At 34.5% G+C, this 288,358-nt stretch overlaps 1 protein-coding gene and 1 non-coding gene across 2 annotated transcripts; one reads left to right on the top strand and one right to left on the bottom strand.

Moving 5' to 3' along the window:
• Nucleotides 1-48,626: 48,626 nt before the first annotated feature.
• Nucleotides 48,627-48,700, top strand: Trnat-ggu (transfer RNA threonine (anticodon GGU)). The gene has a single exon. It is a non-coding gene; the product is annotated as a tRNA-Thr (tRNA).
• A 10,817-nt stretch (nt 48,701-59,517) lies between these two features.
• LOC126968591 (hemicentin-2-like) lies at nt 59,518-277,281 on the bottom strand. Its single transcript, XM_050813600.1, has 18 exons — nt 277,176-277,281; nt 260,005-260,533; nt 120,913-121,045; nt 115,438-115,646; nt 105,099-105,209; nt 98,561-98,767; nt 95,361-95,506; nt 86,602-86,752; nt 85,369-85,499; nt 84,873-85,032; nt 74,787-74,948; nt 72,277-72,411; nt 71,125-71,325; nt 70,390-70,539; nt 65,491-65,608; nt 64,580-64,707; nt 60,984-61,093; nt 59,518-59,686 (listed from the first exon to the last, which is right to left on the bottom strand). Exons 2-18 carry the CDS (start codon nt 260,090-260,092, stop codon nt 59,576-59,578), a joined length of 2,451 nt encoding a protein of 816 aa, XP_050669557.1. The 5' UTR covers nt 260,093-260,533; nt 277,176-277,281; the 3' UTR covers nt 59,518-59,575.
• Nucleotides 277,282-288,358: the final 11,077 nt, after the last annotated feature.

Genomic DNA, 288,358 nt, shown 5'->3' with positions numbered 1-288,358 from the left:
TTCACTCCCGTTCCCAACATATTATATGAATCTTATTTCGAGGAAGATTGCTATGACAAACTAAACCTACTAATAGAATAGTTATAGATTATCGACGTTAATTTCAGTTTTTCACAAATCCCGCGAGAAACTTAGATTTTTCCGGGATAAAATTTTGCCTATGTCCCTTCCAAAGCTCTAGTCTATCGCTGTACAAAGTTCCATCAATATTGATTCAGTAGTTCCGGCGTGAAAGCTTAACACACAAACTAACATTCACATTTATATTATTACTAGCTGACCCGGCAAACGTTGTTTTGCCATATAAAGTATAATTCACGCGATAGTTTTATAAGTAATAAAATATTGCCTATATTATAGCCTGTACATCATATTGTTCTATTGTCAATAGTTTTTGCAGCGCACGCAAAAATAGGTATTCGATTTTACACATTGTGTTACAATGCAATTTTATTACGGATCCCTAATTTTGAAAAAAAAAAAACATAGCCTATAGCCTTCCTCGATAAATGGACTACCCATCACTGAAAGAATCATTCAAATCGGACCAGTAGTACCAGAGATTAGCGCGTTCAAACAAACAAACAAACACTGCAGCTTTATAATATTAGTATAGATTATTATATACTATCCGTTCCGCCGCTTCGCTGGGCGAATTCTAAAAGGAAGTAAATTCAATTTTATTCATCTTATTACAAATACAACAAAAAAATAATTAGCCTAAAACCATCTAGGATAATTTTCGATTCGAAAAGTGGTAGTTTCATGTCGATACGACCAGTGGTTTAGGCGTGAAAGAGCCTCAAACAAAGACAATAATTTTCATTATATATAGATAGACGTAGATTAGTAGAGATGTTCTAAAGTTGTGTTTATGTAATGTAAATGGAAAAAAAAAATATTAAGTGTAATATTGTATTCATTATTATTATATAAATATAAAATCTAAAGAGCATGCTATTTAGATCCACAGCTACTTAAAACAGACTATTTTCTTCCTTTTTAGTTATAAACACAACATTAAATGTACTTTTGACTTGGCAACGCCATTTTCTCTATTGTTGTACCTATACATGTCGTGTTTTTTCTTTGGTGATCAGGTTATCTTTCATAGACAACGGGACCAAAGCATAATATTGTCTCACATATTTATATGGACTAGTCGCAAGTAATTGATAAATTTTGCAGTTACTGGGTAAGCTTGTAATAAAAATATTTTCGTACATTTAAGTATTGAATCGATTATCCAATCAGCTTAATATTTTTTTTTATTTATATATAATCATAACAATGCTAATAACAATATTTACAATGCTTTGATTATAACCACCAGTGGGAGGCTCCTTTGCACAAGACACCGGCTAGAACATGGGTACAATAAACTGGCATACTCCCAAATTATTTCTTTCCATGTTTATAAATATAATCATATTTCAGGTTTATATTATTAAAAGCGGCTGTGTACGGATTTAATAAAAGAGATCATAAACTTTTTCTTTTATAGAGGGTTTGATCACAGAGTGAACATGGTACAATTAATATAAAAAATAAACATATTTTACATAATCGCCTATCTAAACCTAACTTAACCACTTTTAGCTTCCTCTGGAAGGGGGAAAGCCAATACTCTTATTTCATATAAGTTCATTTTGAATTTCAGAGAAAGTTAAATTTTTTCAGCCTTTATTCGGACAAATTTCACTATAATAATATGCATCTTTAATTCTATCGCATAAACAGACATAAACTTGTATAGTATTCAATTACTTGAAATAAATTTAATCATTATTTATTTTTACTACGTAGCCAAATAACAAAAAACGGATCCCTTATAGGTTCGTCATATCTGTCTGTCTGTCAGTCCTTATGTCACAGCCACTTTTTTCCTAAGCTATAAGAACTATACTGTTGAGACTTGGTAACTACACTGGCCTGCAAAAGCAAGTATCACACTTTCCAAATTATTTTTTTTTTCTTAACTATAGAAAATAGAGATTTAAGATTAAAACCGTTTTGTTGCAAATTTTATAGGCTTTAATTCTTAGAAACTAAAATTGTACATTAGTAACATTTTTAACTTTTTTAGTCTAAAAAAATTCGACTAAAATGTATTACATGTTTCTTAATTTTTAATAACTGGTATTGCCTCCTCGAGCTCTGATTACAGCTTCGAGCCGGTTTGGCATACTGAACACTAGGTTTCGGAGCCGATGTTGGGGAATATTGGGCATTCTTCTACTAGGGCCTGCTTTAGTGCCCTGAGGGTAGTAGGTGGTGGTCTATGATTTCTGACTAGCCTCCCAAGCTCATCCCAGGCGTGTTCAATCGGGTTGAGATCAGGACTTCTTGATGGCCAAGCCATCACGCTGATACCGACCTCCTGAATATACTCTTGTACGATATGAGCCGTGTGTGGCCGGGCATTATCATGCATCAGCATCGATCCATCACCCATATTTGCTAAATATGGCCCTGCATACTCATTGAGAATCTCTTGAGCATATCTTTGCCCAGTGAGGGTGCCATTTTCTATGACTACTAGCTCTGTGCGACCTTCTGAAGATATGCCAGCCCATACATGTACACTGCCTCCACCGTATTGGACTCTTTCTGAGATGCAGGCTTGAAGGTATCGCTCACCAGGTCGCATGAAACACTTCGCCTTCCATCAGAAGTGTAAAGGGAGAATCGAGACTCATCTGCAAACAAAATTCTTGACCATTCTTCTTCATCCCACTGCATGTGTTCACGGGCGTATCGCAGTCTCGCTACTCAATGCTGTCTCTCGAGTTTTGGGCCACTCGCTGGTCTTCGGGGTTTCGAATTTGCTTCAGCAAGTCTTCTTCTCACTGTACTGTCACTAATGTAGTCCCTCCAGGTCTGCAGTAGCTGTTGCTGGACTTCAACTGCATTTTGGTGGCGATTTCTTAACACAGTGGAAATAATATAACGATCTTCTCGGGCACTGGTACACCTGGGTCTGCCATTACAAGGTCTCCTCAGATGGTGTCCAGTCTCTTCGTACCTTCGCTTTACCTTCAGGACCGTTCGTACCGTCACACCCACCATTCTTGCAGTGCGACGCATACTGATGCCTAGTTCCAGAAAAGCCATTATCCTAGTTCATTCTTCAACTGAAAGAGGCATAATAAATAAATGTTATGTGCTTTTAGCATAAATTTTGAAAACAAGACCCATCGATCTTGAAAAAATTTTAAAACAGAAAGAAAAATGTGAATGGTAAAATTGTAATTCTGAAACGTCCACTTTGAAAAAGGAATGGTTTTGTTTTTGAAGTTTTTTTTCAGCCAATTCTTAAAAGAAGGAAACCGACTATAAAGTTTTTATGTACAAAATTAAATTCTCTTTGGAGTCCTTTTTATTTCGAAAGTATATTTTGTGAACTTAAAACGTTATCCCAATTTTAAAAGTGTGATACTTACTTTTGAAAGCCAGTGTATATGTAGTCTGTGATCCGCATTAAGATTTTGACACAAAAGTACAAAAAAAAACAATATATTTTAGGGGTATACATACCTCATACTTAGAGATGAAACTCAAAAATTTTTTTTCATCAAACCCATACGTTTGGGTAATATATGGATAGGTCTCCAAAAATTATATTGATGTTTCATTGTCAAGTTTCATTTTTTTTTAACTGAATAGTTTGCGCGACTGACACGTCTTACAAAGTGATAAAATGTGTCTTCTAAAATAAGAGAATGCTACAACTAAAAAAAATATATAATGTACATTACCATGCCAACTTCCACCGAAAATTTATTTGAAGGAGATCTAGTAAGTAGTATTTCTTAATATGTCATAAATCTTATCATCAATTACTTATTGAAAAAAAATACACTATTGGTAAAACATCGATCAAAGTTACAACGAAGTACAAGAACTTTTATAATATTCTGTTACTAGCTGCTACGGAACCCTTTATGGGCGTGTTGGACTAGCACTTGGCCGCTTTTTTGATTTCTATCTTATATTTGAATTCTTAGAAGGATCATATTTATTTACATGTATATATATTGATCGTACAAATATTATGAAACAATAATATCTGAGAAAACTTTTAAATAGCCTTTTATGTAAATATTTTCCAAACTATTATTGTATTTAGCTGTAAGTTTTCCAATTATAATAATAAAAATAAATAAAATAAAATTAAAGAGTCTTCTTTTTAACTCACACATGTTATAACACACCCAGAGCCATTGTATGTAGGTTACAGATTATCCAGTGCTCGGAAAAGCGTGGACATATTATACAGCGTCTTTCATTACAAGGTATTATAATAATATATTTAAAATGCACTAAATATTATGCGATATATGATTATACTACAATTCCTCTTGGGAATTTGAATTCAGTTTTTTTTTTTCATCATAAATAGTTCTGAATTAACTCGTTATGCATTGTGATATAAGTTAACAGAGTAATTATTTATTAAATTAATTATAAAATAAATTTATGACAATTATAACGAACTTAATGCAAAACTCTATTCATATGAAAAGTACACAAAAAACGAGCCGAGTTTCTTAAGCCCATGGATTAAATTTTATGAGTTTTTATGGTCTTTTAACTGGATAATTTTAACGTGAAATTTATTTATATTATGGAGTTACAACACAATTTAGATTAACATATTAAATATTTTTTTGTAGAAAAACTTGGACCTATACAAAATAATGATAAATGAATAATGCTTTATTAATGAATCTTTGTAATAGTGTATAGGATAGCTGTTTAAAACGATTTTTTGTCATAACTTTTGAATTTAATCAAGTGATTCATCAATGAAGAGACACTGGTGGTTGTAAATCTGAAACTTTTTACATTTTTTTTTTTCTTTTAACGACGTAAGTAGGCGATAAGAACCGATTTTCGTATATTTTAGTCTAAAGGGTAAAATAAGGGATGTACGGTTGCATAAAATTCTGTCATTTTTACATCATGATTTATAAATTGGCATATACTTGCCATTTAGTAAAGGATCTCGATATAAAAAGAAAATCATCGAGCTGGATAGTAATTAATAATTTAAAAAAATATGAGTAGTTAATATATTTTTTTAATTATTAATTAATCATAATATACTGGACTTAATTAGTTAGACAACCCATGTGCAATATATGTTTTATTGACATGTTAATTAATATGCAATATGAAATACGTTTCATCCATTAACCGAATCGGTGAAGGTCGTTTTATATCGGGATCTTAGACTAAAAGAAGTAAGTAGTATTTGCAAGATATGAATAAAAAGAGAAACGACTGCGGCGGAAAAGGTGGAACTGTTGACTCCGCGGTACCATTTTTTTTCATGAAAAAAGGCACGAGATGAGTAGGACGTTCATCTGATGGTAATTGATACGCTCTGCCCATTACAATGCAGTGCCGCTCACGATTATTGAAAAAGTCAAAAATTCTGAGCGGCACTACAACTGCGCTCGTTAACTTGAGACGTAAGATGTTTAGTCTCATTTGCCCAGTAATTTCCCTAGCTACGACGCCCTTCAGACCCAAACAAAGTAATGTTTAGACATTACTGCTTCACGCCAGAAATTGGCGCCGTTGTGGTACCCATAATCTGCCGGCATCCTGTGCAAAGAGCCTCCCACTGGTAGATGTATTCTCTATTTTCAAATTCAAATGTATATTCTTAGCCCTGTGAGAGTGACTAATTAAGAGTTGAAAATTTTAACGAACTCGATTAACCATATTATAAAAGCATTATGAAGTAATCCAAAACGTGGACAATGAACATAATTAATAAAGAAAATAAATCCTCTGTAGAACTGGTTCAACCTCATTCAATAGGCAAATCTCATTAGCATAGAAATGGGAGTCATTAACGGTCGATACAACCCCTTTTAGGGTTCCCAGGCGCACTGGTCTGTGTGCTTAGTCTGCGGTGGAATTTGCTCTACCTATATTGAATTTATTACTGTATATCTTTTCTTTATTTGTCTAAAACGGCTATACTAACGGTTTGTCGAAGTTGGAGTTTCCGACTAGCTTTGGACCATTAAGAGGTCCTTCATTAGGGTGAGGGTAGTGTCCCGCATCAAACTGGTTTTCTATTTAGATTTTGATTATGCGTAATATGTTTATAAGTATTCTTGATTTGTTTAATACGTTTATCTTGACTTGTTTAGTAGATTTTGTTAATTTGTTAATTTCATTACATTATAGAATGGTTGTTTTATAATTTATACTTATTTTATGTAACTATTTCACACATAATTTAGCATACGGTATTCACCTTAAAAGGTAATGCATTTAGTAAGAAGACCCTTGTAAATTAGCATAATAATTATAAATGTATTATTGTAATTACCACTGATGAATCTAAATAAATAAATTAATTAATAAAATAAAAAATAATAAGAGACTTACATAATTAATAAACATGCGAGAATAATCTATCCAGTAACTAAGAATAATAGTAATAAAATTGTAACGTAATAAATCGTATTAACTAGTATAAACTGCTCAGCCCAACATAGGCAACCAACAAAAGTTGTAATGCATGTAATTCTAGCCTGTTGAAAAAAAAAAAAAGAAAATAATTATAATAAATCATTTTATTTCAGGCTACAAGGCCCATTAAATAAATACCTTATAATCTAACATACATATTTTTAAAACTTAAATCTACGTCACATTTTCGCGTATTTCAATATTTCATACATTTCAATATTAATGTTGTGATGGATTTTTCATTTGCAGTTCTTTACCCAGAGAGAAAATTGTAAAATGTGAAATAAAAATTTTTACTAAAACATATTTTGTTAAATATTTTCATTTCGTCAAATGGAACTATAGAATGTGAGGTTGCCAAACCAACCTGCGAAAAAGTCATCGGTAAATAAACAAAGCGGTGAAGTAATTATGAAATGCACTCAGTTTTACTTAGAACTTTTATGTGGCCATCAAATTATCTAGCCTATGACAATTTGCTACTTTACTTGTATATTATAACACAGCATCTTAGTGCGAAATAAATAAAACAAAAAGTAGAAAAGACACAAAAGCAATGGAGAGAAGCATAATGCGGATCAGGAAACTATAAAAAAGTACGTAGCAAAGACTTAAGAAAGACAACCAATATTACGGATGGACTAAGACACGCGCCAACATTGAAATGGTAATGGGCTGGCCACATTGCATGCTACACAGACAAAAGGTGGAATATAGAGACCACCAAATAGAAAGTACCACTGATAGACCAAAGCTGCGATTGGCAGATGACATCAAGCAGGCGGTGAGGAGAAACTGTAACGATCAGGGCAAGGATAGGAAAAGTTGGGGAGTTCTATACACAAAATGGGATTCATCACCAAACTTATATTCTTAAGTAAAAATATTAATTTAGTCCCTTTAAATTAAACTAACACTAGATTTTTAACTTTAGATTACTATCATTTGATTGTATAACAAGGGTAATGGAATAAATAGCTTATTTCTATTATCTAAGGGTAAAGCAACATTAGCAAAATGTCTCATATTATCTATCTTTGAATGTACCCGCTTTTTGTTTTTATAGGACTTGCAATAAAAAAGTAGAATTGGACTTTCAAACAACTATTATTGGCTTGGCTATTTCAGTATTCAAATACTACTTACTAATAGCTCTTCGAGCGAAGTTTGTAGAGAAACCTTATGTTGCAGCATTATTGTGCTTTTCGAACTTATAAGTTGAGTCGTCTACGTAATGTTCCGTGCCTAATGGTTTAGTTTCGTATGTGTATAAAATCTGAATTATGTGTTCAAGTTGATTATGATTAAGCAAATTTCTGGGTGCCCAGAGACCAATTTATGTGCACTTAACAATATCAAAGTTATAGTAGAGTTGAACCAGTATTCTACGACTTGGGGAAGTGAACTTTAATCTTGACACGCATGGCTAACTCACAATATCTTGCATGGTCCAAACTCAGCTGTATCATCTTGTGATTTACAACAATAATTTTGCGTATAAATTGGGATTGTCATATTATTAATACGAAACAACGTTTAATTAATCATTTGTGGCTTATTTTAAACTCGTGAAACGTTTGAATGCATTAATTATTCATTTTACTATCAACAACTTCAAAAATTTACTTTAACGAGAATAAGGAGGAGAAGTGGCAAATATTTAATAAATTATTGCCACTGTTAAAATCAACAGTAAATTTTTTACAATATTGATTTTTTTTATATGAGAGGGGGCAAACGGGCAAGAGGCTCACAGGATGGGGAGAGGTGAGGCAACCGCCCATGGACATCCGCAACAACAGGTGTGTCAAGAAATGCGTTGCCGGCCTTTAAGGTGGGAGTATGCTTCTTTCTTGAAGGTCCCTAAGTCGTATCTGTTCGGGAAGACCGCTGCCGGTAGTTGATTCCACAAAGTGGCTGTGCGAGGCAAGAAATTTCGAAGAAAACGCGCGGTTGTGGAATGCCAGACGTCTACGTGATGCGGATGGTACTTTGCACGTAATGTCCGATGGTGGAATTCGGCCGCTGGAATCAACCCGAACAGCTCCTCTGAGCACTCCCCGTGATAAATGCGGTAGAAGATGCAGAGAGAACCCACATCTCTACGCAATGCTAGAGAATCAAGCCGATCGGAGATGACTTGATCGTCGATGATTCGAGCCGCTCTTCGTTGTATGCGGTCAAATGGAAGAAGCTGGTACTGGGGAGCACCCGCCCAGAGGTGAGAGCAGTACTCCATGTGAGGCCGAATTTGCGCCTTATAAAGTTGCAGGCGGTGGCTTTTACAGGATCTTTGGCAGGATAGTCAACAATATCTTTATGATAAAATATATGCAAGGTTATTAAAATTCCGCAATAAATATATTTTGTTTAAAAAGGATAAAACTCTAAAGAGCATAAGTTACTCACATTATCAATATAAAATGTGTTATATTAAAAAAAACTTCACTTAGGAGCGAAGAAACAAATAAAAAAGGTTCTGCTAGTGAAACTTAATTAATATATCACCCCTTAAAAATATGAACATTGAACACTGGACAAGATCTGAAAAAAATAATGATTTATGTTTTGTAAAAAAATATGACTGTAAAATTAAGGAACTTGATGCCCCCACATACGTGCCTCCACGATTGGTACCAGCTATTACAACCATTAAGAAAATATTACGCATACCGTGGACTGCAAAAAGTACCAACAAATCTGATCATTCATAAACCTCGACCAATTGAAGATCACGACTAAAGTATCAACCATTTGTTACCAACAAATCCTATGATACTCTTTACATAGCCCGGAGACAAGGACGAACTGTTTGTAGTGTGGGAAGAATTAAAGGCAAAAACCTTTCAGAATGAACACGACCTGCCTTATTAAGATATAGGAAAAGGAAGGATACAGCCACTAACAGAGCTTCCACGACTTATATTATAACTATAAAATTAACTGACGAAAACAAAATGTTTTCTAACAGAAATAACATTATCAAATGAAGTCATAAAAAGGGAAGTATTGACTCATAGCGATGGTGCATTACAACAAGAACTTAATTGGTGAAGTAAATTAACGTCAACATACGTTACTGTCTTCGCCAGTGTTAACTAACATACTAATAATATAATTTTACATACCTGGAAAATCGCTTTCAAATAGCTGTGTTAAATCCAGAACTGCCTCGATAGTTTTTTAAAATATGCAATCAATCAAAATCCATTTCTAACATGGCTTAAACGGGCAGAATAAATGTATGACAATTTAAGCATTGAATATTTTGATGCAAAACTATACTGGCCACTTTCAATTTATACATAAACTCTGTGACTCTTGTGTATGCTCCTGGGCTTCCGGTCATACCAAATGAACTACACCCTTATTGGAATCGCTAACATTTGCCCCTTCTTGAACAATATATTATTTATCACTGTTGTGCATTTCACAGCATGTTCGAGGCGTGAGTCTTAATTTGCGAAATCATCCAATTTGTTCTAGACTTTTTATCTTTCAGTTAAAACGAAAATAATTCACGTTAAGCCAGTAATATTTTACGTAACGCTGTATTAATAGTACTGCTGAAACAAACACAGCTGAACAAAAGCTTTAATTGAATAAATATTATGTTTAAATAATTACAGAGTGGATTATATCGGCATCAGTTGTGATAATCTGATTGATGGCGTTGTACTCGCTTGTGGTTTCTGACGCTGATTATGTTGTTCATGTGATATCACCTGGGATGCGTTTTATGCGTAATTATTTGAAATATAGGTTGTTAAAACATTTTGACAGTTAAAATAGGTTATATATTAAAAATTAATTATTGTTGTTACATCTAATTTTGTCCCGCTACTTCGATTGATTGTATTTGATACGGTACTTCGATTGGTTGGCTGAGGGCAGCGTTGGACCGGTCGTCATGGAGATGTTTTGGGGAGTTTTTTTATGCCTGTGTCCAGTGGCCGTCTTTCGACTAATATGGTGATGATGGGTTCGAATGGAAAAAGTATTTAATCTAAAATTAAATAATTACTTAATACAATTTTCACACGATACTTCTGCACAATGGCGTGCAGATCAGTTAAGCCATTTTTGAGATGAACCGGAACAAAATAAAAATTAAGTGATACATTATTTCATGGTATTGCAGACTTTGATGGTAACAATTTACAATTCAACTCCTTTACCATTTTAATGATAATTACTACTCAATTGTATGTTAGGGGGGAGGAAGGTGCTAAGGTATTATTTGATGGTAAATGATTAGGTATAGACGTCCATGCACAACCAGCGAAAAAACGAGAGATTTGGTGGTGAATTTTGGAAGGAAATTATTTATTATAAATAGTTATAGTAAATGCAGTGATGGTCAATTCAAATTAAATTCGTGATTTGCATTCTGCGCTCGAGTGTACACGAGCGTACAGTGAGTCAGCGTGTTTTGATCCTCACGTAGTATGTCTCGCTGGTAATGTTCTATGAGGGTATTCCAGGATTTTTTTTTATTTAAAGATTTATATTTTAATTTTATTTTTTTCTGTTAATATTTGGTGCTAATTTCTCCCCTTTGAGATTAGATTTTATGGGAATATGACAATTATTTTCTACCTGATTTCATTATCAGGTATTATAGTATAATATTTGTTATATTGCCATAAAATCTGATCTCAAATTGAATGTGAATTAGAATGTGATCGAAACTGAAAGGTGTGGTTTCGCACAAAAAAAAAGACAGTAATTGTTATTATTGTATCAATTGATTATCACTCAAATAGGTCATGATGTCACACTGATCACAGTGGGAGACTCCTTTGCACAGGATGCCGGCTAGATTATGGGTACCACAATGGCGCCTATTTCTGCCGTGCAATGTGTAAGCATTATTGTGTTTCGATCTGAAGGGCGCCGCAGCTAGTAAGATTACTGGGCAAATGAGACTTATCATCTAACGTCTCAAGGTGACGAGTGCAATTGTAGTGCCGCTCAGAATTTTTAAGTTTTTCAAGAATTCTGAGCGGCACTGCATTGTAATGGGCAGGGCGTATTGATACCATCAGCTGAACGTCCTGCTCGTCTCGTCCCTTATTTTCATTTAAAAAAATGATATTTTTAATTTATATTTTTATAATATATTAAGCAATACATAATTGATAATAAAAATAAAACATACATAATAATATAAACCTTTGAGTTTAAATAAAATAAGCGAACTGTTATTAGTTCTGATACAATATTATGTCTATTTTGAGAGTCTTTGTTTAATTACTAATTTTAATCATAAATCTTTAATTCCTTTATTAATTTATGTCGTAATTATGTCAAAAAAAATTCCATACAGTTGTAAATGCCTCCTTAAATATATTCCATAGATAGACACAATCTGGGATATAATCTACCTCAAGTTATATGGTGGAGGATATTTTTTAATTTCTGTGTTAAGTAACAGTACCTAAAACCTACTATGTATAATAAAATAGCAGTGGTCCCCGAATTCACATCAGTTTTCCGTGCCTATTTATTCGCATCGTATCTTGTTGAATGTTCAAATTTCCTGGTGGAGTCTACTTACTAGCTAATGACACTCATAGATCCAAGACGACCTTCTTCTTATTACTCCCTACGGTGGCAAATATGGATTCACACAATATTTCAATTGTCGTAAATTTTCAAGGGGTTAACGTACTATTTTCATACAGTTTAACTAGATCTTTAGGAATATATTTTACAACTAACTCGTCTTCAACAAAGTAAGTAGCTTAGTAAATAATGTTTATTTCATTTCCCTCTTTTATTTTTTCATTCTCATTTTTTTTTCAAATATATAAAAAAATTAATAGACATTTTATTCACGTGATTTGTTCTTCTGTTGTAAATGTCTTTTAAAAAAAGTGCCGACTAAATTTTCTTGATAAGAATTAACATTTCTTTGTAAAACCATATATATTATACATACTATTTAAACTTACTTACATTTCCGTGAGATATCTCATTATTGTTAGAAAAAGACTGGAGCCTAACTCTTTTGCGTTCATATTTTTTCTTATTAAATATACTAAAACATTATCCGACATCTTATTCACGTCATTTGTTCTTTAATTGTCAATGTCTTTAAGAAAAAGTGTCCGACTAAAATTTGTTTTAAGAATTAACATGCCCAAACCATTTGAATTGTACATACTATTTATAGTTAGGTACCTACATATCCGTGAGAAATCTCATTATGTTAGAAAGAGACAACAGCCTCACTACTTGGCTTGTATTTATAGTACCAACCCAATTATTACATTGGCATTTATCCAATGCTATTTTGAAAATAAACACGACGTATTCTGCCGAAAATTCGGGTTCTATCCGGGCAACCATTATTCGCGTTTGTAAGAAGCGAGATTCAATAAATTACAAATCGGTTGATCGTAACGATATAATAAATTACCCCTGTAATAGCCTCCAGTAATATAAAAGTAACTTGAAGTTTCTTGAGTAACAAACTCAATAGCCTCATTTTGAAACGTAAAACAACTATTTTTATGGTCGAAATAGTCGGCGATACAAAGTTATTATTGCTTGTACTTTATTGCCTCGTTACATTCAAATATTCCAAGCCACAAAAAGTTGCTATATAAATTTGTAACAGCTCACTAGTCCACAACTTATTACAAGTTTAATAAATTCAACCATTCATGTTAACCTCAATCTGGGTAAAACTACGAAATTTGAAAAATAGTTGATTTGACTACTTTTATTATTATTTTATGAGTATCTATTATAAATATAGTTTATTTCGACACAGCGTAAATTATTGCAAAACTTAAGTTGGCAGGGCACAATAGGCCAACAACAAGAACCATCTGGCCGTTGGGGCAACAAAATCCTCGAATCGTGACCAAGTACCAGTAGACGCAGTGTTAGTAGGCACCCCACAAGATGGACTGATGATCGGGTCAAGATCGACGGAATAGGTTGGATGAGGGCAGCGCAGAACTGATCGTCGAGAAGTTCTTTGGGGGAGGCTTTGGCCAGCAGAGCCTCTCCAGTCTTCCGGTTGAAGTGATGATTATTGTGGCTATATTATTTAATTTGAAAAACTCATAATATTATACAAAATAAATAGATAACAGAATAAATATTTATTTATTTATAAATTTTCATATCTACAATCCAGTAATTTTTCTAAACAAAATCGGAAATCGAGATTGGGAGAAATCATATTTATGTAAAATCAATCCAGAATTTTATGGAATTGAATTATTATCTCTTAAACAAATTATTGTAGATTTCATTTGATTCCAAATGTTAATAAACGATAGTAAATACCACGACAATGGCGTTATAAAAAATATATTACAAAACATTTTATATTGTTTCTTCATTCACTTTAGTATAAAATTTAAAGTGATCAGGGAAAATCATTTATTCATAACGGACAGGGCCAATCAACGCATACAAATTTAGTTGTCGTTTATAATTGAATGTGCTTCACATCGGGATTATCCTGTCCGATATTTTACCTCACCGCTTCCGTTATTGACATTTTCATTAGCTAGATACTCATTTAGCAGGTTAATTGTTCGACGAACTATTCTATTAGTCAAACTTTACAAATTATTGATACTATGTAAATGGCGTAGATATATTGTCAAAACCGTGATATTATAATATCACGGTAAATTTATAATATAATAAAATGATATTATAATAAAATCGGTTCTGGCATTGTGATTAGCAGTATTTATTTTTTTAGGATATACTGTGAACAAGGGGTGTGATCTAGTGAACAAGGGCTGAATTGGTTCTGGCACTCATCGGCTGCTGCCGCGGCACGCTTCGCTCCGAAAGGCCCATACGTTTAGATATCAGTTAGTTGATCACACTAATGCATAACTATACATTAATAAATACAAGAAACAGACCAATCAGAGACGGCCTCATAAACTAACAACCAGTAAAATTACAATATCACTATAGTGTACCCGTGATATTACAATGTCACTAAATTGTTATATCACGGCTTTGACAATATAACTGCGATATATATACTGTATGCGATTTGTGATATTTTCTTTCCCTTTATTGACACTTTGTTGAAAAATTAAAATTTCACACACAACATAATCGATACTCATAAATTCAAATTCAAATTCAAATATTTTTATTCAAAATAGGATTTATAATCACTTATTGAACGTCAAAATCTACCACCCATTCAAAAGAGACTGCCTCAGACCTGAGAAGAATGGGCGCAAGAAACTCAGTGGGCTTTTTTTTTATATATAAAATATGGATTACAATGTAATATCGTACAATAAACATTTATAATTAAAGAGCCTGAGGGTGTTCGCTTTAATCCCAGTCCGTGGTGTCATTAAGAAAATCGTTTATGCTATAATAACCTTTCCCACATAAACGTTTTTTAACAATTCTTTTAAATTTCGTAAAACATTTGTTTTGTACATTTTCTGGGATCATATTGTAGAAGTATATACATCGCCCAACAATAGACTTACTAACTCGACCCAACCGAGTAGTAGGCATAACAAGTTTATGTTTGTTCCTCGTGTTAACATTATGAATGTCACAGTTTCTAGAAAATTACGCAATGTGCTTATGAACATACAAAACATTATCAAAAATGTATTGATAATAACCAAGACTACATAGCGAATTATATTACAATTATTATGCTAAACATTGTAATTTAGCTTGCTACTTATTCTGCTAGACTTCATATAGTACATTATAGATTTGAGGGCACAGAGTAGTATAAACTACAACAGAGAAGTCCCAGCTAATATATAGAAGATAACTTTATATCAAAATAATAAAAATAATTAATCATTTATTTTCAGGTATTTCACCCATAAAAATACAAACAATCTTAAGTTACTTATTACTTACTAGATTTGAATTAAATTACCCATAAAAAATAATATACGAGTATGTCATAATTACAATTAAAAATAAAATAATTAAATTATAGAAATAAAATTATTTTATAAATATAGTCTAATACAATTCAATGATGTTAAATTTAATTTCAGTTCTTACATTATTAAAAAAATATATCTATTATGTCAAATATATAATAAATATAAGTTGTCACAGGTCACAAATATCATATTTATATCTAATGCTGTGTATGACTGTCACACACAGCATTAATTATTAAATTACAGCTTTTTCTAATGCGGTCCATAAAGGATAGATTAAAATATATTGCTATGAATCTTATTACACAACTGAAGCATCTCAAGCCATAAGACTGCCTGGATTATAATTAAATTAAAGCAATATTAATAACATACATTATTGTTTCAAACAGTTGTATTTCTTATAATAAGTATACAAAAACTAGGAAAGTATCTAGCGCTATTTCTTCTTTCTCAGAGCGCGGTTTGTTTCAAAACAGCGGAAGCAAATTCACAAAGAATCATTTTAATGACAAAAGTATATATCGGCGCTACAACACACCTATTATAAAAACGAGAATAATTCAGTTTAACTAAATTTAGTTAAAATTAGTTCATAATTACATTGTGATGTGAAATTATTGTAAAAACAACCTGAATTGAAAACACGTGCGCGTGCGCAGAGCCCCATAAATACGGCCGCATTTCAAAAAACGTGGATTAGCACGTGCGCCGGGTCCTATAAATACAGCCGCGTGGTCAACACTTGGGTTAGACCCTCTCCTTCCTTCCCTTTCCCAAGATCCCCCTCCCAACACCCCTCTTATATTTATATATTATATATGTATGTATACATATCTATGTATTTATTCACCTTAGTTTTTAATTTAGTTTTTTAAGTTCTAGTCATTAGTCTTAAGTTAGGTTAAGTGATAGGTTATGATTAATATTACGTTATTCAAAAGCAAATAGCCAGGTTTTCCCAGTTTCCTGGATTCCCCCCCCCCCCCCCCCCACAAACCTCATGTATTAGTTTTTTAAGCATAATAAAGTTTTTATCCCTCAATACGTAGATAGGGTTGTAGAAATAAGTTTTCTGATACCTACATATATAAGGCTTATTTGTAAATTGCTTTAATAAGTAGATTTGAGTAATTTTGTATATATATTTTAATACCAAATATAGAAATTTTGAATTTGATTTTTTTTTTTTTTTACTTGGGTTAGTCGTGCTCGGGCTGTCGTACGGTTCGGACCTCTCTTGGACGTCGTAACGCTGCCCGTTGAATAAACGAAAGTAATAAAATACTTACTCGTGTAGTTTTCTTTGGAAGAACCAATGAGTGATCTTCAGCAAGATAGCAATTGTGATGTCAACAGTAATGACGTTTTAAAAACAATACAGAGGTTCTTTTCTAGTCATATACATTTTGCCTTAATATGGACCGGTATACTACTTTTAAAATTAGTGTCATCGTAATCTTGAAATTTCTAAGATCAAGGTGTAAACTCAACGACAGCATCAATAAGTTGACAGAACGTTCATATAATTAGTTTATACATTAATCCTCATATAAGTAGATTGTGTATTTGTTAAATAAATAATTTGTACTCAATCTGTTAGATAAGTGATCTTTCAACTTTGAGTCTCATCAATCTTGGAGCATTAGCAGCTCGTCTAGATACAGTCACTCTATATCCCCAGTGACCTGACCGAATGCAGGTACCGCCTAATTACCCTGCGAGTGAAAGAAACAACCCCATTTGTCTACGAGGGGGAAAGAGACCGGTGCTGTCTGCGAGTCAATTTGTCAATGTCGTATTAAGTAATGCAGGAGATGAAAATCCTCAAGAAGTGTTGAATGAACCACGGTTTTATCCTATTATTGAATTGTATTTAGCCTAACGTTTATTGCTATATTATATTAGCTATGTTTTTAAGTAGCAGTACTTGTATAAAGACAACCAGATGTATAATTTATTTCTGAATGATTAGCAACAACATTTTAGTTTCAATTATTAGCAAAGTTTAACAGAACATGTGCCATGTCAACGTCACACATTGTTTGAGAGAGAAAAAAAAAAAATTAAAAAAAAAAACGAGACTTGTTCTATTTCTCTTCTTACATCCCCTGACTCAGTTTTTGATTTATTATAAGTATAAATATTTAGATGTAAAAATAATTAAATTTAAACTATTAATTAAATATAATAAACAACAGTTTAACAGAATTTTGAGAATTCAATGGTAAAACGATTGGATTCATTCCATGCTTAATAACTGTTTGAAAAGACTTTAATATACTGTGACGAGAATATAAGAAATAATTGACTCCCAACAAAAAAACTTTGCTTTTATATTTCTATCAATAAAATGTCAATCGACAAACAACATTTTTGTTTGTACAGAATCTTGTATTTCTAATAAAATATTTGTCCATTAAATTCGGGAAATGATTTCTACGTTTGAGGAGAATTTTCGAGGATAATGGGTAACTGGCGTGTGTGAAGCACTTAGAAAGCCTTTGTGAACTTATTATATTATATTATTCCCTTCATTTATAAATTGGTTTGACATGATGTTACGGTGAGAAAGCTTCGTTGGTTTTGATTTACGCAAATTACTGACTGAAATCACTTTTTTTTGTTGTGTTTAAAATGAATTGTTCTAATTTTTTTTTTTTTATAGAATAGGAGGACAAACGAGCGTACGGGTCACCTGGTGTTAAGTGATCACCGCCGCCCATACTCTCCTGCAACACCAGAGGAATCACAAGAGCGCTGCCGGCCTTTAAGGAAGGTGTACGCGCTTTTCTTGAAGGTACCCATGTCGTATCGTCCCGGAAACACCGCACAAGGAAGCTCATTCCACAGCTTCGTGGTACGAGGAAGAAAGCTGCTTGAAAACCGCACTGTGGAGGACCGCCACACATCCAGATGGTGGGGATGATATCGTAACTTGTGGCGTGTCGTGCGAAGAAGAAATTCGGCGGCAGGAATCAGGTTGAACAGCTCTTCGGAACACTCCCCGTGATAAATGCGGTAGAAGACACACAATGAAGCGACGTCTCTACGCAACGCCAAGTGATCCAGCCGTTCACAGAGTACTGGGTCCCCGACAATTCGAGCTGCTCTGCGTTGCACGCGGTCAAATGGATCGAGCTGATACTGGGGTGCGCCAGACCAGAGATGACAGCAATACTCCATGTGAGGCCGGACCTGCGCTTTGTAGAGCGCTAGAATGTGGGCCGGCTTGAAGTATTGCCGTGCTCTATTTATGACGCCCAGTTTCTTTGAAGCCAGTGCTGTTGTGCCCTCCAGATGGCCACGGAATTGGCAATTGCTCGAGATTTCGAGACCCAGTATTCCGATACTAGGCGAGGCTTTAAGGGAAGTGTTCTCGAAGAGCGGTGATACGGCAAATGGGGTTTTTTTAGTAGTAAACGCGCTAACTTGAGTCTTCTGGGGGTTAAATTGGACAAGGTTCAACTTACCCCATTCCGCGACCTTCTCGAGAGAGGACTCGATAGAAGACACAAGTTTCACCCGGCACTGGTCGACGTTTTCCCGAGAGAGACCTGCATGGCCCGTGTATACGGCATCACCAGTGCTGTCGTCTGCATAGCAATGCATGTTGGCGGTGTCCAACATATCATTGATATGCAGAAGAAACAGCGTGGGAGATAGCACACAGCCTTGGGGCACTCCAGCGTTCACGGGCTTGGGATTCGAGCAATAACCGTCGATAACGACCTGTATGCTGCGCCCAGTGAGGAAGCTGGAGGTCCACTTGCATAAGCTCTCGGGAAGCCCAAATGATGGAAGTTTTGCGAGGAGCGCCTTGTGCCATATACGATCAAAGGCCTTCGCTATATCCAGACCAACTGCCAGGCCTTCCCCCTTGCTTTCAATAGCCGCCGCCCATCTGTGTGTTAGGTATACCAGAAGATCGCCAGTCGACCGACCATGGCGAAAGCCGTACTGCCGGTCGTTGATCAACTGGTGACCCTCAAGGTATACCAAGAGCTGGCGGTTAATTATGCTCTCCATAATTTTGGAGAGTAGGGAGGTAATAGCAATAGGCCTGTAGTTTGCCGGATCCGAACTGTCTCATTTTTTTGGGATCGGATGGACAAGGGCTGACTTCCATGAGTCAGGGACTACGCCTTTGGAATAAGAGTGCCGGAATAAACGCGTTAGCACCGGCGTCAACTCAGGGGCACACGTTCTAAGCACGATTGGAGAAATGCCATCCGGCCCGCTCGACTTCCTGACGTCCAACGAAAACAGAGCTCGCCTAACAGTTTTCTGTCGGAACTGTACTTCAGGCATGGAGCTCTGACACCGCGGGATGGTCGGCGGTGTTTTTCCGTTGTCGTCAAGAGTCGAGTTGGAGGAAAAAAGAGTGCACAGGAGATCGGCTTTCTCTTTTGCCGTATGGGCCAGGGTGTCATTCCTCATGTGCAACGGCGGCATGGACGGCTGGTTGAAGTTACCAAGAGCAGCTTTCGACAACGACCAGAACTTGCGTGTTCCGGTCGGGTAACTGGAAAGCTGCTCGCCAATTTTGACGACGTGCTTCGATTTCGCACGGGCGATTTGCCGCTTAAAAAATCTGGAGGCACGGTTATATTTCCTCTTCAGAACTTTGCAGTTCGGATTCTTTGAGCCCAGCGCCGCAACCCAAGTTCGATACGCCTGTTTTTTGCAGTGAGATGCTGCTTTAACTGACGCATCGAACCAGGGCTGTGATCTGCCACCGATCGGTACTACAGAGCTTGGTATAAAAATATCCATGCCCTGCAGTATCACATCGGCTACTGCAACGGTGCAGGCACTAGGATCATCCGAAAGGAAACAAACCCTGCCCCAAGGGTAGGATGCAAAAAAGAAACGCATCCTATCCCAATCTGCTGACTTGTAGTGCCAAACGCGGCGGGCGGCTGGTGGTCTGCGACGTTGGCATCGGATAGGCACTACACTCCTGACCAGGCAATGGTCGGACGTTCCGAGAGGGGCGTCGACAGAGACCTGGTAACCATCGGGATGTGTAGTCAGCAGAAGATCTAATAAGGACGGCATGTGGCTATCCACATCCGGGAGCCGCGTCGGCGACTCAACCAATTGGGACAGACCATACGCCAATGCAAAATTATGCACAGATCGCCCTGCGTAGTCTGTGGTACGTGATCCAAGCCATTCGGCATTGTGCCCGTTGAAATCACCCAAGACTACGATTTCAGCGGAGGGGATCTGAGCAAGCACGTCATCAAATGCCGCTTGAACGCAGCCCATGAGGTGATCCGTTTCTGCGTTACCACTATGGGACCTGTAGACACACGCATAGATGCGGACGCGGTCCTCTAAATCTACGCGGAGCCAGAGAGTAGACAGGCCCCTACCCTCAAAATTGCCGAGACGGCGACAGCAGATATCCTCCCTAACGTACACACATACCCCGGCATGAGGCATGAAATTATGCTCAATTTTGTACCCGGGGTACGTTAAATATGACGTATCGCTAGGTCGAGATATCTGCGTCTCCGTAAGGAAACACAAGGCCGGCTGCGCCGTCTCAAGGTGGTGGTGGACGGCGTTTAAGTTGGAGTGAATTCCCCGGATGTTACAAAAGTCCACATTAAGCGTGGAGCGGGGTGCCGTGGTGTTGCTGCCCTGTTTGTCCTGTGACATACGCGGTACTGTGCCCTCCCCAGAATACGAGGGGCAGCCCGAGCGCGAATGCTCGGGGAGGGATTCTCCGGCTCTACAAGAGCCGGTACCCTCCTGGGGTAATTTCTCTTTAAATACCGCTCTCATATTTTGTTGGGGGGGAGGGGAAGGACGGGGGGGAATGGCCTCCGGTCCTCGACACCAACCTATGCGAAACATCGCGGCACTAGGCCGCTACTTCACGCCGGTATTCTGTGCGAGTGTGGTAAGTAACCCGGACGAGTCTGGCCCGATTGTGCTGACGTCATAAGACAGCAGCGTGACTCTCCCACTTTCAAAAAGCCCGTAGTCGCCTCTTACGACACCCTTGGACCTGGGACTACCCTATTCTTTTTACGCCCCGAGGCAGCACAGGGCAAAATTTCTTTAATCTAATTTACTTTATTTTTCCTTACTATTAATACTTTGATTTATTTGTTGCAATTAATGTACAGTCAATAAATATATTATATAAGTATTCCATGATATCTTTTTGTTCACGTCCGCGTCGATATCTTGCTATTTTTTACAGTGAGGTATGAGACGAGCAAGACGTTCAGCTAATGGCAATTAATACGCCCTGCCCTTTACAATGCAATATCATTCAGGATTCTTGAAAAGACACTAAGACCTGAGAAGAACGGGTGCTGAGAAGAATAGCCTGAGGGTGGTCGCTCCATCCACAAACTATGGTATCATTAAGATTGTCATTTGTATTATAGTAAACTTTACCACACAAACATTTTTTTGACAATTCTAATTGTAAAAGCATATACAACCCCACAAAAAGACTTACTGAAATTAGCATGCATTTGAATAATATTTTTGGTGATTGACGTTGACGAGCAATCTGTTGATTGTACGTCAATGAAGTATTTCTTTACTTTGACTTTGAAAGGGGCACTTACCTGTAATATGACACTCCATCCTTTTTTTTATTTGGATATGCTGTTATTTTGACAGTTTTTCACTGATCACTTTGTTCTTGCGTGGCACTGCATTAAAATCGCGGTCAAAACTCTACCTAATAGACGCGTAGGTATAGAGTCTTGCTTCAGACACTTTTTGAACGTGATTGTGAGACTAGTTGCTTACTGTACGTTAATATTTGAGGGGCATCTCTCTGTTTTAGATATCATTCAAGTATAGATACTTACGTACAGAATGCCAGAACAAATAATAAAAAATTGAAATTCAGTAAATCAGAAACTAAGTTAGGAGACTTTGCCATATCTTATTAATTATTATTATGAACATTTATTTTACCGAAAACCTTATGCAACAATTTAACTGGCAAATTCAGCGGTAGTGTCTTAATCATTAGCTATTGAGAGCAACATGATTCAGTAATTATCGCAAGACACGTCGGATCTATTAGTCAACGTCACGGTAGTGTGAGTCGAAGTGGTCAGCGCATAATATCCGCTCCGAACTTACACTTGACTGATGTTACTGTCGTGTTGTCTTACACGTTATGTGTTTCACCACGAATCTTATATCAAATAATATTTATCACTTCCTGTGATTACATTTCCAAAATCAGGCTTTGTTGGAAGGACAGTTTTAAACATTCTCTGGCTTTTAAAGATTACAATAATTGAAACAGACAGTTATCAGTCTTGGGATTATTGTTCCGGACGCAAAGCTTATGGTCGCTCAGAAGATAATCGAGAGGGCTATGCACGAAGTATCCCTTTGAAATGGATTAAGAAATGGGGAGATTCACAGGAGAACCAAACTCACTTATAAAGCCCTGGTGGTGAAACTAAAGTGGCAGTGTGCAAGGCACATAGCTCGACGGACAGATTGCCGTTGAGGCAGTAAGGTCCTCGCGAATGGTGACCACGTATCGGGAGACGTAGTATAGGTTGGCCCCCCACATAATGGACTGATGATCTAGATTGTATGAAGGCAGCGCAGTACCGATCTTCATGACGATCTTTGGGGAGGCCTTTGTCCAGTTGTGGACGTTCTGGCTGAAACGATGTGGTGACTGATGAATGTTCAATGAACAGATTACAATGAAGCAGAAATAGCAAAAATGAAACTTCTAGTGAGAGGACGCATAGACCCACAACATTAGATTTTTATCTGTGAAACAAATTTTTTCTTCACGTAAGTGTAGCATTACACAAGAGATAAAATTGTTAAATCAAGAAGAATGATTTATTATGACATACAATACTTTTAATTTATATTTCCTTTGAGTCTTTAGTTCGTTAAACTGTTCTTCAAGTTCAATTTCAATTTTTTAACCGACTTCAAAAAGGATAATTTAGTATATGAGCATATTAACTTATCATCTTGATATAAAACCTATCAATAGGTAGCACATATAATATTAATTTAATTAATATTAAAGGTAAAGGTTCGCGAGAGAGAATGAAAGGTGTATCAAACTAAATTTATAGTTATTTGATACTTTTCAGTATTTGAAGTCAGTTTTTTTAAGGGTAGTTTCTTTTACGTTATTATATATTATTTAAGTATTAATAAAAAAAATTAAGACAGTTATTTAAATTCTGGCCGATTCTTCGGTATAATGGCATTTCTGTTTTAGAAGTTCCTATTTTGTTAGTTTTCATGAGGCCGTTATAAGCGTATTGCATGTTCTTAGTATGAGTAAAATACAAGCCAACGCCTTAATTGTCACCAGACTATTGGCCCGCTGGAAACCTGAACGGCTCTATTGAAAACTACCCTTACATATTGTAAACTGGCTCAAAGCCAGAAGATTATCCGTGCCTCCGTTGCAATATTTGTGTCCTTTCCAACCGTAGTATTCAGACTATCGAAAAACTTTTCTAATATTCATGTGAAACGGCTACGAAGATACCTCTAGATCAAATTGGCGTCAGAAACAGAGTTTCATTTTAATATCTACTTTTGTGTGTATGGTATAAGATACTGGTTGATATTTGGATACAATCTTTCTCGTGAGCAACATTTCAATCTTAAATTATGACAGCATTTTAAAATACGTGTGTAAAAACAATCTTGAGACATTTGTCGTCAACACGGTCGTATGTTTTGCATATAAAATGTAGGCTCATATCGATAATTTTATATGAATATGAATATATGAATTTGAATGCATTTTGTTGATACTTCAAATTTTCATATTTTATTGTTGAATGAAATATGTTCCAATATGTTCCAAGAAAGCAACATATGTTCTATCCACTGCTTCGCTTAGAATTGTATTGCTTAGTAGTAGTGAGTGTCATTCGTAGAAATTGTGGTGCGATATATGATATTATCTCTCTAGGTGGTCGTTCACCACACTCAGTCGCACCTCTGCTTTCTTTCATAGTAAATGGGTATCATTAGTTTGATTTTGAGAAGCCCTTTCTAAATAAATAAATCTTAATACTTTAATTTGGTTATTTGACGAGTGTAGACCATCAAAGTATTAAGGTATATTATCAATTAAAGAGTCATCTTTAGAATTGTAAAGTCTGTATTATCACCATATAACTTCTACGAGAGTCGGAAGTTCTGTAAATCAAAAAATATTCTAAACGAAAATTGAATGTTGCCTGGAAAATACCTCAAAAATAATCCTCACTCAACGAAAGCTTTAGGTATTGAGTGTTTTTTTTATAGAATAGTGGTAGATGTTAAGTGATCAGCACCCCCCACATTCTCTTGCAACACTAGAGGAATCACAGGAGCGTTGCTGGCCTTTTAGCATATATAAACTTTGCTTAGAAATTTTAGATAAACAGCTATAACAGTAAAACACGTACTAATTAATAATACCTATATTTTGTTGTCATCTTTTGGATTGCCACCCACTACCAAAAGTAAAATAAAGGACTTCACTTAAAAAAAAAATTGAATTAAGAGGTTCACTCGCTGCAGACGAAGGGCTCAGTATGCAAGGTAACACTATGAATTTTAAATACTCTTGCAAAAGAAACTATTTTTTTTACGAAAATTAAGACGAGGCGAGCAGGTCGTCCAGCTGATGGTAATTGTAACGCCCTGCCCATTACAATTCAGCCCCGCTCAAGATTATTCAAAACCCCAAAAATTCTGAGTGGCACTACAACTGCGCTTGTCATCTTCAGACATATGATGTCAAGTCTCATTTGCCCAGTAATTTCACTTGCTACGGCGCCCTTCAGACCGACAGTAATGCTTACACATTACTACTTCACGGCAGAAATAGGCGCCGTTGTGGTACCCATAATCTAGCTGGCATCCGCTGCAAAAGAGCCTTCCACTGATTATTATATTAATTTAGAAGGCTTTAATATTTAGAATTTACAATAATAGTGCTCTTATTATTATTTTATATCCCTCAAACAAAATAATATTATCAATTAGTGACAATTTTAATAGTATTCCCGTTGAGCCCTTGTGATAGTTTTCATATAAAATAAATAAATAGTAACAGTTTGTAGCGCTCAATATTCGCAACCACGAAAGTCTAAAAATATCCAACTGCAAAAAGTTCAAATTGACTTTCCGGCAAGCGAATTCAAATTTTTTTCGGGGACAATGTAAAATGTTCGTGAAAGAGCTAACCTCTTTGCGGGTGAATGGGGCACACTCGTTTATTGGCTCGATGGAATTAGCATAGTAATGAAAAATATTGGTCTGCCGCGCGTCAGTACTGTTAAACAGTGGTCGCACATTTATGTGTGGTTTAAAATATTTGCTTATAATCACAACAAATTTATTAATAGCTTGTATATTAAGAGGCTGTCCTGAAAAGCGACTGATTTCGGTCTATATAGTTTTTCGATTCTTAGAGCATGTTACATAACATTATCAAAACTGTACACGTTATGGATAGCATAACTGTTCATCTTGTATGTGAGAAAGGGTTTACAAAAAAAAATCACAATTCGTCGTAATCCTCCGATATTCATTGCAATTTTATTAAAAAACGATGTCAGAGTGGAAGTTTGATCATCGTCCCAGGAAAAACAACGATATTCTGACTACATAAAAATATAATTATAACAATAAAGTAAATAATTTAGGAAAATCCTTTTCGAACGTGAACAAATTAATTTTAATTTTAAATTTTTTATTTAATTCATTTGGTAGCCTGGGGTGGTCGCTCCATTTATAAGGTGTGTGTATATACCACTCACATGTTTTTCACAAATTTTTTTTTTGAATTTTGTATGTTTTGTGCTTTCCCATACCAAAAATAACCAATGTTCCTAAAATTTGCTTTTATTCCGATTTTTAATTTGTTGACTTTCAAATCTTGCTAGACTCGCCCTGAACGCATGATTTAAGCGTTTAGCAAATATTTTATTTATATGATAATATGTGGCGCTCGCATTAATCATCGAAAATGCTTATAACATATTATTATAAAAAGTGTACACATATAAAATTGCTCCTAATTTAATCACCACCACGTCCAATGAACAGACTTTAAATTAAATATTACCTTCGCGATAAAATAAAAATTGCCACGTACCATCGCACCACGTGTAAACTCAGATTTGTTTAATGAACGAGTTTCATAAAAGCTATTTTGTATTGTAAACAAGAAATTCATTAGCCGCTACCCTTGTACGTGACTCGGCGATAAAATGGAAAGATGGTGTTTAGAAGATTGTCGAGACCGTAAATTGTCAAACAAATTTACCTAATTTAACACGTTTACTCGATTTAAGTTATCTTTGCATTGAATTTATATGTTTTTTAGATTCCTAGCCTCTGCGAGAAAAATAAACCCTCATTTAACTTAATTGGGACAAAAAATTGAATGCTACCCACAGTTTACAAAGTGACCCTAATGATGATAAAAATCTTTTACAAAGTGAACTAATCACTATTTTGAAATAATAATACATTTAGAGACGGTAGAGTAACGGCGACAAAATTAATTCTGAGCTGATAATTCTTTTAAAATCAGTAATGTTTATATTTGGTGAAAAAGATTGTAACACTACCTACTTGTTTATTATGACTGCAGGAAAATAACATCAAAGTGGGTCACGATTAAATTTTGTCGATAGTAAATACCTGGCATTAGTGCGGTGATACGGTACGCTGTTGTCAAGCAAAATCACTTTGTATTTGCTCTGTCGGTGAAACTGACGTGGTACGCAAGAAATCTAATCTGAGTTACATAATATCATTGGGGTTAGTAAATTCTTTCTTTGCATCTGAAATGTCATCTTTTCATATATTTAATTTGTACAGTTTCCATTGTATCACTGTATTTTTTATAAAATGGATTTCAAACGACCGCGACGGTAGCATCTTAATGTTACCTGCGATGGTTTTTAAATGGGTAAAGCAAGCATTTTATTCTTATAAGCTTGTGCAATTTTTCATAATTAAGCGTGACTTAAATTCATCATTACTTTTTTTATACATTTGATTTTTTTTTGTACAAGGTCTCGCGTTATTCAGACATCAACGGTGTGTCTTAAAGGTATTTTAAATAAATTATGTTAAATTTAATTGCAAGTCCATCAAATTCTTGTTTTAGAAGGTAACAAACCTCTGAACATTGAATAACTTTATGAATTTTAAGGTCTTCCGTGTAAAGCAGGAAGTTTAAGTTAAGATAAAGTAGTTGTTTATATGAAATACCTGCGGGAGAAATAGTGATAGGACCTCCTGTGTCCTATCACTATTTCTCACCATAAGTTATCTATCATTTAATTTTCTGTAAGTAAATTTTCTCAAAATTGATTTCTTTAGAATTATTTTTGATGACATTTTTAAAATACTAGCTATTACTTCTGCTTCGGAAAGAAATAGCGCTCTGAGAGAGAAGAAATGGCGCCAAAAGTTCTCCCAGAATTCTTTTATGGCGCTCTTTTTAATAAAATATACATTATTATACTGTCATTGCTATTGCTATAATTAATCATAATCTAGTCCCACCTAGTCCCTTATCCGATTACTTGGAGTGGAGTATTTTATTCGGCTGTGGGGCAGTAGGATTTACGACAAAGCCATTTCTTAATAAAATACTTAAATTTATTTATAGATAATGCCTGAGCAGTGGCTGAGACGTTATTATAAAAGTGATATTACATTTACTTTTAAGCTTTTATGTATCATATGAAGCCTACTAGAACAAGTTACAAGTAATCCCTTATTTATGGTCTTGTAATAATGAAAATCACTATTAAGAGCAAATGGTTGTCAAATGCTTTTTGAAAATCTAAATGAACATGTCAATAATTTTTTATATTATAAAAAATATAAGAAGGTAAAAAGTTTTTTTTTTTCATTTTTGTGTTGGAATAAAATTTAAATATAACGGTATTTTTATTATGTTTATAAAGTGATAACCCTCACTTCTAGGTTTAATACAAAATTGAAAATAATTAATTAAACTATTATTCGATATAGCAATCGAGATAACGACATCTCAAGTCAATTTTCTAATATGCAAAACTGGGACTGAACAGGTTATCAACTGTAAAGTAGATCCTGTAGATGAAGCCATAATCTGAGAGTTGAACAAAGCATTCAAGATTTTATGACGATATGACACTCGAACAGTTAGCTCAGTTGGCTTCAGAGCACTCGCACGGAACGTGAGAGGTCGTGGGTTCGAGTCCCGCATCGTTCATAAAATTTTGTTTTCAAATTTTATTTGTGTAAAACCGTATTAGTATTATCAGTATCAATAAAGCCTGGAACATAAGCTAATTGGCTAAAGTTACTTGTTGACAGACTCTCAGTAATATAAAAACATAATTCATACCTGTTTCCCAGGGTTCGAGAAAAGATAAACAACACTCTAGGTGAGAGCAATTAAAACTTTACCTTAGAACTTCGTTAGCGAGTTTATCTGGAAACTAGACATTGGCCCAGAGAGATGTTGGTCTATATTGCTTGTACCTATTTAAGTTCCACGTGTGATGAGCTTTAATGGAATGTATTATTAATTAACGTTAAATTGATGGGCCCATTATTGGGTAGTATGATATTTTCTCTACACCCATGCTTTAAATCCTCTATTAAAGATTCTAAAACAGTTAGCTAATTGCCAATATTAAAACACCCAATGTCAACATAACATTATAAAAACGAATGTTGTAATGAAAATCAGTACAACATTACAACATTCATTTGGATGATGTAATGGTTACTAGAACTGGCCTTTTTAATGTTAGCAGTAAGCTAACTGATTCAGAATCTTTTATAGAGGATTCATATTATAGGTGTAGATTAAGTCTTGTCTTCTATGCTATCTTGATAATTAGGTATTAAAACACCCCTTAATACCCCATATTACACAACAGTTGCATAAATAACTATTAACTAACGAGCAACGACAACGTTGCTCGTTAGTTAATAGCTTTTCATTTTATTTATACAAGAAATTATTGACTAAAAATTATCAACTTAATATGTATGTTCATTATGAATTGTCAATATTTATATTACTTATTCGTAAGGAGGCATAAATTGAGCCATATTAAATATATTTTATTATAAAAATTCACATTCGCAACCACCTAAGCAGCTCCCAGAAATAGAAATCCACCAAAGCCGATGTAATACCACAGGGTATGGATAGTTGAAAACTGTGCTCTGTAGTACCAATACCGATGGCAGAATATCACATGCCTAATCCAATACGTTGGTTAGAGAAGCAAATGACTGCAAGCGACATGCAAATTGATAATGGAGTTCGGCCATAGGTTCTGAAGAGAAAATTTTAGTGCCCCAGGAAATGAACCGTGCCAGAAAATCTGGAGTTGTCAAAAGCTGTTTTTTGTGATCGTCGTATAATGACTAAAGAAGAACACCGCCGACAATCCCGAGGGTCTGAAATACCTGTGCTAGCGCATCTGTTTAGAGACTCACTACTCAAAAGGCCCGTAGCCCCGGATTCATGGAAGTCAGGTCATAGGATAGGATTTTGAATCCTAGTCTATCTGCAGAGTAGAATAGAAGAGAAATATATTTATTCACCAAAGGGAGTGGCAATATCACAATCTAATATATCATTAATTTAGTTATATCTTCTTCCGTTTCAATTTCATGGAGAGCATTTACCAAGAGGGTCTTTAGTTGCTTGATTGACGATAGGGCTATCACCATGGTCGACCGTTTGGTAACTTTCTGGTATACCTAAAACGTGATGTGCAGCTAACGAATATCAGGGAGAAGGCCCGTCTGTTAGTGTTGATATAGCGAAGACCTTCAATCGTGTATGGAGTAAGGCAATCCTCTCGAAACATCTGGAGTCTAAGATTTCTAGGAACAATGACAAACAGCCGGAAACTGCAAAAATCATAAAAACAGATACATACATTTTATTTATATGTATAAATCTCAATGGATCAGAAGCAAAGAGCCATTAATTACATCGTTTCATTATATTCCGGTAACCAATAGCAATTACAGCGTGGATGATACGCGTACGAAATTGCAGTAGCAGAACTGTCCCTCGAATCATACATTAATAATGTTGTTTCGGCAAAAAACACATCAGCAACCTTCATTTTACGTGTACGATGAAATAAATTATACATAACGGAAACGCCGAATCATCCACTCGAAAATCATTTTTATTCGCCAAATAAAATTATTTCCGATGAAAAACAATATGCCGGGGCAATAGCATTAATTACGCTGGACTCGGTCTTAATGTACATTAATACACTGAATTTATTTATTGAGCCATTCACGTTTCAAGGTATGTCAAGAGTATATATAGTAGTGAGTTATTTGCGATGGTTTAATTGAATACTTTGCTGTATATATTGTTGCGCATTTAGATTTATTTATATTATAATTATTGTTATGTATAATTAATCTTAACTCGTCTAATCTAATTTATTTTTAAATCAAGCTTTATTATTTATTTTATGAAAATAAGGGACGATACGAGCAGGACGCTCAGCTGATGGTAATTGATAAGCCCCACCCAGTACAATGCAGTGCCGCTCAGGATTCTTGAAAAACCCAAAAAATCTGAGCGGCACTACAATTGCGCTCGTTACCTTGAGACATAAGATGTTAAGTCTCATTTGCCCAGTAATTTCACCTTTAGACCGAAACACAGTAATGTTTACACATTACTGCTTCACGGCAGAAATAGGCGCCGTTGTGGTACCCATAAAGTTTTCAAATGGTATTTATGCCGTAACTATTTTAGTATTGAAAATAATAGAGTTATTACATATTACAATTCATTTTTTTTTTAAATTATGGACATAAAATTTATCAATCAAGGTGTTTAAATGCAATTATTCTACCAGTGGCTAGAAATAAGTCGCGCGGGGCGTGTACAAAGTGATTTATGAATAGAATTATGAATTGAAAGACATTTGTCATTGATTGATTTTTTTATTGGGATAGGGTTTTGAGATTCTTCAGTGCAACTTTTATTAAATAACCTCAAATTTTGGCGTCGTTCTATAGAGAGTCGTATTACAGCCGGCCGTGGAGGAGAAGCGCCAGATTATGCTGACAGTAGTAGTATAAGTAATATAACTGTTATATAAAAGTTAGCATAATATAAAAGTTGTTTCTTTTTGACATTAATATGTTATTCTGTTAAGAAAAGTGCTTTGACTCAATCAGAATCGGTTCTTTAAAACTACTTATTCTGGCCATAAATATTGTTACAATTTAAAAACATATTTGTTTTAAAATTCAAATTTCGAATGCGTTGATTATGCTAGAAACTCCTATACATTGCCCGCCATTTCACATAATATTTCTTACCATGATAATAATCTATATATATAAAAATGAATTGCTGTTCGTTAGTCTCGCTAAAACTCAAGATCGGCTGTACCGATTTGGCTAATTTATGTCTTGAATTATTTGAAGAAGTCCAGAGAAGGTTTAAAAGGAATAAGGTTTAAAATGAATAAATAGAAAAATACTGCTAAATTAAATAAAAACAACAAATTTGTTTTTCCTTTGATGTGTCTATACATAATTTCTATGAGAGAATTTATTGACGCACAAATACAAAATCAAAATCAAAACGTTTATTGAACTCATAACATTGATTTACAATGGTTTAAGTTCAGTCATACACAAAATTTCATAATAATAAATAAATAATATCAAACAGATAAAATTAAAATCAAACAAATCAAATAAGTAATATAAATAACATCAAACAATTAAAATCACATAAAACAAATCACACTTAAGTAGATCAATTCAATTCCTGGCTGCTTTATCATTTAAATAATCTTGGATGTTGTAATAGCCTATATATATGATATATAAATAATAATTCTAGTAGGCTTCATAAGATACATAATAGCTTTAAGGGTAAATGTATACACTTCTACAATAAAGTCCCAGCCACTGCTCAGGCATTATCTATAAATAAATTTAAATGTTTTATAAAAAAATGGCTCTGTCGTAAATCCTTTTACTCCACTGCTGAATATCTAAATGATCGGACAGCCTGGGACTCGATTGTAATTATTTTAAAGCGATAGAAATGACTGTACAATATTGTATATTTTTATTGAAAAGAGCGCAAAAAAAAGAATGGAGGGAGAGTTTCTTGCGCCGCTTCTTCTCTCTCAGAGCGCCATTTGTTTCCGAAGCGGTAGTAGTATCTAGTAGTAAGAAATGACATCAAAAAGAATTCTAAAGGAATCAATTTTGAGAAAATAAATGCCTTTTATGCCTTTTTATGCCTTTTGATATATGGTCACCCCACTGAAGCTTCTCATCTAGAGTTATACCCAAGAACACTGTCTTATTTACAAAATCCAACATTTCTCCATTTAATTTAATATGTGTGTAAATCTTTTTTACATTTGGTAATATGAATTTTAAGCATTTCGTTTTCTTACCATTCAAAATAAGATTGTTTACTTTGATCTATTGTTCTACCTTAGAAATAGCATTATTTACATGTTCAATAGTAGTTTATTTATTTATTTGCATGGATCTCCAACAGTTGTACATATTAACTTACATATAACACATGCCTTATAAATAAACATTTGTATGTACTACCAATTATAGGAGAACACATCATTCCATAAAAATAACAGTGGTTAATTTGCATTTAAGGTGACTAAAAACTACTTAAGTATCTTAAAAATAAGTAATATAATAAAAGTATTAGTTGGAAGAATATGGTTTTCTGAACAATAACAAATGTTGAATATTATAATAGAAAGTTAAAAACTAATTAATTGGCCAGAGCGTCGCTACATTTCTTTAGAAAAATTGGGAGCCTATCACAACCAGTGTTGCTATGTTTTTTACACATTCGTTGAATACGCGTGACATACGGGCTGTAGGAGCATCCTGTCCAAGTTTCGTTCAAGCATTATTAGTTTTAAAGAAAGGACATGGGTTGCGAGGAGGTCTCCGAGGTACGTTTATATTGAATCTACTCAACAGTTCATTGTCATCTATTTTTCCATTGAAAACTTTATAGAGAAGTTTCATATCTTGAAGAGATCTACGAAATGCCAGTGGTTTCATCCTGAAGTAATCGAGTTTGTTTTTGTAGCACTCTCTATAACTTGAGATCTTAAATCGGAAGGTTAGGTGTTTTATGAGTCTCTTTTGAACACGTTCGATTCTGTAAATGTGATTTTTGTACCCGGGGGACCACACTTGACAACAATATTCTAGTTTGCTACGAACCAAGCTGTTGTACAGTTGAAGGATTGTTGTTAGCTTTTTGAAATCTTTAGACTGTCTAAGAATAAAGCCAAGCAATTTGAAAGAAGCTGTTACTACAGAATTTATGTGTTTGTCAAATTTTAATTTGATATCAAACATTACGCCTAGGTCCCGAATGGAATCTGTTTCTTTTAATCTATTTTCCAAGATTTTGTATGAACTCATTATTGGACATTTTTTCTAGTGAATTTTATAAAACTGCATTTACCCGGATTAAGCAGCATACGATTAGCTTCACACCATAGGACAAGTCTGTCAAGATTTGCTTGTAGATCTGTTACATCAGATTCTTGCATTATAATTTTAGCTATTTTTAAATCATCTGCAAACAGATAAACCTGAAAATTTTAAATAATTCAGTTATATCGTTAATAAATAAAACAAAGAATAGAGGTCCCAAATTAGAGCCCTGCGGAACACCGGAAATTGCATTGAAAGAGTCCGAACACTCGCCATCAATCACTACTCTGGCATTTCAGTAGAAAGGTAGGATAGCACTAGCTTAAAAATATGTCACTAATGCCAAAACATGAGAGTTTTTTGATAAGTATCTCGTGATCCACCCTATCAAATGCCTTGGCGAAGTCAGTATAAACTACATCTACTTGTAGGTTTTTGTCAACCGAATCAATAAGATTTGAAACATAATTGATTAAATTGGTAGTAGTAGACTTTTTAGGGGTAAAACCATGTTGGTAGGGGTTTAAGTGGTCTTTAACATGATTGAGTATGAATGGGTGCACAAGTGATTCAAAAATCTTGGATACGGTACAGACGATTGATATAGGCCGATAATTGCATACAAGTTCCTTTTTCCCATCTTTATAAATAGGTACTATTCGTGCTTCCTTCCATTTATCAGGGAAATTTCCATTTTTAAGTGAAAAGTTATAAATTAATTGTAAGGGGTATGATATTGAATTTGCATATGCACATTTAATTAAGAATATAGGGTCAGGTCAAGCACTTTGTTTTATATCAAGTCTTTTTATTCTATTTATTATGCTTTTTCGGGTTATGTATATATTGGACATTCCGGGAAGCTGTTGCTGCAAATCGGTTAAGGTTAATGAGTTGTTTATTGGGGTATTATAGATATTGGAAAAGTGCGCCGCAAATAAGTTACAAGTTTCTTTTAGTGCATTCGATTGCCTTTGTCCTAAGTACATCGATGGCGGATATCCCGAAGAGTTTTTACGTTTGTTGGAAATGTGTGTCCAGAAATATTTAGAATTTGTACCTATTTCGTGTTCTAGAGTAGATATGTATTTGTCATAACATATTTCAGTGAATTTTACACAGTCGTGACGCAGGTATTGAAATTTTAGTAAGTCTAAAGGATTATTATAGATCTTGTACCTTCAATGAAATTTCTTTTTTTGCCTTAATAGATATATCAAGTAGGAATTATACCAAACTGGGTGTCTATTTCTATATTTTTTGCTTTTAGGTACATACAGATTTATTATTTTATAAAGTATTAGGTAGAATTGATTGACCATATCGTTAATGTTATCATATTGTAAAAGTTCATTTACCCATGAGATTTCGTCCAGGGCTTTATTTGAGCGTAGTCACCCTTAAAATAGTTCGTTTTCTGGTGTTTCACGGGATTCGAGTTATGACTAAATGGAATTGCAATAGAAACTTCTAATGGTGGATGGTGGGTGTCAACATTACGTATAGGGTTGGAACATTCATTAATCTTTACTATTTCGGAATTACATTGTTTTTTATATATGAGAGGTGGCAAACGGGCAAGAGGCTCACGGGATAGGGAGAGGTGAGGCAACCGCCCATGGACATCCGCAACAACAGGTGTGTCAAGAAATGCGTTGCCGGCCTTTAAGGTTGGAGTATGCTTTTTTCTTGAAGGTCCCTCAGTCGTATCTGTTGGGGAAGACCGCTGCCGGTAGTTGATTCCATAAAGTGGCTGTGCGAGGCAAGAAATTTCGAACAAAACGCGCGGTTGTGGAATGCCAGACGTCTACGTGATGCGGATGGTACTTTGCACGTAATGTCCGATGGTGGAATTCGGCCGCTGGAATCAACCCGAACAGCTCCTCTGAGCACTCCCCGTGATAAATGCGGTAGAAGATGCAGAGAGAACCCACATCTCTGCTAGAGAATCAAGCCGATCGGAGATGACTTGATCGTCGATGATTCGAGCCGCTCTTCGTTGTATGCGGTCAAATGGAAGAAGCTGGTACTGGGGAGCACCCGCCCAGAGGTGAGAACAGTACTCCATGTGAGGCCGAATTTGCGCCTTATAAAGTTGCAGGCGGTGGCTTTTAGTGAAGTACTGTCTCGCCTTACTGAGTACACCAAGCTTTTTAGAGGCCAGTTTGGCCTTCTCTTCCAAGTGACCACGGAACTGAACGTCGCTCGATATATCGACGCCAAGTATGCCAATACAGGCTGTGGCAGTTAGAGGAGTGATCTCGAATCGAGGGGATACGACAAAGGGAGACTTTTTAGTGGTGAACGCACAAACTTGTGTCTTGTTTGGGTTGAATTGGACTAAATTATGTCGGCCCCATTCCGAGACTTTGCAAAGCATAGTCTCGATTTCAGACACAAGTTTGTTCCAGTTCTCGTCGACGCTATCACGGGACATGTTGGCACGGCCGGTGTAGGAAGCATACCCTGTGCTGTCGTCTGCATAGCAATGAATATTGCTGATTTGCAGCATATCATTGATATGCAGAAGAAACAGCGTAGGGGATAGCACGCAGCCTTGCGGGACACCAGCGTTTAAAGGTTTTAAGTCGGAGCATGCACCGTTGATAACAACTTTGATGCTCCGATCAGCCAAAAAGCTAGTGACCCATTTGCACAACTTCTCGGGAAGATCATAGGATGGCAGTTTCGCTATAAGCGCTTTATGCCACACCCGCTCGAAGGCCTTCGCTATGTCCAAACTCACCGCCAACGCCTCTCCCTTCGACTCAACCGCTTGCGCCCATTTATGGGTGAGGTATGCAAGAAGATCACCAGCTAAGCGACCCTGACGGAAACCGTACTGGCAGTCGCTGATCAGCTGGTGCCCTTCTAGGTATCCCAAGAGCTGGCGGTTGATGATCGACTCCATTACTTTGGAGAAAATGGAGGTAATGGCAATGGGGCGGTAGTTGGACGGATCTGAGCGTACACCTTTCTTAGGGATCGGGTGCACCAAAGCCGCCTTCCATAATTTCGGGACTACGCCTGATGAATAGGAGAGCCGGAAAAGACGGGTAAGGACCGGCGCCAGTTCCGGAGCGCATGTCCGCAGCACTATCGAGGGAATGCCATCGGGCCCGCTCGATTTGTGAATGTCCAAGGTAAGAAGCTCCTTAAGCACGGTACTATGCCGAATTTTTACCTCCGGCATATATGAATCGCACCGCGGTTGGGACCTGCCACCGATAGGCACAGAGGAGGATGGAATGAAGAGTTCCATACCTTGCAGTACCACATCATAAACAGCGTCAGCAGCGGCATCAGGATCTCCCAGCGAAAAACAGATCTGCCTCCACGGGTAGGATGCAAAAAAGCACCGCATCTCGTTCCACTCTGCTGACCTATAGTGCCACACGCGGCGACAACCTAAGAAGCGGGGCCGTGTTAGGCGCGTGATCGGCACGGTGCTCCGGATCAGGCAGTGGTCCGACGATCCCAGAGGAGGGTCAACGGAAACTAGGTAGCCGTCCGGATGTGAGGTCAACAGAAGGTCCAACAGTGAAGGTTTATGATCTTGCACATCTGGGATTCGCGTTGGCGCAATAACCAGTTGCGTCAGACCATATGCTAAGGCGTAGTCGTGAACAGATCTCCCTGCATGATCGGTGGTACGTGAGCCTAGCCATTCGGCGTGGTGGGCGTTAAAATCGCCAAGAAACACGATCTCTGCAGTGGGGATCTGCTCCAACACGGAATCTGTAGCCATTTGGATGTGTTCGAGGAGCCGGTCAGTCTCTGCGTTACCGCTATGGGACCTATACAGGCATGCGTAGATTCGCGGATGGTCATCGCAGTCCACATCCAAGACAAACGTACACGCAGCCAGATGATGGATAGGTCCTGTCCTCCAAGAAAACTCAGGCGTGGGGAATAGACATCCTTCCTGACGTAAACGCACACGCCAGCCCGTGGTATAAAGGAGTGTTCCAAATTATACCCCGGGTAGGAAAGGTAAGATGAATCAGCCAGGGAGGATATCTGTGTCTCGGTTAAAAAGAGCAGGGCCGGCTTCGCCGTCTCCAGGTGAAAGTGGACGGCATTTAAATTTGATCGAAGCCCCCTGATGTTGCAAAAGTCCACAGCGAGTGTGGAGGAGAGTGGTTTGAGCCTCCTGCTCTTTTTTTCCCCGAGTCAGCGCAGATTTGCCCCCTCCAGAATACGCGGGGCAGCCTGGGCAACCACTGTTAGGTATAGGCCCTAATTGTGGACGCCCAGGGACCCAGCTGCATAGCCTGGTACCGTCCTGGAGTAGTCTCTTTTTAGTCTGTGCTGCCATTTGTATTTGGGAGGAGGGGTGTAGGCCTCCGGATACCCCACTCACCGGACGAAACACAGCGGCATAGCCGCTATTTCAAGCCGGTTTCGAGTGGGGGAGTGGTATTTCTCCGGGCGTGCCAGCCCAATTCGGTTGTGTCCGTGTGGACCCAACATGGCACTACCACTGTTAATAACTACCACTCCTACATAAAACTAAGTCCAAATTTTTTTTGTTACAATTTATAATTGAATTAAATTGCTTGAAGTCATTCAATTGTAAGAAATCTAAGAGTAAATTCTGTATATTATTATTGCTGTTTAAAATTGGTAAAAGATACGTACTAGAGCTATGTTGTTCCCAGATTATATTTGAAATATTGAAGTCACCTGCTATTAAGGTGTATTTTGTATTATACTTATCCATGATTTCATTGGTGTTGTTAATATATGTACTAAGTAGGTTTTGAGTTAAGGGTGGTGGTAGGTAAGCAACACAGATTTTAAGACATTCACATTTCTTGCCACTAAAAATCTTAACCTTCACCCAAAGATCTTCGCATTTACTACTGTGATTTGATATGGCACAAGATGTTAAATTGTTACATACTGCTATAAGAACACCGCCACAAATTTTGTTATTTGCACGATCTTTTCTGTACACTGTGTATCTGTTGTCAAAGATTTCTGAATCATAAACTGTACAGTTCAGCCCACGTTTCTGTAAGGATTATAATGTCAAAATTATTGCTTTGGACTTTTAATGAGACATCTCGCACATTAGATCTTAGGCCTCGGACGTTCTGGTAATAACATGATATATTGTCGAATGTTGTTGTATGATAACCCATTTGTACAAATTAGTTTAATTAATTTAATGTGTTGAGAGATTCAATATTTTTTATACATTTGTGTTCTGATGCTTCTGGTTTTCGTACATAAATGCACCCCGATTTAACCCATACATATCTGTAGCCCTTTTCTTTCGCTCTAACACGGGTTGCCGCATGAAGGGACTTCATAGCTGGAGACAAATGTTCCATAACATAGATAGGTTTTCGTTCTCCTGATATCCCTAAATGACTTGAATTCAGTTTATTATCTTTGTCTTTTTGTTTTTTATTGAATGCCATTGTCGATGCGAGGAAACCATCCCGGATTCTTGGGCAAGCAAACTTCACGAGAACAGAGCGTGTTTTGGAGCTATTTTTATCCATTTTTGAAATTCTTGTGCATAAGTGAATATCTGTCTCACTTAGTTTATACTCCGTTACATTTGCAATTTTTTTTATTACTGTGATAAGATTTTCTGACTTATGTTCTGGTATACAATGTAAGTCAATATTGCTAGCCCTTTCGAGGGCTAGGCTAGGCATGGCAATGGAACAGCACGAATGCTGTTCCATTTGTGTGAGCCTGGCGCCGAGGTCCGTTACATGATTTTTTAATTCTTTATTTTCGTATTCCAAATTTTTCAACAATTCATTTTTTTCTGTGTATCAGCCCGAAGTTTCTCATATTTTTCTTCGAAGAAATTAAGTGAGGTCGTCAGTTGCTCTACTCGCTCTATGAGTTCATTATTTTTTGTTTCCATATTTTTTAACAAACTAGCTTCTAAATGCGAGAAAACAATGCTAAGTTCGTCCCTTACTATACCTCGTATTTCTTCCTTAGAAAGGTTATTCATGAGTGAAGCATGCTTATCTAAGTGTGAGTGCGATGTATTCTGACTGGAACTCTCACTTATTTGGTTAATTACTGAAGTTCCTTGTCGACTTTTGTTTCGCATGGTTATATTCGACTGATCAGACCCAGAAGATGACGGTGAGATATTTGATGGCTGCGAGACTATGTTGCGGATCGGAGTATTTGTATTGTCTCCCTTTGGTATTTTGCAACGACAGGCATGACATATCCAGGCGTTTTTGCTATCTTTATTCATCGAATTAAATTTATTAAGAGTTAAGTTTGCACACATAAGATCATAAAAATCATTACACTTACGACAAACCAAATATTCCTTACGAAGATTTGCAGAACAGCCTGCACAACCTTTTGTCATTTTTAATATATTAATTTTAAACGAAATACGAGTTTATAACAATTGCTTTAGGCGCGTAATTTGCGAGCAACTATCAACGGCAATAGGCTTCGATGATTCACACACTCGAGTCACACGCACTGGGGTCAATGCCCTCGCTAACGAAAGCGATCGTCATAGTTTAAAATGTAGTAATAGTTTTAACTTATCTTCTCAATAACTAATATATCACGCACGTTTTCACTACACTTTTAATGTCAAATTATAACTTCACTATTGTTTAATTATATTTTACAAGATAAAGCAAATCATAGTTGTATATCTGTAAATTAAACTAATTTTTGTTGCGGAGCAAATCAAAACACTGTTATACTGTCGGCGCGCGGTGTTGTACTTCAAGTTGCATGTCGATTAACTTTAAATAATAGTGATGTATCATCCGCAAACAATACTATATCATGTGTGTTCTTTATAAGATAGGGTAGGTCATTGATATAAACTAAAAACAGAAATGGTCCGAGAATTGAACCCGGAACCCGGACACCCATTCCTAACACGGAGCCTGAAGACCTTACACTATTAACTTCAACATACTGTATCCTGTTATTCAAATATGAGATTAATAAATTAGATGCACTTCCTCTTTTGACACGGTTTGACAGTTCTGCTTTGAAACAATTTCATTACGACAGCAGGGTGCATATTTCACGAAGTAATTTTTGATGTTATGATATATAATTGACAAATTCATATAAAAACATTATTTTATTTATTATATACAGAACAATGTCTGTCGGGTCAGCTAGTATTAAATAGTTATAATGGAATGGTAAAAAAATGAAACTGCAGTGCCATAGTCAAATAAATTGGGCATGGAGCATCTGTTATTTTCAAAACACTTCTATCAGCTAGATTTGAGTCTCACATAACACATCCTCTGTTAAAAACCATCACTTCATATTATTATAAAAAGATGTCCTCCCTCGCGTCTGTCTGTTTGCGATAAAGTCAAAAACCACAGCACCGATTTTCATGCTGTTTTCTTCAATCGATAGCGTGGTTCTCAGGAAAGGTTTTAGTATATTATAATTTGTTAAGTTTTTGTATACATTTTTAGAGGTGTCGGAAAAAATAAGGAGCTTTCTATGAAAACGCCCTCTATTTGAGATACACCAAAATAATGGTGGAATTGTGTATCTGACATAGATCTACAGATAAGGCTGTGGTGGTATATGTCTACCTCTTAAGCCGGGTCTGCTCCGCAAATTTTTTAAGAAAACATGTTAAAAAATGTGTTGTTTATATTTTTAAAGTGAAACTTTTATTACATCGTCTCAAACTTTTTCGTCCGTGTGTTGCATGTCACGTGACGGTCGGGCGGCGCCTATAGTTCGCAGCAGCTCACCGTGTAGTGTATAGACTATTACTCATTTGTGCCAGTGCGCCACGCTATTTTGTTCGTTTTTATTATTATTCATTATCATTCCAATTTCCCAAATATAAAATTAAGATTGATAAAGCGATTTTTATACCCTTTATGGAATATTTTTCCAAAAGTTTTTAGTTAAATATCAATAATGTGAAAAAAAGTTTCACTTTTACCGTGGTTTCGTAAATCCACACAATCCTTTTATTTTTATATTCTTGTTTCATTTCAAAAATGAGTTCCGCCGAAGTGCATCCAGCTTTTTGTATTTATTTATGTGATCTACCAATGTATCATCCTAAAGAACCGGTCTTTATGTGATCAGTTCTATAAAAAACAAAGTATTATCTTTATTCCACTCCATCATAAACAAACCGAATAGAATTACCGCTAGCTACGAATGATAGGTACGTCTTCATTCAGTGAACGCTAGCAAATTAAGCGTTAATTTCCCTCCCCTCAGTCGAACACGGGTGATGTCATCCATTTCTCGCGATAAACATGTTAAAATGTTTTATTTAACAAAACTGTTAAGCCACACCCCTAATCGGTAAATAAAACATGTGATTGTGTTAACAAACACGAAAACACGGCGCGGCAGACACGGCTTTAGGCATAACGTACTATATCCATCAAAATACTTCAAAAATTGACAATTATAAAGCTGTTAATGTGTAAACACTCAAACACTGTTTTAATCCTTATTATCTATACATATAAATATAATTGGAGTGTCTGTTTGTAATATTGAAATAACCGTTTTTTACTAAATGTATTAGAATATATATACGGTATTTACACCAAAATAACATTTTTTACAATTTTTGTCTGTTTGTTCCGGCAAAACTCTGAAATGGGTGGACCGATTTTGACGGGACTTTTATTAGCAGGTAGCTGATGTAATAAGCAGTTACTTAGGCTACGTTTATTTTAGATTTTTTTTTGCAGTGCCGCTCAGGATTCTCAAAAAACCCAAAAATTCTGAGCGGCACTACAATTGCGCTCGTCACCTTGAGACATAAGATGTTAAGCCTCATTTGCCCACTAATTTCACTAGCTACGGCGCCCTTCAGACCGAAACACAGTAATGCTTACACATTACTGCTTCACGACAGAAATATGCGCCGTTGTGGTACCCATAATCTAGCCGGCTTCCTGTGCAAAGGAGCCTCCAACTGGTATCTTTTATTTTAGTAAAATAAAGTAATGTCGCAATGTCTAAAAAACGGTCTAACTCTAAAAATAATTTATATGGCAAAACAACGATTGCCGGGCCAGCTAGTTTTAAATAAGTTAAATATTTTAGTTTTTTTTACACCATATGATTGTTTGATGCGATATAATCCTCTCTCCGTATTGTTTTGCCTACTACAAACAAGAAACGCTAGTTGAATGGTATCATTCAGAAATACGTTTTCATTTCATTTTTAACTAATTAAACAAGATTAAACATTTCCGATGGCCCCTCCACAAAATGGACCAGATGTCAAGATCGCCGGAGTAGGTTGGATAAAGGCAGCACTGAACCGATTGTCTTGAAGATCTTTGGGGGAGGCCTTTGTCCAGCAGTGGACGTCTTCCGACTGAAATAATGGTGATAATACATTTTAGATGGTTTTAAACTCCATTATTTCCGAACCTTTTATTTCTATTGACAGAACAGTGTCTGTCGGGTGAGCTAGTAAAATATATATGGTACGTTTGCGTGATATTTCTTTTATTTATTTAATAGGAAGCCAACGTTGAGGTAAACTATAATCCTTATTTTAAAGCACACTCTTATATATAATTATAGAAATTGTATACGTCACTTACAGGCTAACTCAGCATGCATAATATTATTATGAAAAATTAAATATATTACAATACATTGTTTTAAAACACATATTACAGTAAAATATTACAAAAAAAAACATAAAAATTTAAGCAACTGAAAAGTAATACAATTAAAATACCATATGAACTAATGAATAAAAAAAAACTTACAATACAATATTAAAACTAAAAAGTTATCAATGCTGTTAAAGCAAGATTTCTCAGAAATTTAACTAGAAAGAAAATCGTCTTGAGAAATAATGATTCCCGCTAGAACTCTCTCGCGTATCATCAAAGAAGATCTGGAGCTTACCGTCGATATACAGGCATACCTTATATTTATCGCTACAACTAAAAAAGGTTCGTTTAAAATTCTTGCTGCCCCAAGATTTGGGTGAAAAGTACAATAAAATCTTTTTCATTGATGAAATAATTTTCACATTTGATGCACAATACGACAAGCATACTGTGACTCCTCTTTTGTTACAAGAGAATGTGGGCGGCGGTGATCACTTAACATCAGGTGCCCCCACTCTCGTTTGTCCTCCTTTTCCATTAAAAAAAAACTAAGTCTCATACGTCCAAAGAAGCTTCACAAGTCGAAAAAGTGCAATGTGGTCATCATCCTGCGTCAATCACAGTTTTCAAGAATTCTTTTTTGTATGTTGATGTTACTTCAATAAATAAACTTATATTAGTTTTTTTTAATACGTCTTAAAAATAAATGCAATTTAATTAACTAAAATAGTCAATACAAATGGAATGATATATTTTTAGATGATAATGGATTTCGGCAAAATAACAAGTTTACCTTAAAAGTATTTTTAATGTCCGTCGTCATTTTAATTCGATATTTCGGGAAAAATAATGAAAAGGTAAGTAAAAAAAGGTGTGTGTTTCGAGACGCCCAACAGCAGTGATAACTTAAGCTAAACTAAGTTGAACTATTTAATATTGAAATTGTTTAACTTAAAATTTATTTGTATTAATTAATATGGTAATGTAAGGAATGGTTATTAATTAATAAAATCTTTAAGTGATTAAATCTATATATATATATATAAATGAATTGCTGTTCGTTAGTCTCGCTAAAAGTCGAGAAAGGCTGTACCGATTTGGTTTATTTTGGTCTTGAATTATTTGTGGAAGCCCAAGGAAGGTTTAAAAGGTGAATAACTATGAAAAGTCTCGGAATAAATTAATATAAACAAAAATTCTGTTTTTCCTTTGATGAGTCCCCGTCGTTCAGAAATCAGATTGAAAGAATAATTTTAAAATAATAACTAAATAGATTTTTATATATCTTTCTTTCCAAATGATATTAATCACTTATTGGCCAACATTCAGAAATATAACAGCTATTTCCAGATGACATCCGTAATACCCGTAAATGATTAACCTAGATAATTATAAAATAACTATATAACCTAAATATGTATAGTCTGAGAATCGGTCGTCATCTATTTTTATACCCCAAAAATTTTAATTATTAATTTTCTTATTACTTTATATACAATACAACGTTTGCTGGGTCAACTATTAAGATATATATTATTCTTAGTTACAATTCTTGAATATTATGTGTATGAAAATTAGTAGTATCATTATTATTTAAAACTATACGAGTACAATTGGTTAGAGTGAGAGAGGAGGAGCCTGCCTACCGCTGCCGTTGCATGAGAGAAAGGGAAGACAGACAGACTGGTAATGTAATGCGTTACGTTACTAAACGGTTTATCCTACTGTTAAAACTTATCACTTCAAAAGCCATATTTCTTTCGAGTATAATTATTATACTAAATTAATTATAATAATAAAATCAATGATATGTGGGTTGGCAATACAAAAGCAGTAAAAGTGGGTAAACTTGCATAAAATACCGGCAAGGCTCCTGTGATTCATTTTCAAGAATCAGATATAAAAATTACATCAATAGCTTTTAAAATCAAACGAGAAGTATCTAATACTTTTAATATTAAACACTCCCATACACTAAGTATGATATTAGTAGAATGGTCTTAGTTTCCTTCTTTTTAAAGGTTTTTTAGCTTATTTATTTATTCTTAAAGGTACATCTACAGTATACACATATAACAATTACATATAACACTATCTAGGAAATTACATTACTGATGCGAGTACCAATATCAGATGTACACAACATTCACAGTTGCTGCTGTGACTATTATTAATTATTACATACTTATTATTACTAACTACTAACTTTAGCTTAGTGCTGATATTAACGGAACCTGTTTGTTAAACTCTCAAAGTAATAAAGGAATCCTTTTTCATACAATCATTCATTCATCATCAGAAGACGTCCACTGCTGGACAAAGGCCTCCCCCAAAGATTTCCACGACGATCGGTCCTGCGCTGCCCTCATCCGCTCCGACGATCCGACGATCTTGTTAAGATCACCAAAATTTGTTTATATATATATATACATATTATATTTCATAGTAAAAACTAAAACTTTATTATTTTAACTTAGACAGAAAAGTAGCGAAATACCACCCAATCTTCAGTTCAATATGCTACAAATATCTGGAAACGTTATGCCTTTTGCTGGTTATATTAAAGTTGTAAATCTCCACCTGAAGCATACTCACTTTATTAGTTTCTTTAATTTTGTTCCTTACTTGCAACCTGTCCAATTCAGCTAACAGAAAATGGATATAGGTGACCGAAGCGGAAATCCGAGCAAGTACGTAATGTCAGATGGGGGTTAACTAATTGGGTGGGGCGGGTCGGATGTGCGAACAAGGCAAATGAAGATTTATCATCGCTCCTTGGACGCCGGTCACTGTTCAACATTGTGCAGCATTTTATATATTTTTTTTTTATTTGTAACTTTATTGTTTGTTGTGACAACTTGTTATGGATAATCATATCAAAATGTCACCAATTCAATGTTGACGGCTTAACCTACTGAAAATATGACCAATTTAACCCTAGATAGCTAACGTTACTAGATGTGACTGAGAAGCTAACTATTCGACTTTTTGACGAACACTTTTAAAATACATATTTAAATATTAGCAACTATTTCATTGTATGCGTTAATTAATTATTAAATATTTGTACGAAATATATTAAGTATATTTAAATCAAAAAATAATGCTTATCAAAGTTTAAAGTACAAAATAACAAATCTTAATAGCATATAGTTTCAAGAGATCAGAAAAAGGCACTTAACGTTATATGAACAAATATATAAACTTTTATTCATAAAAACTAAAGTATAATTCAAGTTTAGAAAAGAGATCATACGAAAGTAGTAGTAATAATAATTAAATTTAAGTATTTTTGCGCAATTTGCACAGAAATCCACTTTATGTTCACCACAAATAGGAACTTTGCAGCTATGACAATAATTTTTAGTCATGGGCCTTTTTTTGTTTGAATATAAGCTGCAGCTGTTTCTTTTTGATATTGTGGCACGTTCTGGAACTACTTGAGTTTCTGAACCTGGTGGGATTTGGTCTTGACTTCGGAATTTAGCAGTTTCCTCAAAACTCGTGCCGAACACTTCTCTTATAATTTCTTTCAGTCTTAGCGGCATCGTTGATATTTCCAGCCGACGTTTTAGCCACGGTTCGTTTAGCTTTTCATGCAACAGCTTCATAAACTTTCTGCGGAGTAGTGGTTTACCTCCAGACACTATAGTGTTGTGGCAATAAATAATGTATATGAATTGATAGCCGATATATCCAACATTTTGTAAAATAAACACATCGGCCATCAATTGGTTTTGCGGTTACACGACATGTTCGAACACATTTGGTCAAAAGTAACCACGCCTCCTTTTGTAGCATTGTAGAAATCTATTATGTTAGGCTTTTTGGACGACAAATTGATAGTTCCTTCTACATCACAAGAGGAGAGCAAGTAACCATTTTGCTTGGTCACTGTAAACGCAATAACTAAAACACAATAAGAAAAGTCACCACAAATAATAATCACTAAAAGTAACACAAAAGCTAACCATTCGTCAAAATGACGACTAAGTACTAGGTATTTCAAAAACTATACAACTTACCACCAAATCACGACCACCTTTCGACGAAGCTTGGCTCGGATTGAGTTGGTTCGACACCGAATGTAGGTGCGTGTGACGTTTAAAAAGATATGGCGATATATTTATTCACTGTTCGTCGTTTTGACGAACGTTAGCTATCTAGGTTTAATGAATTTTTCTTTAATTATAAAATTCTATAATAATATAGACAAGCTAACCCGACAGACGTTGTTCTGTATATATTAAATAAAATAATGTTTTTTATGAATTTGCCAATAATATATCATAACATCAAGAATTACTTCGTAAAATATGCTCCCTGCTGTCGTTATGAAATTGTTTCACAGCAGAACTGTCAAACCGTGCGTCAATAAATTCTCTCATAGAAATTATGTATGGACACATCAAAGGAAAAACAAATTTGTTGTTTTTATTTAATTCCGAGCATTTTCCTATTTATTCACCTTTTAAACCTTCTCTGGACTTCCACAAATAATTCAAGGCCTAAATTTTCTAAATCGGTCTAGCTGTTCTCGAGTTTTAGCGAGACTAACGAACAGCAATTCATTTATATATATATAGATATTGTCAATCACGTTCTATTTACACATGGCCATATCATTGGCAGTCTGAAAGCAGAACGGCAAAAGTGTGCTTAAAGACAACGTAAGCACACTTTTCTCCTTAGTCGTGTGTCAATCACCAAGTCTAAGTGTGATATAAAATATTGCTCAAATAATACGTTAACGATGCAAAAAAAATATGGTGTGATTTATCTCCGGTAAGTTTAAGTTATTTATATAAGTTTATTATTTATTTATGTAAGTTTATTTTATTTAGATAATAATGTAGTAAAAAGTAGATATAGCAGCTTATAATATAGTTGATATTATTATTACTTTATATGTACTTTGCATATATTGTAATTGAAATGATTTGTAAATTGCATTAAATTATTCTAAACAATATGTTATGTTTTTTAAAGTGCTAATCCTCACTTCTAGGATTAATATACAAATAAAATTTGAAAAACAAAATTTATGTATGAAGTCATGTAGATGAAGTCACAGCCTGAGAGTTGAACAAAGCAAACAGAATTTTATAACAAGGCGGTACTCGAACGGTTAGCTCAGTTGGTTAGAGCACCGGCACGGTATGCCGGAGGTCGTGGGTTCGAATCCCGTATCGTTCATAAAATTTTATTTGTGAACAGCATTAAAAATAAGAACTTGTAATATCTAATCTGTATTGAACAGAGCAACCTTAGACTTTCTTGTTCATTCTTCTCTAAGGAATTCAGGTTTGAAGGGCTCCATAGCTAGTGAAATTACTGTGCAAATGAGACTTAACATCTTGTCTCAAGGTGACGAGCGCAATGTGCTGCTCAGAATTTTTTGATTATTCAAGAATCCAGAGCGGCACTGTATTGTAATAGGCAGAGCGTATCAGTCTTGTTCGCTTGCATTAAAGACATAAAAAAATACTAAATTAGAACATTTATGTCTGAAACAGTTATAAATTACAACACCCATAAAAGTGATGTCATTTCATAAAACAAATACAATATGCTTTCAAAGACACGACATAATAGGATATTCGTAATGCGAAAACATTGGATGTCCACAATTGGCCGTACAAATTGCAGCTTATTTCGTAGCAATTAAATTGAGCGGGATTATTGGCCGGGTATATGATGAATGACCACCACTGAATTAACTTAATCACTGGTTCGTTGTAAGCAAAGTGATACATTAAAGGATTTGTGGTCGCTTGGCTGATGTATATCAGAATAAAACAGTTGTTTTACAGTATCACTTCATAGTAACCACAAAGTCGTTACCTTTTTGCTCTTAATGGTGATTTTTATTATTATTACACTAGAAATAAGGGATTGCTTGTTACTAATTCTAGTAGACTTCATAAGATACATAATAATAATACTTTAATGTATACACTTTTATACTAAAGTCCCAGCCATTGTTCAGGCATTTTCTATAAATAAATTCAAATGTTGTATTAAAAAATGTTTCTGCCGTAAATCCTACTACTCCACAGCTGAATATCTAAGTGATCCGACAGCGTGGGTCTAGATTGTGATTATTTCATAGCAACAGCAATGACAGTACATTATTGTATATATCATTAAAAAGAGCGCAATAAACGAATGCTGGGAGAGGTTCTTCAGTGCCGCTGCTTCTCTCTCAGAGCGCCATTTGTTTCCGAAGCGGTAGTAGAATCTTAGTATATTAGAAATGACATCAAAAAGAATTCTAAACGAATCATTTTTGAGAAAATAAATGCCTTTTATGTCTGTTCCTATGTATGCTTCGATCTTTTGAGTCACATTTGCCATGTACTTTCACTAGCCCTTCAAACCGAAACGCAGATCCATAGCCGGCATCCTGTGCAAAGTAGCCGCCCATGGGTAGGATACTACAGGAATTGTTTCGTAGAACTGTTTATGCCACCTGATATCAAAGTTGCACATATACACGATTTCCTCCTTACTGTGTTTCCAGGTCGATAGAACCAGGGTATGCCTTCACGCGATTCCTCTACTGTTGCAAGAGAGAACGGGTAGAGTTAATCGCTTCCCATCTAGTGGCCCATTGGCTCTTTCATAAAGAGGGATGAAGAACGAAAGTAGATAGAACAAATAACAAACAAGTGTTGGGATAGATTTGACAAGTTAAGTTAACTGATATGAAATTATTCACAATGATGGTACTGTGTTTGGCGATCTCAAAGAATGGAATGTACTTGAGAAAGCTTTCGCCGCTAAAGGCTGTGCTCATAGCTATTATTTCAACAAAATAGTACCACAAAATACTTTTACATGTTACGCATTACAATACCATCACGCACAAACATAATGTATTGTGTATGTAAGGAAATAATAATAAAAAAACTCAATAAATATAAATGTTAAATTATTAATCATCATTGACAACATAATATTTGAACCTGATACTCGTTCCATTAAACTTACGATAGTCAGACTCTTTTCTTCACAAATTTCTACGACTAGATAAATAAATTAAAAAATAATAATTTGTGTATTTTATATTTCCAAGTACCCTTTCTACAGTAAGCATAACCTAAAGAAAATAGTCCATAACGAACTAGTGGCCCGCATAAGTAAATAAACCCTCTAGAAAACCATTCCTGGAAATTAAACTTGAAGCTGCTAAATAAATGCATGGATAGCTGAATAAAGTTGCATACATAAGAAGATTATTCTCCATCAAATTAAGCAAAGCTTTCCGAGAATTATTATGAAAGTGGAACACATGATTTAGCTTAAGAGCCCAGATGCGAGAGATTCTAAAAAGGCGACCATTAAAATAAAGTATCGTAAAGTATTTTTAGTGTGTCACTATAGAACGATCGGGATCTTTAGAAGAAAATGACTGTGGAAGAGTATTTCACGGCCCACAAATTCCCCCGTGAAAACAATCGTAAAATGTTTTTATTACTCAAACATTCACCATTGATTCACGGCCCGAAACAATAAAAGTACTGACTCAATCAACCCACCGAATTTTACGGGCTTTTGTAGGTGAGTGAATTTATTGTAGGAATTCCAATAAAATTATGTTTCGTTTACACCACAGCTTAGTCGTGAGTTAAATGTTAACAACAAACAACATTATGGTTTTACTAAGGCTTCCTATAAAGATTTTTACTTTCTCGACTTTGCTGCTTGCAATTTGGATAAATGTATTTAAAACTATCTGTCTGGAAGACTTTTTTCTGTCAAAAATTATAATGTAATTTCCAAATGATCCCGTTATTTATGTCCTAATAATAAACGACTATAACATACATAAATAAATTTCGTTGACTGCAATACTTAATAAACTCGATGATACTCATTCTAATGCTTTTCCGTCCGGTACTTAAGTACGGTAGTGTAATTTCTTTGAAAAAATATTCATTTAAATTACACGATGTATTAGCCATAATTATTAATTTTAAATGCACAATGTGTTTCAGGTACTTAATTCGATAAGGATTAATGCTGCATTGCTTAAAAATGCTTCATAAATAAGTCATTATTTCTCGTAAAAAGTAAAGAATAAAGTATGGTCATTGTCGATTACCTTTCAGAAACCGACATATACTTTCGCAGACTTTTTTGTAGACCTTTTTACGGTGTACAATACTGTAGTACATTGTTTTTAACTTTCTCGTAGCCTTCAGCCAGCGTTTGTCATTGTAAACGCGCAAAAAATGTGTTTTTTTAACGACATCAAATTAGAAAATTCTAAATTTATCAGTGTGTCTATACTATATTAAGCATGTATTACATAATAATATATAGACCTTCCTCTTGAATCACTCTATCTGTTTGAAAAAAACATCAAAATTCATTGCGTAATTTTAAAGATATTTTATACTATGATGATACTCATTCTAATGCTTTTCCGTCCGGTACCACAGCAACCGCTAAGTCCCTGCATTTAAATCAGCAATATCTTCGAAAATGTTCATTTAAATTACTTAATGTATAGAGCCATATTGATCTATATTAAGTGCACAATGTATTTTCGGTACTTAATTGGATAAGGTTTAGTAAAATCGCTTCGAAAATGAGCCATTATTTATGGTAAAAAGTAAAGGATAAAAAATGGTTATTGTGTCTTAGTGTATTTTACATCGTATTTATTTTGATCGTTCTTGTTCAGCCAGGGTTTGCAATGTAAGCGCAAAAAAATGTGTTTATTGACGACATGACATTATTAACAATCGGCCAAACGTTAAGCAAAGTAAATAAGTAACATACTGCCATAGATTGCATGTTCCTTATATACTGGATTTCACAAGCGATACAAAGAGACACGACCCTCATGAATCCTGACGTATACATTTCCACAGTTGTTCATTTTTCTTCCCTTTTTCCCGGAGCAAACGGTAAAGAGAAACTTAATTGGAGGCTTTTCCGTCGACTCTCAAGCTCAATGAAAAATTATGAGGTAAACGAGCACACACTTGGGAATTCCATGCTCATTCTAGATGTTTCGTGAAAAGAAATGTTTGGGAGCTTAAATCCCACTTAAACTAAAGATATGTTCTTGTATTACTTAAATACTATACATGTTAATATATTATATCCCTAAATTTTATATTCTTAGCTAGATTTATTTCAGTTATTATTTAATTGAATGAATGAATTATTATTATACCTAATATCTATGTCGTAGGTATATTATCAAAGCCGTGATATAACAATTTCAATTGTGATATTATAGTAAGACTAGCTGACCCAGCAAACGTTGTAATGCCGTATTTAAAATCGCGATACAAAAGTAACTGTTGATCGTAGATGGGTGAAAATTTGAAGTTGTATGTATTTTTTAATGCTGACTCATAATAAAAAAAATAAAAACAAAATTCGTGTGGACCGGACCACCTTTAACATTTAGGGGGATGAAAAATAGATGTTGTCCGATTCTCAGACCTACCCAATATGCATTCATAATTTCATGAGAATCGGTCAAGCCGTTTCGGAGGAGTTCAAAGTTTAACACCATGACACGAGAATTTTATATATTAGATAATAGATTGTCAATTGACTTGATTTCTTACAATTTAACTTTAATATGCCTTTATCATAATAAATTTAAAAACTTTTACCTTAAAAAGTTTATTGGCCAGAAAAATGAACTTATATCCATAATTTCAACGATAGTATTACGAATTTCCGATCAGGTCACGTGTCCTGACGTGAGTTTAAAATTTAATACCCGTTCCGAGAAAAGTGCTGAACGCCGCTAAAGAAATTTTTATTTCTAAAAATACCAGTGGTGCTAAAAATATGAGGTAAGAGTTTGTAATAAAAAAAAACAGCCGATTTATCAAATAATTATACTTCAATCTTGCTTTAGTTGACATGAACGAAGTCTCTATGCATTGTTTTGTCAACTTAGGCTTAATAAATGATCTCGTTAAGAATGATGATAGCATATTTTACCGTAATATAGAATATCTGTCAAAATAAAAAATGTGTCCATTAAGAGGAGACATAAACTGAAATTGGCGGTGAAATAACCTTTTTCAACGGGGCGCTGTTTTTTCAATCAATGTTAATATCATAGACGAATGATTCGTTTGATGGTGAAGTTTTCAATGTTTGCCTTGCGGCTGGTGAGAAGTTTTTGTATATTTTTAATTGAAAATTGATTTTTGATGCTTAAATACAAAAAAAGAATTATCAACAAAACATCTGACTTCGAAAACACTATTCCAAGACAATGGATGTAATATGCACTAAAAGTATAAAAATATTTGCATATTTTTATACAATCTAATTATTTAATCTAATTCTAGTTACGATTATTGTTATTTTTGAAGTCGGTATCATCCAAGATAGGTTTGTAACTACATACATAACTACGTGTTTCGCCTCTACACGAGGCATCCTCAGGCACGTCAGGCAAAGCTGGCACGGGACTCAGAGTCTCGTGCCGAGTCTCGTCCCAGATTTTTGGCGAGACAACACGTCCTGAGGATGCCTTGTGTAGTGGTGAAACACGTGTCGAATTGTTTTAAAAACAAATATTAGTGGAATTAACACTAAAGAAAACTTAAATCATTTGTATTCTTCAGATATAATTAGGACCACGAAGCTGTAAGTTTCGAAAGCGTACTATACAATTGCTCTTATAAGTTCAGTTAAATCATAAAAATATAAAGAAGTTAATACATCACCGATATACAGAACGAACTCTACAATACTACATTAAAACACGAACTCCTTAAATATTGAATCTTCTTTATTTTTGCCGTTTTTAATGAAATAATCAGTGTAGTCCCTTATTTATTACCATTACTTATAAGTGTCTTTCTAATAGCTCTTATTTATCTAAAAAAGTGTGTGTATATTTTAATGTACTTCCGAAGTGAAAAAAATATATTACTTATATTTTATAAATAAATTAAATTTAAATTTTCTTTCTATACATTAAGTATTCTTATATTTATTTATTTTTCATTACCTTAAAACTTTATTTATATCTGCTAAATTGATGGTCGTGTTATTAAATGATTGTTAATTTACTAATACTTACAATCAGAAGTCAGGTTAACATAAAAATAATACCAAAAACACAACCACGTGATGGTTTTTTAAAATACTTAGAAGTAACCTCTTACTTTCACTCTCCTCAATTTAAGTAAATACGAATGGCACCGTGACGGTGGTGCCAAAGTGACAGAAAATGTGACACAAGATGGCGTCGGAAATTTTGGCGATTTTCACATTATGAGAGTGAACTTTTAAGATGCGCGCGTAACTCATTCACTCATCACTGTAACGCAAAAATAACAGGTTGAAGTTTGTTCCTAAAACTATCCGACGATTGCGTCATTCGATATTTTTTTGGTTTCTTCGTCGATTATTAGGACAGGCAAAGGATTCAAGCCCATACAGCCGTATTCATTATTTAATAATTGATTATAAAAGCCATCTTTGCAAGACTTTTACAAAATTGTTCTTTCTAAAAACGTAGAATAGCACGTGGAATAAATCATTTTAAATATTTTTGCTTCGTTAGGCCAAAGAAATATAACTTCTAGCATATACATAAGTACACACACACTTTTTTTTTCAGCATTACTATATGATTTCTCCCATACGTCAATAAGAAAGTGTCATATCAAACAATATCCATTTCTTAAGTAATCCTTACAAAGTACTACTACTAAATGTTCTAAGTCTTGCAACCCAAAATGAAATTTAAATTGAAATGTAACACATTTCAATTTAACAGTAGACCATATTCTTATAGAACACAAAATATTAATATTTACTTTATTCGTAGCTGCGATCTGTAGATATTAGACACACGCTTGCCGCTGTTAAACATGAGAAACACTGGAGCAAATAACCATATTCATGCAGCCTTCAGGATCGTAAAATAAACAAGAAACCTGGTGCACCCGGCGTATAGTTAGGAAGCTAATAACCACTTTGCTACTTGGTGTGTAATAGAAAATGAGGTAGAAAGCACCTTTAATTGGTTAACCAGCACAACGTACTATTACGTTGGCACTTCATTTCGCTCCTGGGAATCCCTGAGGTTGTTTAGCTCGTGTGTAGATGCAATTCAGAATAGCGCTCGTAAGCAGTTTTCTCGTGAGGTTTAGTAAAATTTAATTAATGTGACAACGACATTAGAGACGAGAATTATTGTCGCTTCTATAAATTAAAAGGTATATTCTACGTACAGTATTTTTTATTTACATCTTTTTTTGTACATGGACTGCATCTTTAAATTTCTCAACTTGTTCTATAAAGAGAACATAATATTAATTTGTTAACCAAAAACACATTGCTATATATCATTTATACATATTATGTAAAGTATAAAAGTATACCAGTGGGAGGCTCCTTTGCACAGGAAGCCGGCTAGATTATGGGTACCACAACGGCGCCTATTTCTGCCGTGAAGCAGTAATGTGTAAGCATTACTGTCTTTTGGTCTGAAGGGCGCCGTAGCTAGTGAAGTTACTGGGCAAATGAGGCTTAACATCTTATGTCTCAAGGTGACGAGCGCAATTGTAGTGCCGCTTAGAATTTTTGGGCTTTTTGAGAATCCTGAGCGGCACTGCATTGTAATGGGCATGGCGTTTCAATTACCATCAGCTGAATGTCCTGCTCGTCTCGTCCCTTATTATCATAAAAAAAAATAGTATAATACGACTATGTACATAATTTAAAGAAGCGATACTGCTCGGGGTGGATGCTTCAGGTATTCGGTAACTGTGCTTATTAAATAATATTTTCTACATAATTTACATATCGTAATCTATGTGTATAATGAAAATGATCATTGTATGAGGCTCACTCACGCCTAAGCCACTGATCGTATCGATATAAAACTCCCACCATTCGATGCGAAATTTATCCTAGATGATTTATGGTTACTATTGTATTTGTAATAAAATTAATAAAATTTAATTTAATTCCTTTTAAAATTCGCCCAGCGAAGCGGGCGGGAACGGCTAGTGTGTACATAATTATGACAATATATTGTGGTGAAATTTTATTTTAATTAATAGAAGTTAAGAATATATTTCCTATTTTTCAGTTTTGTTTATATATAAACCTTTTAATGTTTTTTCACACTATTATTTTCAGATATACACTATTTTTTTTTTAATTAACGTCAATTCCAGCCCTATAGGAACGATAGTTGAAATTTATATAAATTAACAAAAACCTGATATTGCAAATTGAAAATTTGAATAATTTCATAAAATTAATGTATTGAAATCAGGCCGTTTATAGTGGGTCAAAATCGCGCCCAGAGACGGTTACAAACAAACATACATACAGGTGTGGTTTCAAAAACTTAACTTAACCTATCGGTAAAATTTGTGGAATAAAGTAGATATTTGGAGGGTGATGATTTGTGAAATTTGTATTTGATAGAAACCAGGATACGTTGCACAAGATACCTATTAGTACAAGTTTTTTTTAAGAAAGATGCGTTGAAATGTTCAAGCGTTTGTATGAAAGACCACGACAAGACCTCGAGTAGAATAGTCGTCTAACTATAACTGACAAAGATCCTGTTCGCTGGTTCTATCGCTTGGCTTCATACGTACAGAAGTTACTTCATAGCTAATCAATCCCTGTCATAAATTCGGTTTATTTATAACGGGGCGTGTTCTGAACATTTTTTAACCTTATTGCCGCTACCTAATCTTAATGTCATTAACCACGTCATTGCGTTCTTATTAAACTTTTTTATACCATCTTTGTGCTGCAGAAGAGGGCTATTCGCGCTATTGATAACTTAGGTCCTAAAGAATCATTTAAGAGTAAAATTTAAAAAAATAAACATTTTGACTATTGCATCTCCATAATTTTCTATATGTTCATAAGCACATTAAGGAATTTGCAAAAAATTGTGACAATTATAATGTTAACACGAGAAACAAACATAAAATTGTTATGCCTAATCCTACTTTTAAGTCGAGTTAGTAAGTCTTTTATTGGGCAACGTATATGTTTTTACATAAGATCCCAGAAAATTTTCAAAACAGATGTGTTACAAAATTTAAAAGAATTGTTAAAAAACGTTTATGTGGGAAAGGTTATTTTAAGATAAATGATATTCATAATGATACCACAGGCTGCGATGGCATGGAGCGGACACCCTCAGGCTCTTTAATTGTATCTAAATGTTTATTGTACGATATTACATTGCAATCCATATTTTTATGAAAAAAAAGCCCGCTGAGTTTCGTTGCGCCCTTTCCTCTCAGTTCTGAGACAGTCTATTTTGAATGGTAGTTTTTGACGTTTAATAAGTGATTTTAAATCCTATTTTGAATACAATAATTTGAATTTATCGTACAAAAAACTGTGGAATAGACTTCCTTCTACGGTTGTAGTACTGTAGTTCAAGGTGAATTTGACTTTACCTTTAAACAGCTTAACAAGATCACCTACCTTCAAAATTGCCAAAGCTCCTGTGAATCCCCTGGTATAAGGTAACATGCAGCTGGTTTGTTTGCCCTACAAATCGCATAAAAGAGTGCAGTCTGGATATGCCCGTCACGAACGATAATAGAACACACCTTTCCTTTAACTCCGAATTTGAAGATTGATATGAATATTCTGTTTAATTTATTTTTTATATTTGTTTAATTTACTAATATTTACAAATTGCGCCGCTTGGTCGCGTAATTCACTAAAGTTTTTATATTATTATATTATGTCTTAAGTTGATATTCTTTAGTAGAGTGTAGATAACTTATTAATGAATGTTCTTTAGATTATAATTTACATAGTTATTTGTTTGGGTTTCATCTAGTGTATGTTTACTAGTTTATTGTTAATATTTATATTTAAACAAATTAAAATCGATATATTAATATTGCTATATACTCACGGCTCATATAATATTACACAGTAATTATAAATTAATATATTTTCGCTATGAGTGAATATTGTAATATTCTTCTGAGAAATAAAGTTCTTAAATCGTAATTATGAATAAAAAAATTTTTAACAAAAAAACAACCGACTTCATAAACACTATTCTAAAAAAATAGATATAATATGCACTAAAGAGTATAAAAATAATTGCGTATTTTTATACAATCTAATTCTAGTTACGATTATTGTAATTTTTGGAATCGGTGTCCTTCCACCACGACCTGATCTCGCCTCTCGCCTCCTCACGACTGAAGCACATCTCACCTATAACTATATATGTAGTTACAAGCCTATCTTGGATGACACTGACTTCAAAAATTACAATAATCGTAACTAGATTGTATAAAAATACGCAATTATTTTCAATGCAGCAATGAACGTAAGTGCTTAATTGAAGAGTTCCGTTAACTTGCCATGGATTCCGTAATCAGAACCTAACTAAACTCTTACTAAACTATCTTCTTACTAAACCTTTGGATCGATATTGAGTTATTCATAAATTTATCATCCACTTTGTACACGTATGTATAGCAAATTTAAGACTTTTATGGTTTTCTCATGGATGCCATTATCAGATCTGGATCAAATACAATAGGATCACACGGGAAGTACCAGCTTTCAAATAAAAAAAGAATTATCAAAATCGGTTCACCCAGTCGAAAGTATTGAGGTATCAAACATAAAAAAAGAACATACCGACGAATTGAGAACCTCCTCCTTTTTTGAAGTCGGTTAAAATTTTTAGATTTTTTTCTCGTAATCTGCATTTCCCGGATATATCACGGGAGTGCTCAGAGGATTTGTTCGGGTTGATAACTTAGAGCATACTCATATTGAGGCCCGGCAACGTAACTTGTGACCCTTGGATGAACCATGGGCGCTTACCTCAGCATTTCCCATCACGGGTGCCTCTTACCTGTTTGCCGCCTTTTATATAAAAAAAACACGTTATTACTAATCTTAATAATTATAAGTGATTATGGTGAAGAAACAGAAACTCCATAATAGTTTTAAATAATATATTCATCAATTTTATTATTATTTACAACATTTTATCACAATTTTCACAGTCATTACATACAATATCTATACATTTTTTTTGAACTACTTCTAGGTCTATACACAACTCTCTGGTCCGGGAATCTCTTCAGCTATGAGATGCTCCCGTCTGCTTAATGTCGCTGTGCTGAAGGCTCTGCTCGATGTACTTTTCGGAGATGACAGCGACTAATGAAATAAATATTAATTACTATATATTATTTACAAGTTAAATTAGCACTTACTTATTACTTTATATTAATTTAGTAGTAAAATTAGCAATTACTAATTAATTTATGTTAATTTAGTACTTACATTAGTAATTACTAATTACTTAAAGTTAATTTAGTAGTTACATTAGTAACCATTAATTACTAAATGCTAATTTAGTAGTTACATTAGTCATTACTAAAAACTTTATGTTAATTTTGTAGTTACATTTGTAATTACTAATTACTTTATGTTATTTTAGCAATTGCTAATTACTTTATGTTAATTTAGTCGTTAAATTAGTAATAACGTTATGTTATTTTTGTAGTTTAATGACTGCTCGTGGTGGAGTCGTGGGGCAGGTTGTTACCTTCCCTAAGATATGTTCGAGGGAAGTGATTGCTAGTCTACGCGTCATGCTCGGGTACGGATACTGCTTGTGGTGCCTGCTAGGTCCTGTCTTCGAGGATTTTTATTGTTATATTAATAATATACCAATTTAAGTTGTAAGTTTTATTTAAGTTTAAATAAATAATTGCTAGCATAATACCTTTACTTATTTACATTGTATTGATCTGATGATGATATCTACCATACTCGTTACTCTTTTGACACTCAAATTTTTATGATTATTCATTTCTTTTTTCTTTTATTTTCACTTAGACAAGTAGTAATAGTAGTAGTGAATAATTATGGTTAATCACTTAACATTCGTTGTATAAAATATTATGTAGAATGCTGAAGCTGTAAATATAGATTTAAAAGAGTGATAATGAGTTTCTTGCGACTTCTTCTCATTAAAATTCAACTTTTCCAAAATAGTGGTAAAATCTGGAACTAAACGTTCATGTATTATTTCGACCTAAGTAAATAAATAATCTTTCTTTCTTTCGCAGAATTTTTGATGAGAATAATTTTTAGGAAGAATTCAAAAAGAGTAAATAAAGGTAACCTACTAAAGACACGCTGTACGTTTGTCTGTCTTTCATCGAACTGAAACTCATAAACCGAAATAGATATTCGGTAAAAAGCTTATTGTGAAATATATTTAAATAAGATAATTTGAATAATAAAATAAATAACCCCCACGCTGGCTTATAACTCATTTTTACGAATTAATTTATAAGTTGAGAATTAAAATCATAGATGTCAACAGTACCCATTACAATTTAAACCTAAATTCGTACTGTAAAACGTAATCTTCGTGAATACGTGGACAAATAAATGGATCACTGTCTATATTGAATAACAAAATAATAATAAAAAATATACTCACATTTCGTTGTTCCTGTGAGTTGGAACTTCGCTCACTAGCCCACTCATCATTCATGTGAAGAGTCCCATTTTTGACAGCATCCACTCCACTCCCGTTTCGAGGACAGGCATCTAGAACATTTTTAATATTTTGTCCATTTTTAAACGCACTCCACAAAAGTTTGTTTGATCATTTTTCATTTGTTTTATGTGTTCTTTTTTGCCATAACAATTATTTTATGTAATATACAAGCCGACGAACGTGTTCTAGTGATTTTACATGCAAAGAATTATTATAATATTTCATGTCAGTCACATTTTGTGTAGATCAAATACCGAAAATGATACAGGTTTTCTTTAGGCATCTAAATTATTACAAAAATACCAATACAGGCCCTAGATTTTAATGTCGGGCATTAGAATCTAGGCCAGTAAATATCCACATAATATTTAAATGTGTAAGAGTTGCTATTTCTTGCACAATATCATAATTTTACCTTTTTTCGTTAGCATCATCTTTTCGATACAAAAATAACGTAAATATTTTATTTCAGAATAACAATTATAATAAACATGCAAATCTTAGATCATTCATACGTGTAGATAGACTGTGACAGCTGCTAACAAATAGAAAAAAAATAGCAGTGAACTGTAAGCCTCTATTTTCAGCAAACACACGCACTGTAAATTAACATGTCTGACGTATCGCGCGTATCTGAAGACGTAGCTGTCATGAACACCAAAGTAATAAACCTGGCCTGTTGTCATGAGTTGCCTAACAAGTAGAGAATCTATCTAGACATAATATATTATATACGATGCAAATAGACGGAATTCATTAACTCGAATTTTTCTCAAAATTAATTTTTTTTTCATAAACAAATGGCAAATGTCACAACCAGGACACGTTCACAGCGTAAATCATTTTAATTTATTCCACTGAAAATGTTTTTAGACAATTGGCAACAGACAACTAAACTCCACGTAAAGCCGAAAGGAGGTTAAATGGGTCCTTATAACAAACCCCAAAAAAAAAAAAATTTCACTGATATGCAAACCATATTTCAGTAAAATTAAAGAGTAAATAAGCCACGAAGGAAAAGGCAAAAGATCTAATCTAAGTAAACCTAAACACCCTAAGCAGTCAGAAACGACTCATAGTGTGCTCCGCCTTGCTCAATACACAACCTCGCTCGTCTGGATATGGCTTGTGTGGCATTACGCGCCATCGTCGGTGTTATTGATGCGAAAACCGATCCAATACGCTGTTCCATCTCGGCAAACGGAGAAATACGCTCTGTCCTTCACATAACAGGTCGTAGCAAACATTAATGAAAAAAATAGAAAACCTATTAAAGTAGACAATTATTAGGTAAAAAAGGTACGTAGGCCTTTCTGTTTAATAATCTGGTTCCCTGACATGACAGTATACTAGGGTCGACAAATTTTTTTTACGGGGTATTTTGTAACACGTTGTATGGACGATATAAGACCGCAATAATTGAAGGTTTATAGCTCTACTAAAATACCTAAAGATAGAGTACTAGAAATATTTATAAATATTTTATAAACAGCAAACACCGCAAGTTAATCTTTCTCTAGGAAAATATTGCGAAGCCTCTGGGACTGTTTCACGTGAGTTTATTCCATGTTTAGAGTTTCAGATCCCAATGCGGAAACTTACGTGTTTTCATACTTATTCACTTTAAGAATCCATAGGAGATTTCGTATGTAGGATGTCTTTGATTCGTTTAAGAACAGCTTTGTAAATTCAATCGTTGAAAATTGTGCAGTTGCTATCATAAATTAAAATGCTGGAAACATTATAAAGTTTTGAAATAAATGTTGTAACGAGTAAGTACTTTCTGGTTCTATCTGTGATTTGAACGTAGAAGTATAAGTGTCCATGCGTCACTCTGACATTCTGTTTTCTTGCTTACAGGCTTATTACACCTGACTGAATTTAGTCGTCTTAATTCTTAATTACTGACTTTAGAAAAGAATAATCGCATTCAGCAAGCTTGCATCCTAAATTCAGAAGCAAGTGTGTTTTCTGACTGACTAAATCATTTAGAAGCCTAATTAGAAACGAATTCCGGAAGGTGTAATCGCATTTAGTTAGTACTGATTTCAGTCGCACGTGGGTCTTCGTGCGTGCAGGATGTATTTAAGTCTTGTTTTGTGTACCCGTATAAAAAAATTAGGGGCTGGGATATTAAAGAATTGAATTTTAAATCTTGATATGAATTTCCTGTTGCAATAAATCTTAGTGTTACGACCAATCTTTGTTTTGCACTTACTGTCACGTGGGATAGTAACTTGCTTTTTAATAAGCGGTGTCACAAGATTTAATAATTTGTTAAACGATCTCGAATCCTTTCCTTAATAATTTCTAAAGTCTGCTGGTTCTAAAACACCCACTATATTCATGTTTGCTAACTTTCCGCGCAGTAATTAATATTCTCTTTCACTCATGTTCTTCCTTTTCTTTACCAGGGCTAGGCAAGGCCAATTTTTTGGTCTAGAGCTATCCTCGTGTACGACATGTAAGTAACAAAATAGGACAGTGTGATCAGAAGCTTAAGCTTAAGCTAAGCTTATGTGTTTCTAATTTTGGTTCTGAATTTAGATGACTAAATTCAGTCAAGTGTAAGAACCGCATTAGTTGTAAGACTTCGTGGCTGTACAAAGCAATGATGTACGATTGGCTTTTTAGTGTTTCCATTACTACAACATTAAAATGTGCATTACTCAATTTACTACACATATAAACCCAAGTTACGAACTGGAAAACATGCTATTAAGCACTCCATGTACATTTTCTTTTTCACAAAAAATTTATTAAGTATTTAATTTGTATTGAAACGCTCGTCTACTGGACACTACAAGTAATTATACGTAAAAATATTTTATGCAATTTTAAGATATACGTCTTTGCTTTCCTAAGAAAAAAGTGTTGTAACAATTATTACTAATACCTTGACAACGAAATAGGCTTTTATCCGAGTTATGTCTTAATAAGAGTTCAAACCATATGACAAATCAGTGATGTTCAACAGTAAAAAAAATATGTATTGCACTCTGGAAGTGCAATTAATGCAGAAATGAAAATTTGAACATTAAACTGTGCATTTTTGAATATTTTGGAATGGTTAGGGAATAATTCCGCACTAATTGCTTATTTAAAAGTACTAACATTTTTGTAGTTAAAGACAATATTCATGTATTGCGCTATCGTAAACATAAATGACAATTTACTTTAGATTAAAAATTTAACACTTCAGAACTGTTACAATTATTTTACATAAAAAGTTATTCTCTCACAAAAATCAACTTTCATCCATAGTAAACTGTAAAATCAATTTCACGGCTGAGATTCAATCCCTCGACCTCTTAACTCAACCTTATGTTGAAGTAGCTGAGCTATAATTAGAAGTATAAATCTTTCATCTGCAAATTCAACGACTGCCTTACGAATTTTCGATCAGGCCACGTGTCCTGACGCGAGTTTAAAATTTTATACTCATCCCAAGAAAAGTGCTCAACGCCGCTAAAGAAGTTTTCACTTGAAAAATAGAGCACTTTACATAAATTAGAATGACATTGGAAATAAGTTACCTGTTGGTGGATTTAATATATCTGGTTGCTGTTGTTTGGAAGGTTTGAGCGTGTAAGCGACGACGTATTGTCCATCCCCTGCGTTCAACTGGAGTGCCGCCGACTGCTGCTTGTTCGGAGTACTCTTCCTAAAAAATCAACTCAACCCAATAGTTTATATTATATTAAAATATACTTAAGACACAACCCACTTGTACAGCCTGTAAGGGTTCATGCATCCAATATACGATACGAATACTTTATTTCTTATTACTTTTTATGAGATATTTAAAACGCTTTTTACCGTTGATATAGTTCAATATAATGAATGTAGCACATTCCAAGGATAAAAATGGTTTGAATTATTTATATTGTTCACTTTATTTTGACTTAATATCGAAAAACAACCTTTATTTTCAATGGAAAAAGGCGACGAAATACCTTGCATAGTTCGTTATTGGAACCTCTAGAATGTACACCATGAGAGCAATAGACAAAGTTTCAATAACCCGTAAGAATTTCTCAGACGTCGAGTACACAGGTCACAGATCTGCTACCGATGAAACCAAAAAACCACAGCAAAGGCTCGGCAAGTATGCAGAATAGCTTTGAAAGTATATACCTATACCTGCTTAATCATTCTGTTAAATGCGGCGCTCTATCACGCTCTATTGCTGTACCTATGTTGTTATGTTACCTTGGTACATTATTATTTATTAAATCCTTAAAACTTGATATGACTTACTTAGCACTCAAAAAGTTTTATATTTGGAATAACTTTACTTCGCGTTAATTAATAACACAGTTCTAGTTTAGCTTCAAGGGTTCATGTAGTTAATAATAATTACTTAATTTGTGACAATAATAGTACATTTTATTCTTTAGTTGATCCAGAATTTTAAAACTTTATTAGTTAAAAATATAAAACAAACCTTCTTTTTTTGAGGAAGTAACCTATAAAGGCTGCAGAGCTTGCACAGAAGAAAAACATGGATACGATCATCCAGAAAGCACCTTGCGAAACCCCCGCCATTGTACTGTGCACGCCATCTATGAAGAAAAAAATACAAATAAGATAGCTGGTCTCTCCATCCCTTAGCATTGTAGAGAGTATAAAATATATCACGGGGAGTGTTCCATAGAGTTATTTGTCACATCATCACATCACCAACCTGCCTGCCAATATGTGGCGATTATGGCAAAACCTCACAAATTAAAACATGACAGACACTGAAAGATTCCGGCTCCTAGTCCCCTGGGGCCCCGTTCCTGGTGGCCGCGGTAGCAGCCACATAAGCAAAGGGGCAGGGGCTGCTAAGAATCCCCATAAGATGGACCGACGAGCTGATTTTAGTTAAAAGTTGTTCATAAAATATATAATGACTTCATTACATTGTGATGTGAAATTATTGTTAAAAAATATTAATCGAGAACACGTGCACGTGCGACAAATACGGCCATACTATCGAAAATTAAGACATTCATGCTCGAGCTGTCGTATAGTACGGATTTCTCTGGTCACGTCGTTACGCTGCCCGAAGATTATGCCAAGGTTATCAAAATACTAGCGCAGTTTTCTTTCGATGATCCAATTATAAGTGATCAGCAACAAGTTAACAATTATGACGTCAGTAGCGCTTTTAAAAACAAATAGAGGGTTTTTACTTCATCATATAATGTGTCAAATTCAAAATTAAATTCTATTAAAAAAGGTGCTTACACGTAAATGTTAGCTTCGTATTCATTAATTGTTATGGTTTCACTTAATATAACGGCAAACAATAATAACTCAACAATAGTCGCTTATTTGTTCGATAGTAACAATTTAAATAATAATATCTATTACAATTTACAATTATGAACAGCTCTGTGTATTTTCGGTACGGCATATAATGCACTGAATTGATAGTTTATTATAATGTATCCATCCTTAATAATCCATGACAGAATAGTATATAAGGGTATATTATTTATTTAGAGCTTTATTTCCTTGCATGTATACATTTAGGTATTTACTTATAAATTGTATTTATTAGTATGAGTTATTTTATTTTAATTGAAGTACTTATTTTGTTAGTATTATTATATATTATTTTCGATATAGGCCTTTTTCCTTTAGCCTAGCTTAGTAAAAGTCTACTCCATTAATTTCTTTCGTTCCTGTCTCTTGCAATTCTTGTCCACATATTTCCTGCTGTTTTTACTATATCATTACTCCATCTCTTATTAGGCCTGCCTCGATTTCGTTTCCTATTCATAGGGTACCAGTTCATTACTACTTTGGACCTTTATGATGGTATTATTTAACATCAATTACTTATTGTAATACAATATGTTTGTAAATGTTTTTTTTTTTTGAAAATAAGCGTCAAGATGAACTGGGCGTTCAGCTGATGGTAATGAAACCCAAAAATTCTGAGTGGCACTACAATTCTGCTCGTCACCTTGAGACATAAGATGTTAAGTCTCTTTTGCCCTGTAATTTTACTAGCTACGGCGCCCTCCAGACCGAAACACGATAATGTTTGCACATTACTGCTTCACGGTAGAAATAGGCGCCGTTGTGGTACCCATAATCTAGCCGGCATCCTGTGTAAAAGAGCCTCCCACTGGTAAGCCTTCACTTGTGAATATATTAGTAACAATATTTAAATAACGAAACTCTACTTAAAATCATTACAAGTAACGAACTGTACACATTGTGTAAAACTACTATATCTTAAAAGTGGGGGGTTGTAATTGGACCACTGATATATGAATCATTTTCTGCAACTAAAGAACTTTTTTGCTAAAATTCCAGTAGCTCCGAATACGGTTACCTTCCATATGCGGTTGTCTCGTTACACCCGAAGTGTGTTGTGGTTTTCCCAATGGTAACATTTTCATGATAGATAGGCTTTTATACTTATATTTAAAAGTGAAACTTGCATACTAAATTATCTGATGTAAAGTGATCACCGCATAATTAAAGTAACACAAGACCATTTTCGGTAGCAAAGTTGGGTATTCACGTTTTTGAAGATATTATGTATGTCGCATCGCCTGGAAAACATGGCGAAATAAAATTCATTCCCACTTGGAATGCACGGGTCATCTGCTATAAGATGACCCGTACACAGTACCGCTCACATATATATATTTATATACGTATACTTATGTAACACCAGAGAAACCGCAGAAGTACTGCCCATCTCTTAATAAGGCAAGGCATAAAAGGCATTAATTATTTTCTCAAAATTGATATCTTTGGAATTATTTTTATGTCATCTCTAATATACTAGATACTACTAGCAGTACGGAAACAAAGGGCGCTCTGAGAGAGAAGAAGTGGCGCAAGAGACTCTCCCAGAATCCTTTTACAGCGCTCTTTTTAATGAAATAAAGAAATTTAGTTCAGTGTAGTACACGCTTATTTTAAGAATACCCACGTCGTATCACATAATTTGGATGGGTGACTGAAACGAAATCACAATAATTGCCAGCACAATAGAGATGCTTAAACACCCACTACCCTAGGACCAAGTGTCTCGGAATCAACTGATACACAAACTCAAATGATGAATGATTTAAAAACCAAATACCTATTAGCAATAAATTTTTATTTCAAAGATAACACGAAAGTTCCTTTAAGAAATACATATAGCTCCAGATGCGTGAGGGAGGGAAAGTTAATGGTTCCAAAGGTTAAAAATTACTACGGGAAAAGTAAATGAATATGTGGTGCCGGTCATATAAAAAGAAAGAAAGAAAGAAAGATGAAAGAAAAGTTTATTCATGACGATAGTACAATAAAACATAAAACAAAATTGAGAAAAATTATCTAAACGTCACAAAGTGGTCCCAACTCAGCATATTTGCTGGTTTGAAAACCAGAGCTGGTCTTCCGTTGGGCCATTTGGTGACGTCGCCTTAAAGATAATTATTATATAGTAATAATAAATATACAACGGAAAGCGTGGCTGAGGAGTGTTTCTAAACTTAAAAAAATGCAGCTAAATTAAAAATTAGCTGTTGAATGGCATTAAATAACTTTCACTAACTATTGTTCAATGGTACTCAACAATGATACATGATAATTTAGGATAGCTTATGTAAATCGTTTCTTTCTTCTAATAAAGTTTATTTAAAGGTTGGTAGTGGTAAAGTATGTACACATAATTAAATGTTTTTAAGCGCAATAACTTCCCAAGTAACTGTTAAAGTTTGGCAAGATATATCTATAAGTTAAAAGTGTATTTATTAAATTTAAAATAAAAAATGAGATATAATAATAATTATGCCATTTGCCGTCGACGACGTAGCTAAAAAGATGTTTAATCGTTCCATAGAAAGGCGTCAGATTATCAATAAATTCACATTCTAAACCATCTTACCCGTGACTAAGCCACCAGCACTGAACGCAACGGTTGCATTTAAATCGAAAAATACTTTGAAAATATATAAAATAAGTCAATTCTAACAAAGACTGGCCATAAATACTGTTACAATTAAAGAAAACATTAGTATTTGAATTTAGAACATGCCTGTGATTCCTTTATAAATCTAAAAATATTCATGATGTTTATTCATTTTCCCGCCAATCTTTGTTAAATTTTGATAAGGTTGATATTGTAGAGCATGGAATTGCTTTGTCAGTGTTTGTGTAATACAAAGTAAGTATGGAGTCAAATGCAATTTTGTACACTCTTCATCCTTTGGCAATAAAAAGTGCTTTATCAAATAATATTTAAACCGAATCGTCCACTGGGTTCCGTACTAAAACTCTTTCAATTGAACGATACGAGACGTCAATCTTAAATTTTGCAATAGGTTCCTTAAAATTTGTAATTCAACAACCTTCTTACTCTCACAATATCTTATTTTTGGTATTTAAATAAGCATCCAAAAGGATCGCAATCAAAAGTGTTTGATGATATTTTCAACTTGAGTAGGAGGTAGTTGAGTAATTTTCTTATCAAAATAACGGAGGAGACGAGCCAAACGTTCAGCTGATGGTAATTAATACGCCCTGCCATTACAATGCAGCGCTGCTCAAGATGATTGAAAACCCAAAAATTCTGAGCGGCACTACAAATGCGCTCCCCACCATAAGACATAAGATGTCAAGTCTCATTTACCTAGGAATTTCCCTAGCTACGGTGCCCTTCAAACCGAAATACTGATATCAAAAACTCCGGAAAAAAGAGTCGTATGAGACAAAGAGACCGACAGATGGATATATGGATAAAGAAAGAATAAGGATTTCTCCTTTCTAGAAGTGTACCTAATACCTTCAAAATGGTTACAGAGAAAGAACCTTTGTACTCAAACAGGTAACTAAATAAGAACTAAGGATAATAGAATAAATAAAAAAGCATCGGTAGTGTAAATTGGAAAATTGCTGACTTGGTTCGTTGCTCGACCATCTTTGATGCTAGTATGGGCCGCGGTGATCACATATAATCAGCTAGCAGTGGGAGGCTCCTTTGCACAGGATGCCGGCTAGATTATGGGTACCACAACGCCGCCTATTTGTCGTGAAGCAGTAATGTGCAAGCATAATTGTGTTTCGGTCTGGCGCGTAGCTATTGAAACTTAACATCTTATGTCTCAAGGTGACGAGCGCAATTGTATTGCCGCTCAGAGTTTTTTGATTTTTCAAGAATCCTGAAGGGCACTGCTTAGAAATGGGTAGGGCCTATCTATTACCATCAGCTGAACGTCCTGCTCGTCTCGTCCCTTACTGTTATAAAAATACAATCATTATTATTTACAATACAATTATTTCTATGATCGTTTTGTGCTCCTCTTCCATAAAAAATAATTAAATTAATTGAATTTCAATAACTTACCAGTTCTTCTTTCAGGGTCTTGATATGCAAGTGCTTGTAGCATAATCCTCTCCGACACACCCTTGTCATTTCTCGAATGTACTGTCAGTTGCAGCGAGTTACTACTTGACCAAACAACTCCAGCAGGTATTAAGAAAATGGCCACGCCATCTGAACATAAATAAACAAAAATCATTATCATCAAAATTCATCATGAAATTACTTATTTAGATGACTGTTTAATATTTACCATATGTATACTATTTACTAATATTTATGGAGATTTCTCTGAATTACATAAATAAAATATGTAGAATATAATAAAAAAAAAATATATATTTTTTGAAGCGTTAACCCTCACTTCTGGGGTTAATTACACAAATTAAATTTGAAAACAAATTTTTAAAATGCGCGGGACTCGAACCAGCGACCTTTCGGGTTCTGGGCGAGCGCTCTTGCGCTGAGCCAACCATTCGAGCGACGTTTCGTTCATAAATCTTGTATATGTCTTGCTCAACTCTTAGGCTGCGGCTTCATCTACAGCTTCTACTTTACAGTTGATAACCTGCTCAACCCTAATATTTGCATATCAGAAAACTATATTATGTTTATTATAATATTGATATATTATAATGCAGCCAATTATATTATAAAAGAAATGAAATAGTTATAATCCAAATCCTCGTAACAATAAACTAAACTCTATAACAGAAATAAAGCGAAACCTTTCGGAGCTTTCAAAGCTATTATACTTACTGGTTTCATTAGCAGTAACATTAAATCTCGTAATACCACTGACGGAGTCCAAAGCTTCTAAAACTAACAGTTGCGGTAATCCTCCGTCATATCCTGTGGTGCACTTCACAACGAGATCGCTATCATCCTGCCTCGTATCATCAATCCAATTAGAAGCGTTGCCAATTAGTATAGAACAATTTCTTGGTGGCGCGGGTCGGGCTAAACAGAAACATGAAAGAGTTCATGTAAGTAAATGTATCATTTGCGATAAGTAAAAATTGGAAAATTATATTAAATCAATCACATTATATGTATTTATATATTTTAGTAATTATTTGATTTTAAATATAAGTTTACATCAAACACATTGAATTATTTATCTAGTTCCTTGAATAATATAAAAATCCTAACAACAATAGATAAATACATATTTTTTACACCTTTGGTCCAAAGAAATCCACGCAGATAAGTTGTGGTGTATTGTGCAAATAGCGCTGTAGAAAATTTTATTTAATTACAAAGAAGGAACCCAAAATAAATGACTCCTTCCCTCATACACTGAAAATTTCCTTAATTTCCTTTTCATTAAGTCCTTGGACCTTTGTTTTCTAATGGATACTTTGATTTAAATAAGTCTTAGATGATTTATACGTGTAGATAGAGTCTCTTGCTGTTAGACAACCGATAAAAACAGGCCACGAACATAGTGTACGTGACAAGTGACAAGATGTGACGTTTTACACTCGCGATTTGTATGATACTTTGTGTTAGTATGCGTCAATTATTTAAAATAGTGACAAAGGTTTTCACAGCTATCACAGTCTATCTCGGCGTATAAATGTTTTAAGAAATAAGTATATGTTACACAAATTTCTCAATTAATATTATAAAATTTCTTCTGTTTTGTGTGCGTACGGGTCACTTTATGGTGTTCAGTACCATATGTTGTCCCAGAGGAATCACAGGAGCGTTGCCAGCCTTTTAGAAAAGTAGACGCATAGGTACCCATGTCGTATCGTCCTAGAAACACCGCACATGGAAGCTCATTCCACAGCTTTGTTGTATGTGGAACAAAGTTCCTTGAAAACCTATTTTATTAACGCTTGGTAAACTTTTATGAGGGAAAGTCATTCGTAATTTATTTCGCAGTATTGCCTCCATTTGACTTACCAGCGGGTACAATTTGAAACACGCAAGGCTGTTCTTGACGACCAACTGTGTTGGTTCCTCTGCAAGTTAAGGCGCCATAGTCCCTCTCACTCGCCGGAGTATAACGCAGTTCACTTGTGCTGCCATTCACTGTATCTACAAATTTATTTTTTAAGGTTTTCTTCGTGTTGTGATCCAAATATATACACAGTATTTTCTATGATAACGCGAGTGTTACACATTTAAATAAAACACTTTTTATAGGATTAAGACGCGTGTAATTGTAACTGTGTTTTTACATTAGATTTGGCGTAAAAGTTTTTATTATTAGTTTTGACCCTTATGACCTTTCCAGATCCCGTTTTCAGGGGAATTGCGGTTGACAGAAGTCAAAATAGTATTTTTCATAGGTACTTCTCTAGTCGGTCTTTATAAAGTTTAGCAGCATTTGTTGCCTTGAAGGTGGTATTTGCTAATGATATCTGTCTACCATTTTTTGCCAAAAACGATCTGATTTTTGGCAAAAATTACTGACAGTATCTTCTTTTTTGGTATGTTGTTTGAGGTTTTAATTTATAGATTACTGGATTCCAGGAATTGGTTGAAGCGCCACTCTTTTACATCAAGAAGACAGCTTCAACGTTTAAGAAATTAGTTTAATAACAACAAAATGTCTTACATGACTAAAAACAAATCTTAAAACAATTTAAAAACCATAATAGTTACTGAGTATATTAGGCGCATCAGTCCACACACTCTGTAAATGAACAAAGGTATTATGCGAGCATTATGTTAACAATTAAAAAGATATTCTGAAAATGAAGTAGATAACAGGATCATACAGTCACCTCAAGTGGAGCCCGGTCACGAGCATGACGCATGAACCAAACATCGCCTTCCTCAACCATATCTTATAAAATAGACGAAACAACCCGGCCCACGATGCCACCAATATATTAAAGCATACCAACTTGAAATATTTATATAGATTTTTCTGCCCGCATATTTGTATGAGATAAATGAAGTGAAAAATAAAAACACAATATAATTTGGAGATATATAATAATTTACGTACAATAAAGATGAAATAAGAGAATGTAATTGCGTTATTACTTAACAATTATGTTCTGTTATCCAAGATCTTAAGCGAGATCGTAAAATACCTCTGTATATTTAACCCCTTATTCATAATGATCCGCTAACTTTAAATAGCCGCTTAGGAGCGTTTTTTCTCATTCTGACTTAGGTCAAAAGAAGAAGACAGAGTGAGAATTAGCAATGCTTTAAGAGACCCCGCAAACTGCAGACTTTTGATCGGCCGATAGTTTGGTTGGTTTCTTAATCAGTATGAAGATGTATGAGAGTGCGCACATTATAACGATTCGGTATTGGCCGACAAAAAAGTTTGATGGGCTACACGATTGCCTTCAAACTGAACCGTCAGCAAACTATCGGCCGACTGTCAAATCAGTACAGCGCTCTTCTAGGCGCGCACACCACCGATTGTTTAGTCGGCCAGACTCATCAATATATCATCGGCCGACTTAAAACTAATAGCGAGTCGTCCGTAAAACTGTCGGCCGATAGTTGTCTAGTGTGCGCACTCACCACAGACCCAACTGTTTAGTCCGGCCAGTCTGCGCACTTAACAGCTGAACTCAACCAAACTATCGGCCGATCGAAAGTCTGCAGTTTGCGGGGTCTCTAAGTTAGCAGACTATTATGAATAAGGGGGTTAATGTTTAAGATCATTATGAAATTTGTTTAATTGCTTAGATAAAATACTTTTTAAAGGATTAAAATGCGTGTAACTATAACTATATTTTAACATTACGTGTTTGCGTTACATATTTATAAATATTTTTTATATTGATATCCCTCTCTTTAGGGATTAAATATACAAATTTAATTTGTACCTAAATTAATGGATGATGTGGGACTAGAACCCACGTGTAAATGTGAATCATGATTTAAAAGAGTGGCAACGAGTTTCATGCTACTTCTTCTCATTAGCTCAACCCATTACGAAGTAGCAGTAGATTCAATAAGATTTTTTTTTGACATTCATAAGTGTCATTTCCGTCACCTACATGAATAAACTGGTTTTGATTTAATTTGATTTGATTTGTCTTGGATTCCATCCAAACGCTCTTACCAACTAAGCCTAATTTGAATATTTAATCCCTGAACAAAGGGCTATCATATAAAATGACAAAACTATTAATATTGTATTTAACACGACGTTTCTCGTTTTCCGACATGTAACTTTTACGCAAACACCTACCCCCTTATTCATTATTATAAATAGTTTGCTAACTTAAAGCATTGCTAATTCTCACTCTGTCTACTTCTATTGACCTAAGTCAAAATGAGAAAAAGCACTCCTTAGCGGCTGTTTAAAGTTAGCGGACCATTATGAATAAGGGGGTTAAAGTTAAAAACAGTTACAATTACACGTTTTAATCCATTAAAAAGGTAATTTATTTTAATATGTAACGTTCGCGTTAATCAAAGTAAAATATTTTAATTACCATATCTAGCAGGAGAGACGTTGAAACTTTCACCACTGTTGTTGAATTGCCACAAGAATGTGACGTCGGTGGGGTCAGCATGAACAGCACACCGGACGTGGAGTGACTCATCTAGAGCAGCACCGACAACTTGAGGTGATGAAAATCCACACACTGGTGCATCTGTTTGCAATATAGAATCATTAACACTTACATAATTTTTACAATACAGACCGCCAGTTGCACAAAGCAAACTTTAAAGTTAATGTCTCGTTACAATTATTATTAATTTATGCAACTGTTGTGTAATAAGGGGTATTAAAACACGAATGTGGATTTACCTCACGAGGTGAAGCCGAGTGTGATAATAGTATCACATGAGTGTTTAAATACCTAATTATCAATAGTTGCATACAAGACTTTATCGACACCCATAATATGAATCCTCTATAAGATTCTGAAACTGTTAGCTTACTGCTAACATTAAAACAGCCAGTCCTAGTAGTAACCTTATATCATCCATTACTGATTATATACAAATAAACTAAGTATTAATGAAATAATTATTTATTTTAGTAGTAATTTACATTTTGTTTAGTGCAATAATTAAAATTCACATGAATATTATGTTGTTTTGCAACTTTTAAAATGAATCGCTCATTTTTTGTAAACAAAGCAATAATAATATCTAAGAAAAATGGCGGTGATTCGAATAACCTATTTTTTTTACGGCGCACGACGTTCTGTCAGTGTGAAACGCGCGTAAACGAAAATGTTCTTTTTTTGAAATTCATACAGATACCACGCATCGAGCAATAAGAATGTGGCTGTCTGTTAAAACTCTTTGAGCATGAAGGGATTGAAAAAAAAATAGGAGTGTTCTTATGAAATTCAGTAGAACATTACAACACTCGTTTGGATGCTGTAATGGTTATTAGAACAGTGGGTGTTTTAATGTTGGCAATAAGCTAACTGTTTCAGAATCTTTAATATAGGATTTAAAGCATGGGTGTAGATAAAATATAATACCGTTACTTTCTTTTTCAGTTTTACAATTAATTAGTTTTTAGTAGAAATTGTTACAGCATCTCTATGAAAATATATAATTTATTGCCTAATGAATTTAAATATTTACCTTTCAAAGTTTTTAAAAGAATACTGCATCAGTGATTATTGAATAAGTGCTTCTATAGTTTAAATGAATTTTTCAATACAAAATGAATTATTATGAATAAGTCTATTTGATAATATTATGTAAATTATTTACTTTTATGACATTGTATTTGTTAACATTATACATATGTTCTAAATGGATAATTATATAACTTACGTCTTATATTGTAATATCATTAAATTTTAATTTTATAAATATTAATGATTGCATTGTAAAATCCGACATATTTCAGTATAACAGTAGTGTGTGGGTATTTAGACAATTTTATAACATACTAGCTGACTCAACAAACGTTGTATTGCCGATATTAAAATCGCGATACAAAAGTAACTGTTGAACGTAGATGGGTGAAAATTTGAAGCTGTATGTATTTTTTAATGCTGACTCATAATCAAACAAAGTTAAAAAAAGGTCAATTAATTAAAAAAAAAATCGTGTGGACCACCCTTAACATTTATGGGGATGAAAAATAGAAGTTGTCCGATTCTCAGACCAAATTCTTGAGAATCGGTCACGCCGTTTCGGAGCAGTTCAATGTTTAACACCATGACACGAGAATTTTATATATTAGATCTTGCATGTCAATTGACGATACATATTGGATTAATTATCAATAATATTATGTTAACATCTTAAATACAATGTTTCTTGCAAATAAAATTTCATTTCATTTCAAAGATAGCATGTGGTATAACGACACATTAAATATAATTATGCTTTCTGCAACTGGCGGAATATCAATTAAATAAATATAATGAAGAAAGCTATTTCTATTTTTTATTTAAGGGTCGTGACATACAACACCTAATAAAATATCAAAAAACTTTTTTTCTCGCATGTTTCTACTAAAACGTGTTTATTATATTATCATAAGAAGCACTCTCCGAAAATACGAATTTGGAGTGATATCTACAAACGAATTTCACGTTGATCTTGTTGTAGGCAGGGGCTAGTATTGTTATAAATCTGAACTTATAAATTGTATTTTCCTACAGAAAATTAGAAAACTATTTTTTTTTTTTCAAATTAAGAATTATTGCAAAAATTATTCAAGTCATGGACGCTTTGACATATGTAGAATAATTGTACACGTATACCCTTAACCAAACCTACTGTCACACGTTCTGGGGGTGTTGGATAGATAGCTCGCCTATGAACTGAGAACACCCACCCTCACGCACGCATGCATGCAAACACACCCTAGCATGAATTTACATACACACACACACACACTCTCTTCCTCTTACACATACACTGACAACCTTTCTCTCTCATACACACACTTACACACATTTTCCTTTATTTTTTGTGATATAAATATAAAAGTACCCAAATAGTTATTTAAACCAAAACCTTTTATTATAAATTTTTCTTTTTGGAGAGCTTTTATGACGATTTTTAAAAGTGGAATCCTGGTAACCAGTAACACAGGTATTTTATTGCCTACCACAGGCACCAGCGATCCACAACCTAAACTTTTGCGTACCCTGTATTTAAGCTGACAATATATATAATTTTGGTAGTCGGTGATAAAGGTATAATATTATTATAAAAACAAAAAAAAATATATAATTCTGTTGCCCTAGATTTTCTTATTTCTATTTGAATGAACAAAACTATTAAACGTGAAATAATACTAAGATCCTGTGACCAGCATTGTAACAGTAACCGATTATAATATTAGATCAAATCAAAATAATTTCCAACTAACAAGAGTTGTTCCCTAATAACTTATCCTATACGCTAATGTCGGTTACCCAATATCCATTACGAGGTGGATTGCTAAAATGTGGTTAGTACTTTAAACATTGAATATGTTGGATCGCGGATAGAGTTACTATTAACCATGTTGGAATTATTTGGGTACGGCATCATCATATGATAAAATTTAAAGATTATTATAAGTGAGTAAAATACCTTTTAATATTGAATAATAACATTATTATTAACACGATTTCTCATGGTATTGTGTTATTGAATATTTGGAGAATATTTGATCCAATTGCCTGAACTGAAATGGCTTAGAATATATTATACTAGCGTACATTCTAAGTTTTGACAATCAAAATCAGTTACAATAGATTCGCTAATCTTTTCTATCTTGCTGTCTCAGTTAGAAATTTTCTTCCATCTCGCATGCTCTGTTTCTCTATACGCCGGTATATTTTGAGTCTATGGTCACGATGGAATTGCGGTAGCAGCGAGAAGCTTATTCTATTCACCTGACGCATTATTTGCTTCGGTCTTTGATGCACCAATGACAAATATTGCCAATTTTTTATTGTAACTATTTTTTATTAATAATAATATGAAGGTAAAAAAATGAATCGACCATTTGTTCAAGATTGCCGGAATTCGTTGGATGGGGGCAGCGCAGGACCAAACGTTATGGCGATCTTTGGGGGTTGCCTTTGTCCAGCAGTGGACGTTTTCCCGCTGAAATGATGATGATGAAAGGTAAAGTATGATTTGGATAAGGTGGTTTGTTAGTGCAAATATTCCCAAGCGCTGTTTGGCCTTATTCCTGTTGCCAAATTTCACCTTCGCATGACCTAGGTTATTTCCTCGCCATCTGAATATTTAGTCTTCCTCCTCAGTGTGATGACGTGAGTCTGAGCGGAGCGCGATGTTATGACGTCACGCGGGCGTTACGACAGACACACACTCGTATCTTTTAACGGTATAACCATGAGCTCATCATGGATTCAAGGCTAATATAATAATACCATATTCCTCATTAAAGTACTTGTAGGTGCTTTTTGATTTATATGGCCGCCTCAAATGCCATGAGATGTATTGGCAAGGCTGAATCATTTGCAGTTTATTACGGTTTTTAGTAGGTGTTCGGCTAATGCCGACTTTATAGGATAATTATATTTTACTACAGTAAAATGTTCCTGCGATCTGAAATTTTTTTAATCTGCTCAACATATGTACTGCCACCAGTTAAGTTAATACATTTTTTATGGAATAGGAGGACAAACGAGCGTACAGGTCACCTGGTGTTAAGTGATCACCGCCGCCCACATTCTCTTGCAACACCAGAGGAATCACAAGAGCGTTGCCGGCCTTTAAGTATGTACAGACCGACAGATAATAAATGTCTAAAAACTGAAATGATAATGTTCCAAAATATTATTTAACTTGCTGACTCGACATACGATGTTCTGTTTACAGTAAAAAAAACTTTAATAGATTTCGTAAATTCCATTTTTAGCTGACCTCTATCTACACCACGAAAGGAATATTTCCTGAGATATAGTATTCATTGAGAATAACTCGAGTTTTAGCGTTTTATGCTTAAGCTGAGTATCTTTGCCTCCCTTGAAAGAAATACTTTTATAGTTAACTGAATTAAATACAGTGTACTTACTTAAATCTTAGGTAAGAAAGGCGGGGATTTGTTTTCATTGCAAAGAACAATCACTAAAGAGAACCATCCCTGGATTTTTTCCACTTGCATCAGCCGTTCTTACAGACATTATTAATGATACTCTTGACCTAGGCCCAATTCAGTACATTCTCGATTGGATTGTAAAGTAAATCAAAATTTCAAGACGTAAAAATACTATTTATCATTCAACTAACGATAGTGTGCAGTCAATGTTTACTTATAATATACTTTATTGTAAAATAATATTTTTATAAAATCAACATGTAAAAGTTCGTTTGCATGCAAAAGTTAGATGAATTATGTTCATAATTCATTGGCAATTTGTTACAATTATAATTATTTTACACAAACAAAATTTAAAAACAAATTTTATGAACGATGCTGGACTCAAACCCTCTCGCGATTCGTGCGAGTGCTATTCCACTGAGCCAACCGTTCGAGTAACGTATCGTTCATAAATCTTGCATATGTTTTGTTCAACACTCAGGTTGTGGCTTCATCTACAGTATCTACATTACAGTTGATAGCCTGCGTAACCCCAATATTCGTATATTAGGAAATTGACTTGAGATGTCGCTCTTGCAAATCTAAAAAAATTTTATGTTTTAAAGTGATCAGCCTCAAAAGTGAGAAGAAAAGTGTATGTGAAAATAATTGTATTTGTTTTTTTAAAAGTAAAAATTACACAAATAAAATTGATAATTTATGAACGATGCGGGACTAAATTTTGTTTATAAATTTTATTTGCGTAATTTTTACTTTAAAAATAACAAATACAATTATTTTCACATACACTTTTTCAAAAGACTAGCAACACTCCAGTAATGCCTCTGGTATTGCAGGACAATGTGGGCGGCGGTAATCACTTAACATGTAACCCAAAAAACAACAAACATTAGTTATAACAAGTATTAGGTAGGAACATTAGGTATCGGTAAACAATGTGGCATGGACACCTTCAAGAAAGCATTCAAATTTCTATTCTCATGTAGACCCGGTTGCTACACAACACATATTACACTTTTTGATATTAAGTAAATCATTACCATCGCTTTAGAAACAAACGAGCAGCATGAACCGACAGCAAAATACTTTTAAAACGATTATTTTATGTAGCCATTATTGAGATCAAATATACAATGTGTTAAAAAGAACTCGTACATATAGATGTGTGTGAAATATACATAAATTAACATGAAATAAATAAACGCTTTATCGGTGTGTTCCACATTTCAAAACCGTAATAAACCTATCGAGATTGTAAACTTACCCTCTTTACATACGAAAACACAGTTGTGGATTTCTAGCCCGTTATCTTGATTTCCATTTCAACCGCCCATCTTCATCGAAACGATTACCTAACATTATCATAGCTTCAAAACGTCGGATGTGACATATAACAATGAAGTGTCACTACGTACTACGGGTATGAGTTACGGGGTAATAAATATCGATATGACTGCGAGTAGGTATTCAAATGATTGCGGTCGGATCGACGTACCGTTTCCTTCCGCTGCAGACCGGCAGAACAGTAATTACCTTCGAGGAAGGCGTTGTCGGCAGTAAATCATCGAAATTATTGCCTAATATTACTACGATTCGCCGGGAACTAGCAATCTGCTGTTTGTGGCTACACTTTAATTCATAGAGCTTTGTTTTAGTTTGCGCGACCGGAATAAATTTCCTTTCAAAACCCGTTTTGTGTCATGTTGCGGCTGCAGGTAATGCGCGTTTAATGTTCTTGTATGGTTTTCAGCGCTGAATGGATATTAAATACTAAATTATAATTAAAATGAATACTTTCTTTAAATATTATTTAGAATCAGAAAAGTGTGTGTATGCTTAAAGAATTCAGAAATTGAAGCATTGGTAATTCTTACAGAAGATAAATAGTTTGTAAGTGACTCACTATCAAATTTTTGTGCTTATCAATGAACTAATTACAATGGATCCTATTCAGATATATCCTAGAGACTCCGTAGGTTTTTAAAAGAATTTAGACATTCTTTTTTAAAATTATTGAGCTGTTTTTATCAAAATATCTTATAACTACTGAAGTTACAAGTTTGGTAAACCTAAAGATGTATTTATACGGGGTTTCATTCCATCCATTTAATTATTTGCCTCTGCGAAATCGATAATGTTATGATGATATTATGGATGGATGGATGGATTAACTCCGATGTATAAGGATGGCGCTCAGTGGGTCCTTTAAAAAATACTTAATATTACTGCTGAATTAGATTTAGTTTTGAAAAGAGTTAATACATATTAATATGTAGGTACTTATAGACTGATTGATTTACAACTTCAGTTAAATCGACAGACTGACTGGGCGACGTTGCTATAAGCTAGAAATAGAATTGAATACACTGGTGAAAATATACTGGTGAAAAGCTATATTCCTATCAAGTCTGTGGTAAGAGCTTCTATCGATCTTATTATTTGAAAATACACAATAGAATACACTTAATTGAAAGCCATATTCTTATAACCTCAGTACATACATGTTGTGATTTTCGCATTGAATGCAGTTTTACTTGACTAATTCCTCTTACTACATTTAAACAGAACACATTGTGGGGACGCATTCTAAAAACATCAGTGACATAATTTTTCCCAAACGTGCTGCATGAATCATAACTTAAAAAATGGTTGATACACATAAAACTGAAAGACTTCCAGATAAAGATACAGCAATTTAGAAAATAAATATTTTTTTCGATGATTGCGCCCAATCTTATTCAATTCCCACAAAATAAAAAGTTCAGCAAATAATTATATTTGTAACAAATTGTCAATGAATTATGAATCTAATTCATCTAATCTATACTTTTCCATGTAGGTACATCGCTTGCTCCCATGGTTCTATAGACAAACACACTCCCTGCTAGCGTCCGTTCCGCATTAGCTAGAACCATTGATTATATAGACACGATGCCCCAGATCGATCCACCCGTCACATCAATGTGTTTCCGATTTTAGAATTTAAATATATACGTTTATTCGACGAGTTATAAGGCTAGAAAACTCATATGATTTCTCTGGTATTACAAGAAAGTATGGGCTGTAGTACTCACATACCATTAGTTGACCTGTCCACCTACACCTTTGCCTTCATCAAAAGGAAAAAAATGATACCACGGACGAGTAAAGAAAGAAGGACTCCGCGCCGTTATATTAGCAAGTGAAGCAGCGTTATGCTAGTGTGTGTGCAGTTACGGGGATACTAGTAACACAATTTTTTCTCCTGACTAGACTTTTTCATAACGCACAAAGGCATTTTTAAAATCTGATCTGTCACAGACGATGATAATTCTCATAATGGCCGCCTATCGGCCTGTAGTAGTGTAAGTGTGTGCGTGGGGCTATGTATTTACACGTTAATCGGCTTGTTTTGGTGCTACACTGTTATGTAATGTGACACGGAGTTCTTATTTTTTTACTAATCCGTTCATGATACTTGAAATATACATAAGAAAATCATAAATATATTTTAAAATTTAAATTATGAAATGATAAGTATATACAAATTTATAAGTAAAGAACATGAACGCGATAAAACATTATATTCTTGCCATGTTGGTCCTGATGTATGCAAATTATTCAAGTCTAACGCGCTATAAATTGTGTTGAAAAATCTACGGAGGTATTTTGTTTTTGGTTAGCTTGGTAAATAGCTGTAATTACCAAGTAGTTTTAGTTCAACGGATAAATTGTAATATAACCTAATTCTTTTGTATTATGCGCCTGAAACATAAATAATTTCATAACGGTAGGTATGGTTATCACTTAACAATTTGGTTTATAAAGTGGATTTAGTACAGTTTATCTTAGCCCTATTTCACTGCGATCAATGTGATCTATTGTGATAGCCTCTGTTAACTATAGCTCACTGCTAAGATTGATTTCTTCTGAATCTTATTTTATCTTTTGCTGTGAGCTGACGTATCTCAAGTGGTTGAAGACATGGACTTCCCAAAGAGATGCTACGTTCACGCATTAATGACCTGTGATATGCGAACACGTCCCGCGCGCCCCCAGAAGCCACCAGCTGTGCTGTTTTGGCGCCAAACCCGGCGCGGCCACTAGAAACATGATACCTACCTGTGTTAATAATACTCTAGGTATCATCAAGCGGCTCTATGTTAAGGGTTAATAGATAAACAAGATTGATTATTGTAAGCAAAAACCATGATTTATGATAGATTCGTGCTGTGAATGAACTCATTCAGAGTTGTACGAGAAATTGACAATTTTGCTAAACGCGTCAAAATAAAAATATTGCAATAGAATTATTTGTATTATTGTTTTCTATAGTGGACACGTTATTTAATATGATCTTACGAATTCTTTCAAAAATATTTTTTTTTTTCTAAAAAATATTGTTTCCGGTAAAAACATATTTTGTCGTCAAAGCGTTGCGCTTTGTTTTATGGCTCTTAGAACCAAGAGCAATTAATAATACACTCGGTAAAAATAATTAAATTTCTCTCTGGTGTTTTAGTCTAAGGATACATAGATATTGGCAGTTTTTTGACGGCTGTTTTGCCGTGAACACGGGGACACAGTAGCATAAGACTATAAAACGTTTGCCTTTCAAAGACATTCTCTTTGTAGCGGGGTTTCATCTGCACTATTGTAGAATCTACACGCTCTGCAATTTCTGCAAGAATATCAATCAAGAATTTGCATTTCAGAGGCATTTTTTTGCGGGATCGCAATAGCCTTCATAATTCTTCATCAAATTTAATGACTCCTACACCATTATAATGTTTATTTTTGCCGCTATTGAAGACTAATGTTTTTACATTAATACATTTTCTAAAATACCATTATAGTTTGCAGTGCGATTGCACTGTTTTGTAAAATAGAAATATATTTATTTTAGAGTTACTTTCTTTATTAAGTCTATGATTTATTTACCATAAGAAGTGATGAAGATCAGCAAACTTCATGGAGCTACATTAGTTAATAAATGGGCGTGGGGAGAAAAACTTCTAAGAAACTCCCAGCCATAGTTGTCAGAAGAATATAATTATTTATAGCATAATCGACTCATATCGAATAATATCTTTATATACCTAATTTAAAAAGATATTATTAGATATAATATCCTAAGATAATTTATAAGTCTAAATAGACTAGATAGACGTTGTAACTCCTAACCTCTATTTTCAATAACGCATGCACACAAAAGCAATAAATCTTGCCTTTTATCATGACTTGCCTAATAACAAGAAGCTCGTTTTATTAGTTTATGACAATGACCGTCAATTGTGTACAAAGTATTTTATACAAAGTTATAAGTTAATGAAGTTATAATATATAGGTATATAATCGTCTGATTCATTTGGAATGATTTTTTATCCTCTTCATAAACTGAGATAGTCATAAAACATTTATTGATATTATAATAGTTGCATTATTTTGACTAAAATGAAAACCTTATCTTCTTCCTAGATCCCTTAGAGAAATATCAATAAGTTTGTTGCTTTCCAGAAAAAATATGTAGATCAACTAAACTATTGCCACTCACATTGAACCCTGAGGCGTACACTTTCGCTTGAAGACTCTCCTCGAGAATTAGATGCTTTGCAGGAATACCGACCAGTTTCTTGTCGAGTCACCTTCTGCAGTACCAATGAACGGGTGCTTAATATTATTCCGGAGGTCATATTTTGTAGAACTGGTCTGTCCTGCAAGCAAGTGTTTGATAAAGCCGGTTTGAATTTGATACGAGTAAATTATCTCATATTAAATTTCTACAGAATTCATTTTATCAGAAAAATCTAATGCGTACCAAAATATGATCAGTAATAATAACACAAAATTATACACGAATTATACTTCAAAATATATTAAAAAATTTGAAAAAAAATCTCTTCCTAGATGTTGATGAAAATACATAAAGTGATGAAATTCTAACTATGTAGACGTATTTTAATTGCCTTTTGACTAAGGAAGCATTAAGATTAGAGACCGATAATATAACAGCTAAAATCTTATCAATAATAAATCAATTTTCCTCTTACATTGTGAAACCACGATATCCGATGTTCTTTGGGATTTGCTCTCACATTGCACTCAAAGTAGACATCATCACCTTCCTTAATGTCGTGAGGGTTGAGGGTGCTGCCTAAAGTCAATATCACCAACGGACTGTCTGGAGGAGAAAACATATTAATAATGAGTGTCTATTGATAATTTTATGATTAGTTTCTTATGATTGGAATCATCATTTTATCAGCTGGAAGATTGCTGGATATAGATCTCCCCCAAAGATCTTCACGACGATCGTTGTTTTTATCAAGATAATCCAAGCAAATATTTTATCACATTAAATATAAATATTCATCAGATCTATAAATCAGTTATGTACAACATACGAATAGAATTGAAATGAATGAATGATTTTCCAAATTGCAGAAATTTAAAGAAAATATTAAAATTGCAGACATATTGTATTCTAGAAATATTTTTTTTGTAAGCATAATGTGAGCAATCGTTTCATGCACATTACTGACATGGGATTAAAATTTTCGTTGTTTTATGATAATGTATTTTTTTATCACTATAAAATTTTTGAGTTCGAAAGCTTTACAAAACCGCTGCCATTCTGAGTGGATTTACTGTCTTCTTAACGATATTTAAAGTTAATGAAGGATCAGGCTCAGGTGGTGATTTATGTCGCAGGACTTTCTTAAGGATACGATTTTTTACGAACTCTTAAAGAATTGACGACATGACATAACGCCTTGCTGACTAACAACTGATGCCACATAGTCTGCTGTCTCTTAGGGTGCCGTACACAAAGAGTAAAAACGGAACGCTATTACAAAGACTTCAGTGTCCGTTCGTCTTTCAGTCAGTCCGTCCGTTTGTCACCAGACTGTATCTCATGAACCATGATATATATACAGTTGAAATTTTCGCAGATGATGTATTTCTGTTGCCTCTATATCAACAAATATTAAAAAATGATTATAAACAGTTAAACAAGTGAACAAAACAACAATTTATCAGCAAGTGATAACACTTCAGGGATTTATTACACAAATTAAATTAGAAAACAAAATTTATGAATTTTAATAAATAATATTTTAATTAATTATTAGTATTAGAACGTAATTTAAATAAAATATATGCAGCACTCGCGTTAATCAAAGAAAATACTTAAAACAATCTCGCTAGTGCAATTGTTCTATAAGTTGGGTTCATCTATTGATAACTGAAATAAAAACGCGTTATTTATATTTTATACTCACATACGACATTCAACTTGAATTGATCTTCGATAGTGTTAACAGGAAGTCTCGAATTGGTCGCAACACATTTCACTATAACTCCATTATCATTCGGCGTTGGGTGAAACACCAGAGTACTAACAGACCACGTTTCATTCCTTCGATCGTTAACCTACAAATAATGAAACAGAATATTATCGGTTTATTTATCGTTTCTACGGCCGTTTTCAATAACGTATCTCTAGTTACGGATACATTGCTATCACCGTTTAATGACAAGATCTTATCTTATCTTATATTACATAGTTATGTCCATTATAGTTATAGTCAAATGCTTTAGGTCGACAGGTTATTAAAATGTAAGAAGCATTAAAGGATAGATTTGTCTACCTCTAGTAAGTTAACCTAAGGATTATAGGTTATTGAAAACGGCCGTTAAAGGTATGGGATATTATCTAAGTTAAAAAGATTGTGAGTTAAACAAATTATTTTCCATTTAACTCTTATACCATAAAACAATTATAAACTAAATTTATATTAAATTAATATTTAACACCTATTTATAATAACAACAATTTATTTTTACTCAAATAATACATTTTTTAATTTATAAATAATTAAATGCAGAACAGAATATGGTATGTACATGTCTTGATGTAAATAACATGAAGCGTATGTTACACATTTTGAAAAATGCCACTGAGTGTCAAGGAACCCACGTACACAAGCATCTTTAGAAATAGCCAAAACACTTTACAATATAAAGTTGCCGTAATAAAAAGCTATTGTTTTTAGGTAGTACGGTATGTAGTTGGAGCTCAGCGGAAACCAATCCTTAATTTACGTAATCACATTATAATGTTCGCTAGAGAAAGAAAATCTGACAATCAGACCTGCTTGACATTGTTAAAAAGAACGTAAGCAATTAATCAATTGAGTCAATCAACGAACACAATAGCCCAGTGGTTAGTCACCCTGCGTACTTAGCTATAGAGGTCCCGGTTTTGAATCCCGGTAGGTACAATCATTTATACAATGAATATGAATGTTTGTTCCCAAGTCATGGATGTATTGTTCAATATTATATCGTTGTACTCACAGTACAGGCTATGCCTAGTTTGGGGCAAGATGGTTTGTGTAAGAATGTTTATTTATTTTATAATTTCTTTATTTATTTGTAATACTTGGTTATTACGCTTTTTCTCACTTTCATTGTGCAGAAACTAACAGTGGTCCGTGCGTGTAGTTTGCTGAATAACCCACAAGGTTACACACAAAATACACACACACACGTTGTTGCGTAAGTCTTTCTAAAAGACCAGCAACGGTCCTGTGAATCCTCTGGTGTTGCAGGAGAATGTGGCAGCGACAATTCTTTTTTTAAAAAAAGGTTTATTTATTGTAATTAGTATAGATATTATTGCTTTAAATATTGGTTTTATAATGTTTTAGCAGCGTTATCACATATTATAAAACAATGTCTTCCGCCGCGCCTGTCTGTCTGTTCGCGATAAACTCATAAACTACCGACTTTCGTGCTAATATCACCAATGGACAGTGTGGTTCTCGAGGAAGGTTTCAGAATATAATATGTTCAGTTATTTTTTTCAATTTTTTATATAATATTAATGATATTTGTTGGAGATGTTGGACAAAAATAAGTCGTCTGGGAGCTTTCAACGAAAACTTTGTCTAAACCCTTAGAGATATAACAAAATAATGTCTGGTTACACAAAAATCTATGTACACAAAATATATTATATCTATTAATCCTTATCATTTTACTACTACATAATATTATAAAATCATCCAGATATACGTTTTTGTTTGATTTCTAACTCATTAACATTGATTTATCATTACCGATGGATTTAGACTACATTATTCCCGAATACCGGTACGAATACCTAAGTTTACTTAATATTGAATTAAGAGATTAGATACACCTAATAAACTACTAATATAAGGAAAAAAAGTAAAGTAGAAAATATTGAAATTAGTGTTAAGAAACTAAAATAAAAGTAAAGGAAAATTGACAAATGATGTTATTGAATTGTACCCTAGATAGGGAAAAGAAATAGAAGTGAACAAAGCAAACAAGATTTTATAACGAGGCGTTACTCTAACAGTTGCCTCAGTTGGTAAGAGCACCGGCACGGAACGCCGGAGGTCGTGGGTTCGAGTCCCGCATCGTTCATAAAAATTTGCTTTTCAAATTTTATTTGTGTATTAATCCACTTTAAAAACATAACATATTATTGTTTTGATGGGAAGATGATTTAAAAAAGGTGGCAGAAACCATCTGGAGAAGAACTGGTATGGATAGACAGATAAGGAAGGATCTGGACGGGGCCAAAAATAAAGAAATTAATGAACAAAACATCTGCCGTGTTAATGTAATGTATTGTTTGCAAATAAAGGCTTTCATTCATTAGAAACTGACAATCATAATGTTAACACGAGGAACAAACTTAAACTTGTTATGCCTACTACTCGGTTAAGTCGAGTTAGTAAGTATTTTATTAGGCGATGTATATGCTTTATAATATGATCACAGAATATGTACAAAACAAATGTGTTACGAAATTTAAAAGAATTTTAATAAACGTTTGTGTGGGAAAGGTTACTAAAGCATATACTATTTTCTTAATGATGCTACGGACTGGGAATGGAGCGAACACCCTCAGGTTCTTTAAATATAAATGTTTATTATAAGATATTACATTGTCAGCATATTTTATGAAAAAAAACCCGCTGAGTTTCTTGCGCCCGTTCTTCATTCACATCTGAAGCAGTCTCTTTTGAATGGGTACTAGATTTTCACGTTCAATGAGTGATATTAAATCCTATTTTGAATTAAAATATTTGAATTTGAATTCATTAATTACCTACGTCGCGTTTTAAATTTTTAATTATTATGTTTTAAATTGATAGAACAGCGTCTGTCAGTTCTGATAGTTATATTAAATATAATAATTTATTATATTGTTATTGATACAACACACAAAACAAAACAAATGCCGTAACTCAGTTAGTTTCGTTCGTTCAACGGCTCACTATCGAATGCAATCCGAATTTTGATAGTTATTGCATTAATAATAGTCTCATACATTCTAAATTTGATTTATTTTTCCAATTTCAAATGTAAAACTCACGCATTTGAACCGTGGACACATTTACCAAATTTGAGTGTTAGTAGCTGATATTGAAGAGACTTTATCAATCCTTGTTTCCTGATGTAGAAGGATCCAAACTATATTTTTAATTCAAAATCAGAATCATATTAGAAACTATCCTATAACAAATTTAAAAATATGTTAAAATAATACCTTTTGGAATGTATGTTACTTATTTTTACTTTTTGTTACAACTATTAAATCCTAGAATTAGTTAATTTTACATAATGATCGTACTGTACGATCCTCCGGCAAACCATTTAGACGGCTTTGGAGGATCATATTCACCTTACCAAGTGTAATGTATTATGCATAATTACCAGTGGGAGGCTCCTTTGCAGAGGATGCCGTCTATATAAAAAATTGTTGCTGGTCGCGAACCTTCAATGTCTAATACAATATTGACGGAAAAGTGTACATTGTACTTTTCAATGACTTTTCAATTAGATGACAGCAATACTCCATGTGTGGCCGGACCTGCGCTTTGTAGAGCGCTAGTATGTGGGCCGGCTTGAAGTATTGCCGTGCTCTATTAATGACGCTCAGTTTCTTTGAAGCCAATTTGGCTTTGCCTTCCAGATGACCACGAAATTGGCAATCGCTCGAGATTTCGAGACCCAGTATTCCGATACTAGGCGCGGCTTTAAGAGAAGTGTTCTCGAAGAGCGGTGATACGACAAATGGGGTTTTTTTGTGGTAAACGCGCAAACTTGAGTCTTCTGGGGGTTAAATTGGACAAGGTTCAATTTTCCCCATTCCGCGACCTTCTCAAGAGAGGACTCGATAGAAGACACAAGTTTCTCCCGGCATTGGTCGACGATTTCCAGAGAGAGACCTGCAAAGCCAGTATATACGGCATCACCAGTGCTATCGCCTGCATAGCAATGAATGTTGGAGGTGTCCAACATATCATTGATATGCAGAAGAAACAACGTGGGAGACAGCACACAGCCTTGGGGCACTTCAGCATTCACGGGCTTCGGGTTCGAGCAATATCCGTCGACAACGACCTGTATGAAGCGCCCAGTGAGGAAGCTGGAGGTCCACTTGCACAAGCTCTCGGGAAGCCCAAACGATGGAAGTTTGGAGAGGAGCGCCTTGTGCCATACAAGATCAAAGGCCTTCGCTATATCCAGGCTAACTGCCAGGCCTTCCCCCTTGCTTTCAATAGCCGCTGCCCATCTATGTGTTAGGTATACCAGAAGATCACCTGCCGACCGACCATGGCGAAACCCGTATTGTCGGTCGTTGATCAACTGGTGACCCTCTAGATATACCAAGAGCTGACGGCTAATTATGCTCTCCATGATTTTGGAGAGCAGAGAGGTAATAGCAATAGGCCTGTAGTTTGCCGGATCCGAACTGTCTCCTTTTTTTTGGATCGGATGGACAAGGGCTGACTTCATTGAGTCAGGGACTACGCCTTTAGAATAAGAGTGCCGGAATAAACGCGTTAGCACCGGCGTCAACTCAGGGGCACACTTTCTAAGCACGATTGGAGAAATGCCATCCGGCCCGCTCGACTTCCTGACGTCCAACGAAAACAGAGCTCGCCTAACAGTTTTCTGTCTGAACTGTACTTCAGGCATAGAGCTCTGACACCGCGGGATGGTCGGCGGTGTTTTTCCGTTGTCGTCAAGAGTCGAGTTGGAGGCGAAAAGAGTGCACAAGAGATCGGCTTTCTCTTTTGCCGTGTGGGCCAGGGTGTCATTCCTCATGTGCAACGGCGGCATGGACGGCTGGCTGAAGTTACCAAGAGCAGCTTTCGACAACGACCAGAACTTGCGTGTTCCGGTCGGGTAACTGGAAAGCTGCTCGCCGATTTTGACGACGTGTTTTTACTTTGCACGGGCGATTTTGTATTTCCTCTTAAGAACTGTGCAATTCGGATCCTTTGTGCCCAGCGCCGCAACCCAAGTTCGAGCCTGTTTTTTGCAATGAGATGCTGCTTTAACAGACGCATCGAACCAGGGCTGTGATCTGCCACCGATGGGTACTACAGAGTTTGGTATAAAAATATCCATACCCTGTAGTATCACATCGGCTACTGCAACGGCGCAGGAACTAGGATCATCCGAAGGGAAACAAACTCTGCCCCAAGGGTAGGATGCAAAAAAGGAACGCATCCTATCCCGATCTGCTGACTTGTAGTGCCAAACGCGGTGGGTCGCTGGTGGTCTGCGACGTTGGCGTCGGATAGGCACTACACTCCTGACCAGGCAATGGTCGGACGTTCCGAGAGGGGCGTCGACAAAGACCTGGTAACTATCGGGATGTGTAGTCAGCAGAAGATCCAATAAGGACGGCATGTGGCTATCCACATCCGGGAGCCGCGTTGGCGACTCAACCAATTGGGACAGACCATACGCCAATGCAAAATTATGCACAGATCGCCCTGCGTAGTCTGTGGTACGTGATCCAAGCCATTCGGCATTGTGCCCGTTGAAATCACCCAAGACTACGATTTCAACGGAGGGAATCTGTGCAAGTACGTCGTCAATTGCCGCTTGAACGCAGCCCATGAGATGATCGGTTTCTGCGTTACCACTATGGGACCTGTAGACACACACATAGATGCGGACGCCGTCCTCTAAATTTACGCGGAGCCAGAGATTGGACAGGTCCCCACCCTCAAAATTGCCGAGACGGCGACAGCAGATATCCTCCCTAACGTATTCACATACCCCGGCATGAGGCAAAAAATTGTGCTCAATTTTGTACCCGGGGTACGTTAAATATGACGTATCGCTAGGTCGAGATATCTGCGTCTCAGTAAGGAAACACAAGGCCGGCTGCGCCGTCTCAAGGTGGTGGTGGACGGCGTTTAAATGGGAGTGAATTCCCCTGATATTGCAAAAGTCCACGTTGAGTGTGGAGCGGGGTGCCGTGGTGATACTGCCTCGTTTGTCCTTGGTCATGCGCGGTTCTGTGCCCTCCCCAGAATACGAAGGGCAGCCCGGGCTAGAGTGCCCGGGGAGGGATTCTCCAACTCTGGTAGAGCCGGTACCCTCCTGGGGTAAAATCTTTTTTAGTACCGCTGTCATATTCGGGTGGAGGGGGGGGGGGGGAATGGCCACCGGTCCTCGACACTAACCTATGCGAAACATAGCGGCACTAGGCCGCTACTTCACGCCGGTATTCTGTGCGAGTGTGGTAATTAACCCGGACGAGTCTGGCCCGATTGTGCTGACGTCAAAAGACGGCAACGTGACTCTCCCACTTCTAAAAAGCCCTTAGTCGCCTCTTACGACACCCATGGGCCTGGGACTCCCCTATTCTTTTTACGCCCCGGGAAAAGTACAGGGCAAGACCTGGAAAAATATTGGATTGAAAAATCTATACTTTCAATAATATGAATATTTAGATAAGTTTTAAGTTTTTGCTTTTAATTTAAGCTGGATAGAGGCAACATTGTAATACTTAAGATTTGGACATACCCTATTCCAAGGCAAAATAAATAATTTCATTTCATTTCATGAAACGAAAAGTATTTGATACCTCCTCCTCGATATTATGCCTACTTACATACGTTTGCTTAAACTCAGTAACTACTCAAACTACCTGGGTAACCTGGCTATTAAGACTAGCACCAAAACTTAAATTTAAATATTTTTATTCAAAATAGGATGTGACATCACTTATTGAAAGTCAAAAACTACCACCCATTCCAAAAAGAATGCCTCAGACCTGAAGAACGGGCGCAACAAACTCAGCGGGCTTTTTGTTTTGATAAAAAATATGGTAACAAAATAATATCGCACAATTAAACTTTTTATATAATATAGCCTGATGGCAGTCGCTCCATTCCCAATCTGTGGTATGATTAAGAAATTTATTTTTATCTATTCCAATTTAGTATTAATCTTGTTTTTTTTTTTAATTAACAGCATTCTTCGACAGTAATTTTCTTAGTAATTATTACGGTTTACAGTATATCATTAAAATGAATACTTTAGAATATATCATAGATTTAAAACAACTCAGACATTATAGGTTGGAAACTTTAGCTATGACCAATAGAGTGAACTTAGACCTTACTCAGACTTTAATTACGTAAAATTATGCAACTTATTATGTTTTTTGCTAAATACCAACCAAACGCAGATGGGCTGTATTTGTTTAGCAATATAAGCATTTCTATTTGAGCGAGAACTTTAAATATATTCAAATACAGTATTTAATGCAGTGGTTTTGTGGTTAGCTTGTGGTCTATTTAGATAGTGATATAACATTCCATATTAATCAATACTATGGAAATTTATATTAAACATCATAATCACATCTAAAATTTTAATAGTTTGTTAGTGATTTATAATCATTTAAAGAGTTCCGTTTCAAAAGGTAAGAACCCGTTGTGTCTCTGACCGTCTGTCTATCAGCAAATATTATCTAATGAACGGCAATAACTTAAAAATTTGCTATATTTCGAGGTGATAACCCTCACTTCTGGGAATAAATTTATTACACAATTAAAACTTGAAAATAAAATTTTATGAATGCTCCGGGAATCGAAGCCACAACATCTCGCGTGCGAGCGCTCTTACCAACTGAGCCATCCGTTCGAGTGACGTATCGTTGATATAATCTTGTTAAGGTTGTTTAGCTCTCAGGTTGTGGCTTTATCTACAGGATCTACTTTACAGTACTTGATAACCTGATCAACCCCAGTATTTGCATATTAGGAAATTGACTTGAGATGTCGCTCTTGCAAAACTTAACAATTTGTTGTTTTAAAGTGATAACTCAAAAGAAAAAGATGAGAAATTCGTGCCTGTTTTTTTGCACTTTTGTGGAATATAAGTAATGTAGAGGAGATAATTATTTGTCTTATTCGAGGATGTGTACCACCCTGCTCTGAGTAAAGGGTGTTTGTTGAATATCAACACGATTTATTGTTTGCTATTTTTAATATTGCACGTTGGGCTCTTTCTAGTTTCATGAGAAGTACATAAAATGTAATATTATAGTGTCACACTTCTACACAAATTATCTCGCCCCAAACTTGGCATACCATATGGGCACAAGACAACGATATATTTAATACAATATACATAATAATAATAATATATTTGTTTGCCTAAAACACGGTGTTCAATGGTTTTATAACACAATAATAAGCTAACATGATTTCCTAGCACCATACCTAGCATGCAAATACTTAACTAAGTACAAACAAGATTAGAATTTCTTGTCCATTAATAATATATATTTTATTATATTCTTAAAAAATATATATACATAAGTATACATAAATACACATAAAGATCCAAAACTCTGAAACAAACATCCATATTCGCACTAATGTTTGCACCTACCGGGATTCGAACCCGGGACAGAGACCCCGATTCAATGTATATTGTTCTTCAATGTATATTGTTTTAACAATTGAAACGTAATTATTAAACAAAATGATTAACAACGTCATGTTTGTTACATAGTTTTGTGTCGCTCAGAATTTTTGTGTTTTTCAAGAATCCTGAGTGACACTGCGTTGTAATGGGAAGGGCGTATCCATAACCGTCAGCTGTACGTCCTGCTTGTCTCGTCCCTTATTTTCATAAAAGAACGTGAATGCTTAGTATCAACAAAAGTATGAAATCATACCTTTTCTGTCTCGAAGCTTCTGTTGTCTTTATACCAGGTTATTATCGCTGGTGGTCTACTTCCCTCTGATACACATATCAATGTTGCGGCAGAACCGGCCAATAACTGCTGCGGGCGGTTTAATAAAGCCAATGAAAGCGGAGGTACTGCAACAAATTGTATATTTTAAAGATGAAATTCAGGAATTCTAATTAATAATTCAAAAAATTGTTATACAAATTAAATTTGTAAAGACTGATGCGGGAAATGAAGCCGCGATCTCTCGCGTTCTATGTGAACGCTCTTCCTATATGCCAATCGTTCGAGTGACGTATCGTTGATAAATCTTGTATGTCTTGTTCAACTCTCATGTAGAGAGATGGAACCCGAACCTGAAAGAGGTCACGGGTTCGAGTCCCGCATTGTTCATAAATTTTATTTATAAATTAAATTTGTATTATTAATACCACAAGTGAGGGATATCGCTTTAAAATACCAATAAAAAAAAAAACAAAAAGACCAAAAAAAATAAAACCTGGAATATGATGAAATTAAAAAATAATAAATTCACTATAATATAACGCTGATAATAGTGATGTTCTCACAAAAATAACGATAAAACTACATGCATAGTAAATCAAGCTACAAAATAGTATCAAAGGAATAAAACGGGCTCCATACAGAAGGTAAATAAATTTATGCATTAAAACACGAATTTAGCGTACATTTTCCTGGTTCGTTACCGTCGCTCGATATTGGATAGCCGGGCTCCTCATTAGCTTTAGTGAATTTTATAAAGCCCCATCTTTACAGCTGATATAATCTTCTTGGGAATTAGCCTCCTTACATATGCTCATTTTATATATTTGAGATACTTATGGTACCTACCGAATTGTTATCTTGCAGGAACATTTTTTGACTTTTAGTTGGACTGTGATAATGCTAGTATTGAAATTTTGTGAATTTCAATTTAGTATGAATGTAGCCCTGCAGTTTTTACATTAAAGACTTTATTTTTTATTTTTATAAAAGATTAATAAGAATAGAAAAAGGTATATATAATAATTAACCTTAAATAATTATTAAATTCTAATTTTATTTTGCTTGAACTGTCATGCAAGTACAATCAATAAGTTTTCAATTTTTATCGCAATAAAATTAATAAAGATTAATTTGTATAATATATTGTGTGGAAAATTATTTGTTTTGATATGATATTAGTGATATATTTATAAAAGGAAGATATTATCATAGTTATTAACCGACTTCAATAAAGGACCCCTCCTTTATCTCAATTGGACGGTATTTTTTATTTTATGTTTGTTACCTCAGAACTTTCGACTAGGTGAACATCGGTTCACCTAGTTGAAAGTTCTGGGATCTGATCTAAATCGTTAGATGATTCTTTTATTGTTTGAAAGCTGGTGCTTTCTGTGTAGCCCCATTGCAATTTGGTTCATATCTGACAATGGCATCCATGAGAGAGCTATAAAAGTCTAAAATTTGTATTAAGTATGTGCGCGACAATTGGAATAATTACTCAATAACACGCCAAAATATTTCGATTATTCGTTTTTTATTCGAAAGGATGTACTTTGAGGGTAGTTTGATGAGAGTTTGGTTTGGTTCTGATTGTGGAATCCATGACAAAGAAACGGAACTCTTCAATTCTTTGGAGCAAATTAACAATACTTGGCTGAATCTTTTTTACGCTATCCGGCTATTTGAGTCGCCCACCGTAACGTCGTTATGGTCAAGTAATTATCGTAGTCGAATATGATGATCAATGGAACTCCTTGATAACTTACAGTAAGGGTGCGATCTGTGGCAGAATTTCTGTCCAAAATTGCAATGTGCTTCCTTGCTACATTCCTACAAAATTTAGTAGATCAACACATTTAGACAAATTATTACTTAGTGTACTTCAAACAAACTTATTAATTAATCTAATTCTAGATTCTATTTTTGCTATTTTTGGAGTTGGTGTCAGCCAAGGTAGGTGTATAATTACATACATAGCTATAGGTGAGAGGTTGGAGAAACTCCAAAAATAACAATTATCGTAACTAGAATTAAATGAATTAATTAAATACTAACTATAACAATAACTAGAATTATATGAATTATTTTATTTTATACACATGTCTAGATTGAGCTTCGTCATTAAATCGCTGCGTCACAGACAGCTCAATTTCCATAGACAATAGATATGTTTGCATGTCCTTGTATTTGCACACGGATCTTTGTATGACCCTCGACCACCCTAAATATTGGGCAAAATTGCTGCGTATAATTTCGATAATCTTATGAAGTTGTGCATTAAATAATTTGAATATTTTTTGGAGCGAAGTTCCTTAAAGGGCGTTGCGAAGTTTTGTTGCCGGAAACAAAAATCCGAAACGTTAAAAAAAATCGTAAGATTTTTATGTATCGAAATGGTTCATACTGCATGTGCTGTTTTGTTAATATAATTATTAATGTTAAGTTTAAATTTATTTTTTGAAATATTTTTAACATCATTTTATTAAGTGTTTTTTTTTTCGGAAATACTTTTTTAATTAAACAACATCTTATTGAATGGTTTTCTTGGAAATATATTATTTGGTAAAAATATTTTTTTTTCATTTTTCTCTGAAATATTGTATTTGAAATAATGACGGGAATTAACTTTAAATATATTTTGTTTTGAAACTTTGTTCGTTGAAGTTTCTCTTCTACCACAGTCTTAAGAAACTCTTCCCTACTAGCATGTCTAGACGAGGCAATCATCATTTCCGAGGTATTCGAGAGTATCAATAAACACGAAAATGGCATCTATTTTGAGATTCAAGATGGCGGATGTGACTTCATCAATAAAATCAATAAGGGTATCATATTCGAGGTTTTCGGGAGTGTCAATTACTAATATCACATCTATTTTGAGATCCAAGATGGTGGATGTGACTTTTTCAATAAAATCAATACGGGTATCATTTTTGAGGTTTTCAAGCGTGACAACTACGATCATTTTGAGATCCAAGATGGCGGTTGTGACTTTTATTTAATTGGTATGTTACTTTTGATTACTTTTTTTACTTATAATATAGCTCATTCCAGGTAATATCTATCCAATACTAACTCGTGGTTTTTACTGTCGAAACCCATAAGATTCCCATGATGGTGTTTAGGGTTCGTTTTCAATCAATAATGTTCCCTTAGCGCTAATCCTAATAATTACTTACGGTTTAATTCCAGCCTGACAACTTTTTCTTGTGGTGGTACTAGGTGTGTATTCGATGCTCGACATTTGAATGTAGTGTTGAGATCTTCTCTCTTCAGGTGTTGAAGTTCTAGGCGATTGACGATCACATGCGTGTCTGTCTTAACACCGATATATCTTGGCATTGGCTTTCCATTAACAAGCCACGTCACAACTGGCTCCGGACGTCCTACAAATATATTAACATGAATAAAACGTATTTTTTATGACAATAAGACGTCTTATTTTTTTTATATACTGTATAAGTCTTTGTGTTATATATAAGTACCCAATAGAAATGATTCTCATTTATGTTTTGTGCACCTGTAATTGACTGATACACTGGAACGGAAAGTTTTTGGAGCACCTTTAAATAAATAAATAAGGGATGACACGAGTAGGACGTTCAGTTGACGGTAATTACGCCCTGGCTATTACAATGCAGTGCCGCTCAGGATTCTTGAAAAACCAAAAAATTCTGAGCGGCATTGTAATTGCGCTCGTCACCTTGAAACATAAAATGTTAAGTACTTGCTTAGTAAATTCACTAGCTACGGCGCCTTTCACACCGAAACACAGTAATGCTTACAAAATACTGCTTTACTGTTGTGGTACCCATAATCTTGTGCAAAGAAGCTTCCCACTGGTAAATGTCCTTAGTCGCCTCTTACGTTACCCATGGCCCAATTCATACAAATACAGATACAAATTTTTGCTTTGCAAATAGTGCATCCAAAGAGACTTTATCACAAGTGTGTACATGCATATATAAAAATGACTTTTTTTTCGAATTCATTTGTGGTTGAGGCTATCAAACTGTGGAATACTATTCCTATTTATATAAGAAAAGCTCAGATGCTCAATGCCTTTAAAAACTTAATAAGAAACTATTTCATTTATTCTTCTATTGAAAATGTATAGTAGTATATTTATATGTGTGTCAATTATATACTTTATCTTATTATATTTGAAGTTGTAAATTTCTTTTAAAATATTTTTTCTTCGTTTTGGTTTGTATATCTAACAGTATAAATGTAAGGTGTATATAAAAACATGTATGAGTGTTTGTATTCAATCTTTTTAGTTTCTTCTCTTGTTCTACTATATTTTTAGACGCTCGTTTTTAAAACCTGTAACAAAAGGAATCGTGTTGTCTACAGCTGCTGTCAACAGGTCGACTTGGTAGGTACCTACTGAAAATCAGTGTTGGAAATCAATTCCAATCAATTCTAATTTTACTATGCATATATGGTTTGTGTTGTCATGAATTAATGCATACTTTACTTTACTTTATTACCTATACTAGTTGACCCGTCAGACGTTGTTCTGCATACAATAAATAAAATAATGTTTATAATATGTATTTGTCAATAATATTTCAAAACATCATGAATCATTTCGAAAGATAAGCACCCTGTGTAATGTTGTAATGAAATTGTTTCACAGCAGAACTGTCAAACATTTAAAATATGTCCATACAAAACAAATATTGGAAATAAGAAGAATTGCTTTAGACTATAAATTTTCTCCCACAATGATAACAGCTACTTCATCAATGGTGGGTGAATTAAACCTCCTTGTGGCAGGTGTTTTGTCAGCTCGAATGACAATATTATGGCTGTTTGATGTGCTCGAACTCGTTGCATTCTAAGCCTATGTACTTCATTGTTACTCACTAAAAAACGCAATCCTGACATAGCAATACGACTATTTTCTTGATCTGTCTCTTCTGGTCATCATTGCGGTTAGCACGTGAGGTAGCTTTTCACACATTTGATTGCTGCTTCAACTCGGCGTCGTTAATTATAATTAATCAAAGTGAGAAAAGTTCTCGCGCACTTAGCAGTAAAGTGCCATCATCACAAAAGATCAATAAAATAAATATGTTAAAAAAAAAACAAAAAACACGCTTATTAGTTTGGTTTATTTATAAAAGCGTGATTTTTAGTTTTTTTTAAGCTATCATTTGCATTGCTGAATTAAAAATTCTGTTTGGTATTCCAAAATATTTGATAAATCGGTTAAAGTACTCTTTGTCTAAGGTACCGATCGATATAGAGGAATGATCGACATTTAGGCTGTCAAATGTCAAATATTATGGTTAGGTTCAGAAATTTAATTTGTGACAAAACTTAAGATTTATCAATCTACATAAAAATAATCTGATAGATAGTTAACAACTGTAGTTAATCTACCAACTATAGTTAGCTAAAATTTAGTTTATTTTTTACCTCCTAAGAAATTTAGAAAGACATAAAAATTCTAATTAGTTATTCGTTTTAAACTATTCTTTCAATTTGATTTCTGAACGATGGAGAAAAATAAAAATTGTTGTTTTTATTTAATTTCCAGCATTTTCATGTTTATTCAAACCTTTTAAACATTCCCTGGACTTCCACAAATAATTCAAGACCAAAATTAGCCAAATCGGTCCAGCCGCTCTCGAGTTTTAGCGAGACGAACAGCAATTTGTTTTTATATATATAGAAGATAGATTATGTTAATTTATTGCCTTACATCAATTTATATGTAAATGAAATCTTCTACATCTGTAGGTTACCTGGTACAGATCGCTGAATAGCGAAAAGGTCACCTAATTTTACTACCATAACTGATAAATAACAATTGTAACTTTGTTTTTAGTGCAATGAATTAGTATTTTCATTCATTCATTCACTCAAAACTTTTTCCCCGAACTATTACAGAAACAAACAGTAACAGCAACTCAGTTGCTATTGAAGTACCAAGAGAAACGAATAGTCATTTTAAAACGATAACCGATATCGGAGGAAATTATATGGGGTGTGTTTGGCCCACTGCATCATTACAATTGAGCACACAGGCAAAGATAATAATCTGTGCGGTAGTACTGGCGCAACGCCAGACGGGCATACTGCGGACTTTTCAATGAACTCATCGAAATGGAATATCTCTCCAAATGTTTCCATAAAGGAATCAAGTAATAGAAAAATCGAGAAGCTCCTAATTTCAGTTACTTCACAATGTGATGCACCAGATGCAACTAAGCGTGCAGAAATTTCAAATTCTGATTGTTTATGGTAATTTGAAATGTTTTGTTTGGAAAAAGTATTGGCTGTTCTTTTTTTAAATTCTTAGCGGAGTTGCTTATACTGAAGCACGCGTATGTATGCTGTATAGTTTGTAACAGACCGGTTAAAGGTGAGTAATAGCATCAGTAGTGTGTGTTGTGAATGAGGGAATCAAAGACCATAACGATTTGGCGCCACGTGGACAGATTGATGTACTATTAGTGTCAAGTGTCAATGTGTCAATATCATGTTTATTTCTGCCGCAAAAAGGTAAACACATATTAAGCACTTTGTGCCTTATCACATGTATACGGTCAAGGCACGGTGACCGTGTCGTGCCCGTCTGTCAACCGTGCTTATCTAAACTCTTATCTTATTTTATTATTCTTTAGAAACACAGATTTGACGTAGCAGCCGTCTTTGTAGTATCATATAGCCATGTTCACATGAATACGGACGCAAAGAGTAAACGTTCGGTAGAACTGCGACCACTTCTCGCCACCGCAAAGCAACCGTACGTAAACCGTGTATTATATAAAAGAGCCTACACGGCAAATTACCGCCGTTAAGACGGCAGCCGTATGCATATGAAAAAGCAGTTTGTCTTAAAGTCTCCGTGTGACGGGCGCAGTGACTTGGAATCGCAGTTTAAAATGTGTTACGATACATGCCACATTATCAATATAATAGGCAGATGATAACGCTATAAAATCTTTACATTCGGACAATTCGGACATGAAAACATACATTTAAATATATTTTACAATTACTTTATAAAACATACAACTTTTGCAAGGCTTTCTTAATATATATGCACAAATTCTAAAGAAAAATGTCTAAACTCATTTAAATATGTTACATATTCCGGATCCCCATCTTCATATAACGATCCCTTTGCTAGATTATGGGTACCACAACGGCGCCTTTTACTGCCGTAAAGCAGTAGATGTGTAAGCGTTACTGTGTTTCAGTCTGAAGGGCACCGTAGCTAGTGAAATTAGTAGGCAAATGAGACTTAACATCTTATGTCTCAATTTTTGGGGTGTTTCAAGAATCCTAAGCGGCACTGATTTGTAATGGGCAGGCCGTATCAATTACCATCAGCTGAGCGTCCGACTCGTTTCGTCTGTTATTTTCATAAAAAATATATTATTTATATTATATTTAGATAAAAACTATAAACAAATTATTAATGAACTAAACCTAATGCCTAAAATGGTTTCATCAAACCTGTTTGTTGTTTGAAATTACAATCATCAATTATCATACACAGAACAGCATCAATGCGCCAACATGGATATTTGGCTAAATTAAAATGATGTGTTTATTACTACATTGAAACAATAACATAATTTACTAAATCATTTCTCATTCTCTATCAAAACAATAATGTTATTCTATGTCCATCACTATTGATTTCAAAAATAACACGCCGAATAGAAATATGACTCGTATTGCGTGCGTGTAGGCATTAAAATTGGGTGAGAAATGTTTTCCTACCAATAACTATTATCGGATACATCGTTTGCACCGCATTCGTTGTGAAATGAAAACTGTGATTGATGATCTAATCGTTAGCAGCGGAATACGACTCACAGTTGAATAGAACGTGTATGTATGACCCAATCTAAACGATTTATTGTGCTTATTTAAATTGGTTTTGTTCATATTAAAATCTGTATACAATATTATCAAAACTAGATTGGCTCGGTGGTAATTCTTCCTAGATATTATATTTGACTAATGTTAGTTCTTTACCATAGACTCAGAACCAGTGGGAGGCTCCATTGCACATGATGCCGGCTAGATTATGGGTACCAAAACGGCGCCTATTTCTACCGTGAAGCAGTTATGTGTAAGCATTACTGTATTTCGGACTGAAGGGCGACCGTCAAATTACTTGTCAAATGAGACTTAACATCTTATGTCTCAAGGTGACGAGCGCAAATATAGTGCCGCTCAGAATTTTTGGGTTTTTGAAAGAATCCTGAGCGGCACTGCATTATAATGGGTAGGTCGTATCAATTACCATCTGAGCTAAACGTTCTGCTCGTCTCGTCCCTTATTTTCATAAAAAAAAAAGACACAACATTTTAGAAAAAAAACGAGGAAAACCAGCTGACAGCCCGATAATGCGTGATCAATTTTGATTGGTCAATGTGAGTTTTAGCTTGAGTTTTTTTTATGGAAAATGAGTACAAACGAGCGTACGGGTCACCTGGGGTTAAGTGATAACCACCGCCCATATTCTCTTGCAACACCAGACGCATCTCAGGAGCGTTGTAGTTGCCTTGAAGGATGGTGTACGCGCCTTTTTTGAACGTACCCATGTCGTATCGTCCCGGAAACACCGCACAAGGAAGTTCATTACACAGCTTTCTAGTACGTGGAAGAAAGCTCCTTGAACTTTTATAATTAAATAAATTTAAAAAAAAGTACTGCACTGTAGAGGCCCGCCACACATCCAGATGTCGGGGATGATATCCTAACTTGTGGCGTGTCGTGCGCAGCTGGGATTCGGCGGTAAGAATCAGGTGAAACAGCTCTTATATATTATGAGCTTTAAACCTGAGGAGCTAATGCGTGGCTTACTCATTACTACTTCCTAATCAAAATCTGCTACAGACATAACAGATTCACATTACTTTTCTATCTTGCTGTATGTTAGAGATGTTCTTTTCTCTCTCTAACTCTTGATTTTTTTGTCTAGAGCTAGTACATTGTTAGTACTTGGAACGGACCAAACCCAATTGACTACTTGACTTAGCCAGACATCTACGACTTAATAATATACAGAAATTTACGAATAATATATACTTCAACAACCAAAAAGATAAAGGTAGAGTTACGAGGTAAGTCAGCATACCATTGCATACCATCCTTTGCACAGGATGCCGGTTAGATTATGGGTCCCACAATGGCATCTATGTGTGCCGTTCACGGCACGCACGCTTACACTTTACTGCTGAAGCAGTTACTGAACAGTTACTGTGTTTCGGTCTGAAGGGCGCCTTAGCTAGTGAAATTACTGGACAAATGAGACTTGACATCTTATGTCTCAAGGTGACGAGCGCAGTTGTAGTGCGGCCTAGAATTTTTGGGTTTTCCAATAATCTTAAGCGGCACTGCATTGTAATAGGCAGGGAGTATCAATTACCATCAGCTGAGCGTCTGAAAAGCATAAGGGCTATATTCCACAGGGACACGACTGGTTGAGCCGTGTCCGTAAGCTACCAAACTAGGCACCATTCAGACAGTCATGACGCTTCCGAGCTTGTCGCGATACCAAATTGGTTACGCAACAAATGGACACCAGGTGAGGTACTTCCTACAGAGCTGTGTACATTTTATTGGCGACTGGTTGCATCACAGTGGTGTCCCAGTGAAATATAGCCCTTAGGGACATTTGTGTTTAAAATAATATAAATCTGTCATTTATGATATTAAGAATATTAAAGAGACTTAACTTACCTCCACGAACTTCACAAACTAATACTAAAGTAGATCCCTCTTCCAGGGGTCCTATAATCCCTGACACATCTGCACCAGACTTATCGTAGAGCAGCATTTGATGAGGTGGCACTGTAACAAACGTTATATTTTTAGATAACCACTTTAAGGAGAAACCAAATTTAAAATTAATATCTTAAATTATAAGAATACCATATCTCACCAAAAACATGTCATATTTTGAATTTAAATTATTATTTGCAAAAAGTTGTACATTAAAAGATTAAGTTCCTTTATAACAAATTCACGCGAAAAGAAATCCAAACTCATCAGCGCCTTTGTTAATAATTTTAAGGCAAATCCATTTTCGTTGAAATACATCATAGCGGGGTTAATCTTACAAAATTGCCATGAAAAAAATCGAATATAGTTACGTAAAAATATTTGTTGTTATAAATTATATTATACTGAAATTAACTAAATTTATTTTATTAAGAGCTATTCAACTTCTAGGATTCAAAATAGCTAAATTTTTGTTTTCAAAACTTTGAATCTTACCACTAAGCTAGCTGTCGTTTGTGACTCTATCTACTGTTTCTACTTTACAGCTGATAGCATTAAAATTTTCGCTCATTGATTATTACACAATTTTTATTTAATTTCGTGATATCCCTTACAACGTTTCAATTTAAATTCAGGCATTTACTTTATTTTTTTTTCTACAAGACAAAACGATGAAACAACTATTTACGTCAAAAGTAAGGATGCCTTAATATCTGTTTGTTGGTTCAACGTTATCACCTAAATGACTCATCCGATTTTTACGGAACTTTCTCTGGCACATATTTCATATTAAGGAGTCTTAGTAGTTTTAAGAGGTTGTAAAATGTTCCTTTATAATTGTGAACAGAACTGACTCAAATGTCACGTAAACGAAATGTTCGCGGGACATGTTTCGGGGGGACGTATATATATTTAATTATTTATTAATTAAATTAAATAAAACACTTTTAAAGGATTAATATGCGTGTAATTGTAACGGTTTTACATTAGATTTTCGCGTAAAAGTAAAAATTTTATTTTATTTAACCCGACGTTTCAAGACCTTTCCAGATCTCGCTTTCAGGGGGACTGCAGATGAAATGAGTAAAAGGTAGTATTTGTCATAGTTCTCGTTATGAAGTTTTGCGCCATTTATTTCCACTCGTGTTTTAAACCTTTAAGAGTGTTTTATTTAAATGTGTAACAAATAATTAACTCGCGTTAATCAAAGAAAATATTATTTATTCAATTTCAGCATTAGGAAAAAACATCTTCTATTAAGAGAACACAATAATACCAAACTATAAGCAAATAAAGTTTCCACGAAACTTTAACACAATGGTCCTACCCACCAGTGGATAAACTTGTGGTACACTTAAATTTCATCTTAATAAAAAGGGTTATAATGTTTACCTTCGTGATATCGCCTAACTAAAACGGTACATACTCATCGAATAGTTATGTGGGTAGCGTAGACAAGGAATACTGTTTTCACGCTTGGATAGTGCACCTCAATTGCCTTACCTATTCAACCGCATACTACACGGAATACCTGGAGTTGACAGGGATCTAGTGCCTCTAATAGACGTTTTCATAAACACTATCCTATTTTGTTATGCAAATAACTGTTGTCAGACTATTCTCTATTTCAACTAGACTAAAAAAAGAGACAACCGCATACGGTTGTCCATAGACAAAACCAAAATGAGCGAGAGAAAAGAAAATCTATAACGGAGATACAACAATATAGAAAAGATCTTCTTCTTCGGCGTTACAATCTTGTCAGTGTGGTCGTGGTCGTCTCGTCGAGGTAAGTGGCCTTTTTCACAATGCGACGCCTCTCGTCACGAACTGTTCTCGCTCTTCTCGTGCATTCACGCAGAGTACCGTCGACAACTTGCCTCACTTCGTCCGTCCACATCATCGGGGACCTGCCTCGTTGTCTAGTGCCCTCGACTTTACCCTGCACTATTAAGCGTTCTATGGAGTCGCTTCCACGTCGCGATACATGCCCGAAGAATGCGAATGCGAGCTTGTACGGTAGCAGACAGTCTCTGTTTGATGCCGAGTTCCCAAAGAATAGACTCATTGGTTCGGAATTCCGTCCACGACATACCGAGCATTCTTCTCCAGCACCACATCTCAAGAGCGTTGATCTTTTTCTTCTGACTTTCTCGTAGGGAGGAATATGGGGAATATGCGAGCCCTTACAAGTCCTATTTTGGTGGTTTTAGTGATATTGCGATCCTTCCATATTTTCCTCAATTTATCCATAGCCGATCTGGAGATTGGAGAGACATAGAAAAGGTAGGCGAAACTATTTTTACTGTAACCAATTATAACCACCAGAAACAAGACGACAGGAGAGAATAGTCTTAAATAGAGATTTATAGACCTCTGACTTGATTGATTGCAGGAGTAAAGGAATATTTTATAAGAAAAATAAATTTCAAAACAAAATTATATTTAGAAAATCTAATCTAAAACGAATTAAATTGTTAAGCAGAAACTATTTCATAAATGTGGAATGCAGTTATTAACAAAAAACGCAAAAATATTTATGTAATAAGAATGTTTACGCTTTTCGAAAGTACACTGGGATGTTTTTCGCTGCAAAAGATGCTTAAGGAATGCTTTATTATTTCATTCATCAGTTGAAGCTTAGTTGTAAGGAAATTATTTATTAATATTTAAAGTCGATTTAAGAAAAAAGTTTTGAATATTTATTAATAAAATCTTTTTTTAGCAAGCGTAGCAAATATGTTGGTCTCAGTGAGTCATACATCCTTGTGCTGTTTGGTGTCGAGACACTTAGCCCGTGGGGCCCAGAGGCGCGGAGAATGTTCAAAATACTATCTTCGCGCCTCAATAAGGCTATTGGAAACCCAAGCGCTGGCAGCTATTTCGGTCAACGGATCAGCCTTGCTATCCAACGCGGTAATGCTGCCAGTATTCTTGGTACGCTTCCACGTAATGAGAGTATTAATTTTATGTAGTCATAGTATTGTAAACATAGTTATAAGATTTGTTTTGTTTGAATAATATAATTAAGCCTCTACCAGCAATTTCATTTGTATAAGTTCACAAACAAATAACAGCGGACGATCACTAAATAAAAGCTGCATCACTTTTACTTCCGTCGCTTCAAATACTCCTCCTCTTTTACTTAAGATAAAATTTACTTTAAAACCTTTTCTATACCTCTGACATCTTATGTGCTAAATTTCATGGTAACTGCATTATCTATCATAATAGATTCCTTTCCAGTTAAATATAATATAATTTAAAACTTGACTATCTACATTATTCTTTGTCATTACCAAAATAATGATCTGATAAATAACTGCATAATGTTATGTGCTCGGATATATTTCGCTGTAATACCTTTTATAATGTGGACTTATAGCTGCATAATATTTAAGTGTACGCTTTAATGAGCTGATTTAAAGCACAATCAATTGATTTACACCGACAATATAATATCATATATTATTATCAGCTTATGGCTATTTTATTATCATACTGACTGTTTATTAAATATCAATCAGAGATTGATTAAGTTGGACTATTTATTACGCCCATATTATTAGCTTGACCTGTATGTTAATTTGTCTGTAATCAACTCATCTGGGCGCGATTATTGATCTAAACTCGAACTCGATCAAAATGTGTGAAACAGCTGTTTTTATTTTATGATTTCGTACTTGGGATGTTCTCTTTCTCGGATGACTCTAGTAATACCAAACCTTACAGACCTCTTGTGCCTACCATGTTATCAAACTGATCTATTCTGCTTTTCCCTTGAAACGGAATATTTAATACTTTTTTATAGTGTGTTTACTATACGTTAATTTTTTTTATAGAAGAGGAGAACAAACGAGCGTACGGGTCACTTGATGTTAAGTGATCACCGCTGCCCACATTTTCTTGCAATACAAGGAGCATTGCTTCCAGAAATGTGTGCGTGCTTTTTTGAAGGTAGCCATATCGTATCTTCCTGGAAATACCTCACAAGAAAGCACATTCCATAGTTTGGTTAAACGTAAAAACATCCTTCAAAATCGCACTGTGTAAGAACGCCACACGTCCAGATGGTGAGGAGGACATTCAAATTTATGGCATCTAAAAACATTGTCTAAAATGAAAAAAATTGTCCATAATAATATATAAAAATATAATAAATGTCTAACAGCTTTTCGGAGTATAACACACAGCTTCTTCATAGCCAAATTGGCTTTGCCTTCCAGATAACCGCGGAATTGTCGAGATTTTGAGGTCCAGTATTCCGATACTAGATGAGAAAGTTAATAGTAAATATGGTAAATATAATATGGTAAATATAATATGGTAAATATAATATGGTAAATATAATATGGTAAATATAATATGGTAAATATAATATGGTAAATATAATATGGTAAATATAGTGTATGCTGGACCCTCTCTAATCACAGTGTTAACTGCTTTGTTTAATTATTTCATAAAGCATAATATATTGCCATTGGATTTTATGAGGACTACAATTGTCCCTGTAACCAAAAACAGAATGGGTGATCTTTCTGATGTCAATAATTATAGACCAGTGTCTTTATCAACTGTACTTTCTAAAGTTTTTGAACAGATTTTGTTACCATTATTGGAGAATACAATAAAACTTAATGAGCGACAGTTTGGATTTAGGCCTAACCTTTCAACTGATCTAGCTATATTTTCTTTAAAAAATTGTATTGCTTATTAAACAGAAAGAAAAACATCAGTATATGCCTGTTTTCTTGATTTAAGCAAAGCTTTTGACCGTGTGGTGTACGATAAGTTATGGGGTAAGTTAGAAAGGGCTGGCGTGCCAGACGGCATTATCCGCATTTTGAAGTATTGGTATCAAAATCAACAAAATGTAGTAAAATGGCAAAGTTCATATTCAGATCCTTACGTTCTAAACTGTGGAGTAAGACAGGGTGGTTTAACTTCTCCATTGTTAATGACTTGATTGATGAACTGAGTGAGACTCATGTCGGATGTCATATAGGAGGATTTAATGTTAATAACCTGAGCTAAGCAGATGACATGGTACTCCTCAGTCCCTCAATTAGAGGACTCAGAGTGATGGTGGGAATCTGTCAAAAATATGCAAGTACACATGGTATACTTTATAATGAAAAAAAAAAAGTAATGTTTTAGTGTTTCGGTCGGTGCGAGGTCCTGACTGCGTCCCTCCAATATATATTAATGGAAAAGAGTTAGTAAATGTAAATCAATTTAAATATTTAGGCCATTTTGTTACCAGCACTCTGAGTGATGATGATGATTTAGAGAGAGAGAGAAAAAATTTGTCAGTTAGGGCGAACATGATAATTAGAAGATTTCAGAAGTGCAGTAGGAATGTCAAAAAGCTACTGTTCACCTCCTACTGTCAGTCCTTTTATACAAGTAACTTGTGGGTGAAGCATACACGTAAAACTATGAACATTTTTAGAGTTCAATATAATAATGCTTTTAGGATGTTCTTGGGATTACCACGTTTTTGTAGTGCATCTCATATGTTTGCCTTATACAGAGTAGATGATTTTTATGCTATTCTGAGGAAAAAGATTTTTTCAATTAGGGATAGAATTAATAAAAATGAAAATATTATATTAAGAGTCTTAAATAATGTACATAATTTTATTAATAGAAAATGGAATATTATTCTTAAATCTAAAAATAAATATTTGTAATATTACTAATCCTAGAATAAGTTAATACTAACAATATATGGGCAATGCTGCCTGAAATAAATAAATTTATTATTATTATTATTATTATTATAGGGAAGTGTTCTCGAATAACAATGATACGACAAAACCTAAGACTTAAACTTGAGTCATCTGGGGGTAATTGGACAAGGTTTGTTTTTGCCCAGTCCGCGACCTTCTCAAAAGAGAACTAGACAGAACACACAAGTTTCTTCAGTTACTGATCAACGATATCCTAAAAGAGACCAACCATGGTGAAAGCCGTACTATTGATCAACTAGTGACCCTCTAGATATACCAAAAGCTGGCCGTTAATTATGCTCTCCATGATTTTGGAGTGCAGGGAGGTAATAGCAATAGGTCTGTAGCTAGCCGGATGCGAACTGTCTCACAAACACTATTCTATTTTGTTACGCAAATAACTGTTGTCAGACATTTCTCTATTCCAACTAGACTAAAAAATGAGACAACCACATACGGTTGTCCATAGACAAAACCAAAATGTGCGAGAGCGAAGAAAATCTCTAACGGAGATACAAAAATATGGATAGACTTTTTTTTATGTATAGACAAGGACTGACTTCCATCAGTCCGGGACATGTACACAATATCTAGTTTAATTATAACCTATATTAATATTAAGATAAATCTTGTGTTATTTTGAAATATTTTACTGCTTCATTTAATAAAATAATATATAATAATCAAAGGGAATACTTTGAAGTCTGTTACAGTAGATTTTATTCACTGATTAAATTGATGGAACTGAAACCTTTTTGAATAATTTGAAGCAAGAAATTGAAATTGATTTACTTAAACATAATGACAATATTTTTAAGGTAAAATGGCTAAGAGTTTAATGAAATATATTTCAACAATTTATAGTCTTTTTTAAATGTATTTGTAAAAGGGACAACAGAAAGTACTCTAATAATATGTAAAAAACTGGTAAATTGTGAATTCAGCTTCTTGGTTTTTTATTACTGTCGTACCACCGATAATTTCGGTTGTATAACAATTTTGGCTTTTGAAATATGACTTGCTTACAGACCGACAAATGTGACGGGCAACAATATCATAAATCTGTGCTATTACGCAGACTTTTCCTAGAAATGGGAATTTAAATGTATGTATCTCGATATATAAGTCAGTTTTATTGATTAGTTACCTTGCTATAACTATTTAAAGTCGTATCATCGATTGTATGAAACGTAAAGTCAATGATAGATTGACAGATGACGACTGTAATCATGTAAAAAACGAAGATCGCTGAAATCCACTACGTTTTACGGCCGCTTTCAATAACCTTTCTATCCTTAGTCTAACTTACTAGAGATAGACAAATCTATCATTTTACGCTTACTCACATTTCATTAAACCTATCGACAGATAGCATTGCAGGTATAGACCTAATAGTATAACTATATTGGACACAACTATGGATAGATAAGATCTTGTCTTTAAACGGTGATTGATTGATCCTTTATTAAAAAGGGCCGTTAAGCAACTGTTTGCTTTCAAACTTGCGGGGTACTTCATTGCCAATCGCCATCCTGCAATTGCTACTATTTCAAACTTATGTCAAATGACTGCACGCTTCATACTAAACTAAATTTTACTTTTTTACTTAGGCAGTCCCGACTCTTATTACGTATTATTTACATCCTCTTTGCTCACTGACTGCTCGGTGTTCGCCCGGTGCCCACATTCACACCGTACGTCGATCACACCTAAGTCCGAATCATCTCTGTACTCGCTCCGTTTGCTCGACGTTCTTGACTACGACATACACATTGTGTAGTGAAATTAACAACAAACATGAGAAAATAACAATCTGTACCCAACGAGGTTCATAAGTGGGTTATGAGCACACTTGATTACTTTTTTCCTTTGAAAGGGAGTTTCTTAACTTTCCTTACTAACAAAAGTATCCCTGCAAAGTACCTCCACCGCAAGCCGCTCAATGGATTTCAATGGTTGCATATAAGGAATGTAGGCTTTCTGAATTCTTTCTTCTTAAGTAGAAAATTTACTTCCCCATCCTCGTTGCTCTTACGTAGTACTGAATAATTCTTTTGAACGCCCAGTTCTCGTCAGCGTTTTCTAAGAGTTTGATGCTTATTTCATTTACTTATCGTTTTTCAATATTTATTTAAATGTAAAGTGAATATTTGTAGAATTCAAATATTATTTAAGTTTGTTTATTTTTTATATGAATTTCTTCAGTGAACTTAATTTTAAAGATAAATCGTTGACGTACAAAAAACAACAAGACTCATACGCTCAAAAACTGTCTGAAGCAAAACTCTGCCTATGCGTATTTTAGGCAGAGTTTTAATGGAAGAAATGGACAAACGAGCAACAACGACATCTGATTGCATAGGTTAGCTGTAAAACAACAATTTATGTATTTTATACGATAAAAACAGTGAAACATAATATATAGATACATTTAAACATCCATGACTCAAAAAGATGCATCCATTTTCATCATATAAATGTTTGCATATACCGGGATCCACACTCGGGGGCTCAGTAAGCAGGATCACTAACCATTGAGCCATATGGGTCGTGATTATTATACTAGCGAATCCAGCACCTCTTGGGTTCCCTACAAGTACTCTTCAAATTGAGCCAACCGTTAGAATGATAAATGCAATCCATATTTTATATACAAAAAAAAAACATATTTTGTATAAAAAAACAGCCCGCTGAGTTTCTTGCGCCCATTCTTCTCAGGTCTGAGGCAGTCTCTTTCAAATGGGGGGTAGTTTTTGACGTGATTTTAAATCCTATTTTGAATAAAAATCTTTGAATTTGAATTTGAATGGTTCGTAAATCTTGGTATGTCTTGTTCAACGTTCAACTCTGAGGCTACTACTGGATACGAATAATGTTAATTATTTTGTTACAAACGCAATTTAACCATTAAAAATATTTTATTTTAATTTGCGTTGTTCTTGAAACCTACACTATAAACATACAGAAAAATATATTAAAAACATTCGTGCAGAGTTGTTGATTGAGACAAAAACAACTCTGATATTTTACACTCGTATCTGCCTATGCAGTGTTTTCAGGATGTTACGAGATGGGTACCTTCAAAAAAAGCGCGGACACCTTTCTAAAAGGCTGGCTCCTGTGTTTCCTCTTGTGTTGCAAGAGAATGAGTGCGGTGATCACTTAACATCAATCAGGTATACGATACGATAATTTGTCGTCCTCTTTCACCAAAAAAGTAAGACAAAATCTCTAAATATTATACAAATAACGACTTCTGTGTAATAGAAATTATACATAAGTCGTAACAACATTGTTTTTCTTTACTTTCAATCAAATTTGAATTTCCTCGTAATCCAGACCCGTTCAAAAGTAACATACTTTTATCCATTCAAGTCTAATTTCCTTTTGGATTGAGGCTGTCTCCCGCAGGTTTTATCCACGTCATCGCTCAGATCTTTTTTATCATTGGCTTTCCTCGCAATTGAGGACGACAGTTCATAATTAAAATGTCTACAAGTTACGATGCTGTGATTTTGTAATGACAAAATTGATTCTGTCACTGTCGAAACTTCGGTAACTTGATATAATTATATTTATTGTTTAACTTTAACGTAATTTTGCCTTGTTTGTGAGTTTTGTTGTCGTTCGAGATTAGGATTATGTTAATTCAAGTGACGGTTTCGTTTACAGATTTTGTGTAAGTTGCAAGTTTGTGAATTTAAATATAGAACATTCAAATTATTATTTTATTATTTGTGTAAACATTTTAATCGTAACGTTCGCAGCGTATTTATTATCTCTGTTGATCAAAATGATTAAAATATTTTGTTTATTTATCATTAAATTATATTTATCTCAATTTTACAAATTCCATACCAGTAGGAGGCTCCTTTGCACCGGATACAGGCTAGATTATGGGTAGGAAAACGGCGCCTCTTTTCTGCCGTGAAGCTTTAATGTGTAAGCATTATTGTGTTTCAATCTGAAGGGCGCAGTAGCTAGTGAAATTACTGGGCAAATGAGACTCGACATCTTATATCTCAAGATAACGAGCGCAGTTGTTGTGCCGCTCAGTATTTTTGGGTTTTTCAATAATCTTGAGCGGCCTACATTGTAATGGACAGGGCGTATCAATTGATTGCTGACCGCCCTGCTCGTCTTGTCCTTTATTTTCATAAAAAAAAATTTCAATTAAAGAATAATTTTAAAAATTCGTCTAACGTTCAATACTTACCTGCGTATAAATATATGTTTTAAATTTAGTATTAATTAATGGGAATTACAGCGATTTCGTCAATAAATTTATAATAATAATAATACTTTATTTCAGATCGTTGATCCATAGTACAGACACAGTATAAAATATGTAATTAAAATAAAGTCAAAATAAGCCGTTTTAGGTTTGTTGATTATTATTGATTTGACTAACTTGATTCTTTAACACATTAAACCAAAAAGTTTACCTTTTTTAAACTCAAGAAATATGAATCTTAATTAAACTCTTCAAGATTTAAAAACAGTACAATATTTTTTTCTAATCACGACTACTGACTATAAATCAACACTTAAAATGTTAAACTTACCAATAACTGTGAGTTTTATCTGGAAATTTCTAGTTGGCGAATTCTTGAAATCCACTCTACACCTGTACACGCCCTCGTCATCTAATTGTACTGAAGTAAGAGTCAGGGAAGCAGGTCTTGTTAAGGTAGCGAAGTATGCCCTCGGTCCGAACGCCCCTGGGTCTGACCACTGTAGTGCTTTGTTGAAAGAACGCCCCCGTACGTCAAAGCTGAAAGTAAACAACAATTGGAAATACTTCGTTTTTTATGTATGTTTGTAGTGCTAGGCCAAAGGAGGTCGTAAGAGGCGACTAAGGCTTGTTGGCTAGATTATGGGTACCATAACGGCGCCTTTTTTTGCCGTGAAGCAGTAATGTGTGAGCATTATTGTGTTTCGGTCTGAAGTTCGCCGTAGTTAGTGAAATTAAATGAGACTTAACATCTTGTGTCTCAAGGTGACAAGCGCACATGTAGTGCCGCTCAAGAATTTTTGGATTTTCCAAGAATACTGAGTGGCAATGCATTGTAATGGTCCGGGCGTATTAATTATCATCAGCTGAACGACCTGCTCGTCTCGTCCTTCATTTTCATAAGAAAAAACCTTTATCGGATACGTGTCATGTGTTTGCTTTTTTAACATATTCTATTCGACAGCTTCTACTTTTTTTTATGGAATAGGAGGACAAACAAGCGTACGCGTCACCTGTTGTTAAGTGATCACCGCCGCCCACAATCTCTTGCAACACCAGAGGAATCACAGGAGCGTTGCCGGCCTTTAACGAAGGTGTACGCGCTTTGTTTGAAGGTACCCATGTCGTATCGTCCCGGAAACACCGCACAAAGAAGTTCATTACACAGCTTTGTAGTACGTGGAAGAAAGCCTTGAAAACCGCACTGTGGAGGACCGCCACACATCCAGATGGTGGGGATGATATCCCAACTTGTGGCGTGTCGTGCGAAGGTGGAATCAACTGAAATATTACCTACTGAAATATTATTGTGCGGTCATAGTAGAAATATAGAATAGTCTCCAGAAAAATTTATATTTCAAACCCTTGACAATTAACAAATTAATCAAAAACTCCAGGCAACATTTCCGCCATTTTTGTAATAGTTACAAAAAAACCGATAAATTTCCGGTTAAACGAAATACACATTCCGATAGACTAAGCCTTAAATACAAATTGGATTAAGTCTGACAATTTGTATGAATAGAAATATGAATTTATAACTGGAACGCTTTGAATGCTCAATATTTGAAACTGAATAGGATTTTTATCAATACACACAATAGACTTATGTAAAACAATGAAGGATACCAATTCAATTCAAAATGTTATCAAAACTATAATAAACAAGAATATAGCGCCATCTGTACACTATTCGCTTTAATAACTGTAGATTTATTAACGTCTGAAATGCCTATTACCCAAATACAAAATTTTGCACAATGAGGAACTTTTTCAATTTCCGGACGCTGTACGTTTTCATAATTTCTTATTTTCACAGTAATATGCTTTAAAAGAGATAAGTCTCAGGTCAATTTAACAATGAACTGGTATAAGTCGTTGTAATATCCTGATATTTTGGTTTATCTCTTTTTATGAAAGAGGTGGGCAAACGAACATTCAGAAGGGTCACTTAGTGGTATTTGACCGCTGCGGGCCTCACTCTCAGCGTCCCGAACGAATCGTAAATATGAATTCGAATGCTGAAAAAACCAATGTATTTTGTAACGTAAGTACCAATGTACTTGACAGTCCGAACCGGTAGCAACATCAAAATCACTGGTTTTATTGCACCACCGACTGTTGCCAAAGACTACAGTCTCATAATAATATTTTTATGTGTTGACAAATACAATCATGTTGACCCCGCTGCGGAAAACAAAAGAATCTATCTCACGGAAACCGTACATGAGATACATAATAGCTTTAAGGGTAAATGTATACACTTTTATAATAAAGTCCCAGCCACTGTTCAGACATTATCTATAAATAAATTTAAATGTTTTATAAAAAAAATGGCTCTGTTGTAAATCCTATTACTCTACTGCTGAATATCTAAATGATCGGACAGCCTGGGACTAGATTGTGATTATATTATAGCGATAGAAATGACTGTACAATATTGTATATCTTTATTGAAAAGAGCGCAAAAAAAGAATGCTGGGAGAGTTTCTTGGGCCGCTTCTTCTCTCTCAGAGCGCCATTTGTTTCCGAAGTGGTAGTAGTATCTAGTAGTATAAGAAATGACATCAAAAAGAATTCTAAAGGAATCAATTTTGAGAAAATAAATGCCTTTTATGCCTTTCTTGCGAGATCAAAGTAGCCCACGTCACTCTTTACCCCTTACATGCCTCACATACTAACATGTTGAATTGCACATACATTGTACTGGGAAAATAAAAAAAAACTTAGTTTAAGAAAACCGACTTCAAAAACTGATAAGCACCCTGCAAAAAAATACAAAAATATTCATAAAAAATGCTCATAAAATAAAAACTATTGGGCCAATCTATGTCAAATTGGGACTGATAAAATGGGAAAATATGGGACCAAATACGGAAAAAAAACAAATGCAAATCCATCTCACGGTAACTTATCATGTATCCGGATAAACTTCTTTAAAGTAGACTTTGCACAAGTCCAGGCTATCTAGCTCTCAAAATTTTATTGTGATTCAGCCATTCTGGCGTAATAGAGTTCACAAACATCCAAACATACATACTTGCTCAATTATAATATCACAGGTAAAATATAATACCATATTGTGTATCCCACAATAGTCTCCGACTAGTGTGGCGATTCGATGACAATCACAATGTAGTGCAAAATAGAAGTTGTAAAATGTTTAAATTTATCTCAGATTAAGGATTGGTCTCTGCTGCGCTCCATCTAGATACCGCACTACCTAAGAACAATAACTTTTATTATTACGGCAACTATTAGACACTTGTGTGCGTGGCATCTTGACACTTAACGGCATCTTTAAAATTTTATAACGAAGCGTATTCGTGTTATTTTACATTCAAATTAATAAAATACAAAATACTTACTGATGATATATTGTGATCTCAGTGTCTTTCTCATTTCTTTTAGTATAATTTTTACAAAGTTTTGCTACGCAACCCGGCATTTTAGTTTCGATAATTAGCAAAGTTTAACAGAACATGTGGCACGTCAACGTCACACATTGTTGGAGACTGGCTTGAGTACGCCCACTTGGGCGTAGTATTAGCTGCCGCACTTTTCCACTTCATACACGGTATCTAGTTGTAGCGCAGCGGACACCAAACCTTAATCTTAGAAATTAATTTTTACTAATATTATGTTTATTACTAATATTAGTGTATTAATATTACTATTTTTACTAATACTACTATTAATTAATGACAATGTATATGTGAAAAAATCAAGAAAAACTTAACAAAGCGGCGTTCTGTGTGAATTTATTTAAAAACTGTAAAATAAAAAAACATTTAAATATTATCTTTATTTCTTTAATAAGAATGTTGTCTTGAATTCTTTTATTTCACTCTTCAAATGCTTTTCCTTTATAATTGCGTTGAATAAAATATATTATAGTAAAGAAAATCAAGTGGAATTGTGAGCGAGACATTGTAAAATGTCTTAAGTGTGTTTTCTTGTTATTTTCTAAAGTTAATTGGATCGACTCTACTCGGCTTCTTTCATCCACTTAAGGTGTTCGATCGGTTCATTAGCCTCGTCTTAATCATCTTAATAATTATGCATCAGGATATTTTCAAATAATTTGGGCTGAGTTTGGTAATAGTGTATAAAATAATAGTAATCTATACTAATATTATAAAGCTGCAGTGTTTGTTTGTTTGTTTGAACGCGCTAATCTCTGGTACTACTGGTCCGATTTGAATGATTATTTCAGTGTTGGGTAGTCCATTTATCGAGGAAGGCTATAGGATATGTTTTTATTTATTTTCAAAATTAGGGATCCGTAATAAAATTGCTATTTTGTAACACAAGGTGTAAAATCGGAAACCTATTTCTGCGTGCGCTGCAAAAACTATTAACAATAGAACAAAATGATGTACAGGCTATAATATAGGCAAATTTTTTATTACTTATAAAACTATCGCGTGAATTATACTTTATATGGCAAAACAACGTTTGCCGGGTCAGCTAGTATTGATATATTTTTACGCGAATAATTATCTTGCACCAAAATAGGCATAGCCTGTACTATGGGTAGAAGATAACGATATATTTAATACAATATACTTAATTAAACATACATAAATACACATTAATATCTATGACTCGGAAACAAACAAACAATGATGCCGGCTAGATTCTGGGTACCACAACGGCGCCTTTTCAGCCGTGAAGTAATGTATAAAAATTTGTGTGTTTCGGTCTGAAGGGCAGAGTAGCTTATGAAATTACTGGGAAAATGAGACTTAACATCTTATGTCTCAAGGTAACGAGCGCCATTGTTGTGCCGCCCAGAACTTTTGGGTTTTTCAAAAATCTTTAGCGGCACTACGTTGTAATGGGCTGGGCGTATCAGTTATTATCAGCTGAACGTTCTGCTCGCCTCGTTTCATATTCTCATTTAAAAAAAAAATCTTGCCCCAAAATATTCATAGCCTATGGGTGCAAGACAGCAATATACTTACTTAAACATACACAAATACTTATAAACATCTATGACCCGGATATTAACATTCATATTCATCACATAAATGTTTGCACCTACCAAACCCGTGATCTCTAGCTCAGTAGATAGCTACACTAACCACTAGGCTATTACTGTCGTCATGATAAAATAAAAATGATAGTATTGCATAATATAAATATAGAGTCATGGATAATGGTAATATTAAGTGAGAAAACCTTAATTTTCTGCGGATGTTTATCAAATATAATATGTATGAATAATGATAACAACAGTGAGATAATTATTTACCTCGTCTTTTATTTATGAATTCTTTCAAGTACAATTTTGTGAATGCCAAAAACAAATTAATATGAGGAAAAGTTTCAGTGTAATTCTAGCTAATTATTTGATAAGAAAATGAAAAACAATATTTTAAAACGTATAACATACTTATATAATACCGAGTACGCAGGTACTGACATTTTTGCGACGTCTAAGCAACGCTTTCTACATGAATTCTCAATACTTAAAACACACGAAAATAAAATTGTATAACATAAACACGAAAACACTCAATCACCTACACCCTCACTCACCTACACTATACACACACACACACACACACACACACCTCTTAAATAATATTATTATTAACGTATGTAATAATATTAGCATTAAATAACAGATGTATGTATACCTATTAAAGATTTGTAACTATTATTCTTAATCCTAAATTGGCATATTTGTAAAATGATTTGTAAGTCTATTGTAATGGTATATAAAGCTGTTGGATTATTAGTAAATAAATAAATAAAATAAATAAATAAAAATATTCCTGTGAATACTTAATATTATTACCTGTAAATGGGTTTCCCCCCACTCTTTCGAAACCACAACACCATATATACTCGGTCCTCATTAGCATCCGGCGTGACATCACAAGGCAGCGACGCCGTTCGACCGAGCACTGCGTCAACGTCCATTGTTGATACTGTAACAAAAAATTCTTATTTGTTTAAGAGTTTTAAATGTTTTATATTCTTTATAATCAATAAGTTTAAACGGAAAGTGGCGCTTTTATGGAATACAATCAAGATACATATTATAATATTATCATGTAAAGAAAATAATTTCTTGTAATTACGACGTTTTTCGAGTCTAACAAAATTTAAATATTAACCAAGGTATACATTTTCAAATGGATTGTAGAGTTTGATGATCAATAAGTGATTTTTAATCCTATTTTGAATAAAGATATTTGTGTTTGAATTTGATCGTATCATTCTCACATTTAATTCGTTGTATGAATAAAATTATAAGAGGCAATACCCGTATGATATGGTTTTGCTCTGAAAAATATGAAGATACAATAACTGGAATATGTTATCCATAATTTTAAACAAAATATTCAAAATCCTAATTTGATAAAAATAATAATAAAAATCGATTTAAAAGAGAGATTTCTTAGCGCTTATAGGAAAGCAGATTATTAAACAACAATTATAATATTAACGTACACAATACGCATTCACATACACACACACGCACACAAACACACATCGTCACACACACCCCACACACCCCATTAGTGTTAAATAGGTACCTAGAGTTTAATGAATAAGGATGTGGAAGAGCGGGAACTTCTGACAGATTTAACACCTGAAATTATATCATGAACATACTTTTGATACGAATAAACAAATTTGAATTTATATAAAAACACCTTGTTCATACCAAGCACACCCGTATATATTGCGTTTGCAAGTTGCATTCCTTTCATTGTGCAATTAGATTCAACGATGATCCAGCATCACTAAGACTAACTCATTTGCATTTGAAATAAATTCAGAGGGTGCGGTGGCGAAATTTATCACAGCCGAGACAAAAAATAACTTAGAGCATAAGACACTTTTCTCCGGTTTATAATAAAATAAGGAAAGAAAAAAGTGAGCAGGGAGATCCCTCGTGTAATACATTTATTCATTACGAAAGTAATTTAATGAAAACGGTGCTAGCGTGTGATTCTACGGCGTGGTTCCGTAGCGACTATGTAAATTGACAATTTAAATAATGATTCATTTCGGTGGACAAACGAGAGCGGTGGACTTGTTAATGATCACCTGTGGGTGTGCTTAATAGTGTTCACATCGGCGGTTGTCAAAATATAATTTAATCATTATATTTTGTAGGTCTTAAACTGAATACCGGAATATGCGGGGATATCATGATTGCTTTATTACAATAATATAGTTGTTCTTAATGTCCTTAATGTATTCTGACATCATGCGCATGACGTATTACTACATAGACACCAGGAGAACATAAATATAGTAGCGGTTATAGTAATGCCTTTCATAGCGGTTGATATCATGTGTCATCCTAGCAACAGGTACCAGGACTTCACATGCAGTTTATAGGTTCATGCGCAATGCACTTCTTAAAATTATTATACGAGTGCTGATCATCTTCAAGCCAAAATTTGAAGGTTTCACTTCTTCCACGTGTAATATGATTTAAAATCGCTTATTGAACATCATTGACAAGTATTTTTTAAATAGTGCACAAAACAATAACTTTTGTTTGAGTTCCTAGCGATGTTTCAACCCTTTGAGTTATTTTGATAGGTAGTACGGTAATAGGCGGTTTCTTATCACTGGGTACCGTACCACAGCGGCGTTTTAATCTGCAGTCAATATTGACGTATAATAAACACACTCAAAATCAAGCTCAAAAATTGTTCTAAACATAACGCTGCCTATGCATCCAATAGGATGAATTTTCATTCATAGAATTAGAACATTACTACCACGACATAAGGTGCTAATTTGAATGAATGTTTTGATGTCACCTATTTGTTTAAGTTAATGTGAGTTTTCATTTATAGACTTTGAACATTACTGCCACGAATTAAGTTGTTAATTTGAATGAATGTTTTAATGTTATATTTATAATGTAATATATAATGTAAAGTTTTTTGACGACCATTTACTAGTTGATCGGGAGTGTAGTTATTTTTAGTAAAAAAAGTAAGTCAATGGATGTCAAGCAATACTTTGCAAACACTATTTTTGTTGCAACATTGATGTTTTAAGTTGTTGATATTAATGTGAAATACCAGTTTAGTGTGCTTGTTCCCTTTATCAAATTCAAATTCAAATATTTTTATTCAAAATAGGATTTAAAATCACTTATTGAACGTCAAAAACTACCACCCATTCAAAAGAGACTGCCTCAGACCTGAGAAAAATGGGCGAAAGACACTCAGCGGGCTTTTTTTTTAATATAAAATATGCATTACAATGTGATATCGTACAATAAACATTTATAATTAAAGAGCCTGAGGGTGTTCGCTTTATTCCCAGTCCGTGATGTCATTAAGAAAATCATTAATGCTATATTAACCTTTCCCACACAAACGTTTTTTAACAATTCTTTTAAATTTCGTAACATATTTGTTTTGTACATTTTCTGGGATCATATTGTAGAAGCATATACATCGCCCAACAAAAGACTTACTAACTCGACCCAACCGAGTAGTAGGCACAACAAGTTTATGTTTGTTCCTCGTGTTAACATTATGAATGTCACAGTTTCTAGAGAATTCCAAAATTTGCTTATGATCATACAGAACATTATCAAAAATGTATTGAGAAGCAACAGTCAAAATGTTTATTTCTTTAAATTTTATCTCTTAATGATTCTTTAGGACCTAGGTTATAAATCGCGCGAATAGCCCTCTTCTGCAGCACAAAGATGGTATTAATATCGGCCGCACGCCCCATAACAATACACCATAGGACATAATACTATGAAAATAACTAAAGTATTCTAATCTCGCCGTATCTATGTCAGTTAACCGTCTAATTTTCTTAACCGCATATGCTGCAGAAATAAGCCCATTCGCCAATCCTTCAATATGGGGGCCCCACTGCACTTTGGAATCAAGAGTAATGCCAAGAAATACAGAAGATTCCACTGGTTTTACCATCTCTCCATTTAATAAAATATTTGCATCTACATTTTTGACATTTGGCGCGGTGAATTTAATATATTTGGTTTTATGATTATTTAACAATAAGTTATTGGCGCTAAACCAGTACACGATGTCAGATAGAGCATTGTTTACTTCGTCATTTACATTAATATCATTCCTTTTGTTCAGGCCTTAACCTGTCCCGCAACCTACAGTCCACAAATCTTGAACCAGGTAACTACCAGAAGTAAAAGATACTCATTTAGACGATATGAAAAATCTACAACAAAATTCAAAATAACGTTACTATAAAATTTGTAGATCAGCTGAATATTATAACAAGAATAGTTTGGTGGACAAATTATTATTTGCTTACGGCCGTTTTCAATAACCTATCTATCCTTAGTTTAACTTACTAGAGGTAGACAAATCTATACTTTTACGTTTTCTTTTTTATGGAATAGGAGGAAAAACAAGCGTAAAATAAATATAATAATATATAATAACTTTTACGCTTACTTACATTTCAATAACCTATTGACACATAGCATTTGACTATAACTATATTTGACATAACTATGGATAGATATTAAGATCTTGTCATTAAACGGTGACAGCAATGTATACGTAAGTTAAACTAAGGATAGATAGGTTATTGAAAGCGGCCGTTGTGAATTAATTATTCGATCTTATTCCTAGCCCACAGATATGATTGAAGCGTTAAGCAAAAAGCAATCATATATCGTGAACTTATAATGTCAAATCTATATATATATATATATAAATGAATTGCTGTTCGTTAGTCTCGCTAAAACTCGAGAACGGCTGGACCGATTTGGCTAATTTTGGTCTTGAATTATTTGTGGAAGTCCAGAGAAGGTTAAAAAGCTAAATAAATATGAAAATGGTCGGAATTAAATAAAAATAACAATTTTGTTTTTCCTTTGTTGTGTCCCCCGTCGTTTAGAAATCAAATTGAAAGAATAGTTTAAAATGAATAACTTACTAGAATTTATATCTTTCTTACTTTCTCAGGAGGTAAAAAATAAACTTAATTTTATATACAGAACAACGTCTGTCGGGTCACCTAATAATGTATAAAAAATGTCAAGAAGAATGATTCTAATGATGTAATAATACTTCAGTTCAGTCAAAATATTACTCCATATTTCATAAGATTTTTTTTAACTCGACATTGTAATCAATGTATATTTCCCTCGCCGGAATAATAATGCATTTTTTCATGCGGTAGACTTAACATTAAAAACAGAGGGGAAACAAAATATTTTTCGCAATATTTAAAGTAAGCGGGGCTGTAGCCCGTGTTTCAACGGCAGACTGCCGCTGAACTGGGCTACAGCATTCAGTACGACCATCAAGCTTGTGCAAAGAGATCATAAACTGTGAATTGTACGTATCGGTTTCATATCAAAATATATTCGGAGTGAAAGTATATATCAAATTATAATTATAAAAAACACCGACCAATTTTAACTGATTTCCTTTCCATCTTCGTCATATTAGCTTTCAAGCAGATATCGCACCAAAACCAGTCCATTCGTTTGGAGATGCAATGCCACAGTAATAAATATAATTAACTGCTTTCGTTATTGATATTATGGATATATTTGCAACCATCAGGGCTTAGTGGCGGTGACAATGGTTCTCTTACGGATCTCCTCATTTCTGATTCGATCTTGCAGGGAAACTCCGATATAGCAAAATTGACATCGTAATAACAGACATTAATTAATACAAATATTCTTGAACTGCAACTACGAATATTGATTTAAAATTCAAATATTTTTATTCAAAATATATTTCAAAATCGTTTATTGAACAAACACAACCTATTCAAAAAAGTATGTCTCAGACGTGAAGCACGGGCGCATGAAACTCAGCGGGTTTTTTCGTCACAAAATAATATGGCACAATAAAAATTATTATTAAATAGCCTGAAGGCAGTTGCTCCAAAATCTATCTGTTGTATCATTGAGAAATTCATTTGACCATGTATATTGTATTTTTGAATATAGATTGATAACAATTTTATGCACAAAGTTTAATGTACAAAGGTAATGGAATAGAAATTTTTGGGAAAGCTCGATCTTGAAATACATTCTACGATCATTACTAAAAGGGACTCAAGCGTGCCTAGTTACATAAGACTTGTACGAAATGCTAGTGGAATAAAACAGAAACGAATATCAGAACCTTGGCAAATGGAGGTTAGTAATTTAGCCTGCCCCTTAATTACTTAGTTTATCTATTAGTATCTACAACAGCATGAATGCAGTTTGTCTATATAAGGGCAACGTTATATTTATCAGTACAACGATTCGATCTCTAACTGCCATACATAATAAATGAGGATCTGTGTTCATTCTTGAAAGGTTTACTATCAATAGCGGCATAAAATTAGTTTATAAATATATAACACGTTTTCACAAAATTTTGTTAGAACTCTGTGTACTTGTGCTCTCAGGCAGACGTTGTTTGGATTCAGAAATAATTCTGACTGTCTCTAGTCTAACAAACTTGCTGCTGATATTGCGGTTGCCTGTTACGGGGGGAGGGGAATGAATTTATCATGCCGCTGGGTAAAGCTGAGATTACCGACCTTAGTCTGCCGTGGTCCTGACTACTCAGAGGAACAGTGGCTTGAAAGCAACAAAAAGGAAATAAATAATAATATAATAATGTCTTTTATTACTTAGGTATTACCTGTTCATAAAAGGCATTGATTTTCTCAAAATTTATTACTTTAGAATTTTTTTTTTTTTGATGTCATTTCAAACACTGCGGACTTCGGAAACAAGGGGAGCTTTGAGAGAAAAGAAATAGCGCAAAAAACTCTCCAAGCATTTTTTGAAGTTATACTATTGTTGTTAAGAATATCAGAGTGAATTTTACGATGCGCGCATACTGTCACGTAAATTCTACACCGTGACGTTAGCTGGTCAACTAGATCATCTATATCAGCTACCTTAAACCTCCTGTAACTTATATTATGTCTACTGAATTACAACCAATGGACGAGAATTTAATAAATTGTATAAGTCTTAAAACAAAATAAAAACACATTTCTTTCAAATTCTATAAAAAATATTAAATCATATTTAAATACACGTTATTTAACTAAATTATGCTTTATAATAATATGTTTTCATTGGTTGTATTTAATACCCTTTTTTAATACAGTATTGTTGTTTCTACTAACATAAAATAGCACGAAGGATAAAAACTTATAAAGATTTTTGATTTGTTACGCCAAAGAAAGATTAACTTCTCGCGTGCGCACACACACATTTTTTGCGCCCTTTTTAATAAAATAAAATAAAATAAAATATGCATGTAATATTATAATAAAAATAAAGTTAATATAAAAATCAGCTCTTTCATACTCGTAACACAATAGTGTTGAAAGAGACATCAAAAGTTTTCAATGAGTCAAGTTCATATAACAGGAAATTGAACTGTAAGCGAACAAAGATATTATTGAAGATTTTAACTTCTTGACTATATTAGCTAAATTGGCTCTTGAAACATCAAGGGAAATGTCAGTTTCATTTATAGACTGTTGAATCTTAATCACATCTACAGCTTCCTGTATTGTATGCTGTGTATATATTATTGCTATATTTCACTGGGACACCCAGCCCTGGTGCAGTCCGGTGTCCGTTTGGTTATGCAACCAATTTTGTGGAGCGCCACTGTGGTGTCCAGTGAAATATAGCCCTTACACATTTTGTCTACGCAAAAACTATATTTTTTTTAATATCAAAATCAAATTAAATGCTTTTGAAAGAAGAGCCGGCATTTTCAACACTCCAAAGTCTGTTTCAAAATATATTCACCCAAGAAATGAAACATCAATAATGACTACAAAATTTAATTTCCTGCAAAATAAAATTGAATTTCTTAATGGAAGGCTTAAATAATATATATAATATAATCCAGAGGTCAAAAGAAGCTAAAAGAACTCTCTCTCTCTCGATCACTTCGATCAAATCTTAATTTCTATCGCATATTCTTAAACAAACAATGTGCTTTTTTTAGTGCCTATTTTTAAATCGCCACTCGTGGGATGTACACCTACATCGAGCTTTCCGAATATCTATCCATATTCAGCTTATTGTTAAATCTTTTCGAATCATTGACAACTTTTAGGCCTTCTCTGACTCTAACTGCTTAGGCTGAGGTTAATGTATATTTAAGCATGTCGATTGTTTTAATTTCATTAAAGTCAGCCCAATTTGGTCTATATAGTTTGCGTGAAAGTGCATCAAATATAATTATTCATTCTCTCCACAGAACTAGTTCTCTAGTTGCGAGATAAATTATTGTCAGCATCGTCATCTTAACTACTATTTATTGAGGACTATTTGTCTCCACATAATACGGATTGGTGACTTTGAGGTTTTTGAGTCAAGGTATTCGGCCAATATTTTTTTTATTTCAGAACTCGACCATGGGCTTTGAAAACCTCCATCTGTATTTAATTAACTTGAGCATCTGCTTAGGTAAATTAATTTCTTGAATATGGTTGAAATTAAGTTAGTAAGACTCTTAGAATGTTTGGTTTAGGACTTACTTGGAGACCGTTAGTTCTATCCACAACTATTATCTTGGAGGGATGTAAGGGATGGCCACCGGTCCTCGACACTAACCTATGCGAAACATAGCGGCACAGGCCGCTACTTCACGCCGGTATTCTGTGCGAGTGTGGTAATTAACCCGGACGAGTCTGGCCCGATTGTGCTGACGTCATAAGACGGCAGCGTGACTCTCCCACTTCTAAAAAGCCCTTAGTCGCCTCTTACGACACCCATGGGCCAGGGACTCCCCTATTCTTTTTACGCCCCGGGGAAAGTACAGGGCAAAGTGTGTGTCGCAAAGGGCAGGGTGTTAAGTGATCATCACCTTTCTTCATCACCGTGACATTCTCTTGCAACATTTGAATCACAGGCGTGTGGCGTGTGGCGTGGCCGGCCTTTAAGCGTACGTGCTTTTTTTAAGGTACCCATATCATATCGTCCCGGAAACACCGCATAAGGAAGCTCATGCCACTGTTTTATTGTACGTGGAAGAATGTTCCTTGAAAACAGTAATGGAGTGCTATCAGCGTTTTTATTGTTTGATAATTTGGTTCACCACGGTTACACCATTCTAGTCAAAACAATTTTTGAATACCAAACATTTATCGCTTACACTTCAAAAAGCCTGAACAGATCCATCCGCAACTCAATTTTGCCTTACAAAGACATCAAACATCAGTATTCAGTAAAACGCCGTATGAATTCCATTGTCGCATACTCATTTCCATTTCAACGTATGCATAATAACTTCGATTGACTTGTGGCGTGTCGAGACTAAGTTTACGATGTAACTGCGAATAATATTATGTCACTTGTTAGTACTACAATAGAATATGTTAAGTAAATATATGTTTAAGGCTAACTTTTAAGATGTGGAAATGTGGTGCTGGAGGAGGATGCTTCGTGTATTGTGGAAAGAATTACGTACAAACGTTTTGATACTCTAGGAACTAAAAATAACATACATACATAAAATCACGCCTCTTTCCCGTAGGGGTAGGCAGAGACCACTTCTTTCCACTTACTACGATCCTTACATACTTGTTTCGTTTCGTCCACTTTCATTATTCCTTTCATACATGCTCTCTGGTTTAGGGTACTCTTGACCTGACCTTTTTCAAGACGTCCCTGATTTGATCTTGAAACGTCCGCCTAGGTCTACCCCTTCCAACACTTTCATTCACACTGGCCTTATACACTTTCTTTGTCAATCGTTCTTCATTCATTCTCTCGACATGTCCAAACCATCTCAGCATACTAAAAATTAAATTATCTTCAACAGTGCAATCCCGTATAGTGCAGTCCATAGAACGCCTTGTCGTCAAGGGTATACCACTGAGAGGCTCCTTTGCACAGGATGCCGGCAAGATTATGGGTACTACATCGGCGCCTATTTCTGCCGTGAAGCAGTAATGTGGAAGCATTACTGTGTTTCGCTCTGAAAGGCGCCGTAGCTAATGAAATTACTGGGCAAATGAGACTTAACATCTTATGTCTCAAGGTGACGAGCGCAGTTTTAGTGCCGGTCATAATTTTTGGGTCTTTCAAGAATCCTGGACGGCACTGCATTGTAATAGGCAGGGCGTATCAATTACCCTCAGCTGAACGTCCAGCTCGTCTCGTCCTTTATTTTCATTAAAAAAGAGAACACGAGACCGCGTGGAAGGTTATCTATACGATGGACCGATCAGATAAAGTCTACTGTGGGCGATCCCGTGCATGAGTGTACTCGAATGACCTCAAACAGAGAAAGATGGCGAGAAATTATGAAGCGCATTACATCTGTCGCTATTGAAACTTCTCGACAATCACGACCAAGTCAAGAACGTATCGACCGAGAAGAAGAAAGCTTACTGTACTTTCTTCCATAATCAAACTGTGGCATAAGTTTTCTTGGCTGATATTTCCACATTGAGATTTTGTGGGCCTAAATAAAATCTTATTTAGGCGGCCATTATGCAACAAGCCAACTTGGGTTGCATTATTTATCTTGTAGTTGTATAGTGTTCTTGTATACTTATTGTTGTACAGTGGCTAGAAATGTTTATCAAAATTTACATATTATTAAATGGCAGAGACCATGGAAAACTTAAGCTGTATGCTCGATAGTTACAATACAGCATCCCAAGGAGTTTCAAAATCAACATGGACAAGACGAAGCTCATTTCTAATGCCCATGTCGCACTTACTCTCGTAACAACTGTTACGGGAGCAGGTGCCCAACAAGGAACAGTGTTATCGAAATTCTTGACAAGTCTTGTCTAATAATCCAGTTGAGCAGGTTCAATTTCGGGAAACAGGTCACTCGTCGAATCGAACACGGATGGGCAGCGTTTGCAAAGCTCCGTAAAATACCACAGAAGACGAATGTTTTAATCCAGTGTGTGTTTCCAGCGATGACACACGGAACACAGACGTGGTTGCTAACTGTGGGCCTTATGGGGAAGCTCATTGTCGCTTAGGGGGCAATGGAAAGGGCTATGCGCGAAGTTTCCCTGCGAGATCGAATCAAAAATGAGGTGATCCGTAAGAGAACCAAAGTCACTGACATAGCCCGGATGGTTGAGAAAATGAAGTGGCAGTGGACCTATCTTAACGAACAGATGGACTTTGAGGCAGTAAAGTTCTCCAATGGTGACTACGTACCGAAAGACGCAGTTTTGGTAGGCCCCCCGCAAAAAGGATGAAGCCAGCGCTGGACCCATCGATGGGAGAGTCCTTTGTCCAGCAGTGGACGTGTTCCGGCAAAAATGATGATTATTTAAGCAATTATAAAGATATAATATGAATTTAATGAAACTATAAATACATAAGAAAACTTTAATTTTAACAAATTCAAGCAGAGTTCTTGATGACAGGATCATTCAAACACGACACTACGATAAGGCACACGTTAACGAGCATGACGCATGTACCAGCTATCACCTTTCTCGACCATATTTTGGGGACATAATATATTTATATATTGATTATTGATCATGATTATAATAATATGATGTAAAGATTAACAAAAACCAATCTTTATGAAATCATTAATCAAACAAACGTCAATTATTGTTGTACCCAAAACAATTGTATGTGTCAAGTCATTAACAAAAATAATGACACGAAAATTCATAAAAAAAAGGTGTTATAAAAGTATGTTAAATATGATAGTCAAATTATACAGCGACATTATGAAACCATTTAAAATGAATCAAAGGCCAAATTACTGAAGCGTCGCACACTAGTGTTTGGGTGGGTATGAAATAACTAACACCACCCAACAATGGTAGGTTACCGCATCACACAGGTCGGCTAAACGAGTTCGATCACGCGAACTATTTGATTCGAGTCCGAAAAATGAAATAGACCAAGAGCATTGTAACTTTTAGAAATGATAATATTTTGAAGAGAAAACTGCTTTGGGTACTGCATTTGTGGGTATTGAATGACACTGAGTTGCCATGCAAAATTCTCCAGATCAATTTATACACATTGTAATTACATATTATTATATTGTCAATGACGTTATTACTTTAGGAATATAGAACAAAAGATATTTGTTTAACTTATTATTGAGTTTCTTGCGCCCGTTCATTTCAGGTCTGAGGCAAACTATTTGGAATGAATGATAGGTTTTGGCGTTTAATAAGTTATTTTAAATCCTAATTTGATTGAAAATATTTGAATTCGAATTAACCTTGCCTTTATGAACGTTTAGTGTAAAGTATAAAAAAAACAACGAATAGATGAGGAAGAGCCTGGACATCACTTTCTGTTTGTCTGCCAGTCACAATATCTGTCCAGCTGTCGGTCTGTCAACGTGTATTGCATCTATGACAAACAAATTGAAATAATTCCTAATAGGCCACAAAATTAAACAAAAAGTTATTTCACCAAGGCTTATCAACAAGTACCATAAGGTTATATTATTTAAATAAAATAGAAATCCTTTGTAAATTAATTAAATGTTAATATGAAAGAAAACCTTATTCGTTGGTGAAAAAGCGAATTATCTGGTAGAAATGATATAAACGTGTTAGTCTTTAGTTTCATAAGAAAGAAAGACAAATCTTTTCTCTCTTCAATTACTCGCTTATATTATGAAAACTAAATAAACTTTTTTGATATTTCCAAAAAATTTTGACTTAAAATAATCATTTTATGCTCAATTACTACTAATACTTTTACCGCGACTATCCCAACAATTTATATTTTTAATTTTAATTTAACCGCTTGCTCAGGTGAGTGCACAAATAATAAAAATAAAATATCGTAATAACTATCTCTTTGACTATATTATAGGGATATTACTAAGTTGATAGCCACCCACAAAACTGCCGGTCATAACTTTGCGATACAGTTTCTAAAAGTAATCCATCTTGGCCGTGTAGTTTATTACACGTATTATCAAAATAAAATAATGTAAATATGTTGTGTTGTTCTAGATATATTTTATTTTATTACATACGCTCACGTTACTCAGAAACGTTATTAATAAATGAAAAAGCCTTTTGTTTCTTACAGTTGAATGTTAATTATCTTAAGAATAATTATTATTATTTTTGTTACTTTGCTTAAGAAGTTACTTTGGTTGAGTGAGTCAACGCTCAATAGAACACTTTGATCTTAAAAATCTTAAAAAAAACATTAGGTAGTATTGTTTGCGGAAGCCACTTCACTGATATTTAAATTGAAAAGAAACGAAGATGAAGTAAAAGATATTCTATCTGTCTTCGTGTAATGGTTTACAGCGCTTATAACATAATGTTAAATAGCAAGAAAACGAAATACATAAAATTTATCGTACCAAATGTCAAAAATTGTAAATGCGAGCGTTTTGTTAAACGGAGAGGTGATAGAACCGGTGGAATCTGCTTTACGAGTGTTTATTGGCATAACTCTAGATTTCAAATTAGAATGGGGCCCCCATATTGAAGGATTGGCGAACAGACTTAGTTCTGCAGCATACGTAGTTAAAAAGATTAGACAATTAACAAAAGTAGATACGGCACGACTAGTTTACTTTGGTTATTTTCAAAGAATTATGTCCTATGGAATATTGCTATGGGGGAATGCTGCCGATATCAATATCATCTTTGTGCTGCAGAAGAGGGCTATTCGCGCTATTTATGGGTCCTAAAGAATCATTGTGAGCAAAATTTTAAGAAATAAACATCTAGACTGTTGCCTCTTAATATATTCTTGATAATGTTATGTATGTACATAGGCACTTAGGTGGATTGGACCAGGAACAAACATAAACTTATAATGCTTACTCGTTTTAGTCGAGTTAGTACGTCTTTTGTGGGGCGTTGTATATGCTTTCATAACAAGACCCCAGTAAGGTAAAGGTTACTATAACATTCTGAAACAATTTGCTTAGTGCTAACATTAAAACAGCCAGTCCTAGTAGTGACCTAATATCATCCATTACTGATTATATACAAATAAACAAAGTATTAATGAAATAATTATTTATTTTAGTACTAATTTACATTTTGTATAGTGCAATTATTAAAATTCACTTGAATATTATGTTCTTTTGCAGCGTATAAAATATCCGGCGGTGTGCTGTCAAATCTTGAATCGCTCATTTTTTCAAGAAAAATGGCGGGGTTTCGAATAATCTACTTTTTTTACGGCAGTGGGTAGTGTGGAACGCGCGTAAACGAAAATGTTCGTTTTTTTAAATTCATACAGATACCACGCATCGAGCAATAAGAATGTGGCTGTTTGCTAAAACTCTTTGCGCATGAAGGGATCGAAAAAAAAACCAAGGAGTGTGGTTATGAAATTCAGTACAACATTACAACACTCGTTTGGATGATGTAATGGTTATTACGACATTGGGTGTTTTAACGTTGGTAATTAGCTAACTGTTTCAGAATCTTTAAATAGAGGATTTAAAGCATGGGTGTAGATAAAAATATGAACTGCATGATTGTTATATCCTAGCTTAAATTGTAAATGAAATTTCATGAAAGCGTAAAATGATAATACCATTGTAATTCAAAACAAAGAAACAAAACTCGGCAATATTACATCAATCTTGCGGCGTTCAATCATAGGGAGCAACAGACGCGTTTAGATTATTCAATTGAAATCCATCTCACGTGAATGGTAGAAATCGGTCAGCGAGGGAACGTGAACCGTCTCCCAGCGGCACTGCGACGTGGAAACGTGACCCGACTGCGGCGCTCATGTCCTTAAACCTGGTAATCTAGTGACTTGGCATACAGTTATGATGCGATGACATTTCTTGAAGCCTGTTGACTTCGTTATAAATTATGTCGCGTTGGCAAGGGAAGGGTTGGCATTTATAGACATGTAGAAGCTTAACAGCCACAATGAATGCGACAGTATTTAAGTGAACACATTTGAAATAGATTTACTTAATTATTTCTAATTAACAAGTAACACAATATTATAAAATATATCAAAATTCTTGCACATACATAAACGCATTCGAGTTTTACCGTTTACGGTCGTCGGAATATATAATATTATTTAAATTTGATGGGTAATACTTAATTAATTATATAAGAAAAAGGAAACAGCTTAAAACTACATACAAATATTATTTATGTAGAAAAAAACAAAAGCATATTTACGTGAACTAACTAATTTACAAATACCCTCAATATTACAACTAAAAGTATTGTTGCTTTTTATACAGAGTGATTATTTTATTAACAAACAATATAACACTACAAGAATGAAGAGTAGGGTGAAAAATAAATATTTTATATCTATATGAATTAAAACATGAATTGAGTTTTGATAATAGATAATATGCATTTATCTAATGCAGAATAGGCGTAGCTTAAACGTGTTTTAATCCCTTTCACTATAATACAATTAAAACGGATCACATGAAGTAAATATTCGTAAGCTTTGTATTTGTTTTATATTTTCAGTATAATTATAAATAAATCTAGATTTAAATATTTTTATCGTAAAAACAAGCAATTATCTATAACCTGTATAGCCATGACGACCTGTATAGCCGAGTGGTTAGCGATTCTACCTACTAAGCTAGAGGTCCCGGGTTCGAATCCCGGTAGGTGCAAACATTTATATGATGAATATGGATGTTTGTTTCCGAGTCATGGATGTTTAAATGTATTTATGTATGTTTATGTGTATGTTTATATGAATTTACGTATGTTTAAGTAAGTATATTGTATTAAATATATCATTGTCTTGTAACCCATAACACAGGCTATATGCTTAACTTGGGGCAAGATAATTTGTGTAAAAAGTGTGTCTATATATTATATTATACAAACATATTTAAATATTTTATTAAAAAATGGCTCTATCGTAAGTCCTAAGTGAGTTTCCTGGGTATGCCTACGTCGTTAAACTTAATTAATAATAATAAAAGCCTTTATTGAGATAGTGAGTAGATAAAATACACATCCATATCTAAATATCTACAACTATTTAATATTATATTATATTCTTTTTATAAAATAAAGAATTCATAAAGCAGAATGTGAATAAATAAACATTGAGATAAAGAATCTTAAGAAGATTAAGGCTTGGTCTCCGCTGGGCGCCAACTAGATACCGCAGTACCTAAGAACAATAGCTTTTTTATTACGGCAAATATTATTTGCGTATGGCATCTTTCAAATTTTGTAACATTCGCTATGTGTTATTTTACATTGAAATTAATAAAACACAGAATTCTTACTGATGATATGTGATCCCAGTGTCTGTCTTATATCTTGTAGTATTATTATTACAGAGTTTTACTACGCATCCCGGCATTTTATGTGTATTGTGATTTTAGTTTGAATTATTAGCAAAGTTTAACAGAACATGTAGCACGTCAACGCCATACATTGTTCGAGACTAGCTCGAGTTCGCCCACTTAGGCCTGGTATTAGTTACTATTATTATTTATACTTTACTATTATTATTACTACGTTACTATTATTTATTGCAACGCCTCCAGTATACAGGATGTCCCACAGTTATGGGACATGAAGGGAAAGTACCTTAAATATCGAAGATAGGCCTATCTTATCTCTGTGTAGTTGGAGCACAGCGTAAACCAATCCTTAATCTAAGTATAGAATTTAGAAATTCAGAGTTTCATGGCAGACATAATTTTTCTCTCTATTGACATAACACATAATGGACAAATGTCATATAACTTCCATACCATCGAAGACTACACTTCGCCAGCGTCATACTTCATCAGTTCGTCTATTGACAAGGGTCTCTTCCAACTTCATCCACTCTATTCTATCTCTAACTATCCCATGTCACGTGCTCTCATATCTCGTGCTATTCCTTTTTAGTATATTGAACATTTTCTTTTAGTTTACTGAGATGCTTACTAGCCTGTGATGGGAAACTCTTTTAAATACATGATAATAAGGGATGAGACAAGCAGGAATTTCAACTGATGGTTTCATATGCCCTGACCATTACAATGCAGTGCCCCTCAGGATTCTTGAAAAACCCAAAAAACTGACCGGCACTACAATTGCGCTCGTCACATTGAGACATAAGATCTCAAGTCTCATTTGAACAGTAATTTTAGTAGCTACGGCGGCCTCCAGACCGAAACTCAATAATGCTTATATATTTTTGCTTCGCGGCAGAAAACAGCGCCGTTGTGGTACCCATAATCTAGCCAACTTCCTGTGCAAAGAAGCCTCCCACTGGGGAATGCCCTTATTCGCCTGTTACGAAATCCTTGAGCCTTGGACTTCCATGGGAACAAGAACAGTCTTTTTATGCCCCGGGGAAGCACAAGGCATACTGCTGCTACTATTTAAAATGTTTACCTAAAATATTGTCTCGTAAAAATAACGTATTTAGTAGCTATCAAACTTGAAAGACTATTTGTGTCGATATTTCATTTAAATAATGTTATTAAAAATAATTAGTACTTGAAATATCTGTTTCCTAAATTTCTAATTTAATCGTGTTTTTAATTTGATTGATTGCTTAGTTGTAAAAACATATAAACGGTTACATTGTTAACGGAACGGTTAGTTCACTATTAAGGCGACACTAAATGCCAGCGACCTTGAGCGATATGAGTTCACGGCTGCCGGCCCGCCATCTATGTAACAAAGCCAATATTTTTAAAATTCTTGCGTGTAAAACAGTTTATATGCTTACAATCCTCGTTATTCACTACTAATCTGAATAACTGAACCAACACAAAAAAGTACAAGGTATACGAATAACTTTTCTAAAAGAAGTACCAAAAAAATGCGTCACGCCATGCCAAAAAACTTGTTTAATTTCAAAGCAAAGTGGTAGTTCTCGTAGGCTCGGCAGCGTTAACTATAAACAACAGCAATCATTAGCAACCTACAAATAAGACTTAAGGATATGTGTAACAGGATTAAATAGTGTTCATAGCTCGAAAAGCTATACTTTCACCACAAATTTTGTCTAAAAACATCATGTTTGCGTGTTTTCTGCTTACTCTTCGCCTTAAGTAACGAACTTAAAAATCACTAATTAAATTATTATTATATTATTAACTATCTTCGCGCCTCAATAAGGCTACTGGAAACCCAAGCGCTGGCAGCTATTTCGGTCAACGGATCAGCCTTGCTATCCAACGCGGTAATGCTGCCAGTATTCTTGGTACGCTTCCACGTAATGATAGTTTTAATTTTATGTAGTCGTAGTATTGTAAATATAGTTATACGATTTGTTTTGATTAAATCTCTATATTTTGTTTATTAATAAATGATTGAAGATTTGTTTGGCTAAAAATAAAAAAGACACTGCAGCATGGAGTTACGAACAAAGAATATGTTTACTTTATGGTATTTTATATGTCCATTTATTTTTTAACATTAAGCTAGTACATGACTTTAACTACATGCATTTCATATCTTTGAACTATAATCAAATCAAATCAAATCAAAATCAGTTTTTTCACGTAGGTCACGGAAATGACACTTATGAATGTCAAAAAAAATATATTTTTCTTATTGAATCTACCGCTACTTCGTAAAGGGTTGAGCTAATGTGAAGAAGTAGCGAGAAACTCATTGCCACTCTTTTATATCAAGATTTACATTTCAAAGTACATCGATTTACAAATCATTTCAAATTACAATACAATAATATAAAATGATGCAACAGACACACTCAAACGTCAAACAGTCATTGTCTTACACGAGCAAGTCAAAAAAATAAATGTAAATTAATACAAAAGTTATTGAGTACAGTAGCTGCATCATCCACATACACCATAAATAAATAAAGGTAAAATATATCTACTAATATTATAAATGTGAATGTAAGTTTGTTTGTTACGATTTTACGCGTAAGTCACGGAACCGATTTTGATGAAATTTAGTACCGAGACCGATCAGAGCTTGGAAAAGGACATAGGCTTTTTATTGCGAAAAAAATAAATGGAGGGGTTGACATAGGGGATGGAAGTTCGCCATTAAGTTCATCATTTGAAGATGACACCATAAAATTTTGTATTATGGAATTTGATAAGAAGTAATTTATAAGTATTTGACCGAGCATTTTCGAAACTCCACTCCACTCAACTCCTGTAGGCCACTACATGGGGATGAAATAGGAGATTAAAGTTCGCAGGGAAATACTATTAAATTCACAGTCCACAATGACAAGGGATATCCGCTGTATCATAAAAGAGAGCCGCCAGCAGCGGAAAGAGCAGTTTGTGTGTGTATTACTTGCAAAGTATCTCAAGAAATAAAAAAAAATCTGCCAAAAGTAACTACATCCACGCGGACAAAATCGTGGGTAAAGGCTAGTTAATTGTAAATGTTACATATGTGAAAGCTAAGATCTTCAACTTTTCATGTTACTAAAATTTATGATTTTAAATTAATTTTTTATGTTTCGTTATATATATTTTATAGATTCGTTTGTCTCGATATCTGTAATAACGTATTCCTGTATATACTTTGAAACTTTCGATGAATTTTTCAAATATATTGTCGATACAATGACATCTTATCTAGACGATGCTTTTATTAGTTGAGGTTTTATATAAAAATATCAATAGAACTAATCTAATATATAAAATTCTCATGTCGCGGTGTTTGTAGTTAAACTCCGATTCTCATGAAATTTTTAATGCATATTAGGTAGGTCTGAGAATCGGACAACATCTACTTTTCATCCCCCTAAATGTTAAGGGTGGTCCATAAATGGTCCACGCCAAATTTGTTTTTTAATTTATTTGACAATTCTTTTAAATTTGTTTGATTATGAGTCAGCATTAAAAATACATACAACTTTAAATTTTCACCCATCTACGATCAACAGTTACTTTTGTATCGCGATTTTAATATCGGCAATACAAAGTGTGCTGGGTCAGCTAGTATATACATAATAATGTCCCCAAATTTATTAGTTGCAGCCATTTTAAATGATCACAATTCATTAATTACAAAAAAAAAAAAAAACATTAAATAAAGTCTGATTTCAAAAAAAAAGGTAAGAGTTTTTTTTTGTAATAATTTACTAGAAATTATATTTCAATATCTTAAAACATGTTAACAAAAATAGGAAATAATGTACATTTTTATACCTAGTTTCTTGCTTATTAATGAAGTTGTTTCTCCGAAATCATTTCTAGCGTGTTTGCAGTTAATTCAGACCATAGTGTTGGTCGTACTAAATCATTTCACTACTAATGAAGCAAATTAATACATTGATACGAGTTCTAATGTTACATAACTTACTATAATGAATACTGAGGTTAGTAATACTGAAATTCCATATCAGGTAAATACGTCATGTTCAGGTAAATAAAAAAAAATACGGATTGCACTCCGGGTGTTCTGGCAGAAGTGAAAACTTGAACATTAACGTTGTGCATTTTTGAATATTTTGGAATGGTTAAGGAATAATTTCGCACGAATTGCTTTATTTATAAGTGTATTACTCGCATTTAGGTGGTTAAATACAATATTTATTTATAGCTCTACCGTACACAAAAATGACAGTTGATATTACATAAAAATTTACAATTCAGAACTATCACAATTATTTAACATTAAAAAGGTTATATCTCAGAAAAATCAATTTTCATCCATAATTTCAACAACTCCTTCACCATCTTCATTACCAGCATCACCATCGTCGATCACTTAAACTAACCCAATAGGTTTTTATGGTGGCTAAAGTTAGAAGCAAAATAATAATAAAAGAAATTAACAAAATATTAAGAAACAAAGAAATACAACTATCGCCTTAGGGAGAGTTTTAGGGGACAAAGTTTAAAAACCAAACAATTAAATTGTAAAAATAGCTAAAACGGCTAGGATTTGATCCCTTGACTTCGCGGTGTTTCGGCTTCGCAATAACAATGATTCAACCACTGCCACTGCAGGCCATATCCGCTAATCTATTCGTGTTTTTTTTTCATAATATGGGCTTCTATTTGGCCCTTAGAGAAACTTTTATATGTTTCGAGGTTAGGTTACATTACATTTTCAAGAGAGTGGTGCGTTACCTTTTCATGGGAGTGGGGGAGTGAGCCAGGGGACAGAGGACATCTCCCTCCCTCCCTTACTCTTACCAATTTATGTCTAAGTCCTACCAAATAAACCTTATAAATACCAAAGAAAATACTTTTTGTCATTTCACAAAACCAACTCTGGCATTTGGTCAAATCACTAGATTTGTTTCGAGAAATGATGAAACCATGTTGTTAGTTTAACATCCTCCGAGATTTGACCAAATCACTGTTTATATCATACCCCTGCGACATAAATATTTATGTCTTTAGTTTTGGGTGAATGGGTGTGTGGGTGAGTGTTAATGATATGTTTAATATAGTGATTGTGAAGTAAGTTGCATATGTTGTGTGTGAGGTTTTCTTAGGTGTGTGAGGGAGTGATGAATATTTTACACTTCCACAAGTTTCTCTGCATTTTCAGTCATCAACATGGGATGTTTGAAACTATCACATACACTTACAATATGCATAGTATGTAGAGAAAGACAAAGTTTTTGATGCTCTAAGCTATTTTTATTTATCTCCGTTAGAGATATTCTTTTCTTTTTGTGAGAGATCACACACTTTGTTTGTCTAAAGTCTAAACGATACTATATTGTCAGTCTTTGGCCGAAGCAGCCTTCACTTCATTGCCACTATATATTATATTACTAGCTGACCCAGCAAACGTAGTATTGCCATATAAAGAAATAAAAAAAAATCAATAATAAAAATTTTGGGGTATAAAAAATAGATTACGATTTATTCTCAGATCTACCAAATATATCGTACATAAAATTTATCGTACTACAATAACATTATATTCGATTGCCATCTTGCAACTCTATTGCGTATCTGTGGATGCAATAGAATAATATTAAAATCATGATACAAAAATAGGTGTTGATTGTAGATGGATGAAAATTTTCAGTTGTATGTATTTTTTTATGCTGTATCATAATAAAATTAAAATAAAAATTTTTGTCAAAAAAAAATGTTAAGGGTGAATAACCCTTATCACTTAGGGGTATGAAAAATAGATAGTAGCCGATTCTCAGACCTACTGAATATGCGTATAAAATTTGGTAAAAATCAGTAAAGCCGTTTCGGAGGAGTAAGGTAACTAACACTATCGTGTAACGATAACTTGTGTCACGAGAAATTTATATAAAAGATAAACATTGCTGACAACTACATACAAAAACAGACTAGTTTAACATTCGCAATGAATACTCCACACACATTTCAATTTGTAGAACCCTTCTAGCACCCTCATAATAGGGAATTAGTTGACTCTACGCCGTTGAACAAGCAGCAGTCTAAACATAACCGTGGCGTGACTCAAGGGTTTATTCATAAGCGATATAAAAATACACCTTCCATTCGGCTGCCTCGAGTTTTATTGAAGTATTCAATACATAATATGTATATATGAATGTTTTCTTTAGTACTGTTCAGAAGGTTATACCTTTTATTACTTACATTAAGCTTCTTTATCGCTTTTTCTGTACATTATAGTGGCCTGGCACGCTGAATGAGTATGCTATTGATTTTGTAGAGTACGAGCTTACAATTCTCAAATATTTATACTGATGACCCTATCACGTTTGTACTTGTAGGACTTTTTGAAGTGAAAAGCGCGGATAGTAAAATGAGATACTACTAAATTCATAAGATTTAAAGGGATAAAATGAGATAGGAAGCATTAAACAGTGTTTTAGTACCAGGCGATCATAGTTGGAGAAGAGATTGTCAAATGTACGACGCGAGTATACCTTAATATATTCTGACGTCATGCGCACGACGCATTATTACATAGAAACCTCGAGAAATCAAATAAGGTGATTTAAATGCCTTTCATAGCAGTTGAAATCATGTGTCATCCTAGCAACATGTACCAGGAATTCATATGAAGTTTAGAGGTTCATGCACAGTGCATGTTTCATTTCTGAGATGTATACTTTGTACGCACAATTTTTTTTATTTATACTAATATCATATTATATTAAAAGTTTTTTATATGGATTGAAACGGTCTCAAATAAAATATCAATTAATGGGAAAAGGTGTAATACAAAGGTATTAATAATATGGTTTGATTATTGTTGGCACTTTTGTAAAAAAGTAGTTATAGTGGCATAACTACTGCGACTAAATTAGAAACATTCATACAAATACACAAATGTTTCTAAAATAATATTAGCTTAGATTTGTAAAGATATAACAGTTTAATACACAATCAAATTTGTGTGGTAAATCGATAGGTGGTTTTAATGTACCAAAATAAATAATGATGTTAAAGCAGTAATTAAACCGACATGTGCGACACAAAACTATAAAACCTTTTATTGTCTTTGATGTGATATTAGGGGCCTTATAATTATGGGTCGTAAGTATTTTACTAGCTATAATACATACGTTTGGCCGCGACTTTACCCGAAGTATCCATTAGGTAGCGTTCTGATGATTGAATATACTTTTTAAGATAATAAGGGACTAGACGAGCAGGACATTCAGCTGATAGTAACTGGTACGCACTGCCCATTACAATGCAGTGATGCTCAGGGTTCTGGAAAAAATCAATAATTCTGAGCGGTTATGTTGATGTTAAGTCTCATTTACCTTGTAATGTCACTAGCTACGGCGCCCTTTAGACCGAAACACAGTAATGCATACACATTTCTGCTTCACAGCTGAAATAGGCGCCGTTGTGGTACCCTTTATCTAGCCGGCATCCTGTGCAAAGGAGCCTCCTACTGGTTAACATGGTCTTACATTCATTTTTTCATTAGATTTGTGATTAGTTGCACTAAACCTATTACTATGGTTAGAGTTAAATTAAACACTATTTATATGGTTAAAGTTAAGCATATAATTACAACCAGCCGAAAGCAATAAACCTACTATTGGTATAGTTATATCTCATCGACGTGAACTTCAGTTTTTCGCAAATCCCACGAGAAACGTGGATTTTTCGGGATAAAATGTAGCCTATATCTCATCAAATTGGGTTCAGTAGCTCCGACGTAAAAGCTTAAGAAATATATATATATTTATATGGCTGTGGTATTTCGAGAGAGTACGGGATGCAGTGATCACATACCACCAGAATACCCCTGTGTATACTTGTTAGCAAATGTAATGAATAGCTGTTATTATAAAATTCGAATAAACAAATTAAATACATCCTTATAACGCCTCACATTATATCGTACTTTTCAAAATCCCAAGACATTGACATAGTTTTTATCGCTTCAGTGTCGCTTCTCTGTTTGTTTCAGGGTGTTTCAGGTGATTAAAGTTGTATTCCCACAAGGCTCGTTACGAGCTGACAAACTCAGCTGAAATACGGTTCGTTAGTGATGTGACTCGATCTTCGCCTCACTAGCGTATCGATCTACCAATCTACAGCCACATAAATCTTTTGAGGTGTTAGTGATGCGTATATTTCGACAGTGTTAATGAATTAATACGGATGTTCATTAGGAACTGTTTGATTAAGGTGTTATTATTTAATTACTTAATGTGTGATTCTATTAAAATTACAATACAAGTTAAATGATTGTTTTACATTATGACAAATTTAAATAAAACACTTTTAAAGGATTAAAACGCGTGTAATTATAACGGTTTTACATTAGATGTTTGCGTAAAAGTTACATTTTTATTTTAGTTCACCCGACGTTTCAAGATCTTTCCAGATCTCGTTTTCAGGGGGACTGCAGATGAAGTGAGTCAAAGATAGTATTTGTCATAGTTGTCATTATGAAGTTTAGCGCCATTTATTTCCTCGGAGGTGGTATTTGCTGTACACAGATGGTTTTTGGCAAAATTTACTGACAGTGTCCTCTTCTTTTTTGGTATGTGTAGTTATGGGTTTTAATTTAGAGATTATTAGATCCCAGGTGTTAGATAATTTTAGACCATCTTCTCTATTGAAATTTGGGTGTTTTTTAATTTCGATGGCTTCACGTACCAGTCTTGGGAGAAATCTATTCTCTTTTACCAAAACTTTTGGTTGGTCGAACCGGATGTAGTGGACAAAGAAAATACTATTATGACAAATATTAAAATAATCTATGACTAAATCTATTTATGTTCCTACAATCCAAATTTGATCATATATTTTTTACTGGCGTGCCTTTGATAATGATTCTATTATTTAGAAATTGTTATTGTGGCTAATATCCAAAACTATCAACCAATTATAGATATCAACGAACTATTTCTAATATTACCTTCTAAACGCAAATACATGTATTACCCTAGAATTCGTCTGCATTTACTTACAACTTTATTAGTTGGTTTTCTAATGCTGCCATATAATGATGCGACCTCTTTCGACCTATTCGACTGAGCCAACCGTTCGAGTAACGTAAAGTTCATAAATCTTGATGTCTTTGTTCAACTCCTTCGTTTAGATTATTTAGATTTGAAAGATCGACATTTCAAGTCAATTTAAGAAGGGGCGAGACGAGCAGCTCGTTTAACTGATGGTAATTGATACGCTCTGTCCATTATAATACAGTGCCGCTTAGGGTTCTTGAAACAAACTAAATTTCTGAGCGGCACTACAATTGCGCTCGTCACCTTAAGGCATAAGATGTTCAGTCACATTTGCCCAGTAATTTCATTTCGGCGCCCTTCAGACCGAAAAACAAAAATGCTTACACATTACAGTTTCACGGCAGAAAAAGGCGCCTTTGTAGTACCCATAATCTAGCCAGCATCCTGCCTCTTATGACAACGCTTGGGCCTGGGACATCCCTTTTTCTTTTCCCCTTTTCTATTCCCTTATTTTTTTAGGCCCCGGAGAAGCACAGGGCATAAGTAATTATTATTATAATATTATTACTTACATAGAAAGCCTGTTACAATTAAATACACCTATTTTGCGTTAGATTCAAATTCCCTTCGCATAAATCGCGAAATAAATTCACCGGAAATATGACACTCAAATACAAAGTTACGTTAACAAGGACAAAAACCACAAACCCATATCAAAATTAAAACTCAAGCGAGTTAATTAAGGACAGTGGCGAATTGGGTATACAATAATGAATTCAAAAGGCGTGCGTGACTGTTGTATGATTTAGCATGTTATACCCATGTCTGTCACCCACGTCTACGCCTTCTGACGCCTTTACAAATCAGGACATTGTCTTCCTACATATTTAGCGCGGATTATTCAATTACAAAACAAAATAAATTATGCGTGTTTTCAACTTGAATTATTTCGCTTGACAATTTTCTGGGTCCCGGCTATTAGTCATATCAGAATTGTGTTAACAATAGAATTGTTCTTTCATTTATTAAATAAGTTTTAATCTCTTTCATCTTTTTCGCGTTAGTATTGTTTTGTTCAGTTCCTTATTATATTTTTATGGTATTCTTTGATATAAGTAATTATTTAAGAATTACTTTTGTTTTTATATCAAGCCCTGGCTATATATAGTCGTCACACTTATGACCGTTGTTTTTTAATTTAATCCATTTTCTGTTTCTTTCGGCAAGCTAAACTCAGGGAAGGCTTCGTGTAATATATTTTATCTACACCCTTTAAATCCTCTATTAAAGATTCTAAAACAGTTAGCTTATTGCCAACATTAAAACACCCAATGTCCTAATAACCATTACATCATCCAAACGAGTGTTGTAATGAAATTCAGAACAACATTATATCATCCGTTTTCATAATAACACTCCTTTTGCTGATGTTATGGTTACTAGGACTGGCTTAATGTTAATAGTAAGCTCACTGTTTCAGAATCTTTTATAGAGCATTCATATAATGGGTGTCGTTGCATGGTTGTCGTGACACAACAGTTGTCGTTTATAAAATAAAACGTAAACGTAAAGTAAATTGAGATAATATGACGAAAAATGTACCAATGTTGCGCCTTCTCGTACCTATATTAATTCAAATGTTGCTATCAATAAAATAATTATTTTCATTTCCGAATAAATTTGTCTATTAATACTATTTTTTTTGAATCGACGTAACTTGGACGTGAAAAGGAGCCAGAGTGTCGACGCAATCATATTCAATATATTCATAAGCATTGTTTTGTTTGAATTTTGCATATTAAAAGATTCTAATTTAAATGGTAGTCGTTTTTTGCACACCCGTGCTACTTCGGTTATTTTCTTTGAATAACCGAAGCGTTGCAAAAACATATAGCCTTTAATAAATTCTAACTCTACATAGAGTCTCTTGCTGTTAGACAATCGATAAAAAAAGGCCACGAATATTAGTTTAGTGTAAAACTCACAAGCTACGTCGTACACTTGCGATTAGTATGTCACATTGTGTTAGTATGCGTGCATTGCTCAAAATAGATGTTAACAGTAAACCTCAAATTTTTTCAACATTTTCACAGCTGTCACAGTCTTTATCGACGTATAAATGATCTTAGAGTAAATTATAGCTGGCATAAATATTAGAAATGAGAATATGTTGTTGATGAGAAACACTCCTAATTATTCCTTACTTTGTGAAGCCAAGTTCATTTAAATTATAAATAATACGTCGGAATACTTACTTCAATTTCAAGCTTAACTACGTGTTCATCAATTTTACATTAATTATTAATTGTAATTATAAACTTAATAATAATTCTGTCCTTATTTATACATGTTCAAAAAATTAATAGTTGTGATGGTATGACTACATTAAATGTAATTAACTGAACAAATTTAAAGAAAATATGGTTGGAAATATTTGGGCGACATTTATAATATCTACAATTAATAATAAAGAAAAAATTTATGCAAGTGGTTTGGTTTAAAGAATTATAAAAGTAGGTATGTCATTAAAACATTAATTTGGCGTTATTTTGCGGATATCTGGAATCATCCAAACGTTGTGAGCTTTTTTGAAGGTCGCCAAATTTTGTCAGCAAATATACCAGTGGGAGGTACAAAATACAGCTGTACGAAGAACTGAAAGAGGACTTCAGTACAAAAGACCTCAGGATATTCACAGATGGCTCAAAGACAAGGTCGGGCACGGGATAAGGAGTGTTCTCGGAAGACCTAAATATAAGAATAGCTGCATCACTAGGAGCTCATAACACTGTCTTCCAAGCAGAATGCATGGGTATAATACAAACAGTCACAGCTACTTTGACTCGAAAGGTAAAAGACTATTCCATCCGCATCCTTTCAGATAGCAAATCAGTACTACAAGCCCTACAAAGCCACACTATCACCTCTAAGCTAATATACAACTGTCACCAGTGTCTGAGGGAGTTATGCGAAAATAACAACCAAGTAACTCTTCAATGGATAAAGGGTCACAGTAGCTTACGAGGGAACGATGCCACTGATGAATTGGCGAGGAGGGGCTCAGCTATGACAGCAAAAGGACCAGAACCAACTATCCCTCTCCCGCTTAGCTGGCCTGCGATGGTAATACGTCAACACACCAAGGAACCATAATAAGTACTGGTTGGAAGTGGGTGGGTGTAGACAAGCAAAAGAAGCTCTACCTCAAATAGAGCCCAAGCTCTCTCGCAAGCTAGTAAAACTTCCACGACCTAGGTTACGGAAAATAACTCATGTACTAACGGGTCACAGCCCTTTTAACAAGCTTCTGTTTAATATAGGTGTGACTGACAGTCCACTGTGCAGAGCCTGCATGGAGGCAGATGAAACAGCCACACACGTCATTCTGGAATGTAGGAGTGTGGACACATACATGACCAAACACCTGGGGTCACCCAGGACTCTCCTCGAGGTCATGGGTGACAATCAATCAATTAGAAACTCTTATATTAATGGTGGATAATAATCTTAGTGGAATTTACACTCAAGAAAATATTTGCATGTCAGAAACATTGTAGTACTCTACTAGACCTGACTTTGCTTGGAAGACAGCTGGTGGCAGTATTGTATAGCTACTGCTCAATTAATTAACTGATTAATGTTTGCATGCATTTTTGTAGCTACAAATTCAATATACATGACCATATATTAAGAAAAACTCACAAACAAATAAACACAAACATACGCACAAATACATTACGCTTTGAAATATTTATATAAGTTAACATATATATATATAACATCATTACGTGGTATAACAATACTACGACTACATAAAATTAAAACTATCATTACGTGGAAGCGTACCAAGAATACTGGCAGCATTACCGCGTTGGATAGCAAGGCTGATAGAAGGCCGTTGACCGAAATAGCTGCCAGCGCTTGGGTTTCCAGTAGCCTTATTGATGCGCGAAGATAGAATTAATTAATTATGTCTTTATTTTCTATTTTTTAAGTATGTTTATTTAATATGTGCGGCTAGTTTTAATGTTTATATACCGCTCAATAATTCTTTTGCTGTGCAATGGTGTTTGATAACTTAGTTAAGGAAGCCTACAGTTGACCTAGTACGATTTTTCTTTTTGGGAATAAAATTTTATTTGTATAAATTATTTATATATTTGTATTTGCCAAAATTATTAGATTTTTTGATTTATTTGCTATCTATACTAATAACTGGGCTAGGGAATTACCAAAATAACATTTTTTCTCCATATTTCTGACTCTTCTACTCCAATAACACCTAACCTATTTTTCAATAAATTAAACAAAGCCTTTGTCTGCGGCAAACCTGTATCCAGCTCTCTCGGGATCCCGTAATTATTTTGGGATAAGCTTTACTAGGGTACATTTTATCAGTGATATAAATTGCTGATAATAGTCAGGGGTACATAAAAGAAAGAAAGAAAAGAAAAAAAGTTTATTGATGATGATATAGTACAATAAAACATAAAACAAAATTGAGAAATATTATTTTCTATACGTCACAAAGTGGACCCAACTCAGCATATTTGCTGGTTTGAAAACCAGCGCTGGTCTTCCGTTGGGCCATTTGATGACGTCGCCTTAAAGATAATTATATAGTTACTAATGCGTAAAAAGATATTTGTATTTTATTTTTGTACACAATAATATGTGCAAAATTCTACGATGATCGAAATCGTTACAAAGTTGAGGTAGAACGTCAAATTTTCAGGTGAGTAATACAATTCGATAGTGTTATGGTTATTTGACATTTCAATTAGTACCAACATTCAGATAAGATAATATTATAAAGTTTATGAAGTTATTGATTTATCAATGTTTATTTGTTTATGAATTTATGTACCAATGTCGACTGTCAGCCATAAAGAAAATTTTCCGGCGTGGTACAGCCGTGCCCTTATCAAAAAAATTAGAGAAAAAAAATAAATATCATAAATTCTGGAAAAAATACGGAAATCCAATAGACTATGACACATTTTCTCTCTTACGCAAAAGGCAAAAACAGATCCAAATTGAATGTCACAAAATCAGAAAATAATATAAAACATTACCCTAAGATGATATTATGGACTTGGACTTACATAAAATCAAAACGCAAAAACTGTTCTAATTACCCCAGTATTATTACATATGAATCAAATTCACTTACAAACGAACTTAAAATATGTAATGCATTCAATACGTACTTTAAAAAAATATTTCAAGAAGCAGATCAGTCTAATCCTAAGTCACATTGACCACTCACTGGCACTATTCTACATCAACCAATTTGTCCAAAATTAGTTTTGATAAAAAAGCCCTATTAAAACTATTATCTTTTCTCGATAACTCTAAAGGAGCTGGTAGCGACGGTATATCGTCATTCTTCATAAAAATCATGCGCTAAATCTCAGCTTAAACCAATATCCATTATAATAACTAGATCTCTCAACGCACAGACCATCAATAAACAGAAATCGGAAAACATCTCACATAGTACCAGTGCACAAAAAGGTAGCAAAGTCCTAATTGAAAATTATAGACCTATCTCAATTCTGAACACTTTAGGCAAACTGTTGGAAAAAATAGTGCCTTCAATTGTTTATCCGTTTATAGCAGCTACTGTTCCACATAAACAGCATGGATTTATCAAGGGTCTACTGTCACCAACTTAGCGGTGCTTACAGATCATATATTAACAGCAATGGATAACAACAGTCAGATAGACACCATATACACAGACTTTGAACAGGCCTTCGATCGCGTTGACCATTAAATCTTTCTCATAAAATTGGAATCTTTGGGCATTCACGGTGACCTTTTCTGATGGTTCAGCTCCTATATATCCAACAGAAATCCGGCTGTGGTCCTACGGACTATGGCCTAAGATCTGATTTTATTGCGATACCTTCTGGTGTACCACAAGGCTCTTTGCTAGCTCCTTTATTATATGTTGCTGATATCTATGACATAACGGACTGCTTTCACAATGCAAAATTTCTACTATATTCTGATGACAAAAAAAATTATATGACAATAAAGACTGTTGACGATTGCAAATTGCTTCACGATGATCTAAATAAGTGATGTTATGTGCTGTAGATTTTATGAAATAAATAATAAATAAATTAATTGAATAATTTGTAACCTGTTACTATTATATAGTTTTAGTTATTGTATTTAGTATATTTTTAGTAATTATTATATTATATATTATATATGCAAAATCTTAGTGATGTCACTTTATTATGATGTTGGTAGTTTCGTATTATTAAGATTGGTAGTAGGGTAACTGTTACGATTTGCTCTCAGCTATTGGGAACTTCTTGTTGCGGCAGTCGAAAGTATCGGACGTGCTGGCTGCTGGTCACCCGACTGCCCTATTATTATAAATCATTTAGTGTTACTTGTATACGTATAGTTGTGATTAAAGTGAAATAATTGAGTATATTAAATTCTATTCAAGTATTTCATATGAGTGTTTTTATTATAATAGGTAGCAACTGGCTTAAAGAAATCTTTTTCTGGGTATACATGGCTGTTTTATGCATAAAAAATTTACCAAACATCTTATTTGTTCTTTATTTTGACTACTGTTCGAAAACATTTGAGAATAATCCTTACTTGAAAATTAAAGTGAATCGTTGAGTTATTAAATAACTGAGCGATGTAGTGTATATTCAGTGCAATATTTATGACAATTGGTACAACTATTAGTATTGATGACTAGTAATAGTGTGTAACGAGTTACTAGTACGTAGTTTATTATATTTTGATGAAAAAAATCCCGCTGAGTTCGATGCGCCCATTCTTTTCAAATCTGAGGCTATCGTTATGTGGTAGTTTTTCACTTTCAATAAGTGATGTCACATCCTATTTGGAATAAAAATATTTGAATTTTAATATATTACTGACTAGTGCAACGTGTTATAAACTATTTGCGGAATGCGCTGAAAGCTTTATTCATGTACCAACTGTCATTCGTATTTATAGTAACTGTGCAACCAAAAAAAAATTGTACAGATAAGATAGCATATAATAGATAGCATATATATAATATATATAAATAATATATATATAATATAATATATTATATAATATAATATAATATAATATAATATAATATAATATAATATAATATAATATAATATAATATAATATAATATAATATAATATAATATAATATAATATAATATAATATAATATAATATAATATAATATAATATAATATAATATAATATAATATAATATAATATAATATAATATAATATAATATAATATAATATAATATAATATAATATAATATAATATAATATAATATAATATAATATAATATAATATAATATAATATAATATAATATAATATAATATAATATAATATAATATAATATAATATAATATATATATAATATAATATAATAATATATATAATAGATAGCATATATATAATATATATAGCATATATATAAGCATAATAAAAAGATAAACATATAAATAGCACAGTTTTATCATTAAAATACAAAAATGTTGTTTTTTTCCCACCTCGATTAAAAATTTAGCTTTTAGTCCCTGGTATGAAGGAGAAAAGGCAAGACGACTTTTGTCCCTCGTACCAGGGACTAAAAGCGAGCTTGCCATCCAGTTGGGAAAAAAAATCATATACTCACCACGTGAGATAAGTAGGACATTGACATCCGCGATTGTCAATATTCCACGGGTGAGAATGACCTACTTTTCTCCGTAGGTGCTAATATACTAATTTTATTAAGAATCGCTACCCAACTTCACATTGTTAAATTTATAACCATTTCTTGCTTTTACACAATTTTATTTACATAAATCAACTTCGAACGCTCTAAACTAATTAATTCATATAGGCAGTTCAATTTAAGTTGCTTAACTTTCATAATGAAGATATAATGAAGACAGTGGTGTTGACAGGGACTGAGTAACATGAAGGTATTTGTAATACTGAGTGAACAACAAACAAACACATGCTTACGCTCAACAAAGTAGGTAAAGGATTAATCCAATCACATGACAAATGTACTCAATTTAATTATAATGAATTAATCGCTTATTTGGTAAAGAATATCATTTACAGCTTGTCTTTTTACTTGAACATTGAGAAAATTTGTTATGTTTTTAATGTGATAACCCTCACTTCTAGGATTCATACCCAAATAAAATTTGAAAACAACATTTTATGAATGATGCAGGACTCGAACCCACGAGCTCTCGCGTTCCGTGCGAGTTCTCTTCCAACTGAGCTAGCCGTTCGAGTGACGTATCGTCATAGAATCTTGTATGCTTTGTTCAACTCTCAGGTCGTGGCTTTATCTACAGGATCTACTTTACAGTTGATAACCTGCTTAACCCCAGTATTTGTATAGTAGGAAATTGACTTGAAATGTCGCTCTTAAAAATCTAAACAATTTTTTGTTTCTAAAGTGATAACCCTCGCTTCTAGGATTAATACGGAAATAAAATTTGAAAACAAAATTTTTTGACCAATGTGGGACTCGAATCCACGACCTCTAGCGTTCCGTGCGAGTGCTCTTCCAAATGAGCTAACCGTGTGAGTGACGTATTTTCATAAAATCTTGTATGCTTCGTTCTACTCACAGGTTGTGGCTTCATTTTCATTGAACATTGAGTGTAATATCTGGAAAAATCTGTTAATGTAGATCTTACTAATTTGATCAATTCAAAGTTTTGCTATATGTGATTTACTCAAAGGTGTTCTTTTTTCAGACTGACTTAACTTAAACCGTTTAATAGGTAGCACATACACATAATAGTATTTTATTGATAGTAAAGGTATAAGTTTTCATTAGAGGTGTATTTAATTAAACCTTTATTAATTTATGCTTTTTAGTTTTTGAAGCCGGTTTTATTAAACGTAGTTTTTTTTACAATTGGCAGATAATATTGAAGAATAGATTGACAGATAATGAGAAGAAAAAATCAAACCTGGCCCTTATCATCAAGTACATAATAATATATTCTGAACTTGAAGATCCCTTAGTCAAATCGGTTCGGAAATAGCGCTGCTTGCAATAATTTCATATCAAAATACCAGACGTCAACATGGTTTGGTGAAATTTCGCATTTTGACATATATCTTATATATTTAAGCGAGCAATTCTCTTCAATCTGATTCTCGGAAACGGCTCCAACGATTTTCATAAAATGTAGTATATAGGGGATTTTGGGGGCGACAAATCGATCTACATTACAATTTAAAAAAATCTAGTTTTATCCGTGTTCTAATGAGAAACAGCTACAATTACATTAGAATACAAAGGTAAATTTTGCCACTATATACAAGACTATAATAGCTGAGATGCGACATTGGGTGACCCGGAAAACCCAACCCCGGTTCGAATCCAGACGTCTTATTAGTTTTTTGTTTTGTTTAAGTTTTGTACATTAAAAATCCGAGCAAGGCTCAGTCATCCGGATATTATATTTAACATGTAGTAAAACTCGGATGCTGGTATAAACTAGAACATTTTACCAAAACACTAATTAAACATATTATAAGAATAAAGAACTTTTCGAACGCTTTACATCGCTACCTTCAAACATATTACAAATTGAGATATAAGCTTAGAGACGGCAAATCCAAAAAGCCACATACGGCTTGCAAAGTTTCGGGACCCGATCCAATTAACCCAAGAGAAACTTCGGTTGCTATTAAACAAAATTGACTTCAATATAATTTTCATTCACTACCTGAAAATGTGATTTAATTTGGAAACCCACGGCAATATAGTTGTCCAATATTGCTACGTGTATATGCGGAAACGAGCTTAGCATGTTAGTTCGATATAACGGAAACTAAATTTGTAACAAGTTATTCTTATTTTAGTCTATTCGTTCGTGAGCATAAATATCTTTATTAGATTAATTTAGTTAGTTTTTCCAAGATACGCGCTTATATTTTATTTAAAACCTTTAGATTATTAGGCTTTACGAAAATTAATAGTTATTTTGTAAGTAATTTAACTGTCATTCCAGCTTTGGCGAGACAATGGTCCTGAAGATGTCCCGCGAAGAGGCGAAACACGTATTGTAGTGATGTTATGTAATTTAGCGGAATGAACAGCTGTTAAGATCGTTAAATATCTGTTTGTTTCTATTTATGTATATATTGTAACTTTTTTTTTGAAGTGATAACTTCTTATGGGAGGGTAAACCGCTTCGTAACGTAACGCGTTACTGCGCCAAGTCCCTTTCTCTCACGCATACGGCAGCGGTAGGCAGACTTCTCCTCTCTCACTCTAACCAATTGTTACTTTTATAGGAATAAATAATTTAATGTACATACAAAAAATTCTAATGTACATATTCAAGAATTGTGCCGTACGATAAAATAAAAGATTTTATTAATATATAACCTTTCCTTACATTATTATATTAATAAAATTTTACTATTAAACAAACTTCCTTGTGTGGTGTTTCCGGGACGATACGACATGGGTACCTTCAAAAAATGGCCGGCAACGCTCCTGTGATTCCTCTGGTGTTGTAAGATATTGTGGGCGGCGGTGATCACTTAACAATAGGTGACCCGTACGCTCGTTTGTCCTCCTATTCCATAAAATATATCTTTTCCTGAGTGAAACAATTTCAATATTGAATAGTTAGGTAATAGGTTGTAATACAATAATATAAATATATCTGTTGATACGAAAGTTTCTACGAAAATTCACAGGATTCCTCACTATGCCAATCTGTGGTTTCACCTGAAAATTTTATCAAAATAGAATAAACCATTTTGCAGTCCAAAGGGAACATCACGCATACTTGCGAAAAATTTCATGTATAACTAATGAATAGATAATTTATATATCGTAAAGTTTACAAAGATAAAAATTATTATTCAAACAAATTGAAAATTGTGGCTAGTCGACGATTAAGCTTGGTGTAATAAAAAGTTGTGAAAAATAATTCAGTTCATATTGCACGCGACAGAGATTGATGTGGCCGACCCGCCTAGATAAATGAGCCATCCTGCACCCACTCCGTCTGTTATATTATTTATAAATTGTTATTATAAGCTTTTCAACAAATTATTGAAGTACATACACACATTTATATCTTTTGTTAAATCAAATCAAATCAAATCAAAATCAGTTGATTCACGTAGGTCAAGGAAATGACACTTATGAATTTCAAAAAAAAAATCTTATAGAATCTACCGCTACTTCGTAAAGGGCTGAGCTAATGAGAAGAAGTAGCAAGAAACTCATTGCCACTCTTTTATATCAAGATTTACAGATCATTTCAATTACAATATAATGTGTAAAATGATGCAACAAACACACTCAAACGTCAAATAGTCAATGTGTTACACGAGTAAGTCAAAAAAGTAAATGTAAATTAATACAAAAGTTATTGAGTACAGTAGCTGCATCATCCACATACACCATAAATCAATAAAGGTATTCTGTGAGCATTTTATAAGCGATTATAAATAAATCAACATGTATATATCCATACATATACACAATAACTTTTAAGAATCTGAAATCGAGTCTCCGGCAACAGGATCATCCTGCCACCAACAAGCAGCGCCCGTTCACGAGCATGACGCATGAGCCAGCCATCGCCTCCTTCAACCATATTTTAGGGAAGGGGACGACCCGTCCCATGTCGCTACATAATCACACTATTCGTAGTGCGCTTGATATTATATATAGAATGAAATTGCCGATTTGTACTGAAAAATTTAAATTATTTTTTGTTTTTATATTACTTTTCAAGTCTATAAATTGCTGACATCTAATAGGTAGCTCATTTATGCCTTTGTGATAGAACTTTGGTGATCTAGATTCGACAAACTGTGTGAAAGCATTTTGTACTGGCTCCTGAGCAGAAAACTTATTATCACATAGAAATTTGTCCGAATCACAATATAAATTGTAGTTCGTTGTAACAAGGTCTAGCGCATACGGAGGGTGATGATTCTCGTGCTGGATGAGGTCTCGCGTTATCATGGAGCAATAATGATGAAAATAGATTCATGAGTCGGAGTAGTTTTACTGCTTTTTGCATTCATTGGCACAGTAGTTATCTGCCACTATCGCTTGACCAGATCGGAGAAAGCTACAGTGAATAACACCATTCTGAGACCACTAAATAGTTACCATTACCTTTCTATTGGTAAGCTTTGCTTTAGGACAATGTTGCGGAATGCCGCACACCAATAGTCCTAAAATCAAACCAAACCATCCAAACGTGACCTGGGATCAGACATTGCATTTTTCGCTTCTGGTTATCGTAAAGAATCCACTTTTCATCGCATGTCACAATTCGATCCAATATTCCTTCAATTCTGTATCTATTCAAAAAGGCAACATAAGTTTCAACACACGTTTCTTTCTGCAGATCAGTCAAATCATGACCCATTTTTCACATTTGAATGATTTGATGAAAATTAGTCAATATTGTTAGTATGGTAACGTTAAATCATGCCGCGAATTCCTTGATAGTTTGGCTCGGATTGGCTTCCACCATCTATTTCAATTCATTGTTATTCACCTGTATGGACAGTCTCCCCCGTAGTTCGTTCTTCAAATCAAAGTTTCCATCACGAAAGCGTTTAAATCAAAATCGCACGGTGCGTTCATTAGCAGTCTCGTCTCCAATCGCAACATTGATACTGCGAGCTGTTTCTGTCGCGTTAGTTCCGCGTCGGAACTTTTATTCAGAAACTGACTTTAAATGTAATCCTCACTTTTGTGTTTAATTACACAAATTAAATTTGAAAACAAAATTTATGAACGATGCTGGACTCGAATCCGCGACCTGTCGCGTTCTGTGCGAGCGCTCTTTTTCTTAGCCAACCGTTCGAGTGACATAGGTACAGTTCATAAATCTTGATGTCTTGTTCAACCCTCCGAGTCTCGTATCGTTAGTAAATTTATTTTACAAAATTCATTTTAATTTAATGTTCCAAAATCCAGCAGTTTTTGCGCAATAGAATTCGGCGAAAGCTTAAATATTGCAGATTATGGTAACATTTCAGAGTTCTTACTTAATGACTTGTACACTCATAGCAGCTGAGCTTCTATTTATGTTGGCTTTTCACAATATTTTTGCTGTAATGGTCGATAGTTTTTGTAAAATATTACTTGGAAACTCATAAAAAGATTAGGAAATTAAACATTTTAATGTTTTTACTGTTTTAATGATGAATTTTCAACTAATTAAATAACCTGAACCTATGTCACAACCTAAGAATTGAACTTTCGTCCCTCGCACGGTTGGCACAGTGGAAGAGCGCTCGCACGAAACGCGAGAGGTTGCAGTTTCGAGTCCCACATCATTCAATAATTTTGTTTTTAAATTTAATTTTGTAATTAATCCTAGAAGGGGGTTATCACTTTAAAAATAATAAATTATTTAGGTTTGAAAGAACGACATCTCAAGTCAATTTCCTAATATTCAATTATTTGAGCAAGTTATAAACTGTAAAGAAAATCCTGTAGATGTAGCCATAAAGATTTATGAACTTCACATCACTCAAACGGTTGGCTGAGTGGAAGAGCGCACCGAACGCGAGAGGTCGCAGGTTCGAGTCCTGGATCGTTCTTAAATTTTGTTTTTTAATTTAATTTATGAAATATTTTTTGTTAATTCAATTGTCAAGTTTAAAATGTGAAACTTTTGAGTTAAAAATGTGAAAATATTATTATTAGTAAAATTTTAGGATTCAAACTTTAGTGTGTCACTCAGGTCTTAATGTGTTATTCTATAGGGAAATTGAAAGTACATATTATACTTATCAAGAATATAGTCAGAAATTAAGTGCAAAAATAGGGAAATACAAATGGCGATATTTGAAGATCATGGGACTAGAATGATCTCCCACAGAGTGAATGAGCGTGGTACAGTATTGCATCGTATATTAGTGACATCTATATTATCTATATAATCGACTATTAAGAGAGTAGCATTAATTTATTTATTAATTATAACAAATCGACTTCTTTGTTTGAGAAGAGTAATCACAATGATTTATGTACCTACACTTCCAAGTTTGTAACAAAATTGTGAAGTTTTGTGAGAAAATTTCTAAAATTCTAAAGTGTCTTTCCTCTCCGCTTGTTTTCGCTACTGTTGTGTTTAAAACTGCGGAGTTTATGAGACGGGTTTAACTTTATACGATCTTAAATATAAATTTCACAAGTTCGCGTTTCTCAACAATGAAGTTACAGTATTTCATCGTTGCTCAACAAGTTAACGGTTACAGGGTCCTTGTTTATATTAAAATTGTTATATTTATGTTGATAAGGCTACGTATAGTCTTACATTTATCTTTTTCTATATTTTCAAGTTCATTTTGAAATTGTTTTAGATATTCTAAAGATAAATTAAGTTGCTAGTTTTAAGTTTCAGTTATTAAGGAATTGAACTTTTTGTTGAGGTTATTAAAAATTTCGAGAATTGTAATAGCTATTGCCTTGCGCCTTGTTATTTTTATTATTCTTGTTATTATTTCTTTTATCAAAATTTTAGGAATCAAGTACTTCTAGGTATGTTCATCATCATCATCATCATCAGCCGGAAGTCGTCCACCGCTGGACAAAGGCCTCGCCCAAAGCTCCTGCGCTGCCTTCATCCAATGTATTTCGGCAATCGAAACCAGATCGTTGGTCCATCTTGTAGGGGGCCTACCAACACTACGTCTTCCGGTAAGTGGTAGCCATTCCAGGACTTTACTGCCTCAAAGGCCATTTGTCCTTTTTTTTATGATAATAAGGGACGAGACGAGCAGGACATTCAGCGGATGGTTGATTTGACAGCGGAATTGATACCTCAGGATTCCTGAAAAACTCAAAAATTCTGAGCGGCACTACAATTGCGCTCGTCACCTTGAGACATAAGATGTTAGGTGTCATTTGCCCAGTAATTTCACTAGCTACGGCGCCCTTCAGACCGAAACACAGTAATGCTTACACATTACTGCTTCAAGGAAGAAATAGGCGCTGTTGTAGTACCCATAATCTAGCCGGCATCCTGTGCAAAGGAGCCTCCCACTGGTAAATCCACTCCACATCGGGTACATCGAGCTATGTGCCCTGCCCACTGCCACTTTATCAATCGTCTGGGCTGTATCGGAGACTTTGGTTCTCCTACGGACAGTCTCATTTCTGATTCGATCTCGCAAGGAAACTCCCATTGCCTTTCCTTTCAAGAGCTTACATCTCTCAAAAGGCCTGCAGCGCTCCTCTGGTGTTGCAGGAGATATTGTTAGTTGTCTTCCTCTGTAAAACAGAATCTATTATAAATTCATATTGATTCAGTTTAAACTGGAGACTGAATATTCAATGAACATTCTCAGCTTAAATGCCACAACATAGTTCTAACTTAAGATAATTGAAATCGATATTGTAAAACTTCATATTATTGAGGTAACAATGGAATGGGCAGGCAATCGACCGGACCGTTCTCAGCTTACTGGACACAATAGTAATTACAGCTTATAGTTGCTCAAGTAATTCAACGACGCATAGTTTCTATTTCACAGACACAAAAGACCAAGCGATTTGGTAAATAGTTTTGTACTCTTTGTTAAAAGGCTTTTTAAGCACAGTTTTATTCAAAGTACACAAAGGCTATTAAGTAACACAGTTAAAGTCGTCGAACAATGAATTTCCCATTGCAGGTTTGATGCGCATTTGTAAGCGCCAAAACCTCTTTCCACTATTGTTCTTTTCAAATGGCTTTCTACAAGTTTACAAGGGACGATGTTCCAGTTTATGTCTTGTCAAATATGATAATAAAGTAGTTTTTATCTTTATACATTTAGATTAAGGATTGGTCTCTCCTGTGCTCCAACTATATACGGCAGGCGTAGTCACAAAGTGCGGCAACTAATACTATGCCCAAGTGGGCGTACGCGAGCCTGTCTTGAACAATGTGTGACGTTGTATTATAAGTATTCTAAAAAATAAATAAATGCTGCCCAAAGTGGTAAACTATTCCACGCGGACTAGGTCGCGGGTAAAACCTAGTCTGGAATAAAATAAGACAAGTGCAATTTAATTTAACAAAGTATATTTTATTTAACGTCAGCCAAAACTAGACTGCTAATGTTTTCTTTGCACTCCTGCAAACCTAATTAACGTATAGCATGAACATAATAATACATAATTTGGAATGCAAATGAATGTTATAACTACATATTTGTATCTGATTGGCTTATATTACGAGAGTAAACACACGAATTATTATTTGCCCGCTTGTTGTGACTGCATGTCACGTTTTAAATAATTAAATACATTGCACGTAAAATGTGAGAATTTTCGTGGATTAATTTAAATAACTGCTGAATAAAAGATATTTAAATGTTTTATTAACAATTTGCGACCATAAAGTTTATTTTTTGTTTTTTTATAAATTGAATTCTAGATTTCAGTTAATATTTAAATACATTCATTTTTGTTATTAAGATAAATTAGTAAGTACATAGTAACTGCAAACTTCAAATTATTGTTACGTACCAGGGCCACAGGATTCAGAAAAATCTACACATCCGCAGATAATTTTTTTACATACCATTAACTCTTTACATACTATTCTGATCACGAATAACACTGTAGCATTTTTATCTCTTGTTATATCGCACTAAATGTCCACTTTAAATGCTCAGTTACTAATTCCAACGATTTTCATAAAATTTAGTATACAGGGGATTTCGTGGGCAATAAATCAATCTTGGTAGGATTCAATTTAAAAAAAATTTAGTTTTATACGTGTTTTAATCAGAAACAGCTACAATAACATTAAAATACAAATGTCAATTTCGCCACTACATACAAGACTGTAATAGTTTAGATGGGACATTGAGTGATCCGGAAAGCAGAAGAGCCCGGTTCGGATACACATGTCCTAAGTTTTGTACATTCTTAAAAATCCGAGCAAGGATCGGTCGTCCGGATATTATCTCTATATTTATAAAACTTAGGATTATAATTAAGGATTATAAAACCTAAGTAATTTTTATAGTTTTTTTTTAAAGTAATAAGCATATTTACGAGATTTTATAGATGTGTTTCGAGGCTTTTCTATTAATTTACGTTTATAACACAATATATTGTATATTATAACACAATATTTGAATAACTTAAGTATGAAGTGTCTTTTGTATGAACAGTAGTATTTACTGAATAATTTCGTCGCAAATTTGTAAATAATATCAGTTATGCTTGAATACATAGCATATTTAGCAAACGTCCATCTTCGTAAATCTCACCGCTTATTTTGCCACCATACAAATTGTGCTATTTGTATTCAAATATAAACATAACATTGTGTGAAGCAGAGCTGCAAAACATTTTTATTTATACATTAATTATGATTTAATGGTACATAGTACACTTGATGAAAAGTTTCTTCCAGTTGACGTTGAACTTTCATTTGGTACTAAGTTCGAAGCTTAATAATATTAAGAACTTTTAATAGCAATTTTTGCGCTGTTTACTTTATTTGGGAATATAACTTTTATAAGGTTTTGCCTGTATGAATATAGCTTACACTGTAACCTGACCGTATCATCATTTTTTCATGGATTTTTTGTATAAGCCTATTATTTTTTACTAAATATAATTAATTTTTACTAACCTTAAATGCTTTAATCTTATTATAACTGCAGCTATCAATGTTAAATCAGCTATTCGCCTAAGAAAACAACAGAATGTTATATCTGCTAATATAAATGTATCTTCTTCTCCTTAGATCAATAATACGACTAGATAGACTATGACAGCTGTGAAAGCATCGAAAAAGGATGAAAAACGTGAATTTAGAACTAACCTCTATTTTGAGCAATTCACGCACACTAACACAAAGTGTCATACAAATCGCGAGTGTAAGACGTAGCTTGTAGACGCACACTAAACTTATATTCCTGGCTTGTTTTTATCAGTTGTCTAACAGCAAAAGACTCTATCTGGACGTATAAATTATCTAAGTTCTTCTCATCTTACTCTTACTCTGTTTTTGAAAACTTACGATATCTACTATGTTTTGCATTGAAATTAGTAAGTGCTTTAAGATAATCATATTATAGTCTTAGGATCCAATCCTATCTGATATAGGAACTTCGTTAACCTTGGTTATAATATATAATATGCTTGCAAATTAGGTATTGAAATTTATCCAACTCTGATTAATCCATCAACATAATCGTTTCAGACAAGCGTCCAAAATAGCTTATTAAACTAGTAAAGTAGTTTTGATAGCAGACCGCAGTTAGTCCCAGGTGGTATACACAAATGGGTCTTAAATGATTTCCCTTCGCCCGAGGGCTGTCATTAACGAACACTAGTTTTCCGGTGCCCAAGTGAACTATGAATATTTTAATGTTACATACATAAGCAAATTTTCTTTAAGTAATCTGTATGCATTAAGCGGCACATTTATATTTTGCCATCTGATTACTAATGATAAAACTTATGAAAAAATATAAACCAGGATTTGATATCCTGCTGCACCTTAATTTATACAATAACATCAAATTACTCTATCTCTCACTGTTATTTTCCAAGATGTGAATTTTGTTAATTGTCCAGGGTGCTATTCATTACAAACGCTCAGGAAAATAAGTCTATCAAATGATTCAACCAGCTTATATTTGATCATATTATCTTGCATGTTAATTAAATGTAGCTCATCATTCATAGTAGGTTGATACAACGCTATTTTTATTGGTCCAGAGATTTACAAATTAAATCACTGCATTTTATTTTTCTTACTTCAACAATCTCCATCTGGGTCAGTGAATTAAACGTCATTTAAAAGCTTGTGTGTGCAGCTATTGACAAAGGAATGTTATATATTATATTTTTTTAAATAATATAAAAAAAAACAAATATAGCATACACTTTGATGACAGTGATGCTATATTTGTGATGATTGTTATATATGTTTTATATGATATGATTTAACTAATTAAGGATTACCGGCATAGCTGATTTTAGGATGCAGAATCTATCTATTATTCAATTGTGTCGACGCCAGATTTCCTATCGTCGACTGGATTAAATTAAATTTTATTATTATATCCAGCCATACACCTAAACATATCAAAGAATTACTCTAATAATAATAGACTAACACAATTCTGTATCCTTATTATTGTATTTAATGTTTACCAATATATGTATTATCTATATCTCATTTTTTATACTAATGTACCTTGTGCCACCTTTAATATAAGTATTATGTATATTTGCTTAAAAATTATAATATGATTTAATATTAATTATAAATATTTATTTATAATTATATTTTATAACACTATAAATTTACAACATGTACATGAAAAAAAATACATTGGGAAAACTACAACAGCTGTTTACTCCAAATGTCACGAGGGGCTGCTGAAAACCAGTGTTGTGTTGGTGTCTTCTGCACTGACCAACAATATACTGAGTCAGCTCCTTTTAGCAGGTAATCACGCGCCGCACAGTTATTTAATTTTTTTTTTGTTTATATTTTAATAATTTTTGTTACATTTAATTTAATTTTTTATTACTTTAAGATTTATACTGTAAATTGAAGGTGTGTGTTTTACTGTTAATAAAGTGTTTCTATTTCTAATATAACTCCATCTACCTGTCAATCATACTTCATCCTTTATCTATCTGTCAAACACAACATTCATTCATTCACTCTTCTATTGCAACTACTTGCACACGACACCTGAACTACAGAAGAAGCAATAATTGTATCTAATCCTACGACTAACTAAGACAGACGAATATACATCTTAAAGAAGATACCAATCTTTTTTTGTTCATCGCGAACAAATTGTAAAATTTTAATTTTAAAATGTTAATGTAAAAATGACTGAAAACTTACTTAAAGTAATAAATTATTGCAGTGGAAGTTTTTCACTAATATGTGATTTTAAATCCTATTTTGAATAAAAATAATTGAATTTGATTCTGTATACTTTATCCTTTATTATATTATGTTACCAACTAACGATGCGAATTAAATATTCAAACCGGTCAGCAAGGGTTAACTGTACTTAAAAAAATATTTGGTGTGAAATTCAAATAAAGCTATAACCCTCTCTGTTAATTTATTTTATCTTAAATCATGTTGAAACGCAGGGTCTCTTTCGCGGAGTTTCTTTGTCTGTATTTTCCTTGCCCTGCATAAGTATAATAAATTAACTTACCGCAGGATTGTATTTTTTATCTTAAAAGTATTTTTGAAGAGGAAACTTTTTTAGCTGGGTTGGGCGCCTTGTGGTAGGGGAAAATCTGTTGGGTTCGCGTCACCGACATGCTCATGACTAAATGATAAGAAAATAAATATAAATATTTACAGTTCGACTCTTTCACAATCTAACTGTAATACAACTGTAATGCAACAGCAGTATATCTGGTGAAATTGAATGGATGACTGTGCATTGTTGAAATAGAGTTTATCTTTGATGAATATATTATTGAAAGTAAGTTTTAAAAATAATTTGAAATTCATAATTATATTGTTTTTTAAACATTATGAAATTTCAAATTTTAATACTAAAAGTTCTAAATTTTCACTTCTATTGACAGTCTCTACAACTGCCAATTTTTTTTTCTTTCGACACTTCACCGAACTGCTTCGGAAAATATAATGCCTCTCATAAGGACACAGATTATTACTAGTTTTTTCAATAGGAGAGCCATCAAATATAATTATTAAACATTAATTTTCTATAACTTTTCATTAATATTTTTCTGTTTATTGCTTCGGACGTACACATAATGTTATTTTTAATGATATAATTAGTTTGTTAACTGTTAATTTAATGTCTTATCCTTGATACTAATAATTATGTAATTGACCAAGTTGCTTATCTATTATTATAATGTAGTCTGTGAAAATTTAGTTGGTATATTATTAATTTGACATGTTAATATTTTACAAATTTTTAACCTAATTTAAAACGTGTGAGTAAATTTAGTGCATCACATTGCATAGATTTTATGTAAAATATTTTTTCAAAGATTTAGTTCCAAGTATTGGTAATTGCGATGAATTCTTGCTACTTTTGTAAACGCTCTGTTTTTTAAAAGTGGTGGCAAATGGTGTACCTCCACTATTACTTTAATATTATCAAAATAATGGATTAGTTATCAATATTGAAGACAAAAAAAAAACAATGTCAATAATTTATCTTGGAATAATAGCAAATCATTGAGGATTTCAAGAATTCATGCAATTCTCGTACAATTCACAATTTTTTAGATACATCGCTAGGCAATATTAACCTCACACCTCTGTACCGTTATTGGCTATATTCCAACTCTTTCTTTCATAAATCTATTATTTTTCAGTATAAAATAGACTGACTAGTGTCTGCATTATAACAACTTCGTCACCATACTACACAGCCAATACTTACGTCCGAACCGATACGAATTAGGAACCTTCAAGAATATCAAGTGCAGCCCATATTAATACCATCTTTGTGCGCCAGAAGAGGGCAATTCGCGCTATTTTTAAACTTGGTCCTTAAGAATCATTAAGAGAAAATTTAATAAAATAATAAGACTTTTTGACTGGTGCTTCTCAATATATTCTTGATAATGTTCTATATGATAATAAGCACATTAAGGAATTATCTAGAAACTGTGACAATCATAATGTTAATACGAGGAACAAACATAAACTTGTTGTGCCTACTACTCAGTTAAGTCGAGTTAGTAAGTCTTTTACTATGCGATGAAGATACTTTTCCAATATTATAATCCCAAAAAATGTACAAAACATATATGTTACGAAATTTAAAAGAATTCTTAAAAAAGGCTCTTTAATTATAAATGTTTATTGTATGATATAACATAATTAACCATATTTTTATTAAAAAAAACCCGATGAGTTTCTTGCGCCCGTTCTTCTCAGGTCTGAGGTAGTCTATTTTGAATGGGTGGTAGTTTAGTTTAGTTTAGCTGGGCTAGTTACACACTTAACCTCTTGATTGGGTCATTGTGCGTTTTTAAAAATGTCTTCTTACTCCAACAAGCCCAGATCATTCCAGAAGTCTAGCAGTCTTTTTAAGTTTCTGCTGGCATCTGGAAGCGATGCTGGTGAATGGGTTTTGTGTGCTGGTGGGTGGATTTTGAATAAATATATTTTAATTTGAATTTGAATATAGCGTACTCCCACCTAAAAGGCCAGCAACTCCTCTCTAGTGTACCAGATTTCCCTGGGTAGTTGCCGCATGACTACCCATCACAAGAGCCTATTTGCCCCCCTTATATAAAAGAAATAAATTTCTTTGGTAATTATAAAGAAATGATGAATATATTTCCAATGTTTGACAGTTCTGATTGATAAATAGCTACTATTTAGACTACCGGGACCTCTAGTCCCGGGTTCGAATCCCGGTAGGTGCAAACATTTATATGATGAATATAGATGTTTGTTTCCGAGTCATGGAAGTTTATATGTATTTATGTATGTGTAAGTATATATATTGTATTAAATATATCGTTCTCTTGTGCCCATAGTACAGGCTATGCCTAGTTTGGGGCATGTTAGTTTGTCTATATTAATATTATTATTTATTGAGCATTAACTACGGCTTTCCTTGACAAAAGCGAAAAATATTCTTTGCAACATTTTATATCAAAAGTCGTCTCGCATCATTTATAATCCTTTATTAAACATGATAATATCGAGAGGTAGTAAATAATGATTTTACCGTAAACTCTTAAATAAGATGTAAAGCTCATAACGAGCTGCCGTGTAACGTTATGTATATTAATAGGGATAATAAACTTAAGGACAGCGCATTAACGTACCCGATCCAATAAACTACCAGGAGCTTAGTCACCTGTGACTCAGATGAAAACCCTGTGATGATATTGTACGGCAAAATGTAGTGAACATATTTAATATAAAATAAATAGGACTGTTATATAGTGTAGCGCTTAAATGGCGACATAAAATGAAAACACGAAACAAAAAATAAATACAATTTTTTGTATTTATTTTTTTAAAACACATAATTCACCTAAATAAACGAATTTTCCATAAAATCATTTCGGAACATCCTTAAGTAATCTAGTAGCCGCGAGCTAGCGTAGGCACTGACACATAGTTCTACTACGCTACGCCGTAGCCGGCAGAACTCGTGGGTGAATAGCTTCTACGTTAGGATGATTCAAATCTAAATTCGATTATTCTAAATACGTAATGTCTTTGTTTCAAAATTTCAATTATTAACTTTTTTTATGATCAAGGTTAAGCAGCTTTATTCGTGTGTTCATTTACATGGCGTCACGCAGTATATAGAAGGATTGGCTAATAGACTCGGTTCTGTTGCAAACGGGTCTAAAAAGGTAACATATAAAACTGTTAGCCTAATTGAATTTAGTTATTTTTATAGCTTTGATAATTTATACGTCTATAAAGAGCCTCTTTCGATTACGCAACGCATGAAAACACGCCAGGCTTATTACTTTAGTGTGCATGATAGTTTTAGTGTGTGTGGGTTGCTAAAAATGAAGGTTAACTGCTCACTATTTTTTTCTGGACGTGTTCACAGTTATCACAGTATATCTACAGTCTACTCATATAAATTTTATCTAAGTTTTATATAATATGTGTATTAATATCTCATTGCATCAAAATAATATGCCATATTTTGGTGCAATGCAGCTGATATTACACCATATTTATGTTGTAGGAGAGGGTAAAAATGTGATAATTTTAATGTTCATGTGAACATTATAATTATTACAACATTTGATTCACGGCTAGAAGACGAATAAAAGGCATTTATTTTGTCAAAATTGATTCCTTCAGAATTCTTTTTGATGTCATTTCTAATATACTAGATACTACTATCGCTACGGAAACAAATGGCGCTCTGAGAGAGCAGAAACGGCGCAAGAAACTCTCCCAGCATTCATTATCAATAATACCGTTAGATATAAAATTCATACAAAGTGAATCTTGCGAGTGGTTCTAAAATTATTAAAAGGAATTATATTTCGTAACGCATCACAAAACGACCAACAGTGTAGCGTACCGTGATTTGCATGACGTTTATTTGAATTAACTTAAGATCAATAAAAAGTACTCCTACTCCTATATTCTCAGAACCTTGAAAACGTTTATTGAGTGAGTGAGACAGGAGCAGTATTAAGCTTACTTTTTGATGTTTCTTTATTCATTTTAGCAGCAACGGTATGGACCTAGGCATTACCCCACCACTCTATAAGCTAATTGGCCATTTTCTACGGTGTGAAACTTTGTAGTGGAAAACGCTAGAAGCTAGAATAATCGGTTACAAACATAGTTATAATTATTATTAATGATTAAGGCGCGGTCATACCTCAATATCCACAAAAATTGGTTTCTTAGAGAGTCAATTACAACATAACGCAATGAAAATTTTCCGATGCAAAAAATACAGTAAACAAAGAAGGACTTAAAGAAAATTTTGTACCGAATAAAATATTTATACATTATTTAAAATATCCAATAAAAAATTTGGAAGTTGCTTCGCAAAAACAAAATTTGGAGTCAAAAATATCCGAATTTTCAGCTATAACAACATTCTTTTATTAAAGAATTTCATAGAATTAGTACATTTCTAAAACTTAAGCCGATTGTTTTTTAAATTTAATATGTACATTTTGAATGGACAAAAGAAAATCAGTAAAATAAATGCCCATTTGCAGCTTAGCCACATAATCAACACAAATATTGTAGGGTTGGTTGTACCGTTTACAATCGTGGTTAGTTCGCGCCTTAAAGTACCATTTCTAATAGGATCTCAGTTTTATATTTTCCATTACTATTTATTGTGCATTAACTTGATTGTGACGACTAAGCTAGAGGTCCCGGGTTCGAATCCCGGTAGGTGCAAGCATATATATGATGAATATGGATGTTTGTTTCCGAGTCATGGATGCTTAAAATTTTTTATGTATGTTTATAATATGTATTTATGTATGTTTATAATATGTATTTATGTATGTTTAAGTAAGTATATTGTATTAAATAAATCGTTGTCTTGTAACCCATAACACAGTCTATATATGCTTAATTTGTGTAAAAAGTGGGTTAATATTATTATTAAATACGCATTTAAGCCCACTCTCTATCTCTACCTAACAATCTTCATAAGTCCGAACGGTAAATACTTCTAAATGTATTTTATGCAGAGATTGCGAATTCATTCGCTTGAGTTCTAGTGAAGTTGACATTAATTTGAAGCAAACCGCCCAAGCTTGACACACGAAAGTGCCACCTACGCTTGGCCGCATGTGAATTGTGAAGAACCAATATCCATTAGTGCATCGCTTTACCTAAACTCCTGATAACGTTTTGTGTGAGATAATAGTATACCTGAAATGGTTCACAATTAGAATAAACTTTGATGATTTCGAATTTAGTTTTGACTTTAGAATATAGAAAACATTTTAAGTTAATTTATTTATTTATTTAATGGTTCACCAACAGATTTACATCATAAGGAATAATTGAGCATAAAAATATTTTAAATTATCATTTTCGAATGTAGATCTAACTATACACAAGCAAAACTTGTTTATTTTCGGTCTAATTCAATCGAGGGAACACAAAAATTAATTTAATAAGGGAAATGCTAAATTTATTGTAAAATGGTTTTTCGGGAATCCATAATTATCCAAATTATGTGAGTTTTTAAAGTGTAAATTATGCTAAGATTTGTCTTCAATCTATTCGACACGTGTTTTGCCTTTACACGAGGCATCGAGGTGCCAATCAGACATATTATGTCTCCTTGCCCTTCAACGGTAGCAGATATTTTTTCGTTAAATATACACAGAGTAAGACAAGCTACACGATATACCACAAGAAAGGTTTAGAAAATTCACAACATTTTAATTAAGGAAATGCTATTTTAATGCTAGTGCTGAACATTAAAAAGTTAGTTTCTTTATATTTACTTCGCTTTGGAGTATGTCTATTTTCCCTTTTTGTATAACATATTGTGATCGTGACATATCCGCGGCAACAAGCTATTCAAGCACAAATTGGTTCTGTACCGTTTAGACACAAAGGCTTTTGAAGTTTACAACTCTTGCATTATGTCTTCCAACAATCGAAGCCAATACAAGCTAGCAGTCATGGACAATTCAGTAGGTCTGTAGAAACCTTGTATTAAAACATTTGGTCAGCAATTCAACGACGGTCGGCCGGTGTGATTATTTTAAATTATTTTAACCGGTCATAAGTAAGTAATTTCTTTAGATTAACTTCATTTAATTGAATAACCGTGTCAACATTTATAGAATATAGTAAAAATTGTTTGTAAATTAGTAAGAATGACAAAGTTGTTGAGTTCATTTCCCTAGCTCGGATTTAGAGTCAGTTTCGCAATTTTTTGCTATGGAAGTTGCAAGATGTGTTTATTGTGTGCTATGTACCAATAGTCATTCAAATACAAGAGGTATTACAAAAACACATATGTAATGGACTGCCTATGACAGATATTAACTGATTGTACCAGCGCATAGGTAATCTTCGGCACTTTCGCAATTTTTTCCCTTAAAAGCAAGAAGTTCCCAGGCCTAGCTGATTGTTTTGAAATCTGCCAGTTGGTAGCTCCTTTGCACAGGAAGCCGGCTAGATTATGGGTACCATAACGGCGCCTATTTCTGCTGTGAAGCAGTAATGTGTAAACATTACTGTGTTTCGGTCTGATGGGCACCGTAGCTAGTGAAATAACTGGGCAAATGAGAATTAACATGAGATGAGACTTAAAATATGTCTCAAGGTGATGAGCGCAAATGTCGTGCCGCTCAGACTTTTTGGGTTTTTCAGGAATCCTGAGCGGCACTGCATTGTTATAGGTAGGGCAGTATCAATTACCATCAGCTGAACCTCCTGCTCCTCTCGTTCCATTATTTTTATAAAAAAAATCTGTTTATATTAAATTAATATCACATAAAAAAATTAACGCGTTGTAACTCTTAATTCAACTTTCACATACTCATAAATCTATATAATAACAGAAGCTTCAAACAACAAAGGTGTTTTAATTGTTTTGTTCATTATTTCTATATCTAACTTAAACTAAAAAAATTAAGTATCTTGTATGTAGCCATGGTTTAATATGGTAGGGTTGTCTTGTCTTGTATTGGGTTGTCAAATACTTCAACCACTTGAGATACATCACTGCGAAAGATATAAAAAGATTCATGAAAAGAATCAATCTTAAGAGTGGCAAAATAGATGGTTGCAGTGAAACAGGGCTGCACTGAACTGTACTAAAGCCGCTTAACAAACCATATCCTTATCCATGGTTTAGTATTAATCCGAAATGAAACTCAAATCATAAATTCAACAGACCTGTAACATTATAACATCTTCGTTTCAATCAGTTTACAAAATTCGAAGCACTCGAAGACGGAATACTCTCCCCAATACAAGGACCTCTCTAAAACATTTTAGCGTCAAAAACATCATTTTGATATATTTGTCCCATTCAATTGGCATCTTCCTGGGCTTTCACTGGAGTTTTTAGGTCGTCGTATCTAACTACCGTCCATTGAAAAGAATTTAGGTCAGCGCAATGTTTAAATGGAAGGTATTTTTCATAATTATTGTCAATTGTTAGCATTGCAGTTTTTCAGTCGCTCTTGATTCAAGGGAGTTGTAGTTAAACAAATACTTTCTAAAGACGACATTGTTTTTAGTTGCAAGAGCCATCGCGAGATTAATTATTTGTATATCTTTAATTTGTTAAGTTATTTTAAAGTGCTTTCGTTTCGATAAGTGTTGAAAGTTTTAATTGAAGCTATTTTTAAATAGTTATTATTGGTAAAATAAATTATAAAGATACATTGAAGGATAATTGTTCATAGATATGTTACGCATACTACAAATGCAATTACAAAAATACAAAACAATTAGTGCCTATATATAATAATACGCTTAAGTTCGAGTCACTAACGGTTCTGTTCCAGTAAAAATAATTTTAAAATTGAAGTATTTAAAGACATACAATACATAATAACAAGATTCATTTTACATCGTTTTTCGAACTTCTCTCTTCTAAATATGGAGATTCCGTTGAGTTCATTAAGTCCACTGGGAATCGTTTAAATTATAATAAGCCAATGGACTTTTTATTAGCTCCAGAACAAACTCCTAATATTAAAATTACGTATTCTTCTTTATATTTTTAATTTATACAAACGTCTACTAAAATTAAATTAATTTTAAGATTTGGTTAATAAGGCTATAACCCCACTAACAATACGTTCACTGCCACATACAAACATATTATGGAACGAACTTCCTTGTGCAGTGTATTCAGGACGATAGGAAATAAGAACCTTTATAAAACCCCCTGATTTCTCTTGCAAGTGAATGTGGGCAGTGTTCGCTTCCCTTACGCATGTTTTTCCTCCAATTCCAAAAAAATAAGTGTAAGATTTAAATGTAGCCAGTAGTAGTAGTTATCAACAATAAATTGTACCTACTCAAATAAAATTTGGAAACAAAATTATACGAGCAAATCGGAACCCGAACCCACGATCTCTCGCGTTCCGTGCGAGTGCCCTCCCAACTGAGCTAACCGTTCGAGTGACGTATCGTCATAAAATCTTGTATGCTTTGTTTACCTCTCAGGTTGTGGCTTCATCTACAGCTTCTACTTTACAGTTGAGTTAACCTGCTCAACCCCAATATTTGCATTTGAAAACAAAATTAAAAGAAAAGTAATTTGTATTTAAAGGTTTTTTAATGTTTTCCATCTAAGTTTTTCTTAGACAACAAAAACAATATTGGAAAGATTTTACTTTTACTATCTTACAAGAACACTCCGCGCAAGCCAACAAAAAATTACTTGGTTAAAACTTATCACCTTCTGTCATTAATAAAATTCGCTCACACGCATCGGGAGATAAAATAACACAGAAAAACAGCATCTATCGCAAGTTACCGAGTCAGTAACCCCGACACGCGCTGAAGATCTTTGACGATACCTCATGACAACCCTTCTTTCTTAATGATGTATGATCTGCTACAAATACGCCGCTACATACCATACGATAAGCTTTTAAACTATGGCGTAGAAATTTCATTCATTTCTGAAATCATGTTAGCCTAGTAAATGAATATATATTTAAGAGGAATGATTGGCTAATAATTGATGCAGTGTGGTATTTTATATACCATAAAATATGTATGATTGGGGCTGTGGCAGTTACCACGTGATGGCGGAGCGGTTTTGTGCTAAGATGGGAATCAAAGGACAGGCAAATGTAAAGAATTACCTACCTGGTACTCCCTTGTTCTCCTCTTGCAAGCGGTGTTGATGTGGACTATATTTTGGAGCACGGCACACACTGTACTATCGAATTGTCGTTACTTCATTAAGTACACACTTCAGTAAGTCACTTGCGGTGCAGTAGGTATGTTTACTCGGTAGCAAACAAATAATAAGTAGTATCTTCTTCGTTTGTCAACGCAACAGACTGGCGGTGTGTTCACTCGCGTGGTGCCACGGACCACTCGTGTCCTTGCATCGGAGGATATTTATTCTCTTTCCAGCCTTCCGCTAGATTAAGTAGGTTGTGTAGTCGGGTTAGGTCCGCGAAAGATGGATATAAGGAGTAACGTATGGCGCGCAAATATTTTCTTTATTTCCTGTTACATCTTCAGCTAAAACATAATATTCTGTCATTTATTAATACCTCAGATCATTTATACGCCTAGACTCTAGATAGACTGTGAATCGAAATAAATGAGTTTGACAAATTACAAAACCTCTACTTTTATCAATGTTCGCACACGTAGCTTGTCACGCACACTAATCTATTAAACTTGGCCTATTTTCATCGGTTGTCTAGCATCAAGAGACTGTCTTTCCGTATAAACAATCTATGATTAAAGCGTTATGGTACTTAAGTTTTTTTTAAAGACACTATAGTATCGTTGCGCATTTAATTCTGTTTATTTCCTTGTGTTATCTATGGTTTGATTAGATCCTAACGTTGCAATGCAGATATAGTTGAGTTAGTTGTACAATTACCCAGACACCGGGCGCTACTGTTAAAAGAAAAGCAAAAGATTGGATTTTTAAACAAATCTAATAAAAATGCAAACGAAGATTGGATTGTTTCGGAGTATCATTACCCGACCGTCGACACCAAACTTAAGTAACTAGCATTTATTATGTATGAAAATATCCACGAACTATTTCAAAGTGTAATACACTCTTGAAAGCGTTTCGTATTTAAATTAAAAGTGGAGAAAGCGTAGTTTGTAACTGTTGAATAAGAGAAAAACGAAAAATACAAGTTGCAATCCCGCAAATACTGGAAATAAAGTTATATTCAAGAACAGGAACGACTAAGGAGATTGTGAGGCAATGTAATTTCAATTACTTAATTAAATTTAAGTTTATATAGATTTGTAGAACAGATGATCTCTCAAAAAGGTTTCACATTACACAAATAATAATTTAAAAACAAAATTTATGAAAGATGTGGGAAGCTTCAGAAACAACATGTTTGTGAAGCCACAATCTGAGTGTTGAAGATACAAGATTTATCAACGATACGTCACTCGAACGGTTGGCTTGGTTGGAACAGCGCTCGCAATTATGTTTTGAAATTTTATTTGATTTGTAATTAATCCCAGAAGTGTGGGTTATCACTTTAAATAAATAACAAATTGTCAGGGTTACAAATATTAATTAATAGTTAATGAAGGAAAAATAGATATTTTTAATTTATATTATGTGGGCTGATATTGTGCGTGTGGTGTCGCACCAGAATAGCATCACCCCATCTCCTCCTGTAGGTGTCGTAAGAGGCGACTAAAGGATTCAAAGAACGGAGGATGGGCAGCAGCATCCGAGAACCACCAACACCCACTGCGATTGCCAACCCGCCTGCCAAGCGTGGCGATTACGGCAAAAAAACACCCCAAATATGAAAAAGGACGCTGAAAGGCCTCGGCCCCCAGTCCCCGGCGGCCCCACTCGTGGTGGCCACGGTAGCAGCCCATATAAGCGACGGGGCATGGGGTGCTAAGAATCCCCGGGTTCGGAATCGCTACCACCGACGACAACCATTGTGCGTGGCAACATATAATGTCAAAACACTGCGGACCAACGAGAAGTTGGAGGAACTGGAGGAAGTTTTAAGCAGACTACGATGGGATGTCATGGGGCTATCTGAGGTTTGAAGAGGTGAGGGTGAGGACTCGATAATCCTGAATTCCAGACACCTGCTCTACTTCCGGGAGGGCGACCAACAGTGCCAGGGTGGTGTCGGGTACCTCGTGCACAAGTCTCCCTTCAGCTACGTAACTGAGGTGGGGAGCGTGTCGAATAGGGTAGGGTACCTAATACTCAGAATAACTCAACTTCGATACACTCAGACGAGGAGGTGGAGGCCATGTATGAGGACATCTCAACACCCATTCACACTCGTAAGACCCACTTCAACGTTGTCATGGGAGACTTTAACGCAAAGCTGGGCAAACGTAGCGGCGATGAGTTGAGAGTGGGGAAATTTGGTTATGGAAATCGGAACGCCCGAGGCCAAATGCTGGCTGACTTCATGGAGAAGGAGGATCTCTATATGATGAACTCCTTCTTCATGAAGCCATAACAACGCAAATGGACTTGGATCAGCCCCAATTGTACCACCAAAATGAGATTGACTTCATCATGTCGACCAAAAGACATATATTCAACGATGTCTCTGTGATTAACTCAGTGAAAACTGGTCGGGCAGGTCGAGAAGTTCTACGGAATGTTATACACGACTGCACGGGCACCTGTTACAAACAAGGCTGAAGACCTAAGAGCCAAACTAACCCGACACTATACCGAAGATATCCCAGAAGTCAGCCCTCACGAGATTAGTATGGCCCTAAAACAGCTTAAAAACAACAAAGCACCGGGTGATGATTGAATTACAGCTGAGCTTCTTAGAGCTGGTGGTACTCCTGTGCTGAAGATTCTCCAAAAGCTATTCAATTCCGTTATCCTCGAGGGCAAAGCATGGCTGAGAGGTATAGTGGCGCTATTCTTCAAAAAGGGCGATAAAATGCTTTTGAAGAACTATAGGCCCACATCACTTCTGAGCCATGTATATAAGCTGTTTTCTAGGGTTATCACGAATCGTCTCGTGCGCAGGTTCGATGACTTCCAGCCTCCCGAACAAGCCGGAGTCCGAAAAGGCTTTAGTACCAATAGACCACATACATACGCTGCGGCAGGTCATAAAGAAGACGGAGGAGTATAACCAGCCACTATGCTTGGGGTTCATGGACTATGAGATAGCCTTTGATTCTGGGCGATGCTTTTTCTCTTCAGAGGTGCCACATCGATTATCGATATATCGAAGCGTTGAAGTGTTTGTATGACAACGCCACCATGTCAGTCCGTCTACAGGATCAGTTCTCGAAGCCTATCCGACTGGAGAGGGGAGTCAGACAAGGCGATGTTATATCGCCGAAGCTATTCACCGCTGCAACGGAATATGTCTTCAAGCTTCTGGACTGGAACGGGCTGGGCATCAATACAATTAAAATACATCACTCACCTTCGATAATAAACGATGATATCGTAACCATGGCAGAGACCATGGAAGCCTTAAGCCATATGCTCGATAGCCTCAATACAGCTTCCCAAGGAGTAGGTCTCAAAATGAACATGGACAAGACGAAGATCATGTCAAATGTCCATGTCGCACCAACTCCCGTAACAGTTTGGAACTGTACTCTCGAAATTGTTGACGAGTACCTCTACCTTAGACAAATAATCCAGTTGGGCAGGTCCAATTTCAGGAAAGGGGTAACTCGTCGAATCCAACTCGGATGGGCAGCCTTCGGGTAGCTCCATAAAATCTTCTCATCCAAAATACCACAGTGTCTGAAGACGAAGGTTTTTAACCATTGTGTGTTGCCATTGATGACATACGGAACACATACATGGTCGCTAACTATGGGCCTAATGAGGAAGCTCACTGTTGCTCAGCGGGAAATGGAGAGGGCTATCTCGAAGTTTCCCTGCGAGATCGAATCAGAAATGAGGAGATCCGTAGGAGAACCAAAGTCACTGACATAGCCCAAATGATTCCGAAACTGAAGTGGCAGTGGGCAGGGCACATAGCTTGGCGAATAGATGGCCTTTGGGGCAGTAAGGCCGGAACGCGTAGTGTTGGTTGGCCCCCCATAAGATCGGCCGACGTCATGAATAAAAAGATGTTACAAATGTTGAAAATTAAGATGTTACTGTGTATATATGTCGATACGATTTGGGTATCTATAAAAAAACCGTGCTTATGCAGTGCATAATGCGATCCATGAGAACATGGGCAATTAGGATCCCTAATCTCCTTAGGTTAACCTCACCTAAAAGGAATCTCCTCAACAACATCAAAGGAGGTAAAATCCTCAAATGGCGACCTACCACGTGGTAGGCCCCCACAAGATAGACCGACGATCTGGTCAAGCTCGCCGGAGTAGGATGGATGAAGGCAGCGCAGGACCGATTGTCATGGCGATATTTGGGGGAGGCCTTTGTCCAGCAGTGGACGTCTTCCGGCTGAAATGATGATGATGAATGATGGGCTGATAGCAATAATACAGAGTTAAATGTAAATGTTAATAAGTAAGGGCCATTTAAAAGCCTCCACAAGTAGATGATTAACTAAAATTACAAGGCTTCACACCTAAGTCTAGGTGTAACATTTGCACGATTGAAAACTTATAAGTTAGATTATAATTATACAAACAATCCTATTTAATATCTAACCCTACATTGCAATTAGCCAAAATTCTGTTAGCTGATTGCACGTAAGAGCGGAATAGATCAATATTATCCCAGCTTATTGAAAACATTTGAAGTGCGGTAGACAAATGCATTAACCCTGTAATTGGAAAGGCTATGCGGGACACTGAAAAGGTTCCTTTTCTGAGAAAGTTGGTATGGTATATTTAAACTAAGCTTTGAAAGGAGGTAAATAATAAATTAATAACAGCGACAAATATTATTATATTGAACGGTATTGAATTGAATCAATCATAAATGAGATCAGAGAGCATTGCAATTGTATAATTAATTCAATTAATATTCCTTTTTTGTATGTAAGTTTTCCATTTTGTCTTTCGCCTAATTAGTGTAAGTGGGACTTCCGTGCTAATTAAAAAATAAATTAATTAATTAATAAATAGACCAGGGTAGATAATTTTCAGGAAAAACAGGGTAGAGGATATCCTTGAGGAAAATTGTAAATATAGGTCACGAAAATGACACTTATGAATGTCAAAAAATTTCATATTGATTTTACCGCCTTCTTCATAAAGGGTTGAGCTAATGAGAAGAAGTGGCAAGAAATTCATTGCTACCCTTATAAATCAACATTTAAGTCTTCATAGTTTTACAGATCATCTCAATTACAATATATTATGTAAAGTGCTTCAACATAAATTCTCAAATTTCAAATAGTCAATGCCTTACACGAGTAAGTCAAAAAAGTAAATGTAAATTTATATAAAACAAAAGTTTTTGGGTACAATTACTGTAAATGCATCGCCATACCTTTATTTATTTACGGTGTGTATCACCGTAAATAAATAAAGGTATTTTGCAACCATTTTATAAGCGATTATAAAAAATATATATTAATAACTTTTAAGAATCCGATACAAGATCCTTTCCCAAAAACTACAATACTTTTGCCAATACTTTGGTAGATAAAATATTGGCTTATGTTGTGCAGCTGATATATTTATTCATGTGTTGATACGTTTATTCATGTGTTGCTTATTAATTGATTTAGAATTGATAAAGCCACCATTTCCTTTTAGCGTTTCAGTCATTCCTGAGGGATTCCATGAGAGTATGGGCGCAGTTCTATGTTCAAAATGAAAATGGGCTGGACATATACAAAGATAGCCCATTACAATGCAGTGCCGCTCAAGATTATTGAAAAACCCAAAACTTCTGAGCGGCACTACAACTGCGCTCGTCACCTTGAGACATAAGATGTCAAGTCTCGTTTGCCCAGTAATGTCACATACTACGGCGACATTCAGACCGTAACACAGTAATGTTTACGCATTATTGCTTCACGACAGAAATAGGCGCCGTTGTACTCTTAATCTAGCCAGCATTCGGTGCAAAGCAGACTCTCACTGGTAAAATATTTAAATGATTTTCCTTGTCTTAGTCTAAGAAAAAAGCGATTCACTCGATTGTATGAAACGTGCAGTCATGGATATTGACAGATGACGGCTATAATCTTGTAAAAAACGGAGATAGCCGAAATCAGTTTAAGCACCTGTTCGCTTTCAAACCTAGCCGGATTATACTTCGTCGCCAATCATGATACTATAATAATTAGTACTTTTTAAAACATATGACAAATCACTGCATGTTTCATACTAAACTAAATTTCATATTACGTAGTATTTACATCCTCTCTGACCAGCTAGTCAATCACAAAGGAGACTAACAGAATGCTGTTTATCGTAGTTTACTGTTCGTGATCGCACTTAAACTATCTGTAACAGCAGCTGTATCTACTCGTAAGACAGACTGTATTATCTGTCATCTGTTAAGTGGCTCAGTTAATCCAATCATCAATATTCAATCTCAACCTACTGACCGTTACACGATTTTATCAATTCCAGATTAACTTTGAAATTGATCTCGAAATCTATTGAATGCAATAATTACTCTTGAATACGTTCAAGTTGTAGCGTGTTACGACACGCTTAAAATATTTTATCAGGAACGCCTATTTTATAATCTCATTCTTGAAAAAGAACCTCAAGGGGATTTCCGTATCTCTCTATAGCATATATTTATATCTTACCTTCCTTTAAATATAACTTTTTCTTGATTTTGTTAATTGAGCTTAATTATCCCAAGCGGCACAGCCATACAATCTTTTCTCCAAGTAGTTCAGGTCATTTTGGACCCCCCCCTGTTATATATTTAAGCGAAAGAGTTCAGATAGTCGATGTAAATGGCAAACGGTCTTCGGGTAAACCTGTGGGAATAGATGTTCCACAGGGTTCTATTCTCGGTCCTTTCTTGTTATTAACGATCTACCGTTTGTGGTAGATGATAGCCATGATATTGTATTGTTTGCTGATGATACTTCACTTATTTTTAAAGTAAAGCGACGTGCGGATATTGATGACGAGGTAAGCAATGCACTCTCAAAGATAGTGCGTTGGTTTGAGACGAATAATCTGCACTTAAACAGTAAAAAAACAAAGTGTTTACGGTTCATTACACCAAACACAGCGGAGGTACAAACCAACGTACTTATAAATGACCAGAGATTGGAACTTGTGGACACTACGGTCTTCTTGGGTGTCACGTTAGATAAAAAGCTTCAGTGGGGTCCACATATTACTCATCTAGCAGATAGACTCAGCTCTGCGGCATATGCAGTTAGAAAGATTAGGGAGTACACGAATGTTGCGACCTCTAGATTAGTGTACTTTAGTTATTTTCATAGCATCATGACGTACGGTATATTACTATGGGGTCATGTTCCTGACATTGATATAGTGTTTGCACTGCAAAAGAGAGCTGTTCGTGCTATATATCAGCTTGGTTATAGACAGTCTCTCAAAGAAAAATTTAAAGAAATAAATATTATGACTGTTCATTGTCAGTACTTTTATGAAAATTTAATATATGTTCACAAAAATTGTCACCTTTTTGCTCTTAATAGTGATTTTCATTATTATAACACTAGAAATAAGGGATTGCTTGTAACTTATTCTAGTAGGCTTCATAAGATACATAATAGCTTTAAGGATAAATGTATACACTTCTACAATAAAGTCCCAGCCACTGTTCAGGCATTATCTATAAATAAATTTAAATGTTTTATAAAAAAATGGCTCTGTCATAAATCCTATTACCCCACTGCTGAATATCTAAATGATCGGACAGCCTGGGACTAGATTGTGATTATTTTATAGCGATAGAAATGACTGTACAATATTGTATATTTTTATTGAAAAGAGCGCAAAAAAAAAGAAAGCTGGGAGAGCTTCTTGCGCTGCTTCTTCTCACTCAGAGCGCTATTTGTTTCCGAAGCGGTAGTAGTATCTAGTAGTATAAGAAATGACATCAAAAAGAATTCTAAAGGAATCAATTTTGAGAAAATAAATGCCTTTTATGCCTTTATAGGGGGGTTCGTTGTGGATAAAATTAGAAGCGTGAATTTTTTAGTAAGCAAGAAGACATTGTATGAACACGTTATATTTCTAATTTGAATATATTTGAATCAGTAGTTGTAAAGAGACTGACAAAAGTCTAAGGCACTTCTAGCAGACATAGATGCTTCAAATTTTGAATAGATTTAGTATTTAGTGTATAAATAAATAAAAAACTAAAATATTTTGCAATTTTGGTCCAGTTTTCTAGATACACCAACTGTATAAATAATTCCTAAAAGATGTTGTTAGGTTAGCTAATTACATAATAAGTTAAGACAGAATGACCCTTAAGTGGGGACTAAATAAATTGTCCGACTTGGTATTACATAGATCTCGCAACTTCTTACGGTAAAAGAATTGAGTTACGAGACTTGGCTTTTTTACAAGTTATGTTTTTGATGTTATTTGCTCGAATGAAATCTAAAATCAAAATTGCAATGCAAACTTCAAATCCTAATTTTAAAATATACCATTGTGGTATGTATCTTGTTACCTTATAAACAAAATGTTTAATCTATTCCAAATCAATTCTAGTTACATTCAATTAAAACCAAAGCATACATGGATTTATTATTTCAATCAGTTAATATTAACTTAATTGACTCGCATCACATGCAACTTAAATGCTCGTGTAATTTACCTGTGGTTATGCTCATATTTTGAATATCAAAATGTATCGCCTATGCCGACAAATTAACATATTTAATTCTACAGAGTTAGAATAGTTAAATTAGTTAAAACTAATATATGAAAATAGCAATGGTATGAATTAAACACCAAATTTAAGATTTTACATTTAAAATTGTAACGATATTATATACGTTCTTGATATACATTCTTTACCAGTGGGAGGCTCCTTTGCACAGGATGCCGGCTAGATTTTGGATACCACAACGTTGCCTATTTCTGGAGTGAAGCAGTAATGTGTAATCATTACTGTGTTTTGGTCTGAAAGGCGCCGTAGCTAGTGAAATTACTGGGCAAATGAGACTTAACATCTTATGTCTCAAGGTGAGTTGAGCGCAGTTGTAGTGCCGCTCTAATTTTTTGGGTCTTTCAAGAATTCTGAGTGACACTGTATTGTAATAGACAGGGCGTATCGATTACCATCAGCTGAACGTCCTGCTTACTATCATAAAAACAACTAAAATATGAAAATAAAAATGTAATGAATTAAAACATCAGATTTAAGATGTTACATTTAAAATTGTAACGATATATTTATATTCACAGCGACATATTATGCTGCGTAAATGGAAACAAACAAATTTGGGGTGACTTTTAGAAAATTCTAGAGTATTTGTAGCTAAAGGAGCTTAAGCTGACTTCAGACTGACAACTTCTTAATCCTTTACTGCAAGTTGCTTGAGAATGTGTCCTCATTACGTGGTCTTTTAAACTGGGGATATAAGAGTTTATATTTGAGACATATTTATCACAATAGTTGTTCACCTTCGTATGATTTGAATTACCAATAATATAGATATTTTTTCTAATTTAAAAATCTTATATTTATTATCTTTAATCAAAATGAATTTTGAGTTATTTGTATCAGTTTATTTGTTTTTTTTTATAGTTTTTACATCACTAATAAATATATAAATTAGGTATATTGTTCTCCTGAACTCTTGATAAATAATATCTCTGAGTTCAGTGTGCCTCTGGTCTAAGACTAACGTTCGATTGAACCCTATCCATGGGAACTCGCCTCCATTGCAAACCAAATGCGAGCTTGAGCTCGTCATATCGAAAATGCTTATGCTTATGCCACCAACCTCTTCTTCTTCTACCACCTCTGTGGTATCCTTTTTTTTTAAATGAAAATAAGGGATGAGACGAACAGGACGTTCAGCTTTGGGTAATTTATACGCCTTGCCATTACATTGCAGGGCTGCACAGGATTATTGAAAGACCCAATAATTCTGAGCGGCACTACAACTGCACTCCGTCACCTTGAGACAAGTTGTCAAGTCTCATTTGCCCAGTAATTTCAATAGCTGCGGCACCCTTCAGACCAAAACTCAATAATCCTTATACATTACTGCTTCACGGCAGAAATATGCGCCGTTGAGGTACCCATAATCCAGCCGGCACAGGATGTGCAATGGAGCCTCCCACTGGTAAATCTGTCACCAGCTTGCTCCATTTTTCCTGGGTGGCATATATTTTAGGTCATTTGTAACCAACCAGGTTACAAATTACGTAAAATATGTAAATCAATATAAAATCATTATTATTAAAAATTTATATTATGAACAAGATTAAAAATTCAATAATTTAGAGTTAATAAGTGCTCTTACGAGAATCGGGCTTAAGTAAAACAACTGAAACCTTAAAATATCAATGTTACATGCTCATATTTCTTCACTTACAAAATAAAGAAATGTTGCTTTCGTAAGACTTTGTATGAAAACGACTGTATCTAAATCAATTAGAAGCCAAACCGGGGAAGCACTTTAATAAGAAGTTACGAGGGAGGCGCAGAGCTATAAAACGCTGACCACCGAACCCCAACAATGGACTTTCAGATAATGGAAAATTGTCTAAAGGGATTTTTTTATTATAACCACAGAACTCACTTGAGTGTGACGAGAATTTATGTTGATTTCCTTTTATTCCGTCTCAAGAGCTATTCATTGTGGCTGTAAAAACCTGCAAAGGTGGTCAGATTGATTTTGTCTGGAGAAAGGTTTAATTTTTACGTTTAGATTTATGTCTTTACATATAATAAAATGCCGTGAGCATCGTATAGAGGTTGTCCCGTGGCTATTCCACTTGGAGGGAAGAAGCTTAAATGAAATGAAATGAAAATAAAATGAAATACGAACCCGCTATAGGAGCAAAAAACTTAATCATGGCTTATTTTTTACTACATAACATAGCATCACAAATTAAAGGGAGACCATGAATTTTTATATAAATTAAATAAAATAAAAAAGCCTTTTATTACCATACTAAATTACATAATTAAGTTAAGCTAAATTTAAAAATTAAAACAAACTTATACTTATTGTTAGTAAACTTAACTTAACTTAAGCCTAATATGAAAAGAACTTAAAAAGAGAATAGTTTTATGTTAGTATTTTTTTTCTATTTCTTTGTTATAAATGTTTAATTAGTAGTATCCCCCTTTGGGTGAAGGCCTTTTTTTATATATTTTTATTTGAAAAAATTAAGAAAAAAAGAATAGTTGACAATGCCATAAGGATATATACAACTGTTCGTAGATTTTTTTTACGTCTAGATAGAGTTTCTTGCACAACGAGTTTGTTATACAACTGATAAAACAGACCAGGTTAAATTAGTGTGCACGCACACCACATTCAAGTAATCGCGTGTGTAAGACACCTTCTGACAGTGTTCGTGCATTGCTCAAAATAGAGGTTAGTTATTAAACTCACTTCCAAGTAACTTCAAGAACGTTGAAACGTTGTTGGTATCGAAAATATTTTTAAATATAACGCCTTCATTGCTTTAACCCTTTATCTAGTTCCTTTCTCATTGGCAATAAAGGCTATATTTCCGTCAAAATAACACGCGGGAAATGTAGCCGAAAAGACAAGATAACTTTGCCCGCCCTTAAAATCCATCAAATTTCTGAATATGGACGGCCAAAAACTTAGTATACTACCGTAATATACTAAGCTTATCAAACTTTAACGCTTCAGAATTATTACAACTATTTTACATTAAATAGCTTATCTCTACGAAAAACCAACTTTCATCCATAATTTCAACGACTGTCTTACGAATTTTCGATCAGGTCGCATGTCCTGACGCGAGTTTAACATGTTGTACCCATCACAAGAAAACTGCTAAACACCGCTAAAGAAGTTTTCACTTTTACAACAATTATTAAAGATTTGTCAGTTTCATTATTCCCATTGATTACTTATTAGAGTTAACCACACAAGCATTAAAACGCGAGGCAAGCGGTAACCAGCGGAAGAAAAATGAATGATTACTGCAAAAAGGGCCATCAGAACGAATGATAAACGACCTTAATCTGAGTCCCATCCCTGTTTTATTACCATTGGCCGACTGTAAAAACGTATTAGGCGACGATAGTTCTAAAACTCGAATATTTTATGTTGGTTTACTGACTTATTATTTCCTAGTATTTTTTAAATATTTCGTTAAACATTTTTTCTTTTTTTGTATTTTTTTTTTTGTTTCTCTGTCGTAGCGTAGAAGGATTATTTTTATACGCTATATTGCACGCTAATTTAAATAAGCCAAGTAAAAGACACTAGGTCCTATTAATTTAAAATGTTTAATACGACGCAATAAATAAATACTAACATAGCTACTTTTACCAGGCTTCTCTTGCACAGGATGTCGGCTAATTATGGATACCACGACGGCGCCTTTCTCTGTCGTGAAGCAGTAATGTGTAAACATTACTGTGATTCGGTCTGTAGGGCGGCGTAGCTAGTGAAATGAATTGACAAACGAGAATTAACATCTTATGTCTCAACAAGACGAGGAGAATTCTTCTAGTGCCGCTCAGAATTTTTGGATTTTTCAAAAATCATGACACTGCATTGTAATAGACAGGGCGTTTCAATTACGTCCTGCTCGTCTTGTCCCTTACAAAATTCATAAAAAAGATGCGGTAAAATAAATATTTTAATTTGTTGTCTGCAAAAAAACAATTTTGAATTTCTATTGATTTTTCAATAAATTATTACCTTGACGAAAATTTTTCATACAATACAACATACAACCCACTTGCGAAATATTTTCAACATATTAAAGTTGATATAAAATACTTTTTATACAAATGACGGGTAAAGGTCCCATCCTATTCGTAAAACTCAATTTGTATGAGGCTTTTTTAATTTATAGAATCTTATCATTTTAATTGCTACGTAAGCAAGAACTAGCCTAGCTTTTCCGTTTCGGGAAACTCAGATCGCGCGGTATGCCGTAGATCGGCGATTAGAGCGCGCGCGCATCGTTCTGTCAATGCGTTTTATTTTACGTGAATTAATAGATTGCTTGTAATAAGCACAATTTGAGTGAATGTATCTATAAGCTGTAAGACCATGCAAAATAAACACACTAACGATTAGAAGTTGGTGAGGGAGTAGGGTGCCGTATGCCACTTTCGGTTTTGGTGTATCTGAAAATTCTAGTGCCCTGGGGTATTGCCGATTTCCAAAGGCTAGAACTATTGTATCAAGTAAATACTGGTTGTATTTGAACAGAATTCAATATCGAGAATTTAAGCGAATTTAACTCGCGAAAAATATCACCCTATCGTTCATGAAGCATCCTAGGCTCAAACGCTGTGTAAATAAACTGTGCTGAAGTAAAATGAAAACAGTAAATCACACACTCAGCTGTCTACACGAGTTAGGCCTGAATACGTTACTGGGTTTGTGTGGATCATAAAATACTTCTGTGTAGCAGTCTAGTAAATAACATTTCTCATGATTTTTCACTATACGATGTAGTATTGAACGTTTAGGATATAAAATGCTATTTGATTTCATGACTTTCAGCCTAACTCCCTGCTGCTCCACCGTGACTGTTTTACAAACAAGTTGCCTAAATATCTCTAGTTATATTATGCTCTGTTAAGAATCTAACACTAGAAACGAAATTCAATGAAATGAAATTTATTTATTTGTATGAACCTTGGTAACATAGTTCTTAGCACTTCGCCAATAAATTGGTATACAAATATTTTATTGTCAGTCTTAGAATTGTTATAATTATACGTCATTAAATAATTAGTTTTAAATATTAGTATATTTGTTAAAGTAAATGTGAAAATTAATTTAAGTTAATAGGTTTATAGTTAGTTTATAGTATGACTTAAAAGTATTTTAGTATTTTATTCTTAAGTGAGCCATGAGAGTCATCCACATTAGGGTATTTTCTAAAGGATCATCCAGTCCCAACCTGTTTTACTAGCAATCCCTTCCCTCGAACATATTTCGAGGAAGGTACGCCCCGTGTACCTGCCACAAGCATTGCTAACATATTCTGTAATTTAAAATATAAATAATATCAAATTAATGTCATTGTTTGGGGCCAATGGGCTTATAATTGTAATATTGTTAGCAAAAATCTCTCACACGAATTTGCTTTGCACATGCAACAAATGTGTCCCTAGGGTTGCCAAATGTCAGCGTTAATTGTGGCAATGAGCGCGTTAATTGATGCAGAATTATAAATAAATCCGAATATATTTACTATTCAGTAAACGTATCAATATTCATGATGGTTTTTCTAATACATCTCTGAATTATAAAACCGCGTGCAATGCAGAGCTGTTCGAATTGTCAAGAGTTTTGCTCTGTTAACGGTTATATGAATTGGCGTTTTGTAGGGATGTCAGTAGCTTATTTGTGTGTCTTCTACTGTATTTATCAAGGAGGTGACATTAGTTTAACCCCTGCTTCTGTATTGTCACATCTTGAATGTTCAGTGAGCAGTATAACTGCGCTCCACCCTTTCTTACTTATGCAGAGTTCTGCTTACTTACGTGCAAATAAATTAGCCCTTATTTAGTTACAGCAATCTTAAATATGTGTTTTTTTATGAAAATAAGTGACGAGACGAGCAGGACGTTCAGCTGTGATGTTAATTGATGCACCCTGCCCATTACAATGCAGTGCCGCTCAGGATTCTTGAAAAACTCGAAAAATTTTGAGCGGCACTACAACTGCGCTCGTTCCCTTGAGACATAAGATGTTAAGTGTCATTTGCCCAGTAATTTCACTAGCTACGGCGCCTATCAGACCGAAACACAGTTATGTCTACACATTACTGCTTCAGGGCAGAGAAGATTATTTGATTGCAGCTAGCTCTGTCAAGGTTGTGCTATAGATATTCCGGTAGAAGACCTAGGTCTAATGCCTTGATACAATTATATAAAGAAATATTTACAGGAATAGCGTCGGAATTTCTTAAAAGAATCAAATCCATTTCCAATACTGGCTAAATTAACTTTATGAAGCGAGTTTATCCTTACTTTCACTATTTAAATCTAGCATCGACGATTTCATACAAACTTTTAGAACGTCCGGAATGAACTTCTAACTTTGTAATTCAAAAAATTTCTAAAAAAAAAAAAAAAAACATTTTTTTCACGGCTCATCTGCTAATTACCAATGTAAAGAGTTTTCTTATACTTCTTGTGTGTACTTGTTAAGATTTTAGATTCGATTACTCATAAGTGAACGATAAATAATCTTTAAAACTTTATTTATTTAAAAACTGTAAGATGTGTTTAATGAACCATTGCATCTACTTTATAGTCCAGTTCTTACTTCAATTATAATATATTCGCAATGCAAACATTTTTTGCCAGTAAAAGTCCCATCAAAATCAGTCGTACCATTTCGTCAAAAGCCGGGACAATCATATAGACAAAAGTGCTGTAACGTACACATGACAAGCAGACCTGATATTTAGTATCTTCATTTAAGATTGAAACATGCGTGTATGAAAAAAATAGAAAGTTTATGTCAAATTTTGGAAAATAACCAGCTTTCGTTGAGTACAAAATAACACATAAATAAGAAAATTTATTGAAGTAGGCTTTACTGTGTGGAAATTCATAATTCTCCAAATGATTTGAGTTTCCTTTAGTATTAATTCCGCCAATATTTGTCTTTAAACAATTCGACACGTGTTTCGCCTCTACACGAGGCATCCTCAGGACGTGTTGACTCGCCAAAATCTGGTAGGAGTCACTCGACACGAGACACGAGGCGCGAGTAGCACAAGTTTCCACTTAAGCTTAAAACAATAAAGGAGTGAATATATTTCCGTTTTTAAATTATATCAAAAAACTACCACCCATTCCAAAATGAATGCCTCAGACCTGAGAAGAATGGGCGCAACAAACTCAGCGGGATTTTTAATGTTGCAAAACTAATATTTTTATTCAAACAAAAGTGAAAATAAAAGCATTATTGATAGCAATGTTAAGAATGTTTAAAATTGTCTTTAATTTTATTAGTAACTAACGTAAAGTAGAAAGATCTAGTTAATTCTGTCTTAAAACAAACGAAATCGTCACAACACTTAAAACTTACAAAATTTGTTTATTTTTAATGACGACCAAACATTTCCAACTATTGCAATTTATGAAATTAAAATAGGAATTATTATGAATAAAGTGTTTCAGCGGGCCACGGCAGCGCTGTACAAGTTTAATGAGATTTTAACAAATGTAAGAGGGACGATATCCAAGCTAAAATATTGGACTCGGAAGCCATAAAGAAAATTTCACTTAATAAAGATAAAATTTGTGAATTAAGTCGCAATTGTTAAGGTCTTTAAAATCCTATTAAATGAATTTAATTTATATTTGCGCTTCTAATGAAGAGGTAATTTTATATTATAATTAACTGCCTGGTTGTATTTTTATATTTCTCACTTCACATACCTCGAAACTAACATTGCCATTGGTTAGATGTGGTTTCTAATTATGACAGTAATCACGACCATCATGTTCACGAAGCATTCTTAAAGAAACAAACCTTTAGAGCTTGAATTCAAGCTCCTCCAATGCTCTTGATGCATCCAATATAGAATAATTTATATTTATACAGTTTATTCTTAAATACTCTGTTATGTACTACCTTTCGCTAATATGTGTAATATGTCTAATTTTGCAATTATAATCGATTTAGTTCTAATGTATTTACGATGATTTATTTGATGAGCTCTTTTTCCATAAGACGAATTTAATTTATTCTCATAGTTTTAATTAATTTAAAATTTTGAAATACTATTTTTTGAATATATATTGCTTATTAATTTTGCTAAAACTCTGTGTTCGTTTGTTAATTGTTCTCGATTTGCACCTATAATTGGGGTGTCACTTAAATAGTTATATCTGTGTTAGTTATTAAGGAATTGTATTGGTGTTCACCCTGTTGGAGCAATAAATAAATAAATAAATACTTTGAACATGATTCATATAATGTATGCAGCACCTTACAAACTAATATGCTATGTACCTATATTACAGCCATTGTAAAATACTCTATTGATGGAAAAGAGTGGAAGTTGAGTAGCTAGTATGTTCTTCTCAAGAGCTCTACTTTTATCGAACATATGGTAGATTCTATAAGTCAAAAGAAATGTTTATAGCAACGACTCAAAAGCACTTAGTTTAAGCCTTATTGAATAAAGTTTATTTAACTATGACTTTGACATCTAACCTAAAATTAAAAAGCACCTTTAAAGTTAGCTCGCTAAACTCGACAGACGTTGTTATGCCAGCCTCCAAAGACATAGTTTTCCGTAATGATCGGTTAACCGATATAAAAATTGGTCGGAAATCAAATTCTCTACAAAAAAACATATCATAATCAACCGGAAGACGTCCACTGCTGGACAAAGGTCTCCTCCAAAGATCTCCTGAGATTGGTCCTGCGCTGCCCTCGTCCATTGTACTCCCGCAATCCTGACCAGATCGTCGGTCAATCTTGTATCTCATATATATATGTACTGATTGGATCCCACATAGCCCAGATGGGTACAAAACTGAAGTGGCAGGGGCACATGCAAACTTTGCATGTGTCATCCATGGCCATCTTTCCTTGTCATATATATGTCCTTCAAGCTATGTAGCTCAGTGGACAGGTGACGGTTTGGGCTGCAAAAACTTAGGATAGTGACCACGTTCCTGAAGACATAGTGTTAATAGGCCCCCATAAGATGGTTTTCAAGGTGATAGATTGAACGATGTATTACAGATTATACAAATGATTTTTCGTGCCAGATTTTGGCGAGACAACACGTCCTGGGGATGCCTCGTGTAGAGGCGAAACACGTGTTGAATTGTTTAAAGACAAATATTGGCGGAATTAACACGAAATAAAACTCAAATCATTTGTATAATTATGGATTTCCGCAAAGTAACGCCTACTTCAATAAATTTTCATATTTACAGATATATTAAACATATACGCATCATTAACTAACGGAAACAAACATTAAATGGTTATAATTGTTAATAATACTACTTATAATTATTTATATGATTTTTAAGAGTGCAATGTTTGAGTCGAGTCTAGCTATTTCTTTCTTCTTTTTCAGAAGTTTTCACTTCAATAATCATGGTACGCTTAAACTATTAAATTCAAGATGTAACTAATACCCGTTTTCACATGCCGATTTCCGTGAAATTGACACTGGTCAGATCTTTTCCATCCTAGTTACTAGTACAAATTGCTAAACAACCTTGTTGAGCCTATCGTACGATGTTTTCCTTTGCCATAAGGGCGTCCAATATACGTACTTAATTATTATTTCTAAAACTGAATACACAAAGTAAAATTATAATAATTTTCTGAGAAATGCGATAAAGAGCCCTTTTTTGTTGATAAGTAGAAAGTACTGATACTGAAGAGTAACCTAAGGGTTTCTCATGTTGCTCATAATAAAACGGAATAAGTAATGAATCCGTATTATGAATACACACAGAATTTTATTATCCATTAAGGAGGTCACACATGCTCGAATCATACATTTTTGATGTTTTTGAAGCCATACTTTTTTTGGCGCGTTAAGGAAATGTTATCAGAGTGAACTTTTAAGCAAGGTCCGGTGCGCCAATTTTTTAATCGACTTCAACAATTTCGGGTTCGACTGGGTGAACCGATTTTGATAATTCTCATTTTATTTGAAAGCTAGTGCTTTCCGTGTGGTAATACGGTCCAGATCTGACAAGTATGTGAGCGAAAAATTTACGAATAATTCAATATCGCGACAGCCGATTTTGATGGATCTGGATCTAAAGAACCCTTGGGACTGAGCTGCTGGGCTGTTACATGTCTGTCTCAGTTTGATAAATTTCATTATAGTTATATAATTTAAATATTAATATTGTTTCTGTTTTTTAATCAATTTTAATAAGAATAATAATAATTATCATGAGATGTAATTTGAAACAAAATTGTAAGTAGAGGCATTTAGTAAGTATTGTATAATATTTAGATGAACTTGAATTGTTTTGTTATTCGGTAGATTTCTCGTGACAGGTATCGTCATGCTCGCTTAAATGCCTCTGCTTATGGCGGCGACGTGGGGCGGGTCGTTTCCATCCCTAAATTATGGTCGAGGGAGGCGATGGCTGGTCCATGCGTCATGCTCCTGAACGGGTGCTATTCGTGGTGGCTGGATGATCTTTTTACCGGGAGGTCTGCATGATGTGTTTTTTATTATTATTATTTTATGAAATGCTCACATAATGCCTCTATTTATTTACGGTATGTGTGGATTGATCTACTATACTCAATAACTCGTGTGTTTATAAGTATTAATTTACTTTTTTTTTCTTTTTTGACTTACTCGTGTAAGCCTTTCAGGTTTTGACATTTGAGTATATTTGTTGCGTCACTTTGCATATATTGTAATTGAAATGATTTGTAAAACAATTAAAATGTAAATATTGACTTAATAGAGTGGCAATGAGTTTCTTGCTACTTCTTCTCATTAGCTCAACCCTTTACGAAGTAGCGGTGAACTCAATAAGAAACAATATTTTTATTTATTTTTTTGACATTCATAATTGTCATTTCCGTGACCTACATGAATAAAGTGTTTTTGAATTTGAATTTGATGATTCTTCGGAAAGGATTCTTCTTCAAATGTGGTTTGGTGAGACAGAAATACATATAATAATACTTCAGCCAGGGTCCAGGAGGTTGACTGGAAAGAGGAATACGGGCAAGTGGCTTACCGGAATTATTTTCAGGAATGTTACTGGGTTGACTTCAATACAGAAGGTTTAGTAAATGATTTATGGCCCTTCAACATGAGATAATACTTTCTAGTTAAAGATCCCTAAAAAAACTAGAAGCGGTGGCTGCCATAGGCTATCAGTTGCTTGCAAATTGCGTGGATTGTGTAACACTAGATATTAAAATGTTGTACGCAAAATTTCGCAATTTGACGTGATGTCCAGTAGTGAAACTCTACCCGACCAGTATTATCATTCACCATCATCATTTCAGCCGGAAGGCAACCACTGCTGGACAAAGGACTCATCAAACCTATCCCGGCGATCTTGACCAGTTCGTCAGTCCATCCATGGGCCCCCCTAATAACATCATGTCTCCTATGATCCATCATATGAACGTGGTCACCATTCAAAGATTTTGCAGCCCAAACGACCACCTGTCCGTTGAGCTACCTTGCTCGATGGACAGATGGCCATGGATCACACATGCAAAATTTACATGTGCTCTGCCACTGCCACTTCAGTTTTGTCACCATCTGGGCTATGTCGGATCGAACCAGTATTAATCAGATATTGTTCGCTTCGACGTACATGACGAGAGTTGTCAACTCTATCTTTATCTTTATCACACATGTTGCGCTTTTCTGGTCGTCTCATCCCATTGATAAGAAAGGTATAAGTTAAATTACAAATAGGTATTCAATTCAAATACAGATTGATGTAAGTATTCATACAAAAAATTTGGTATTGATAGGTCGTGGATAGTATTAGAATAACATTTATATAAAATCGGTTTATTATTATGCTTTCATTTAATTCATAAATGTTCACGATTCTTGCTTATTTCACCTAAATTGTAAGCAAAATTGTGTTGAGTTGACGAAAATCCCAAAGCGCACAGTATCTATTACATTAATTTTCACAGTTAAAAGCTCATTTTGTACAGAACAACAGTAAATACGACTTTTACGTGGGTACTTGTAAAAACAGCACAAAAAATATATACAGAGTAACGGGGTAAAAAGTTTTAATAATAATTAGAAGTAGGTACATATTTATTATGGCATTGCATATTAGGAATGCATTTAAAGTCTTGGAAATCGTCGAAAGTTCGATTTGATCAATTTATTAATTATTCCAGTTTTATAAAATATTTTGAACCACTCTGTCTGCAACTACGTGCAAATTAGCCATGGGAAAGAAAATGAATTAATACCTATTGTAAATTTATAATTTTGTTGTTTGCTTTGCATATCCACTTGGCAGATACATCCAACAGCGAGTATTAGTATATTGATGCTATGCACATCTTTGAGGCAAGCTATAGAATATCATTCGTTGTACGAAAAATATCCTCTTTATTTATCTTTTCATGGTGATCGATTAAAAAATGTATGAAATTTGATAAAACGCCACTTGATGAATACGAAAAAGTATAGTATGATAGTATAAATTCTCTCATAGAAAATATGTCCATACAAAACAAATAATGAAAATAAAAATGATTATGGGTCCCAAATCGAAACAAAAACTTTCCTATCTCTCAAATTGAACTAAACTGCACTCCATGAAGTAACTTACATTAAAATCCGTTCATTAGTTTAGGAGTCCATTGCTGATAAACACCGTGACACGTAATTTATATATATTAAGAAGATTCTGTACTATATATATATATATACAGTGAAAGTGCAAGCAATAAGTTACCAAATTTTCATAGCAATGGAATAAGAGGTATATCGTAATATTATAATAATAATAGTATATCATAATAATATTATAATATCACTATATTATACCATAAAGAGAGCTGTTCGTGCTATTATATCAGCTTGGTTATAGACAGTCTCTCAAAGAAAAATTTATAGAAATAAATATTATGACTGTTCATTGTTCATAAAAATCGTCACCTTTTTGCCCTTAATAGTGATTTTCATTATTATAACACTAGAAATAAGGGATTGCTTGTAACTAATTCTAGTAGGCTTCATAAGATACAATATAATAGCTTTAAGGGTAAATTTATACACTTCTATAATAAAGTCCCAGCGACTGTTCAGGCATTATCTCTAAATAAATTGAAATGTTTTATAAAAAAAATGGCTCTGTCGTAAATCCTATTACTCCACTGCTGAATATCTAAATGATCGGACAGCCTGGGACTAGATTGTGATTATTTTATTGCGATAGAAATGACTGTACAATATTGTATATTTTTATTGAAAAGAGCGCAAAAAAGAATGCTGGGAGAGTTTCTTGCGCCGCTTCTTCTCAAAGAATCAAAAAGAATTCTAAAGGAATTAATTTTGAGAAAATAAATGCCTTTTATGCCTTTTATTATAATAAAAATGAAAAAAAAAAAAAAATTATAACAATAATGTTACAAGCAAGTATCATTTATTTTTGCTTATTATTAAAAATATGAGCGTTATCTCTGTACACGATGCTCTGTGGCGTCAACATATGGTAACAGCTACCTAATTACACCTTCACAGAATATTAGGGTTGAGTGTGCGCTGCGAATGGTTGTTCAAGCACTGCAATAATACTTTAAATAAAAGTAACACGTTTTAATGTAGGGCTTCATGAATTCTTGGTAATACTTTTACATTGAAATAAATATTAATTGAAAGTAATCCCTGAGATACTTAGTCTGCCATAAATACTGTTACAATTAAAAATAGACAAAATATTTCATTTGAAATTGGAATCTGTAATTTTTATATGATTGTTCATCAAGTTTTCTCATTTTGGCGCCAATACATTTGACAAAATTTTCGATATTAAAATGGAGTGGAGTGATAAAGAGAACCGAATCGCTGTGATAGTATAACTAAAGTAGGTATGGAGCCAAATGCAATTTTTAAAACTCTCCATACGCTTGGTATTAGTATAATATTTGTGTAGCGGTCTATTAGTAGGTACAATGAGATTTCCTATGTTTGTGACAGGAAAAGACTGGCCGTCCACGTAGTGTTCGTACGAAAATGGGTGGTCAATGAAAAATCGAAGTAATTCTGTCCGAAAGCAAAAGATTTTATCTCGAGTGATGAAGATAGCATCTAGAACCTAGGTCATATAGCTGGGTCTCGCAGTCTTGGCTGGAAACGTAACAAATGTTTCGGACAGAGCTGAAGACTAGCCGTCGTCTAGTCCCGATCTTAATCCGGTGGATTATGACTCATAGTCAGTTTTAGAGAGTACGGCTTGCTCTAAGCGCCATAATAATTTGGAGTCCCTAAACCAATCCGTACGATTGGCAGTGAAGAATTTTCACATAGAAGGAGAGCGTGCTTCTATTGATAACTGGCCTCAAAGTTTAAGACTGATTGCAGACGATGAAGACCACTTCGAAGAAGCTTCATATATTTCAAATTGTTTTATATATATTTATTAAACTAACACACTGTAAAGTAATAAATGTTATTCGTAATAGGTTTTTTTCTCTTTTTTTAGTATTAAAGGCAAGACTAGGTATTTAAAATCATGTCGGTGCAATTGTAAATACAATAGTAAACAGGTACATGATAAAATGATTTACACGCGAGGACACAGTGTGATATGATCAAAATCGTTTCATGGTACGCTACACTATTGTCCGCGTTACGAATCGTCTCATATTAGCAGCGGTTTTGACTGATATAATTAATACCTGCTTATCTTCAAAAATTACAAGATACGCAAAATATTACTCAGTAGAAATATTCATATTTATGAATAATAAGATTTTGATTCCAGCGAGTGTCTTTTTCTATCAAAGAGGAGGACAAACGAGTACGTTCATACACTTCGGGTCAGCTGATGTTAAGTGACCATCGCCGCGGCCGCCCACATTCTCTTGTAATACCAGAGGAATCACAAGAGCATTCCCGGCCTTTTAGATAGGTGTACGCGCTTTTTATGTGCTCATCCCATAGTTGGTTGTACGTGGAAGTAAGTTCCTTTTAAACCGCACTGTAGAGAAACGCTAGACATTCAGATGGGGGGGCATAATAATCCAAATATCCTTTTGTGTGGCTTGTTGTATGAAGGTGGAATTCAGCAGCAGGAATCAGGTTAAACAGCTCTTTGGAGTACTCTCCGTGATAAATGCGGTAGAACAGTTACCAGCCAAAAATTTCCAAAAATGCTTATTACATTCTGTGTACCTTTCCAGGTATTATTTAGCGAATATGTTTAAGATACAAATTTCGTTATTCAATGAATGTATCTAGATGTAGATCCAACGAGGAAGTTATTTCAATGTGTCCGTTATCGCTTCGTTAAATCATCCCCAACACACAAACATAAATAAGACGGCTTTTATCTGTGAAAATAATCATTACTTCCCGTTATTTCCTCAATCGTTTTACGAAGCTTTATTTGTACTGGGTGCTATTTGTTTTTGTTTATGTTAACTTTATTAGTTTATATAGGACGTTAATGTGTTTATGCTGCTATTTTCGTATGAAAGACTAATTTATAGTTGTTGAACAAAGACTAGCATTCGATATGAAGATTTGAGATTAATGTTTAATTAGAAAGCGCAAATTCGAACGATTTTCTTCTTATTGTGTGAACCAAAACTTGATATAAGGATTACCCGTCCTGCGATTCAGGCCACGATTGACACTACACCAACGACCATGTACGCAATCAGTAAGTTATCGACAATTAATGGAGGCCATTTTTGTTTGGAAGGGGAGGTCCTTCTTCTGAAAAAAATATTCTTCGCAGGATGGTAGCCACAATAGATGGGTACTAAACTATAACCCCCTTATTTATAATGGTCCGCTAACTTTAAACAGCCGCTTAGGAGTGTTTTTTCTCATTCTGACTTAGGTCAATAGAAGAAGGCAGAGTGAGAATTAGCAATGCTTTAAGTTAGCAGACTATTATGAATAAGGGGGTAAGCAATCACCGTTATGCTCTAGGTATCACAGATAGCACAGACTGCCATAGAACTATTTCTGACGTACTCCTGGAATGCAGGTCCTCTTCTTCGCGTGCTATTCCATTGCTGAAGGTAGTGATTTCTCTGAAGATTCAACTTTTTGACGATAGTTCTACTGTGTCTATCTTTGGCTACGTGCAGTGCGTCCGGTATCCAGAGATGTGTGAATTTGGCCATACCATCTTACGAATGACCATCTGAGGAATGCAGACACACACCAGTATTTCTAGCGATCCCTTTAAGCCCCGAGAAGCCTATGAGAACTACCGGAGACTTTTGCCTGATCTGCAGTCTTGCCAGTCTTGTTTAATAAAACAATTTCAAATAAATGAAATGAATTACTTGCTTTTTATAGGAGATGAATTGACTACAGTCGGTTGCCTTAATTATCAAAAGTATAATTTATTAAAGTGAAACTTTTATTACTTCGTCTCACACTTTTTCGTCAGTGTGTTGCATGTCACGAGACAGTCGGGCGGCGCCTATTGTTCGCAGCAGCTGACCGAGTAGTGTATATAGACTATTACTTAGTTGTGCCAGTGCTCCACGCTATTTTTTTTTTAATATGTCTATACAATCTATATCATTTTAATTTATTATGTATTTCGTACTCTCCCTGATTAAAAATATTATATTGGGAATCAGTCATCCCATGTAAACTGTAAATTATAGATATAAATGAAAAAGAATTGAATGTATTCAAAAGTATTCAAATTTCATCATTTTTAATCCTTTTCAATATTTTTAACCAGGGCTAAGACACAGAGTCCAATAAAAATATTAGTTGGAGATTTAGTCTACTTTTATTATTTCCCATTATCATTCCAATTTTCCAAGCATAAAATTAAGATTGATAAAGTGGTTTTTATAGTCTTAATGGAATGTAATTCCAAAAATTTTTAGTTAAATGTCTAAAATGTGAAAAAAAGTATCACTTTTACCGTGGTTTCATAAAACCATACAATCCTTTTTTCCTAAATCTGCCTATTTACTTTGACATATAAAAAGAGCCACCTTATAGAACGTCCGAGGTCTCAGAAACGAGGTCTTATTATGTTATTAGCGCAAAGATTCCTAAAACGCATTGGTTTGGTAATATTGTAGCTGGTATCTGAATCCATAAAGTGGCTTTGCAATGTAAGAACTATTTTGGGAAACGCGCGACTTTGGAATGCCAGACAGCAACATGTTTGAGGTGAAATATGTTCCCTAGCTTTACCTAGCTTTTTTTTGTTTAATTTACAATTATAAATTGAATTAAACATGATATGAAAAGATTTGGTTTTATTTAAAAATATCAGATAAAATCGCGCACGTATGTACGCAACAATTACTCTTTAATTACACAAATAAAACTTAAAACAAAATTTTATGAACGGTGCGGGACTCGAACCTGTGACCTTTCAAATTCCGTTCGAGCGCTCTTTCCAACTGAGCCAACCGTTCGAGTCTCGTATCGTTGAAAAAATCTTGTATGCTTTGTTCAACTCTCAGGCTGTGGCTTCATCTACAAGATGTACTTTATAGTTTTTTTGTGTATTTAATCCCAGAAGTGAGAGTTATCATTTTGAAAACGTAACGAATTGTTTCGTTACTGTTGAACCCAAAACCCCAGTAACGTTATGAGTTATCTTCTGCTAAATATAAATATATTAGAATTATTTAAAAAATTCTTTGTATTTAAAATAACAATATAAATGTTATTTATATTATATTATAAGAATGTCACTAGTGATAACATTTTGGAGTTGGTGGTGATTACTAGTTAAAACCGATACATTTCGTATCATTTACATATAAGTGTCAAAAATATTATTATTTTTGAATTTACTTTTTGGCACCAACCACAAATAAAAAAAAATACTAAAATTTACTTGTTTCATGTACCTACTTATATATAAGCTCCAACTTCTTATTATTTTTCGAAGTGATAAGTTTTAAAGAGCGTTTGGGACAAAAATAAGAGATTTATTTTAACACGCATTAAGATTTTTGTACACCGTGAAATAAGTTGACAAATATTATGACAACCAAGACATCCGAGTACTACAGATGTATGAGATGAAAATACTTTTGATTTCTTACACATCCTCCACATTTTCGCGAAAAACGAAGATAAAATTGAAACACTTCTAGACAAGCATGTCATCTACTTTAAATAATATTAAGTTTTTAGAAATTTTTATTTTCGCATGCGAAAGAATTATAACTTCTTACATGCATAGGCACAAACATACAATTTTATTTATGTTTTCCAAAATCATGATATTCCAACTTGTTTACAAAAAATGCTTAAAAATGTATTCATAATTTTAAGTTATGCTAAATTATTATATCGTTTTAATATACGATCCTAAATACCATTTCAAAATATTGGATAAGATAATTCAAACTGGATAAATAAGCATACAAACTTACAAATCTTAGACAATATTATAATTGCTCGAAAACAATTCTTAATCCTTCAATACGCAGATCCCTTCAAAATCTTAAAAGGCAGAAAATTTCGCAAGATTTTAAACTCGGGATGAATGCTGGCAAAATTCCCGGCACCGGTTACATTCCCAGGAAGATAACTTGAATAACGCGGCATTCTGCTCTCATTTGTAACGTTGGCTTTAATGGAAGCCTTTTTTCGGAGTCCGTTACTTTTTCTCTGTCAGTTCTTGCCTTTTTTTAATTGTCTTGATACTTGGGATAGAATTGTGTTCGCTTTTTCTTGGCTCAACCGCTCAATGATTTGTTTACAGCCTTCATTTCTTTTACGACCTTTACGGTTTATGGCTTAAGTCTAAAACATTTTTCATGTTTGATATTAAGTGAGGCTTTTAAAAGTTTTAAGTATAATAACGTGGTTATTGCGAACGTATGTTACGAAAATATTGTTTGTTTTCTATAAAAGAACATTATATATTATAATTTTATGAAATACAAGTCAATTTACTGAGTCAAATTTAATTTAAAAGCGTAATTTAATGAGTTAAGTAAATCAACAGTTTAACCTTATTACAAATAAAAGGAAATCATAATATTATGTAAATAAAAAATATTCTCTCTCTCTGGGGTCAGTCCCTCGTGTCTGAGAATCGTGGTCAGCATTTTGGTTGTATCATGAGCAGATGATCTTCCTCGACCGGATTCTGTCCAAAGCGTCACTAACAACCGTGGAGAATTTGAATAACGAGTCCTAAATTTGGTCGGTCAATAAAAATAGGATTCAAAATCACTTATTGAACGCCAAAAACTACCACCCATTCAAAAGAGACTGCCTCAGACCTGAGAAGAATGGGCGCAAGTAACTCAGCGGGCTTTTTTTTTAATATAAAAATATGGATTACAATGTGATATCGTACAATAAACATTTATAATTAAAGAGCCTGGGGGTTTTCGCTTTATTCCCAGTCCGTGGTGTCATTAAGAAAATCGTTTATGCTATAGTAACCTTCCGCACACAAACGTTTTTTAGCAATTCTTTTAAATTTCGTAACACATTTGTTTTGTACATTTTCTGGGATCATATTGTAGAAGCATATACATCGCCCGACAAAAGACTTACTAACTCGACTCAACCGAGTAGTAGGCATAACAAGTTTATGTTTATTCCTCGTGATTAACCATTCCAGTCGAAGCCTATCTCAAAAACATTTAAATATAAACATTCAAAACTAATATTGAATATAACTGGAACTGCATAAGTTCACCGCACATTTTAAAATTGATATTCAGCCGGCGTCGCGTAAAGCTTTTCAGATATATTAAAAATTTAACAATAAAACTCTATTTCACATCAAATATGAAGCGAACATTTTATATCTCCTTTATACGCAGTAAAATGGTGTCCGGAATTTTTTATTGATGCGTATGAATTGCTATATTACGTTTGGTATTTTGTTTTAGATGTGACTAGAGTGCTTTTTTATTTATTAGCAAATAAACGACATCATCGACGTAGCGACTAAAATAGGATACGTTTATCTGGGACTAGCTGACCCGGCAAACGTTGTTTTGCCAAATAAATCTTTTGCTTGCTAGTTGATAAGAGATGGCGCTAGTTGTATTCATTAGTAACAATCACACTTCTTGTATATTTTATATAATTCACACTATAGTTTTATAAATTATAGCCTATGTGTTATTCTGGCGTATAAGCTATATTATTGTAAAGTTTCATCAAAATCTATTCAGTAGATTTTGCGTTAAAGAAGTTCAAACATACATCCAGACATACAAACTTTCACATTTATAATATTAGTAGGATTATATTTGACTATCACAAATAGCTTCAGAGCTACTTTCAAAATCATAATTTTGGTAGTGTAACAAAATTCAATACAACATTATTATATATTTTTTATTATATTTATTTAAAACGTCACAAATTTACATCAATATAATAGCAATCCAAATATCACGAAGATTTGTCCGGATTGCTACCATGAGTTGAGTTCGATATGATAAATAAAATTAATAATAGAAAAACTTAATTAAGTAACAAAGTTAAAGGCGAAGGGTAAGCAGAAAACGCGCAAAGGAGGCATTTTAGACCAGTTTAGTGGTGAAAATACAGCATTTGGAGCTATGTACACTATTTTATCATATAACACATACCCTTAAGGCATATTTGTAGGTTTCTAATGTTTGCTGTTGGTTGTAGTTCTATATAGTTCACTCCAGAGCTATTTTGAACTAAATTAAACAAGTTTTTTCTCGGCATGACGCATTTGTTTAGTACTATTCTCAGAAAAGGTATTTATATAGCTTGTCCTTTTTTTTGTGTAGGTACATTTATTCAGATTAGTAGTCAATAATGTGAATTGTAAGCATATAAACTGTTTGCGCCTGTTAAAATATTACGATTTCGACGCAAGGATTTTGAAAATGTTGGCTTTGTTACATAGATCGCGGGCCGACAGCCGTAAACTTATATCGCTCAAGGTCGCTAGCATTTAGTATCGCCTTAAGCATACAAGGATCGCATTCAACCGGTCATCGCTGATCCATATATCTATGCGAAAACAGGACACCGCTATCTTTCGATCGCGCTGCTCCGTCGCACACGCACAGCGATATGACTACTCGCTAGGCCGGGGGGCGGTGACAAAGCACCCGAAGTTAGACCCACATAGAATGTAAGCTATAGTTCAAAACGTGCAATTTTAACATATCTCCAAATTATTTATATAAATAAGAACCTTCTCCAAAATCAAGCACTGTAGGGTCTAAGATAACATTATAATATCATGAGAAGGAAGGAGTAAAAAATGTAAGTAATACTACTAAAAAAAGTATTGTTTGAAACTAAAATTATGGAAGAAAATCTTTACGCAATGAAATATTGTGGATTGAAATGATGAACTTGTTCTTCGTGTTGAGTTTATAAAACACGAATTGGTTGTATTTCGCAAATTAAATTTGAAAACAAAATTTATGGATGATGCGGGACTCGAACCTAAACAATTTGTTATTTTTTAAAGAATATTAAAAATTATTTCGATTTGATGCAGCGACATCTTATGTCAAATATTGGGGTTGGGCAGGGGTATGAACTGTAAATTTTATCTTGAAGATGAAGCCACTGCCTGAGAGCTAAACAAGGCACAAGATATTTTACAACGATACGTCACTAGAACGGTTGGCTCAGTGGAAGAGCGCTCAAACGGAACGTGAGGGTCGCGGGATCGATTCCCGCATCGTTCATAAATTTATAATTAATTTGTGTAATTAATCCCAGAAGTGAGGGCTATCACTTAAAAAAAAATTACAAATTGTTTAGTTCTTTGTTGTACGTCAATTTGTATAAAATCCTTATCATATGAGTGTATCGAGTGTGATACCCATTCATAATATATCATATACTGCTTGAGTGAAGTCATACTGCAGTGTTTTAGTTTAGTGCTACAATGTTTGTTTACCAGTGGGAGTCTCTTTTGCACAGGATACCGGCTAGATTATGGGTACCACAACAGCGCTTATTTCTGTCGTGTAGCAGTAATGTGTAAACATTACTGTATTTCGGTCGAAAGGGCTAGCTGTAGCGGCCGTAGCTAGTGAAATTACTGGACAAATCAGACTTAAGATCTTATGTCTCAAGGTGAAGAGCGTAATTGTAGCGCCGCTCAGAATTTTTGGGTTTTTTCAAGAATCCCGAGCGGCACTGCATTGTAATGGGCAGGGCGTATCAATTACCATCAGCTGAACGTCATGCTCGTCTCGTCAGTTATTTTCATAAATAAAAATTGTATCTTATAGCATTATAACACAAATAGATAAGTAGTACTTCACGCAGGGTTAGCCTTAATTTGAGCTCAAGGCTTCGCTATCCGTCTTCAAGTTACGCCGCAGTAGGTATCTCCGTTGTGACCTCAATCTTACATTCATGTTGTGTGCGAAGAGTTTTATTACTTTCCGTTTAACATTTACATTCCGTGAAGACAAGAAGCAATGTGTACTAGCATATTTTATATTAATACTAGCTGACCCAGCAAACATTGTATTGCCGATATTAAAATCGCGATATAAAAGTAACTGTTGATCGTAGATGGGTGAAAATTTGAAGTTGTTTGTATTTTTCAATGCTGACTAAAAAAAACCCTTAACATTTTGTGGGAGGAAAAATAGATTTTTTTTTTATGGAATAGGAGGACAAACGAGCGCTCGGGTCACCTGTTGTTAAGTGATCACCGCCGCCCATACTCTCTTGCAACACCAGAGGAATCACAGGAGCGTTGCCGGCCTTTAAGGAAGGTGTACGCGCTTTTTTTGAAGGTACCCATGTCGTATCGTCCCGGAAACACCGCACAAGGAAGTTCATTCCACAGCTTTGTAGTACGTGGAAGAATAGATATTTTCCGATTCTCAGACCTACACAATATGCACTCAAAATTTCATGAGAATCGGTCAAGCCGTTTCGGAGGAGTTCAAAGTTTAACACCATGACACGAGAATTTTATATATTAGATTCATTTTATCTTCACGCAAAGCTGATGTACAGAGATAGGAGACGAGGCAGTTGATATGACTGTCAGATGGATGCGGAGTCCAATTCATATATTTTTATTCAAAATACGATATGAAATCACCTATTGAAAGTCAAACCCATCAGGATATGAATACCTCACACCGGAGAATGACGAAAGAAACTCAGCGGTCAATCTCTAAAAGAAAAAATATTATGACTCTTCATTGTCAGTACATTTATGAAATTTTAATATACGTTCACAAAAAATATCACCTTTTTGCTCTTAATAGCTCTTTTTTATTAGTATAACTCTAGAAATAGAGTTTCATAATAAAATGCCAGCCACTGTTCAGGTATTATCTATAAATAAATTTAAATGTTTATTAAAAAATGACTCCGTCCTAAATCCTACTACCCCACAGCTGAATATCTAAGTGATCCGACAGCCGTTAGATTATGATTATTTAAAACTGTATATTCCATTAACAAGAGCGCAAAAAATGAATGCTGGAATAGTTTCATGCGCCGCTTCTTCTCTCTTAGAGCGCCATTTGTTTCCGAAGCGGTAGTAGCATCTAGTATATAAGAAATGACGTCAATAAGCATTCTAAAAGAATCAATTTTGCGAAAATAAATGCCTTTTATGTCTTTATGTCTTTATTCTTTTAATTATTTTTATAATAAAACAAATTTATAATTAAAATACTTTACGATGGTCGCTAAATTCTCAATCTATGGTAAGATCATTAAGAAAGTCATAAGTCGCTAAGTAATAGTTTCCGTTGGTTGCCAATCCACTAGAGTACAGAATCAAAAGTCTTGGGTAAAAAGCATTATGTATATATGTACATTAGCGAGTATCAAGCCGCGTTAATTAAAGAAGAAACTAAAAACATACATCTCTAGTCCAATGAAAATGGCGCAATAATTTAATCTCAACTAAAATGCTGAGCGTAAAATGCATCACCGTATTACAAACGACCCGTAATATGTACTAAGTAGTGATATATGAAATCCTGTTCGTCGCGGAACGTTATTTGTTCCGTGAGTGGTGACGCATAACCCGATGCTGGTGACGTCATTAAAACGGAATAATTAAACACCTGCGGTTTTCGCGACTCGACAATGATATCAAATTATGGAAAGTCTGCTTTGCATTTGTTTCTCATTATTAATGTAAGATTGCATAAAATTTGTTTAATATAGCGCTTAAGGAAGCGTTAAATTCAGTTTTTAAAGTTTCGTACCTCAAAATCACTTTGTTTTCCGTCCATCCGTCTGTCTGTCGGTCAAGCACCTTTGTTTCGGGAACTTGCAACACCAGAGGAATACCAGGAGCGTTGCCGGCCTTTAAGTAATTTGTACGCGCTTTATTGCAGGTACCCATGTCGTATCTCATTCCAAAGCTTTACGGTATGTGGAGGAAAGTTCCTTGAAAACCGCAAGGTGAAGGGGCGCCACACATCCAGGTGGTGGTGATGATATTCTAATTTGTTGCGTGTCTTGTGAATCAGGTAACAGCTCTTTGAAGCACTTCCCGTGATGGATGAGGTAGAAGACGCACAATGGAGCGACGTCACTACGCAACGCCAAGTGATTGAGCCATTAACAGAGCACTAGATTCCCGACAATTCGAGCAGCTCTGCGTTGCAAGCGGTCAAATGGTTCAAGCTGTGCGCCTTACCAGAGATAACATAAATACTCCATATGTGGTTGGACCTGCGCTTTGTAGAGCGCTAGAATATGGGCCTATTTATAATGCCCAGGTTCTTCGAAGCCAATTTGGCTTTGCCATCCAGATGACTGTGGAATTGGCAATCGCTAGAGATTTCAATACCCTGGAGGTGTTGTTGAAGAGCAGTGATACAACATATGGTTTTTTTAGTGGTCAACGCACAAACTTGAGTATTCTGGGGGTTAAATTGGACAAGGTTCATTTTACCCCATTGCGCGACCTTCCCAAAAGAGGACTCGATAGAAGATACAAGTTACTGGCACTGGTCGATGATTTCCTGAGAGAGATCTGCATGGCGCATGTATACGGCATCACCAGTGCTATCATCTGCATAGCAATGGATGTTGGAGGTGTCCAACTTATCTCTGATATGAGATAGCAAGACCTTGGGGAACTCCAGTGTTCTCGAGCTTCGGGCTCGAGCAATAACCGTCGCCAATGACCTGTTGCCCCCAGTGAGGAAGCTGGAGGTTCACTTCCATAAACTCTTGGAAGCCCGAATGATGGAAGTTTTGAGAGAAGCGCCTTGTGCCATACACTCACAAAAAACCTTCGCTATATCCAGGCTAACTGCCAGGCCATCTTCCTTGCTTTCTATAGCCGCCGCCCATGTTTTTGTTAGTCACACCATCATATCGTCTGCCGGCCGATGGCGAAAGCTGTACTGTCAGTCGTTGATCAACTGGTGACCCTCTTAATATACCAAGAGCTAGCGGTTAAATATGATGTCCACGATTTTGGTATGGATTTTCTGTGATTCTATCCTGTTTTTATCCTACCCTTTGCTATAAATAGTATTATTAGCTTATTACAATGGGCAGTACCTCTCTGCCGTTTATGAATCAAGAATCAGTGATTTTTTGTAGAATGCTCAAGTGTTTTACATAAAGGTGCTTATGCTCATAAACATGCTTATAGATGTTGGAAAATTTTAATTATTAGTCATTAAGTATATACTTTATAACAAATTCGTCTAACAATTTATTTAAATGGACATACGACTTAACTGGATTAATACAAGTGATGCTATAAATTAGCTTAAGGGGGACCACTAAAATACATCACAAGTAAAACGATTATCCACTTCGTATCGTGGCACTTCTAGCGTGTACTTATCCAACGTAGTCTAAGATACAGCGAACAAAACATATTATGTTTTTATGATAATAATGGACGTGACGAGCAGGACGTTCAACTGATGGTAAATTATAAGCCCTGCCGACTAAAATGAAGTGCCACTCGGGATTCTTGAAAAACCCAAAAATCTGAGCTGATCATAAGATGTTAGGCTAGGTTATGTTCCGGCCGAAACCCAATAATGCTCACACATTACTGCTTCACGGCAGAAAAAGGCGCCATTGTGGTACCCACTCCCACTGGTGAGTGAGTTTTTAATGTCAAAATAGCAGCTTTTTACTTGTAAAGAATTATAATTATACCACACATTAGAAATGGAGAGATCACCCTTATGGTTCTAATAATGAAATTATGTAATATAAAAGAAGTGCGCTGAGTTCCGTGCACCTGTTCATATCTTTTCGAATATAAGTTAAATAAGTGATTTGAAAATGTTATTTTAAATATAAATATTTGAATTTAATTTCTTAAGAACCGTATAAGTTTTAATTTCCGAGTCCAAAACAGCAAAAAGGGTTTTTACGGAACTCTTACAGCCAGAAAGCTCAATTTATGGAAACCCACTAGACTGTACTAAATTTATAGGAGTTGCGCACACAATTTAAAAACCTAGGAAATTTCGATGAGGTCGATTGAATCGTTAGATTATCAAGGAATCAAAATTTACGCTAGCAAAATCACGGGTTTGTTATACATTAATACGTAAAAAAAACTTTAAAGATCATTGCGCGCACAGATTTGAAATTGTGCAAGTTTTAATAAATGTAACATTTTAAAAAAGTATTTAAATTTCATAAATTAAATAACCACTCTTAGTCTCTGGCTCTTGAGCTAGAGAAGCTTTAAGCTCTCCTTGCTTTGTTTCACGTTGTCCGTCCGCACAAAGCAGGCGTTGCACAAATAATTATGTGCATACAATTATTTTCTAAGCGTTTGTATGCTCCGCAACCACGAGATACTCCCCGCGTTTTAAATTAAAACGCCATTGTATACAAACTCATAAATACTTTACTAAACTTCTACAACTCACTGTATACAGGATTTTAAATACATTATAATAATTGTAGACAGTAATCGTCGCAAATATGTTGATCTCAGTCAGTCATACATCTTTGTGCAGTTTGGTGTCGAGACACTGGGTCTGTGGGGCCAGAAGCGCGGAGAATGTACAAAGTACTGTCTTCGCGCTTCAACAAGGCAACTGGAAACCCAAGAGCTGGCAGCTATTTCTGTCAACGGATCAGAATAGCTATCCAACGCGGTAATGTTGCCAATATTCTTAGTACGCTTCCACATAATTATAGTTTTAATTTTATGTAGTCATAGTATTGTAAATATAGTTATAAGATTTGTTTTATTTGAATAAATATACATAAATTATAATAATTTGATTTAAGTGGCACATAACTTTTTTATCGTCACTTTTGCTTCGTAAAAGGACTTACACTGCTGAAGTAGTGTAAACAGAGAAATACAGCAACAAAGGCTAAGATTGTTCTCAGCTCAAACTTGCATCAGAGATCTGTGACTCAAGCATCGAACTAGATGAGTGATATTCGGAGTATTGTCAAAACTGCTAGAGCTGGAAGATCAAACTGGAATACACATGTAATAAAAAAGTGTTTTTGTACTTATGTATGCACGCAAGAAATTATACTTCTTTGGCCTAACGAAGCAAAAATCATTAAAATGATTTATTCCTCGTGCTGTTCTACGTTTTTAGATAGAAATAATTTGTACAAATCTTTCAAAGATCGCTTTGACAATTAATTATTAAATAATGAATACGGCTGTATGGGCTTGAACCCTTTGCATGTCCTAATAATGGATGAAGTAACCAAAAAAAAAACGAATGACGCAAACGTCAGAAAATTTTAGGAACCAACTTCAATCTGTTACTTTTCATCTTAAAATTTCACTCTCATCATTTTTTCATAAAGCGCCTAACGAAGTATTACTTCAAAAAATCTGTCATTACTAAATAATTTCCTATGATATATATCAGGGAGTTCTTGCTAGTGAAGGCTTTGCAAGTTTACATCCTGGCTTATATTGGAAGGTTGAAGTAGGTTACAATTTACATGTACATAAAAGAATTTCTCTTTTACATACACACATGCTGAAATGAAATATATTTAAATAATATTATATATTTGATAAATTGGGAAAGATCAATGAAAGCTTATAAGCATATAAAGATGGCGTAAAGTGTTGTTTTGAATGATGCAAAAATCCAAAGATTAGGATATTAATTTTTATATTACGAAAGAAATTTATAATTTACAAAAGTAATTTAAAGACAATTATAAATTAATGTATTATTAATTTAATAACTTAATGAATATAAAATAGAAAACATAGCGTTGCATTTTTCTGTTGTCAATAAATTCACAATAAGACGGGTATGTACTGAATGTATTGAGAACAGACCAGGTCAAATGCGACAGCAGAAAGAGTTTGTGTGGAAAGATTGACGCGAATGGAGAAATCCAGGGAAATATGTAAACATTGTTAATATATAATTCCTGCGCGTTTGAATGGGACAGAACCTTGTCATATTAACGTCTACGTCTACAAGAAATCCCTTATTTCTAGTGTTATGATAATGAAAATCACTATGAAGAGTAAACAGGTGACGATTTTTGTGAACAAAAAAATTTTCATAAATGTACCGACAATGGACAGTCATAATAATTATTTCTTTAATGACTAAAATGGCGCTCTGTCTCCATCTTATCGCGCGGGGATTATCTTTTATAGATATAAAATTATATAATGTACTTCGTATCACTTACGGAAATCAGCACATGCAATTTGAAGAGTGCTCCTAAACAAACGTCCAAATGAGATCCAATTACGAAGCTCACCAGATATGTGTGCCTGGCTCAAAACTTTATCTCGATGACGTGAAAACGCACAAATTGGTATCAAATTTATGATTAAAGTATTATGTTAGAACGAGCTGGACACATAAATTTTTTCATGTCTCGATACTTGTTATATGAGGATTTTTCGGCTTAATTCATCAATAAATTTCCACGCAAACGCAAAAATGCAGGGCGTAACAATTACCATCAGGTGAAGGTCTCGGACCTCTTGTTCTTTACTGTCATAAAAAAATTACTACGGGCAGAGGTCAAAAGTAAGAACGTTTAAGTGAAGCAGTAATGTGTAAGCATTATTGTGTTTCGGTCTGAAGGGCGCCGTTGCTAGTGAAATTACACGGCAAACGAGACTTAACATCTTATGTCTCATGGAGACCAGCGCAATTGTGGTGCCGATCAGAATTTTTGGTATTTTCAAGAATCCTTAGCGGCACTACTTTGTAATGGGCAGGGTGTATCAATTACTTACCATCAACTGAAAGTCCTGCTCGTCTCGTCCTCTTTTGTCATAAAAAAAGTCAGTGTCATGTTCAGGGTCAATTTATAAACTTTCTCAATGGATAAATATACCAACTATAAATATCTGCAGGCTCTGTTTATATATAATTTTTGTCAAATTTGTGACTCGCTGACACTAATTTTACGATAGCTTTCCTGTTTCCTGGACATCGTGTAAATTTCATAAAATATCATTTACATTTAATAAAAGCTATTATTTTGATATTACATTCTATATAGCTGGGTAGATATATGCATTACTCTTGTACTCCCTTTAAACTCAACGCTTAGACTATTCATAAAGCCATTTAATCCCGGCAAATCAAACACGCCTTTGAACCTACGTAGAATCATCATCAAGTTGAGCGTAACTTGGAGCTGTCACAGACGCATTGTGTTAACGAACATCACACAAAAGGAGCCTCTCATATATCAAACTAACGTCACAGAGTCTTCCTTCCTCGTAGTTACATTCACCCTTCAAGGAACGGCCCTTACATCGGCCGTATAGTATTAGAATTATGGCGCGTAAAACTCATAGATGTGTAAGTTTTTCCCTCCGCCCTTCATGGAAGGTAATTTACGCTTGTATCATAATTTACTGAAGTATTTTATATTTTGCAGCAAGGGTTGCTATTTTTCGTAGCGGATGGAGGCTAATTTAAGGCATAAATTTATGATCTTTGTCCTTTTCTTGCACCTTTATGGACACGGTGCTAGTCAATTATTTGTAAAACTAGTGGCAATAATTCATTGTTAGATTAAGGATTGATCTCCGCTGCGCTCAAACGACCCACATTTTCAATTAAACTTGGCTAATAATTGAAACTAAAATTCCGGGTTACGTAGTAAATTTGTAAAAATAATACTACTAGAAATAAGAAAGACACTGACATATGCTCAGTAAGTATTTTGTATTTTATTAATTTCAATGTAAAATAACACGAAGCGTGTGTTACAAAATATAAAGATGTCATTGAGTGTCAAGATGCCACGCACACAGGCATATTTGTCGTAATAAAAAAGCTATTGTCATGTAGACATATGTCTACTGTGCAATTGTTCTTAGGTAGTGGTGAATATAAGAAAAACAAATGGAAAAACTTAAAGCAGAGGAAATATTACGCATGACTCGGTGATGGATACATATGTTTGCTTCCTTTGGGATGGAGACAATGGGACCATGGGTTTGATCAGCATAATAACTCATAACAGAGTTACTCAGGCACCTTACCGATTTGACAGTTGACCCAAGGTACTCTGGAACGTACCTCTGTCAGAGGATAAGTTTGGCCATATAGAGAGATAACGTTGCCACCTTCATGGGACCTTACCTACCGACTGTGACCTCAATGATATATACTATTTTTAATTCATTAATTTAAATATTTTAGTTTAGACTACCAATATTAACTATTTAATTTCATAAAATATGTTTAAACAAAACATAATGATAAATTTTATTAAGCTGGAAACAAAATTTTATTATGTTCATTCTTTTTTAAATGTAACCTTTTCAATGTCACCGAAAAAGAAAAATAACATCTTTATACAAATACACTGGCCTTCAAAAGTAAGTATCACACTTTTAAAATTGGGATAACGTTTTAAGTTCACAAGATATACTTTCGAAATAAAAAGGACTCCAAAGAGAATTTAATTTTGTACATAAAAACTTTATAGTCGGTAACCTTCTTTTAAGAATTGGCTGAAAAAAAACTTCAAAAACAAAACCATTCCTTTTTCAAAGTGGACGTTTCCGAATTACAATTTTACCATTCACATTTTTCTTTCTGTTTTAAATTTTTTTGAAGATCGATGGGTCTTGTTTTAAAAATTTATGCTAAAAAGCACATAACATTTATTTATCATGCCTCTTTCAGTTGAAGAATGTGCTAGGATGATGGCTTTTCTGGGACTAGGCATCAGTATGCGTCGCACTGCAAGAATGGTGGGTGTGACGGTACGAACGGTCCAGAAGGTAAAGCGAAGGTACGAAGAGACTGGACACCATCTGAGGAGACCTTGTAATGGCAGACCCAGGTGCACCAGTGCCCGAGAAGATCGTTATATTATTTCCACTGTGGTAAGAAATCGCCACCAAAAAGCAGTTAAAGTCCAACAACAGCTACCTCAGACCCGGAGGGACTACATTAGTAACAGTACAATGAGAAGAAGACTTGCTGAAGCAAATTTGAAACTCCGAAGACCAGCAAGTGGCCCAAAACTCGAGAGACAGCATCGAGTAGCGAGACTGCGATACGCCCGTGAACACATGCAGTGGGATGAAGAGGAATGGTCAAGAGTTTTGTTTGCAGATGAGTCTTGATTCTCCCTTTACACTTCTCATGGAAGGCGAAGTGTTTACAGGCGACCTGGTAAGCGATACCTTCAAGCCTGCATCTCAGAAAGAGTCCAATAAGGTGGAGGCAGTGTACATGTATGGGCTGGCATATCTTCAGAAGGTCGCACAGAGCTAGTAGCCATAGAAAATGGCACCCTCACTGGGCAAAGATATACTCAAGAGATTCTCAATGAGTATGCAGGGCCGTATTTAGCAAATATGGGTGATAGATCGATGCTGATGTACGATAATGCCCGGCCACACACGGCTCATATCGTACAAGAGTATATTCAGGAGGTCGGTATCAGCGTGATGGCTTGGCCATCAAGAAGTCCTGATTTCAACCCGATTGAAATCGCAGACCACCACCTACTACCCTCAGGGCACTAAAGCATGCCCTGGTAGAAGAATGGGAGAAAATTCCCCAATATCGGCTCCGAAACCTAGTGTTCTGTATGCCAAACCGGCTCGAAGCTGTAATCAGAGCTCGAGGAGGCAATACCAGTTATTAAAAATTAAATAACATGTAATACATTTAAGTTTAATTTTTTTACACTAAACTAAAAATGTCTATTTTCATTGTTTTATCTTTTTTAAGTTAAAAATGTTTCTAATGTATAATTTTAGTTTCTAAAAATTAAAGCCTATAAAATTTACAACAAAACGTTTTTAATCTTAAATCTCTACCTTCTATAGATAAGAAAAAAAATTAATTTGTAAAGTGTGATACTTACTTTTGCAGGCCAGTGTAGTACAATATTTGAAATAGGTGTCCTCCCGCCGCGTCCCCAACAAGCACATCTCACCTATAACTATGTAGTTACAATCCTACCTTGGCTGACACAGACTCCAAAAATAACAATAATTGTAACTACATTACTTTGATGATAAAGTTGTAGAAGAATACGCATTTATTTTTTTACTTTTGAGTGCATATTATATTGTTTTAGAATAGTTGTTTGAAGTCAGTTTCTTTTTTGTTAATTTTTGTTTTATGGTTTTTAGTGAAGTTTACTAACTAATTTATCAGAATATTTGTAGACGTACTAAACGTGCTGCTCATATAAGACAGAGGTGTTTAAATGAAACAAGCGAAATCAGGGAGAAACTCCTATCTTACCAGAGGAAATCTATTTCAAATTTCTGGATATGTGGCGGTCCTCCACAGTGCGGTTTTCAAGGAGCTTTCTTCCACGTACTACAAAGCTGTGGAATGAGCTTCCCTGTGCGGTGTTTCCGAGACGATACGACATGGGTACCTTCAAAAAAGCGCGTACACCTTCCTTGAAGACCGGCAACGCTCTTGTGATTCCTCTGGTGACCCGTACGCTCGTTTGTCCTCCTATCCAAAAAAAAAAACGAGACTCGCAAAGAGCGCCAAAATAGATAGAATGCATGAGTCTTGTTCCAATGCAGCAAGGAACGCAAGCGCATTGCAATTTGATTACAGACAGAAATTCTGCCACGGATCACTCCCTTACTGTAAGCAGTTAAGGAGTTCCATTGATCATATTCGACTACGACAATTACTTGACCATAGCGACGTTACGGTAGGTGACTCAAATTTCCGGATAGAATACAAGAGATTCGGCCGAATATTGCTCCTAAGAATTGGGAGAGTTTCGTTACTTTGTCATGGATCCCATAGTAGTCAGAACATAACCAAACTCTCATCTAACTACCCTTGAAGTGCACAAATTTATTCCAATAAAAAAAGAATCATCGAAATTGGTTACCCAGTCGAAAGATCTGAGGTAACAAACAAAAAAAAATATCACCGTCAGAATTGAGAACCTTCGCCTTTTTGGAAGTTGAAGACTTTCTCATCAACCATTATATTATTTCACAAATATGGGAACGACGAACTTTTATAATTCTTCATTTTAAAACTCAAACACCATTTTTAAATACTTATATGTGCCGTAATCGCCGAAAAATTTAATGTTTTAAAATTATATATTTTCCAGAAAAATTCCATTTTTAATTCTTCCATTGGCAAATTTATAATTCGGTTTTAAAAGAAAAGTTTGAAATAGTAATAAAAACCTAAATTATATAATCTTTAAAATACAATTTTGCAAGGCTTTGTAAAGATAAGGAGATCAAGGTAATTCTTGGTAAGAATTAACTAACAAGTTAAAATTCTTGAAACTCACAATGGCTCTAAGTTCTATCAAGATAAATTAGGATTTTGTTCGAAATTAGAGAGTGTTTATTAAGCTGGATTAGGCAACAAACAAGCTTTATTTAAACAATATTTTCAAGTAATTTTTCAAGAATAAACTTATCTTGAATATAGTTGAACTATATTAACATACATTATATCAGTCCCTTAACTACGTAGAAAGTAGTACAGGAGCCTCTTCTGCTTCTTCTTCTTCTTCTTTCGCCGTTCTCAACCTCTAAGGTTCTCTCTCATTCAGTTTATGCCATCTTTTATGGTCTTCAGCAGTTTCCAACCACTTTGTTCCCGCCAGTCTTTTGATATCGTAGTACCAACGCATCTGCGGTCGTCCTCTCTGGCGTTTCTCACCCTTCAGTACAGGAGCCACAAACTGAGAATTGAACAAGACATACAAAATTTCGGGTGATGCGTCACTCAGACGGTTGGATCAGTTGGTAATTTTGACTCCCGCATCGTCTATGAATTTTATTACAAATTAATTTTGTATAGAAATATATTTGTATATCACGAAAATAGAAATTAATTTTACGAGAACAATTTTAGATCGTACGGTGTCTAATAGTTTTGAAAATTCATTGCAAATGCAAAAGCAGTTTTTATCTCAGTAAAGGCCCCGACATAAACAGCTACGAAAAATACGAAATCCATGGACACTAAACAAAAAATGAATAAAGTCTCATCTATCAAAATTACTTTCACAAGGTTATTGCGAAAACAATTTACCCTAATCTTTACGTCTCCTAAAATACACATTCCATTTTTTACAGCTTCTATAAAGAACTTTGTAATTTCTCTGAAAACGTCCGATACACGAAACTAAACAGAATCCAACTGTTATTGTTTTTTCCTATCCCTATAAAATATTTGCTCGCCCCTGGGGTTACAAAGTTTAGTAGAACTTCCTAATGACTTCTTTTATAAGTTAGAATTTTCCGGCTGTTCAAACTTCGCTATCTGTTTAACAGTAGTCAAGTAACTTATTGTTTGAATGGTTTACGTTAATCGCGCACAGCTTAAACGAGAAAACGCGACAAATGAACCGAATCCTCTTTACAATTTTACACCACTTAGCTGATCTTCACTTTGAATAATTTAACACATTATTTGTTAGAATTTACAGAAGTATAAAGTTGTATCTTTGCGTTGCTTACAAATTTGAATGAATAATTTACGTGTTATTTGAACATACAGTTAATGCTTGTGGAACTAATCTTACAGCTTAAGTTTGAGAAATAAATATGACTTTTACAATGTTATTAGATATTTAAGAGTGTTGGTAATATTCCGTTTATTTGAGAATATAATAGGTATATTCATATGCAACGGCTGGTACAAATAATTTATTTTGCGTAATAACATACGTAAAGAGACAAGATTGGGATTTATTGAAATTATTATTATTATTTATCTGTCGTTACAATATTGTCATAAATTTTACATATCTATTATACGAATGCCCAAGATTTATTAATATTTCTTTTACACTTAAACTTGGTCGTCTCTCTCTGCTGCTATGTTATGGTCTTCGTAGGGTCTTTTAGGGTCTGGATAAATTACGGACGCCTCTATTTCCACTTTCTGCCGGGCAATTCTGTTTTCATCTGCTGTTTTCTTTTAAAAATTATTAAAATTTAATCTTAACATTGAAAAGTATATGGCGAGAGCCGATGGAAGTTTCTAACGTAAAAACGTTCCAAATTTTGCAATATTAATGGCCAAACTAGTTTTATTGTAAATTTATGAAGATGGTAAACATTGATTTAAAAGAGTGGCAATGAGTGTCTTCCACTTCTTATATTGTATCATAGCTCAACTTTTCTTAAGTGGAGATAAATATAAAAGAAACTTACGCAGTGGCTAACTCCAGTCAAACGCCATCATCATGCCCGAAGGCAATGCTTACCCATGACATGATGGAAAGGCAAAGTAACTATTCAGTGGTCATTAATGATTAACTAAAGCTTCAGTAGATGCAGTCACCCAAAAAAAATATGTTGCACTAAACTTCGAACAATGATGAGAAATTTAGCAGTGAGAGATCCCCATCTCCCACTCGTCAACCGATCTTCACCACTATCGCTCTATGATAACTCAAGACCTCGCAAAACTCAAGAATTTCATTGGACTATTATAGACCTTAACTCCACAAGATCTCCATTTAGAAACCCTCACATATCATCCGAGATCGTCACACCTGACTCCAACCATCTAACATTTTATCTGTGATTCAGAGTTTTTAAGTATAGTAGAAAATTTTCTTCTCAAGAGGCAATCAAAATGGTTCAATATATAAGAGAGGGCAAACAAGTGACTTACCTCATGAAAATTAAAAACAAACCAGCTGCCCATGGGCGATCCATGGACATCATCAGCTCAAGAAATGCGTAGCCGGCTTGTGGTCCCTAGAGTTCTACCGTAAACATAAATGACCATCCCGTGAAATGGGGATAAATACTTGATGAAAAAAATCGGTGGTCTGATGCTAAAAGGATCAATATCAATTTTGCTCTTATTTAACAACTTTAAAAAAATAATTTTATTATATAAAATATTGATAACAACTGAATTGCGATTGGGACTTTATTTAAGAAGTATATGTAATTACCCCTGCGAGCTAATTTGTATCTAATTATGAAGCCAGTAACAAACAATACACTATTTTCTAGTGTCAAAATATTCAAAGTCCCTATGAAGAGCAATACTTTATATTGGCCCTTTAAGCACCCGACTATTACGCATATTTTACCTTTCCATTTTTGTTTAAAGTTTATAAAAGAGAAATTTCATGGTGACACCCCTATTATTTGTGTAGATGATATACGAATATTGCATAAACCCTTAATTTATCAGCTTCAAACTAAGTCCAACCCGCATTGTTAGAATGATTTTCTAAAGGATTATCGACAAAGGGACAAAAGGCAGATTAACAAGGCCCAAAGGGCTATCAACACAAAGTTCCTGTTAGATTTTCTTAGAAAAACAAGATATATTTTGCCTGCATAATTTTATTTGATATGTGTTCTCTGCCGTTTACTTTATTTTTTTAATCTTACGTAAAAGTGTATTTTTAGTTAGCTAGTTACCTAATCATTTTGTTTTCTCCTATGCTTATTTATTACGGGATATACATATGGCGTAGTATTTGTAGGCCACCCACAAAATGGACGTACGATCTGGTCAAGATCGCCGGAATATGTTGGATGAGGGTAGCGCAGGTCCAATCGTCATGGCAATCTTTGGAGAAGGCCTTTGTCCAGCAGTGGACGTCTTCCGGCTGAAATAATGATGATGATGATTCATATTAACGCAGGCACACACTCAAACGCACACTTTCAAACACACACACGCAGACACACCTTTTGTTTTGTTATATATTTTTATAGATTTAAATTGTGACGCTACGATTTTTGGTGCTGTTAAAATTTATTGATATGGAAGAGCGTGGCCTTATGGCACAGAAGTTCTTAAATTAATAGAAGGTACATTCACTATTATGTTTGTACCATTTTTGTTACTGAAATAAATATGACATAAATATTTATATATTTACTAGCTAACCGGTAGACTTCGTACTGCCTCAATGGATAAATAAAAAACCTAAACATTTGTTTAAAATAAATTTAAAAACACACAGTGATGACACAGTCTGTTAATCAATTTAAAGCTTTCTGATATATTTTTGGGTTGTTTCGTCGTGCGGTTAGATTGAGAAATTTAAATTGTGACAAAACTTAAGATTTATTAATCTACATAAAAATAATCTGATAGATATTTAAAAACTAAAGTTATTCTACCAACTATAGTTAGCTGAAATTAAGTTTATTTTTTACCTCCTGAGATCCTCCTCCTCCTTATTTTAACTATTCTTTCAATTTGATTTCTGAGCGATGGGGGAGACATCAAGGAAGAACAGAATTTTTGTTTATATTTATTTTTTTCCGAGAATTTTCATATTTATTCACATTTTAAACCTTTCCTGGACTTCCACATATAAATCAAGACTAAAATTAGTTTTAGCGAGACTAACGAAAAGCAATTCATTTCTATATATATAGATATATAGATGTCATATTTATTTCAGTAACATTTCATTTCATTTCATTCATTAAAAATGACGGCGATACGAATAAAGCATCTCACAATGCAAGATCGACATATATATTTTATTGTATAAAACAGCACAGAAATGTTATTTAAAAAAAATAGATAAAATTTCTTTCCATCTTGTATTTAAATAATAGTCAGTATACTTAACATCTATTCATATAATATTTTTGGCCTATGGCCTGTGGCCTAACCTAACGCGTGCAATTTCTGTTCATCTTCAATTCCGTGGGCATTTTTCTGCATGAATTTACTTGCAGGACTTGTCTAGCAACTTTGTAAAAAATGACGGCAATGCGAATAAACAATCTCACAATAGAATATCATCATTTATTTTAAAGGAAAAACTTTAAATTTGAAATTTAATACTTTGATTGGTATATTTGCAGTTTGGAAAAGTATTTTAACGCAGTTTTAACACAGAAAAAATAAAAAAAATATTTATTAATAGGTGAATTATAACAAAGCTGATGTTGCTCAAAATGTTCGAAATAATACATTTCGTAGACTTCTTAATAAATAAAAAAAACTACTGAAACATTCATTAATTGAACTGAATAACATTCATTAATTCTAATTCGTAAAGATAAAATTTTTCTGAACTTTGGAATATTATCAAATAAAGATATCTTTACATAACAATCTTCTAATTTCTGTGTATACGGAGTCCTAAAAAGAAATCCTCTGAGATTAAATTATTTTCCGCAGGTTTTAACGGAATAAGCTCAAAACAAGTACTCTCCATCTAAGTATCAATTACCTTTCTTATTAGGCATTTAAGTAATAATTCCAGCTTTAGCAACTTCAAACAAAAGTTCAAGACCTTTTAAGAAGTTTCAATGGCAAAATGAGTGCAAACGGAGTGCCCGTTGAAAATTTTACGAGTCATTCAGGTTAAAATGTACCAAACAAACTTTATGTGAGGCGTACGACATTAAGGTGGACACGCACCTCTACTGTAAGTGTATATACACGATGTAATCGTTTTGTGACCAGGTAATTATTCCGTAACTATTGCAAATATAGAACATCTTTAAACTGACATCGAATATACGTTACCTTATCATTAAAATGACATCAATGACTTTTTTAAATCAAACGAGAACTATCCAAAATTTGATGTAAATTAACTTCAGTACATCCAGTTTTTTTTATGTCAAAGTCAAAGTTCTTTAATTGCCAGAAACATTCACAAGTAAACTTGTTACAAATTTAAGAACAGGCACATTTTTCGTCTTGACAGACATGCATATATTTTTGTGGTTTCACTTCACAATATTATAAACACAATAAATTATTACTGCTACATTTAATTTAATCAACGTAAAGCCTACTAGAAGTCCCTACAATACACAATTACAATAATAAATGAAATGCTAAGAGAACACAACAACATAACAAAATATAATATTATTGGTAAAAATAGTATTGTTGCCAGTTACCACTTCGTTTGATAATATTTATTTATTGAGTAATAACAATATTTTTTATGAAAATAAGGCACGAGACGAGCCGGACGTTCAGCTGATAGTAATTAATACCCTTGCCCATTACAATGCAATACAGATTCTCGAAAGACCCAAAAAATTTGAGCGGCACTACAACCTCGCTCGTCACCTTGAGACATAAGATGCTAAGTCTTATAAAACTATTGTAACCTATTTCTCACTTAATAATTATTTTAAATAAGTTGAACAATTCTAATGTTGGTATTTTTATAGCTGTCTAGACTAGACGCTATTAAATGCTTTTGTTTTATTATGTTTGTGCTTAATTAAGTTAATAACATTAAAGTAAGTGGATTATTAAATTTCGTGCATGAGCTGATTAAACCGTGAAATATATCTCAGAATATTCGACTCAAAAGTGAAATTGCTTTGATATTTATTTAAAATTTCATGTCTTAGTTTAATTTTTTATTTACAGATTGTTGTACGGTTTTTTTAATATTGTAGAAAGGACAAAGAATATAGAATGCAGTTGAAAATGTGTAATGGGTTACAATCCTCTCTTTGGTAAGCCCGATTCTTGCGCAGTCTGCTCACTGCAGAATATATAATAAGATTCATGAAATGTATGAATATGACTAGTTATAATGAACAGTGGCAATCACAATAGCCCACATTGGTCGCAACAACGGGCACTGAATTGTACCAGAGGTGCTTTTACAAATCATAATCAATATGGACAATGAAGGAAGGATACACTGAAGGATATACTTCCATTTTTAAAAATATTAGAGTCTGCATTGCACTTATTATGACTGCCTGGTTTAAGTAAAAGTCGACTCAGCCTGATCTCTAAATACACTATCGTCGATAATTAAAGAATATTTTTATCTAATCAATTGCTCTTTCAGTGAAATGTGCTATCTTGAATATTTGAAGTACTTACCCTTCCGTGTGGCATAGCTGTAAAATTTGTATAATGGTACCTCAAATGACGTCATTAAGCATTAAGAAGGTATTGATGGAAATTTCCCCCTAAACAGATACATTTAAAGGTTGAAGTCCTTAAACAAGTATTTTCAAAAATTTTACCCGAAGAGGGAGAATTAGGAGTTTATATGGGCGGTTCGTTAAACCCACGCCTTTATTAAATAAATGTTTGCTTTCTGTATAATAATTAAATCGTTGGCTATGTTATTTATTTATAAGATATTTAAGGGTTCGCTCTATAAATCATACAATTTGGAAAATTAATTAGTTCTAACTACCTCGATATAAAAAATGCTTAAAAATAAAATAATTCTACTTTACTGCATACATAATTTACAATCAGTCGTCACATTAAAAATAATTACCAAAGTATATAGAAAAAATTTCAATATTTAGAAGTTTTAAATAATAAGAAGGAAATAAAATTCAGCTGAAAGATATCCACTGTTGGACAATGGCGGAAGGCCATTCTCCAAAGATATCCATGACAATCGGTCCTACGCTGCCCTCATCCAACCTATTCCGGCGATCTTGACCAGATTATCGGTCCATCTTGTGAGGGGCAGCCCAGTACTGCGTCTTCCGGTACGGTCGCTATATAGTGCCCCAACAGCCCTCTGTCCTTCGAGTTATGTGCCCTGTCCACTGCCACTTCAGCTTCTCAATCATCTGGGCTATCTCCGTGACTTTGGTTCTCCTAAGGATCTCCTCATTCCTGATTCGATCTTGGAGGGAAAGGAAAGTGTATAGCTATTTGAAAACGTTGGCTGTTTGACTAGTCCTGGTGAGTTCTAATAGCACTGTGTTCAAAATTGAAGTTAAGAAATGTATAGTTACCCTATTCATTTAATTTACATAATAATATTATAATTAAAATCGCATTGGATTTTAAATATGTTTTAATGGAGTAGATTATTAACAGTAGATATTTGAAAACCTTTGTTGGTTTTGCTTTTAACCGCAATCCAGTGAGTGATTAATTATATGCAGGTCCGAGTTTCCTGTGGAATTCACTCGTAAACGACCTACAACGGTAAATATTGTATGTAGTAAGACCAGTAGTACTATATTCTGATTTTACTTAACAGCGCCAGGCCCAACTTGAATATTTTCTAGAGAGAATTTGTTTTTTCTTGTTATTTAAAGTTGTTGTACTTCTTTTAAGTAATATATATAAAGCTCACCCCAGTATCAGCTTCATTGTGTGTCTTCTACCGCATTTATCACGGAGAGTGGTTCCGTAGAGCTATTTCACGTGGTTTCCTGCCGCTGAATTCCACCTTTGTACGACACGCCACAAATTAGGATATCAACCCCACCATCAGGATGTGTGGCGGTCCTCCACAGTGCGGCTTTCAAGGAGCTTCTTCCACGTACTACAAAGCTCTGGAATGAGCTTTCCTTCAAAAAAAGTGCGTACACCTTCCTTTAAGGGCTCCTATGCTTCATCTGGTATTTCAGGATATAGAAAAATAATAATATCAAAGGGAAGTGATAAAATAAACACAACTCCAAGAACTTCACAATAATAAAAACAACACTTATAATATAATACAAAATAACTGAAATAAAAGCAACATATTATTTTATAAAGCTTGAGCTGGTAAGTCGTGCCGTGCGCGCAATTAATTGAAAGAGGATTTAAAATATTAATTGAAATTTCAATCATAAACATGGCAAATGAAAAGCAAATAACAATGTTATTTTATGTCAGTTGAAAGCGATTGTTAAGAATCGAAAAGTTAAACGATTCCAATAATTTTGATTGCCTATATGCCTATGTTAATTATAATCGAAATTATTTTATACGCCCAATTCATTTCCATGTATAAATTTACATAGTTGCATGTAACAAATTTAATAAAAATCATGTGTTCTTGATTTGAATTTCATATACTTGTTTATTTATTTACCTTCACGCTTATTCTCTTTATCCCAAAAGAAAGCAGAAAGGACAGAACGACACTTAGTATACTTATAGAAGATGCATAAATTTACTACAAGCTGAAAATCAGTAAAATTCTTCAAAACATAATTATAAATAATTTTTTATATTTCCCATCATTCCCGTGTATGGAATAAATTTTAGTCAAGGACAATTATCAAAAAATATTTTTTTGCGATTTTCCGCATAACGTTAAGTTTTATCATCAAGGAACCCATAACAAAAATTGCAGATCATTTAATCTATATATATAAAAATTAATTGCTGTTCGTTAGTCTCGCTAAAACTCGAGAACGGCCTAATTTTGGTGAATTATTTGTGGACGTCCAGAGAAGGTTTAAAATGTGAATAAATAGGAAAATGCTGCTAAATTAAATGAAAACAACAAATTTGTTTTTCCTTTGATGTGTCCATACAAAATTTCTATGAGAGAATTTATTGACGCACGGTTTGACAGTTCTGCTGTGAAACAATTTCATAACGACAGCAGGGTGCATATTTTACAAAGTAATTCTTTATGTTATGATATATTATTGACAAATTCATATAAAAATATTATTTTATTTATTATAAACAGAACGTCTGTCGGGTCAACTAGTTATCTATAAAAATAGTCCCTACTTTTTATTTCCTATGAGCCGCCGTTCCTGAGATACAACATACAGAGTCATAATATGCAAATGTGAAACATTACCTATGAGGTCGTGTACTTAGCACGTTTTAACAATTTTTTGAATCGTAACTTTATTTTTTTTATTTTCGGTCTAGTTTGACCGGACTGCTTTTCTATTGTATGTAAGGTTACCAAATTGTTTTAGCAAATTGTCACCTGATCTTCCAATGAGAGCCGTGGAAGGCGTGTTTTTCTTTCCTTCTCATTTTTAGTAAGTCGTTTTGCACTCAATCTCTTGTACCCTAACCAAAGTACTTTATTCATCTTAATTATTCACATTTATTTGTATATTAGTTGAATACCTTTATAAATCAGAATCATCATCTAGACTATAGATATTAATGGTGTTATGAATATAACATCATCGCCGCACACGTGGTAGTCAGCCTTTAAGTCAATACTTATAATATTAGTTATTCATTTAGTTTATTACGAGTTATAATAATTAAAGAAAATGCGTACGTACAAAGTACACATGTCAGAAGTAAAACCGGCATTGTGCATGAACCTCTTAACTACATATGAAGTCCAGGTACATGTTCCTAGGATGACACATGATTTCAACCGCTATTAAAGACAATAAGATCACCGCTACCATATTTATGTTCTCCTGGTGTCTGTGCAGTAATACATCGTGCACATGACGTCAGAATATATTAAGGAATACTCGCGTCATACATAAGACAATCTCTTCTTCAACTTTGATCGCCTGGTACCAAAACACTGTACAATGCTTCCTTCCTCATTTTCTCCCACGTTAAATAAATCGTATGGATTTATGTGTGTGTCTTGCTTTTTCGGATCATCGAGTTTCAAATCACAATGATTCTAGAGAAGTTTCACTTCAAAAACACTCATTTCGATACTGATAACAGCCTGAATCAGCTCGTATGTCACATGACGGTCAACTAATACGATAGTTCTCACAGCTGCGATGTTTTCAGGCGTTACCGCTGTTCTTGGTCGACCTGCAGGAGAAACAAACGGCATACAAACGGTATAGTGTCGTTTGACTCGGTGCTTCAACATCATAAATCGAAACAAGTTCACTGAGACATATGTCTTGATATAAGCCGCGACGAAAATTGTGATAAATTATGGCACGAAAATGTTCACGCGTGAGCTCCATTTCTGTCAACGACGTGTCAACTTTAAACCAACATAGTTTTTGTTTTTGAACTTTTTTTTAATTGTATGAATGTCATTAAGGTTCTAAGAAGCCAGTTTTCAAATCCTAAAAAAGGTTTTATTGTAATTCACTCAGAAATATTCTATTCCCGATCATTTCAGTGTGCCCCTCGTATTATGTACGCTAGTATTTTGTAAGTCTATGGTTGACTGCATCTCTTCTGACGCTATAGGCGATTAAAGATTATTTCCTATTTAATTATAGATACATACAAAAAGATATCTAAAATCAAAAATATAATGAACTTGAAATTCAATCTTAATTTTGCAGCAACCCAATATTATACTCACAAAATATTCAATAGCGATAGAAGAGAACGCAGTAATTGAAAAAAAAAACAATTTCAAAGCTCATACGATTTTTAATCTAGGCCCAATCAACGCGCGCCGATAATTACGTTGTTTCCAAAGCCGTTTAAATTTCCGTAATTATTCAGCGTTTAACACACGCCTCTCTGTTCGGGTTATGTAAAAAGTTAAAACTGGGTCATACTGAGTTTTATTGGTACAGCAATTGTAACTAATAATCATTAAGTAGTTATTTTATTTATTAATATTTCATCTTTTATAATTTATACGTCTAGATAGACTGTGACAGCTATAATTACGTTTAAAAAAACAGCAGCCAACTGTTAGCCTCTTTTCAGCAACAAAAACAAAGTTTCTGACGTATCGCTAGTGTAAGACGTAGCTGTCATGCACACTTAAGTTACCTACATTAGATTACACATTACACATTCTCTTGTAATAACAAGGGAATATCAGGAAGATTGCCGGATTGTTCGGAAGTTGTGTAAGCGCTTTTTTCAAGTTGCCCTTATCGGATCATCCCGAAAACACCGCTCAAGGGAAACATTTCACAGTTTTGTTGTTAGCGGTCTAATCTGGACCTATTTCGAAAGTAATTTTTTTATCATTTATTCGTAAATTTTGCAATTACAGTGACAATTCAAATGTTTTTATTAAACATGTTTATTACTCATTGAAATTCAGAATATCCCATTAATTCGCAGATATATGCCTCTTAAGAAGAATTAGCGAAAGGAACATAGCGCGCCGTATTTAGTGTACTTTGATCCTGTAGTAGAAACAAAAGTTAAAAAATTATTTTATTTATTGTTATTTTTTTTATGGAAAAGGAGGACAAATGAGCGTATGGGTCACTTGCTGTTAAGTTATAACCGCCGCCCACTTTCTCATGCAACACCAGAGGAATCACACGAGCGTTTAAGGAAGGTGTACGCGCTTTTTTGAAGGTACCCACGTCGTATCTTCCTGGAAACACCAAACAAGGTCATTCCATTCCGCTCATTCCACAACTTTGTAGTACGTGGAAGAAAGCTCCATGAAAACCGCACTGTGGAGGACCGCCACACATCCAGATGGTGGGGACGATATCCTAATTTATGGCGGTTCGTGCGGAGGTGGAATTCAGCTGCCGGAATCAGATGAAACAGCTTTTCGGAAAACTCCGCGTAAAACGTCTCTACGTAACGCTAAGTAATTCAGCCGTTCACAGAGCACTGGGTCGCCGAAAATCCGAGCTGCTCTGCGTCGCACGCGGTCAAATGAATCGAGCTGATACTGGGGTGCGCCAGGCCAGAAATAACAGCAATACTCTACAATTTATTTTTAATAGTTTATATTTTTTCCCGATATGATCGACGCGACTGGCCGTATTTATCTATGAGGCTGGTAATGGTCGTGTGATTCCTCACCACAAGTGTAACATGATAATATAGGCGCCGGTCACCACTGATGCTCAGATGCTTAAGGAACTTTGTGTCACTAACAACAAAACTCTGAAATGTTTCCATTGCGCGATATTTCTGGGACGATGCGATATAGGTAACTTCAAAAAAGTGCTTACACCTTCCTAAAAAGCCGGCAATCTTCCTGTAATTTCCTCTGTCATTTCATCTTCTGTCATACGCTTGTTTGCTTCCTCTTCCATAAAAAATACTTCCATCTTTATCATCATCAACAGCCGGAAGACTTCCACTGCTGGATAAAGACTTTCCCCAAAGATCTCCACAATGATCATGCGTTGCTCTCATCCAACCTATTCCAGCGATCTTAACCAGATCGTCGGTCCATCTTGTGGGAGGCCTACCTACACTGCATCGTTTATGATAACGTTTCCGGGGATTCTTAGCATCTCGTTATCTTTCCATCTCCATCCGCTCAATAAATTTGGGCAGTAAATCATCAATCCTTTAAAAATGAGCAACCCACCGAAACATGCTCTAAAATTGTAACCAATATTTACATTACATGGATAACAAACGTTTATATTATTATATGATTTTCTGGGTGAAGAAATAAAATAATATTTGTTCAATTACGTATCGAACCCACTCATAGCTTACTGCGAATACTATAACAAAATAGACTACGATAGAATATACTCAATATTGATGTAATCCCGTAAAGAGTTCGAATATATAAATGAATAAAATGTATGAGCTATACTTGAGAATAAGCTGATAAATTAACGTTTAAGGTCCGGTTAATTAGCAGTTAATAGTTGACTCTTGACTTTACTGACTAGACTAGACTATATAAAGATAAAGTATATTTGCCAAACCCATAAAAATTTTCGAAAGAATAGCTCAAACTGACGAACAATTCCCAATAATGTTACACAGATTCTAAAATAAAAAGACCTTTTAAAAAATCTATTTGTGGCAGTTCGCCGAATTGTTCCATGTCACATTTAAACCCCTTTTGATACTCAATCCTTGTTCTAACTGACACTTGACAGCGTTTTTAGTTGCCGAGGACGCCCAAATAATTGCTCCCATTTGTTCAGTCGTAAATATTTGTTTTACGAAAGTGTAGTTTGATTCAGTCGGTTTTAAATTGTTTTTGTATAATATAGTGTGAAATGACTATACAGGATGATTTTTTCAAGTGTATGAACACAAAATCCGAAACTGTACGGGATAGCGAAAAGTACTTATTGCCAATTTTGTAGTTGCAGTCTTAGTTGAGATTTTTTGGGCGTTTGAGTTGCAAATTTAAGTTCTATATCATCATCATCGTCATTATTTTAGCCGGAAGACGTCCACTGCTGGTCAAAGGCCCCCTCCAAAGATCGCCATGACGTTCGGTGATGGGCTGCCCTCATCCAACCTATTCCGGCGATCTTGACCAGATCGTCGATCCATGTTGGGGGGCTTACCAACACTATGTCTTCCAGTACGTGGTCGCCATTCGTTGAGGGCAGTAAGCCCCAACCGCGATCTGTCCGTTATGTGCTCTGCCACTGCCACTTCAGTTTCGCAGCCAATGTGCTATATCAATGACTTTCTTTCTCCTACGAATCTCGTCATTTCTGATTTGATCTCGTTGGGAAACTCCGAGGATAGTCAAAGTCAAAGTCAAAAAATCTTTATTCACTGTAAAACTTTATAAGTTATTTAGTGCAAGTCAGGATGAAGTACAAAAGTTACAATAGCATTCAAATGAGTATAACAATATTCATTAACAAAATTTAGAACATTAATTCCAACTATCTTTATCATTCAAATAATCTTTCACGCTATAATAGGCCTTAGATGTTAATTTATTTTTTACGATACATTTAAATTTTTTAATAGGTATTATTTTAATTTCATTTGGGAGTTTATTATAAAATACAACACAATCCACTTTAAAAGATTTAGCAATTTTATGGAGCCTAGTAGACGGAATTGCGAGTTTATGCTTGTTTCGAGTATTGACACTGTGTACATCACTATTCTTTTTAAATTGGCAAATATTTTTATGGTTGTTCTCGTATATGTACTGGCAGTGTACTGTCATAATATTTATTTCACTAAACTTTTCTCTCAATTAATCCCTTGAACGCATTTTATAGACTGTTCGAATTGCTCTTTTCTGCAGCACAAATATGTTTTCAATATCTGCAGCCCTACCCCACAATATAATTCCGTAAGACATGACACTATGAAAGTAGCTGAAATATACAAGTCTAGCCGTTTCAACATCTGTCAGCTGCCTAATTTTTTTTATCGCAAATACTGCAGAGCTAAGTCGATTACATAAGTTTTTTATGTGAGCACCCCATTGTAGCTTAAAGTCTTATGTAATGCCTAGGAATGTTGTCGTTTCTACTACATCAAGTTTTTCATTATTAATTTTTATAGGTGTTGGTTGGTGCTTTATATTTGGAAGTGTAAACCTTACACATTTTGTTTTCCTTTCGTTTAAAAGTATGTTATTACATTAAACCAATTTACTACTTTAGCAATGTCGTCGTCAACCGGACAGAAAGTTTTTTGCTGGCGTTTTATTTTAAATAACAAAGATGTATCGTCAGCAAACAGTATAATATCATGTTTATTTTGAATAAGGTACTCGTATGGTAAATCATTGACGTAAACCAGGAACAAAAAAGGACCCAAGATTGAGCCCTGCGGTACACCCATCGATATGATAGAGCCAGTTGATCTTTTTCCATTAACGTCTACTCTTTGAATCCTATTACACAAGTATGATTTTATTAAATCTAGTGAAACATCCCTAACACCATAGCCTTCTCCATTGCCCTCTGACCGTCCATGGGCTTCCTCATAAGGCCCATAGTTATCGACCACGTCTGTGTTCCGTATGCCATCTCTGGCAACACAAACACAACAAAACAAGAACAACAACGACTTCTATATCAGTAGGGTAAAATCGAAAACGGGTCTCACATCAACACGTCAGGATGTGAAGTTGATACTTCACACACAACATTATTAGATATAACCCATGAGTAGTGCTAACTACTCTTGAATGATAATATTCTAAAAAAAATTAATTGGAAATTTATAAATGAACCGATGTGGAAAAAATACTCTTTGAACATATACTTCTCTTGACGTGTTAGGTAATAATTATTAACAAAGTGAATTCATACGACGCGCGCGCAAATCAGACAAATCAGCAGAACAGTCAAACCGTGCGTCAATAAATTGTCTCATAGAAAATATGTCCCTTTAAAATAAATATTATGGATGCCAAATCGAAATAAAAACTATAATATCTCTCAAGTTGACGCACGCATACTGAACTGCACTTTATGAAGTAATCCCCATTTTACAAATGATTTAAGTTTTCTTTAGTGTTAATTCCGCCAATTTTTAAAACAATTCGACACGTGTTTCGCCTCTACACGAGGCATCCTCAGGACGTTTTGTCTGACCAAAATCTGGCACGAGACTCAAGTCTCAGTTTAGTCCTCAGAGATCTCCGCAAAGTAACGCCTAATTCAATTTTTTTTTAAGTAATCCCCATTAAAATCCGTTCATTAGTTCAGGAGTTCACTGGAAGTAAACAACAGGACACAGGATTTATGTATATGTTAAGAAGAGATATTATAGTTATAATCTATAAATTATATAAGGTTACCATACGGTATTGATGAACAGATGTGGTGGATGAAGAAGAATCAATAATAAAACAATAAAAAAACATAATTATTATTACAAATATAATCCAGCCAATGTTTGGACTTATTGGAATTGCAATGAAACTAATAAAATTACACAAAAGATAATAATGTCATAGAGAATATTAATATGTTCAACTAAACACCAATGTCAAAAGATCTATTGTATCTGTTGAGTTTACTTTTTTATCTGTATCTATATTATTTATATAAGAGACTAGCCGTTCCCGCCCGCTTCGCTGTGCGAATTTTAAATCGTCGAATATCGAAGCATCGTTGGAATTCAAAACATAAGTAGCTAGGCATCTAGGATAAATTTCGCATCGAATAGTGGTAGTTTCATGTCGATATGATCAGTGGCTCAGGCGTAAAAGAGCCTCAAACAAAGATCATTATATATATATAGATTTCCACCTATGTATTGACTCATTACGATATCTCTGATACCATTAGGCGTAGAGACTTGAAACTTGGTAGGTATATTCCTGACGCCGAGTATTCGTCGGTTAAGAACTTTTACGTCATTACATTCTTTTTTATTATGAACAGAACAACGTCTGTTAAGTCAGCTAGATCTTATATATATTTGAAGTGCTGTATCATGATACACGAATAGTTAGACTCGTAACTAGCGAGGAAGAACCCTTGTGTTGCATTGGACCTAACCCCATGCTTAGGACAAAGATGAGTGCTGTTTCAAAATAAACTGTTGACATTTATGACGCGTCTTACTTCACTTCATCTCTCATTACAATAGCACACCCTTGCAGTGCACCCTCTAAACCGTATACCGGGGATCGTATGACAATTTATAAGTGTCAGTTTTTGTTTGTAAATGTTTGGGGGATTTCGCAATATCTACCAATGATATTTAAAAGTATAGATAGGTTACGTAGACAACATTCGGTGTTTGAAAATGATACTCTAACGCACACATGAATAATTTAACATTGCAATAGCACACTACATTACAATTACACGTCAAAGAAGGATAGTAAATGTAATTATCGCAAGCGAAAAAGAGATAACTCTAATTTGCTAATTCCTTCGTATTTGTATAGAGAAAATACAGTTAATTCATCAGATATGATTTTTACCGTACGCCGTGATTAATGCCTAAATTACGATTCATTCATGAGTTCATGTAGTAAAAGCTATAAAGTATAATGTGTCATTGATTTTTTTTTTTTAAATAATTTAATATTAATTATAATATATAGCCACATTGATGATATTAATTATTTATATATAAAATAATAAAAAAACATACAGACACCGAAACAAAACCGAAAGGTATCTACAGTAAGGGTCCCTACATCTACATTATTTTTACAATTTTACTAACAACTGCTCCCAAAAAGTTTTAAGATTACAATTATTATTTTTTGTATCTTTTATCATTTATGAATGTCTTTTTGTTGAAGGTTTATTACAATAAGGTAATGGGAGAAGAAGAAAATGATCCATTGATTCTTCTGCAATTAGCAAGGGATATACTGAGAAAACTCCTACGTAAACAAATAGCACTCACTGTCTACATCCGCTACCTACCATAAAACTTGTTTTAGTAGTTTGATAGTTCAGCTACCACTACCACCACTACTAAAATTATTAGTAAAATATTCTACCTCGATCATCCTGCAACAGACAGCATCAATATTTTGTCATTTCTGTACGTTAATCTATGATCGGCTTGGCAGCGATCGGCGTTGTCATGGCAACATATTTATTTTGTTAGATAAATAATGAAATCAAATAAAATGTTATAATTCATGATTTCTTAACTGTGGTATGTAATGATGATCTATGATTTTTTTTTACTTTCGTAATTAGTGCATCTTCCCATAACACAAGACGGCATTTTAATGTTGTACCTATATCAAATTGTAAGCAATTCTGTCAAAAACAAACGCGTGTGTACCGTTTTCGTATCGAGAGAGTGACTACGACCAAAGGAACCAAATCGATTCAATTTAGAAGATTGATTTTCGGCGCGCTAGTGACATATCTACCCCTTTTAATACTATAATATCATTGATATCTACTTCATCATTATTCACATGATCTCTGTTCACATGAACAAGAACAAAAATTACTTTAAACTTGGCACCTCTTTACAGTGTCTAAAATTTTTTGTAAGTATGGGTCTTATGATGCCTGAAATAGATGCCTTTTATTTATTTTTATTTTATTATTTCAACGAGACTTTGTTTTTGTTATACCTTAGATTAAGGATTGGTCTCCACTTTTTTAACATACGCTTACGTGTTACTTTATATAGAAATTAATAAAATACAAAATACTTGCTGATGATATGTGATAAGTGTCTTTCTTATTTCATGTAGTATTATTTTTATACAGTTTTACAACGCCATCCGGCATTTTAGTTTCAATTATTACCAAGTTTGACAGAACATGCAGCACGTCAATGTCATACATTGTTCGAGACTTTCATCGTTCAATCGAGACTGACATCTAGTTGGAGTACAGCGGAGACCAATCCTTTATCTAAATGTTATATAACCCGTCACTGGCTAAGCTGCTACAAAACGCGTGGCGCACATCTTAAGCCGCCGCGCGTTACCGACGCCAATTTCAACAGGCACATTTTTAAGTTTGAAACTTGTTTGATTTTGGACATTAAGAATAGAAAATTCACCACGTTTCTGCTTCACTAATGACGAGCAAACTGATCGTAGCACTGAAAACGGCCTCAAACTATTTGAAACTTTACAAATCCTCAAATCTGATATGAGTATGTAATTTTATTACTTTTGTAATAAATAATAAAAGCTCTTGACTCATTGTAATAGGAATTTATTTGTAATCCTGAAAATAAAGTTATTGATTTTAATGAAACAATTATGTTTTTTTTTTTAATTTGGCACTCGAGTGATAATATATTTTTAGACCACGTTAGGTGAACAGGACAACTTAGAAAAAAAATTGGCAAATCATGAAATTCGAGTTAGATCTTTGTTTAAAAAAACTATGCATGCGCCCCAGAAAGCATAGATTAATATTCTATCCCAAAAACAGGTAGAAAAGAATCCCTCCTCTGGAGTCTTGCCACCAAAAAGATTGGCAAAGGTGTATTTTTTTTGAATTTTCGAAAATGTCGAATATCGTGAAATCGTACAATAAATTAAATATTTAATAACCTGTGGGCAGTCGCTCTATTCTATTATATTCTATTCCCAATCAGTGGTATCATTAAGAAAGACATTTATGTTATACAATTCTTTTCAATTTCGTAATACATTTGTTTTGAACACTATCTGGGATCGTGTTGTAAAAGCATATACAACGCCATACAAAAGACTCACTAACTTGATTTAGCCGAGTAGTAGGCATGTTTTTTTCCTGGTGTTAACATTATGGTTATGACAGTTTCTAGCAAATTCACTTATGTTCCTATGTACATACATAACATTATCAAGAATATATTAAGACGCAACAGTCAAGATGTTTATTTCTTAAAATTTTACTCACAATGATTCTTCGAAATCACTCAAAAACCCTGATTTTATAAAATAGCTATTAGATAATGATAATATAGCTATCATTAATTGAGGCGTTTGCTTATCTGTTGACGACACACATACAAAAACTGTGAAATCACAGACAACAGATGTAACAACCATTTAACATTTTTCACAAATGTGATGCAATAAAATACATTGTCATAGAATCACGTAGTTTTCGCATTTATAGCTTTTGCAGTTTAATAGCGCGAAATGAAATAGACTGCAGCTTAATATTTGAAAAATCATGCCATAAAATAGTAATGTCTAGTTGCCATATCTATTAAACTAGCAAGCCTTTTAAATATATTATTCTGTGTATCTTGGAATCGGCTCTAACATTTTGAATAAAATTGCGAAAAACCGATCTAGCTAGATCGCCTCTCTGAGAAGAGTGTTTTCTGCAGTTTGTTATAAAAATAACGTTTACTCTAACATTGAACTTATGAGCGTCGGTTGGGTAATGCTAGTGCCGTTGCAACACTCGGAAAACAACGGTTTGATCTTCACCTTCTACAAACCAAATTATCGATACTCCAAATTCGAACATTCGATTTACGTTAGATAAATTAAATTGTGTTTTAAAATTTTATTTGTCTTCTAATCCCAGAAGTAAGGGTTATCACTTTAAAAACATAACAAATTGTTTCGATTTACGTTGTTAGAATAAATTTACGACTATGCCTGATAAATATTAAGAAAAGGTGTATGTTAATTAATTATGTTTGTTTTAAAATTTGCTTTTATTTCAAATGATCATTAAATCTTGAATCAGGAAAATCGAACACTCTGTGCATAGGCGCACGTATTTGTCCTGGTGTTTGAAAATTTAATTAAATATTTAGAGCATGTGTGGTTGGTTAATAAAAATCTATCAAATTAAGGAGTTCTGAGAATATCATATCCCTCACACATATTTTTCACAAGTTTACAAACAAAACAAACTAGAGCATGATGGTTTAAATCCGAAAATATGAGCAGTGTCGCATGATTTGTTAGTGCAGAGTAAAATCTTACATATGCTCTGACGCCAAGTCAAACATAAAATAATAATATATGTAGTAACAAAATAGTTACTTGATGACCAGATTCAACTTTTTATTGAGCTTTTTTTTTATTTTTAGTAACCCTGTTTAAAAATATTTTCTTATGTTTAATTTTATATCTGCTATCTCAAGAATTTGCCAAAGTATTGCTATTACCAGATCTGCAATGCAGAAGTTGACGAGGATATGGCGGGACAGGAATATCACCAAAGCTACTAAAGTTCAGTTAGTTTTTTGTACCGGAGGTTTAACTTAGCTCTGCTCGATTCCTCAAGCCCGTTACTCGGTCCCCAGCCTTAAGTTTCAAGTTACTAAAATGATAGACCTCATTTTCCTAGTGGCCATTTATATCAGTTTCACTGGACTTCCAGTTGTTGAACACATTTTTAACATTAAACTAAAAAGCTGACGACAATCACAGGGTTACTAGTGAACTATCCTGAGGAAATAATCTTATCTCGGAAACATATAAATTGAAGAGTTTCCTCAGTTAGTTATAGAAACCATCATCAGATAAATCCAAATCTATCAGACGAAAATGAAGTGACGAAGATTTTTTGTGAAAATGATAAGATTTTTTTTATGAAAATAAGAGAGGAGAAGAGTAGGACGTTCAGCTGGTGGTAGTTGATACGCTCTGCCACTTACAATGCAGTGTCACTCAGGATTATTGGAAAAGCCAAAAATTCTGAGCGGCACTACAACTGCGCTCGTCATATTAAGGCATAAGATGTCAAGTCTCATTTGCCCAGTATTTTCACTAGCTACGGCTCCCTTCAGACCAAAACACATTACTGCTTCACGGCAGAAATAGGCGCCGTTGTGGTACCCATAATCCAGCTGGCATCCGGTGCAAGGGAGCCTCCCACTGGTGAAATAATTTTTGAATGTCGGCCCTTAAGAATGTAATCAATTATGTTCAAATGACAATCACTTGTATGTAATAAATAATATGAAAAATTGGGGACACAATATGTCAGAGGAAAATACAAATGAGGTGGACAAGGAACGAAATAATTACACACTGGTACCCAAGAGAAAGTAAAAGGAAAAGAGTCAGATAACAAAAAAGATGGGGCGATGATATCAGGCAGGTTACTGGCATAAGATAGAGTAGAGTAGCAAGAGACCAGAATAGGTTGCAGAGCCTTTTGCCTACTGGCAAACGGACTTACAGAAAGTAAAGAAGCATCAAATACACGAATAATTAATTATAATTGTAAAATACCCATAAAACAGTGAAGAAGTAGGTATTACGAAACATAATTGTATATCTCTGTTGTCCAAATAAATACCTTCCTTAAAGGCCGGCAACGCTCCTGTGACTCCTCTGGTGTTGCAAGAGAATGTGGGTGGTGATCACTTGGCACTAGGTCAACCGTACGCACGTATGTCGTAAATAAAAAAAAAATGTTACTTTGATAATCTCTAATGAGTCGACAATAATCAATCTATGTTACAAACATTTCATCCATCTATAAATTGAAATCCATAAATTTAGATTGCACAATCTTAAATGCATACATAAAGAACATTATTCACGAGAATTTCCAATCGAAAAGTTGAAGACGTGATCCAAAACTAAAAGTAGGGGGTTGAGGCGACACGTTATTAAAAAACTTTGGGACATCAGGTGGCAAATAATAATAAAAGTAGATTGGAATTCATTTCATGAATCCCAAATCCAGATATAATGCGAAAAGCTTATAAATGCCCTGTATTACATTATATATTGGATTATTGAGGACCGACTGGAAAACGAATATAAAGTCATTGGAAAGATTTTATTGGACTTGGTTAGATATTTCTATTACGTTATTTCATGGAATTAGTATTACAACTCAGTTATTTATGAAAGGGACTTGGCTAATTGGTAATAAATTTAATAAAGCGGATGGCTTGAGATTAACAATATTATTTTCCTTTTGTCTCGATTTTAATCTTATTTGTGTTTTTACCATCACGATTATCATGTTTTAAATAATGCTTATTAAAGGAATGAAATATGTATTTTGAGTTACTTGTGCAAGGTATTGACTATTTGACGTTTAAGTATGTTTGTTGCATCACTTTACATATTATATTGTGATTGAAATTATTTGTAAAACGATGAAAATATAAATCTTGATTTAAAAGAGTGGCAATGATTTTCTTGCTACTTTACAAAGTGGCAGTAAATTCAATAAGAAAACATTTTTTTATGACATTCATAAGTGTCATTTTCATTTGATTTGATTTGATATATCAATAACTGAATTCTAACTTTGTTTTGGAAAAAGTTCGTAAAATCACATTATTGTTAAAATTCAGTTATAATTATAACACGCGTTTCAATACTTCAACAACTCAAATAAAATATGAGAACAAAATTTTATGAACGATGCGGGACTCGAAACCACGACCTCCGGCGTTCCGTACCGATGCTCTAACCAAGTGAGCCAACCATTCGAGTAACGTTTCGTTATAAAATCTTGTTTGCTTTTTTCAATACTCAGGTTGTGGCTTCATCTATGATGACTTGATCGTGGATGATTCGAGCCGCTCTTCGTTTTATGCGGTCAAATAGAAGAAGCTGGTACTGGGGAGCACCCGCCCAGAGGTGAGAACAGTACTCCATGTGAGACCGAATTTGCGCCTTATAAAGTTGCAGGCGGTGGCTTTTAGTGAAGTACTGTCTCGCCTTACTGAGTACACCAAGCTTTTTAGAGGCCAGTTTGGCCTTCTCTTCCAAGTGACCACGGAACTGAACGTCGCTCGATATATTGACGCCAAGTATGCCAATACAGGCTGCGGCAGTTAGAGGAGTGATCTCGAATCGAGGGGATACGACAAAGGGAGACTTTTTAGTGGTGAACGCACAAACTTGTGTCTTCTTGGGGTTGAATTGGACTAAATTTTGTCGGCCCCATTCCGAGACTTTGCAAAGCATAGTCTCGATTTCAGACACAAGTTTGATCCGGTTCTCGTCGACGCTATCCAGGGACATGTTGGCACAGCCGGTGTAGGAAGCATACCCCGTGCTGTCGTCTGCATAGCAATGAATATTGCTGATTTGCAGCATATCATTGATATGCAGAAGAAACAGCGTAGGGGATAGTAGATAGATAGATAGCACACAGCCTTGCATTTCAATACGATTGTAACATTTGTTGCTAGTAATGATACCGTGTGTTTCTAAGACTGTGTTTTACTTGATGTCGTGGTCAACTCCCACAACAATGGACAACCACAAAGATCCTGGCCATGTGACCAGATTTGCTTCGTCATATAATATATAGGTCTGTATTACAGAAAGTGTTGCAATTAGTGTTACGTGATCAAGACTTGTATTTTGTCTCTTTAATATAACTATAAAGACAGAGACAACAATAATACAATTGATCATGGATTACAAAATGAAACACTTCTTGGAATACGGACTTCTTTTTATAATGGAAAAGGAGAACAAACGAGCGTACGGGTCACCTGGTGTTAAGTGATGATCGCCGCCCACATTCTCTTGCAACACCTGAGGGAGGGTTGCCGGTCTTTAAGGAAATTGTACGCGCTTTTTTTTAAGGTACCCATGTCGTATCGTCCCGGAAATCCCGCACAAGGAAGCTCATCCCACAGCTTTGTCGTACGTGAAAGAAAGCTCCTTGAAAACCGCACTGTGGAGGACTGCCACATATTCAGAATGGTGAGGATGATATCCTCACTTGTAGCATGTCGTGCGAAAGTGGAATTCGGTGGCAGGAATTAGGAATCAAATTATTAGTTCTGAAAATTCTATAAGCAGACTTAAAACGTTAAATCACTATAAATTTACGTGCATTTTATCCAAACATGAATGATAAACGATTGTTTATGAAATGCATTCAAATGATTTAAATGTTTCCTATATGCTCTATGTTATTGCCAATATAATGTTATCTAATGACATATTAGTTTAATTAATCAGTAGCGAAAACTAATAATTATATTATTGTTTATTTATTGGTTTGAAATTATTTGTAACAAGTGAATAATTATATTTACAATTTTATAACAACATAAATTCAGGAATATGTTGATAAATCTTTGGTAAGAAAATTATTTTTTATGTTATTATAAAATTACTTGCATCAATATCAGCTCTATGTTGGAGGTTTATTTGCATAAGATGTCGGATTGACTATTATATCGAAGCCGTTTTCTACGTCCAAATCGTACACAAGCACTAATGAAAAATTAAAAAGCGACCAAATATTCACTATTTTCTCGATAGGAAAAAATAATCCTCGTGTGAATAAAAAAAACATACATAGTAGATTATATAGAGGATAATGATTCATCGTTCTAACACCTAAAATTGTAGAATACTATATTAGGTTTTCATAAACTGAGCAGCACAGCGTTATAATGGTCAGGGCGTATTACTTACGACCAGGAGAACGTCCAGTATCAACCGATAACATGATTTTAAAACTTCTCCTTCTGCTTCGCGTACCCGTCCGGCTAGCAAAAGTCGACAGTCAGCTTTGTAATTTTAACTTTTTGTTCCTCGCGAGGCGAAATAGCTCTGCCGCACTCGCGATTCCTGTCCACTCTCGGATGTTGCACAGCCAAGGCTTTTTTTTGCGACCTACGCCTCTTCTTCCAGCAACTTTTCCATCATGATGAGCTGTTGTAGGAGTTTGTACCTCTCGCGCTTAAGCACGTGCCCCAAATATGCAACTTTCCTCATCTTGATAGTTTGCATGAGTTCGCGTTTTTGATTGACGCGGCGCAGAACTATCACATTTGTGATCTTGTGAGTCCTACTAATGGCCAATGTACGGCTATAAGCCCACATTTCAAAAGCTACTATACGTTTCCCGAGATTTTCTTTAAAAGCTTTCTGTAACAGCACAGTAAACGAGTGCATAAGGAAATCTTAAGACCGCGGTTACAAAGTATTTTTTTCATTTTAATAAAGGTTCTTCGACCCACTTCAATTCTGGTCTTGATTTCTTGGTCTCGCTATTCCAGTTTTCATCTTACCACACACCTTAATATTTGTATTTGCGCACTCTTTCTTTCTTTATTTGAAAACGATTATATTTATTGCTTATCACTTGAGATAAAATTATTTAAAAAATATTTAGTTTCACGAGTTTATTGTTGGTCAATCAAGCGTATTTCTTAATTCACGAGTAAAATATTCAACAGTTCATCATGAAATTTTGCACACAAATTATTAAGAGTACAGAACTGGATAAAGTGTAAGTATATTATCTTAACCTGAAATTTTTAAGTATTTCGGTAGTGAGCGTGACAAGAATTTAATGCGAACGAAGTGGTGGACAATACCTTGTACTTGTTATGATAATTAGACACAGTGAAGAGTGGCCAAGCTTACATATTTATTATTATTTTGAGTAATAGGTGAGGGCGGTCCAGTGAACGAGTGGCGAATGATCGTGGCGCGAATCACATCTGCCCTAAAAGATTTCACTTCGTGATGATCACGACCGCTCTATCAAGATGTAACGAAGAAGAAGAAGGTGAGGGTGATCACCTTTCATCAATAAACCCCATGCCTTACTGGATTAAAAATAAAAAAAATATTTAAAAAGAGTGGCACTACAATTGCGCTCGTCACCTTAAGACATAAGATGTTAAATCTCATTAGACCAGTAATTTCACTAGCTACGTCGCGCTTCAACCCGAAACACAGTAATGCTTACACATTACTGCTTCACGGCAGAAATAGGCGCCGTTGTAGTACCCATAATCTTGCCGGCTTCCTGTGCAAAGGAGCTCCCACTAGTAAAAAAAAAAACTTTCATTAAATCCCGGAAACGCTCTTGTGATTTCTCTGTTGTGTCAAGATAATGTGGGCGGTGGTGATCACTTAACACCAGGTGAACCGTACGCTCATTTGTCCTCCTTTTCCATAAAAAAAATTCTAACAATCCTAGGATTTGACTAGTTGAACAACTGCTTATTGAGAAAAGTAAAGGTGAAGCCATAGCCATCTTTTCATTCGCTAATTTGACCCATCCTGTAATTTAGATTCGGAAACAGTTTTAAGATGCATGTCTTCTATGTACAATAGTATTCTTGAAATGGCACCAAAAATATATAACAAGCTACCAAACAATATCACAGAACCTAAGTTAACATGTTTTATCTACACCCATGCTTTAAATCCTCTATTAAAGATTCTGAAACAGTTAGTTTATTACCAACATTAAAACACCCAATGTTCTAATATCCATTACATCATCCAAACGAGTGTTGTAATGTTGTACTGAATTTCATAACAACACTCCTTGTTTTTTTTTTCGATCCCTTCATGCGCAAAGAGTATCAACAAACAGCCACATTCTTATTGCTCGATGCGTAGTATCTGTGTGAATTTCAAAATAAGAACATTTTTGTTTACGCGTGTTCCACACTACCAGAACGTGGCGCGCCGTAAATTAAAAAGTAGGTTATTCGAAACCCCGCCATTTTTCTTGAAAAAATGAGCGATTGAAGTTTTGACAGCACACCGCCGGATATTTAAAACGCTGCAAAAGAATATAATATTCAAGTGAATTTAAATAATTGCACAATACAAAATGTAAATTACTACTAAATTAAATAATTAAGTATTTCATTAACGTTTATTTGTATAAAATCAGTAATGGATGATATTAAGTTACTACTAGGACTGGCTGTTTTAATTTAAGCAGTAAGCTAACTGTTTCAGAATCTTTTAATAAAGTCTTGTATGCAACTGTTGATAATTAGGTATTAAAACACAACAGTTGCATAAATAACTATTAAAAAGAAACTATTTAATCTGCTACTGACAAAATCATACTATTCTAAGACTTCTTTTCAGATGCTTCACTCATTTGACAGTCTAAAATATAATTTTACTTCATTTAATTACTTACTTACTAATGTTTTTACTTATAATTTAAAATTTTAGTATCCAATTTCAATTATTTGGTTATCAATTTACTGACATTACGCATATTTATATTTTTCTTTGATAACTTGATATTAATTATTATTTGTACGTCACAGCATGTCGGCACTGAATATAGAACTTTTATTGTGATTTGTAACATCTTATGTATAACCATGACTACAGATAAATGATAAAATGAAATGAAATTATGATAATAAACACTCCGATCCACTTAAAATATGGTTACGATATAATGACGTATGGTTACGATTATAATGGTACTGCGTAGTACTAAAATGACACTCTTAAGACACCACGTAAATAATGTACATTTTTGCCAATAATGACACAGCAATTTACACTTTGTGTTGAAAACTTATCACTGATTGAATATAAAACCAGTCTTTTATAGGTGTGATAGTCAAACGGTTCTGTCAATCGAAATATTATGTTGATTTTCAGCGTTTGTATGTCTAATATGATCTATTCTAGGATGATAAAATTGATAGTTAAAGTCCAAAACACGCTATTGACTTGGACTTTGGCTAAGACTCCTTGTCAGACCTGAAATTTGACCAGTTGAAGTTTGGCTATAACATATGTACCACATCATACTAACAGCAACTTAAAGAAAAATTAGCATGGCGTTTAGAAAAGAAACAATAATATGAGATAAAAATATAGGTCCTAGATGCTCACGTCAACCTATGAACCTATTTGAAAAACCTTCTTGCACAACTATTTTGGGGATCAATTCACCTGAGTCGCGATTGTGCAAAATTATTAACGATTATAAATGCAAATAATTAGAGATTCGTTGCCAAGGTTTCGCAAAAATTTGAAAAAATATATTATAAATAACTAATTAATATAAGATATAGGTAATCTTGATTTTGTTCATTTCCTAATTTCGTTACATTATAGAATGGTTGTTTTATAACTTATACTTATTTTATATAAATATTTGCCACATATTTTAGCATGCGGTAATTTATTAATTAATTTATTTATTTATTTTTTACATCTTAAATGGTAATGCGTTTAGTAATAAGGCCTTTGTAACTTAGCATAAATTATAAATGTAATATTGTAATAATCACTGGTGAATCTAAATAAATAAATAATTTAAACGATGCATAAGAAAAGCAATTAATAGCAACTGTATCTAAGAAATACAAAACAAAAGACGTCAACGGGAAAATAAGTGAAGTATATAAGCTGCCAGAAACAAAATTTCATAAGTATTGTGATTCTTTATACGTAAGAATGCTGGCGGGAAGCCAAGCGATTACTTTTGTCTCAAGAGCTTTTCCTTGATGGAAATTAAATTACCTTCAACTACTAAGTCTTTACTAATCTTTATCCTAAAATTTTTATCGAGTCACGTGGAATATTGCTCTGTAACGATACTTAAAAGGTATCCAATTTCCTACTTTACCCTTTTATTCCACGCCCTGTATAGTTAAGACACGCCTTAAAACTGATACAAATTGAAGCGAAAATCTGAGCGTTTCATTTTACGAAGGATTCAAAGCTTTTACGTCTATGTACTTAAGTGCTTGCTTTAAGGTCAGAAAATTTGATGATAAATAGGTGCGTAATCTGATCCATTCTGCGAGGCTTTTTGTTCCTAAATAAATACTTATCTTGAATGCATTTATCAATTATTAACCGACTTTAAAAAAGGAGGAGGTTCTCAATTCGTCGGTGTGTTTTTTTATGTTTGTTATCTAAGATCTTTCGACTGGGTGAACTGATTTTGATAATTCTTTTTTTATTTGAAAGCTGGTGCTTTCCGTGTGGTTTCGTTGCAATTTGGTCCAGATCTGACAGTGGCATCCATGAGAAAACCATAAAGGTCTTGCTATGAGTAGGTATGTGCGCGACAATAGTGTTTTTGAAGTCGGTTGTATTAGTTGTTAATTTTTTTTACACCCTAAACATTTTTTTATTTTAAGCAAACAATTGTAAAGTTTCATTTATATATGATCTCTTACTTACAAACTGTATCTATTTTGAAATAAACTAAGTTTCCAGGTACTAATAAAATTACTGAATTTGAACTGATATTCAAAATATATTTGAAACCGTTAGTTACAAAGTAGTATATCTGTTAGAAAAAATGTTAATGAATATCTTAATAAGTGTTAAATTTTGCATGTTTTTTTAAATAATCTGAATAGAGGATACCAATGTATCCTCAAATACGGGATACACCCATAAACCAAAATTAATAATTTCATTTCATTAATATGACTCGAATGCTTATATATAAGATGATGCCCAAATACCTCAAAAAAGATGAAAACAACATGGAGTATAAGACAAAGTAGCAAAACATTTGAACAATTATGGCTTCCATTCCAACTGGCAATCTATTAAAACGTGATAAAGTGACGTGGAGACGCAGAGGTATCAGACACTCGTTGGCAACACGCCAAGTGTTCTCCGTAGATCCTAGTTAGGGATATGGAAGTAGTCACGAAAACGATCAAAGATTGTTCTGCACAAAACAAGAATGTAAAGTTCCCTTGTATGAAACAGAACTTTTGAAATAAAAATGTAAATAGCTGTTTTATGCTTGCAAGACAAATCTCGAGTGCTTTAAGATCATTGCAATGCTTGTTTTGTTTCAAATACGAAAAATATACGCGATAAACTTCGCTTACATGCAGGCTATATAGATAAATTAGTATCAGTTCAAGTTACACCTATAAAAATCTTTATCATCCATGTCTGTCCAAATATTATGTCCAAACATAATACATAATTACAAGCTAATATAAAAAAAAACTAAATCTATTTGAATTCATTATGTGTGTAGCAAATAATACATGTAATATTTGTCAGATTTTTTTTCTTCAATCAAATATTTCAAGTAAATTGTCAAATATTTTTGAATTGTGAAATCGTTGTGATTTTATCGATGAAACAAAAAGCGAGACACAAACACGAAAATAAATGTATAGATTTCAACCGGCGTGAGAATGAGATAGGAAGCATTAAGGCCTGGACACACCTGTCATGCAGCCTTCCGATCCGACTCCGGTCCGATATTGCTTAAAGAATCTGATCGGTGCGGGATCGGAAAGGGGTGAGCACACATGTCATGCCCACTTCCTGCTCTTTTCAGATTTGACACTCAGTCTACTCGAAATCGCCAGTTGAAACGGTTGCGAATATATTGCGCGAATGTTGAAACATTTTAGCAATCGTGATTTAGCTATTGTGGCTATCTGTTTAGATGAAGAAGATCGACTTAATGCGAAGTCTTCGATGATTCCACATAATGTCCTTGTACTCCGAGTTTCTATATTGCTCTTGTGCCTGATCATAGAGAGCTGGAAACATTCGGACAGTTTCAATAAGCTCCTCCGCTTTTATACCCGCCATTTCACTGAATTTAACACAAAAACTGCCACCGACAACCTTCCCGCATCAAGTAAACGAATGGTCTGCAATGTCGGAGCATGACGGGATACCGGAATCGGAGACGGGTGGGAGTAGGACGGGTCGCGTGTCGGACAGGTGAGACCTACTGCATTCCAAACCATTGTTTATTCCCATATCATACAGTCGTCCCGCTGTATGACCGTAGTCGGATCGGAAGGCTGTATGACAGGTGTGTCCAGGCCTTTATAGAGTGTTTTGGTACCAGGCAATCATAGTTGAGGAAGTGATTGTCTTATGTATGACGCGAGTATACCATAATATATTTCTGAAGCGCACGACGTATTACTACATAGACACCAGGAGAACATAAATATGGTAGCGGTGATAGTAATGTCTTTCATGGCGGTTGAAATCATGGGTCATCCTAGCAACATTACCAGTACTTCATAATATGCAGTTTAGAGGTTCATGCAGAAGGCACATTTCAAAATAATTATACAAGTGCTGACCTGGCAAACGTTGCTTTGCCATAATAGAAATTAAACACCCGTACCCGCTCATTGTATGAATACCTATACAATAAAATGTCATTGACTGAATTATTTGTATTGCGAACATATAGGTACACATATATTTTTATTAAAATAAGTTAACTGGAGATTTTAATGTAAATTTTGTATCGGATACAGCGATTCCGTTGTGGGTGTTTGGACGCCAAATTTAATTTGAAAATTTGCAGCAGTCGCACTGTATCAACAAAAAGATCAAAAAACTGATTGACGCAGTATTCCAAAGATATGTGGATCATATTAAGACCGAAGTATTATCGAAAATGTAAGCTCTGAGTCTGAATAAATCTATGTAATATATACGAATTAAATATAAAAGAATTATCAAACTTTGTATCACTATGATCATTGCAATTGTCTCATTATCTTGAAGCCAAGATATTTGAAGTTTTCTCTTCTCCCACGTGTGAATTTCACACATACTCTTTTTTACTTTTTTTTTAATTAGTTATGTGATAGTCATCGTTTTTGTTTTACAAAATAATAAAACAGACTAAACTTTTTGGGACCGTGAAACTGATCTATACGAATAATTTAAAGAGGACGGAATTGTAATTTTCAGTAAATGAATACAGTTTTGATTTTTTCCAGTAGAATCGTATCATTGTGTAAATAAAATACTTAAGTAAACACTAAACACTTAACAAAAGAATTAAACGTGTGTAATTAAGTTGTAAGCGTGTAACTGTGTTTTTACATTAGATTTTTGCGTAAAAGTTATTTTTTTATTATTATTTTAGTTAACGCGACGTCTCAAGACTTTTTTAAAAGTGTTTTAATTCAATGTGACTCGAGCTGTATTTTTAAGCTATTGCATAGCTTGTATCGCGGGCCTTGAGCGCGGAGACCGAATCCAGAAATTCCGTAACGAAAATAACCTAACACTTACTTACTAGATGTATATAAATATTTCGGCACGGTCATTACAGTTGCCGTGGAACCGCGGTTATCACGTATGCTTTTTGTGCAGAAGATCCCAGGTTCGAGCCTGGGGTACATCTTGGTTTTTTTTAATTTCTTTATTTTTTTTATCACATATTTTTAATTTTTGTTTATAATGCCAAGCATTTTTATTTAGTTTCACCTGTCCCTTTGTCTGTCTGTAAACAAATCTTGCAAGTTAAATTTTACTCACTTCCAGTTTGCTTTTTTTTTAATTTATTTCATCAAAACAAAATACTGAATTAATAAAATAAATAAATAATTATAATTGCATAAGTTGACAAAAATGCTATGCAATAGCTTTACCGCGGCAATCCCCGAGTGACACACGTCTTTTTTTTATAACTTTTTTTTTTTCAAGTAATACTTACGTACTTGATAATAATGTGAAATTAGCTTTAAAAAAGTTGTATTGAAAGATTTTACAGTTTTAAATAGCAATGCATAAAACCAATAAACATGCAATAAAATCGTGACAGGATCGTGTATTTAAGAATCTTGCTATGTATTTCAAACAAAACCGAACTAAAAAAAGTACTTAATAGAATTTATGTCTGTTGCCCGTTCCTCTGTTTGTATGTTTATATGTCCGGGCAAAACGCAAACAGAACTGAATAGATTTAATTCAAATTTAGCATAGATATTAACAATCGCTCGGAACAATATATAGCCTACATACATGATAGTATGTAGCCTATATGCAGAGATGCAGATAGTATTCTTGCTGCTGTCGGGTAGGGGAGCTTCTAAATTAAACAACCGACTCAATTTTTTCTTTAGTTTATTGCGTGTTGCTCTCGTGAATAACTACAGAAGTAATATCAAGGAATATGTAATAGTAACTACGAGACTTATATAATATTATAATTTATATAATAACAAGTTACCCTAAGACACTCGCCGATAAAAGCGTCTGTCTTAGCGACTAGCGTATTTGTTGTTGAGTGTCCGCCGTCTATCTCTATATCGCCCTCTCTCTTATGTGATCAGTTGTCACTCGATACAAACCTGAGTTGCCAACCTAAATTAATGTGGATGCAATCGCCACACTGGTTTATTGCGTCCACGCGGATGATGTCGCGTACAGCAACTAGTAGCTAATTAACCTATTCATTAGAGGAAGATAGGAAACAAATAATACAGCTTTTAAATAAAATAAAATAATAATACTGCTGTTTGAGCGTTGCTTTAAGCGGTGATTAGCTTGTGTTATCGAAGTCATCGTCGTCAAACTGACAGGCTAAGTTCGTAGTGATGGGGTGGTTTATACGATTTTTACGTGTCAATATCCATTAGGTGATTTATTACATTACGAACTAAGTACATAATATGGAAAATCTGTTTTAAGTTTCTTAGATTGTATCGAAAGATTTTATTGTAATCTGAATATTTTAACCGACTTCAAAAAAGAGGAGTTTCTCAATTCAATCGGTATTTCATTTTATATATTTACACCGATTTCTCTAAGATTAATCATCCGATTTACATGAGTCATCTTTAATTAGATGCCAAGCCAAATGTAATAGCAGGTACCTACACCCGCCATGCGTGACTTTAAACCCTATCAATAGGTAGTATTTTATTAACATTAGTAGTATTAGGTTTGCATAAGAGGTTTATTAAATTAAATCTTTATAAATTTTTACTTTTCAGTTTTGAAGTAAGTTTTTAACGCAGTTTTTTTATAATTTTTCATGTTACGATGTAAAATTTTCTAGGAGTTGTATGATAGTTGAAAATTTCGAGGGTTGGTTTGAATAACTTGGAGTTTATCATGACAGGTGATGTGAATCCTAATGCAGTGAAACATTAAGGTGTTATATTATATATATTTCATTGAGTTTAGATGCCTGAGTATATTTTAATTACTCTTTAGGTTCAAAATGTATCATAAATCGAAACAATATACAAGGCATAAGGGATTTTTAAGCCACGAATATAACAGTTTCCAGTCCTGATAAAGATTTCATCAATTCTTACCGTCAATATTACTGGTATTATTCTTGATTCTCCATCCCCCTGTCACTTCCAGGTGCTTTTTGTGATATTATTTGACAGTTGCTTGAACTCTCGATACGTTGTTGATCCTTATGAAGATCTGTGCAGCGACAAAATATATACGGCCTATATTCGAATTGAGAAATGCTTATGATATAATTATTTATTTTGATTGGTAATAAACATTTGAATTAGATCATAATAAGTTGTGGTAAATTAATTATTTTTATTTTTCTAAATTGTTTTTAGCATTAGTTTTTTACTCAAATAACGTTGTGCAAACCTTTAATTTAGATATGCAAATAGTATATCTTATTCTTATCAGTTAAATAATGTATCTAGTTAATAATAATATTTTTATTTATTTATTTATTCAAGTTTAATAACATTATTATTATAGTGTGTTCAGAAGAGTTGTTGCAGTTGATACTAACAACTAAATTCCACCACTCAGCACTACGTCATTAATGCTAAAATCCACCAGCATCATGTAGACGTCTGGCATTCTACAACGACACGTTTTACAAGAAATTTTTGCCTTTCGCAGCCATTTTGTGAAAACAATCACTGGTTGCAGTTTGCCCGAACAAATACGACTAAGGGACCTTCAAGCCTAGAGCATACTCTCGACTTAAAAACCAACCAATGCATCTCTTGACCTCTGGTGTTGCGGATATCCATGTGCGGTTAAATCACCACCCCCTATCGGGTGAGCCTCTTGCCCGTTTGGCAAACTCTCCTTCTCACCCTCTTAAAATGGCAACTTTAGAATATTTTTATTAAATTGTGCAACGTGCGTAGAGACGTCTCTTCATTGTGTGTTTTCCGGGAGTGTTCCAAAGAGCTGTTTCACCTTATTCCAACCGCCGATGGTGGTGGCGGTGATAACTAAACACCAGGTAACCCATACGCTCGTTTGTCCTTTTCGACCGTTTCTACATAAAGTATAAAACAATATTTATAAAATCGACACGTTTTTACCTTCAATTCAAACGATGTCTCATTCTTACTGCGTCTGTTCACAAAATATTATTTATTTACGGTTATTAGGAAAAATACAATAACAAGAAGTGAGATGCGTAAATTTATTTTATATTATTTGACGTACCAACAAGGACAATGAAGCCTTCGTGTTTATATCAATTGTAGAATATAATAAGAAAGAAATCAAATACACAAAGTTGTATCGCTTATATTGGATGTAATTATTATTTGTCTGGAAAATGTTTTGTCGTTAGGACGATCACAAAAAGTATATTAAAAAATTATTATTTAATATGTCCTAGTTAAAACAAGTGTGTTGCGAAAGTGAACAATTAAAAAATATAATCATAATCAATTTTATTGAAGTTCAGCGTCACTTCTATTCAGTTGTGCAATCCGCAACTCACCTCTATGGCTTAGCACGCACTGCGATTAAACTCATGCTTTTAAATGTAAGTCTAAAAACGCAAAAAAAAAATAACACATAGCTTTCTATACAACGCATTAGCGACTCTTTTCAGTGGCTGATTTTAAAAACGCAACTTGCTACATTTTCATCGCGGATGGTAGAAGCACGTTTTTTTGTGGCCCATAGTATTAGTATGGTGGCGCACACAAGGCGTTTAACCGCATTCGGTTTTCTAGTCAGGCTCGACTGGGCGAGCGCAGAGGATAGATCTTTAGCTGAAATTGCCTTACGAAATGCAGTGTCTTTCAATAGATAGTCTGTAGATTGTAATAATTTGGCCAAAGTACTAATGGACATTCTGTAGTCATTAATAAACTTATCGGGATGGTGCCGCACGTCGTTGCATAATTTGCATAAATATCCTTTCAAATGTCTTTGATCTGTTATTGGGTGCACCCTATGGCGGCGCTGTTTTTGTTTTTTTTTTGTCTATTTTGAAAATCAAAGCCGCAACACATGCTGCTCGCCAGAAATCCATGGTGATACTGGAATAAAATTAAGCAAAACGACAACCGCAGTGCGAGGTTGTATGCGGTTTGGCGTTTTCAGCTATTTCCAAATCGCTCGCCTTTAATCGCAGTGCGTGCTAAGCCTATCTGTCCGTCGAGCTATGTGACCCGCCCACTGCCACTTCAGTTTCGCAACCATCTGGGCTGTATCAGTGACTTCGGTTCTCCTACGGGTCTCCTCATTCCTGATTCGAGATTAGCTCGCTATTAGATTCACTATTATAGCTCTCTCCATTGCATTGCCCTCTGAGCGACAATGAGCTTCCTCATAAGGCCCATAGTTAGCGACCACATCTGCGTTCCGAATGTCATCACTGGCAACACACACTGGTTAAGTGGGGTTTGCTAGCCAAATATTCTCATATTGTGCAGGTAGATTAATTTGAGCGACTTCTAATGCTTGATGAAAAATTCGCCACCGATAAAAGTTATTCTTTGACACTTTCACTATCTGACATCCATCAAACCTTGAGCAAACAATACGAAATTTTCATGGCGGATAAATTTATCAACGCCTAATCATTTGCCTGTCAAGTTGTTGAAGTTAAGCGCCGTTAAAAAAAACAGATCAAGTGAAGTTTATGCGTATAATGAAAGTATGCGCAGGATGTAACATACAAGCAAAACCTCTCTTTATAACTTTAAGAACTTGATAAAACTAAGAGAAAGTAATTACACGACGAGAGAAGGAGATTTTGTTATATAAGAGGGGGCAAACGAGCAAAAGGCTCACAGGATGGGGAGAGGTGAGACAACCACCCATGGACATCCACAACAACAGGTGTGTCAAGAAATGCGTAGCCGTCCTTTAAGGTGGGAGTATGCTTTTTTCTTGAAGGTCCTAGTCGTATCTGTTCGGGAAAATCGCAGCCGGTAATTGATTCCACAAAGTGGCTGTGCGAGGCAAGAAATTTCTAGCAAAACGCGGGGTTTGTGGAATGACAGACGTCAACGTGATGCGGTTAGCATATAATGTCCGGTGGTAGAATTCGGCCGCTGGGATCAACCCGAACAGCTCTTTTGAGTACTCCCCATGATAAATGCGGTAGAAGATACAGAGAGGACCCGCATCTCTACGCAATGCCAAAGAATCAAGATGATCGATGAGTCGAGCCGCAATTCGTTGTATGTGGTCAAATTGAAGAAGCTGGTACTGCGGAGCACCCGCCCTGAGATGAGAAGAGAAAGAACAGATAGAAATAGTTTGATTAGTTTTCTGAAGGCTCAATTCTACCGCGTGTGAATTGTTAGCAACTGAATCCATTCGTGAGAAGGTCGCCAGGTAAAATGAACCTTGTGAACCACTTCATTATTACTATTAATTATGAATCCCCATTTGTCGTTTCACATATCTTCGAGAACATTTTCCGTAATGCAGGGTCTCCAAATCTCAGGTGATTGCCTAAATTCACCGTCACCTAAAAGGCAAAGCAAAATTGGTTCTGAAGAAACTGGAGGTCATAAAAACAACATGGCAATACTTGAAGCCGGTCCATATTCTAGGGCTATTCAAACCCCAGATCTGGCAACATACAGAGTATTGCTCTGATAACTGGTCTGTTGCACAGCTGCTGCTCGAGTTATGCTTCCGGAGGAAGAATGAGACCTGGCACAAAAACCCCGCATGCACGAAACGTCAATCTTCGTCCACAAAATCTGAGAGTGTGGCGATCCTCTGCAGTACTCTCTTCAATGAACTTTTTTTTATGAAAATAAGGGAAGAGACGAGCAGGACGTTCAGCTGATGGTAACTGATACGCCCTACCCTTTACTATGCAGTGCCGCTCAGGATTTTTGAAAAACAAAAATATCTGAGCGTCACTACAACTGCGCTCGTCACCTTAAGAAATAAGATGTTACGTCTCATTTGCCCAGTAATTTCACTACCTACGGCGCCCTTCTATAGAATATATTCTAAGAAATAGGCGCTGTTGTGGTACCCATAATCTAGTTTCCTGTGCAAAGGAGCCTCCCACTTGTAAAACTTTCTGCGACGTCTAACTAAATGGATATCTTACAAGAAAGCGCGTACACCTTCCTAAGGGATCAGCCGACAACGATCCCGTGATTCTTCTGGTGTTGCTGAAGAATATGCGTGGTGGTGATCATTAACATTTGGGCACGTACGCGCTTGTGGTCATGTTTCTGTAGTCCTTTGTAATACCAGAAGAAAATAAATGCGTTTCCAGTCTAAATATCCCTACCAAAATATAAAACAATATTCCTCACATTCTTGATCTACTTCTTCAGTGCCTCTCCACTACTGGAGGTTTGCTGTCAGCTCTAATAACTTGTCTTTGGCCAAGTTTTCCACTCTGTCAATACTGGTGAGTGGAATGCAAATTAATATCGCAAATAATTTTAAGCTTTTACCATTTTGTATACGCTTCTTCTACCGTCTTGCTTTTGATATAAATAATTCCGCTAGAAATTTCTGTCTTATATCTAGGTTCCGCCAACACGTAGCAATAAAATACAATGAAGAAAGAATATAAAGTCAAATCAACTCAACCTGCAAACTGTACATCTTGTGAATAATAAGGTGAGCGCTGGATTTTCTTTTGTAAAGACTCTTTGTTGAATATCAACTTTTTAATGAAGCCAATTTGTATAAGATCTATTTTTTAAATAAATAATGTTTTGCGGTTTTCTTTTTATCACGTTCATGCCTGAATAGCGTTACTTCTTTTTTTATTTCTTGCTTTCGAGACTAAAAATGAGAGGAAACTTGTGGATAAGTTTTTTTTTATTTAACATAACTTAAGTTATGCTTTAGAAAATATTAAGTTTATTTATTGGTGCTTTGTTTTATATCTACCCTTACATCATATTTCAGCAATTAATAAGGTGGCTTACAAAGTACTTTAGCAATTTAGTCTTTTTGAAATATCTAAGTATATATCTATATTTCTCTACGAAATTTACTATCAAAAATATTAAATTGTTCATTGTCTGATATTTCTTGATGCCAGGCTTCTCTGCCCATTCGTTTTGGTAGAATTGGCATCAGAAAAATATCTAGTATATCCTTACCAGCATTCTTATCTTCTGTTCACAATGTCAGCACTTTATATGATAAAATTATCTCCCCATCATTAGGGTCCCTGCCACTGGTGTATGCGGATACCGCTAAAAATGCTTGGAAAGTTGCCTATCCAAGTGAAAATCTCCCTTTAAACATGCGATCACAAAAGCTTTGGGATGAGCCACAGTGCAAAATCATTAACAAAAAGATATTATTATCAAATCACAATATTTCGGATCACGCTCGTTTTATTGCTGTTAACGAACGAGAATCAGGGTACTGGCTTCAGGCCACTCCTTCGAGTAACATAGGGACACTTCTCGATAATTCCAGCTTCTCAATCGCAGTTGGTTTACGCCTGGGTATCCCTAGAACAGTTCCCCATATGTGCCGCTGCGGAGGCAATGTAGACAGCCTTGGTGACCATGGCTTATCTTGTCGCCGCAGTGCGGGCCGTCTCTCACGCCATGCCGCCTTAAACGACGTCTTGCGTCGGGCCTTTACTACCGTCAACGTGCCGGCTATCCTAGAGCCGAATGGAATTTCACGTGATGATGGTAAGAGGCCTGATGGCATGACGTTGATTAATTGGAGTCGTGGAAAGCCACTGGTGTGGGATGCGACTTGTGTGGACACGCTAGCCCCCTCTCATATTGAACATTCATCTAGAGCGGGAGGTGCAGCGGCGGAATCTGCCGAAAACCTAAAGCGGAGGAAATATGCATCACTCGGTGATGGATACGTATTTGTTCCCTTTGGGGTGGAGACGATGGGTCCTTGGGGTTCATCGGCACAAAAACGTAAAGAGCTATCCAGGCGTCTAAACGATTTAACAGGTTACCCAAGATCTGGTACATACCTCTGTCAAAGGATAAGTTTGGCTATACAAAGAGGTAACGTTGCCAGCTTCATGGGCACCTTACCTGCCGATAGCGGTCTTAATGATTCTTTCTATTTGTAATTAATTCATTTTGTTAGATTATTTAAGTTTTATTTTATTATTATTTATATAAATAGCGTAATTAATTATTAAGTCATTTGTATATTGTAATAATTAAATATTTTTAATAAAAAAAAAATCTAAGTTATATTTTTTAATAATTGTTTTTTTTTTTAATTATTAACCGCCAGTTGCAGAAAGCATCCTTAAAGTTAATGTTTCATGAAATATAAAAAATACTACATATTATGTCACTTTCTTTTACATTTTGACAGTCAAAGATAGAGTGTGATATAACCAAACATTGATTTTAAATATGTTTTAACTGGCGGTTTATTGAAATATTCTCTTTATCATTGTACTGATGGCTTGTGTCTGATAATTAAAAATATGTCAGTAATTAGCTCAATATCATAGACGTTTATTAAGTACAGATTAAATTTGTGGTCATGTTTGTGTTGTGTGTTTTACAGATGATTCGAGTAGTGTATTTTTATGGATTGAAAATAAAAACTGCTTTTACTATTACCGTATAATTCTATTAGTCAATTGTTGTAGTCACAAATCAATAAACCTTCAACGAAATATTATTTGAAAACGTACTTTTAATAATTCAAATCACAGATGATTAAGGACGAGAATGGGGTGACGTCTCATAAATACAAAGTCAATGATTTATTTACATTACTAATGTAGTCTAACTACACGAGTTAAATAAAAGTTATTCATCATTTTCAGTAAAAATTCCACCTTCGCCCGACACGCCTCAAAGTAGGATATCATCCCCACCATCTGGATGTGTGGCGGTCCTCCACAGTGCGGTTTTCAAGGAACTTTCTTCCTCGTAATACAAAGCTGTGGAATTAGCTTCCTTGTGCGGTATTTCCAGGACGATACGACATGGGTACCTTAAAAAAAAGCGCGTACACCTTCCATAAAGGCCGGCAACGCTCATGTGATTCCTCTGGTGTTGCAAGAGAATGTGGGCGGCGGTGATCACTTAACACCAGGTGACCCTTACGCCAGGACAATACGAAACGTTCAAAATAGCGCGTACACGGAGAACAAATGAGCGTACGGGTCACCTGGTGTTAAGTGATCTCTTGCAACACCAGAGGAATCACAGGAACGTTGACGGCCTGTAAGGAAGGTGTACGCGCTTTTTTGAACCCATGTCGTATTATGTATTTACATTACTAATGTAGTCTACCTACACGAGTTAAATAAAAGTTACTCATAAGGATTGATAAAAATATTATAATAAAATTTCAAATGAAAATAAAAAATGTATTATACATCTTTTAAGGCCCTTCCCATTATTTAGTATATCTCTTACTTGAGACAAAAATCGTAACCATCGTTGGCTTTTCTGTACCAATAAACTTATCGACGGTAACTCACCTTATCCGTAGACGCTGTATGTCAATGGGACGACGTATAGCTTACCAGCGATAGAGGATTGTATGGAAATTTCAATTCACGCGTCCCAATATAAGGCGATAACAATGAATTATCGGGTGTATTGGGACAGCTAATTACTGACAATAGAAGGTAGTAATTTATCTCTATCTATAGATAGTATATTGGGAACGGCCGTAAAGCACTCTCTAAGAACGACCATCTTAAAAAAATATGTGTGTGTACTGTATACAGGAAAGATGTGAAACCTTTTTTGGGACATATAGAAATTTCAACTATTTACAACTTCACAGAAATACGTTAGATAACTCTTAAGAGAAAAAAAATAGGAAAACGGTTGTCCCTAAAGGTCATTGGTCGAGCCGTTCAAAAGTTATAAGAGATTTACATACAGCCACACATACATACATATATTTATTTATTTGGGCAACTAACAAATTACACTTAAACTTAAAATTTAATAATAATAATATGGTTAAGAGTTAATTCACTTATAAGCTATCACAACATTCATAATTTTTACTACGTTTATAAAACAGTTCGTTAAACAATTTAAAAACTAAAATCTATAAATATTGTAATAAAATATAATAGAAAAATAAAAATTAAATATTAAAACAAGGTTTCTAAGTTATACATACAGACATACGGATACCATCGCCTGAATAGCCAGGGAAGCTTCCTAGGACCTTAAAACGTCGAGATATGATGAAAACTCGACTTTCCAAAACCAATAACTTCCCTAAAAAAATTTTCTTACCGAGAAGAGAAAATCCGTAGTAAATTAAAGCCTAAAAATTCTTATAGACATGCATACAAATAGGTCTTTTTATTTTATCACTTTCTTACTAATATATTCTTTACGTTAAATTAAATAATAAAAAACAACATGGCGCGTAACCGAAAATCGTGACGACATTTATTTAAAATGTATAATCTAAATGATATAGAAGTCCTAAAAACAGCTGAAATTAATCTCCATTGCCTATTTTGCCGATTTATTTTCAAATCTTACGCTTATAAAATCCTCATTCAAAACTGATATAAATCTTATCTTTCTATACTTAGATTATTTACTGCCGTTTTCAATAACATATCTCTAGTTACGGATAGATTGTTAACACTTTTTAAGGACAAGATCTTATCTATCCATAGTTATAGTTAAGGTCCAATGCTATGTGTCGATAGGTTATTGAAAATATGTTAGTAAGCGTAAATGGATAGATTTGTCTACCTCTAGTAATTTAAACTTAAAAGGTTAGATAGGTTAATGAAAACGGCCGTTGTATATCTAGATAGACTATGACAGCTGTGAAGGTCGTTATAATAGGCTTTAGAACTAGTCTATATTTTGAGCAATTCACGCACACTAACACAAAGTGTCATACAAATCGCGAGTGTAAGTCGTAGCTTGTCGCACACACTAAACTAATATTCCTGGTTTTTATCGGTTGTCTAATAGCAAGAGACTCTATCTAAACGTATAAATTATAAAGAGAGTTATTACTTACCTAAGTCCTCCGCATCTTCGGTCCATTCTCCAGTACCCAAAACAAGGGCAGCCGACACCAAAACCACGAAAATATTACTAAAAAACATATTGTCTTTTCCTACACCATCCTTTTCGCAATAATAATTTGACTTTGGCAATTCAATTTACATTCTTTATTAATGACTTGTATTCTATACAAATGAATTGAAAAAATTAGGTTAATTTGTCACAAGTTTTTATCAACTTCATTCATTATTGTATGCAACATGACTTTGAATTATATGAATTGATTTTGTTCACTTTTAATAGTATCAACATTTTTCGGGTTTTAATTAACTCAAGTCACGTCGTAACACCTCATTTGCAAAACTTATAAGCACTAATTTGTCCAATGAGTATTTTTATGAAATATGTCGTATTATTAATAGTGGATCATCATTTGGCGACGGGTTATAAGATCGAGATTGTTCGGTCCAAGTATATGTATATATTCTGTTGAATTATTCAGTACACTTTTAGCTTCGCTCGCTTAAGGACCCGGCGGCCACCTGAAACAAAGTACACAGTCCCTCATTTATGTTGGTAATATATTTTGACAGGTTGTATAAATTTGATGAGGACTTTGATAGAGGGTTTGATGGTCAGTTTGACGACATTTGAAGTGCGATGTCTGAGAGTATTTACTAATGTAAGTCGCCAGTACTGCTATGTATTCTTGAAGCGAATACTTAATGTAAAAGGTTAGCTAGGGTTAAGGGCTTCTTCATAGGTTGTGAGTTTACAATTTTGAAATAAAATACCACAGAGTACTAGGATTTAGAACACAAATTTAAGAAATACATTAAATCTTCTTTGACAAAGAATCATCATCACCTTAAGAGCATAATATGATAAAATTGATGAGTAAGTCACAAGTTTATTCTATTTCAGTAAAAATTCCACCTTCACACGACACGCCTCAAAGAAGGATATCATCCCCACCATCTGGATGTGTGGCGGTCCTCCACAGTGCGGTTTTCAAGGAATTTTCTTCCACTTTTCCACTTTCTAGGACAAAACGAAACCTTCAAATAGCGCGTACACGGAAAAGGAGAACAAACGAGCGTACGGGTCACCTGGTGTTAAGTGATCTCTTGCAACACCAGAGGAATCACAGGAACGTTGACGGCCTGTAAGGAAGGTGTACGCGCTTTTTTGGAAGGTACCCATGTTATATCATCCCGGAAAAACCGCACAAAAAAGCTCATTCCACAGCTTTGTAGTTCGTGGAAGAAAGCTTCTTGAAAACCGCTCTGTGGAGGACCTCCACACATCCAGAAGGTGGGGATGATATCCTAATTTGTGACAGGTCGTGCGAAAGTAGAATTCGGCGGCAGGAATCAGGTGGAACAAATCTTCGGAACACTCCCCGTTGTAAATGCGGAAGAAGATACACAATGAAGCGACATCTCTGCGCAATTGTCTAATTATAATAAACGTCTCATTGGGCTTTTTATTTTATCTTTAAACAACCTGAAAATTCCTAATTTATGCAGATAGTTTAATAAATATTGAACTGTTATATTCTTCAAAGTTTTCTTTTTCAATCGAAACTTATTCAACGGAATCATACAAAGCGAATCTATAAAAAATTAATTATTTTTAAGAAAATGTGGGAAAATCAAAACAATTATTCTCACGAAACAAAATCATTCAACCGCATTTACCTTTAAACTAGAATGAACCTGCGTTTCAGTCTATTGACGCGATATTTATTTTAAAATAGAAATTCTCCAAGATATTTTAACAAAAGCTGTCAAGAAGCAAAATCCTTCATCAAGGCAGCTCAACGACCCGGAGCGAATGCTGAAGCGCTAATGTAGTTTAGGAGACATCGTGCCTGTATAGCTTTTAAGAGACACGCTTACGTGATGGCTGTGCAAAATATAGTCAGATACCGAGACACGACAGAAGTTCGATATTGCTTCAGGGAGGCGACACACTGCATGCTTACACGATGATGGCAAATATGTTCATTGTTGGCGGCCAATAACGATCTTTATATATGGACATATCATTCGCAGTCTGACAGCGGAATGGTAAACTGTGTGTCAGTCACCAAGTCTAAGTGTGCTATAAAAAAGTGCCTAAATAATACGTTCACAACGCAAAAAAAAAGACGGTGTGACTTATCACCGGCAAGTTTTTTTTATGTAAATACGGTACGAGACGAGCAGTACGTTCAGATGATGGTAATTTAGACGCCCTGCCGACGCAATGGAGGGCCACTCAGGATTCTTGAAAAGCCCAAAAATTTTGAGAGGCACTACGATTGCTCTCGTCACCTTGAGACATTTTTTTTTTATTGGGAACAACAAACAATTATACATGACACCTTACTTAATAATTACAATTACAATTCTTATAATATAAATACATATATAATCAACTAAGTTATCCACAGATTACTTATTTGTGTTGGAGAAACATATTCACTAAAATCACCTTATCTTAACATAAGGTTGACATAAAATGTTAAGTCTCTTTCACTAGCTACGGCGCCCTTCAGACCGAAACACAGTGATGTTTACACATTACTGCTGCACGGCAGATATAGGTGCCGTTGTAGTACCCATAATCTAGCCGGCATCCTGTGCAAAGCAGCCTCCCACTGGTAAATTTTATTCGTGGGTTGGAATTGGTTGGCCAAAAGCATAAATAATTTAGTAAAACGAATATTTTTTCATTGAATATGGTACAATTATTGACAAGTTTTGATATCCCATTCTCGCCCGCTTGTCAGAATGAGACAGGTGACAAGCACACAGTCATAAATGAAAACTACAGACGCGCTCATTTATCTAAAGGCCCAGTGAACAATGATTAGCAATATTGTATTTTGTATACGGAAAGTCATTGCCGGTGAATATGAACGGATTACAAGAACATGAACAATTACAAACTAGTGCTATTTACACGGTGTCACAGACGCATCGTAACCGAGAGATAATTAATATGTATTTACACCGTTAATCTGTAAAAGCTAATCTTTTTCAGCTTTTCCGTACACGAGATAGTGAAAGAGAATTAACGATCAAGAGAGAGATTTGAAGTATTTTACAAACTTTCATGAATCATTTCCTCGAGATTGATTTATATACCACCACTTAATGATTTAAGCTTTTAAAAATTCATGCTCATAAAGTATGATAAAACTTTTGTTAATTTTAAAGTAATGAAATCTCTTTCGAAAGTCGATATATTTTGTTTATGCTATGATCGTGTCCGCTTATACTACAAATGCCAAAACGATACTCTGGAAAAGATGTCTGTACTATGTCTCAAAGACATATATATAAAATATATATTTCAGGCAACTTAACATTTTAATAAAGCGTTTTCCCGAATGAGTTATGAAAATGTTACCTTAATGTATTAGATCCAAATATTTATTCAGAGCGTTAAAGAGTAACAAATATAGGCACAAATTAATAAATAAACATACAAACTTTTGCCTTTATAATGTGAGTGTGATTTTTGATTAAAAACGTATAAATACCTCCGACTGAACATAGAGACTGACAAGCGTTAAATTTATATCAACCCTCACTTTCATCTGGGCTTAAAAAATACCTAACTGCTAATCCACTGATGTAAAGGTACTACCCGTAGTCCGACCCTCTCATGTAACGCTACAATCTGACGGTTACCACGGATAGAGTGACCGCGCGGCGAGCGATTCAGACGTTCGTATAAAAGATATGCTTTAACGTGTTTACAATGTCTCCGTGGATTTGATCTCATCAAGCATCAATTCTCTCTCCATTACCCATTAGACCAATTAAGCTACACAGACATTACCAAATTCTTTATAATGTAAATAAACATAACTCCCATTTACAATAATATCTGTCTTAATATACTACGTTTATAAAACTGAACCAGTCTTAACGCTATATCCTTACTTGACTATTTCTATAAGTCGAACATCGTTCACCACCACAACCTCTTTCATCAACAATCTAGACAGCATCCGATTCATAATACTCTTAAGCTGTATATTCGAGTAATAGATATAAGTCAATCCTACACTATCACCTAAACTGACAAGTCGACTTATCAGCCTAAGCAGACGCGAAATCCGAATCTGGACACCATGACGGGTCACATATTATACCTAGTCACAATTGGTATTGACAGCCCTAAGTACAAAGGATGTCTGGATGGAGGAGTGGCCAACCAACGGGCAATAACCTTACTAAATACGAGGTCGCCCCGAAAAGTCTGCAAACACTCCAGTTATGATCTGAACTTCTGGAAGAAGCTGGGTTGGTTAGAGTAACTGGCCCACACTGCACGCACACACTAAACTCAACTTAGTTTTTTTATGAAAATAAGGTACGAGAAGAGCAGAACGTTCAGCTGATAGTAATTGATACGCCCTGTCTATTACAATACAGTGCAGGATTCTTGAAAGACCCAAAAATTGTGAGTGGCACTACAACTGTGCTCGACACCTTGCGACATAAGATGTCAAGTCTTATTTGCCCAGTAATTTCACTAGCGTCGGCGCTCTTCAGACCGAAACACAGTATTGCTTACACATTTCTGCTTCACGGCAGAAATAGGCGCCGTTGTGGTGACCATAATCTAGCCAGCATCCTGTGCAAAGAACTTACTTAAAACATGTTGATCATTCATTTGAGTATAACGGGTTCTAATTTCAAATTAATTTTAACGTTTTTATTGTAACAGTATCTACGGCCAGACTTTTCTGCCAGTTTGATAATTTATCGACTGACGTTCCTAATAAATAATTTGTAGACACAATATTCACTGATCTTAATAAATAATAATAAATAGATGAATAGATAAATAGCATTTAAAATTGCGCTTCACCTAAAATAGCACGCTATAAAAGTTCAAATCTCTATTATAAATATGAATTACGTTTATATACTCTTCGACCCACGCGTCCTGGGACGTATAAATTACTCGCTTATATGTCCGTCCTCTATAATTTATCACTACTAACTACGCACAACAAACATATCAAATCCCTCGCCACGTAAATGTCAGAATAAAACATTATTGACTTAACAATCAAAGTAAAAGCCAATTTTAAAGACATTAGAGTGAGCATACAAAGTTTGTGTTTTATTGTCGACGATCTTTGATGTTCTTTGAAAAAGTTCAGTCGAATATTGCGTACGTATTTGATATAGTTTGTCTGACGTTTGGTTTTATAATGTAAGTATTATACTAGCAATGCCCCGCGGTTTCACTCGCTTAGATACCGATCTCGTGACAGTGGAAACTCTACCAAGTCAGACTAGATTTATTTTTATTAACATAAAACTTTGTTATTATTTTATTAATGCGTAATTTTCTTTAGATTTATATTTTTAAATTCGCTATATATTTTAAATGTAGTATTCGATTATTATAATTTAATAAGTATTTTACAGTTTTTAATAAAATATAATTTAAGGATTAAAATAGAGGTATGGATAAGAAAGAACATACAACCTTCGCATGGCTCCGATCCGTATAGCAATCAGGGGAACTGACACGGAGAGTTAAAAATGTTCAAAATATTCCAGACCAACGTGAAGACTGTATTGATGTATCATGGGTGTGAGACGCGGAAGGTCACCAATGATGATGCGCGTGAGGGACGTCCTTTAACAGCGACTACTGAAGATAACATCAGTGCTGTGCGACGCATGATAGAGGAAGATAAGAGAGTGACCTTTTAGCAGATACGGGCAACCGGCAGATATAGGCATTGGTATGAGTCAAGTTCAAAAAATATTACATGAACATTTAGGCGTCAGGAAGATTTGTACCAGATAGATTCCCCATACTTTAACCGATGACCAGAAACACCTTCGCATGGACTGGTGTCGCCAAATGTTAGATAAGTTCAACGGCGGTGACTCAAAGGCTGTATTTGACATCGTCACAGGTGATGAAAGCTCGATATATTTCTACAAACCCGAAACCAAAAGACAATCAGCTCAGTGGGTGTTTCCTTTCGAGGATCGGCCAACTAAGGAAAAGAAAGGAAGAAGTCAAGGAAAAAATGTAAATTCCTCATTCTTTGGTCGGAAAGGTTATTTCGCGACAGTTGTGCTAGAAGATGGAAGGACAGTTACTGCAGACTGGTATGTCAATCGCTGAGTGCCTGTTGTCTTGGAAAACATTCGACAGTAGCGCCCTCGAAGCAGGATCCTCCTTCACCACGACAATGCTTCAGCGCACTCCGTAAAACGGACTATTGAATATTTTACTACAGCAGGTCTCGAGATAATGAGTCATCTGCCATACAGTCCTAACCTGGCGCCCTGCTACTTTTATTTCTTCCCAAGAACTAAAGATAAAATTCGAGGCACTCGCTTTGCGACCCCTGAAGATGCGGTGCAAGCGTACGAAAATGCTATAGAAGAGACCCCTAAGGAAGAATGGGCCCACTGCTTTTCTCAGTGGTTTCATCGAATGCGTCATGTGTCAGAGAGGAACGGAGATTACTTCGAAAAACAATAAAAGTATTGGTAACTTTCTACATTAAGCCGATTTTCATTTTCTAAATATTTTCAGTGTTACCTAGGTATTCCAAATATAAACGTACATATAATTGTGGGGTTCTATATTTCGTTAGTGCTTTATCCTGCCCATTACTCGTACAATACAATGCCTACTCATAATTCTAAACGACATTAATAAAATAAATTGTATTTATGTTTGTAATGAACGAACTCAAAGACTGCTTAACGAATTTAAAAATTGTCAGTAAGTAGCACGGGCTTTATTTAATTTTCTGAGATAAGGTTCCCTACGGAAATTGAAAAATGTTAAGGAGTAAGACGTTACATATTTTGTACAATACTTTACCGATTTTAAGCCATAAAAATTATACTGAAATAGGTCAGCTTACAAATAGTAAATTTTATGGATTGAGAGCTGATCTCTGTTAACGTCAACGCTTAACTTGGTTTGTTTTTTTATACAAAAGAGGGGGCAAACCAACAAGGAGCTCACGTGTTTGGAAGTAGTAAAGCAACCGCCCATGGACATCGGAAACACCAGAGATCAAGAGCTTACCAGAGACAGAGAGATATAGGGTGCGTGTCCTTTGAGGTGGGGGAGTTTGCTATATGCTTGAAGATTACCTAAGTCATATTGGTTCGGAAAAACTGCAGCTGGTAATTTATTCCAGAAAGTGGCTGTGTGAGGCAAGAAGTTCCACGCAAAATGCGCGTTGGTAGAATGCAGTCAGAATGATGGAACTCCGTTCCAGAACAAGCTGCTCCTAGCATCCTCCGTGATATATGCAGTAGAAGATCTAGTGAACCCCAACATCTCTACTATAATATTTGATTCCGTTTTTATAGTCATTTGACAGCTTAAATTATTCTCGCATTTTATAACACTGACCTAAGTCTTACGTTATAATTATTAATGTTGAATTTCGTATTCTGCTATTTATCAGACATTCTGAATTTTATAAGACATTTTGAAAAGTACGTAAAAATTATCACCGAAATTCATGGATAATATGGGACTCCAACCCGCAACTCTACTGCTCTTTCCAAGTGGCCTACAGAAACACATCCTTCTGGAGTGTGCGGCCATCGCCATAGTGAGGGCCAGATGTCTCAAAGCCCTGCAATATATTAATATGTGCTAACGTTTACGTGTGCTGTCAAACTATTGGATCCACCATCCAACAGAATAAAATAAATATTTAAATAGGGTTCCCATATGAGACCCATACAGACATAATTTTTTGCCGTTCTTTATAAATGATAACGATATTCTGCTTAGTTTTCATGTGTTGACTAATTTGGAAGCTTTGTTAGAGGTTTTAGCATAAATACGGTCATTTTGTTAAAATGTTGCTCAATTGCAAAAAATTCTGATTCGTAAACAAAGTTTTCCTGTGACCAACATTTGCGTACCGCTTCAGTAGATGTTTCTATTTTACCACCCTATTCTTTTTTAAATTATCAGTTAAGAATTTACCAGTGCGTTTATTAGAGGCTGCAAGTCTTAAGTCATCTTTTAAAATGCGCTACATAGTTCTAGGTTGCTATCTTCATCTCCCGTAATAAAATCTTTTGCTTTCGGACAGAATTTCTTCGAATGTATGCAAAATAGATGTTGGTCGATTTTCAGACTTACGCACACAAAATTTCATACAAATTGGTTCAGCCATTTTCAGCCATTCAGCCAGGAGTTTGGTACCAATAACCGCGATCCGAGAATTTTATTTAATAGACTAGCTGACCCAGCAAACGTTGTATTGCCGATATTGAAATCGCGATACAAAAGTAACTGTAGATCGTAGATGGGTGAAAATTTGAAGTTGTATGTATTTTTAATGCTGACTCATAATCAAACAAATTTAAAAAAAAATGACAAAAAAATAAAAAATAAAAATGGCGTGGACCACCCTTAACATTTAGGGGGGATGAAAAATAAATGTTGTCCGATTCTCAGACCTACCCAATATGCACTCAAAATTTCATGAGAATCGCTGAAACTGTTTCGAAGGAGTTTAACTACAAACACCGCGACATGAGAATTTTATATATTAAATTATATAGTTCTGATTGTAGTACTAGTAAATATGTAATTTTCCTCATATTAAATTTTTCCTTCGCTTGAAAGGAGTTCATATTAAAGCCTTTCATTATGTCTACTTATAATAATTGTATCCCGAGGCAATGTTCGGATCAATATCTCATAAAGAATGTTCACCGTTACAGTTCCATCGACGTTATTCCATGAAAGTTCATAATAATAGCATATTTAAAATTGCCTTAATTTGATCAACTAATGGCAATCGACATTATAGGAATTACTCTCATTGTTTTCATTATTTTTTGTTACGTGATGTTAAATGATGACCATAGCTCTTTTGTTACATAACATAGTAAACACACAAGTTTTGCCGATCTTTTAGAACTTTTAACGCACAATGAAAGTGCGTAACATAAAGTTACCCCTATGACCCCTATACGGCATTGGTTAGTGACCCTGCCTACTGAGATAGAGGTCCCGGGTTCGAATCCCGGTAGGTGCAATCATTTTATACGATGAATATGAATGTTTGTTTCCGAGTCATGGATGATTATTTGTATTTGTGTATGTTTAAGAAAGTATATTGTATTTAATATATTGTTGTCTTGCACCCATAGTACAGGCTATGCCTAGTTTTGGGCAAGATAATTTGTATAAAAGTGTGTCCATTGTATGGTATGGTATAATCGGGCTAATTTCCGAAACTCGACGATTGCGCGCCTATTTTGCGTGTGCTGGAATATAATTGTTATCCCTGCCACCCCAATTCCTCCAGAACTTTGCAACCTCTTCTCCTTCCTAAAGACTTCTAGGAGTGTGTTTGGGGTACCAAGATGTTGAGCCCAGTAAGTTGCTACACCTAGACAATGCAGAATTACATATTTTGGCACAGGAAACTGCTGCTCCTGTGCCAAAATATTGTTTCAATCAATTCATCCCTGAAAAACAAAGAAATTTACTATTCTAATATGAGTCGAGATGACGTTTAGTTCGAAATGAGATAGATATCAATTTCCAAACAAATTTGACAAATGCTGCACGGAAGTAAGATATCGAACGATATGATAGTTAGGACTGACTCTAGTATGTCTCGGAATTAAAAAAACTATAGCAGCTGCCAGGAAACTTTTCATTACCACCATCACCGGTTAAAATTTGTGGTGGTCTGAAGGCTTGATGTACATAAATAGGCATCTAAACTTAAAAAGTTACTTAAGTTTAATGCCCTTCATTATGTAGTCACTTATTACTATTGTTAAATTTTATGATATTATGTTATAAGTTTAACCTAAGATCATTTATACGTCTAGATAGCCATGACAGCTACAAAATGGTCCAAAAGAATTGAGTTTAGAATTAATCTCTATTTTGATCAATGCACGCACACTAACACAAAGTGATACACATCGCTAGTGTAAGATATACCTTGTCACGCACACTAAAGTATTATTCTTGGCCTGTTTTTGTCGGTTGTCTAACAGCAAGAAACTCTATCTAGATGCATTTATAATCTAAGGTTTTAATGGTAATGATAAAATCATGAGGGTACTTCTGCGATTAATTAATCATATAATGAATTAATATTGGAAGCAATCCCCCTATAGTAGATCAATCAGCGACAGATGTAATTAGCATCAACTACTATAAAGCTGGCTCCAAAAACCAATACCACTAATTTGACTCCTAATTAATCATTTTACAAGTGGGAGGCTTCTGTGCACAGGATACCGATTCAATTATTGGTACCACAACGGCGCCTTTTTCTGCCGTTAAGCAGTAATGTGTAAGCATTACTGTGTTTTAGTCATAAGGGCGCCGCAGCTAGCGAAATTACAGGGCAAATAAGACTTAACATCTTATGTATCAAGGTAACGAGTGCAATTGTAGTGCCGCTCAGAATTTTTTAGTGTTTCAGAATCCTGAGCGGCGCTGCATTGTAATGGGCAAGGCGTATCAATTACAATCAACTAAACGTCCTGTTCATCTCGTCAATTTTTAAAAAAAAATATGCATAGTAAATTGTTCATGCTGCTTAAAAATAATTCACTTTATAAACGTAAATCTATATGTATTTATATTCGAATTGTGTTAAGATCATTTTGTTCATGATGAGTCCTTTGGTGACCGTGTCTGCTTATTGAGAGACGGTTAACGGTATATTACTGGTTGACTATATTGCTACTACACTGGCCTGCAAAAGTAAGTATCACACTTTTCAAATTAATTTTTTTTCCTAACTATAGAAGGTAGAGATTTAAGATTAAAAACGTTTTGTTGCAAATTTTATAGGCTTTAATTCTTAGAAACTAAAATTATACATTAGTAACATTTTTAACTTAAAAAAGAAAAAAACAATGAAAATAGACATTTTTTAGTTTAGTGTAAAAAAAATCAACTAAAATGTATTACATGTTATTTAATTTTTATTAACTGGTATTGCCTTTTCGAGCTCTGATTACAGCTTCGAGCCGGTTTGACATACTGCACTAGGTTTCAGAGCCGATGTTGGGGAATATTCTCCCATTCTTCTACCAGGGCCTGCATCAGTGCCCTGAGGGTAGTGGTCTGCGATTTCTGACTAGCCTCCCAAGCTCATCCCAGGCGTGTTCAATCGGGTTGAGATCAGGACTTCTTGATGGTCAAGCCATCACGCTGATACCAACCTCCTGAATAGTACGATATGAGTCGTGTGTGGCCGGGTATTATCATGCATCAACATCGATCCATCACCCATATTTGCTAAATACGGCCCTGCATACTCATTGAGAATCTCTTGAGCATATCTTTGCCCAGTGAGGGTGCCATTTTCTATGGCTACTAGCTCTGTGCGACCTTCTGAAGATATGCCAGCTCATACATGTACACTGCCTCCACCGTATTGGACTCTTTCTGAGATGCAGGCTTGAAGGTATCGCTCACCAGGTCGCCTGTAAACACTTCGCCTTCCATCAGAAGTGTAAAGGGAGAATCGAGACTCATCTGCAAACAAAATTCTTGACCATTCTTCTTCATCCCACTGCATGTGTTCACGGGCGTATCGCCGTCTCGCCACTCACTGGTCTTCAGGGTTTCAAATTTGCTTCAGCAAGTCTTCTCTCACTGTACTGTCACTAATGTAGTCCCTTCGGGTCTGAAGTAGCTGTTGCTGGACTTCAACTGCATTTTGGTGGCGATTTCTTAACACAGTGGAAATAATATAACGATCTTCTCGGGCACTGGTACACCTGGGTCTGCCATAACAAGGTCTCCTCAGATGGTGTCCAGTCTCTTCGTACCTTCGCTTTACCTTCTGGACCGTTCGTACCGTCACACCCACCATTCTTGCAGTGCGACGCATACTGATGCCTAGTTCCAGAAAAGCCATGATCCTAGCACATTCTTCAACTGAAAGAGGCATGATAAATAAATGTTATGTGCTTTTTAGCATAAATTTTTAAAACAAGACCCATCGATCTTGAAAAAAATTTAAAACAGAAAGAAAAATGTGAATGGTAAAATTGTAATTCGGAAACGTCCGCTTTGAAAAAGGAATGGTTTTGTTTTTGAAGAGTTTTTTCAGCCAATTCTTAAAAGAAGGTTACCGACTATAAAGTTTTTATGTACAAAATTAAATTCTCATTGGAGTCCTTTTTATTTCGAAAGTATATCTTGTGAACTTAAAACGTTATTCCAATTTTAAAAGTGTGATACTTACTTTTGAAGGCCAGTGTATTTAGTAAGTCTTTTACTGATCGATGTATAATCCTTTTGCAATATGATCCCAGACAATGTTGAAAACAAATGTATTACGAAATTCAAAAGAATCGTTAAAAAAACTTTTGTATACTAAATGTATGACAAAAATGACTTTCTTAATGATACCACACATTGGGAATGAAGCGACCGCACTCAGTTTATTAAATAATAATATTTTTTGCATGATATTACATTGTAACGATATTTTTATTGAAAAAAAAGAAGCCCGCTGAATTCATAGTGCCCGTTCTTCTCAAGTTTGTGGCTTACTTTTTCGAATGGCAGTTATTGACGTTTCCTGTTTTGATTGAACATATATGGTTTTTATAACAATTTTAGAAACCCATTAGGATTTTTCTGAGCAGTTAGATAATAAGGAGTAAGTAGGCCAAGGGGACAACGATTCACACTTAATTTTTGTGAGTCTTCCCATTTTGAAGATAAATTATTATCAACTCAATCTGGGAATTTCGGTGCATTATTTACGACAAGTGATAAAGCCTAAAGTGATCATCTAATAAAAAGTGAACCCCATACTCCTCAATTATCAACAATTTCTATCACAAGTTATATGTTTTCTATCATTTAATCGGCACTACATAATAATACAGTATTTTTTGTTTATACGTCTGTTATGTTGTCACACCTTTACTACTCAAGCAATTAATATCAAATATTTTTGGAGTACAAGAAAGAAGGCTACATTTACTACCGAAAATTTTAAGCACGACTCCTATCTTTCGCCGGGTGGATATATGTAGCGAGCGGCGGTTCCTTTTAAGGAAACTATAAAATGAAAGAGGAAGATTATTTCTTGCGAGGTAAGTGGAATAAAAGACTTTTTATCTGGGTTTTAATCGTCTTCGTTCTATATGTGTGAACTTATTGTGAAACGTCACGCGCAGAAAGTAGTAGTCCAATAATAATTGACTACTCTATCCGCGTAGCAAATTGCTACGAAAAACCGTAGCACCAAAATACTAGCTGCCGTAGTAAAAGTGTGGTCGCGTGGTAAGATTGCAACTCCAACGTTACCTAACTTGAGTCAACAACGTATATGTTTGAAGTGGGTATTTTAAATGATAAAACAAGCAGATGACCCACCTAATAAGATCATCAACATCATCTAACAGAGACCATTTAATGCGAATTGTTACAAATTATGTAACGACCTAAGATCTCTTTTAACGCGATATGGCGCTTATTACATGGCGCTCTTATTAAACTAACAACTTTTACAGGTCTTCAAAGCACTTTATTATTTGGGTTTTACATGAGACTGAGTAGTCACGCTTCGCTATGTAAGGCTCGTTTGAGTAAAGTCGGCTCAAATCGACTAAGGGGGAGTTTTCACTCAGGGCAAAACTTATCATAGGATAGCTATATTGCAAACAAGTGTTGTCCCGGAAAACGTTGTTTTGCCATATAATTTTAGTAATCCGCGCCCGCTCATTGTATGAATTATTGTCATGAAATGTCATTGATTGTGTTATTTGTATTGCAAATATATAGGTATTTCTAAGTCAAAAAAATATAGGTACCAAGGTAGGTGATGACCAACATATCATATACTAAAAACTTCTCCAAAACACGCTGCATCTTATGGTATTTATGTATTATTCCGATCGGTTCAGCATTTTTCATATTATAACCAAAAGAACAAAATGTCTCGCCATTTGTATATATATATATATATAAACGGCACACATAATATAATAAAATCGTTACTAAGTCAACTGTACATTGAATATTTTTTTCAAGAGAATACTTGGTGTGTTCTAAAAACAATAACAAATCTAAAAAGGTAGTCGCTTTTTTGTCTGTTTAATTGCGAGTAAAATGCAAAACTACTTAAAAAAAATAAGTTACATACTTTGTGCAACTACCGCGAATTTTCTCAGAGAAAATCCCAAAGAAATTACTTTGTGGAGACCTAGTATAGCCACACTAGAAGCCACCAATTAAGTGTCTTCTCGTTGTCCTCAATAAAGAGTAGAGACAGAGCCCAGTAGCAGAACCAGCAGATCTTGTTTAATAATTATCAGCCATGGCTCTCCTCGCACATTACTTAGGGAAGACAATGTTCCGCCCAATACCGTAATCATAATGTTAACTGTTCTCAATTCGTTGGTATCTTTTATTTATGTTTGTTACCTCAGAACTTTCGACTGGGTGAACCGATTTTGATAATTCTTTTTTTATTTGAAAGCTGGTGCTTCCCATTGGATATTCTAGTGCAATTATTGTTATGTTTTGAGTCTGTGTCATCCAAGGTAATTTGTAACTACACACATAAGGAAGGAGGCGAGAGGTGAGAGCGAGGCCACGGCGGGAAGACACCGATTCCAAAATTAACAGTAAGCATCACTAGAATTATATTAATTAAATAGATTGCATAATAAAAATACGCAATTATTTCTTTACTTTTTAGTGCATATTATATCTATTGTTTTCAAGTCGGTTGTTTTTTTGTTAATTTTTTTTTAACTGTATCTTATACAAAAATAGTATATTATGATACAACTGAATTAAATTCCTCATTATATACGAGGCTGTGGGTTGCAGCCGGAGACGTAGGCGAGGGCGTTAATCAGCGAGCAAGTTGCTCGCTCGAGTTTCATACGCACTTTTTTAACACACTTGCGAGGAAAAAACAAATATGTATTCCATAAATCGTTCAAACAAAATGTGAAAATTATGGGAAATGGCGCGTAAGATTTTTTTATGCACGCGCCAAACGTAAGGTGTTTGATTATAATAGTTTTAGTGATAAATTGCATATACCACTACGGCGTCTATTTCTGCCGTGAAGCAGTAATGTGTACGCATTACTGTGTTTTGGTCTGAAGGGCACCGTAGCTAGTGGAAATTACTGGGCAAATGAGACTTAATATGCTATGTCTCAAGGTGATGAGCGCAGTTGTAGTTCAGAATTTTTAGGATTTTTCAATAATCCTGCTGGACGTCCTGCTGTGATTATTGTGATACAGATAATTTGATAACCATTAATGTTTTTTAGGATTTCGGAATTCGGGACACATTTATTTATTCCAAAAATGTTAATGGACTCAGCGGCATAAAACCTCTTTGTTGTTACAAAAAAAAACTGTATTACCCGGTTAAATTGAAAATGCTCTTTTTACTCACATATAATTTGTAGTTAGGTACTAACTTAACTTTGCAGGGATAATTCTACTGCACTTGGTGTGTAATATTATTATGCACGAGTGTCTTATAGTTCACTTTATGTTCCTAATAACGATGTAATAAGGCTCACTTTACATGCAAGTGTGTTGTTAATATACTTATTATCCTAGGCGTTGCTACTTAAAAGGCATAAAAGGCATTTATTTTCTCAAAATTGATTCCTATAGAATTCTTTTTAATGTCATTTCTAATATACTAGATACTACTATCGCTTCGGAAACAAATAGCGCTCTGAGAGAGGAGGACGGTACAAGAAACTCTCCCAGCATTCTTTTTTTGCGCTCTTTTCAATAAAAATATAAAATATTGAACAGTCATTTCTATCGCTATAAAATAATCATAATCTAGTCCCAGGCTCTCCGATCACTAAGATAGGGATATTGATATTGGATTTTAATGGGAAGGTAAGAAACGTGCAAGTGTGTTAAAATAAACTTATTATCCTAGGCGATCCTACTTTGTCAATCATTTGCAAAATATATATATAGGGTATAGGATCAATAAAATTATTCTGTTCCAATACAGAATCACTTTGTAATTATTCTCCTCATGGCTGACCTATTCTCCAGAAATTTATTTGATTTTTTGTCTCTTAAATTACAAAACACTTCACATTTCTTACCTTCCCATAACCTTTCAATATTTTATATATTTTGCGAACGATGAAAACCCAAGTGGCAAAATTTTTACATAAATATTATAATTGATAAAGTAGGAGATACATTGATAAATGTGTAATCCTGATAAATGTAATTTCATGATCATAAATTAATTAATATCGCATTATTTAACGTACGAGTATTGTGTCAAATACAACATTCCTACTCCCAAACAGTGTTTGTAAATAATTAATTCTCATAATATTAAACTAAGTAATTGTCAAATATTTATACTGTTTTGTGATTTTTCGGGTTGATTTAGAGCCTCAGAAATTGCTTTTCCGAATAAAATCTGCGTTATAACTCCCAATTGAGAGATTTCATTTCGTGAAATTCTTACAAGTTATAATTAGAAATTTTTTAATTGAATTGCTTTGAATCTGCAGCGTAGACTACTTCAGAACATGTTTCGGAAGGATATAAAAAACGTAAATAATATTATTCCAAAAATAGACAATGTGTTAACAAGCTTAAAGTATGTTTATTAGTTTTTTCCTTGTGGTTATTCTATGCTTTCGAAAGGAATATATTTTGGAATGAAATTATATATTATTTTGATGATGATAATGTCCAATTTCCTTCTCATATTATTATTATATAAAAGATATTTTATAATATAAATATTATAGAAATCATATACATGACTTTTTATGCAATAATAATAAATTGATTCAATATTGCTGACAAATAGAGTAACTCCCGGTAGACGTAAGCAGTTTAATAAGAAATTTCTTTTATTGAACGCCTTGGTTAAATTATTTATTCTATAGTTCTGATAAATTTTATCAAACAGCAAACCTTCTTAAAATTAACTTGTTATATAATATAATATAGAAATATAATCATTTTACTAATATCCACTCTTATACCATCACATGATAATGATATATTATTTGGTAAAATTACTACCATTAAAAAAATACCAGTATAACTTAATTTTCGTATATTTATATAATATTACTGATCCAAAAATGTATGTATCGTTTATGTTTCAACATGCATTACTGAATCATTGTTTACTAACCTATAATTCCAAATAACAGTCCCACATCACAAAGTTCGAATTAGTTCGTAACAAACAGATGTACAAGCATCACACAACACATCTACATGACCGCACAGCGCTCGACGCGCGGTTGACTGGCTTAACAGAGCAAGTTAGTACGTGTCGCCACCTCTACCTAGGAGCTAGGGTGCGCAACTAGGCTCTACAATCTACAGCCACTATAGCATTGAATTTACCTGTGAAATTAAATTCAGACCGAAAGTACTAAAAGGCATAAAAGGAATTTATTTTCTCAAAATTGATTCCTTTAGAATTCTTTTTGATGTCATTTTTAATATACTATACACTACTACCGCTTCGGAAACAAATAGCACTCTAATAATGAAGACAAACTCTTCCAGCATTTATTTTTTGCGCTCTTTATAATAAAATATAGAATATTGTACTGTCATTGCTATTGCTATAATTTTATAGCAATCATTATGTAGTCCCAGGTTGTCCGATCACTTAAATATTCAGCTATGGAGAAGTAGGATTTACGAGAGAGCCATTTAAAAAAAAACATTTAAAATGTATTTATCGATAGTGCCTGAACTTTATTATAGAAGTGTACACAAATGTGTACGGCTAAATAGCCGTAAAGTTATTATGTATCTTATAAAGCCTACTGAAATTAGTTACAAGCAATCCCTTATTTCAAGTATAATAATAATGAAAATCACTATCAAGAGCGAAAAGGTGACGATTTTTGTGAACGTATATTAATTTTTCATAAATGGACAGACAATGAACAGACTTAATATTATAATAATGAGTATTCTAGAAAATTAATTAAGTTCCTCGGCAAAACAACTGTAAACAAAGTCTTTAGATGTTACAATTTGCCATTTGCATAAACTTTTAGAATATTATTCTATTTAATATTACCTGAAACTAAAGCTTATTGTGTTTAAAGTTTTTATGAAAGGGTCATTTTGTAATTTAACCATAGATACGAGGGGCACACTGAAATGATCGGGAATAAGAAAAACCACATGCATGGTATAGCCAAATTGTAGTTTATTGTTTTTCGTATAAGTATTCTCCTTTCAACTAAATGCACTTTTCCATTCGTGCAAACCAATCATTAAAAAAGTAATTCCAGTTTTAAGTTTATGTTGACAAAATGGCTGATTTCTACGCTTCCACAGCTGCTTCGGGGTCTTCAAACCGTTGCCCGCATGATAAATCTTTCATTCTAGGTATTGTAAAGAAATCGTTTAAGCTCAGGTCAGGACTGTACGGAAGATGGCCAATCATCAATGTTTTCCTGCTTCAAAAAATCATTTGTCTTCCATGCCGTATGGGAGCTAACATTATTGTGATGTAAGATGATGCGACGTTTTGGGTTATATTTTCAGAGTTCGGCTATCATTTCTGGCAAACAAACCGTCATATACCACTCAGCGGTAACCGTTCTGCGTTCCTGTAAAGGAATTGTAGCAACATGCCCCTTTTTCGAGACAAACGCAGGAGCGAACCACTTTCATTGGTTTGAACTCGTCTTCGAAGACCCAAACTGCTGAATGATCTTTTCTTTCAGGTTCGTATGAATAAATCCATGATTCGTCATCTGAGACGATATTATAAACGGGATTTGACTTCCATTTGAGTTGCAGAGTATTCCAGCAGCAATCTGCACGAGCTGCCTTTTGCTCTTCTGACAAATTGTGGGGAACCCAGCGGGAAACTAGCTTTCTTACTTACTGCGCATTATGTAATATCGACTGAATTGCACTCATTCCGATACTGATAAGAGCCTGAATCTGCTCGTATGTCCCATGACGGTCATAATAGTTCGCACAGCTGCGATGTTTTCAGGCGTGACCGCTGTTCTTGGTCAACCTGCAGAAGAACCCGTGCTGAGCGACACACGACCGCGTCGGAACTCGGCAAATCAACCATATACTGTCGTTTGACTCAGTGCTTCAACATCATAAATCGAAACAAGTTCGCTGAGACATTTATCTTGAGATAAGCCGCCACGTTTCATGTTATGTTTTTGATGGCATCATATCATAGGCCACTTTCATATACAGGATGTTTTAAATTATTTTAGAATGCTGTGTAAATACAACCAAAGTCGCGGGCGTTTGCTTGTCGGATATAAATTGCGTCGTTTCATCGCTTAGGCTTACTGAGTCCAGCCTAAAGCGCAAGCCCGTATAACCTTCGGGAACAGTCAGGTACGCTCACTCACTGCCAGCTCCATATTAATTACTACGAAACAAATTAGCGCACTGACCGTGCCGAGTCTCTCGTTATGTCAAAATGTTTTACGCAAATTGTTATTTTGCGAATTCTATTGATGTTGATGCTCGTTTTCGTTAATTAATGTGATTAAAACAATTTCGATATCCTTTGAGAGTTATCATTTCACTGGGTTTATAATTAAATAATTGATAGACATAAACACATTTAGTTATTATGTTTTATGATTTTCCATTCTGAATTTGTTGCAGTGGCATTCACTGATAGATATATGTCATTAAGTTTATATTAGTTTATCTTGTGATCAAACACAAATTCCGTCATATTATTTATTTAAATATATTTACATGTATTTAAATCAAAAATAGCAGACAACTACTAGTCTGACTCACGTATACTAATAAAAGCACTAAAAACAACTAAACATTAGATACAATAAGTGATTTATTTGATTTATTGTTTTTTGGTAATTAGTTGGACAAACGAGCCTAAGAATCACGTTATCATTTTCATTTTGACACATCACGGATCATCAGCACAAACGGGAATGAAGCCTATCACTTAACTGGAAAATCCTATGCATACTTGTCGTAATGCTACGGGTCACTATTGTTTAAACAAACGTCGATATAAATGCTCAGAGTATTCTAAATAAAAAACAAAAAACTTGCAGATTATGCCTTGAGGCTGATGAAAGGCCATTGCAACTCCTCTACAATTGTGGCCCACTAATAACATAAATGTACACCGCGTGCAACGCAGAGCAGCTCGAATTGTCGGTAACCTAGTGCCTTGTGAACGGCTGGATCACTTGGCATTGCGTAGAGACGTCGCTTTATTGTGTGTCTTCATCTACCTTTACCGCATATATCACAGGGAGTGTTCCGAAGAGCTGTTTAACCTGAATCCTGCCGCTGAATTCTCATCAATAACCTTTAAATAGAATAAAATAAATATGAGCACAAACATAGGTATTTAAGTAAATTCTGTAGTTTGCTTGGCCGTGGTTTATAACATATTCAAATTCAAATACAAATATTTTTATTCAAAATAGGATTTAAAATCACTTATTGAACGTCAAAATCTACCACCCATACGTCCGGAACGTTAAGACGCGACATAAACATTACGACAATGTCTCACTGTAACGATCTCTTAACAAGCCCTTGTTTATATTTGTCGAAGAAGAGAACATAAACTATGTTCGCTTCTTCTATTGCAGATGTTGTATTACTTGTTGAATGGTTTTTTATATCAGTCATCACAATTAGCTCAGGGCTTACTACATTGTAGGTGATCCCCGCCCATTACTTGTCTCTAATATCGACGCCGAATTCCTCCTTCGCACGACAGATTAGTTAGGATATCATCCCCACTATCTGGATGTGTGGCGGTGAGCTTTATTCTACGTACTAAAAAGCTGTGGAATGAGCTTACTAGTGCGGTGTTTCCGGGACGATACGACATGGGTACCTTCTAAGAAACCGCGTACACATTAGGTGACCCATACGCTCGTTTGTCGTCCTTTTCCATAAAAAAAAAAAAACGAAAAATCACTTATGGAAAATACAACTTACTTTCAAGTGATGCTTTTAATACTCGCGTCGCTTCAAATCTTTATGTTAACAAGAGAGATTTATACAAATAATAAAACAGCAGTATCTCTACATACTCCAAAGGCTGGCAGAATATTTTTTTGTAAAAACTAATTTATTGATCAAAAAAATACGTTTCAATAGCAAGCCGAAATAAAATGAAAAAATATTATTCAAATATGGTAACATCGTTCTTTAGCGATGTAAAGTCTAAAGTCGAAAATAATTCTTATATATATATATATTGTATATATATATATATATATAAGAATTATTTTTTTCAGTTAGAATATATTTCTAGGCCAAAGGACTTAGATTAAGGATTAGTGACCCCTGCGCTCCAACTAGATACCTCAGGGTAGAGGCCCCCCCTCATGCGTCTGTTTTGTCACATATTTTTTACAAATTTCAATGATTTCGTTTTAATAAGTAAAATCCACTACAATCATGCCTCCAGGTCCCTCAAAAGAGATATAATTGACGCAAGGTAGAGAAGTGCATAGGCAGAATTTATGAGAGATTTGAAAGCGTTCCCATGGGATCTCGTGCATTCTGGTGACGACGTCAAGGCTGTTCAAGGAAAGTTTTACCTGCATAGCACTCCGCCACTGCACAGAGACGATTACTCGCTGGCCTATTAAGCGAAGAAGAAAGCTGATCTCATTGTCTCCCTCTTCACTTCAAACTCGACTCTATATGAACAAGGTGCACCATCACCGCATAATATACGGCGCGACACATACAATGCAGAGGTAAAATTCCGAGATGGCACCATTCTAAAGGTGCTTTTCACCTTGGATATTCATACATCGAGTGGGTTCGGGCCCGCACTATCGGGAGAATCCCATCGTTGCAATTCTCCCTATCTGTATTGCGTATTTTTATACAATGTAAATACATTGTACAAAAATACGCAATTATTTTTATACTTTTTAGTGCACATTATATCTATTGTTTTGGAATAGTGTTTTTGAAGGCGATTGTTTTTTTGATAATTTTTATTTTATTTTATGATTTTTAGTGAATTCGAAGTACACTAACTAACAATTTGTCTGAATGTGTGTAAATATACAAAAATTTTCAATGCAGCAATGAACGTAAGTACTTTGCAATTTGATTACAGTGTTCCGTTACTTTGTCATAGATTCCGTTATCAGAACCTAACCAAACTCTCACCAAACTATCTTTGAAGTATATGCTTTCCAATAAAAAAATAATCATCGAAATCGGTTGGCGCTATATTGAGTTATTCGTAAATTTATTATCCACTTTGCTATACCTATGTATAGCAAAATTTAAGACTTTTATGGTTTTTTCATGCAACAAAACCACACGGGAAGCACCAGCTTTCAAATAAAAAAAAGAATTATCAAAATCGGTTCGCACAGTCGAAAGTTTTGAGGTAACAAACATAAAAAAAAATACCGACGAATTGAGAACCTCCTCCGTTTTTGAAGTCGGTTAAAACAAGGTTTTAAGTAGTAAATAAGTTAAAGTTTGGGCAGTGAATAAAGTCCTTTATTATTGTTATAAAAATATTTATTTAACAGAATGGCGATAATTTTTAATCACTTATTTTCGTTTAAGTTTTACTTTTCCTAAAAAATTTAAAAAATATATGTCATGTTTTGTTCACTGATGAATTAATAATTTTTTAATTAAATTTTCGAGATCTATGTGCTCTTTAAGTCATAAGTTCACCACCACATAAAATATAAAACGATCGCAACTCTTATCTATCGTAACCTAAAACGTTTATGAGAAATTGGCAGCTGAGTTAATCTTCGTGGTTCCGTTATCGATAAACAGCGGGGGAATACGGGATTCGTCGGAGGAAAATATTTGTCCCATGTCGAAACTAATTCGGTTATGATGTTTATTTCACTTCACTTCTTCAATTTACATAATGGACTCGTAATGTCAATAAATTATTTAGGTTTTCGAAAAAATAGATATTACATTCATATAAATGACCTACCCTGTGATGTAGTAAACAAGAGAATTACTTCTAATTCCAATAATTCCAAAAATAACAATAATCGTAACTAGAATTAGACTAATTAATTAGATTATATAAAAATACGCAATTATTTTTATACTTCATAGTGCACATTATATCTATTGTTTGGGAATAGTGTTTTTGAAGGCGGTTGTTTTTTTGTTAAAATATTTTTTTTATGTTCTTTTTCAGTAATCGTTAGTTAGTTAAACTGTCCTTGTCACATCAGAAACATTAAGTCTTAGTGAGAAAATTTTAAGGTACAATTGTTTGAGCATTATATATTATAAGCCACTTATTTGTACCTAGATTTTAGATAATTGCTCTGTTTTTTCTCCAAATAAAAAAAATACCCTAAGGGCTATATTTCACTGGGACACTATGATGGCGCAACCGGTCGCCGCTAACAACAGAATGTATACAGTTCTATAGAGATTTATTCATCTGGTATCTGTTTGTTTGCGCAACCATTAGCACGACTAGCTCGGACGCGTCATGACTCTAGTGTCCGTATGGTGTCTAGTTTGGTAGCTGTGGTTTCACCAGACTGCGTTATATTTCACTACGTGGTAGGCTATGTCACGGTTAATGTGTATATTAATAAGTCTATGTCAAAAATACCAAAAGTTAATAAATCATTAATCATCAGTAATTCATCGGGTAAAATACATTGCTATTCTTCAGAATCAACATTGGAAATGCCACAGCACTTCACAAAATATTAAGAAAATATTTGCAAGTCGATGCAACAAAACTCGAGTATGTTAGTAAATATCATAATCAAGCTTCATAGACAGTACAATCTACACTTTCTTCAGCACATGGTCCCGGAGTTGGATCTCCATTGTCAGTGATTTGTCAAATCTGTGGTTAGTTTTTTCGAATCATTCTGGACTCGAATTCAAATCATATTGGACCTAGTAGGCTCTAGTAATCAGCCTCTTGCTTTTGTATGGATATTCACCACCTACTTTACGACATAGTTGTTTTCCTATTTTTCTCCTAAAAATTCTAAGTATTTGACACGTGGGAGGAGTCATTAATAAGCTTTATTCCTAAAACTTAAATATAACGGAGTCTAAGTTATACCGTGACATCAAATAAATAACTTAAAAGGAATTACATTTCTGAAAATAAAAGGGATTTATAATAATTATGTGCTCCCTTGGTTTATCATCACATTAAATTAGTTATAATATTAATGCTATCGATAAATGCAGTCCATCCATTTTACTCTACGGAATTGTTTGACATATACATTCTCATTATTAATTATATAATGTACTTTTATTACAGTGTTAGTATTTTCCAAGTAACAGACTTTTAACAGTAACAAACTTTTTAAATTCATCAAGGTCTCAAACAAAAATTAATTTACATTATAATTATGTTAGACTCCCAAATGAATTTAAGCATTTGAAAATAATCAAAAGAGAGTTTCTTAGAGCACGCTCAAAGTCATTTAACGCATTTGTTTTATTTCAAATCAAGAGAACAATATAAAATAAACAAGAATGTTATTTGTCGTACCAAAAAATAAAACTCAGAAGTTGTTATTCAAAGGGAAATAAGCTTCTGTCGCAGCATCTGGAAAAAGTTCATTTGGCTTACTCGTATTATTCTGAATCGCCTCAACGATTATCACTAAGTTGTCTCCGTTGCTATACCACTTATATAGTCCAAGAGTCAGTGAATGCTATTTTTACCATCTATTTTTCAGCGTAAAGATATATTATTATAAATATATGGAAGAATTAGGCATACAAGTTTTGCTAGAGTTTATTTGTACTTTTACTATTATAAATAATTGAAATTTGTTGTTCATTGTCAATTAGCTGTATATAAAGAGCGCTGGGAGAGTTTCGTGCGCCGCTTCTTCTCTCTCAGAGCGCCATTTGTTTCCGAAGCGTTAGTAGTATCTAGTATATTAGAAATGACATCAAAAATAATTCTAATGGAATCAAATTTGAGAAAACAAATGCCTTTTATGCTTTTTAATTGAACAAGTTTCATTAAATCCATAAAGACCTCTTCGAGAAAGAACTCGATGCAATGCTCAAGTTTCTTCCTTAAGGCTAACACTAAGTGCCAGCGACCTTGAGTGATATGAGTTCACGGCTGCCAGCCCGCCGTCTATGTAACAAAGCCATTATTTTCAAAATTCTTGGGAGGAAAACAGTGTATATGCTTACAACCCTCGTTATTCACTACTAATCCGAATAAATGAACCTACACAAAAAAGTACAAGCTATAAGAATATATAATAACTTTTCTGAGAAAAGTACCAAAAAAATGCGTCACGCCATGCCAAAAAACTTGTTTAAATTCAAAGAAAAGTGGTAGTTCAAAAAGGCTCGGCAGTGATACTATAACCAACAGCAAGCATTAGCAACTACAAATAAGACTTAAGGATGTATGTAACAGGATTAAGTTGTGTTCATAGCTCGAAATGCTATACTTTCACCACAAAACTTGTCTAAAAACACTATGTTTGCGTGTTTTCTGCTTACTCTTCGCATTAACTGGGCGACTATTTCCCGAGAGAGACCTATATGCCGCTTCCTCCAAACCTGTTTGCTTCTGAATTAATTTAGATTTAGAAGAGATTTCATTTTCACATGCGTAAAACATTAATTTATTGAACATTATATATACAATAATAATATTAAATTAACGATTGGTTAGTAAAATAATGTTAAATAAAATTAAAGTGTTTGTAATTAAACTGTTTGTAATATATATTTTCTCTCTCTGTTATGTTTACGAAAATGCTAGATATAATTTGAAGGGACTTTCACTAGCAGATAGGCCATTTTATAGTGAGTAAAGCTTGTTTTTATTATAATATGAATTAAAAATCGAGATAATATTTTAAACAAATTTAAATTGCCACGTTAACAAAATCTACGCTGGCTAAGCCGCGTTTGTTGAGAGTTGATAATAAAAATTGTTACAATAGCTCTTTGTCTAAACAAAGCCTTATGATTGTTTTGGAGCAAATCCTGTATCGAAAAATAATGGAGCTACGTCGATATTATATGTATTTCGTTTTATTTCATATTACTTAATTAAATTTTGTAATATCCTATACTTCTTTCCTTTTGTTATGAAGTAGTAATAGCTATAGATATATAAAGCCGCAGTTGTTAAATTCTTTTATAGATAGCAGAAAAGAAGCTCACCTGGTTGAATGTAAAACACAGCCACTCAGATGGGAGTATGCCCTTAACTTAGATGTCCCTAAATTGTATCGATTCGGGAAAACCGGCATATTATTGATTCCACAGAGTGGTTTTGCGTTGCAAAATGTTTTTGACTAGGAATGTATATTAGTTTATTGATTTCATGTGGCACTAAGAAAAACCTTATTTATGGACAAAGTATATGGTACAATAAGTACAGCCAAAGATATTTTATTACAAGTTGATACATACTATATCATGCGACAAGTTTTTTCTACTGTGTGCCTATAATATTGCAATATTATTTTTTCTATGTAAACAAGTAAAGAATATTTAAATAACATACTTTTTTATACTACAAATATATATCTAATAAGATAATAATTTTCAATAGTTCAAAATATTAACGTTATTTATTTACGTCGAGATTTCGCAAAGCTTCCAATTACCGTGGTTTTATATAAATCATTCAAAAATAATTTATTAAAATACACGTATTTTTCTTGGTTTCATATTCAATATCATATAAAAACTTGAATATTCATTTAAGACGTCTTACTTCTACATTTTGTTTTTAAAACCAAACGGCCACAGAAATAGTTCTTATAGCACGGACGATGTAAAGTCTACATACATTTCTCACATTTCCCCGCAATAATTACGTTAACCCGGTAACCTAGTGGAGGTATTGGAGGTTGAGGGTCGAGGCCGGATGGAAATGAGATAAAGTTGCAACCGCCTACTGTAATTTACTGCCTACTGCACATCGAACGTAGAACTAACGTATGGAATATCTGTCATGAAACTAAATCGTAGTTCAAAATTGTCATGCTTAATTCAAACCTCGCTTATTGTTTGAGTGGATTTTGCATGTTTTGCTAATTTTCGATAGGCGAAGTTTTATTATAATTATTATTATTTGGAGAGGGTTTTTTTATATATATGCGACGGGGCAAACGGGCAAGAGGCTCACGAGATGGGGAGAGGTGAGGCAACCGCCCATGGACATCCGCAACAACAGGTGTGTCAAGAAATGCGTTGCCGGCCTTTAAGGTGGGAGTATGCTTTTTTCTTGAAGGTCCCTAAGTCGTATCTGTTCGGGAAGACCGCTGCCGGTAGTTGATTCCACAAAGTGGCTGTGCGAGGCAAGAAATTTCGAACAAAACGCGCGGTTGTGGAATGCCAGACGTCTACGTGATGCGGATGGTACTTTGCACGTAATGTCCGGTGATGGAATTCGGCCGCTGGAATCAACCCGAACAGCTCCTCTGAGCACTCCCCGTGATAAATGCGGTAGAAGATGCAGAGAGAACCCACATCTCTACGCAATGCTAGAGAATCAAGCCGATCGGAGATGACTTGATCGTCGATGATTCGACCCGCTCTTCGTTGCGGTCAAATGGAAGAAGCTGGGGAGCATCCGCCCAGAGGTGAGAACAGTACTCCATGTGTGGCTATTTGTCTAGTTTTAATGAGTCCTAGTAACACCGTGCCCAGAATTGAACTATTGTGTTCGCCACCCATACTTATAGCTCGTCATCAAGCCCTGCCGCATTTACGGACCGCACTATCTTCTTGACGCAAGCAGCGGGAGATAAAGAGGCGTTTTATCGGCCTCAAGGCAAAGTCTGCAAATTCTTTCGATTTTGATTCCGACCACACTGAGGTGCTTGTTGAAGCGACAGTGCCCAGTTAGCATCCTGGTGAGTATGCATAGGGTTTTTCCTGCTCAATGATAGGGCTTCATTCGCGTTTCTATTATTGAATGCCTTTATCAGTGCTTTGAAATGATTTAAACCTGTTGAGATGCTCCAGCGATTATTTGCTTCTTGTTGACATTAGTTCCCCAGGGTGTAACAAATGGCGCTCTTAGGCAGTCCACAAATAGGTTCCGCACCATATTGGACTTCTTTAGCTCCAGCTCTTGCGAGCCCATCGGCAAGTCATTGCCTATGATTTGAAGTTACTCATCTTTCAATAGTTTTCATTTTTCCTCTACAAGTAGGCACTTTCCGATGGCTATCCTTACTATTATTTTATATAATAAATATTTATGGATCTCAAATGTCTGTTGCACTGCGAAGATAACAGCTTTTTACAGTTCGGTAACCTATTTCTGTCTTTTAATTCAGCAGGTTCTACCCATAAACCGACACAGGATAAATTTATAATGGG

Source organism: Leptidea sinapis, chromosome 16 (assembly GCF_905404315.1).
Source record: "Leptidea sinapis chromosome 16, ilLepSina1.1, whole genome shotgun sequence".
NCBI lineage: Eukaryota > Metazoa > Arthropoda > Insecta > Lepidoptera > Pieridae > Leptidea > Leptidea sinapis.
Note: the sequence above shows the minus strand (reverse complement) of the source record. Positions and strands in the feature narration are given on the sequence as shown.

What these genes read in the sequence shown, in the direction of transcription:
- LOC126968591 (XM_050813600.1), bottom strand. Translation starts at nt 260,092, where the DNA reads ATGTTTTTTAGTAATATTTTCGTGGTTTTGGTGTCGGCTGCCCTTGTT. An exon ending in TGTACGCCTCAGGGTTCAAT is followed by an intron (nt 74,949 to 84,872) that starts GTGAGTGGCAAT and finishes TATTGCAAACAG; the next exon opens with ATGCACCAGTGTGTGGATTT. An exon ending in AGACCCTGAAAGAAGAACTG is followed by an intron (nt 65,609 to 70,389) that starts GTAAGTTATTGA and finishes TTTTCTTCATAG; the next exon opens with ATGGCGTGCACAGTACAATG.